Source organism: Staurois parvus, unplaced genomic scaffold (assembly GCF_062004578.1).
Source record: "Staurois parvus isolate SC_StPar_1 unplaced genomic scaffold, SC_StPar_1.0 ptg001041l, whole genome shotgun sequence".
NCBI lineage: Eukaryota > Metazoa > Chordata > Amphibia > Anura > Ranidae > Staurois > Staurois parvus.
The window spans coordinates 349643-592760 of record NW_028318837.1 but is presented as its reverse complement, the minus strand read 5'-3'; the positions used below and the strand labels follow the sequence as shown (position 1 = coordinate 592760).

At 45.8% G+C, this 243118-nt stretch overlaps 2 protein-coding genes across 2 annotated transcripts; both read right to left on the bottom strand.

Moving 5' to 3' along the window:
- Nucleotides 1-34202: 34202 nt before the first annotated feature.
- On the bottom strand, nt 34203-101414 carry RCVRN (recoverin). The gene is made up of 3 exons (XM_089657913.1): nt 100982-101414; nt 69938-70049; nt 34203-35858 (listed from the first exon to the last, which is right to left on the bottom strand). The coding sequence occupies exons 1-3, from the start codon at nt 101360-101362 to the stop codon at nt 35743-35745; spliced, it is 609 nt and encodes a 202-aa protein (XP_089514039.1). The 5' UTR covers nt 101363-101414; the 3' UTR covers nt 34203-35742.
- A 12645-nt stretch (nt 101415-114059) lies between these two features.
- Nucleotides 114060-236449, bottom strand: GLP2R (glucagon like peptide 2 receptor). Its single transcript, XM_089657912.1, has 13 exons — nt 236061-236449; nt 181209-181305; nt 162850-162954; nt 156179-156297; nt 152261-152367; nt 149906-150059; nt 148438-148597; nt 139998-140058; nt 132713-132782; nt 124727-124815; nt 121809-121947; nt 119974-120015; nt 114060-115489 (listed from the first exon to the last, which is right to left on the bottom strand). Exons 1-13 carry the CDS (start codon nt 236163-236165, stop codon nt 115154-115156), a joined length of 1584 nt encoding a protein of 527 aa, XP_089514038.1. The 5' UTR covers nt 236166-236449; the 3' UTR covers nt 114060-115153.
- Nucleotides 236450-243118: the final 6669 nt, after the last annotated feature.

Below are 243118 nucleotides of genomic sequence, written 5' to 3'. Positions count from 1 at the left end.
AACCTTTGGATGGTAATATATTTTCCTCAAAAAGCATTTTATTTTAAAAAATCCGATTTAAATAAAAACAAATCCGGTTTAAATTAAAAAAAATTTTTTTTTTTTTTTTAAAAATCATTGATTTTTATCCACCCTGCACCAGGGCCTAAAGAAGGAAGACACACTGGGGACTAAGGAAGGAAGACACATCAGGGACCAAGGAATGAAGAACACCAGAAAAGAAGGGCAAACAAAAGAAGGAAGCCACAAGGAACTAAATAAGGAAGACACTGGGGACTAAAAGAAGGAGGACATTGGAGACTAAAGCAGGAAGAATCGGGGGACTAAATCAGGAGGACACAGGGGACTAAAGAGGGAAGAGCACAGGGAACAAAAGAAAGGAGACACAAGGAACTAGAAAAGGAACAGACAGGGCACTAATGAAGGAAGACACGGGGGTGAGGGAGGGTGGAGAATATAGATGGAAGAAAGACACCCTAAAGAAGGAACACACAGGGGACTAAGGAAGAAAGACACAGGAGATGAAAGAAGGAAATTAGTAAAAAGATTGAAGAAAAAGAGGAGGAAAGAAGGACACAGGGGACTATGGAGGGAAGAGCACAGGGAACTAAAGCAGGAACACACAGAAATCTAAAGGAGGAAGGTGCCAGGGACTAAGGAAGGAAGACACTTGGGACAAAAGAAGGAAGACACTTGGGACAAAAGAAGGAAGACACTTGGGGCAAAAGAAGGAAGATACTTGGGAAAAAAGAGGGAAGACACTTGGGACAAAAGAGGGAAGACACTTGGGACAAAAGAGGGAAGACACTTGGGAGAAAAGAAGGAAGACACTTGGGACAAAAGAGGGAAGACACTTGGGACAAAAGAGGGAAGACACTTGGGACAAAAGAAGGAAGACACTTGGGACAAAAGAAGGAAGACACTTGGGACTAAGGAAGGAAGACACTTGGGACAAAAGAAGGAAGACACTTGGGACAAAAGAAGGAAGATACTTGGGACAAAAGAAGGAAGATACTTTGGACAAAAGAAGGAAAACACTTGGGACAAAAGAAGGAAGACACTTGGGACAAAAGAGGGAAGACACTTGGGACAAAAGAGGGAAGACACTTGGGACAAAAGAAGGAAGACACTTGGGACAAAAGAGGGAAGACGCTTGGGACTAAGGAAGGAAGACACTTGGGACAAAAGAAGGAAGACACAAGAGACTAACGAAGGAAAACATAGGGGACTAACGAAGGAAGACATAGGGGACTAAAGAAGGAAGAGCACAGGGAACTAAAGAGAAACAAAAGAAGGAAGACACAAGAACTAAATAAGGAAGACAATGGGGACTAAAAGAAGGAAGACTCAGGGGACTAAAGCAGGAAGGCACAGAGGACCAAAGAAAGAAGACAATGGGGACCAAAGAAGGAAGACACCAGGGACTAAAGATGGAAGGCACAGGGTATAAAAGAAGGAAGACACAGGAAATTAAGGAAGGAAGAGACAGGGAACAAAAGAAGGAAGAGACAGGGAACAAAAGAAGGAAGAGACAGGGAACAAAAGAAGGAAGACACAGGGGACCAAGGAAGGAAGAGCATTAGGAACTAAAAAAGAAAGACAAAACAAAAGAAGGAAGACACAACAACTAAATATGGAAGACACCGGGGACTAAAGAAAGAAGACACCGATGACTAAAGGCAGAAGACACCGGGGACTAAAGAAGGGTGACCCTGGGAACCAAAGAAGGGTGACACAGTAAACTAAGAAAGGGAAGAAGACTTTGGGGAATATAAAAGGAAAACACTAGGGAATTAAAGAAAATGGAATAAGAAAGACACAAAGAAGAAAGACTAAAAAGAAATAAAAGACAAAAAGGACAGAGGAGAGGAAAGGAAACAATGATAGTAAGACAAACAGATAAAGGGCTGAATGATGAAAATAACAGACAGTAGTAGAGGCGAGGAGGACAAATACTGTATATAACAAATATGAAGTTAGAAAAGGAGGGATGATACAAGAGAATTAAGAAGGAAGATACAACAGGACAGAAAAAAACAAAGAAGACGAAAGGAGGACAGACATAAGGATAAAAGAAAGACAGAAAGAAGGACAAAGATAGTGAGATATAAACCAACACAAACAGGGACAGAAGATAACAATAATGAATGTGTTCTTTGGCTTTTGAAGAGCCATGTTTATCCTGGGAGCGGAGAGTGAAAGCCGAGATATTGCTACTGTTCCAGTGCGGATCCACCTGAGGAATTCTCTTGAAAAACCACTAAAGTGTTCATTGTGAGGGACGCCAATTAATTCCTTGACATACCTGTGTCTCTGTAAAACTAACAAAGAGGCCAAGGGAGGATAGAAGAGTGAAATACATATGTAGATATATTTAGACAAATCCAGCTGTCAATTAAGAGATCCGGCTCTATACTTGGATCCAGCAGATGCGGCTCGTCAATCACAGCATCTTAGAAGAAGCGGTGGGGACATTTATGTACAGAGACCCTGTGGGATCTTCACCTGCCACTTACAGGAAGGCCTTATACAGCTTGAGGCTTTAAATATTCTTTGCAGGAATGTTAACAAAAAGTTTGCATTTATTAAAAATCAAAGTATGGTTATAAATAGCAATACAAAGATACAATGTACATTTATATTGTTTTTGATGTATCAGAAAGAAGTATGCTTTTGTGTTGCTCTGTTTCAAATGGCATTTTATGCATTGACAAACCTTCATAAACTCACTCAGTCCAGAAAATATGGTTACCTGCTGATTTTGCACCATTCACAGACAGCTTAACTCTTCAATAAGGTCCCATGCATACAGACATGCAAGTTACGTGTTTGAGGAAAATGTTGCATGTGCATGTAAATGCTGATGCAGATGATCACGTACAGCAGTTTACTTGTATTGGTGACTATATGCAGCACCTGCTGCTCCCTGGGCACTGGAAAGTGCCAAAAACGTTATGCTACAAGACTTTTCAGCATAGATGTCAAGCGGATATAGTGAATGCAGGGTCCGGGGAGACCAGATCTAGTGAATGCAGGGTCCTGGGAGAGCGGATATAGTGAATGCAGGGTCCGGGGAGACCAGATATAGTGAATGCAGGGTCCAGGGAGACCGGATATAGTGAATGCAGGGTCCAAGGAGACCGGAAATAGTGAATGCAGGGTCCTGGGGGACCGGATATAGTGAATGCAGGGTCCAGGGAGAACAGATATAGTGAATGCAGGGTCCTGGGAGAACAGATATAGTGAATGCAGGGTCCGGAGAGACCAGATATAGTGAATGCAGGGTCCGGGGAGATCGGATATAGTGAATGCAGGGTCCAGGGAAACCAGATATAGTGAATGCAGGGTCCTTGGGGACCGGATATAGGGAATGCAGGGTCAGGGAGACGGATATAGTGAATGTAAGGTCCGGGGAGACATATAGTGAATGCAGGGTCCGGGGAGATCGGATATAGTGAATGCAGGGTCCAGTGAAACCAGATATAGTGAATGCAGGGTCCTGGGGGACCGGATATAGTGAATGCAGGGTCCGGGGAGACCAGATATAGTGACTTCAGGGTCCTGGGAGACCGGATATAGGGAATGCAGGGTCAGGGAGACGGATATAGTGAATGTAAGGTCCGGGGAGACATATAGTGAATACAGGGTCCGGGGCTTAGTAGCATTGCAGCATCTAAGTGGAACCATATGAAGCTTAAAAGGTGTGCTCTGCCACCCCACAGTACAAAGTATGGAGATAAAAAAAAAACACAGAGAAAAAAAACTGGAGGGGATATCAAAAGACACAATTTATTTTTTTATTATTTTAGATAGAGTGTTGAAAGGTTAGACCCTTTGCCAGGGATTACTGCTGCCTGTGTCTCCACTGGGGAGGTTTTCAACTTCTTCCTGTCCTGGAGTCACATCAGGAAAGCTCACCAAAGTGAGGGGAATTCCCCTCTTCGTTGTCACCAGAAGAGGTTTCCCCACTGGAAGATTTCCCCTCTATTCCCATAAAGGCGCCAACACTAACATTTTGGATTTTCAATTATGTTTTACCCTGGGGTGTATTTAGGTTTGGAGCTGCCCATTCATAAGGGCTCTAAACAAAAATTGTATCAGTTACATATCCTAGGAACCATTAGTCCATCCATTACTATGTAAGGCTTCACCCCTCTCTGGATTGGATTAGAGCACTCACTGTTTTTTATTTTATATACTTATTTTGTTTAATAAAAAAGAAAAAAATGTTGCAAAATTGGGTATACTTTGGTTGTAAACCCTTACATTTACGCAGTAAAGTGGTTGGCCTCAGGTGATACACAAAGATTAAACAAGTCCTCCTACAAATGTTGTACCTGTTTATCTACAGCTCTACATCTCTTCTCTACATCCATTTAAAGTGCTATGAAAGCAGGGGGCAGGGATCTGAAGGTACATCAGTGAGGAGATCGCCGAGAGATGACACAACCCCCGCCACACAGCACAGTGCACTCCCAGCACAAAGAGCAGGATGTCACTGAGAGCCCTGGTTCCCGTTCTAACGGGACTCCCGATTCTGGGTCACATAATCACTGTGATAGCCTCTGATTGGCTATCACAGTGATCAGTCACTGTGAAGCGCGCCCCCCCCTTTTTTTTTTTTCTCTGAATGAAGGAGAGAGGTACATTGTATCTCTCTCTCTCTCTCTCTCCTTGCAGAGAGAAAAAAAACTGTAAAAAAAAAAAGAATAAATATTAAAAAAAGAAAAGAAAAAAAACCTAGATTAAGGTTTGATCTAGTTCAGTGTTTGGGTCAAGGTCAGGGTCGAAGGTCAGAATTTTTTTTTCAAAAATTTGGTGTCAGTGTGTTTTTAAAGCGGAGTTCCACTCACCTGTCAAAAAATAAAAGTCAGCAGCTACAAGAACTGTAGCTGCTGACTTTTAAAAAAACAGCCACTTACCTGTCCTTCGGTCCCGTGGTGTGTCCCCCCGCAGTCTGTTTCACTGGACGTCCTGTATTCCTGGAGGCTGGCATCTTCAGTGTGGGCGCCCGGCTGTGACAGCTTGCGGCTTCACAGCTGGGTACCCACTGCGCATGCGTGAGTAGCGCTGCGCTTCATGAATGGTCCCGTAGTCTTCTGCGACCTGTCACGTGTCCCAAAAGACTACAGGGAGGGAGGACACCTTCCTCTTCCGATCGCCTAGGCGATCGGACCAGAAGTGGGAGCGGGTACGTCAAATTCGGATACCCCGCTCCCCAAAGGTGCAAATCCTTAATGGGGAGCAGTCCTTAAAGCAGAACTTCCCCTTTTGGGTAGAGCTCCGCTTTAAGTAAAAAAAAAAATCACAAAACAACACAACAAAATGCACACTATTGTTTCTGGTCTGTACTACGGTACAAACAACAAATAACATACACATCTATGGTACCGTTGCGATCGTCAAGAGCTGGAAAATTTATTTTGGGTTGTTCTTTGGTGGTAGGTTATGGTAGTAACAAGAGACACACAGCTACATTAAAAAAAAAAATAGTTTTTTTTTACTATTTTGGGTCAGTTGTCCTTTGATAACAAAATAAAATCAGAAGATATCCATTACCATTCACCACCAAATGAAAGCCCAAAAAAGTATAATCCAAATGAATGTACGAAGTAGTTGTGATGATATGTACGGTTTTACTAACACGTCTAAGTTGTAAAATTTTTAATTAGGCTCTAAGATTTGTTTTACCCTTAGGCGTGAAGGGGTTAATTGTGGATGTATCAGATATTTTGCATGGTGTGTGTGAGCACATTACATGATGCCTCATATGTTTCAACCAAAATGAAACAATATATATATATATATATATAGCTAGTGTTAGTCCAGCCCAAAGTGATTTCAGTTTTAGGTGGACACAGCCTTCTGCGTCTTTCTGGGCTTGTGTTGGCGAGATCCTGCGCTGCCTTCATCATCTCATATTAACCCTTTCCTAAAACAGGGGAGAGCAGAAAGGTCATGACATTTCGGTGCTCCTCCGGCTGGGACATCATTATCCCCGCTCTACTCTCCAAATGTCACGTCTCCGAAGAACGCGTAAACCAGAGTCGCCGCCGGCGGGTCGCACATTTGCTTAATTGCCGCCGAGCTGTGATGGGAATTGGCGGTGTGGAATCCCAGAGATCATTAAACACTTTTCTAGAGGGAAGGCAAAGTCGTTTCCTGGGGAACGTTTAGTGTAATGAGGCCGTTTCGGGGGCGGATGTCATTAACCGGAGAGGTGTTACGCTCCAATGTGGTCCGTGAGCATCTGGATAATCGGTGTGCGTTGCGGAGGACTGTTTATCTGAGATGCATGGAAACCACCGGGGTGTTCGAGCCATGAATTCAGATCAACGTGGAGTTTTATGTTAGACGCTAGTTCGGTAACGCGCGGACAATCGGGCATCGCAAAAGTTGTCTGGGACCCACCAAATGGCAGAAATCTGCTTGTGACAGGATGTGCAATTGGCTGAATGATCAGACAGAGAGTCACCCTCGGTTCACATGCGGGCCGCATTGTGCACGGGCACAAGAGTCCATTCATTTGAATGGACACCCCTGCCTGTGACATGCAGGGAAAGAAGTCCCTGCACTTCTTTGGAAAACACAGCCTGCACCTGAGCCTCGGTTCCCAGTACGGTTATGTTTTCCAGTGCAGGCGGAGTGCCATTAGAACTAATGGCGCCCGCGGGTCCGCAATTCTCTGTGAGGGTGGTGCAGCTGCACGGATTTTCATGCGGATCCGCAGTGGCACCACCTGCACAGATGTGAACCTAGGGTAACTGTTCACTAAATAGGTGCAGAGTAGGATTAACAATGCCCAGGGTCAGTAGGGGGCCCCATGAGATGCCCCTGGTACCTTTTTCATAGGCTTTTTTGAGTTTGGGCAAGGACACAGGGGCCCCATGATCCCCTATTGCCCGGGGGCCCCCATGAGTTGTCAGTCTGCCCCTGCCCAGAACAATGTTAAACAGATTATATAGCTGAACAGGAGCTCCTGAAAACAAGGTCTCCGTTAAGCAATCAGGGCCATAGATGGCAGCAAAGCACAGTGTCTATAAGGGCCCATGTACACGGGGCGTTTGGAAAACTCTTCTGAACGTTTTGGAAAACTCTTCTGAACGATGGAAACTGACTGCTGGAAAACGTAGGTTAAAAACCGTCAGTTTAGCCGCATTTGCATACCGCGTTCAAGCGTGTTTGTGTTTAGAAGCGTTTTAAAAGATAACCTCAGGAGACCTTCCCAAATGCCCAGAATGCACTGAAAAATAGTAAATAATTAACTATTTCAGTCATTGTGAGAGAAATAGAGAGAGCAGAAGCAGAGAGAGCAGTATGTGTGGAGATGACCTGTCTTTTCTGGTTGTATTCACTATGGATCCCATCATGAGCATAATGCGGCACGTTCTACCGTTTTTTGCTTCTCACGAAACCTGGAACTGACTGTGCTGGTGTACCGGGTCCATTTGAATACATCGAAAAAGCTTTGCATGCATTTTTAATGAAGAAAAAAGGCTCTGGACAGCATCTGGATATGGACCTGTCAAAAACCGTGTCTAAACGCAAATGCTTGTAAACACGGTTAACCGCGTTTACAAGCATCTGGCATTTGAAATGCCGGTAAAATCTACTACTCCTGAACGCAATTTTGGTGCGTTCAAGAAAATGACTGTAAACTCAACTGCCTGTAAACTACTGTAAACGACTATGTGTACATGAACACATAGGAAAACATAAAGGATAGTTCAGGGGCCACTGAAAAAAAAAACACTCCACAGCTCCTGAACGTCAGTTTAGCAGCAGCCATGTACATGAGCCCTAAGGCTCCATTGCAACAGAGACTGAAGAAGAGTCACTACTTCAATAAACAGTATAGTACCTGGCTAAATGTGGCCATCATAGTGAAGCCCAGTGTAGGTCTGGTAAACACAGGTGAGCATCTAGAGGAGTCCCATGGCTGGTACCACAAGGGATCAGGATCAGGCGGAGGAGTCCCATGGCTGGCACCACAGGTGAGCAGCTGGAGGAGTCCCATGGCTGGCACCAGAGGGGAGCAGCAGGAGGAGTCCCATGGCTGGTACCACAGGGCAGCAGCAGCCTGGAGGAATCCCATGGCTCGCACCACAGGGGAGCAGCTGGAGGAGTCCCATGGCTGGCACCACTGGGGGGCAGCTGGAGGAGTGTCATGGATGGCACCACAGGGGAGCAGCTGGATGAGTGTCATGGCTGGCACCACAGGGGAGCAGCAGGAGAAGTCTCAGAGCTGGTACCACAAGGTAGCAGCTGGAAGAGTCTCATGGCTGGTACCAAAGGATAGCAGCTGGAGGAGCTAATAGCTGGCACCACAGGGGAGCAACTGGAAGAATCTCATGGCTGGTACCACAGGGGAGCAGCTGGAGGAATCCCATGGCTGGTATCACAGGGGAGAAGCTGGAGGAGTACCAATGGCTGGTACCATAGAGAAGCAGCTGAAGGAATCCCATGGCTGCTACCTCAAGGGAGCTGCTGAAGGAGTCTCATGGCTGGTACCACAGGGCAGCAACTAGATGTGTCCCATGGCTGGTACCACAGGGGAGCAGCTGGAGGAGTCCCATGGCTGGTACCACAGGGGAGCAGCTGGAGGAGTTCCTTGGCTGGTGCCACAGCGGAGCAGCTGGAGTAGTTCCATGGATGGTACCACAGCGGAGCAGCTGGAGGAGTCTCATGGCTGGTACCACAATTAAGCAGTTGCAGAGTCTCAGAGCTGGTACCACAGGGGAGCAGCTAGAGGAGTTTTAGGACTGGTAGCACATGAGAGCAGCTGGAGGAGTCCTAAGGCCAGTATCATAGGTGAGGGCTGGAGGTGTCCCAAGATTGGTGTCACAGACAAATGGCTAGTTGCAAGACTGGTAACACAGGGGAGCAGCTGGAGGAGTCTCGGGAATTGTAAGCCAGGTGAGCAGCTGGAAAAATCTCAGAGCTGGTACCACAGGTAAATAGATAGAGAAGTCTCAGAATTGGTACCACATTGGACCAGCTGGAGATGTCCTGGGGTTGGTACCATAGGCATGGGTTGAAGGAGTACCAAGGCTGGTGCCATAGGCAAGCAGCTGGAGGAGTCCTAGAGCTGGTAACAATGGGGTAACAGCTGGAGAAGTTCCAGGGCTAATATCATAAGCGTGGGTTGAAGGAGTCCCAAAACTGGCACCATAGGCAAGTGGCTAGTTGCAGGGCTGGTACCGCAGGGGAGCATCTGGATGAGCCACAGAGCTTGTACCACAGGTGAGCAGTAGCACCACAGAAACATCAGGAGATGCAGCACCATCCTTTAGTATAGCATAGTACTCCAATAGCAATTGGAGAAGTATTCTCAACACAACAGCTGGGTCTTCTGGAGAAGCCACGTGCTATTGGGCCTCTGTCCAGTTGCCCGCACATCCAGAGTGTCAGTGGACAACCACACATCTAGCTGCAGATCACATACCCAGCCACCTTTGCTTCATCAGGTTCAGTCTGTAGTATGGACTGCAGAGGGTGGAAAACTGATTCAGGAGTCTGGGGGATTGTGGGAAGAGGAGATAAAAGGAGCCCATGCCTGTATCTGAACGTGGCGAGAAAAGTGGCTCTCTGCTACTCAGCTGACCCCTATAGGGAGTTTGCAAGGACAAAATAACAGTTTGAAAATTGGCTCATGTGGAAAGTTGACCATGTAAAAAATGTCAATCTGTGTCGAGAAACCAATTCTGCCATTTTGGAGTCCCCTTTCTAACTTCAGTCTATGAAGTGTAAGTTGTTTGGTGGATGGTGAATGATGGGTGGGAGTGCAGAGGGGGTGTTGGCAATAAATTAGAGGAACCACATAAGAATGTATTTCGTAGCTCCTTCATACATTGTAAATGTCTCGTTTAGATTTACTGGCAATTTACTCGGCATCCTTCATATAAAGAGCCAAAGTGATTTTTGAGTTATCAACAGGGGCGAACTGACCATTTGGGAACTCATGCACTGCCCGAGGGCCCTGGGTCAGAAGGGGGTCCTAAGAGATGCCCCTGGTACCTTTTTCATAGGCTTTTTGGGTGTGGTTTGAGTGTGAGCAAGAACACAAGGGCCCCATGGTCCCCTATTGCCTGGGGGCCCCATGAGTTGTCAGTCCGTCCCTGGTTATCAGCAGTGGCTCATGAATAGTGGTGTCTTCTACTCATAGCAGGGAGCAGAGTAGACTTAGGGGCTCTGCGCCAGGACCAGGGGCAGACTGACAACTCATGGGGCCCCCGGGCAATAGGGGATTATGGGGCCCCTGTGTCCTTGCCCAAAGTCCAAAAAGCCTATGAAAAAGGTACCAGGGGAATCTCATAGGGCCCCCTTCTGACCCTGGGCCCTTGGGCAGTGCCCGAGTTTCCAAATGGTCAGTCCGCCCCTGGCCAGGACACTGCAGATCATTATTCACCGATAACATGAATCCAGACACCGACACAAATCATTAATGTATCCAATTACTGAGCTGCTGCAGGTCCCCGCGCTCTTTTCTTGAGGATAGGCCGCCTTCAAGAATGGACCTTTTATATTTATATGGGAGCAAAAATTAATTAAAAAAACAAAGCAATCCGTGCAGAATTCTTCCCGTCACATTCTTGGGACATGAAATGATAATTCTGATCTTTCTGGCTTATTAAAAATGGGCTTTAGTCTCCGAACGCTGACTGCGGCGGGATTAGAGAGTCATGTGCTGCATTTTCATTAGACACATCCATGTAGTGGAGACGCTGTGGAGAGCGCGATGTTCTCGTGTCAGAGTGGATATCATTCATGGAGTAAAGTACAGACTGTGCATGAGCATCGCTTTCTGCCGGAGTCCTCCTCCATCCATGGACAGAACCAGGGGAGGACTGACAGCTCATGGGGCCCCCGGGCAATAGGGGATCATGGGGCCCCTGTGTCCTTGCCAAAATAAAAAAAGCCTATGAAAAAGGTACCAGGGGCATCTCATGGGGCCCCCTACTGACCCTGGGCCCTCAGGCAGTGCCCGAGTTTCCAAATGGTCAGTCCGCCCCTGGACAGAACCCATCCAGCGCAGGTAATGATCAGCTGAAATGAGAGGAACCGACACCTGACCACCAAGACACAATGGGGGAAGATTTACTAATGCAGGCCATACACGAGTCGAATTCTGAACAAATATTCTTTCGAAAATCAGAAAGTTTGTGTTTTCTGTAACCCGATGGCGCCACCTTTGATTCCAAAATCCAACCAAGCCTTCAATTTCACATATTGCTACAGAAAAGAATTTTGATGGCCAAGAATTTTCTTTTCTTTTGATTATATTTCTCGCACGATTCTTCCATTATTGATTCGAAATTCATTCATTTTTCAAAAAAATTTCCAACATGCCGATTACTCAGATTCGATGGTCGCATGAAAATCAGCCAATTCTGTGGCCCACTAATGGTGTGACATTCGGATGAAAATTCTTAGAAAGAAATGCCCGTAGCGAATAGGGAAGAATGGAAATAGCGCAGGGCATACATGACTAGGCCCAGAGTGGTAGGGAACGGAAAGGGTTAAACATTTAGCTCCAAGGGGTGGGGAATGGATTGGGAATTACGGGATTGGCAGATGTGGAGTGTAGGAGGTGTCTGTGGCACCGTAGGGTGGGGGTTGCTGCGGAAGGGGTGTCAGTGCAGCTGGATGGGTGCAAGGACCAGAGCTTCATGTGAGCTTGGTCCTGAAAATTCCCCCTCCTATCTGACCAGCGGCATGGAGGCCCTTGTGGCACAGCTTCGGGAGGCAGCAGAAGAGCGAGGTATGGGCTGGTTGCAGGGCCGGGTCTCTGATCTGTTGGGAGACCCGGGCTTGTCACCAGCAGCGGGGGGGGCGGGTGCGCCCACGTGCTCGGAGGTCTGGGCCTCCGGAGCGCTTCAGTCCGGCCCCACCCCCTGGAGCTCAGCGCCGCATTGGGAGCTCCCCTCGGGACCCTCCGGCCCCGCTGGCAGGGCGCTCACTGGCCTCTGCTAGCGGCGGTGCCGGGAGGAATCCCCGGTGATGGCGGAGTTCGGCGGGCGGGGTTTCGTCGAGTGGCCCCTCCCCCCCCCGCACGGAGAGGAGGACGTGGAGTGTGCTCGGCGGGCGAGGTTTCGCCGAGTGGCCCCTCCACCCCGCCAGCACGGAGAGGAGGCCGTGGAGTGCGCTCGGCGGGCGGGGTTTCGCCGAGCGGCCCCTCCACCCCGCCAGCACGGAGAGGTGGCCGTGGAGTGATTTCGGTGGGGGGGGTTTCGCCGAGTGGCCCCTCCCCCCCCGCCCGCACGGAGAGGAGGACGTGAAGTGAGCTTGGTGGGCGGGGTTTCGCGGGGTAGTCCCTCCCCCCCGCCCGCGCGGCGTGGAGGCAGGAGAGGGAGTGCATTTACCGGCTCCTCCGCTGACATAGTACCTGTCAGGGAGGGAGCTCGGCGCGGGAGGCTGTCAGCTGCGGCTGCTGGGCTGTCCCCTGATGCGGCTGGTGGGCCCCCTGGACAGTCGGGAGCCGGGGCTCCCAGAAGACGGAAGAAGACGTGCAGCGCTGGGCGGAGTGCAGCTGGGAGTGCTGCTGGACGGAGCCCGGGGCCGGGGACAGGCATGGCTGGTGTCCAGAGGCGGAGTCGGGAGCGGCACAACCCTGCGGGACCCGTGGCTCCTGGGACCGGGAGGCCATCCGGACGTCGAGCGGTGGACGAGAGGTTGGAGGGCGAGCTGTCGGAACCCGATGCGGGGGCGACGGCTCGTCGCTCTTCATCGCTGGAGCGGGAGCGCGCGGCTGATGGGGCATCTCCTGGGCAACCTGGTGAGTTACCTGTTCCTGTGTCTGTCTCCTTTTCTTCTGCGTTGCGGGATCTGCTGGGGGGCGGTCAGGCCGCCCCGGTGGGTGCGGCCTCGGCGGCGTTCGTTGGCGGCGTTCCCCTGTCTGGTTTTGGTGGGGGTCTCGGGGAGGTACTTTCCGGTTTGCGGGACTTGGTGCGGCGGCTGGAGCGGGGCGGTGTTGGGACCCCTGGGCCTGTTTCTGCGTGGCTCCCGCCGGCAGGTGGGGGCGGGCTCGCGGTTCTGGGACAGGACAGCGGGGTAGTGCGGGGCCTGGGGGTCTCTTCTCCGCTTAGTTCTGGGCCTGGGGTGGTTTCCGCGGAGTCTGGGATTATGGGTTCTGCGGTTCCTTCCGCGGTTTTGGGGGAGGGTTCGGGGGTGTCCGGACCTGTCGGCGTGGCGGACTCTGCGAAGGGGGAAGTGTATGTGTGTTTTGAGGGCCCCTTGGGTGCGCATTTGCAGTCGGCCATGCGGGAACAAATTTGGAACGGGGAGTATGTGGACATATTCACGCTCTTGCCTTTGGAGCGTTTTCCGTTTGATGGGTCCCGGGTTGATGACGGTAGACGGGAGGATGCGGAGCGGCGGCGTTTTCGGCTTATCCCCCGTACTTTTGCGAATTGGTTGCAGGCTTTCGCAATCATGGCCAGTGTCATTGGGGAGAAAGCTCCGGAGCATTGCTCGGCGTTGTTCTGTTACTTGGACGCCATTTGTGAGGCTCACAGGGTTTACGGCGGGTCTGCGTGGCTTCGGTACGATGAGCAGTTTAGGCAGCGGAGGGCTGTTCGCCCGTCTTTGCATTGGGACCACAAGGACATTGGCCTCTGGATGCGGCTCATGGCGCCGCCGAGGGCTCATGGTCCGTTTTTTCAGGGCGGGGCCGGTGGTTCGTTTTCCCCGGAACAATCGGCCGCCAAGCGTAGGGGTTTCTGCTGGCAGTTCCAGGAGGGCACTTGTCGTTTTGGAGGGTCCTGTAGGTTTAGGCACGAGTGTTCCGGGTGCGGTGGATCCCATCCTTTCTCGCGCTGTTTCAGGTGGGGTAGAGGCCCTCCCGGAGAGCCTGCGGGTAAGAGGGACGACGCCGGTGCGGGTGGAAAGGATGGAGCCTTTCTTAAATAGATATCCTGATCGGGCTGCGGCGGTGCTGCTGGCGGCAGGTTTTTCGGAGGGTTTTCGCATCCCCTGTACTTTGACTTTGGTCCCCCCCTTAGCTCGGAATTTACGGTCGGCCTTGCAGCATGCTGAGGTGGTTTCGGCTAAGTTGCGGAAGGAAGTGGGGTTGGGTCGTATGGGTGGTCCTTTTCCTTGTGCTCCGTTTGCGGATCTGGTGGTTTCTCCCTTGGGGGTTGTGCCTAAGAAGGAGCCGCATGCGTTTCGGTTAATTCACCACCTGTCCTTCCCTAAGGGGGGGTCGGTGAATGACGCTATAGATCCGGAGTCGTGTTCGGTGTCTTACACCGCGCAACCGCGCAAACCGGAAGTGGCGGAGTGGCCATCTTGAGTACTGGAACATGCTCGGTCGCACCTGTAGGTGTGAACCAAGTCTAAAACAAACAGGTCTGATAAAATACACAAAGTAAAAATGAAGAACAGGAAAGTGTTTTATACTTTTGTTCTGTATATCATCGTGTTGAGTAGGGAGACATCTATTGGGGGTTCACTGCAATTGCACCTTTAACAATAAAAAACAGGAAATGTCTCATATTTGTTAATAAAGATTTCTCATAAACCACTGCAGCCTTTTCAGCTTCTAGAAGAACACCAGTGAAGGCCTCCTCCATTCTCCCTTTAATACACAATAGGGATGCACCGATACCGGTATCGTTATAGGTGCCGATACCATGAGTGAAAATCCTCCAGATACTGGAAACATACGATTTTTGTATACAAATTGCACTGGCAAGAATAGCATGCTTTTTGAACAGGAATGAGATTCCTGTCCATATCACACGTGGTTTTGTAAGCTGTGTACCAGGTTAGGCTCCAGGATACAGTGAAGTCACGAACGAGGAAAGCAACCCCAACACCAGCTTTTGCCACAACAGAATTTTACTTAGATGTGGCAAATAAACACAACCACAAATGCTGGAATATACAATAAATTTACATACACCCAGCCCAAAGGCTGAGACCCTTGTGCTGCACAGCACGGCGCCTCCTGATGGATGAAGGTAGAAGATGTAGTAATTTACCTACTGGGGGGCACAACTAAGCTGCCACACCTTACCCGTTATTACCCTAAAAGAGCAGGAATCAGTGTATGGGTGTACGGTATGGGCTAGCCTGCGGTGCAGCACAACAGCTTACAATCTTACACAAATCTACAGTATTCCCCCTCCCCTAACTGGTCCTGTAGCACGTGCCTGAGTATTCCTTCTGAGCAAAACGCCAGTCTGGCTTGAGTTTGTGGGATTTTATCAGCTCTCCAATGTGAAATGTCATTTTAAGTTGTGGAGTCCTTCCACTGATCAGTAACAACACTTGCGGCCTGACACAAACAGAGACCCTAACTGACTAACTATAGACCTGGCCTCAGTCTCTAGGCACCAACAATGAAATGAGGTGCGTGCATGATCTTACCGACCTGGGTCTGCTTTGCATCCGCTGGTGACTCTAAACAGAACAAATGTCTCTCCAACGAGCATGCGGTATCGCAGTGTATCTTGCTTTGTTCCTTTGCTCTCATCAGCATTCCTGGCAGCAATCTTCCTTTCTCTGAACAGGATCAGGGTCTTGGACACGATCAGCTTCACTTAGCTGCAGCTCTGGTTACTGAGGGATGCTCTCACACCTGGATGCCATCAGATTCTCTGCTCACACGGCTACTCTATTCACCATCCTCTAAACATGGCTGCTCTCTCTCCACTTCCTGTTCTCTCAACCCTGTGTGAAAACCCAACCTCTTCATGAATATAGAAATATCTATGCAGTCTGAGGCTGTGTTAGGAAAACAGTGGCATCTTGTGGCTAAACCGCAGAATGTCAGTCCAGATTAATTTACTCCACACAAACAGTGTTGAAACAATGAGAGCTGTTTCCCCATCTCACAGTTTCCCCACTGTTCCTGTATAAACCCAGGCTTGTCATAGTCTTAGTTCACACAGCAGAGATGCGGAATCCCTCCCCCAATCCTGCATTGATCTGAAGCTGAGCGGAGAGTAGGCATGTGGGGATGTATACCATGGAGGCAGATGCTCTGGATTCTCAGCTGTAGGAGAGGAGAGAAACGGTGGGGATTTGAAATCTCTGTAGCTTTTTCTCCTCTCCTTGCAGGGATGACAGTTCAGGCTAGAGGGCTTTTGATTGGTCAGCACCGTTCACACAGGAGCAGTGGGGAAACCACATGCGATTTGGATAGGAATCGCAATCTTGTTCAAATCGCATGCTATTCTTTCTGATGCAATTTGCCACCATACATTTTGCTACTGGGCAGCATGGGTGCGTAAAATCCATGATTTTGCAGTTCTGGATAGGGGGCGCACTTGAGGCCATTTGCGACCTCGGCTGTCAATCACCAGGTCCCAGCCGGTGATTACTCGCCGGCACCCGGTGATTGCCGAGCATCTCCAATGGGAGGGGGGAGAACAGTTTGTAAACATTACAGTTCCCCTGTCAGTTCCTGCACACTGCTTTGTGTGGCTCTGCGCAGCACAGCCATACAAAGCAGTGTGCTTACAGTGAAGCAATAACACAGCACACTGTGTAAAACAGCACACAGTTAACCCTTTGATCGGATGTTAACCCCTTCCTGCCCAGCGTCATTAGTACAGTGTCAGTGCTTTTTACTAGCACTGATCACTGTATTGGTGTCACTGGGGATGTCAGTGACACCAAGTCAGTTCCCCCCCAGTGTCAGTATGCCCGCTGCAGTCCCGCTATAAGATGCTGATCGCTGCCATTACTAGTAAAAATAATGTAAAAATCCCAGTATATATACTTGTAAACGCTATAACTGTTACGTAAACCAATTAATTTATATGTATTGGGATTTTTTTTTTTAGCACAGACATGCAGCAGAATATATTTTGACGAAATTAGATTTCTAAAAATTTTTTACTGGACATGTTTAATAGCAAAAAGTCAAAAAAGACAATTTTTTTCTCAAAATTGTTGGTCTTTTCATTTCATTTCATAAATTTCATTTATGTACAGCGTTGCATGACCGCGCAATTGTCAGTTAAATTAGCGCAGAGCCATAATGCAAAAATAGCGTGGTTAGGAAGGGGGGCGGTAAATCCTCTGGAGGGCAGAGTTGCGTATTTACTGTGTTTTCAATGCATTTCAGACCTGGTACACACCAATGCAGTATTCATTTTGTCGGTTTTGCACGGATGTTTTTGACACTTTTTTAGTGGATTTTTTTTTTTTTTCTATGGGCCAACTTGTTGCTGGGCAGATTAAAAATGCAATGCATCAAAAACACGGCAAACCGCATTAAAACTCGTAAAAATGCACTGCATGCATTTTCTGCAGCATCTCCATTGAAGTCTGTTGAACCAAAAACAATGTATTGCATTTAAAAAAAATCGTAAAATGACAGAGCGGGGTCAGCGCATGCTGAAGCGCACAGTGCGCAGAAGTCGCCAACTGTCTGCAGAATCAATAGCTAAAGACCTCCAAACTTGGTGTGGCCTTCAGATTAGCACAACAACAGTGTGTAGAGAGCTTCATGGAATGGGTTTCCATGGCCGAGCAGCTGCATCCAAGCCTTACATCACCAAGTGCAATGCAAAGCATCAGATGTTGTGGTGTAAAGCACGCCACCACTGCACTCTAGAGCAGTAGAGGTGTGTTCTCCAGAGTGACCAATCATGCTTCTCTGTCTGGCAATCCGATAGACGTGTCTGGGTTGGCGGTTGGCAGGAGAACGGTACTTGCCTGACTGCATTGTGCCAAGTGTAAAGTTTGGTGGAGGGGGGATTATGGTGTGGGGTTGGTTTTCAGGGGTTGGGCTTGGCCCCCTAGTTCCAGTGAAGGGAACTCTTAAGGTGTCAGCATACCAAGACATTTTGGACAATTTCATGCTCCCAACTTTGAGGGAAGAGTTTGGGGATGGCCCCTTCCTGTTCCAACATGACTGCACACCAGTGCACAAAGCAAGGTCCATAAAGACATGGAGGAGCCAGTTTGGGGTGGAGGAACTTGACTGTCCTGCACAGAGTCCTGACCTCAACCCCATAGAACACCTTTGGGATGAATTAGAGAGGAGACTGCGAGCCAGGCCTCCTCCCCCGACATCAGTGCCTGACCTGACAAATGTGCTTCTGGAAGAATGGTCCAACCTTCCCATAGACACCCTCCTAAACCTTGTGGACGGCCTTCCCAGAATAGTTGAAGCTGTTATAGCTGCAAAGGGTGGGGCCAACTCAATATTGAACCCTACGGACTAAGACTGGGGGGCCATTAAATTTCATGTGCGTGGAAAGGCCGGCCAACCAATACTTTTGGCAAAATAGTATATGTCAAATATAGCAGCTTCTTCCTTTCCTGAATGAACACAATGAGTGATCAGTACTGATCTTTCATTGTGTTCATTATAACTGAAGCATAGTAAACTGTGTTTATTTGGGGGGGTGGACCTGTCAGGTTGGCTGTATGGGGCCCTGTGGTTTCTAACAGCAGCCCTTCGTGTGGGCGTTATCTATGCAAATAAAGTCTGCCTAGGAACTCCTACTCCTCCAGACTGACATCCATCCATCTAGGCATTTTGATATTTGCATAACTCCTCCCACCACTTGTATCTGGATTGAGGGCTTTGGAGAGAAGCACTGAGGGTGCTGTGATGTTTTCTATCTACAGCACCTTGCCGGCCCCACCCCCCAGCCATGATCTGCTGACATTGCCTATAGAAGCACAGAGACCCAGTGATGCCATCATTAGGTATGTAAGGAAAATGGAAAAGGTTTTATGTAAAAATGTCATCAGCCTGTTGATGAAAGGGAGTCCAGAGAAGGCAAAATCTGAGCAGATTAAATGTCAGCTTTGAATAACTAGCAGAGAAAGTGGTGTCCCCCTCCTGGCTGTGCTGTCCGGCAGAGGTGCGTGGACAGATTCACACGTCCTCCAGCAGATCGGACAGATGACATGTTGATTTTAGATGTGTACATAGCCGGAGTTCAGCTGTAATGACATAAGCGCTTCTCAATTTGGCGGTGGGCTGCGTCTCCGCCGTATAATAAACGTTTGATAGAAGTCGATTTCCTGCGAGCGATCAGATCTCATTATCACATGATGGATTGCACGCTGGAAGCCAAATTATCACCGCCAACATGAAAGTTCATCGCTAATTAATTGGCGGCGGTGCAGGTGTCGCTTCAATTCCCCTCCGCAGATGGGTGTCTGGCGCTGACAAAAGGACCGCCGTGAACGTATAAATTATGGGAGGAGAGCGCTTTTATGTGCGCGGTAGAGGAGAGACGCTTTGTGAAGAAACATAAAATCTCTGCTAATGGCCCATTTCCATTCACGGTGCGTCGGTGGTGCCCAATCGCTGAAAAGCATTGCAAGTCTCGTTGCCTCACCGGTGAACCCACACACAGAAGCGGATACTAAAATATTCATCGAGGTTTTCAAATGAACGCCGATATCCATCATAGACCTCCCATTCGCCTTCTAGAATGCAACTCATGCAGGAGCAGTGCAAGGAAAACTACTACAAACAGGAGCCGAGGTGTAATTCTGTGCGCAAGATCCCGCCAGTTATGTAGATAACCTCATGGCACAGCGACACCCAGACTAGCGGGAACCCCCGACCATCCCCCCCCCCATACACATCTTATTATAGAGACGCAATATACATTGCTCAAAAACATTGAAAGGAAGACTGAAAGCCCATCAGATCTCAATGGGGAGGAATCTCCTGCTGGATCTCTATGCTGACAAGGACGGGGGATGGGTGAGGAATGTAAGGACGCCCCAACGTTTGATGGAAATGATCGACCTACAGAGGACTGAATTGAAAGACACCCGAAAATCAAAGTGAAGAAATGATGCAGCAGGTGAGTCCATTTTGCTGAAGTTTCATTGTAGCAACTCAGAATGGTCCTCAGTGGTTTGTATGGCCCCCACGTGCTTGTATGCATGCCTGACAATGTCGGGGGAGGCTCCTCATGAGACCACGGATGGTGTCCTGGGGGATTTCCTCTGAGATCTGGACCAGATCATCACTGAGCTCCTGGACAGTCTGAGGTGCAACCTGGCGGCATCGGATGGACCGAAACATGACATCCCAGAGGTGTTCTATTGGATTTAGGTCAGGCGAGCGTGGGGGCCATTCAATGGTATCAATTCCTTCATCCTCCAGGAACTGCCTGCATACTCTTGGCACATGAGGCCGGGCATTGTCATGCACTAGGAGGAACCCAGGACCCACTGCACCAGTAGGAACCCAGGACCCACTGCATCAGGAGGAACCCAGGACCCACTGCATCAGGAGGAACCCCGGACCCACTACACCAGGAGGAACCCAGGACCCACTGCACCAGGAGGAACCCAAGACCCACTGCACCAGTAGGAACCCAGGACCCACTGCACCAGTAGGAACCCAGGACCCACTGCACCAGTAGGAACTCAGGACCCACTGCACCAGCGTAGGGTCTGACAATGGGTCCAAGGATTTCATCCTGTTACCTAACCCAGGACCCACTGCACCAGGAGGAACCCAGGACCCACTGCACCAGGAGGAACCCAGGCACCAGTAGGAACCCAGGACCCGCTGCACCAGTAGGAACCCAGGACCCACTGCACCAGGAGGAACCCAGGACCCACTGCACCAGGAGGAACCCAGGACCCACTGCACCAGTAGGAACCCAGGACCCACTGCACCAGTAGGAACCCAGGACCCACTGCACCAGGAGGAACCCAGGTTCCACTGCACCAGGAGGAACCCAGGACCCACTGCACCAGGAGGAACCCAGGACCCACTGCACCAGGAGGAACCCAGGATCCACTGCACCAGTAGGAACCCAGAACCCACTGCACCAGTAGGAACCCAGGACCCACTGCACCAGTAGGAACTCAGGACCCACTGCACCAGCGTAGGGTCTGACAATGGGTCCAAGGATTTCATCCTGTTACCTAATGGCAGTCAGGGTGCCATTGTCTAGCCTGTAGAGGTCTGTGCGTCCCTCCATGGATATGCCTCCCCAGACCATCACTGACCCACCACCAAAACGGTCATACTGAACCATGTTACAGGCAGCATAACATTCTCCACGGCTTCTCCAGACCCTTTCATGTCTGTCACATGTGCTCAGGGTGAACCTGCTCTCCTCTGTGAGGGCGCCAGTGGTGGACCTGCCAATTCTGGTGATTAATGGCAAATGCCAATCGAGCACTCACCGGGCAGTGAGCACAGGGTCCACTAGAGGACGTCGGGCCCTCAGGCCACCCTCATGAAGTCTGTTTCTGATTGTTTGGTCAGAGACATTCACACCATTGGCCTGCTTTTGGCTAAGATCAAGTGTAGTATCGACCTTGCCTTTAGGGGTGTCCCTGCTTCCAGCTAGGACATTGAGAACCACTTGCATCTATCCCAGCCATTTGGTCTGTGTGGGGTACCCTCTTCTCGGCCTGGTAGGATCGTCGATTAAATTCGGCTTCACCTGCTTGCTGCTATTGGGTTCGAGGCTTAGCCCCCACACAGAACGAGTTTGTGATCTTCCCCCCCCCTTGTTCACTCTGCGTTACTACCTCCGGGCAGTAGACGCTCAATAGCCTTTTCAAAGGCTAAGCAAGAGTGAAGCCGCCGAGGAAGAAGAAGGAGAAGGAATCCGATCAAGATCTCTGGGAAGCCCTCCTGAGAACTCCTCCGCGACAAGATGGGGAAGAACAAGCAAACCGCGAAGAAGCCACAGAACGCCACCACCGCCCCCGCCAAGACCCCGGGAGAAGCCCCCTCCGCCTCCACCTCCACCTCAGATCGCTCCGGCCCTGCAGACGGTCTCCCTCCACTGGAGCCCTGGATGAAGCAGACAGTCGTGCTGCGGCTGAAAGAAGTGGAAGGCAGAGTCCCGGACATGACCCCGGAAGTCTTCGGGAAGAAAATGATCCTTGAACAAGGATTTAGCAAGGCAGAGACCCTGTCGGTGCAATCCTTCATGAAAGGTATTTTCTTCGTAACTTTTGTTTCTCTACAGGTATGCAGAAGGTACTGGGAGGCAGTGAAGACCTCTGGACCCGACTCTCTCTTCCGCAAGTTCATCGCGAACTCTCCCATTCAAAGGGACAAAAGGCGGATCACGGTGTCCATGAGGAACCCTCACGTCCCTGGTAGAGACACCGCCACCTACCTCCAAAGGTTTTGCGTCGTGTTGAAGGACCCAGTCCGGATACTAGATGCCAACGGCTTCTGGACTGGTAAGTGGTCTGTGTTTTGCAGATTGCTGAGAGATCGTCCCGCTGGAGATCTCCAACACCTGCAACAGTGCTTTTCCCTGGGAGCATCAGCGGGACTCCTACACTACCCGGATCAACCCCAGTCATGCCACAGCCGGGGCACGAGGGTAAGGATTGCCATGTGCTTTCATGTAGGTTCTGCCGGTCTGCAGGTCACGAGACCAAGGATTGCCCGAGGTCCAAAACCTGCAACCTCTGTGGACGGTCAGAGCACGTCTACAGGGACTGCCCAGAGAGAAGTAGGACGTATGCTGGGGCCCTGAGCAAGGGCTCTGCCGCCAAACCAGCACCACAGAAACCCCCAAAGGACCCAGGTAAGAGGAACCCCCCTCCCCCCACCCCAGCCCCCCCGGACCCTGGTCCCTCCCCCCCTGGCCCTCCTGCCCCCCCCGCTCCTGGCCCTCCTGCCCCTCCCGCCCCTGCCCCCCCCGCCCCTGGCCCTCCTGTCCCTCCTGCCCCCGGCCCCCCTGCCCCACCCCTCCCGGGCCCGGTTCCACCCCCCCTGACCTGTCCTCACAGGAGGATTTCCCGCCCCTTCCCCCTGCCACCCCCGTCAGCAGCTCTGTGGCGGGGATCAGGAAGCGGAAGAAGGAGAAGGCTAGCCCGGCGGCGGAGGAACCCTCCTCCGCCACCAAACGGCCTGCTGTCCTCCAGAATGCCGCAGGCCCCGACCCCGTGGGGGAGGACCTCGACACACTGGAGGAAGAGGAAGAGGGGGAAGAAGAGATGGCTCTGACCCGGTCGGGGCCAGATCTCTCCACCGACTTCGATGAGGTCCTCAACGAGGTCCTCAACCAGATCGGACTGAGCCAGGACCCTGGCCAGGCCGCAGAGGTCGCCCCCCCTCCCCAGGGGAGGTAAGCACAGCCCCTGCCGACTAACCCCTTCATCTCTTTCCCATGATGGCTGAGATCTCTATCTTTTCCAATAATGTGAGGAGCATCAAGGATGTGTCTAGGAGGCAGACTGTGCTGACCTTTCTTTCCACACAGCAGAGTGATGTGTACATGCTTCAGGAGTGCGCACTTCCCCCTCTGAGGAGGTACACTCATTTGTCCTCCCAGTGGACCCACGGTCCCTCCTACTGGTCTGGGGGTGGCGATTGCAAGTCCGCAGGGGTAGCGGTTCTTATCCGGGGAGGACGTTTCACTGTTGACTCCGTCCATGAGCTCGTCTGTGGACGCCTTCTGGTCATAGACAGTTCGTGGGCGGGGGAGCCCATTAGGCTCATCAACGTGTACGCCTCCCCGGAGAAGAACGCGCGGCTGGAACTTTTCCAAACCCTGCGGACGCAACTCGTCACAACGAGAACAGTAGTAATCGGCGGTGATTTTAACTGTCCGATAGAGGAGGATGGGCGCAGCTCCAGCATGTATGCAAAACTCGACGCCACCTCGAAGATGCTCCGGGAGGTGATTACGGAGGCTTCCCTGCGAGACGCAGTGGGATCCGTGGGCGCGGTTCCGTGAACTACTCATGGAGCCGCCCCGATGGATCTGTGCGCTCCAGGATTGACTTTGTGCTCACCTCCAGGGCAGTCAGGCACCGCGGGTTCTCCATGGTCCCCTGCTTTTTCTCTGACCACAGAGCCATTCACTTTCAAGGTGATCTGGGAGAGGGCTTTGCCCCGGGCCCAGGCTCCTGGAAGCTGAATTGCACCCTGCTGGACGATGAGGAACTGCTAGAGGAGCTCAGGGAAACCTACGGTGCCTGGCGAGGGGAGAAGTCTTTCTTTCCCAAGGTAAGCGACTGGTGGGAGTTCGTGAAAGTCAAGCTGCGCAGCTTCTTTCAGGCCAGGGGACGCCAGCAAGTGTGTGCCAGGAGGAAGGAACTCAGGAGGCTGCAGCGTCAGCTGCAGTCCCTGCAGGACCTTCATCTCTGTGGCTGGGACGTGAGGCAAGACCTGGAGGACACCAAGAAGAGCTTGAAAAAGCACTTTGAGGAAGAATCCAGGCACATTGTCTTCCGTGCCAAGGTGGAGCATCTAGAGAAAGGTGAGAAGTGTAACTCTTTCTTTTTCAGGAAACTCCACTCAGGACACACTCCCCTGTCTGAGCTGCGCGACAAGACTGGAACACTCCAGAAGGGGAAGGAGGCCGTAAAGGAAGTGGTCAGCGACTACTACTCCGACCTCTACTCCCCCAAAGAAACAGACACGGCAGCGGCCGACAGGTTCCTGTCAGGTATCTCTAACGCTATTGACCCTGCAGGTTTGTCGGCCACCAACGCCCCCTTGACGTTGGAGGAACTGCACTCTGCCGCTAAATCCTTTAGGCGAGGCAGGACCCCGGGCTGCGACGGTCTCCCAGCGGAGCTCTATGTAGCGCTGTGGGATCTCGTGGGCCCGGACCTGCTCGAGCTGTATGAGGAGATGGTGGTGGAGGGCAAGATGCCTCCTTCGTTGAGGGAGGGGATGATCACGATCCTGTACAAGCGTAAGGGGGAGAGATGTGACTTGAAAAATTGGCGTCCCATCTCTCTCTTGAACGTGGACTACAAGATCCTCGCCAAAGTTATGGCGAACAGGTTGAAGGCTGTCATCGGACAGATAATCCACCCGGATCAGACTTGTGGCATTCCTGGCCGCAGGATTGCGGACAGCCTAGCGCTTGTCCGGGACACGGTCCAGTACATCAAAGACCGCCATGTGCACGCGGCCCTGGTCAGTCTTGACCAGGAAAAGGCCTTTGACCGTGTCTCCCACGGGTTTATGTGCAGAGCCCTGCGCAGGTTTGGTCTTGGGGAAATGTTCTGTTCGGTTGTGGATATGATGTATAACGACATTTGTAGTTCCGTGCAGGTGAACGGCTGGAAGACTGACCCCTTCCCGGTCCTCTCCGGGGTCAGACAAGGCTGTCCTCTCTCACCTCTGCTTTTTGTTTGCTGTATAGAGCTCTTCGCCGAATGCATCAGACGGAATCCAGAGATCGGGGGAATCACCGCACCGGGACCAGACAGACGGGAAGTGAAGTGCTCGCTCTACATGGACGACGTGATGGTGTTCTGTGCCAACCAGCGCTCCATCGACCTGCTCGTTCAGACCTGCGAGGACTTCGGCCAAGCTTCGGGGGCAAAGGTCAACTGCGGGAAGTCGGAAGTCATGCTCTTCGGAAAGTGGTTCCTGCCTTCTTCTGCATCCATGCCCTTTGGCATCAAGACAGACTTCATGAAAATTTTGGGAGTTTGGTTTGGTGCCGAGGGCGCAGCCCTGAAGTCTTGGGAGGAGAGACTGGCCAAGATGCGTCAAAAGTTTGGACTGTGGAGCCTCAGAGACCTCTCCATCGAAGGGAAGACACTGGTACTCCGCAGCGAGATTCTCCCTGTGTTGCAGTACCTCGCCCAGGCCTGGCCCCCACGGGTCAACACCTGTAAGGCCATCACCAGGGCGGTGTTCCACTTCATCTGGGGCTCCAAGATGGACAGAGTGAAGCGGGCAGTCATGTTCAAGGAACCCCTCAAGGGCGGTAAGGGCGTGCCCGACATCGCCACCCAGCTGAGGGTGTTCTTTGCTTGCAACTGCATCCGCAGAACTTTGCCCAGACGGATTATGGACTCTGGCGGGAACGCAATGTCTCGCTTCTTCCTGTTGCCTCTCTGGAGGTCCCTGGGGTGGGACACTTGGGATAGTTCCATCCCCTACAACTGGGACACTCCTTGGTACTACTTGGATACCTTCAAGTTCATCAGGGATCAAGGGCTGCAGGGAGTCAAGCCTGACTTGTGGAAGCCAAAGACTATCTACAAGCTCATCCGAGCCAGCGTCGGTTCCAGGCCTGCCTTCAGGCACCTGCAAGGTGGTCTGGAGGAATGTTTCTTCCAACATCCTTACCAACAGGCACAAAGACCTGGCATGGATGGCAATCCAAGGGGGGTTGCCTCTCAGGACATTTATGCATGCCAGGAACCTGAGCAGATACAGACACTGCCCCTTCTGCATCATCCACGAGGAAACGTCTCACCACGTTTTCTGGGAGTGCTCATTTGCTCAGGCCCTGTTGGGGGCCCTGGAACCTGAACTCAAGGACTTTGTACCACAGACAGCCATCACTCACTTTGGGGTGTTGAATGGACTATTCTGTGGGACTTTTTCTCTGGAGGACATTGACGGCACCTGGCGGGTGCTGTGCTGTTTTAAGGACGCTTTATGGTGCACCAGAAAGCGCCTCATCCACCAGCGGGAGAGGATGTCCATTGAGGACTGCCGCAGACTGATCCTCAGTCTGCTCAGAGACTATTCCTTGATGGACTTTAAGGAGGAAGAGGACGTCTGAAGATTTCCCCCTTCCCCCTACTCCCCCTTGCGTGTCTTTGTCTTTTCAATAAAGCTTCGGGCCTGTGTTCTTTCCCCCCCTTTCCCCCCCCCCACACACCCGATGCCTATTGTTGATCGTAATATCCGGTTTTCGTTTTTGCATGCATTAGTATTATTAGGAAACGTAATGTATATTAGGATGCTACAGTTTTTGGGGTAAGCGGCGTTATGCATGACGTGGTGGTCTGGAGATTCGTCCTCCACGCACATCACGTCAGGCATCATACCGCTGAGCGAATGTATTTATTTCTGAATGTATTTATTGTATGCTTGGAACTGTATTGCTATGTGGTGCGCTGCGTCGCAGTACAGGGTGAGATGTACCCCGATTACAAGTAACATGTTGTTTTTGATGCTTCTGTAATAAAAGTATCTTTTCAATCAAAAATTGGCCTGCTGCAGGTCATTCTGTAGGGCTCTGGCAGTGCTCATCCTGTTCCTCCTTGCACAAAGGAGCAGATTCCGGTCCTGCTGATGGGTTAAGGACCTTCTACGGCCTTGTCCAGCTCTCCTAAAGGAACTGCCTGTCTCCTGGAATCTCCTCCATGCTCTTGAGACTGTGCTGGGAGACACAGCAAACCTTCAGGCAATGGTACGTATTGATGTGCCATCCTGGAGGAGTTGGACTGCCTGTGCAACCTCTGTAGGGTCCTTGTATGGCCTCATGATACCAGTAGTGACACTGACCCTAGCCAAATACAAAACTAGTGAAAAACAGTCAGAAAAGATGAGTAGGGAAAAAAATGTCAGTGGCCTCCACCTGTAAAACCATTCCTGTTTTGGAGGTCGTCTCATTGTTGCCCATCTAGTGCACCTGTTAATTTCATTACCACCAAAGCAGCTGAAACTGATGAACAACCCCCTCTGCTACTTACCTGACCAGATCAATATCCCAGGAGTTTCACTGACGTGATGCCGGACTCGGATTATAAAGTGTTCCTTTAATTATTTTAAGCAGTGTATGAATAGAGAATTAAGTCCAGAATCCTCCGCAATCACCAAGTACTCTGCCTGATGTATGAACTGCCACTCCCCCTCCTGTGCGCAAAAATCTCACCCCACATCTTTCATCCTCATGCATGAAGTGAAGGTGACCTACCTGAGCCACGGGGGGGAGATTTGCAAGAGCCGAAATATTGCTGCATGAACGGAAGGTCTGAACTTGTAAGAGGACTGAAATCACCTGCACCACAGGAGCTTACACTCTTTTCTGTTATTTGTTGGTGTAAGATTGTTTTTGTTTATTTATGTATTTTTTCTTTTTTTGCATATATGTAAATATGGTTTTAATAACAAGCTGTACCCCTTATCCCTGGTTCACATATATGCTTTTGCGTGTTTTTGCGTTTTGTGGGTTGAGCTCGTTCCACCAGCTATAATCTGTCTGCATTACATAGAGAATCACAGAGACCTAGTGATGACAATTTTAAACTTTAGCTGTAATGAGACCCTGGCCATCTGGCTTGGTGAGTTCTGGGGGTATTGAACTGATGGTCTTCACCTTTCCAGCAGCTGATAAATTGAACATCCAGCCAGGCGCAGACTGACAACTCATGGGGCCCCCGGGCAATGGGGGAACCCCTCATAATGTGCACAGCAGGTGTACAGACCCAGGAATTCAGTGCAGGGATGGTGGGAACCCCTCATAATGGGCACAGCAGGTGTACAGACCCGGGAACTCAGCACAGGGATGGTGGGAAACCCTCATAATGGGCACAGCGGGTGTACAGACTCGGGAACTCAGCGCAGGGATGGTGGGAGCCCCTCATAATGGACACAGCAGGGGTAAAGACCCGGGAACTCAGCGCAGGGATGGTGGGGACCCTTCATAATGGGCACAGTGGGGGTACAGGCTTGAGAACTCAGCACAGGGATGGTGAGAACCCCTCATAATGGGCAAAGCGGGTGTACAGACCCGGGAACTCAGCGCAGGGATGGTGGAAGCCCCTCATAATGGGCACAGTGGGTGTACAGACCCGGGAACTGAGCACAGGGATGGTGGGAACCCCTCATAATGGGCACAGTGGGTGTACAGACCCGGGAACTGTAAAACTCAAACCAGCACTGACCTGTGAAAGCGCCATAGAACATAGCCTGCCTCCAGAGGCAGACTGACAACTCATGGGGCCCCCGGGCAATAGGGGATCATGGGGCCCCTGTGTCCTTGCCCAAACTCAAAAAAGCCTATGAAAAAGATACCAGGGGCATCTCATGGGGCCCCCTACTGACCCCAGGCCCCCGGGCAGTGCCCAAGTTTCCAAATGGTCAGTCCGCCCCTGCATCCAGCCCATGTGGTAGCTCCATGCACACTGGGAATGCGGACTTGTCATGGTGTGACGTCTTCTCTTAGTAAATGACCTCCAGTGTGTCCTGAAACGCCCGCCCCCATTTCACCTCCTTTTTTGATCACATCTTTGTTTTTGTAGAACTTTTGGTGGCGAAGAATCATCTGCGGAGGAGGGGAGGGTCATCCATCATTCCCATCCCCCGCTCCCAATCTGCCAGCAAAAAAATAGACCGCAAACTCCGCCAGCTGCAGAACCTGCAGAGCCCAAATCATCCGAGTTTATTATTATAACGCTGATATTGTTGGAGCTTCACGTCTTGATGGGTTTGACATTTGTGAGATATGAATTAGTTACAGCGCACGCTTTCATCCGGGAAATTATGATGAGGAAGATTCGGGTGCCCCTCCCCCTCCCAGCACCGCTTTACAGGGGACTATAGGAAGCTGATATAAAGGCAGATTTGGTACTTAAGCAGACCATACATGATTCAAATGCCGAACGATTTTTTGTCCGAAAATCAAAACATTGTTCGCTCGGTAATCCGACGGTGCCATCAATGATTTCAAAAATCGGCCGACCGAGTCATAAAGTTCACCCCATATAACAGGCGAGACTTCTGTTCCTTCCAGGTCACGGCTCATGGAAAAATGATCGTACGATTTGACTACTTTCTTTTCTTCTGCCTTCCTCAACCCCTGTAAGAACCTGGCTACCCTCTAGCCTGCTCCTGCCCCAGCCCTTGTCTGGACCTGACTACTTTCTTTTCTTCTGCCTTCCTCAACCCCTGCCTGGACATGAATACTCTCTCACCTGCCGCCTGCCTCGACATCTTCCTGGACCTGGCTGCTAACTCACCTGCCACTTGCCTGGACCTGGCTACACTCTTGTTTGTCTCTGCCTCAACCCCTGCCTGGACATGACTACTCTCCCACCTGCTGCCTCAACCCTCACCTGGACATGGAAAATTTGTTGCCTGTCTCTGCCTCGATCCCTGCCTGGTCTGACTACTCTCTTGTCTTCCACCTGGTTTGACCTGTGTAGGGACCTTGCTACCCCCTTGCCTGTCCCTGCCTCAACCCTTGCCTGGACCTGACTAATCTTATGTCTGCTGCCTGCCTTGACCCATGCCTGAACAAAACTACCACTCTTGTCTGCTGCCTGCTTCGACCTCTGCCTGGACCTAATTACTCTCTCAACTGCCACCTTCCTTGACCCATGCCTGGACCTGGTTGCATTCTTATGTGCCTCTACCCTTGCCTGGAATTGACTAATCTCTCATCTACCACTTGCCTTGACCCCTGCCTGGACCTGGATAATCTCACTCCTGTCCTTACTTCGACCCTTGCCTGGACCTAACTATTCCCGCGCCTGAAGCTTTACAAGACCTTGCTTGACCTTACCACTCTTTTGTCTGCAGCCCTGTGAACAGTGTCCACACTGTAGCTTTTCCGTTCCAGCCAAATTCTTCATGGGGCAATTCTGAGGGCAATGACCTGGTTCTAGGTTTGCAGCAAAGAAAACAGGGACTAGGGTTCTCAGCCCTTCTTCACCATCAGGAGCCTTGATGAAGACCAACTGCAGCTTAGACTCTGCTCCTCTGGTGAGCCCTGTGCAGTGTGCTGTTGTCACGGTCAGGCTCAGAAACCACTAGATATAGCAGGACAACTATACAAGCAGGTCACCCTGGCGGATGATGTGGGCTATAAGCACTAACCGGTAGTTACCAGAGCTCCTGATAGTGGAGATGGGTTTCTGTGTGTTAGTACTAGGTTGTGGTCCTCAGGATAGCCCCACCAGGCGGTAAGAAAGCCCAGGAGCAGATATAGCAGGTAGGGATCAAGCAGAAGCACAGTCAAGGAACAAGCCAAAGGTAGGTAACAAGTGGTTTTAGGTTGGGATCAAGCAGAAGGCTAGTTGAGGAACAAGCCCAAGTCAATAACAAGTGGTTGCAGGATGGGATCAAGCAGAAGCATAGTTGAGGAACAAGCCCAAGTCAGTAACAAGTAGTTGCAGGTAGGGATCAAGCAGACACGCAGGCAAGGAACAAGCCAAAGGTCAGTAACAAGTGGTTGCAGGTAGGGATCAGGCAGAAGCATAGTCAAGGAACAAGCCAAAGGACAGTAACAAGTGGTTGCAGGTAGGGATCAGGCAGAAGCATAGTCAAGGAAGAAGCCAAAGGTCAGTAACAAATGGTTGCAGGTAGGAATCAAGCAGAAGCATAGTTGAGGAACAAGCCCAAGTCAATAACAAGTGGTTGCAGGTAGGGATCAAGCAGAAGCGTAGTCAAGGAACAAGCCAAAGGTCAGTAACAAGTGGTTGCAGGTAGGGATCAAGCAGAAGCGTAGTCAAGGAACAAGCCAAAGGTCTGTAACAAGTGGTTGCAGGTAGGGATCAAGCAGACACGAAGTCAAGGAACAAGCCAAAGGTCAGTAACAAATGGTTGCAGGTAGGGATCAGGCAGAAGCATAGTCAAGGAACAAGCCAAAGGTCAGTAACAAGTGGTTGCAGGTAGGGATCAAGCAGAAGCGTAGTCAAGGAAGAAGCCAAAGGTCAGTAACAAGTGGTTGCAGGTAGGGATCAGGCAGAAGCGTAGTCAAGGTACAAGCCAAAGGTCAGTAACAAGTGGTTGCAGGTAGGGATCAGCCAGAAGCATAGTCAAGGAACAAGCCAAAGGTCAGTAACAAGTGGTTGCAGGTAGGGATCAGGCAGAAGCGTAGTCAAGGAAGAAGCCAAAGGTCAGTAAAAAGTAAATGCCGGTAGGGATCAGGCAGAAGCTCAGTCAAGGAAGAAGCCAAAGGTCAGTAAAAAGTGGTGGCAGGTAGGGATCAGGCAGAAGCGTAGTCAAGGAAGAAGCCAAAGGTCAGTAACAAGTGGTTTCAGGTAGGGATCAGGCAGAAGCATAGTCAAGGAAGAAGCCAAAGGTCAGTAACAAGTGGTTGCAGGTAGGGATCAAGCAGAAATGTATTAGAGGAATAAACCAACGTTTGGTAATGAATGTTAGCGATGATATGGATGGGAGCAGAAGTGATAAGAGTGAGATATTGGCTGGGGAGAGCACAGTAATCTGGCAAACAGGAAGTGCAAATACAGAAACTAAGGGCTGGTTCACACCAGATGCAGTCTAGTGCATTTTTTTCCCTGCATCAAAAATGCATGCTTAGTGTTTTCCATGTATTCCAATGGCCCTAGTTCACACCAGTGCAGTCAGCTCCAGTTACTTTCTGGAGCAGAAATAAAAGTAGAACATGCTCCATTTTTTCTGCACAGAACTGTACTGGAACGCTGGAAAATGCATCAAAACTGCACTGGAACGGTGTGTGGTGCATCTGGAATTTATCTGGAGTGCGTTTTTGTGGTGTAAACTGGCCCTTAAAGTGTTACTAAACCCACAACAGTAAAATCAGTCTGTAGATGCAGGAAAGCATGCTGGTTATACTCACTGTGGAACCTAAGGGGTTAATCTTCTGCATTGTGGAAAAAGGCTGTTTGATCCTGTCTTCTCTGCGCCTCCTCTTGTTCAAATGTCCACATCTTATCTCCTGGTAAGACAGACTGAACCGTAGTCATTCTGCACATGCTCAGTTTAGAGTGTATTGCTATTAAGGTTTTTTTCTTGGGAGAGTTCATGTGATCAGCACAGGACCAATCAGCACTGCCCAGACAGAGGTCAGGGGTTCTGCATCCTCCTAGAGCAGAAAGAAAAGTCCTCCTACAACACTGATAGAAGTCACAAGACTGCTATATACCGCTGATGATAAAAGGTATTTAGAAGTTTATATTTACTAAAATAATTGCATTTCCATGTTGTGCGCACTGTGGGAGACCAGATATAGTGAATGCAGGGTCCGGGGAGACCAGATATAGTGAATGCAGGGTCCGGGGAGACCGGATATAGTGAATGCAGGGTCCAGGGAGACCGGATATAGTGAATGCAGGGTCCGGGGAGACCGGATATAGTGAATGCAAGATGCGGGGAGACCAGATATAGTGAATGCAGGGTCTGTGGAGAGCGGATATAGTGAATGCAGGGTCCTGGGGGACCGGATATAGTAAATGCAGGGTCCGGGGAGACCAGATATAGTGAATGCAGGGTCCTGGTAGACCAGATATAGTGAATGCAGGGTCCAGGGAGACCAGATATAGTAAATGCAGGGTTTGGGGAGACCAAATATAGTGAATGCAGGGTCCGGGGAGACCAGATATAGTGAATGCAGGGTCTGGGGAGACCAGATATAGTGAATGCAGGGTCCTGGTAGACCAGATATAGTGAATGCAGGGTCCTGGGAGACCAGATATAGTGAATGCAGGGTCCGGGGAGACCGGATATAGTGAATGCAGGGTCCTGGTAGACCAGATATAGTGAATGCAGGGTCCTGGGAGACCAGATATAGTGAATGCTGGGTCCGGGGAGACCAGATATAGTAAATGCAGGGTCTGGGGAGACCGGATATAGTGAATGCAGGGTGCGGGGAGACCAGATATAGTGAATGCAGGGTCCGGGGAGACCAGATATAGTGAATGCAGGGTCTGGGGAGACCAGATATAGTGAATGCAGGGTGCGGGGAGACCAGATATAGTGAATGCAGGGTCCGGGGAGACCAGAGGGTTTAGTAACACTTTAAATAGGAAGTTCATGGGAGAGTCAAACAGTAAATGATTCACCAGAAACAAGGTTCAAAGCAAGATCATCCAAATTAATTGTCCAGGGAGCTATCCAGCATCTCAGGTGGCTCAGCAAGAAGAGATACTTCCAGACACCAGCAGAGGTTGCAGGTTCAGACCCGGGTCCTGACAGCTGTGTTTACACACGCCTGACACTGATCAGCCCCTGGGGTAGAGAGGCAGAAATTCTTACTTCTACCTGCAGCAGACTGATGACATCATCTCAGCCTAGGCAAAGTCACCAGCAGGAGCTCAAGGACAGCTTTTCATGATAAAAGGTGGAGCTGTTCTGAGAAATTATCCTGTTGCTGTATATTGTGGCATGCCAGGAATTTATTGAAGGATACTGACAGGCAGGGGCGGACTGACCATTTGGAAACTCGGGCACTGCCCGAGGGCCCGGGGTCAATAGGGGGCCCCATGAGATGCCCCTGGTACCTTTTTCATAGGCTTTTTTGAGTTTGGGCAAGGACACAGGGGCCCCATGATCCCCTATTGCCCGGGGCCCCCATGAGTTGTCAGTCCACCCTGGAGGAGACACTGATTCTTCCTCACTACCTGTGGCATGAGGCATCTAGGTTGAAAATTGAATAAATATTGGATACAATTATTTTTTATATATTGTTTGCCAAAACTGGATCCATAATAAACAAGAGTGAATCATAATACAAGGAATATACTGAAAATACGAGAAATGTATCTTCATTTTACTGCCATCATTAGGTGAAAAGAGAATACAAAGAAGCAAAAAAAAATGACAGAATATAAAGAGAGTTTATTTAATTGTGATGATCAATATCGCAGATCGCATTCAGCCGAGTCCATTTGAATCATCAGCGGGAGATATGCAGTAAATCGGGTCATCCGTCAGACTTGTTTAGTAAAACATTGCCAATATAATATTCCACATTTCCATATGTTCACTGCCAATGCCAATTCTCATTTCAGACACAACCCAAAACACCAACAATTTCAGGCTCAATTAAACTTTCTGTTTTAATCCGCTAAATACATTTTAGATGCATCAATACAAATCCTAGGCTGGGTTCACGCCTATGCAGTTTGCGTTCCACTCGTTTCTGCATTGCGCTTTGTGTTTCTGCACCTGCGTTTTTGACTCTTTTTTTACGCATTTTTTATGCGTTTTGCAGTTTAAGCACCTCGTGCCCGCCATATAGGGTAATGACGGCCGCAAGGCGGTTCTCTTGTTCTGGGAGGACGTCATATGACATCCTCCCATTCTAACTGTGCATGAGCGGCTCCGGGAGTGTCCCTTGGACACAGCGGATCAGCTATCAGCTATAGGGAAATGCGGGTTATCGATATTTCTCTCCTCACACGCTGTCATGCTGACAGAGGAGAGGAGAGCCGGTAATCGGCATTCCTCGGAGGGGACATGTACACTGATCATCAGGGCACTGATGATCAGTGTAGCCCCAGCAGTGCCACCTGTCAGTGTCCATCAGTGCCAGCTGTCAGTGCCCATCAGTGCCACCTGTCAGTGCCCATCAGTGCCACCTGTCAGTGCTCATCAGTGCCAGCTGTCAGTGCCCATCAGTGCCAGCTGTCAGTGCCCATCAGTGCCACCTGCCAGTGCCCATCAGTGCCACCTGTCAGTGCTCATCAGTGCCAGCTGTCAGTGCCCATCAGTGCCACATTTTTATTGTTTTCTTTTTTTTTTTATTATTATTATGGAAGACTATCCTTGATTCCGATGAATAATAAATAAATATATCAGTGCAGCAGTGTAAAAAGTCCCCACATGATCAATAAGAACATTTTCCTCGTCTACTTTTTTTTTTGAACAATTAACATTTTTACAAAAGAAAAAAAAACCCACCTACAACACATACTACATCCCTACCAACCTGCAGATAACAGACAATAGTAAGATAGCATCATTCTTTTTTTTTTTTTTGGTTGATGAAAACTTTTTGAATATTTTTTGTCTCTTGCGGTGTGTTTGTTTCCTCTTTGTTGGTATTGTTTGTTTTCCTCCTGCGGCTTCAGCGCCTTTATTAGCTTAAAGTAGCCTTACAAGAGTGATATCGGTTTTTAAATGCAGCAAGATTACTGTTAGTGACCTTCAGAGTATAAGAAGGCTGCAGATGTAATCCGCAGATTATTCGTTAAACTAATTACAGCGCAGACAACGCAATCCTACATGACACGAGTGGTGGAGAGACAGTTTAGGGACAAGAAGAGTTTCAGTTTGTGTTTCGGTAGACTCAGCGATTCTCTGCTCGTTGGAGGTGTACAGTCTTTCAAAAAAAAAAAAATCCTCCACATTCCGAGTTAATGTTTTTTCTCTTTTAGCTTTTCCTTGACTTTTTGAGGTTCGTACTGGATTAAACGCAGAATTTCTTTGTTCTGGACGATTCCCTGTATGAATTCCCCTTCGGTCAGTTTATCTGTAGAGATGAAAATGCAAATCAGGCGTTAAAAATGTAGACAGGGAATACTTTGTTTTGTGATTGGAAATTAGAATGCTTTTGGGTGATATTATATATACAGTTGTGTCCAAAATTATTCAACCCCCAATGCTGTAAAGGGGTTTAGGGACTATAGTGTACATTTGGAATTGTATTCAGAATCAAATCCTACAAGGACGTTGTAACTACCCAAATGCAACTAAAATGACATCAATTGTTTATGTAATACAGTAGTAAATGGTTCTTATGTGGTTTCTTCATTGCCACAATTATTCAACCCCTTAAAGACTACCACTCTGAAGAACAGAGGTTCATACAGGTGCTTTCCATCAGGTATTGAAAACACCTGTGGATGTCACCGAGCAGCAATCAAGCATAATAAGCACCAATTAGGCAGCTTTAAAATGACTGTGATACTCAGCTCCTTCTAGACATTTACTGGTGTGGTTACAAACATGGTGAAGGCAAGAGAATGGTCCAGGAAGACAAGAGAAGAGGTGATTTCTCTTCACAGGAAGGGCAATGGCTATAAGAAGATTGCAAAGATGTTAAACATACCAAGAGACACCTTAGGAAGCATCATTCGCAAATTCAAGGCAAAGGGCACTGTTGAAACGCTACCTGGTCGTGGCAGAAAGAAGATGCTGACTTCGACTGCTGTGCGCTACCTGAAGCGTAGAGTGGAGAGAAGTCCCCGTGTGACTGCTGAGGAACTGAGAAAAGATTTGTCAGATGTGGGTACAGAAGTTTCAGCCCAGACAATAAGACGCACACTGCGTAATGAAGGCCTCCGTGCCAGAACTCCCAGGCGTACCCCCTTGCTGTCTCCAAAGAATAAGAAGAGTCGACTGCAGTATGCCAAAAGCCATGTGGACAAACCACAAAAGTTGTGGGATAGTGTTCTGTGGACTGATGAAACAAAATTAGAACTGTTTGGGCCCATGGATCAACGCTATGTTTGGAGGAGGAAGAACAAGGCCTATGATGAAAAGAACACCTTGCCTACTGTGAAGCATGGTGGAGGGTCAATCATGCTTTGGGGCTGTTTTGCTTCTGCAGGTACAGGGAAGCTTCAGCGTGTGCAAGGTACCATGAATTCTCTTCAGTACCAGGAGATATTGGATGGAAACGTGATGCAGTCCGTCACACACCTGAGGCTTGGGAGACGTTGGACCTTTCAACAGGACAATGATCCCAAGCATACCTCCAAGTCCACTAGAGCATGGTTGCAGAGGAAAGGCTGGAACATTTTGGAGTGGCCATCGCAGTCACCAGACTTAAATCCGATTGAGAACCTCTGGTGGGACTTAAAGAAAGCAGTTGCAGTGCGCAAGCCTAAGAATGTGACTGAACTGGAGGCCTTTGCCCATGAAGAATGGGCGAAGATACCCGTAGATCGCTGCAAGACACTTGTGTCAAGCTATGCTTCACGTTTAAAAGCTGTTATAACTGTAAAAGGATGCTGTACTAAGTACTAAGATTGAATGTCACTTGGGGGTTGAATAAAACTGATAATGCTGTGAGCACAGAAAAGACATTTGTGGTTATTTCATTATAACTGTTATGTTATATTTGTCTGACCTACAAGTGCCTCTTTAATGTAAATGTAAGCAAGATGACTGAATGATCAAAAGCAATGTCAAACTGGCCAAAACACTCAATTTCAGTGGGGGTTGAATAATTTTGGACACAACTGTATATATTTATTTTTTGTGTTTTTTTATTTGTTATTTTTTTCATACTTCTTATTCGTTTGTTATTTATATTTTATTTGGGGGTTTTTTTGTTTGTTTGTTTTTTTTCATTTTCCTTTATTTATTTGGTCTTTTTTATTTGTTGTTTATTTTTTTAATTCTCCTAATTTATTTTTTATTAGTATTTATTATTTTATTCATGTATTTATTTATTACAGGTACCATCACTTTATTCAGCGCTTTACATATATTGTACATTCACATGAGTCCCTAACGTTTATCTGTAGAGAGGAAAATGCAAATCAGGCGTTAAAAATGTAGACAGGGAATACTTTGTTTCGTGATTGGAAACTAGAATGCTTTTGGTGATATTTTTATATATATATATATATATATATATTTATTTTTTTTATTTAGTTTTTTTTTTTTTATTTAGTTTTTCATACTTCTTATTCATTTGTTATGTATATTTTTTATTTGTTATTTATATTTTATTTGGGTTTTTTGTTTGTTTTTTTTCATTTTCCTTTATTTATTTGGTCTTTTTTATTTGTTGTTTATTTTTTTTAATTTTCCTAATTTATTTTTTATTAGTATTTATTATTTTATTCCTGTATTTATTTATTACAGGTACCATCAATTTATGCAGCGCTTTACATATATTGCACATTCACATCAGTCCCTAACCCTCAAGGGGCGTACAAGGTCCCTAACTTACACATACTAGGGCTAAGTTAGACAGGAGCCAATTAACCTACCAGCATGTCTTAGTATTTTAGGTTTAAAAAATAAATAATTTTAGGTTTAAATAAATAGGTTTATTTATTTTAAATTTTTATTTATTTATTTGTTTGTTATTTTAATTTTATTTACATTTTCAAACCACTTTAAGATTTGCATATATTGCAATTTACTAATCCGTGGATGTGGTGGCTGCATTAGTATTCTTATTTTTAGACTCCGATTCCATTTCCCTGGGGGGGGGGGGGTTACCTGGTGATCCAGCCAGTGACACTATTCCTGAACAAGCAGAGATTTTCCAACAAGCTCATTCATTAAAAGTTGATTGATAGATCGACTTCTCATGAATGAAAACCACCCATGGTTGATGAGCAGTGCCCTGATGTTCAGTGCCCAGCAGTGCCACCCTCAAGTGTCAAGCAGTGCCACCCACCTGTGCTTAGCAGTGACACCCATCTGTGCCCAGCAGTTCCCAGCAGTGCCACCCATCTGTGCCCATCAGTGCCAAGAAGTGTCACCCATCAGTGCCCAGCAGTGCCACCCATCTGTGCCCATCAGCTCCCAGCAGTGCCACCCATCTGTGCCCATCAGTGCCAGGAAGTGCCACCCACCTGTGCCCAGCAATGCCACCTATCTGTGCCCATCAGTGCCTAGCAGTGCCACCCAGCACCCGCAAAGGGGCAGGACCAATAGGAACTACTGCATGTGCCCCCGCATTGGTCTATAATTCAGGTTTCATTACACACCACTGTGGGGGCACATGTAGTAGTTCCAATTAGTCCTGCCCCGTGTCACCGTCTTCCCCAATGTGTAACTGCCGGCTGATTGTCTATGCAGTGCCTGCTTGACAAAGGGGGTGGAGCCCCTGAAAAGCATATCGGCCCCGCCCATCCCTGACATCACAGGTTGGAATTGACAGCTGCAGGCTCTCTCCCATTGCAGCTGCACGCCCCGCTGGCCTTCCCGCCAAGTTGTCATATAAAGACTACATAGATGTAGGGTCCTTCACGCGGGGCGGACCCCTTTAGCAGATCCACTTGCTCAGCAGGGGACCTCTCCCAGGGGTGGACTGACAACTCATGGGGCCCCTGGGCAATAGGGGATCATGGGGCCCCTGTGTCCTTGCCCACACTCAAAGAACATCCAAAAAAGCCTATGAAAAAGGTTCCAGGGGCAACTCAAGGGCCCCCTACTGACCCTGGGCCCTCGGGCACTGCCCAAGTTTACAAATGGTCAGTCCACCCCTGCTCTGTACCTAACGCACTCCTGAATCTTGCACTCTGTATATAACACATTCCTGAATCCTGCACTCTGTACATAACACATCCCTGAATCCTGCACTCTGTACATAACACATCCCTGAATCCTGCACTCTGTACATAACACATCCCTGAATCCTGCATTCTGTACATAACACATTCCTGAATCCTGCACTCTGTACATAACACATCCCTGAATCCTGCACTCTGTATATAACACATTCCTGAATCCTGCACTCTGTACATAACACATCCCTGAATCCTGCACTCTGTACATAACACATTCCTGAATCCTGCACTCTGTACATAACGCACTCCTGAATCCTGCACTCTGTACATAAACCACTCCTGAATCCTGCACTCTGTACATTACACATCCCTGAATCCTGCACTCTGTACATAACGCACTCCTGAATCCTGCACTCTGTACATAACCCACTCCTGAATCCTGCACTCTGTACATAACACATCCCTGAATCCTGCACTCTGTACATAACACATCCCTGAATCCTGCACTCTGTACATAACACATCCCTGAATCCTGCACTCTGTACATAACGCACTCCTGAATCCTGCACTCTGTACATAACACACTCCTGAATCCTGCACTCTGTACATAACACATCCCTGAATCCTGCACTCTGTACATAACACATCCCTGAATCCTGCACTCTGTACATAACACATCCCTGAATCCTGCACTCTGTACATAACACATCCCTGAATCCTGCACTCTGTACATAACACATCCCTGAATCCTGCACTCTGTACATAATGCACTCCTGAATCCTGCACTCTGTACATAACACACTCCTGAATCCTGCACTCTGTACATAACACATCCCTGAATCCTGCACTCTGTACATAACGCACTCCTGAATCCTGCACTCTGTACATAACGCACTCCTGAATCCTGCACTCTGTACATAACGCACTCCTGAATCCTGCACTCTGTACATAACACACTCCTGAATCCTGCACTCTGTACATAACCCACTCCTGAATCCTGCACTCTGTACATAACCCACTCCTGAATCCTGCACTCTGTACATAACACATCCCTGAATCCTGAACTCTGTACATAACACATCCCTGAATCCTGCACTCTGTACATAACACATCCCTGAATCCTGCACTCTGTACATAACCCACTCCTGAATCCTGCACTCTGTACATAACACACTCCTGAATCCTGCACTCTGTACATAACCCACTCCTGAATCCTGCACTCTGTACATAACACATCCCTGAATCCTGCACTCTGTACATAACACATCCCTGAATCCTGCACTCTGTACATAACACATCCCTGAATCCTGCACTCTGTACATAACACACTCCTGAATCCTGCACTCTGTACATAACACACTCTTGAATCCTGCACTCTGTACATAACACATCCCTGAATCCTGCACTCTGTACATAACGCACTCCTGAATCCTGCACTCTGTACATAACGCACTCCTGAATCCTGCACTCTGTACATAACGCACTCCTGAATCCTGCACTCTGTACATAACACACTCCTGAATCCTGCACTCTGTACATAACACACTCCGGAATCCTGCACTCTGTACATAACACACTCCTGAATCCTGCACTCTGTACATAACACACTCCTGCATCCTGCACTCTGTACATAACACACTCCGGAATCCTGCACTCTGTACATAACGCACTCCTGAATCCTGCACTCTGTACATAACGCACTCCTGAATCCTGCACTCTGTACATAACCCACTCCTGAATCCTGCACTCTGTACATAACACATCCCTGAATCCTGCACTCTGTACATAACACATCCCTGAATCCTGCACTCTGTACATAACACATCCCTGAATCCTGCACTCTGTACATAACGCACTCCTGAATCCTGCACTCTGTACATAACACACTCCTGAATTCTGCACTCTGTACATAACCCACTCCTGAATCCTGCACTCTGTACATAACACATCCCTGAATCCTGCACTCTGTACATAACACATCCCTGAATCCTGCACTCTGTACATAACACATCCCTGAATCCTGCACTCTGTACATAACACATCCCTGAATCCTGCACTCTGTACATAACACATCCCTGAATCCTGCACTCTGTACATAACACACTCCTGAATCCTGCACTCTGTACATAACACATCCCTGAATCCTGCACTCTGTACATAACACATCCCTGAATCCTGCACTCTGTACATAACACACTCCTGAATCCTGCACTCTGTACATAACGCACTCCTGAATCCTGCACTCTGTACATAACGCACTCCTGAATCCTGCACTCTGTACATAACACATCCCTGAATCCTGCACTCTGTACATAACACACTCCTGAATCCTGCACTCTGTACATAACACACTCCTGAATCCTGCACTCTGTACATAACACACTCCGGAATCCTGCACTCTGTACATAACGCACTCCTGAATCCTGCACTCTGTACATAACACATCCCTGAATCCTGCACTCTGTACATAAGACATCCCTGAATCCTGCACTCTGTACATAACACATCCCTGAATCCTGCACTCTGTACATAACACATCCCTGAATCCTGCACTCTGTACATAACGCACTCCTGAATCCTGCACTCTGTACATAACACATCCCTGAATCCTGCACTCTGTACATAACGCACTCCTGAATCCTGCACTCTGTACATAACACACTCCTGAATCCTGCACTCTGTACATAACACACTCCTGAATCCTGCACTCTGTACATAACACACTCCTGAATCCTGCACTCTGTACATAACACACTCCTGAATCCTGCACTCTGTACATAACACACTCCTGAATCCTGGACTCTGTACGTAACACATCCCTGAATCCTTCACTCTGTACATAACACATCCCTGAAACCTGCACTCTGTACATAACACATCCCTGAATCCTGCACTCTGTACATAACGCACTCCTGAATCCTGCACTCTGTACATAACACATCCCTGAATCCTGCACTCTGTATATAACACACTCCTGAATCCTGCACTCTGTATATAACACACCCCTGTTTTTTTTTATTGTAGGCCTGTAATTCTTAGGAATAACTCACTGAAATCTGTCCAAACAAGAGTCTAGTAAACATCCCGGGTAGGATAAAACTTGAAACATGAAATCATAAATAATAATAATAAATTTAATTCAATAATATAATCAAACCAAAAACACTGAAATGTGAAATATAGCGCCAAGTTCGCACATCACTGAGCAAAGTCGCAGAATCGTTTTCAGTGTCTGATGAGGAATTTCCCCCACGAATCATTATCACTCAATTCTGCAAGTGGTTCTGATTTACTATCACTGTTCTCTAGCCGATCTAAAACCGCTTTGACCTAAAGGGACGCTTTTTGGACGCCATGGACGTTTTAGCCTCCAGGCAGAAAGAACAGTAAAAATGCAGGCAGGGCGCCGGACAAAGCACTCGGGACAAAATGTATGTGAAATGGTTTGATACAGGAATGTTATACTATGTGATTTTAGTGTATTTAGTGAATGTCACTTTTTGTCATTTTCAAATTTCCCGCCGTTCCTTCTCCGTACGTCCCGACATCGCAGGGAATGGAAACCAGAAGACAGATGCCGGCATCGGCCGGAGGACATTGCCAGGGACACTGCAGGAGGGACATTGCGGGCGCGCAGGACAAGGTAAGTGCAGAAGAGATCCCGGGGCAGCGCCGCATGGTATTCCCGAGTGTAGCTCGGGGTTACCGCTTGTGGTGCTGAAACTTTACCCCGAGCTACACTCGGGAATACCGCCAGGGGGGTTAAACTGAACAAGCTGAATCTAGAAGCTGATTGGCTGCCATGCACAGCTGCCCCAGATTTTGCGCTCTCCAGTTTTAGTAAATCATCCCCATTGTGCAAATAATTTTACTCTTCAATACCGAGCTGGAAACCATCTGATAATATTGTATTTGTTGCATGCGCACAGCAATCAGGGGAACATGGAAATAACATCTAATTATTCACCTGGCTAACTGGAATTAAAGTTCTAAATCAATAATTGTGCCTCTGCAGACATCTTTGTGAGGACATATTGTTCTCAGCTCCTGTATATTGCTCAGTACATTGCGTGCCGACCAAAGCACCATATTTCATTAGACTGATGTCAGCGGCGCACAGACAAATATCCCACATGGGTACATCATTGCATCGGATGCAAGAAGGAGCTTGGGCTGTTCGGAGCAGAGATAGGAATCCCGCTTTGCCGGTGCTCTGCTCTTCATACAGCACTTATGCAGGCCATAGACGGTTTGTTTATCGGTGGATCTTTTGTTCGAAAGAATAATCGGCCGATTTTCACACTGTTAGTGGGGCAATGGCATTGGGCAATTTTTACGGTTCCTCCTCATTTCTTTTATCGGTCATGCTTCAAAATTTGCGAAAAACGGCTGATTTTCGCAATCATTGGTGGCAACAGAACGACCGATGTTTCATTTTTCGGACAAAACATGAACCGACTATGGCCTGCATTAGGCTCCATGTACACGGGACACTTCTGAACGATGGAAATGACTGCAGGAAAACATAGGTTAAAAAAAGTCTGTTTAGCCGCATTTGCGTATATGCCGTTTATGAGTATTTGCGTTTAGAAGCGTTTTTTAACCTCCCTAGCGGCCTGATTATGTCCATATTTCTGTGCTCAAAGCGATACATTTTTTTGCATGGAAATATATATTTTTTTTATTGTAGGCTGTAATTTTTAGGAATAACTCACTGAAATCTGTCCGAACAAGAGTCTAGTAAACATTCCGGGTAGGATAAAATTTGAAACACAAAATCATAAATTATAATTTAATAAATAATCCTAAAAAATAATAATATAATAATATTAAATTTAATTCAATAATATAATCAAACCAAAAACACTGAAATTTTAAATACAGCGCCAAGTTCGCACATCACTGACCAAAGTCACAAAATCATTTTCACTGATGACGAATTTCCCCCACGAATCATTATCACTCAATTCTGCAAGTGGTTCTGATTTACTATCGCTGTTCTCTAGCCGGTCTAAAACCGCGTCTGACCTAAAGGGACGCTTTTTGGACGCCATGGACGTTTCTCAGTTTCCAGGCAGAAAGAACAGTAAAAATGCAGGCAGGGCGCCGGACAAAGCACTCGGGACAACATGTATGTGAAATGGTTTGATACAGGAATGTTATACTATGTCATTTTAGTGATTTTAGTGAATGTCACTTTTTGTCATTTTTGAATTTTCTGCCAGTTCCGTCCCCCGTACGTCCCGACGCTCGCAGGGGATGGAACCCAGATGACAGATGCCGGCATCGGCTGGAGGACATTGCCGTGGACACTGCAGGAGGGACATCATGGGAGCGCAGGACAAGGTAAGTGAAGAAGAGATCCCGGAGCAGTGCCGCATGGTAAGCCCGAGTGTAGCTCGGGGTTACCGCTTGTGGTACTGAAACTTTACCCCGAGCTACACTCAGGAATACCGCCAGGGAGGTTAAAGATAACCTCAGGAGACCTTCCAAAATGCCCAGAATGCACTGAAAAAAATAGTAAAAAATTTACTACTTCAGACATTTTGAAAGAAATAGAGAGAGCAGAAGCAGAGACAGCAGTATTTGTTGAGTTTAGCTTTTTTCTTTTTGTGGTGTTTGGATGTGTTCCGGCTCATTTCTGTGCAGAAATTATTGCAGCAGTGTCTAATATATTTTCTTTCATGTGAAACCTCAAAGTATGGTGTACCGGGTCCATCTGAGTACCGGGAAAATGCTTAGCATTAGAGATGAGCGAATTATTCAAAAATTTGATTCGGCTGATTCGCCGAATTTGAGGAAGAAATTCGATTCGATGCGAATTTATTCGCTACGAATTTAACTTATAAAAAGGGTTTCTAGGCTTCAGAGAGCCTTTATATTAGTGCAGAACACTGTACCTTTAATTTAAATGCCCTTGGAGATGAGGAAGGAGAAGGAGAAGGATGAGAAGAAGGAGAAGGATGAGAAGAAGGAGAAGGATGAGAAGAAGGAGAAGGAGAAGGATGAGAAGAAGGAGAAGGATGAGAAGAAGGAGAAGGATGAGAAGAAGGAGAAGGAGAAGGATGAGAAGAAGGAGATGGATGAGAAGAAGGAGAAGGATGAGAAGAAGGAGAAGGAGAAGGATGAGAAGAAGGAGAAGGATGAGAAGAAGGAGAAGGATGAGAAGAAGGAGAAGGAGAAGGATGAGAAGAAGGAGAAGGATGAGAAGAAGGAGAAGGATGAGAAGAAGGAGAAGGAGAAGGATGAGAAGAAGGAGAAGGATGAGAAGAAGGAGAAGGATGAGAAGAAGGATGAGAAGAAGGAGAAGGATGAGAAGAAGGATGAGAAGAAGGAGAAGGATGAGAAGAAGAAGGATGAGAAGAAGAAGAAGGATGAGAAGAAGGAGAAGTATGAGAAGAAGGAGAAGGATGAGAAGAAGAAGAAGGATGAGAAGAAGAAGGATGAGAAGAAGGAAAAGGATGAGAAGAAGAAGAAGGATGAGAAGAATGAAAAGATTCTTCTTCTTCTTCTTTTCATTCTTCTTTTCATTCTTCTTCTTCTTTTCATTCTTCTTCTTCTTCTTTTCATTCTTCTTTTCATTCTTCTCATTCTTCTTTTCTATCTTCTCATTCTTCTTTTCATTCTTCTTCTCATTCTTCTTTTCATTCTTCTTCTTCTTTTCATTCTTCTTTTCATTCTTCTCATTCTTCTTTTCATTCTTCTTTTCATTCTTCTTCTCATTCTTCTTTTCATTCTTCTTTTCATTCTTCTTCTTCTTCTTTTCATTCTTCTTCTTTTCATTCTTCTTTTCATTCTTCTCATTCTTCTTTTCATTCTTCTCATTCTTCTTCTCATTCTTCTTTTCATTCTTCTTCTCATTCTTCTTTTCATTCTTCTTCTTCTTTTCATTCTTCTTTTCATTCTTCTTATTCTTCTTTTCATTCTTCTTTTCATTCTTCTTCTCATTCTTCTTTTCATGAAGAAGAAAAGAAGAATGAGAAGAATGAAAAGAAGAATGAAAAGAAGAAGAAGAAGAATGAAAAGAAGAATGAGAAGAAGAATGAAAAGAAGAATGAAAAGAAGAATGAGAAGAATGAAAAGAAGAAGGAAAAGAAGAATGAAAAGAAGAAGAAGAAGAATGAAAAGAAGAAGAAGAATGAAAAGAAGAAGAAGAAGAATGAAAAGAAGAATGAAAAGAAGAAGAAGAATGAAAAGAAAAAGAAGAAGAATGAAAAGAAGAATGAAAAGAAGAAGAAGAATGAAAAGAAGAAGAAGAAGAATGAAAAGAAGAAGAAGAATGAAAAGAAGAATGAGAAGAATGAAAAGAAGAAGAAGAAGAATGAAAAGAAGAATGAAAAGAAGAAGAAGAATGAAAAGAAGAATGAAAAGAAGAAGAAGAATGAAAAGAAGAAGAATGAAAAGAAGAATGAAAAGAAGAATGAGAAGAATGAAAAGATTCTTCTTCTTCTTCTTCTTCTTTTCATTCTTCTTTTCATTCTTCTTCTTCTTTTCATTCTTCTTCTTTTCATTCTTCTTTTCATTCTTCTCATTCTTCTTTTCATTCTTCTCATTCTTCTTCTCATTCTTCTTTTCATTCTTCTTCTTCTTTTCATTCTTCTTTTCATTCTTCTCATTCTTCTTTTCATTCTTCTTCTCATTCTTCTTTTCATTCTTCTTTTCATTCTTCTTTTCATTCTTCTTCTCATTCTTCTTTTCATTCTTCTTCTTCTTTTCATTCTTCTTGTCAATCTTCTCATTCTTCTTTTCATTCTTCTTCTCATTCTTCTTTTCATTCTTCTTCTTCTTTTCATTCTTCTTCTCATTCTTCTTTTCATGAAGAAGAAAAGAAGAATGAGAAGAATGAAAAGAAGAATGAAAAGAAGAAGAATGAAAAGAAGAATGAGAAGAAGAATGAAAAGAAGAATGAGAAGAATGAAAAGAAGAATGAGAAGAATGAAAAGAAGAATGAAAAGAAGAAGAAGAAGAATGAAAAGAAGAAGAAGAATGAAAAGAAGAATGAAAAGAAGAAGAAGAATGAATGAAAAGAAGAAGAAGAAGAATGAAAAGAAGAATGAAAAGAAGAAGAAGAATGAAAAGAAGAAGAAGAAGAATGAAAAGAAGAAGAAGAAGAAGAATGAAAAGAAGAATGAGAAGAATGAAAAGAAGAAGAAGAAGAATGAAAAGAAGAATGAAACGAAGAAGAAGAATGAAAAGAAGAAGAAGAAGAATCTTTTCATTCTTCTCATTCTTCTTTTCATTCTTCTTTTCATTCTTCTTCTTTTCATTCTTCTTCTTCGTTTCATTCTTCTTTTCATTCTTCTTTTCATTCTTCTTCTTCTTCTTTTCATTCTTCTTCTTCTTTTCATTCTTCTTCTTTTCATTCTTCTTTTCATTCTTCTCATTCTTCTTTTCATTCTTCTCATTCTTCTTCTCATTCTTCTTTTCATTCTTCTTCTCATTCTTCTTTTCATTCTTCTTCTTCTTTTCATTCTTCTTTTCATTCTTCTCATTCTTCTTTTCATTCTTCTTTTCATTCTTCTTCTCATTCTTCTTTTCATTCTTCTTCTTCTTCTCATTCTTCTTTTCATTCTTCTTCTTCTTCTTTTCATTCTTTTTTTCATTCTTCTCATTCTTCTTTTCATTCTTCTCATTCTTCTTCTCATTCTTCTTCTCATTCTTCTTTTCATTCTTCTTCTTCGTTTCATTCTTCTTTTCATTCTTCTCATTCTTCTTTTCATTCTTCTTTTCATTCTTCTTCTCATTCTTCTTTTCATGAAGAAGAAAAGAAGAATGAGAAGAATGAAAAGAAGAATGAAAAGAAGAAGAAGAATGAAAAGAAGAATGAAAAGAAGAATGAGAAGAAGAATGAAAAGAAGAATGAGAAGAATGAAAAGAAGAATGAAAAGAAGAAGTATTCCAGTACAGCAAAAAGTGTATCTGCAGAGAGCTCCGCTATTTCTGACAGTTCTCTGACAGTTCCTTCACATTTACAGCGGTTGAAACATTGTATCTATTTCCGAATAAAAACATCTGTATCCTAAATGGAAACAAATAGATACAATGTTTCAACCGCTGTACATGTGAAGGAACTGTCAGAGAACTGTCAGAAATAGCGGAGCTCTCTGCAGGGACACTTTTGCCGGCTGATCGGGAAAAATCCGATTCGCGCACCAGAAGTATGCTAATATTCGGATTCGCCGCGAATTTTTCCTGAAATTCGAAACGAATTCCACTTCGCCTGGTTCGATTCGCTCATCTCTACTTAGCATGTATTTTTCATGATGAAAAAAGGCTTTGGACAGCATCTGGAAATGGAAGAGTTAAAAAAATGTTCCAAACGCAAACGCTTATAAAAGCGGTTAGCTGCGTTTACATGCATTTACAAGCGTTTGGCATTTGAAACGCTGATAAAATTGACTGCTGAACGCAAGTTTTCTGCGTTCAAAAACATGACTGTAAACTCAACTGCCTGTAAACGATGATGTGTATATGGACACATAGGAAAACATTAGGGAGAGTTCAGGGGCTGCTGAAAAAAAACGTAGAACAGCTCCTAAACGTGAGTGATCAGCTGCAGTGTACATGGAGCCTTACAATAATAATAATAAGTGGTGTTAGAAATGATTGTTCTGCGACATTGCGTCCCTGTGTACTGCGTGCTCTCATTGTTTGCCGTGGCGTGTGCTGTGGATGAGCACGCCTTCTTTTTGTGCACAATTGGGGTTCATTTACTAAAACTGGAGAGTCCAAAATCTGGAGCAGCTCTGCAGAGAAACCAATCAGCTTCCAGGATTTATTGTAAAAAATTGGAGAAGCTAAAGTTTATTATTTATTTCAGGTACTTATATAGCGCCATTAATTTACGCAGCGGCAGGGGCGGACTGACCATTTGGAAACTTGGACACTGCCCGAGGGCCCGGGGTCAGTAGGGGGCCCCATGAGATGCCCTTGGTACCTTTTTCATAGGCTTTTTTGAGTTTGGGCAAGGACACAGGGGCCCCATGATCCCCTATTGCCCAGGGGCCCCATGGTCCACTGTTGCCCCATGAGTTTTCTGCCCCTGCACAGCGGTTTACATATACAGGTGTACCTCGGTTTACAAATTTAATGCGTTCTCTGGGACATTTCGTATTGCAAAAAATCCCATAGGAATGCATCGAAAACCAATTAATTCGTTCCAGAGATCAGAAAAAAGTTTTTAATAAGGGTCGCTGTCACTATAGATCAGTGCCAGTTTTTAAATGTAATTACCGTTTTATTTTCTCTTCACTATAGCTCAGAGAATCATCTGTCACTTTCCCGCCCAGCTAAAAGAAACAATGTTTCCTTTCAGTTTATTTCCCGAGTTAAAAGAAACAATGTTTCCTTTCAGTTTATTTCCCGAGTTAAAAGAAACAATGTTTCCTTTCAGTTTATTTCCCCGAGTTAAAAGAAACAATGTTTCCTTTCAGTTTATTTCCCGGAGTTAAAAGAAACAATGTTTCCTTTCAGTTTATTTCCCCGAGTTAAAAGAAACAATGTTTCCTTTCATCGAAAACCAATTTATTCGTTCCAGAGATCAGAAAAAAGTTTTTAATAAGGGTCGCTGTCACTATAGATCAGTGCCAGTTTTTAAATGTAATTACCGTTTTATTTTTTCTTCCCTATAGCTCAGAGAATCAGCTGTCATTTCCCGCCCAGCTAAAAGAAACAAAGTTTCCTTTCAGTTTATTTCCCCGAGTTAAAAGAAACAATGTTTCCTTTCAGTTTATTTCCCCGAGTTAAAGAAACAATGTTTCCTTTCAGTTTATTTCCCGAATTAAAAGAAACAATGTTTCCTTTCAGTTTATTTCCCGAGTTAAAAGAAACAATGTTTCGTTTCAGTTTATTTCCCGGAGTTAAAAGAAACAAAGTTTCCTTTCAGTTTATTTCCCCGAGTTAAAAGAAACAATGTTTCCTTTCAGTTTATTTCCCGGCGTTAAAAGAAACAATGTTTCCTTTCAGTTTATTTCCCCGAGTTAAAAGAAACAATGTTTCCTTTCAGTTTATTTCCCGAGTTAAAACAAACAATGTTTCCTTTCAGTTTTTTTCCCCGAGTTAAAAGAAACAATGTTTCCTTTCAGTTTATTTCACCGAGTTAAAAGAAACAATGTTTCCTTTCAGTTAATTTCCCCGAGTTAAAAGAAACAATGTTTCCTTTCAGTTTATTTCCCCGAGTTAAAAGAAACAATGTTTCCTTTCAGTTAATTTCCCTGAGTTTAAAGAAACAAATTTTCCTTTAGCTCCAGGAAAAGTGACATCTAATTCTGTGAGCTATAGTGAAGAAAAAAAAAGCCGGCAATTGCATTTAAAAGTCGGCACCGACATACTGTACACTTCGTATTGTGAAAGAAATTTGTAAAAAATGTGTAAACCGAGGCATTATTATCAATGGATTTTCATTCGTAAACCGAAAATTACATTAACTGAAGCGTTCGTAAACCAAGGTCCACCTGTATATTGGACATTCACATCAGTCCCTAACCCTCAAGGAGCGTACAATCTAAGGTCCCTAACTAAGGCTGGCCATACACTATACAATTTTCTGTCCAATTTCTGCCCAATTTTCTTTAGATTTACCTTCAGCTATGTAGTGCAAGAGCCCGCCTAATTGGATACAACTGAAAGTGTTGTTTAGGTTTGACCTCCTATTACATGGTTTTTGGTAAATCTAAACCAAAAATCTCAAGAAAATTGTATAATGTATGGCCAGCCTTACATTCATACATGGACATACTAGAGCCAATATAGACAGGAGCCAATTAGCCTATCTGGAGTGCGGGTTAGAAGCTGATTGGTTACCCTGCACAGTTGCGCCAGTTCCTGAGTGTTCCAGTTTTAGTAAATCCCCCCCCAGTGTGTGCTCTGCTCATGTGCTGTGAACGAGAGTGCTTTTTCCCATGCACTGGGAGTGTGAACTTAGGCATGTTTGGATCCTAGTGCAAATCCATTCTAGCCAGCCCACCAGGAAGCTGTCTTCTGTACTGGGCCAATCATCTGTGGGCCAATCATCTGTGGGCCAATCATTTTGGACCCCGCAGCCACACATGTACAAGTGATGTGTATGCGTTAAGCTGCAGGACAAGAAATGCCCTGGCCACTTATGACTGGCCTAATACAGTGACCACTTCTTGGTGGGCTCACTGATGTGGGTTTGAACACGGCCCCAGCTCATCCCTAGTCAGGACTGTCTTTAAGGAGGGGAAAAAGGGGCACCTACCCTGGGCTCAGTCAGTGGGGCCCAAAACAGCTGCCTCATACTTGCCAATTGTATTACTTTACATTTCCTTGTCCCTTGAAGTCTTTGTCCCGGGCTGTGTCCTATATCTCAGTGTGAAGAGCTGTCACTTATGCTGCCCAGCTCCATCCTATTGCCATGTACAGATGACTCACATGTGCAGACCTTGTCAGCATTCACATGTAAATAACAGTGGCATTCATATGTAAATTGTGGCTGCAATGTGGCATTCATATGTAAACAGTGACATTGATGTGTCATTCATATGTAAATAGTGACAGTAATCATGTGCTGTAACCTCTAGTAACCAACCAGTGATGATGTGCAGTATCCTCTAGCAACCAATCAGTGAATGGTAAGGTTGTACAGTAACCTCTAGCAACCAATCAGTAAACAGTAATGATGTGCAGTAATCTCTAGCAACCATTCAGAAAGCAGAAATCATGCGCTGTAACCTCTAGCAACCAGTGAGCAGCAATAATATTTAGTAATAACCTCTAGTAACCAACCAGTGATGATGTGCAGTATCCTCTAGCAACCAATCAGTGAATGGTAAGGATGTACAGTAACCTCTAGCAACCAATCAGTGAGCAGTAATGATGTGCAGTAATCTCTAGCAACCATTCAGAAAGCAGAAATTATGTGCTGTAACCTCTATCAACTATTCAGTGAGCAGTAATGATATGCGGTGACCTCCGGCAAGCAACTGCTGCCTGATCTGCCGCAGTACACTGATTTTGAGTTTAGCTGCTCTTTATTGCATGTCTCAGAGCAGATGGAGAGCAAAATTGCATGGGGGCAGGCCCAAGAAAATGCTTGCTCAGGGTCCAATCAATATGCCCTGATGGCCTTGTTCCTAGTGGTGACCAAGGGAGCATTTTGTCTATGTTTTATGTGCACTTTGACTGATTTGTCTTTTTTCATGTCAATGAGTGTGCAGTCTGACTGTGCGTTGTGTGCAACTGTGGGTGTATGTATCGCATTTGCTATGTGGTGTCAGTAAGGAGGGGACAAAGGCAGAAAGATAGGTAAATAAATATATATATATATATATCTCTCTCAAACAATATTAGTATCACCCCTAATCCAGTGAACACAAGTGGCGCATACATCTAATAATGCTATCATTAAACATCAACTATTATTCATATATTGCGTCATTCTTTGTCTTCACCATTGTTGCAGAAATTGCCTTTTTTTAACGCGTAATCAAGAGGATATCCATTAATTAGACCAGGAGGTTCCTCCAAGAATCACCCTTCTAAGATTGGTTGCCAGGATAATTGACTACACCATATCATGGAAAGAGAAGAAAAATATCCACTCAAATGGTATATTACCCAAGATAAATAACTTTATTGCTCCAAGTATTGCACTTACAACAATAAAAACTTTTACGAGCCCAAATTACACATCCTAGTGTCATGCAGATACCGCATGGTGCTCTCACCACCTCCGGAACTGTCGGACAGAACGCTGTTGCGTCACTTCTGGTTACGGATCTACATCACTTCCGTCACGCGCTGACGCATTTCGTCATATCCTGACTCCTATGAGTAAGTCAGGATATGACGAAACACGTCAGGGCGTGACGGTGTGGTAGGCCGGAAGTGACATAGATACGTAACCGGAATTGACGCGACGGCGTTCTGTCCGACAGTTCCGGAGTAGTCACTAACAGAATATATATATATATAGACTCCAAACTGCAGCCCAGGCCCAGATACAACCCTTTGCTTGCCTTTTGGGGTTCTTTTCCTCCCACTTAAACCTGGCTAAGTTCTTTGAGGACTCCTCTGTAAAGTAAGCAATTAATACCTTTCCCCCCACCTGTACGGCCAGACTCTGGGTTAAAGTGCACAGCTTGCTCAAGGATCTTCTGCCTCCAGCACATATCCTGGTCCCCTGCTGTGTGGATTGGTTCATTCCACCGACCATTATGTCCTGTTGTAACATTGGGGCCAGAGGAGGGAACCACAGAGCAAAACAGGTGATGGCATCATCAGATACTCCAGGAAGGATCTTTCAGCAAGCTTCACTCTTCAACCCAAAGGTTTTTTAGGTGGCACAGGCAGGGGGATAGGTAGGTATTAAAGTGTAACTAAAGGCAAAACATTTTTTTTTTGTTTTGGACAGTGAAGATGGATTAGAACACCTGTCAGTTTTTATTTCTGTCTGTGCCCCCCGTTGGGGAGATTCACCCACTCTATTTGTCCTGCTTACTGCTACCATTGAAAGCGAAAGTAAAATAAATTCCCAAATTTTGTGTTGGCATCAGAATACTAAGTCCTCGCGCAGAGGGGACGTTTTGATCGCGCTGCTAACGTTGGCTGTGTAAAGTCACGTTAAAAACTTGAGTTTTTCAGCTTTGTTAGCGTTCTTGCATTAGCGTTTAGCGGCGTTTTTCCGCGTTTGCAGTTTTTAGTAATATTTTTTACCCAAAAAATTGTTTTTTTTGTCAAAAAAAGTCCAAAAAACACCGGGTTGTGGCGTTTTCAGTGTTTTTACAGCTAAAATAACTCTAGAAACCCACTAGTCCTGGGTTTTTCTTTCCAGCCAAAAAACGTCCCTGCCAAAAAATGCTGATTACAGTTTATGTGTGCATGGACACATAAGATAACATGCTGGGGGGTTTACTAGCTGTACAGCCAATAAACCCCCCAGCATGTTATCTTATGTGTCCATGCACACATAAACTGTAATCAGCGTTTTTTGGCTGGAAACACCCCTCCCCCCCAGAACTTTTGGGTTTCTAGAGGAGCTTTTTAGCTGTTAAAACGTTCTAACACTGAAAAATGCGGCAATGTTGTCTTCATTCCGGTACATGAAGCAATTTTCTCTGCCGTTTTGGCTGTGGGACAGGAAGTGAAAGGAAAGCTCCCCAATGGGACAAAAAAAAAACTGACCAGGGTTATAACCAGGGGCGGACTGACCATTTGGAAACTCAGGCACTGCCCGAGGGCCCGGGGTCAGTAGGGGGCCCCGTGAGATGCCTTTGTACCTTTTTCATAGGCTTTTTTGAGTTTGGGCAAGGACACAGGGGCCCCATGATCCCCTATTGCCTGGGGGCCCCATGAGTTGTCAGTCCTTCCCTGGTTATAACCCTCCATTTTTCTATCCAAAATGTAAAAAAAAAGGTTTTGCCTTTAGTTACACTTTAACTGCTTTCTTTTCAGGGAGGCATTTGTTGTAGGTTTTACAATCCTTCTGCAGTTCACAAAAAAGAATAGAGCAATGGATGCAATTTATTATTATTCATTAATTAGTTTGCTTGTCATGTTTGTTGTGTCTTCCTAGACATTGATAAGTAGAATCCCGTGCACGCAGCTAAAATCTCCTAAGAAATCCAATTATTCCGCAACTAATCCCTGTCCCCTTCGCACGCTGCTATGTAGCAGTAATTTGCATCTCTCCTACAATGGTGGATTTTCCCTGCAGTACTTTGTGTCTCTGCCCCTCCCACAATGGTGAGATTTCCCCCAGTAGTTTGTGTCTCTGCTCCTCCCACAATAGTGAGAGTTCCCCCAGTAGTTTGTGTCTCTGCCCCTCCCACAATGGTGAGATTTCCCCCAGTACTTTGTGTCTCTGCCCCTCCCACAATGGTGAGATTTCCTGCAGTAATTTGTGTCTCTGCTCCTCCCACAATGGTGAGATTTCCTGCAGTAATCCGTGTCTCTGCTCCTCCCACAATGGTGAGATTTCCTGCAGTAGTTGGTGTCTCTGCCCCTCCCACAGTGGTGAGATTTCCTGAAGTAGTTTGTGTCCTTACCCCTCCCACAATGATGAGATTTCCCACAGTAGTTGGTGTCTCTGCCCCTCCTATAATGGCAAGATTTCCCCCAGTAGTTTGTATCTCTGCCCCTCCCACAATGGTGAGAGTTCCCTACAGTACTTTGTGTCTCTGCCCCTCCCACAATGGTGTGATTTTCCTTCAGTAGTTGTGTCCCAGCCCCTCCCGCAATGGGGAGATTTCCTTGCAGTACTTTGTGTCTCTGCTCCTCCAACAATGGTGAGATTTCCCTTCAGTAGTTGTGTCCCGGCCCCTCCAACAATGACAAGATGTACCCTGAGTAATTGGTTCCTCTATCCCACTCACATGGGTGAGATTTCTCTCCAGTAGTTTGTGTCCTTGCCACTCCCATAAAGGTGGCATTTTTCTCTAGGCGCGTGTCTCTGCCCCTCCCACAATTCCTAGATTTACTCTTGGTAGTTTGTCTGTCTCCACAAGACCATAATTAAAGCAATGCTTGACATTCAAATTAGTTGCTCTTTCTAAATTATAGAAATTGCAAAGATTGACACCATCATTTGGCCATGAAATGGCCAAAACTACCAAATTAGTTTTGGGCAGAGCTGGCCTTTAAGTAAAGGAACGTTTGGAAACCTACAACTCCTCCTTCCCTTATGTCTGTGATTAGGTGGAAAATTGATTTAAAAGAAAACTCCAAATGGTTTCTGGATGACCCAAACAACCTTATACCCATCTCCCTGCTGCCATTTTCATCCAAACTCCTTGAGCACTTAGCCTATAATCCCCTAAGCTCCCACCTCATCGACAACAACCTCCCTACAGTCTGGCTTCCGTCCCCTACACTCCACTGAAACCGCCTTACTCAAACTCACCAACGACCTACTAACCGTCAAAGCCAATGGCCACTACTCAGTGCTACTACTCCTCAACCTCTCTGCGGCTTTCGACACGGCTGACCACCCCCTCCTCCTCAAAAGACTATACTCCTTCAGCCTCAGAGACTCTGCTCTCTCCTGGCTCTCTTCCTAGCTATCACAACACTCCTACCTATAAGACTGCCACCTCCCCCTCACTCCCCTTCTCTGTTGGGGTCCCCCAAGGTTCTGTCCTCGGGCCCCTTCTCTTCTCCATCTACACCTCCTCCCTCTCACGGTTTCAACTACCATCTCTATGCTGATGACACTCAAATCTATCTCTCTACCCCTCACCTCACCCCTTCAGTCTCCGCCCGAATCACTAGCCTTCTGAACGACATATCGGATTGGATGTCGCTCCACTTCCTCAAATTAAACCTTGCCAAAACCAGCTCCTAGTTGTCCCTCCAGCCCACGCCCCCCCCCCGACCTCTCCATCACGACCAACAACGCCACCATCAGCCCCACCCCGCAAGCCAGAGTACTAGGTGTCATTCTAGACTCCAATCTGTCTTTCCAGCCCCAGTTCCAATCACTGACAAATTCATGCAGCCTCCACCTCCGCAACATCTCCAAAATACGCACGTTCCTAACCCCAGAAACTACAAAGCAACTCATTCACTCCCTTATTATCTCACGACTTGACTACTGTAACTCCCTCCTCACCGGCTTACCTCATCAAAGGCTATCCCCGCTTCAGTCTATCCTGAATTCTGCAGCCAGACTCATCCACCTTACCTCCACTGGCTTCCGATTGCCCAATGCATAAAATTCAAAATACTAACATTGACGTACAAAGCTGTTCATAACACTGCCCCAAACTACATCACCGACCTGATATCCATCTACCACCCAAAACGCACTCTCCGCTCCTCACAAGACCTCTTACCAGGGGCAAACTGACCATTTGGAAACTCGGGCACTGCCCGAGGGCCCGGGGTCAGTAGGGGGCCCCATGAGATGCCCCTGGTACCTTTTTCATAGGTTTTTTTGAGTTTGGGAAAGGACACAGGGGCCCCATGATCCCCTATTGCCTGGGGGCCCTATGAGTTGTCAGTCCACCCCTGCCTCTTACTCTCCAGTTCCCTGGTCTCCTCCTCCCATGCCCATCTCCAGGACTTCTCCTGGGCTTTCCCCATCCTCTGGAACTCACTACCCCAATCCATCAGCCTGTCACCTACCCTCCTCACCTTTCGGCGCACCCTGAAAACCCATCTCTTCAGAGAAGCCTACCCCGCCCTCACCTAACTGCTGATCCCCTCCGCTCTCCCCACCACTCCATCCCGCACACCTATTTCCTCCTGTAACAGTAGTGGTGTGAACCTCCTGCGCTCCCAAGTGTTTTAAACTAATAAAAAATATAAATAAATATGTGTATAAATCCCAAGAGAAGCTGCTAACATTAAATCATATACCAGTGATTATGATAGATAAAAGTAATAAAGAATGCAGCGCTACACTCAAATCATAAAAATATGTGAATGTGGGATCCCAAAATATCATATAAATTAAATAAATGTGACAGTGTTAACAATAAATATTAATTAGTGCTCATCAATAATACCATCAACACAAATATAATAAATAGCTCAAAACATGTGAAAGAACATATGAAAAAAACTAGAGATGAGCGAAGTATTCAAAAATTCGATTCGGCTGATTCGGCGAATTCGCGGAATAAATTTGATTCGAGTCGAATATATTCGCTGCGAATTTAACTTATAAAAGGGTGTTTCTAGGCTTCAGAGAGCCTTTATATTAGTGCAGAACACTGTACCTTTAATTTAAATGCCCTTGGAGTCTGCTGGGGAAGAGAAATAATACTGACAGTCAGTATGACATGCAGATGAGTGCCGTCGATCTTAGAATCACCGCACACTTCACTCATTTGGGCAGTCACGGGGCCAAAACCAGAGTGTGGAGCCACAGTGTGGCGGTGGAGGCAGCAGCAATGGGAGGCCATACAGCACCCTATGACAAAATGGAACCCACCAGCAGTGTGAGGAGACCTGAAAGTGGCACATGGCAGAGTGTGGCGATGGAGACAGCAGCAATGGGAGGCCGTACAGGGACCCATGAGACACTCTGGACCTGGCAGCAGCATGAGGAGGCGGTACAGGGGCCCATGACAGATTACGGGCCTGGCAGCAGCATGAGGAGTCGGTACGGGGGCCCATGGCAGATTACGGGCCTGGCAGCAGCAATGGGAGGCCCGTAATCTGCCAGCACCCTATGACAAAATGGAACCCACCAGCAGTGTGAGGAGACCTGAAAGTGACACATGGCAGAGTGTGGCGATGGAGACAGCAGCAATGGGAGGCCGTACAGGGACCCATGAGACACTCTGGACCTGGCAGCAGCATGAGGAGGCGGTACGGGGGCCCATGGCAGATTACGGGCCTGGCAGCAGCAATGGGAGGCCCGTAATCTGCCAGCACCCTATGACAAAATGGAACCCACCAGCAGTGTGAGGAGACCTGAAAGTGGCACATGGCAGAGTGTGGCGATGGAGACAGCAGCAATGGGAGGCCGTACAGGGACCCATGAGACACTCTGGACCTGGCAGCAGCATGAGGAGGCGGTACGGGGGCCCATGGCAGATTACGGGCCTGGCAGCAGCAATGGGAGGCCCGTAATCTGCCAGCACCCTATGACAAAATGGAACCCACCAGCAGTGTGAGGAGACCTGAAAGTGGCACATGGCAGAGTGTGGCGATGGAGACAGCAGCAATGGGAGGCCGTACAGGGACCCATGAGACACTCTGGACCTGGCAGCAGCATGAGGAGGCGGTACGGGGGCCCATGGCAGATTACGGGCCTGGCAGCAGCAATGGGAGGCCCGTAATCTGCCAGCACCCTATGACAAAATGGAACCCACCAGCAGTGTGAGGAGACCTGAAAGTGGCACATGGCAGAGTGTGGCGATGGAGACAGCAGCAATGGGAGGCCGTACAGGGACCCATGAGACACTCTGGACCTGGCAGCAGCATGAGGAGGCGGTACGGGGGCCCATGGCAGATTACGGGCCTGGCAGCAGCAATGGGAGGCCCGTAATCTTCCAGCACCCTATGACAAAATGGAACCCACCAGCAGTGTGAGGAGACCTGAAAGTGGCACATGGCAGAGTGTGGCGATGGAGACAGCAGCAATGGGAGGCCGTACAGGGACCCATGAGACACTCTGGACCTGGCAGCAGCAAGAGGAGGCGGTACAGGGGCCCATGGCAGAGTGGCGAAGCGTAAGCAGCTTAAATTGAAGGCCATACAGAGGCCTATGTTAAAAATAATAACATGTTTGGGGCATGATTCATGGCGGATTTAGTCAGTTGTGTCAGGAACTGGTGGTTTGAAATCCAGACTAATCCACGCCTGATTCATTTTCACAAACGTGAGTCTCTCCACACTTTGGGTGGACAGTCGTGTCCTCCGCGGAGTTACAATACCTCCTGCCGCACTAAACACGCGCTCCGATGCCACGCTACTGGCCGGGCATGACAGCCTTTCAAGGGCAAATTCAGCTAGTTGGGGCCAAAGGTCAAGTTTCGTTGCCCAGTAGTCAAGGGGATTGTCTACCTCGGTTGGCAGGGTGCTGTCCAAGTAGGCCCAAGCCTGTTGTTTGAGGTCCTGCTCCAGGTCCACCTGATGCTGCTGCTGCTGCGGCTGGTTAGTAGTTTCCTCACTGCGCTGGTGAAGAAAGCTACTCATCATCGACTGCAGACTGAGGCAGCCGCTGCTGGTGGAGCTGCCACTGCTCCTACCACCCCACCCCTCCCCTGCTGCCATGGCAGCGGAACGCGAGCGCACAGGGCCCACAGTGTCTGAGGATGGACGTTGGCGCAGAAAGGCAGAGACCAACTAACTACATACAGTCATGGCCGAAATTGTTGGCACCCTTGATATTTTTCCTGAAAATCAAGTATTTCACACAAAAAAGGTATTGCATTAACACATGTTTTGCTATACACATGTTTATTCCCTTTGTATGTATTGGAACAAATATAAAACAGAGGCAGAAAAGCAAATATGACATAATGTCACACAAAACCCCAAAAATGGGCTGGACAAAAGTATTGGCACCCTTAACTTAATATTTGGTTGCACACCCTTTGGAAAACATAACTGAAATCAGTCGCTTCCTATAACCATCAATAAGCTTCTGACACCTCTCACCCGGAATTTTGGACCACTCTTCCTTTGCAAACAGCTCCAGGTCTCTCTTATTGGAAGGACACCTTTTCCCAACAGCAATTTTAAGATCTCTCCACAGGTGTTCAATGGGATTTAGATCTGGGCTCATTGCTGGCCACTTCAGAACTCTCCAGCGCTTCTTTGCCATCCATTTCTGAGTGCTTTTTGACGTATGTTTGGGGTCATTGTCCTGCTGGAAGACCCAGGATCTTGGACGCAAACCCAGCTTTCTGACACTGGGCCCTACAGTGCGACCCAAAATCCTTTGGTAATCCTCAGATTTCATGATGCCTTGCACACAGTCAAGGCACCCAGTGCCAGAGGCAGCAAAACAACCCCAAAACATCATTGAACCTCCACCATATTTTACCGTAGGTACTGTGTTTTGTTCTTTGTAGGCCTCATTCCGTTTTCGGTAAACAGTAGAATGATGTGCTTTACCGAAAAGCTCTATCTTGGTCTCATCTGTCCACAAGACGTTTTCCCAGAAGGCTTTTGGCTTACTCAAGTACATTTTGGCAAACTGTAGTCTTGCTTTTTTATGTCTCTGTGTCAGCAGTGGGGTCCTCCTGGGTCTCCTGCCATAGCGTTTCATTTCATTTAAATGTCGACGGATAGTTCGCGCTGACACTGATGCTCCCTGAGCCTGCAGGACAGCTTGAATGTCTTTGGAACATGTTTGGGGCTGCTTATCCACCATCCGGACTATTCTGCGTTGCAATCTTTCATCAATTTTCCTCATCCGTCCACGACCAGGGAGATTAGCTACAGTGCCATGGGTTGCAAACTTCTTGATAATGTTGCGCACTGTGGACAAAGGCAAATCTAGTTCTCTGGAGATGGACTTGTAACCTTGAGATTGTTGATATTTTGCCACAATTTTGGTTCTCAGGTCCTCAGACAGTTCTCGTCTCCTCTTTCTGTTGTCCATGCTTAGTGTGGCACAGACAGACACACAATGCAAAGGTTAAGTGAACGTCTCTCCTTTTTATCTGCTTTCAGGTGTGATTTCTATATTGCCCACACCTGTTACTTGCCCCAGGTGAGTTTACAGGAGCATCACATGCTTGTAACATTCTTATTTATCCGCAGTTGTGAAAGGGTGCCAATACTTTTGTCCAGCCCATTTTTGGAGGTTTGTGTGACATTATGTCGAATTTGCTTTCTTTCCTCCCTTTTTTTGTTTTGTCCCAATACACACAAAGGGAATAAACATGTGTATAGCAAAACATGTGTTAATGCAATACGTTTCGTGAGAAATACATGATTTCCTGGAGAAATATCAAGGGTGCCAACAATTTCGGCCATGACTGTAGGTGGTTTTTATAGTACGTTATTTTGGCCTCCCTCTCAGCAGGTGTGAAAAAGGCCACCATTTTTGAACGGTAGCGAGGGTCCAACAAGGTGGACAGCCAAAAGTCATCCCTCTGTCTGATGGTTATTATTCGGCTGTCGCTACGCAAGCAACCGAGCATGCTATGGGCCATTTGTGCCAAGGAATGCGAGGGACTCCCTGCCTCCATCTCCACAGCATACTGCCACGGTGCGTCTGGGTCCTCTGTCTCCTCCTCCTCCTCCTCTACCAGATGCTCCTGCTCCTCCACTCCTGTCCGCTGAGTGGAAAAACCACCCATTTCACTCAATAATTCCTGAGCACCAATGTCCTCCTCTACCTCCTCCTCTTCTTCCTGTCCTGCCCCCACAGGGGTCATGTGGCGTTGAGATCTGTGCGCCACGTCTACCGCACCCTGACCAGCCATTGTTAACAGCATTTGTTCCAGGACGTGCAACAGAGGAATGACGTCGTTCATCCCATAGTCCTGCCGACTCACGAATAGCGTGGCCTCCTCAAAGGGCCTGAGCAAGCGGCAGGTGTCATGCATGAGCTGCCAATGGCTGACATCTAAGTTACACAGGGGAGTACCTTTATCCGCTTGTAACATCAGGAAATCGGTGATGGCCTTTCGCTGTTCATAAAGGCGGTCTAACATATGTAGGGTTGAATTCCACCTTGTTGCAACGTCACAGCATGAGGAGTCGGTACCGGGGCCCATGGCAGATTACGGGCCTGGCAGCAGCAATGGGAGGCCCGTAATCTGCCAGCACCCTATGACAAAATGGAACCCACCAGCAGTGTGAGGAGACCTGAAAGTGGCACATGGCAGAGTGTGGCGATGGAGACAGCAGCAATGGGAGGCCGTACAGGGACCCATGAGACACTCTGGACCTGGCAGCAGCATGAGGAGGCGGTACAGGGGCCCATGACAGATTACGGGCCTGGCAGCAGCATGAGGAGTCATTACGGGGGCCCATGGCAGATTACGGGCCTGGCAGCAGCAATGGGAGGCCCGTAATCTGCCAGCACCCTATGACAAAATGGAACCCACCAGCAGTGTGAGGAGACCTGAAAGTGGCACATGGCAGAGTGTGGCGATGGAGACAGCAGCAATGGGAGGCCGTACAGGGACCCATGACACACTCTGGACCTGGCAGCAGCATGAGGAGGCGGTACAGGGGCCCATGACAGATTACGGGCCTGGCAGCAGCATGAGGAGTCGGTACGGGGGCCCATGGCAGATTACGGGCCTGGCAGCAGCAATGGGAGGCCCGTAATCTGCCAGCACCCTATGACAAAATGGAACCCACCAGCAGTGTGAGGAGACCTGAAAGTGGCACATGGCAGAGTGTGGCGATGGAGACAGCAGCAATGGGAGGCCGTACAGGGACCCATGACACACTCTGGACCTGGCAGCAGCATGAGGAGGCGGTACAGGGGCCCATGACAGATTACGGGCCTGGCAGCAGCAATGGGAGGCCCGTAATCTTCCAGCACCCTATGACAAAATGGAACCCACCAGCAGTGTGAGGAGACCTGAAAGTGGCACATGGCAGAGTGTGGCGATGGAGACAGCAGCAATGGGAGGCCGTACAGGGACCCATGACAGATTACGGGCCTGGCAGCAGCATGAGGAGGCGGTACAGGGGCCCATGGCAGATTACGGGCCTGGCAGCAGCAATGGGAGGCCTGTAATCTGCCAGCACCCTATGACAAAATGGAACCCACCAGCAGTGTGAGGAGACCTGAAAGTGGCACATGGCAGAGTGTGGCGATGGAGACAGCAGCAATGGGAGGCCGTACAGGGACCCATGACAGATTACGGGCTTGGCAGCAGCATGAGGAGGCGGTACAGGGGCCCATGGCAGATTACGGGCCTGGCAGCAGCAATGGGAGGCCCGTAATCTGCCAGCACCCTATGACAAAATGGAACCCACCAGCAGTGTGAGGAGACCTGAAAGTGGCACATGGCAGAGTGTGGCGATGGAGACAGCAGCAATGGGAGGCCGTACAGGGACCCATGACAGATTACGGGCCTGGCAGCAGCATGAGGAGGCGGTACAGGGGCCCATGACAGATTACGGGCCTGGCAGCAGCAATGGGAGGCCCGTAATCTGCCAGCACCCTATGACAAAATGGAACCCACCAGCAGTGTGAGGAGACCTGAAAGTGGCACATGGCAGAGTGTGGCGATGGAGAAAGCAGCAATGGGAGGCCGTACAGGGACCCATGACAGATTACGAGCCTGGCAGCAGCATGAGGAGGCGGTACAGGGGCCCATGACAGATTACGGGCCTGGCAGCAGCAATGGGAGGCCCGTAATCTGCCAGCACCCTATGACAAAATGGAACCCACCAGCAGTGTGAGGAGACCTGAAAGTGGCACATGGCAGAGTGTGGCGATGGAGACAGCAGCAATGGGAGGCCGTACAGGGACCCATGACAGATTACGGGCCTGGCAGCAGCATGAGGAGGCGGTACAGGGGCCCATGACAGATTACGGGCCTGGCAGCAGCAATGGGAGGCCCGTAATCTGCCAGCACCCTATGACAAAATGGAACCCACCAGCAGTGTGAGGAGACCTGAAAGTGGCACATGGCAGAGTGTGGCGATGGAGACAGCAGCAATGGGAGGCCGTACAGGGACCCATGACAGATTACGGGCCTGGCAGCAGCATGAGGAGGCGGTACAGGGGCCCATGACAGATTACGGGCCTGGCAGCAGCAATGGGAGGCCCGTAATCTGCCAGCACCCTATGACAAAATGGAACCCACCAGCAGTGTGAGGAGACCTGAAAGTGGCACATGGCAGAGTGTGGCGATGGAGACAGCAGCAATGGGAGGCCGTACAGGGACCCATGAGACACTCTGGACCTGGCAGCAGCATGAGGAGGCGGTACAGGGGCCCATGACAGATTACAGGCCTGGCAGCAGCATGAGGAGGCGGTACGGGGGCCCATGGCAGATTACGGGCCTGGCAGATGACGACGAGGCTGCCAAGTGCGATCAGCCTCATCATCATCAATTAGGGTCTCCGCCTCACTACTAGCCCCCTCGGCTGCGTGTGGGTCAGGAGACAGACCTGTCTCTAGACCGGCTACCGAGCCACTCTCTTCGCCAGTACTTCTTCGCCTGGCTGCTGAAGAGGCGGATGTCTCCCCCCGTTCCTGACCGCCCTCTGTTAGCTCTTCCTCACTGTACAGTGGGGCTGAGCCCACAGCATGCGATACTTCACTTGGTGAGGGAACACCAAAGGACAGGGGCAGGTAGAGGACACGTGATTTCAGTGGGCTTGCTCCCGGGCCATGCCAACTAACGGTTGTGTCTGACGTACCCACCGACCGTTGGCTGTAGGTGTCAGAGGTGACCTGGGAAGAGGAAGACGACCGAGCCAACCAATCGATGATGGCAGGGTTGTCGGTGGAGACACGACCGCTGGATGACACCGGGAGCACTGGCCTCTGGCTGCGACTAGTGCTGCCTCGACCCCTTCCTCTGCTGCCACGTCTGCTCGCTCCTGAAACATTGCCTCCTCTGCCACTCCTCTGCGTGTTGTCTGACATACTCTTTAATTCAACGATTCTGTGTCCCTGAGTAACAATTCTGTGTCCCTGAGTAACAATTCTGTGTCCCTCAGTAACGATTCTGTGTCCCTCAGTAACAATTCTGTGTCCCTGAGTAACAATTCTGTGTCCCTGAGTAACAATTCTGTGTCCCTGAGTAACAATTCTGTGTCCCTCAGTAACGATTCTGTGTCCCTCAGTAACAATTCTGTGTCCCTGAGTAACAATTCTGTGTCCCTCAGTAACAATTCTGTGTCCCTGAGTAACAATTCTGTGTCCCTGAGTAACAATTCTGTGTCTGTCCCTGAGTAACAATTCTGTGTCCCTCAGTAACAATTCTGTGTCCCTGAGTAACAATTCTGTGTCCCTGAGTAACAATTCTGTGTCTGTCCCTGAGTAACAATTCTGTGTCCCTCAGTAACAATTCTGTGTCCCTGAGTAACAATTCTGTGTCCCTGAGTAACAATTCTGTGTCCCTGAGTAACAATTCTGTGTCTGTCCCTGAGTAACAATTCTGTGTCCTCAGTAACAATTCTGTGTCCCTGAGTAACAATTCTGTGTCCCTGAGTAACAATTCTGTGTCTGTCTCTGAGTAACAATTCTGTGTCCCTGAGTAACAATTCTGTGTCCCTGAGTAACAATTCTGTGTCTGTCCCTGAGTAACAATTCTGTGTCCCTGAGTAACAATTCTGTGTCCCTCAGTAACAATTATGTGTCCCTGAGTAACAATTCTGTGTCCCTGAGTAACAATTCTGTGTCTGTCCCTGAGTAACAATTCTGTGTCCCTCAGTAACAATTCTGTGTCCCTGAGTAACAATTCTGTGTCCCTGAGTAACAATTCTGTGTCTGTCCCCGAGTAACAATTATGTGTCCCTGAGTAACAATTCTGTGTCCCTGAGTAACAATTCTGTGTCCCTCAGTAACAATTCTGTGTCCCTCAGTAACAATTCTGTGTCTGTCCCTGAGTAACAACTCTGTGTCCCTGAGTAACAATTCTGTGTCCCTGAGTAACAATTCTGTGTCCCTCAGTAACAATTATGTGTCCCTCAGTAACAATTCTGTGTCCCTCAGTAACAATTCTGTGTCTGTTCCTGAGTAACAATTCTGTGTCCCTGAGTAACAATTCTGTGTCCCTCAGTAACAATTCTGTGTCCCTCAGTAACAATTCTGTGTCCCTCAGTAACAATTCTGTGTCTGTCCCTGAGTAACAATTCTGTGTCCCTGAGTAACAATTCTGTGTCCCTGAGTAACAATTCTGTGTCCCTCAGTAACAATTCTGTGTCTGTCCCTGAGTAACAATTCTGTGTCCCTGAGTAACAATTCTGTGTCCCTCAGTAACAATTCTGTGTCCCTCAGTAACAATTCTGTGTCCGTCAGTAACAATTCTGTGTCTGTCCCTGAGTAACAATTCTGTGTCCCTGAGTAACAATTCTGTGTCCCTCAGTAACAATTCTGTGTCCCTCAGTAACAATTCTGTGTCCCTCAGTAACAATTCTGTGTCTGTCCCTGAGTAACAATTCTGTGTCCCTGAGTAACAATTCTGTGTCCCTGAGTAACAATTCTGTGTCCCTCAGTAACAATTCTGTGTCCCTCAGTAACAATTCTGTGTCTGTCCCTGAGTAACAATTCTGTGTCCCTGAGTAACAATTCTGTGTCCCTCAGTAACAATTCTGTGTCCCTCAGTAACAATTCTGTGTCCCTCAGTAACAATTCTGTGTCTGTCCCTGAGTAACAATTCTGTGTCCCTGATTAACAATTCTGTGTCCCTGAGTAACGATTCTGTGTCCCTAAGTAACGATTCTGTGTCCCTAAGTAACGATTCTGTGGCCCTAAAGTCTCTCTGGCCCTAACTCTGTCCCTAATACAGACAGGTCTGTCTCTCTTGAATGACCGCAGGCTAATGGAGAATTGTAAGATGGCCGCAATTTATAGCTCGACCATTACACAGTGCTGGCTGGCTGGCTGCTGATTGGCTAATGCGATCACATGTCATGAATGAATGCATTAAGGGTCAGCGCGCCTTGTCTGCGCGCCTTCCCAGAGATCCCCGCTCCGTCGCCACACATGTCGCCGCCATTTTTGGGAAAATTCGATTCGTACATCCGAAGTTGGCTAATTTTCGGATTCGGCGCGAATCGAATATTTCCCAATATTTGAAACGAATTCCACTTCGCCATGTTCGATTCGCTCATCTCTAAAAAAAACATATCCATATATATATGCATAAACCAAAACTACACATATATATGATATAATGACACGTGCCTGTTGTGAAGTGAAATAACCATAATAATGGTACAAACGAAAGTGTATCTCAAAGTCCAAAAAATATTAATGGTGACAAAACAGTAAACGGTGCTTCCAAATAATACTGTTAGTGACCATAGGTGAAACTCGTGCAGATTTCTGAGTGTGTATAAATCTGAGAATCCAACCACCATCTGGATAAGCCTCTCACCTCATCCCTTCGACCCTTGCGGATCAAAGAGCAGTAGTGGATCCCCCTCACGGATCCTCCAAGCACAAAATCACTCCAAAGGCAGTTTTCTCAGAATTTAGCATTCCCACTCTGGCTCTTCTCCAGGAAAATGTTGTAGTATCAATCTCTCAAATGAGACAAAGGAATCCTCCCATAGTGCAGTATTTTTAATTATACCATAGGGACAGATAACATTTAAGCATTTAGACTTACGTAGCAGCCAGTCCAAGAAAACCTCATGCTTTCAGATGAGGATATATCTGTGTGGGTGTACAGCTGGATACACAGGTGTACCAAGATGGCCGCTACGCCCGAAATACGTCACCACGTCGAGCCGACGCGTTGCGTCACAGTATCATGTGACTTCCTCCATGAGTATCATGGAGGAAGTCACATGATACTGTGACGCAATGCATCGGCTCGACGTGGTGACGTATTTCGGGCGTAGCGGCCATCTTGGTACACCTGTGTATCCAGCTGTACACCCACACAGATATATCCTCATCTGAAAGCATGAGGTTTTCTTGGACTGGCTGCTATGTAAGTATCATGGAGGAAGTCACATGATACTGTGACGCAATGCATCGGCTCGACGTGGTGACGTATTTCCGGTGTAGCGGCCATCTTGGTACACCTGTGTATCCAGCTGTACACCCACACAGATATATCCTCATCTGAAAGCATGAGGTTTTCTTGGACTGGCTGCTACGTAAGTCTAAATGCTTAAATGTTATCTGTCCCTATGGTATAATTAAATATACTGCACTATGGGAGGATTCCTTTGTCTCATTTGAGAGATTGATACTACAACATTTTGCTGGAGAAGAGCCAGAGTGGGAATACTAAATTCTGAGAAAACTGCCTTTGGAGTGATTTTGAGCTTGGAGGATCCGTGAGGGGGATCCACTACTGCTCTTTGATCCGCAAGGGTCGAAGGGATGAGGTGAGAGGCTTATCCAGATGGTGGTTGGATTCTCAGATTTATACACACTCAGAAATCTGCACGAGTTTCACCTATGGTCACTAACAGTATTATTTGGAAGCACCGTTTACTGTTTTGTCACCATTAATATTTTTTGGACTTTGAGATACACTTTCGTTTGTACCATTATTATGGTTATTTCACTTCACAACAGGCACGTGTGATTATATCATATATATGTGTAGTTTTGGTTTATGCATATATATATGGATATGTTTTTTTCATATGTTCTTTCACATGTTTTGAGCTATTTATTATATTTGTGTTGATGGTATTATTGATGAGCACTAATTAATATTTATTGTTAACACTGTCACATTTATTTAATTTATATGATATTTTGGGATCCCACATTCACATATTTTTATGATTTGAGTGTAGTGCTGCATTCTTTATTACTTTTATTTCCTCCTGTACCACTCTCCCCTCCCTCCTAGATTGTAAGCTCCAAGGAGCAGGGCCCTCGAACCCCTCGTGTATTGTATTGTATTGTTATTGTACGGTCTCATGTATTGTCTCCCATTATAATGTACAGCGCTGAGCGAACTGTTGGCGCTATATAAATGCTGTGTAATAATAATAATAATAATAACTTTTGACCAAAGCCACTTCTGCCAAGTGTACACAGGTTCAGGGAACAGACGCAACATCCCGACCCAGAAGAGAGACTTTAGATCAGCACTAAGGCATTGCCTTCAACCTGTATGGTCATCATACAGAGGCCCTCCACAAAATTATCATGTGACAAAATATTTTTAGTTTTGGCCTATATTTTGGAATGGAGTTATCTCCCCCCTCGCCCCCGGCTAAGATAGGCAATAGATGGGGGGGAACATACTGGAAATATCCAATCAATTTGTCAGGGCATATAGAGGAAATTCTACTTTCTATGCAAAATGTGATTTACCATCGTCCTTCTTTCCAAAGTAGACCCATATTTTATTTGTTCTCTTCTCTGGGGTATTCTCATCCTCCGGTAGATGCTTCTGGTCTTCGGCATTAATCATTTTGAATATTGCCTGAAAAGGAGCAAAAAATTTATCTTCTACTTAACTAGAACATCAGTGAAATATTGTGAGAATCAACAGCAGATATTCATACTGTCCTGATGTAAATCTGTTCTCATATCTGTGGTGGCAGCTTGGATGCCGTGGATTTGTGGTAATACGAGCATTGATGAGAAAAGATGTAATGCGTCACCCCGTTTATTTACCGAAGATTTACACATCTCTGTATTTGTATGAAATGATTCAAAGGGGAACAAATGACTTCTACTGTACATAAAACTGGTTATGAAGGAGAGAGACCACCTTTTTTTGTGTTACATAAAAAAGGTCTTCTGTCTGTGTCTGGCATTATAATATGGCCAGCTGGATACTTTGATTGATATTTTAATTAAATTTGTTGCAAAATATTATTAATATCAATGATTATCATTATCAGCATCATCATTAACACTGGCCTTTATTTCTATCTATTGCAGCATTTCTCATAGTTTTTATTCAGAGGAACCCTTGAAATAATTTTCAGATTTTGAGGAACTCCTGCTAAAACCAAATCATTGGCCATCAGTGAGAAAAATGTCCCTTACATTGGTGACCAGTGGCAAGAGTGCCCTACTTACAGTGGTGGGTCAGACAGCTAAAAAGATAATTGGTATCAAGCAGCCAAGTGGAACTAGCCCCAGAACTATGCAGGCAGCATCTAATGGGAGGTCAATCAGTCCCAGCTCAAGGAACCCCCAGCAACCTCTGGACTAACTCTAGGGTTCTCTGAAACACTCGTTGAGAATGTCTGTCTTATTTTTGGGCTCCATCACATAGGACAGGGGTCCTCAAACTTTTTAGCAGGGGGCCAGTTCACTGTCCCTCAGACCGTTGTAGGGTCGGACTATATTTAAAAAAAGTTAATGACACCCGCAGTTTTGTTCACATATTATGGCCCCCCCATGTCACTGAACCCCCACCCCCCACATGTCAGTGTCTTCCCCATGTCACTGACCCCCACACATGTCACTGTCCTCAGCACATGTCACTGGCCCCCCACATGTCACTGTCCTCCGCGTGTCACAGCCCCCCCATGTCACTGACCCGCACACATGTCACTGTCCTCAGCACATGTCACTGGCCCCCCACATGTTACTGTCCTCCGCATGTCACAGCCCCCCCATGTCACTGACCCCCACACATGTCACTGTCCTTAGCACATGTCACTGACCCCCACACATGTCACTGTCCTCAGCACATGTCACTGGTCCCCCACATGTCACTGTCCTCCGCATGTCACAGCCCCCCATGTCACTGTCCTCTGCATGTCACAGCCCCCCCATGTCACTGACCCTCACACATGTCACTGTCTTCAGCACATGTCACTGACCCCCACACATGTCACTGTCCTCAGCACATGTCACTGGCCCCCCACATGTCACTGTCCTCCGCATGTCACAGCCCCCCATGTCACTGACCCCCACACGTCACTGTCCTCAGCACATGTCACTGACCCCCACACATGTCACTGTCCTCAGCACATGTCACTAGCCCCCCACATGTCAGTGTCTTCCCCATGTCACGGCCCCCCCATGTCCCTGACCCCTCCCACATCTCAGTGTCTTCCTCATGTCACAACCCCCCCCCCATGTAACTGTCCTCTCTCCGATCCATGATGCTCCCCAATACGCATCTTTGATCCATCTTGCTGGAGCATCGGCAGCTAGTGATCCTCGGGATGAGCGGCGTGTGTAAGTGTAATCAGCGGTGCAGCAGAAAAGGGGTTAACTGTGACAGCTCTGTGCTATGGTTGTTGATCGGCGATCGGCTACTTCTGCCGAAAACCGTGACATGCGCAAATGCGTCAGGGACACACATCTTCATAGGGGAACTCATCTTGCCGCTAGAACCCCCGGCGGGCCGGATAAATGTCCTCGGCGGGCCGCAGTTTGAGGACCCCTGACATAGGAGGTCAATCAGCATCAGCTCAAGGAATCCCTAGAAACCTCTGGATTAAGCCTAGGGTTTCATGAAAGCCTGGCTGAGAATGGGTTCTATTGTTGGGCCCCATCAAATGGGAGGTTAATCAGTCTCAGCTCAAGGAGCCCCTAGCAACCTCTGGAAGAAACCTAGAGTTCCATGGAACCCTGGTTGACAAAAATTTTCTACTGTTGGGTTTGTTTGTATGCATAGTCAGATCTGTCCTAGGGTACATTTGATTTAGTTATGAAAATCAGCAGTCCCATTCCATGCCAATTGACTTTGGTGATTTTGGCCTACCCAATAATTGTCAACTGATCATTCTAGTTTGTGTTGGTTCAGGAAGGAACTTAGCAAAAAATACAAATATGTATTTGTTGCATAGACCTGCATTTATGTTATCATCAGACTCATTCATAAAGGAATGTACTGGGTTGGATATTCGTTATTACTACCACCATTATTTTGCCCAAATAAATCGAGCAATAGTGGGTCAGCTCCAAAGAGGACAGTGACATATCCTAGTATTTATTATGGCTTTGGTGAAATTTTGGCAAAAATTCACCTTCATTTAAGACCAACCCATTTTGCCAAAATTTTACCAAAGGAAAAAATCTTTACCTCACCCATCCCTCCATGGCATGGAAGAGTTTATTCGCTTGAGATGTTGTTGGCATTGGAGTTATTTGGAGGCAAAATCTTGATGAAAGTGAAATCAAACAAATTTCACCCCTCATCCCTAGTTCCCCCATAATTCTACACCGTGATATTGTTTTTGCACTATACCCGTACAACACTGGTTTGAGCACCTAAAGGCCAACCTGTTAGGGTTTATTAAGTAGATAATGGGCTTGTGTAGTCAGTTTCTCCCTGATGCTTACAAATTCTAGTTAGTAATCTTTTAGGATTGTTTAGGTCTTTTTGGAGCTCATCAGTGCAGAACATGATTTAGTCTCTAGAAACAGGTCCAGGTGTACTGCAAGGTTTAGAGTAAATCCATACCGACGGATCTGTGTAGGTTCCCATTGTTGGCTTCTCCTTTAAAATGCTAGTTTCCTCCTTGTTATGCTGATCCAATGGCTTCAATGGCTTCTGACTTAATGACCCAGACACAGGCATGCAAATTAATGAGTCTGACTATTCTCTGATTTCAGTTGCTGCATTCTTGTCCAGGGTCAATGATTTAGGCCAGGAACTATCCTATCAGAAATGGAAGGCTGTGTATTGTCTGCAAAGCTAAGGCTCAGTATGGGTTTTCTTTCATGGCTGAAACGTGACGGGAAGAGCGCAAACCCCATTACAGCTCACCTGGAAGAGGCGGGTATCGCATAAAATAATATGTTCCATAAATTCACAGAGGTGATCATAGGGCAGTTGAGCCACGTACACTTCCTTCGGACACATGTTGTTTTTTTTATTTACAAGGATACCAAAACTAATTCAGAACAGTCTAGAACATTTACAAAAAAAACAGAACACAACTCAAGAAAACTGAATTTCTGCCAGGATTTGCAAAAAAAAAAAATCAAATCAAAGAACATTTTCAAAAGAACAAATAGATCCTGGTTTAAATTTTTAGTATTCCCAGAACAGATAGCAATAAAACTGAGACAGCAAATAGAAAGATATAAACATTTAGTATCAATTATCTGCTTATTTGATTTTTTATATTTTCTGTCTTATAAAACCTTTCTGATTTATATCTAATGTCATGAAATAATTAGCAGTGATTCTGTGAACAATTTCCATGTATAATTCTTCCAGAAATTAACATAAAAATAAGATGTTCGCTATTATCTCATGACATTATTAAAGACATTTTAATTAAGGGAAAACATTTGCTAGAGACGAAGTTTTGGCAACGATTCTATAAAATGATTAGTGGCAAATTAATTCATCCCTTTGTTAACATGGATGGTTTTTTTTTAATTATTTGCATAAAATACTTTTTCTGGATTTTAGAAGCTTCGACAAGGTTTTGGACTGGATGATGCAGAATTTAAAATACTTTTTTGACAGGTCATTGGATTATGTTACCATAAAGACACCTTTATATGGAGCTTAGTAACTGCTGAGGGAGACTTCAATGTCTACAACACAGATGGAGTGCATTGTGAATGAGCACCTTAGGTGGCTATTAATCTGAATGATGGAAGTTTCCTCAGGGCATTGTGTAGACCTCCGAGGATTATAAGTGGCACCGCAGTTTTGTTTTAGGCCTATAACTCTTTAACTTGTTTATACAAATATGGAATTTTTGATTTAAAGCATTCTTCCATCATCTGCAGATGTGTAATTCGATCCACGGAAGATGTCTTCAATTTACAAGCTGTGTCGGAGACAATGGTCCATTAAGCATGTCCATGATAAAGGATGCCCAATGTGGAGAAAATATGCACATTGCAGGCAATGCGGAGAGGAGACTGGGTGCCTTGATCATAGTCGGAGGTCTGGTCGTTCTAAAAGATTTAGGCGCAATGGGGTTGATTTACTTAAGGCAAATAGAATGATCACTTTGCAAATAAACTTGGCCCAGAGCTTAATGAATGAGATGATTTCCATCATCCATTCATATACATGCAAAAATGCAGTTTTTTTTTAATTTTCCTTGAACGTGATTGGCTATTATATATATATATATACACAACCTTTTTGTAAATTATAAAAATAAATGAATAAAATAAAATAAAATAAAAATCAATTTTCAAATTACAAACATATAATTAGAGATGAGCGAATCGAACCAGGCGAAGTGGAATTCGTTTCGAATTTCAGGAAAAATTCGATTCGCGTCGAATCCGAATATTTGCCTACTTCGGGTGCACGAATCGGATTTTTCCCGATCAGCCGGCAAAAGTGTCCCTGCAGAGAGCTCCGCTATTTCTGACAGTTCTCTGACAGTTCCTTCACATTTACAGCGGTTGAAACATTGTATCTATTTGTTTCCATTTAGGATACAGATGTTTTTATTCGGAAACAGATACAATGTTTCAACCGCTGTAAATGTGAAGGAACTGTCAGAGAACTGTCAGAAATAGCGGAGCTCTCTGCAGATACACTTTTTGCTGTACTGGAATACTTCTTCTTTTCATTCTTCTTTTCATTCTTCTCATTCTTCTTTTCATTCTTCTTTTTATTCTTCTTCTCATTCTTCTTTTCATTCTTCTTCTTTTCATTCTTCTCATTCTTCTTTTCTTCTTCATGAAAAGAAGAATGAGAAGAAGAATGAAAAGAAGAATGAAAAGAAGAATGAGAAGAATGAAAAGAAGAATGAAAAGAAGAAGAAGAATGAAAAGAAGAATGAGAAGAAGAATGAAAAGAAGAATGAGAAGAATGAAAAGAAGAATGAGAAGAATGAAAAGAAGAAGAAGAAGAATGAAAAGAAGAATGAAAAGAAGAAGAAGAAGAATCTTTTCATTCTTCTCATTCTTCTTTTCATTCTTCTTCTTTTCATTCTTCTTCTTCTTTTCATTCTTCTTTTCATTCTTATTCTTCTTTTCATTCTTCTTCTTCTTTTCATTCTTCTTTTCATTCTTCTTCTTCTTCTTTTCATTCTTCTCATTCTTCTTTTCATTCTTCTTCTTCTTCTTTTCATTCTTCTTCTTCTTTTCATTCTTCTTTTCATTCTTCTTCTTTTCATTCTTCTCATTCTTCTTTTCATTCTTCTTCTTCTTTTCATTCTTCTTCTTTTCATTCTTCTCATTCTTCTTTTCATTCTTCTCATTCTTCTTTTCATTCTTCTTTTCATTCTTCTTCTCATTCTTCTTTTCATTCTTCTTCTTTTCATTCTTCTTTTCATTCTTCTCATTCTTCTTTTCTTCTTCATGAAAAGAAGAATGAGAAGAAGAATGAAAAGAAGAATGAAAAGAAGAAGAAGAATGAAAAGAAGAATGAGAAAAAGAATGAAAAGAAGAATGAAAAGAAGAATGAGAAGAATGAAAAGAAGAATGAAAAGAAGAAGAAGAATGAAAAGAAGAATGAGAAGAAGAATGAAAAGAAGAATGAGAAGAAGAATGAGAAGAATGAAAAGAAGAATGAGAAGAATGAAAAGAAGAATGAAAAGAAGAAGAAGAAGAATGAAAAGAAGAAGAAGAATGAAAAGAAGAATGAAAAGAAGAAGAAGAAGAATCTTTTCATTCTTCTCATTCTTCTTTTCATTCTTCTTTTCATTCTTCTTCTTCTGCTTCTTTTCATTCTTCTTCTTCTTTTCATTCTTCTTTTCATTCTTCTTCTTCTTCTTTTCATTCTTCTTTTCATTCTGCTTCTTCTTCTTTTCATTCTTCTTCTTCTTTTCATTCTTCTTTTCATTCTTCTTCTTCTTTTCATTCTTCTTCTTTTCATTCTTCTTTTCATTCTTCTCATTCTTCTTTTCATTCTTCTCATTCTTCTTTTCATTCTTCTTTTCATTCTTCTTCTTCTTCTTTTCATTCTTCTTTTCATTCTTCTCATTCTTCTTTTCTTCTTCATGAAAAGAAGAATGAGAAGAAGAATGAAAAGAAGAATGAAAAGAAGAAGAAGAATGAAAAGAAGAATGAGAAGAAGAATGAAAAGAAGAATGAAAAGAAGAATGAGAAGAATGAAAAGAAGAATGAAAAGAAGAAGAAGAATGAAAAGAAGAATGAGAAGAAGAATGAAAAGAAGAATGAGAAGATGAATGAGAAGAATGAAAAGAAGAATGAGAAGAATGAAAAGAAGAATGAAAAGAAGAAGAAGAAGAATGAAAAGAAGAAGAAGAATGAATGAAAAGAAGAATGAAAAGAAGAAGAATGAAAAGAAGAATGAGAAGAAGAATGAAAAGAAGAATGAAAAGAAGAATGAGAAGAATGAAAAGAAGAATGAAAAGAAGAAGAAGAATGAAAAGAAGAATGAGAAGAAGAATGAAAAGAAGAATGAGAAGAAGAATGAGAAGAATGAAAAGAAGAATGAGAAGAATGAAAAGAAGAATGAAAAGAAGAATGAAAAGAAGAAGAAGAAGAATGAAAAGAAGAAGAAGAATGAAAAGAAGAATGAAAAGAAGAAGAAGAAGAATCTTTTCATTCTTCTTTTCATTCTTCTTCTTCTTCTTTTCATTCTTCTTCTTCTTTTCATTCTTCTTTTCATTCTTCTTCTTCTTCTTTTCATTCTTCTTCTTCTTCTGAGGATGAGGATGAGGATGAAGAAGAAGAAGAAGAAGTAGGATGAAAATAAGAAGAATTCCAAGCCGGCAAAAAGTGTATCTGCAGAGCTCCGCTAAGTGTATCTGCAGAGCTCCGCTAAGTGTATCTGCAGAGCTCAGCGGTTGAAACATTGTATCTATTTGTTTCCATTTATGGAAACAAATAGATACAATGTTTCAACCGCTGTAAATGTGAATGTCAGAGAACTGTCAGAAATAGAGGAGCTCTGCAGATACACTTAGCGGAGCTCTGCAGATACACTTTTTGCCGGTTTGGAATTCTTATTTTCATCCTACTTCTTCTTCTTCTTCTTCATCCTCATCCTCATCCTCAGAAGAAGAAGAAGAGGATGAGGATGAAGAAGAAGTAGGATGAAAATAAGAAGAATTCCAAGCCGGCAAAAAGTGTATCTGCAGAGCTCCGCTAAGTGTATCTGCAGAGCTCCGCTAAGAAATAGCGGAGCTCTGCAGATACACTTTTTGCCGGCTTGGAATTCTCCTTCTTCTCATCCTTCTTCTTCTTCTCATCCTTCTTCTTCTTCTCATCCTTCTCTTTCTTCTCATCCTTCTTCTTCTTCTCATCCTTCTTCTTCTTCTCATCCTTCTCCTTCTTCTCATCCTTCTTCTTCTTCTCATCCTTCTTCTTCTTCTCATCCTTCTTCTTCTTCTCATCCTTCTCCTTCTTCTCATCCTTCTTCTTCTTCTCATCCTTCTTCTTCTCATCCTTCTCCTTCTTCTCATCCTTCTTCTCATCCTTCTCCTTCTTCTCATCCTTCTCCTTCTTCTCATCCTTCTCCTTCTTCTCATCCTTCTCCTTCTTCTCATCCTTCTCCTTCTTCTCATCCTTCTCCTTCTCCTTCTTCTCATCCTTCTCCTTCTTCTCATCCTTCTCCTTCTCCTTCTCCTTCTCCTTCTCCTTCTTCTCATCCTTCTCCTTCTTCTCATCCTTCTCCTTCTTCTCATCCTTCTCCTTCTCCTTCTCCTTCTCCTTCCTCATCTCCAAGGGCATTTAAATTAAAGGTACAGTGTTCTGCACTAATTTAAAGGCTCTCTGAAGCCTAGAAACCCTTTTTATAAGTTAAATTCGTAGCGAATAAATTCGCATCGAATCGAATTTCTTCCTCAAATTCGGCGAATCAGCCGAATCGAATTTTTGAATAATTCGCTCATCTCTACATATAATGTGCAACAAAATCCCACAAATCCATAAAATGTCCAAAAAGAAGTCCAAAATAGTGTCCACAAATATCCCAAATGTATTCACTCTTTTCCTCCACTGAAAGGATTGGCTGCTATTTCATCCAAAACGCACCTCGAAATAAGATATAAAAATATCTAGTGCATTACCTCAATAATAATAAAAATAACAATAATCACCCCGTGCAACCAAAATACACTTCAAAAACTTATAGTGAAAAAAATATATATATATATATATATATATTAAATTAATTCCTTATAGTGCATATAATCACACACATCAAACTGTAAACACTCTGTGATCACTGCAAATCAGTGTCTACCATCAACCAGCACACAGTAGTACTAGGTACTATTACCCTCTTATGAGTATTGAAAATGCTCAGACACTATTATGGAATAATGTTCTTCCACCTCATCTTCCAAGTTAATTATTTTCTTTCCAAGGTCCTCAGAGAGATAAACAGGGTCTCAGGGCTAGTGTTTCAAGTATATAAATCCCTTTTTATTCAACACTTACATGTAAAATTAGAAATATCAGCTCCAGACATGGTTAGAAACTTCTCCAACCAAACATCATGTGTTTCAAACCAACAAAATGGCCGCGGCGACACTTCCGGTCTACGTACGTGCACCTTGACGTCACTCCCCTAACGCGATGAAGTCCGGAAGTGACAAAATACGTTAGGGAGTGACGTCAAGGTGCACGTACGTAGACCAGAAGTGTCGCTGCGGCCATTTTGTTGGTTTGAAACACATGATGTTTGGTTGGAGAAGTTTCTAACCATGTCTGGAGCTGATATTTCTAATTTTACATGTAAGTGTTGAATAAAAAGGGATTTATATACTTGAAACACTAGCCCTGAGACCCTGTTTATCTCTCTGAGGACCTTGGAAAGAAAATAATTAACTTGGAAGATGAGGTGGAAGAACATTATTCCATAATAGTGTCTGAGCATTTCAATACTCATAAGAGGGTAATAGTACCTAGTACTACTGTGTGCTGGTTGATGGTAGACACTGATTTGCAGTGATCACAGAGTGTTTACAGTTTGATGTGTGTGATTATATGCACTAGAGATGAGCGAATCGAAGTATCCGAAGTGGAATTCGAGTCGAATTTCGGAAAAATTTCGATTCGTGCCGAATCCGAAAAACAGCCTAATTCGGACGCGCGAATCGAAATTTTTCCGAAAATGGCGGCTGACATGTGCGGCGACGGAGCGGGGATGTCGGGGAAGGCGCGCAGACAAGGCGCGCTGCCCCATAATGCATTCCTCAACGACATGTGATCGCATCAGCCAATCAGCAGCCAGCCAGCCAGCACTGTGTAATGGTCGAGGTATATATAGCGGCCATTTTGGAAATCTTCATTTGCCTGCAGTCATTGAACAGAGGCAGACCGCTCTGTACTAGGGACAGGGACAGAGTTAGGGCCACAGAAACGAGAATTGGGGACAGAGAGAAGTTACTTAGGGACAGAGAACCATTACTCAGGGACACAGACTTGTTAATGAGGGCCACAGAATCGTTATTTAGGGACAAAGAAACGCTAGTTAGGGCCACAGAATTCATACTCAGGGACAGACAGAATTGTTACTCAGTGCCAGAGAATTGTTACTTAGGGCCACAGAAACGTTATTAGGGCCACAGAATTTTTACTCAGGGACAGACAGAATTGTTACTGAGTGCCAGAGAATTGTTACTCAGGGACAGACAGAATTGTTACTGAGTGCCAGAGAATTCTTACTCAGGGCCACAGAATTCATTCTCAGGGACAGACAGAATTGTTACTCAGGGACAGACAGAATTGTTACTGAGTGCCAGAGAATTGTTACTCAGGGACAGACAGAATTGTTACTGAGTGCCAGAGAATTGTTACTCAGGGACAGACAGAATTGTTACTGAGTGCCAGAGAATTGTTACTCTCACAGACACAAAATTGTTACTTGCACAGACACAGAATTGTTACTTGCACAGACACACAATTGTTACTCAGGGCCACAGAATTCATACTCAGGGACAGACAGAATTGTTACTGAGTGCCAGAGAATTCTTACTCAGGGCCACAGAATTCATACTCAGGGACAGACAGAATTGTTACTCAGGGACAGACAGAATTGTTACTGAGTGCCAGAGAATTGTTACTCAGGGACAGACAGAATTGTTACTGAGTGCCAGAGAATTGTTACTCTCACAGACACAAAATTGTTACTTGCACAGACACAGAATTGTTACTTGCACAGACACACAATTGTTACTCAGGGCCACAGAATTCATACTCAGGGACAGACAGAATTGTTACTGAGTGCCAGAGAATTGTTACTCAGGGACAGACAGAATTGTTACTGAGTGCCAGAGAATTGTTACTCTCACAGACACAAAATTGTTACTTGCACAGACACAGAATTGTTACTCGCACAGAGACAGAATTGTTACTCAGGGCCACAGAATTCATACTCAGGGACAGACAGAATTGTTACTGAGTGCCAGAGAATTGTTACTCAGGGAAGACAGAATTGTTACTGAGTGCCATAGAATTGTTACTCAGGGACAGACAGAATTGTTACTGAGTGCCAGAGAATTGTTACTCTCACAGACACAAAATTGTTACTTGCACAGACACAGAATTGTTACTCGCACAGAGACAGAATTGTTACTCAGGGCCACAGAATTCATACTCAGGGACAGACAGAATTGTTACTGAGTGCCAGAGAATTGTTACTCAGGGACAGACAGAATTGTTACTGAGTGCCAGAGAATTGTTACTCTCACAGACACAAAATTGTTACTTGCACAGACACAGAATTGTTACTTGCACAGACACACAATTGTTACTGAGTGCCAGAGAATTGTTACTCAGGGACAGACAGAATTGTTACTGAGTGCCAGAGAATTGTTACTCAGGGACAGACAGAATTGTTACTGAGTGCCAGAGAATTGTTACTCAGGGACAGACAGAATTGTTACTGAGTGCCAGAGAATTGTTACTCTCACAGACACAAAATTGTTACTTGCACAGACACAGAATTGTTACTCGCACAGAGACAGAATTGTTACTCAGGGCCACAGAATTCATACTCAGGGACAGACAGAATTGTTACTGAGTGCCAGAGAATTGTTACTCAGGGACAGACAGAATTGTTACTGAGTGCCAGAGAATTGTTACTCTCACAGACACAAAATTGTTACTTGCACAGACACAGAATTGTTACTTGCACAGACACACAATTGTTACTGAGTGCCAGAGAATTGTTACTCAGGGACAGACAGAATTGTTACTGAGTGCCAGAGAATTGTTACTCAGGGACAGACAGAATTGTTACTGAGTGCCAGAGAATTGTTACTCTCACAGACACAAAATTGTTACTTGCACAGACACAGAATTGTTACTCGCACAGAGACAGAATTGTTACTCAGGGCCACAGAATTCATACTCAGGGACAGACAGAATTGTTACTGAGTGCCAGAGAATTGTTACTCAGGGAAGACAGAATTGTTACTGAGTGCCATAGAATTGTTACTCAGGGACAGACAGAATTGTTACTGAGTGCCAGAGAATTGTTACTCTCACAGACACAAAATTGTTACTTGCACAGACACAGAATTGTTACTCGCACAGAGACAGAATTGTTACTCAGGGCCACAGAATTCATACTCAGGGACAGACAGAATTGTTACTGAGTGCCAGAGAATTGTTACTCAGGGACAGACAGAATTGTTACTGAGTGCCAGAGAATTGTTACTCTCACAGACACAAAATTGTTACTTGCACAGACACAGAATTGTTACTTGCACAGACACACAATTGTTACTGAGTGCCAGAGAATTGTTACTCAGGGACAGACAGAATTGTTACTGAGTGCCAGAGAATTGTTACTCAGGGACAGACAGAATTGTTACTGAGTGCCAGAGAATTGTTACTCAGGGACAGACAGAATTGTTACTGAGTGCCAGAGAATTGTTACTCTCACAGACACAAAATTGTTACTTGCACAGACACAGAATTGTTACTCGCACAGAGACAGAATTGTTACTCAGGGCCACAGAATTCATACTCAGGGACAGACAGAATTGTTACTGAGTGCCAGAGAATTGTTACTCAGGGACAGACAGAATTGTTACTGAGTGCCAGAGAATTGTTACTCTCACAGACACAAAATTGTTACTTGCACAGACACAGAATTGTTACTTGCACAGACACACAATTGTTACTGAGTGCCAGAGAATTGTTACTCAGGGACAGACAGAATTGTTACTGAGTGCCAGAGAATTGTTACTCAGGGACAGACAGAATTGTTACTGAGTGCCAGAGAATTGTTACTCAGGGACAGACAGAATTGTTACTGAGTGCCAGAGAATTGTTACTCTCACAGACACAAAATTGTTACTTGCACAGACACAGAATTGTTACTCGCACAGAGACAGAATTGTTACTCAGGGCCACAGAATTCATACTCAGGGACAGACAGAATTGTTACTGAGTGCCAGAGAATTGTTACTCAGGGACAGACAGAATTGTTACTGAGTGCCAGAGAATTGTTACTCTCACAGACACAAAATTGTTACTTGCACAGACACAGAATTGTTACTTGCACAGACACACAATTGTTACTCAGGGCCACAGAATTCATACTCAGGGACAGACAGAATTGTTACTGAGTGCCAGAGAATTCTTACTCAGGGCCACAGAATTCATACTCAGGGACAGACAGAATTGTTACTCAGGGACAGACAGAATTGTTACTGAGTGCCAGAGAATTGTTACTCAGGGACAGACAGAATTGTTACTGAGTGCCAGAGAATTGTTACTCTCACAGACACAAAATTGTTACTTGCACAGACACAGAATTGTTACTTGCACAGACACACAATTGTTACTCAGGGCCACAGAATTCATACTCAGGGACAGACAGAATTGTTACTGAGTGCCAGAGAATTGTTACTCAGGGACACCTAATCGTTGAATTAAATAGTATGTCAGACAACATGCAGAGGAGTGGCAGAGGAGGCAATGTTTTAGGAGCGAGCAGACGTGGCAGCAGAGGAAGGGGTCGAGGCAGCAGTATTCGCAGCCAGAGGCCAGTGCTCCCGGTGTCATCCAGCGGTCGTGTCTCCACCGACAACCCTGCCGTCATTGATTGGTTGGCTCGGTCGTCTTCCTCTTCCCAGGTCACCTCTGACACCTACAGCCAACGGTCGGTGGGTACGTCAGACACAACCGTTAGTTGGCATGGCCCGGGACCAAGCCCACTGAAATCACGTGTCCTCTACCTGCCCCTGTCCTTTGCTGTTCCCTCACCAAGCGAAGTATCGCATGCTGTGGGCTCAGCCCCACTGTACAGTGAGGAAGAGCTAACAGAGGGCGGTCAGGAACGGGGGGAGACATCGGCCTTTTCAGCAGCCAAGCGAACAAGTACTGGCGAGGAGAGTGGCTCGGTAGCCGGTCTAGAGACAGGTCTGTCTCCTGACCCAGACGCAGCCGAGGGGGCTAGTAGTGAGGCGGAGACCCTACTTGATGATGAGGAGGTTGATCGCACTTGGCAGCCTCGTCGTCATCAGGCAATTTCTTCCGCATCATCAGGAGAAGAGGGTGGCAGCTTGGCAGCGAGCAAAACAGTCGGTGGGTTGCCCAGGAGACAGCAGCAGGGTCGCATCAGTGTCAGTGGAGCCAAACGTCCACGGAGTAGAGCACCAGCTCCACTGCAGCCTACCACCACGGCCAGTAGTGGTGCCGGTGCGCACGGAGGAAGTAGCAGTCAGCCAGTGAAGAGTAGCGGGGGCAAAGTTTCCTACTCGGTGGTGTGGCAATTTTTCCTCAAGCCGCCCGAGGAAGTAAACGTAGCCGTATGTCGACTATGTGGCCAGAAATGCAAGCGTGGCCAGGGGGCCCATGTTGGGACTACAGCGTTGCGTCAGCATATGCAGCGTCACCATTCGGTGGCCTGGGAAAACCGTGATAAACATACGGCGGTTCTGCCTGCCCCAGCCCCCGCTCCATCACCCGCTCCGTTACTTGCTCCGTCACCCGACGTCGTCAATCGCCCTCTATCAGCCAGTCAAGGCTCCAACACCTCTGCTGAGGGGAGTTGTCGCTCATTGGCATCTTCCGCTCGTTCAGATGCTCCTTCTCCTGCTACTCCTCTTCTCGGATTCCGTCAACAGTCTTTCTTGGAATCCGTATCCAAGAGACAACAGTTTGCGAGCACGCACCCGACGGTGCAAAAGCTGAACGTCCTCCTGTCCAAGTTGCTGGTGCTGCAGTCCCTCCCTTTCCAACTGGTGGACTCAGCACCTTTCCGAGAAATGATGGCTTGTGCCGCGCCGCGGTGGAGAGTGCCAAGCCGTCATTTCTTTGCCCAAAAGGCAGTGCCAGCCCTGCATTCACATGTAGAAGAGATGGTGGGCCAGTCTTTGAGCATGTCGGTCTCTGCCAAAGTGCACGGCAGCGCCGACGTGTGGAGCTGTAACTACGGTCAGGGACAGTACATGTCATTTACGGCCCACTGGGTGAACGTGGTGCCGGCACAGCCGCACCAGCAACTTGGACAGGTCACGACGCTTTTGCCTCCACGTTTGCACGTCCTTGGTCCAGCAAGCATGTCCGCCTCTACCACCTCTTTTTCCGCCGTGTCCTCAGCCGCCACCCCCGTGCCAAGTCCCATTACCCGACCGGCATATCACATGTGCAGGGCGCAACGGTGTCACGCTGTGCTGCACCTGGTATGCCTTGGCGAACGTAGTCACACAGGGGAGGAACTGCTGAGTGTAATGAACAGAGAAATCGACAGATGGCTGTCTCCGCGCAAACTAAAAATCGGAACCATGTTGACTGACAACGGAAAGAACATGGTGTCTGCTCTGCGTCAAGGAAGGTTGTGCCATGCGCCATGCATGGCTCACGTGTTCAATCTGGTTGTCAAGCGGTTCCTAAAATCCACCATCCCACTGCAAGACATCCTTAAAATGTCACGTAAACTGTGCATGCATTTCAGCCATTCCTACACCGCAAAGAACACCCTCATTGAGCTGCAGCGGCAGAACGGAATTCCACAGCATCGCCTGATCTGCGACGTTGCAACAAGGTGGAATTCAACCCTACACATGTTAGACCGCCTTTACGAGCAGCGAAAGGCCATCACCGATTTCCTGATGTTACAAGCGGATAAAGGTACTCCCCTGTGTAACTTAGATGTCAGCCATTGGCAGCTCATGCGTGACACCTGCCGCTTGCTCAGGCCCTTTGAGGAGGCCACGCTATTCGTGAGTCGGCAGGACTATGGGATGAACGACGTCATTCCTCTGTTGCACGTCCTGGAACAAATGCTGTTAACAATGGCTGGTCAGGGTGCGGTAGACGTGGCGCACAGATCTCAACGCCACATGACCCCTGTGGGGGCAGGACAGGAAGAAGAGGAGGAGGTAGAGGAGGACATTTGTGCTCAGGAATTATTGAGTGAAATGGGTGGTTTTTCCACTCAGCGGACAGGAGTGGAGGAGCAGGAGCATCTGGTAGAGGAGGAGGAGGAGGAGACAGAGGACCCAGACGCACCGTGGCAGTATGCTGTGGAGATGGAGGCAGGGAGTCCCTCGCATTCCTTGGCACAAATGGCCCATAGCATGCTCGGTTGCTTGCGTAGCGACAGCCGAATAATAACCATCAGACAGAGGGATGACTTTTGGCTGTCCACCTTGTTGGACCCTCGCTACCGGTCCAAAATGGTGGCCTTTTTCACACCTGCTGAGAGGGAGGCCAAAATTACGTACTATAAAAACCACCTATGTAGTCAGTTGGTCTCTGCCTTTGTGCGCCAACGTCCATCCTCAGACACTGTGGGCCCTGTGCGCTCGCGTTCCGCTGGCATGGCAGCAGGGGAGGGGTGGGGTGGTAGGAGCAGTGGCAGCTCCACCAGCAGCGGCTGCCTCAGTCTGCAGTCGATGATGAGTAGCTTTCTTCACCAGCGCAGTGAGGAAACTACTAACCAGCCGCAGCAGCAGCAGCAGCATCAGGTGGACCTGGAGCAGGAGCTCAAACAACAGGCTTGGGCCTACTTGGACAGCACCCTGCCAACCGAGGTAGACAATCCCCTTGACTACTGGGCAACGAAACTTGACCTTTGGCCCCAACTAGCTGAATTTGCCCTTGAAAGGCTGTCATGCCCGGCCAGTAGCGTGGCATCGGAGCGCGTGTTTAGTGCGGCAGGAGGTATTGTAACTCCGCGGAGGACACGACTGTCCACCCAAAGTGTGGAGAGACTCACGTTTGTGAAAATGAATCAGGCGTGGATTAGTCTGGATTTCAAACCACCAGTTCCTGACACAACTGACTAAATCCGCCATGAATCATGCCTCAAACATGTGCCACTTTCAGGTCTCCTCACACTGCTGGTGTGTTGAATTTTTTGACATAGGGTGCTGGCAGATTACGGGCCTCCTATAGCTGCTGCCAGGCCCCTAATCTGCCATAGGCCCCTATATACCGCCTCCTCCTGCTGCTGCCAGGTCCAGAGTCTCTCATGGGTCCCTGTACGGCCTCCCATTGCTGCTGTCTCCATCGCCACACTCTGCTGCCATGTGCCACTTTCAGGTCTCTTCACACTGCTGGTGTGTTAAATTTTTTGACATAGGGTGCAGGCAGATTACGGGCCTCACATAGCTGCTGCCAGGCCCCTAATCTGCCATGGGCCCCTATATACCGCCTCCTCATGCTGCTGCCAAGTCTAGAGTCTCTCATGGGTCCCTGTACGGCCTCCCATTGCTGCTGTCTCCATCGCCACACTCTGCTGCCATGTGCCACTTTCAGGTCTCTTCACACTGCTGGTGTGTTAAATTTTTTGACATAGGGTGCTGCAAGATAACGGGCCTCACATAGCTGCTGCCAGGCCCCTAATCTGCCATGGGCCCCTATATACCGCCTCCTCATGCTGCTGCCAAGTCCAGAGTCTGTCATGGTCCCTGTACGGCCTCCCATTGCTGCTGTCTCCATCGCCACACTCTGCTGCCATGTGCCACTTTCAGGTCTCTTCACACTGCTGGTGTGTTAAATTTTTTGACATAGGGTGCAGGCAGATTACGGGCCTCACATAGCTGCTGCCAGGCCCCTAATCTGCCATGGGCCCCTATATACCACCTCCTCCTGCTGCTGCCAGGTCCAGAGTCTCTCATGGGTCCCTGTACGGCCTCCCATTGCTGCTGTCTCCATCGCCACACTCTGCTGCCATGTGCCACTTTCAGGTCTCTTCACACTGCTGGTGTGTTAAATTTTTTGACATAGGGTGCAGGCAGATTACGGGCCTCACATAGCTGCTGCCAGGCCCCTAATCTGCCATGGGCCCCTATATACCACCTCCTCCTGCTGCTGCCAGGTCCAGAGTCTCTCATGGGTCCCTGTACGGCCTCCCATTGCTGCTGTCTCCATCGCCACACTCTGCTGCCATGTGCCACTTTCAGGTCTCTTCACACTGCTGGTGTGTAAAATTTTTTGACATAGGGTGCTGCAAGATAACGGGCCTCACATAGCTGCTGCCAGGCCCCTAATCTGCCATGGGCCCCTATATACCGCCTCCTCATGCTGCTGCCAAGTCCAGAGTCTGTCATGGTCCCTGTACGGCCTCCCATTGCTGCTGTCTCCATCGCCACACTCTGCTGCCATGTGCCACTTTCAGGTCTCTTCACACTGCTGGTGTGTTAAATTTTTTGACATAGGGTGCAGGCAGATTACGGGCCTCACATAGCTGCTGCCAGGCCCCTAATCTGCCATGGGCCCCTATATACCGCCTCCTCCTGCTGCTGCCAGGTCCAGAGTCTCTCATGGGTCCCTGTACGGCCTCCCATTGCTGCTGTCTCCATCGCCACACTCTGCTGCCATGTGCCACTTTCAGGTCTCTTCACACTGCTGGTGTGTTAAATTTTTTGACATAGGGTGCAGGCAGATTACGGGCCTCACATAGCTGCTGCCAGGCCCCTAATCTGCCATGGGCCCCTATATACCGCCTCCTCCTGCTGCTGCCAGGTCCAGAGTCTCTCATGGGTCCCTGTACGGCCTCCCATTGCTGCTGTCTCCATCGCCACACTCTGCTGCCATGTGCCACTTTCAGGTCTCTTCACACTGCTGGTGTGTTAAATTTTTTGACATAGGGTGCAGGCAGATTACGGGCCTCACATAGCTGCTGCCAGGCCCCTAATCTGCCATGGGCCCCTATATACCACCTCCTCCTGCTGCTGCCAGGTCCAGAGTCTCTCATGGGTCCCTGTACGGCCTCCCATTGCTGCTGTCTCCATCGCCACACTCTGCTGCCATGTGCCACTTTCAGGTCTCTTCACACTGCTGGTGTGTTAAATTTTTTGACATAGGGTGCTGCAAGATAACGGGCCTCACATAGCTGCTGCCAGGCCCCTAATCTGCCATGGGCCCCTATATACCGCCTCCTCATGCTGCTGCCAAGTCCAGAGTCTGTCATGGTCCCTGTACGGCCTCCCATTGCTGCTGTCTCCATCGCCACACTCTGCTGCCATGTGCCACTTTCAGGTCTCTTCACACTGCTGGTGTGTTAAATTTTTTGACATAGGGTGCAGGCAGATTACGGGCCTCACATAGCTGCTGCCAGGCCCCTAATCTGCCATGGGCCCCTATATACCACCTCCTCCTGCTGCTGCCAGGTCCAGAGTCTCTCATGGGTCCCTGTACGGCCTCCCATTGCTGCTGTCTCCATCGCCACACTCTGCTGCCATGTGCCACTTTCAGGTCTCTTCACACTGCTGGTGTGTAAAATTTTTTGACATAGGGTGCTGCAAGATAACGGGCCTCACATAGCTGCTGCCAGGCCCCTAATCTGCCATGGGCCCCTATATACCGCCTCCTCATGCTGCTGCCAAGTCCAGAGTCTGTCATGGTCCCTGTACGGCCTCCCATTGCTGCTGTCTCCATCGCCACACTCTGCTGCCATGTGCCACTTTCAGGTCTCTTCACACTGCTGGTGTGTTAAATTTTTTGACATAGGGTGCAGGCAGATTACGGGCCTCACATAGCTGCTGCCAGGCCCCTAATCTGCCATGGGCCCCTATATACCGCCTCCTCCTGCTGCTGCCAGGTCCAGAGTCTCTCATGGGTCCCTGTACGGCCTCCCATTGCTGCTGTCTCCATCGCCACACTCTGCTGCCATGTGCCACTTTCAGGTCTCTTCACACTGCTGGTGTGTTAAATTTTTTGACATAGGGTGCAGGCAGATTACGGGCCTCACATAGCTGCTGCCAGGCCCCTAATCTGCCATGGGCCCCTATATACCGCCTCCTCCTGCTGCTGCCAGGTCCAGAGTCTCTCATGGGTCCCTGTACGGCCTCCCATTGCTGCTGTCTCCATCGCCACACTCTGCTGCCATGTGCCACTTTCAGGTCTCTTCACACTGCTGGTGTGTTAAATTTTTTGACATAGGGTGCAGGCAGATTACGGGCCTCACATAGCTGCTGCCAGGCCCCTAATCTGCCATGGGCCCCTATATACCACCTCCTCCTGCTGCTGCCAGGTCCAGAGTCTCTCATGGGTCCCTGTACGGCCTCCCATTGCTGCTGTCTCCATCGCCACACTCTGCTGCCATGTGCCACTTTCAGGTCTCTTCACACTGCTGGTGTGTTAAATTTTTTGACATAGGGTGCTGCAAGATAACGGGCCTCACATAGCTGCTGCCAGGCCCCTAATCTGCCATGGGCCCCTATATACCGCCTCCTCATGCTGCTGCCAAGTCCAGAGTCTGTCATGGTCCCTGTACGGCCTCCCATTGCTGCTGTCTCCATCGCCACACTCTGCTGCCATGTGCCACTTTCAGGTCTCTTCACACTGCTGGTGTGTTAAATTTTTTGACATAGGGTGCAGGCAGATTACGGGCCTCACATAGCTGCTGCCAGGCCCCTAATCTGCCATGGGCCCCTATATACCACCTCCTCCTGCTGCTGCCAGGTCCAGAGTCTCTCATGGGTCCCTGTACGGCCTCCCATTGCTGCTGTCTCCATCGCCACACTCTGCTGCCATGTGCCACTTTCAGGTCTCTTCACACTGCTGGTGTGTAAAATTTTTTGACATAGGGTGCTGCAAGATAACGGGCCTCACATAGCTGCTGCCAGGCCCCTAATCTGCCATGGGCCCCTATATACCGCCTCCTCATGCTGCTGCCAAGTCCAGAGTCTGTCATGGTCCCTGTACGGCCTCCCATTGCTGCTGTCTCCATCGCCACACTCTGCTGCCATGTGCCACTTTCAGGTCTCTTCACACTGCTGGTGTGTTAAATTTTTTGACATAGGGTGCAGGCAGATTACGGGCCTCACATAGCTGCTGCCAGGCCCCTAATCTGCCATGGGCCCCTATATACCGCCTCCTCCTGCTGCTGCCAGGTCCAGAGTCTCTCATGGGTCCCTGTACGGCCTCCCATTGCTGCTGTCTCCATCGCCACACTCTGCTGCCATGTGCCACTTTCAGGTCTCTTCACACTGCTGGTGTGTTAAATTTTTTGACATAGGGTGCAGGCAGATTACGGGCCTCACATAGCTGCTGCCAGGCCCCTAATCTGCCATGGGCCCCTATATACCGCCTCCTCCTGCTGCTGCCAGGTCCAGAGTCTCTCATGGGTCCCTGTACGGCCTCCCATTGCTGCTGTCTCCATCGCCACACTCTGCTGCCATGTGCCACTTTCAGGTCTCTTCACACTGCTGGTGTGTTAAATTTTTTGACATAGGGTGCTGCAAGATAACGGGCCTCACATAGCTGCTGCCAGGCCCCTAATCTGCCATGGGCCCCTATATACCGCCTCCTCATGCTGCTGCCAAGTCCAGAGTCTGTCATGGTCCCTGTACGGCCTCCCATTGCTGCTGTCTCCATCGCCACACTCTGCTGCCATGTGCCACTTTCAGGTCTCTTCACACTGCTGGTGTGTTAAATTTTTTGACATAGGGTGCAGGCAGATTACGGGCCTCACATAGCTGCTGCCAGGCCCCTAATCTGCCATGGGCCCCTATATACCGCCTCCTCATGCTGCTGCCAAGTCCAGAGTCTGTCATGGTCCCTGTACGGCCTCCCATTGCTGCTGTCTCCATCGCCACACTCTGCTGCCATGTGCCACTTTCAGGTCTCTTCACACTGCTGGTGTGTTAAATTTTTTGACATAGGGTGCAGGCAGATTACGGGCCTCACATAGCTGCTGCCAGGCCCCTAATCTGCCATGGGCCCCTATATACCGCCTCCTCATGCTGCTGCCAAGTCCAGAGTCTGTCATGGTCCCTGTACGGCCTCCCATTGCTGCTGTCTCCATCGCCACACTCTGCTGCCATGTGCCACTTTCAGGTCTCTTCACACTGCTGGTGTGTTAAATTTTTTGACATAGGGTGCAGGCAGATTACGGGCCTCACATAGCTGCTGCCAGGCCCCTAATCTGCCATGGGCCCCTATATACCGCCTCCTCCTGCTGCTGCCAGGTCCAGAGTCTCTCATGGGTCCCTGTACGGCCTCCCATTGCTGCTGTCTCCATCGCCACACTCTGCTGCCATGTGCCACTTTCAGGTCTCTTCACACTGCTGGTGTGTTAAATTTTTTGACATAGGGTGCAGGCAGATTACGGGCCTCACATAGCTGCTGCCAGGCCCCTAATCTGCCATGGGCCCCTATATACCGCCTCCTCCTGCTGCTGCCAGGTCCAGAGTCTCTCATGGGTCCCTGTACGGCCTCCCATTGCTGCTGTCTCCATCGCCACACTCTGCTGCCATGTGCCACTTTCAGGTCTCTTCACACTGCTGGTGTGTTAAATTTTTTGACATAGGGTGCTGGCAGATTACGGGCCTCCTATAGCTGCTGCCAGGCCCCTAATCTGCCATGGGCCCCTATATACCGCCTCCTCATGCTGCTGCCAAGTTCAGAGTCTGTCATGGGTCCCTGTACGGCCTCCCATTGCTGCTGTCTCCATCGCCACACTCTGCTGCCATGTGCCACTTTCAGGTCTCTTCACACTGCTGGTGTGTTAAATTTTTTGACATAGGGTGCAGGCAGATTACGGGCCTCACATAGCTGCTGCCAGGCCCCTAATCTGCCATGGGCCCCTATATACCGCCTCCTCCTGCTGCTGCCAGGTCCAGAGTCTCTCATGGGTCCCTGTACGGCCTCCCATTGCTGCTGTCTCCATCGCCACACTCTGCTGCCATGTGCCACTTTCAGGTCTCTTCACACTGCTGGTGTGTTAAATTTTTTGACATAGGGTGCAGGCAGATTACGGGCCTCACATAGCTGCTGCCAGGCCCCTAATCTGCCATGGGCCCCTATATACCGCCTCCTCCTGCTGCTGCCAGGTCCAGAGTCTCTCATGGGTCCCTGTACGGCCTCCCATTGCTGCTGTCTCCATCGCCACACTCTGCTGCCATGTGCCACTTTCAGGTCTCTTCACACTGCTGGTGTGTTAAATTTTTTGACATAGGGTGCTGCAAGATAACGGGCCTCACATAGCTGCTGCCAGGCCCCTAATCTGCCATGGGCCCCTATATACCGCCTCCTCATGCTGCTGCCAAGTCCAGAGTCTGTCATGGTCCCTGTACGGCCTCCCATTGCTGCTGTCTCCATCGCCACACTCTGCTGCCATGTGCCACTTTCAGGTCTCTTCACACTGCTGGTGTGTTAAATTTTTTGACATAGGGTGCAGGCAGATTACGGGCCTCACATAGCTGCTGCCAGGCCCCTAATCTGCCATGGGCCCCTATATACCACCTCCTCCTGCTGCTGCCAGGTCCAGAGTCTCTCATGGGTCCCTGTACGGCCTCCCATTGCTGCTGTCTCCATCGCCACACTCTGCTGCCATGTGCCACTTTCAGGTCTCTTCACACTGCTGGTGTGTTAAATTTTTTGACATAGGGTGCTGCAAGATAACGGGCCTCACATAGCTGCTGCCAGGCCCCTAATCTGCCATGGGCCCCTATATACCGCCTCCTCATGCTGCTGCCAAGTCCAGAGTCTGTCATGGTCCCTGTACGGCCTCCCATTGCTGCTGTCTCCATCGCCACACTCTGCTGCCATGTGCCACTTTCAGGTCTCTTCACACTGCTGGTGTGTTAAATTTTTTGACATAGGGTGCTGGCAGATTACGGGCCTCCTATAGCTGCTGCCAGGCCCCTAATCTGCCATGGGCCCCTATATACCGCCTCCTCATGCTGCTGCCAAGTTCAGAGTCTGTCATGGGTCCCTGTACGGCCTCCCATTGCTGCTGTCTCCATCGCCACACTCTGCTGCCATGTGCCACTTTCAGGTCTCTTCACACTGCTGGTGTGTTAAATTTTTTGACATAGGGTGCAGGCAGATTACGGGCCTCACATAGCTGCTGCCAGGCCCCTAATCTGCCATGGGCCCCTATATACCGCCTCCTCCTGCTGCTGCCAGGTCCAGAGTCTCTCATGGGTCCCTGTACGGCCTCCCATTGCTGCTGTCTCCATCGCCACACTCTGCTGCCATGTGCCACTTTCAGGTCTCTTCACACTGCTGGTGTGTTAAATTTTTTGACATAGGGTGCTGCAAGATAACGGGCCTCACATAGCTGCTGCCAGGCCCCTAATCTGCCATGGGCCCCTATATACCGCCTCCTCATGCTGCTGCCAAGTCCAGAGTCTGTCATGGTCCCTGTACGGCCTCCCATTGCTGCTGTCTCCATCGCCACACTCTGCTGCCATGTGCCACTTTCAGGTCTCTTCACACTGCTGGTGTGTTAAATTTTTTGACATAGGGTGCAGGCAGATTACGGGCCTCACATAGCTGCTGCCAGGCCCCTAATCTGCCATGGGCCCCTATATAACGCCTCCTCATGCTGCTGCCAAGTTCAGAGTCTGTCATGGGTCCCTGTACGGCCTCCCATTGCTGCTGTCTCCATCGCCACACTCTGCCATGTGCCACTTTCAGGTCTCCTCACACTGCTGGTGTGTTGAATTTTTTGACATAGGGTGCTGGCAGATTACGGGCCTCCTATAGCTGCTGCCAGGCCCCTAATCTGCCATAAGCCCCTATATACCGCCTCCTCATGCTGCTGCCAAGTCCAGAGTCTGTCATGGGTCCCTGTACGGCCTCCCATTGCTGCTGTCTCCATCGCCACACTCTGCCATGTGCCACTTTCAGGTCTCCTCACACACTGCTGGTGTGTTGAATTTTTTGACATAGGGTGCTGGCAGATTACGGGCCTCCTATAGCTGCTGCCAGGCCCCTAATCTGCCGTAGGCCCCTATATACCGCCTCCTCATGCTGCTGCCAGGTCCAGAGTCTCTCATGGGTCCCTGTACGGCCTCCCATTGCTGCTGTCTCCATCGCCACACTCTGCCATGTGCCACTTTCAGGTCTCCTCACACTGCTGGTGTGTTCCATTTTTTGTCATAGGGTGCTGGCAGATTATGGGCCTCCCATAACTGCTGCCAGGCCCCTAATCTGCCATGGGCCCCTATACCGACTCCTCATGCTGTGACGTTGCAACAAGGTGGAATTCAACCCTACATATGTTAGACCGCCTTTACGAACAGCAAAAGGCCATCACAGATTTCCTGATGTTAAAAGCAGATAAAGGTACTCCCTGTGTAACTTAGATGTCAGCCATTGGCAGCTCATGCGTGACACCTGCGCTTGCTCAGGCCCTTTGAGGAGGCCACGCTATTCGTGAGTCGGCAGGACTATGGGATGAACGACGTCATTCCTCTGTTGCACGTCCTGGAACAAATGCTGTTAACAATGGCTGGTCAGGGTGCGGTAGACGTGGCGCACAGATCTCAACGCCACATGGCCCCTGTGGGGGCAGGACTGGAAGAAGAGGAGGAGGTAGAGGAGGACATTGGTGCTCAGGAATTATTGAGTGAAATGGGTGGTTTTTCCACTCAGCGGACAGGAGTGGAGGAGCAGGAGCATCTGGTAGAGGAGGAGGAAGAGGAGACAGAGGACCTAGACGCACCGTGGCAGTATGCTGTGGAGATGGAGGCAGGGAGTCCCTCGCATTCCTTGGCACAAATGGCCCATAGCATGCTCGGTTGCTTGCGTAGCGACAGCCGAATAATAACCATCAGACAGAGGGATGACTTTTGGCTGTCCACCTTGTTGGACCCTCGCTACCGTTCAAAAATGGTGGCCTTTTTCACACCTGCTGAGAGGGAGGCCAAAATAACGTACTATAAAAAACACCTATGTAGTCAGCTGGTCTCTGCCTGTCTGCGCCAACGTCCATCCTCAGACACTGTGGGCCCTGTGCGCTCGTGTTCCGCTGCCATGGCAGCAGGGGAGGGGTGGGGTGGTAGGAGCAGTGGCAGCTCCACCAGCAGCGGCTGCCTCAGTCTGCAGTCGATGATGAGTAGCTTTCTTCACCAGCGCAGTGAGGAAACTACTAACCAGCCGCAGCAGCAGCAGCAGCATCAGGTGGACCTGGAGCAGGACCTCAAACAACAGGCTTAGGCCTACTTGGACAGCACCCTGCCAACCGAGGTAGACAATCCCCTTGACTACTGGGCAACGAAACTTGACCTTTGGCCCCAACTAGCTGAATTTGCCCTTGAAAGGCTGTCATGCCCGGCCAGTAGCGTGGCATCGGAGCGCGTGTTTAGTGCGGCAGGAGGTATTGCAACTCCGCGGAGGACACGACTGTCCACCCAAAGTGTGGAGAGACTGACGTTTGTGAAAATGAATCAGGCGTGGATTAGTCTGGATTTCAAACCACCAGTTCCTGACACAACTGACTAAATCCGCCATGAATCATGCCCCAAACATGTGCCACTTTCAGGTCTCCTCACACTGCTGGTGTGTTCCATTTTTTGTCATAGGGTGCTGGCAGATTACGGGCCTCCCATAGCTGCTGCCAGGCCCCTAATCTGCCATGGGCCCCTATACCGCCTCCTCATGCTGCTGCCAAGTCCAGAGTCTCTCATGGGTCCCTGTACGGCCTCCCATTGCTGCTGCCTCCATCGCCACACTCTGCCATGTGCCACTTTCAGGTCTCCTCACACTGCTGGTGTGTTCCATTTTTTGTCATAGGGTGCTGGCAGATTACGGGCCTCCCATAGCTGCTGCCAGGCCCCTAATCTGCCATGGGCCCCTATACCGCCTCCTCATGCTGCTGCCAGGTCCAGAGTCTCTCATGGGTCCCTGTACGGCCTCCCATTGCTGCTGTCTCCATCGCCACACTCTGCCATGTGCCACTTTCAGGTCTCCTCACACTGCTGGTGGGTTCCATTTTTTGTCATAGGGTGCTGGCAGATTACGGGCCTCCCATAGCTGCTGCCAGGCCCGTAATCTGCCATGGGCCCCCGTACCGACTCCTCATGCTGCTGCCAGGCCCGTAATCTGTCATGGGCCACTGTTGTCGCTTGTTGGCATATTCCGCTCGTTCAGATGCTCCTTCTCCTGCTACTCCTCTTCACGGATTCCGTCAGCAGTCTTTCTTGGAATCCGTTTCCAAGAGACAACAGTTTGCGAGCACGCACCCGACGGTGCAGAAGCTGAACGTCCTCCTGTCCAAGTTGCTGCTGCCAGGCTCGTAATCTGTCATGCGCCCCTGTACCGCCTCCTCATGCTGCTGCCAGGTCCAGAGTGTGTCATGGGCCCCCGTACCGACTCCTCATGCTGCTGCCAGGCCCGTAATCTGTCATGGGCCCCTGTACCGCCTCCCCATGCTGCTGCCAGGTCCAGAGTGTGTCATGGGTCCCTGTACGGCCTCCCATTGCTGCTGCCAGGCCCGTAATCTGCCATGGGCCCCTGTACCGACTCCTCATGCTGCTGCCAGGCCCGTAATCTGTCATGGGCCCCTGTACCGCCTCCTCATGCTGCTGCCAGGTCCAGAGTGTGTCATGGGTCCCTGTACGGCCTCCCATTGCTGCTGTCTCTATCGCCACACTCTGCCATGTGCCACTTTCAGGTCTCCTCACACTGCTGGTGGTTTCCATTTTTGTCATAGGGTGCTGTATGGCCTCCCATTGCTGCTGCCTCCACCGCCACACTGTGGCTCCACACTCTGGTTTTGGCCCCGTGACTGCCCAAATGAGTGAAGTGTGCGGTGATTCTAAGATCGACGGCACTCATCTGCATGTCATACTGACTGACAGTATTATTTCTCTTCCCCAGCAGACTCCAAGGGCATTTAAATTAAAGGTACAGTGTTCTGCACTAATATTAAGTCTCTCTGAAGCCTAGAAACACCCTTTTTTAAGTTAAATTCACAGCGAATTTATTCGACTCGAATCGAATATTGTCCACGAATTCGCCGAATCAGTCGAATCGAATTTTTCATTTCTTCGCTCATCTCTAATATGCACTATAAGGAATTAATTTAATATATATATATTTTTATTATTTTTTTTCACTATAAGTTTTTGAAGTGTATTTTGGTTGCACGGGGTGATTATTGTTATTTTTATTATTATTGAGGTAATGCACTAGATATTTTTATATCTTATTTCGAGGTGCGTTTTGGATGAAATAGCAGCCAATCCTTTCAGTGGAGGAAAAGAGTGAATACATTTGGGATATTTGTGGACACTATTTTGGACTTTTTTTGAAATTTTTTGGATTTGTGGGATTTTGTTGCACATTATATGTTTGTAATTTGAAAATTGATTTTTATTTTATTTTATTCATTTATTTTTATAATTTACAAAAAGGTTGTGTATATATATTATTACACTTTCTAGGGAGAAAGTATTGACCTTTTGAGGTTTATAAGGGTTTATATTGACTGAAAAGTGATTGGCTATTGTTTACAAAGTGAAACTTCCCCACATTAAATAAACTCTGGGGCAAATTCCCTTGAAAAGTGCAGTTTCCCCTGCAAAGTGAACAGCCTATTTGATTTTGGTAAATTAACCCCAATGCAACTGCTGTGGATGGGCAGGGGGATTTTCAGGAAAACAAGATTTGCAGTGAAATTTCTAATTTTACTGTGAGATTCACAGAAGTGGAAAATATAATGTTTGCTCATTGACTTGCTTAGATTAAAATTGCTTAACAAAATCTAGTTTTGTTTTAGTTGTTTTTTTTAGTTGTTTCTATTCTTTTGTTATATAGTTACATAGTTAGTCTGGCTGAAAAAAGACAATTCCATCCAGTTCAATAAAAAAGAAAAAAAAAAAGTTATAATCCTACACCCACAGTTGATCCAGAGGAAGGCAAAAAACCCAGCAAAGCATGATCCAATTTGCTCCTGCAGGGGAAAAATTCCTTCCTGATCACCCGAGAGGCAATCGGATATTCCCTGGATCAACTTTACCTATAAATGTTATATCCAGTTATATTCTGTGTATCTAAGAAAGAATCCAGGACTTTCCTACAGCAATCCACTGAGCTGGCCACAACCAACTCTTGAGGGAGTCTATTCCACATTTTCACAGCTCTCACTGTGAAGAAACCTTTCCGTGTTTGGAGATTACATTTCTTTTCCTCCAGATGTAAAGAGTGCCCCCTTGTCCTCTGTGATGACCTCAGGGTGAATGACTCTGCACCGAGTTCACTATATGACCACTGATGTATTATACATGGAGATCATATCCCCCCCTTATGTATTATACATGGAGATCATATCCCCCCTTATGTATTATACATGGAGATCATATCCCCCCTTATGTATTATACATGGAGATCATATCCCCCTTATGTATTATACATGGAGATCATATCCCCCCTTATGTATTATACATGGAGATCATATCCCCCCTTATGTATTATGCGTGGTGATCATATCCCCCCTTATGTATTATACATGGTGATCATATCCCCCCTTATGTATTATACATGGAGATCATATCCCCCCTTATGTATTATACATGGTGATCATATCCCCCTTATGTATTATACATGGAGATCATATCCCCCCTTATGTATTATACATGGTGATCATATCCCCCTTATGTATATACATGGAGATCATATCCCCCCTTATGTATTATACATGGAGATCATATCCCCCCTTATGTATTATACATGGAGATCATATCCCCCCTTATGTATTATACATGGTGATCATATCCCCCCCTTTATGTATTATACATGGAGATCATATCCCCCTTATGTATTATACATGGAGATCATATCCCCCTTTATGTATTATACATGGAGATCATATCCCCCCTTATGTATTATACATGGCGATCATATCCCCCTTATGTATTATACATGGAGATCATATCCCCCTTATGTATTATACATGGGGATCATATCCCCCTTATGTATTATACATGGTGATCATATCCCCCTTATGTATTATACATGGAGATCATATCCCCCCCTTATGTATTATACATGGAGATCATATCCCCCCTTATGTATTATACATGGAGATCATATCCCCCCTTATGTATTATACATGGAGATCATATCCCCCCTTATGTATTATACATGGTGATCATATCCCCCCTTATGTATTATACATGGTGATCATATGCCCCCTTATGTATTATACATGGAGATCATATCCCCCCTTATGTATTATACATGGTGATCATATCCCCCCTTAATCTCCTCTTCTCAAGAGAGAATACATTCAGTTCCTCTAATCTTTCCTCATAGCTGAGCTCCTCCATGCCTCTTATCAGTTTGGTTGCCCTTCTCTGTACTTTCTCCAGTTCCCCAATGTTCTTTTTGTGATTTGGAGCCCAAAACTGAACTGCATATTCCAGATGAGGTATTACTAGTGATTTGTACAGGGGAAAAATTCTCTCTCTCTCTCTCTGGATGTTTCAGATCATTTCATACCGTTGAGTTAAATTTTATATATTGCCAAACTTTTTGTGAAATGAAAACTCTCAAATTCACTCATCCATAATGATTAGATGAGCCTTTCTCAACTTTTTTTTAATAGGAAGGAATCCTTGAAATATTATTCTGTTCTCAGGGAAACCCTTATAAAAAATACTGCATCTACAGCTCACTGTACATTAGAGTGATGGTCAAGGAGAAGAATTCTCCCCACATTTGGGGTCAGTTGGAATAATCATCCTCATACAAATAGCTAAAAAGATCAATGGCTTCATTGGTAACTTGCCTCAGTAGTAGAAATTACCCCTGGAAACCTCTGGAGGAGACCGGGTTGAGAAAGGCTGGACTATATGCTTCGAGTTCTTTCCAGACAGCTGATCTGCAGACCTTGCTGAAGGTATGAAGCATTAAAATGTGTAGTTCAGATTAAGGCACCAGTTCACCAAGAGTATGTTGTGAAACTGGACAAAGAGGAAAAAAATGGTAAAGAAGACACGAAGAAGCACAATGTGGATACACTATTGATGTCATTGGAGGGGGTTTGGGGATATGGCCCTATATATAAATGAATACCAAACTCATATAGAAAACTCAAAAAAGCTGTTTACCACCAAAGGTATGGTAGATTGTATCAAAAGTGGTTGACTGTTTTCCTTAAGAAGCAAAATGTTTAGGGTTTACATGTTGGGTATATTTATTATCTCCTTTTAACTAACTAGGGATTAAATGTAATAGACATGTTAGGGGCTTTGTCTTTCTTTTATGTTGACATATATAAGGCCATATGAGATACGGTACATAGTCACGCAACCTGATAGCACCTTCATTTTGACTTGGCTTTGAATAACTTTAACATGACATTTAGAAAACAGGTAAAAACACAAATAAAAATAAACACCATACCATAATGATTTCAAGCACTTCTGTTTTGTTGATGGTTCCATTACCATCCACATCGTATAAAGAGAATGCCCACTCTAGTTTCTGGTTGGCTTTGCCAGACGAAGTCATATGTAGCGCTATCATGTATTCCTTAAAGTCCAATGTGCCGTCGTTGTTGGCATCAAAGCTTCTGAAGACATGGTGGGCATAAGCTTTTGGGTCAGCATCTGGAAAGAACTTGGAGTAAATGCTTTCAAATTGCTTCTTGCTAATCCTGCCACTGGGGCACTCCTTCAGGAACGACTGGTACCAGGTGCACAGTTCCTCCTGGGTAAATTTGGTGTTCATCTGCAACTCCTCCAAAATCTCTTTAGAAAGGGCACTACTTTTGCTGTTACCCATGATGAAAAATTAGAAGTCTAGGAACTAAAGGAAGACCTTCCCTTTTGTCCTACAAGACCAAACACAAGAAAGTAATGAGCAAGGCATTCTTCATGAGCCTAAATCCAGATAATGCCTTTTTGGGATTACGAGGGTTTAGGCGTCATGTACAGAATGATATTGACTCTGTGACTTTAGAATTTCAATTAGTTATCACAATTCCTTCGCTTGAGCCAATCTATTTTTATCATGATACGGGTTATGAAGATTACCTACCCGAGTTTTATCTTTTGTAACACATTGTGAATTGCTTACATTATTTCGACCTGGATTTGGACTAGGATAACCAACCAGAAATTAGAACGAGGTACCTTGTTATGGCTTTATCTTCAAGGCTGGATTTTCAAAGTGCTCAGTATTAGGTGCTGCTAATTGCGATTGTTCAGGATTACTAAAGACCATCCTTTCTCAACCTTTTTAAAACAGAGAAACCCTTGAAATAATTTCATGTCTTGGGGAACTCCTATTATGTTGTTATATCTCTAGCTCACAATACTTTTTCATGGTCAGTAAGTTGCAGATATAATAATACATGAAAAAATGTGCTCTATAAGACAGTAATATCCAAAGAACAAAGGTATACTGCTCAGGCAAACAATCCAGATCAGTCCATGATAGGTGCAGGCTCTGGATCGCCACCACACACGATGGAACAGGAAGAAGGGTCAGCCGAACACCACTGGATTGATGAGTATAGTGTATATTTATTGATCCATAGGACACACAAAACACCAGGACATGAATACAGGACCTGTTAACCTGAAAACCTATTTCTTCAGGGAAGCCTATCCTGCCATCAGCTAATACTTGACTATTGCACCAGAGATAGGCTTGTCCACTCCCCATTACCACCATGACCGTTCCGTACAAACCCCCCTTTCCCCTTAACCAATTATACTTACAAAAAACATGACACCAATTTTGGAGTAAAAGGCCAACATGGCCTTTTATTAACAACACAAATTTAAATACATCAACCATTCCTTATAACAGAAACCCAAAGAATTGTTGTTGGTCTTCGAAAGCACCCCCAAACAATCCGAAATGCACCTGCGGACAACCATATACACTAGGCCTCCAGCCGCAACCAACCAGCTCGGAGACAACCATACTGTCCGCGGTGCAGCACCACCACCTTCCATGTAAACCTTGGTTAACTGGGAATGTCCCCGGGCACATCATACCACCGATGGGTCCCACACCATTGTTTTTACCTTCCAAGATAACCGCCTCCAAAGACCAACAACCGCCCAGGAACCAACATAACCCCCCTTTACCTGGAGGGACCCAATACTCACCAAAAACAGGGAGGGCAGGAGGGAAGCTCTTACTCCTGACTTCCAGCTCAACTGACGCCCCCTCACTGAAACCCCCCACCCTAAGGTGCAGGAAACCCCACCTACTCTCAACCTTCCACCAACCAAATACCCCCACTATCAAAACAAACCCCTTGGATCTGCCTTAACCCCTCCTGTTCCTCCTTCCCCACTCTGAGCCTAGTCATGTATGCCCTGCGCCATTTCTTCTTTCTTTTTTGCTACGGGCATTTCTGGAATCTTCCAACCAGTCCATCCCCCACAGTTACTACCTTTTGTACCACTAGCCCCTACCTCCTAGATTGTAAGCTCCCAGGATCAGGGCCCTCCTATCCCTCTTGTATTGAACTGTATTGTTGCTGTATTGTCTCCCGTTATATTGTAAAGCGCTGAGCAAACTGTTGGCGCTATATAAATCCTGTACAATAACAATAAAAAATATACACTATATTCATCATCCTCTGGTGTGCAGCTGACCCTTCTTCCTAAGACAGCAGTAGCAATCATGAAATTGAACAAAATAATTGTGGCCGCAAAAAGAACACCAACATAGTACCCCTTACATTAGTGGTCAGTGGAAAAGTGCCTTCTTGTATTGGTAGTCAGTGTAGTGGTCCATTACCTCGGTGACCAAGAACCCTTTATGTTAATGGTCAGTGGGAGAAGGACACCCTTACATCATTGATCAGTGGGAACACTGCCCCCCTTATACAAAGTTAAAAACATAATCGATATTGGTGGCTACTGGTAGCCCTGGTTGAGAAACTCTGCTATAGGCATTATTCTGTGCTGGCGAGAGAGTTTCACCCATGTACTTGGCAGTAACGTTAGCATAATAATGTGACATTATTTTTTTACCCATTGTATTTGCCCTCCTAAAACACATTCATAGTCCAAATTCATTTATTTATTATTTATTTCAGGTACTTATATAGCACCATCAATTTACAGAGCACTTTTACACATATATATTGTACATTCACATCAGTCCCTAACCCTCAAGGGTTGTACAATCTAAGGTCCCTAACCCTCAAGGGTTGTACAATCTAAGGTCCCTAACTCACATTCATACATACACATACTAGGGCCAATTTAGACAGGATCCAATTCACCCACCAGCATGACTTTGGAGTGTGGGAGGAAACCCACACAGGCACAAGGAGAACATGCAAACTCCAGGCAGGTGGTGCCATGGTTGGGATTTGAACTGAAGACCCGAGTACTGCCAGGCTGAAGTGCTAACCATTTAGGCACTGTGCTGCCCCAGTTAGGACTTTAAGACTAGATTACACAATTAAGCATTTGATGTAAAAAATGTTTGGCTTCCAATTTAGATTCTAACATTTGCCACATTTTTCTTTATATTGATGAATTATATAATTCGATGTTAGAACTCTTCTACGACATGGACCGTACTCAGCCAACCCTGATGTTCTCCTCTTAAGGCTGACCTGAAAGGACCTCGGCCCAAAAGAAGAGGGAGGTGGCCAAGATTTATTATGTGGCCTCCTTAAAGTTGTTTAAAAATGAACCCTGCTCTTCATCGCTAAGCTTTCAGTCTAAAAATAAAGGCTGTAAATCCACTTATGTGTTCGTATGCTGACGTCCTGTTCCTCATATAGCCCAAATATGAACTTGATCAATCTTATGTTAGATGAGCAGGTTCAGGAAGATGCCTCAAAGTTCTAGATTCCATTTATAGAAGCTCTCGGGATTTGAAATAGATGGGTCTAGGCAGGGATAAACTGACAACTTATGGGGCCCCCGGGCAATAGGAGATCATGGGACCCCTGTGTCCTCGCCCACACTCAAAAAAGCCTAGTACACACAATCTAGTACACACAATCAGATAATCGGACGACTTATCGTTAGTTTTTTGGTTGCGTGCTAGTCTCATATCAAAAATGAAGAGGTTCCTGTCAGGAATGGACTCGCCAATGGTGGAGGGACTCACCTGCCTTGTGGGCTGCAGTACCAAGGCTGTCCAGCGGGTGCTCTCAGCAGCCAGAATCTCACTCCTGCAATCAAGCCATCACCTGAGGCTGATTGCAGGAGGTGTATTTAAGCAGGACCAGGCCTGTGATCAGTGCCTTGGTGTTTGTTTCCCATGAGCCCCTGTATCTTTTTACCTGTGCCTGATCCTCCTTTTTTCCCCCAAAATGTTCAGTATTTTTAGTTGGTATAGCAAAAAATAAAAACCCCAGTGGTGATTAAATCTCACCAAAAGAAAGCTCTATCTCAAAAAAAGGATACAAATTTTGTTTGGGTACAGTGTTGCATGACCTCGCAACTGTCATTCAAAGTGCGACTATGATGAAAGCTAAAAATTGGCCTGGGCAGGAAGGGGGTATAAGTGCCCAGGAGGCAAGTGGTTAAAGGAAGGATCACGGTGACAGTCAGGAGCAGGGGTGGACTGACAACTCATGGGGCCCCCGGGCAATAGGGGATCATGGGGCCCCTGTGTCCTCACCCACACTCAAGCCACACCCAAAAAAGCCTATGAAAGGTACCAGAGGCATTTCATGGGGCCCCCTACTGACCCAGGGCCCTCAGGCAGTGCTCGAGTGCCTCAATGGTCAGTCTGCCCCTGGTCAGGAACCTACACCTTCAAAAAGAAGTCAGCAATGGTGGCTTCCTTCCATAATTCTGCCCCGACTCACTTTACACTGATCACACTTTTGCACCATCTTAGAAAATCATAAACAGGGCAGCTCTGTTTTAATACCAAGTGCAATGATATTTTAAATCCCATTTCTGGTGAACTTGTTAAGGTAACATTTTTTGTTTTTTCTCAGAAAGGAAATATTTTCTGTAAATGTAAAAAAAACTCGGCACAACAATCAGAGCGACAAATCACCCCAGACGGTGATTGCGTCTTGACGTCTCCGTTTATAGGGAATTGAAGGGCTGATTGGTGGAGGAAAGTTTTTCATCAAACCCATTCTCCGTTCCTGTAAATCCCTGTCATTATTCCACAGCGAATGTTACTTTTCTTTCACGTTTCCAAGGAAATAATTACAGCTCATCAAGCAAATCTGCAGACAATCCGAAGAAGAAAATTATAATAAACAATTCCAAAATTGCATACGCTCCTGTTATTCTCGGTTTATTTTAAACTTCTGCTAGAAGTTATGTCTTTTTCTGTCTGCTTCTAAACTTCTAGTTAACTGTCTGAGAATACGGGAAGGTACCATTCCTGGCGTATATGGCGGACCCCACAGACGCGGAGATGAAAATTATTATTATTATTATTATATAGTATTTATATAGCGCCAAAAGGTTTGCTCAGCTCTGTACAAAATAGTGGGGGACAATACATGAGACAATACAGTAACAAAACAATACACCAGGGGTTCGAGGGCCCTGCTCTTTCGAGCTTACAATCTAGGAATGGTTTCATTCAAACCCACATGCCTTCACCCCATACGCAGGGGTGTATTTACCACAAGGCAAACAAGACATTTGCCTAGGGTGGCATTTTTCAGGGGGGGGCAGCACTGGCCCTTTGAAGAAGGGACTGAAGAAGGGACACACACAGCATGGGGACCTGGTGGGATCCGAGAGATGCTGTGGGTTTCATAACGGTGTATGCACAGCCTGACTCTCGTTTCCGGGGATATCCGGAGCTGTGAAGGTGGCTGGTGTATGGGGGGCAGTGCTAGTGGAGGATTCGGTGGAGGGCAGGGGTGTTCTTGGTCAGTGTCAGGCTCTTTCTGGGGGGGGGGGCGCCAATTTTTGTGTTGCCTGGGGCAGCTCAAAACCTAAATACACCATTGCCCATACGGGTAACCTATCTTTGTGGAACATATCATTCATCTACAATGATGCCATCTCTGGATCTCTGTGCTTCTCTGTGCAAAGTAAAGGCCATGCTGCCCCTTCCCACCAGCTTGCATTCCATGGAGATTCCAAAGGGTCTGGATCCAAATGGGAAAAACATGTTGGCTCTACAAGTCAAGACAGGCAACTCTCTGTTCTGTGAGGTATCCTTGAAGGTCCCTTGGATGGGCGTAGAAGAACGCTCGGTATAGATACATTCTATATTAAAAGTTTTTTTGAAATTGACAGTTCACAGGTGGTGAGTAAAGCCAACATGTTTCATGAGAAGTGTCTTCACCTTTCCTCAGGAATGTGATGGTAAATTGGGTCTGGACTGACCTGGGACCAAAAGTCAACTACAATAAGTCCCTTTAGATGCTGTCCAATCGAGCAGAACTGGCATGACCATCAGTGGAAGGGGGAGAGGATCCTTTCCATGTTTAGAGAATTGTCTTTTTGGCATGAAATTTGAGTCTACGTAATAGCATTTTGGTATACTTAGAGATCGGTAGATCTCCAAAAATACCTAATAAACAATTTTTGGGATGGGAAATATTAAGAAGCCCCAGGGATATAGAGAAAATAAATCAATAATACGTAGCCAAAAATTCTGGATACAGTGACAGTCCATGAAACAGTGCAAAAAAATCTGCAGTATCCCAACATCCCTTGAAATATGTTGCAGAAGGGTGTAGGCTCCTAGTGCCCAACCTGCGGCCCTTTGCCACTTAATGTGCCGCCCTTGGGACCCCTGCTCTGGGTTTCCCTGTTGTCCTGCTATAGCAATGATTTCATGCAATCTCATGTAGTATGCCTCCAATCTAGGACTGTCTCCTAAAGCTTGTCACCAGTCTCAAACAATTCCTACATCATATTTACGGTCTCTGATAGTCATGTCCACTGTCTCTGACCATCTCTTGTACCATGTCTGCAGCCACTGGCTATTTCTGCCCTTCTCCTGTATCGTGTCCGCAGTCTTTGACTATCTCTTGTATTATGTCCACAGTATCTGACCATCTCTTGTACTATGTCAACAGTCTCTGACCATCTCCTATACCAGTCCTGAGCAAATTGTGGCCACAGGGCCGCATCGGGCCCTGTAGCTGTCCCTATCCAGCCCTCCATGCCTCCACTGACAACATGCCACTCGCCTCAATGGGCAAATCTGACAATCTGTGGCACTTGTCAGACTCTGCAGCCTAAGTTAAAAATGCCGCGACCTGTGAACCGCAGCTCAGCCTCCCATTTTTACCAACCCCAACCAGCCATCTGAAAGAGCCCTATTTCATAAACAGTTTAGCTAATATTCTTAGCACCATTTTTATTTTAATGTTTATGTATTTACAGACCTTCCCAGGTCCAAAGTTAATGTTGAGAAGAATTAGGTTCAACTCTCCACAACAGTCCCAGTTTCTCATGTGGCACCTTGGGAAAATTAACCCCCATCCTATACCTGTCCACAGTCTCTCACCATCTCTTGCTTCATGCCCATAATATTTGAATATTGTATGTCTGCTGCCTCTGACATTGAATATTAACTGAATTTTATGTGAGAACTTTGGTGATGTTGAAGCCCCCTTATCAAGAAAGTTGACCACCACTGGTGTAGGCCCATTTTATGCAATCTAACAGGTGAGAAGTGCCTGTGGTGGAAAGGTTTCAGTCTGTTCCTGTAAGAATAAACTGAACCCTTGTATGCAGGGGCGGACTGACAACTCATGGGGCCCCTGGGCAATAGGGGATCATGGGGCCCCTGTGTCCTTGCCCAAACTCAAAAAAGCCTATGAAAAAGGTACCAGGGGCATCTCATGGGGCCCCCTACTGACCCCGAGCCCTCGGGCAGTGACCGAGTTTCCAAATGGTCAGTCCGCCCCTGCTTGTATGTAGCTTCAAAATCTGACCAATCTTGATCGGTAATCTGGAGAGCAGGTGAAGACCATTTGTGTTGGGCCTGTTGATATCTAACTCAAGATATTGGTAAGAGTAGAATAGTAAGTAGAAACTAGTTTAGTGGCATTTGGCCTTCACAAAAGTTGTTCAGATGAGTGACGCTCATGGGATTGTCATGAATTCTGAATTGCACGTACAAAAGCGTAAGGAGGTTGATATTAGTAAAAAAAAAACTAAAAGGGAGGTTAAATTCTTCCCTCAGTTGAGAGAACGACTTAAATTCTTGTGGAGAATACAACTGACCAAAAAATCTTACCATATGAGAACCATCTCTGTGGATCTGGAACAGGGGCGAACTGACAACTTATGGGGCCCCCGGGCAATAGGGGATCATGGGGCCCCTGTGTCCTCACCCACACCCAAAAAAGCCTATGAAAAAGGTACCAGGGGCATCTCATGGGGCCCCCTACTGACCCCGGGCCCTCGGGCAGTGCCCGAGTTCCCAAATGGTCAGTCCGCCCCTGATCTGGAATAGCTTGGAGCATGATCATCATTTGGCAAACCAAAACCATTTATTTTTTTACATTTCAGCTTATTTTTTTCTCAATTTTTTGCTACTTATATTTGGGAAACAGGAGGCATAACAAGATTATTTGGCTATTCAACGCACTCTGTAAATGGCTGAATAATTTCAGGGATTGTTCATATTCACTTTCATATATGGCCCCAGAATTCAATGGAGGCTTTGCAATTATTTTTGCTCTAATTTTTTCTATAAATTGAGCCTCAGTGATGGAGATAAAGACAAAATGAGAAGGAGAGGAGAAATGAGAATGGAGAAAGAGAAAGATGAATGAACATTCTTCTATTGTGTATCATTATGAGTCCATGCTCTTCAGTCGTTGGCCCATTGGAGGCTTTGTTGAATTGTGCTCTGTACTGGACTCGTGATGCTCTTCCAATGCCACTTTCATTGCGCTCAGCCTTTCTACTTGGAATTGATGCGGTTTTGGTGGTAAGGATAACCCTTATTACAGCAGACTGCACAATTATCATCCACATACAAGAAGACGAGTAATCAGCTTACATCTTGTGTAGGCAGCATTAGTCCCTTAATTCTGCTTTAACAAATGCTATGGGATCCTAGGTGGATTAAGTCACCATCTGTGTTTTCAGGTCATTCGTTGGGAGAATATGGAGAGTTCAAATGACCCAATTTGCAATTATTTGGTAAATGAGATCTCTTTACAGACTTGTCCCACCGTATTGATCTTTACCTGTTAGCTCGCGGTATCCGGGAATTAAAAAGGTTATGACACAGGAATGAACTGGGAGCTTCTCTCCTGGGTACCGGCTGCCGATTGTTTTCAAATGACATGTGTTAAAGCAGAAGTAAACTCTCTTAACCTCCCTAGCGGTCTGATTATGTCAGTATTTCTGTGCTCAAAGCGGTAAATTTTTTTGCATGGAAATATGTTGTTTTTTTATTGTAGGCCTTTCATTTTTAGGAATAACACTGAAATCTGTCCGAACAAGAGTCTAGTAAACATCCCGGGTAGGATAAAATTTGAAACACGAAATCATAAATTATAATATAATAAATAATCATAAAAAATAATATAATAATAATAAATGTAATTCAATAATGTAATCAAACCAAAAACACTGAAATGTGAAATATAGCGCCAAGTTCGCACATCACTGAGCAAAGTCGCAAAATCGTTTTCAGTGTCTGATGACGAATTTCCCCACAAATCATTATCACTCAATTCTGCAAGTGGTTCTGATTTACTATCGCTGTTCTCTAGCTGGTCTAAAACCGATTTTGACCTAAAGGGACGCTTTTTGGACGCCATGAACGTTTCTCAGTTTCCAGGCAGAAAGAACAGTAAAAATGCAGGCAGGGCGCCGGACAAAGCACTCGGGACAAAATGTATGTGAAATGGTTTGATACAGGAATGTTATACTATGTGATTTTAGTGATTTTAGTGAACGTCACTTTTAAAATTTTAAAATTTCCCACCAGTTCCTTCCCCCGTACGTCCCGACGCTCGCGAGGAACGGAACCCGGAAGACGGATGCCGGCATCGGCCGGAGGAGATAGCCGGGGACACTGCAGGGGGGACATCGCGGGAGCGCAGGACAAGGTAAGTGCTGCAGGGAATCCCGGAGCAACACTGCAGTGTATTCCCGAGTGTAGCTCATGGTTACTGCTTTTGGTACTGAAAGTTAACCCTGAGCTACACTCAGGAATACCGCCAGGGGGGTTAATCAACATGAACTATTTTTTCCCTTATGCTGCTAGCATTAGTAAGTAGATAGGAAGGTGTATTATATTTACTTGTTATAAACTTTTTTTTTTACATTTCTTTAGTTGATTCTTGATTTCTGGCTTAGGCCACAATGATGTCATACATCCCGGGAGTCTTCATGGAAACTTTTTGTTTAATCTGGAGGAGGGAAGAGGGACTTTCTCAGCTAAGCACACCCTACTGATTGCATGCCTGAGATAAGGGCAGATGGATTTCGGGAAGTAAATGCTGCATGAACCATCAGCCCTTACTGAAGATGGCCACAGCTAGAAACACTAGAAGGGTGTTTATCAAAGAGATTTGGAAGTATGGAGATGGAGGGAGTTTGCTTTGAATATTAAAAATGAATTAAATAGCGTTTACGTTTGTGGTACTCAGATACAGTTTAGTTCCACTTTAAAGTAGTGTTGCAGCATATTGTTCCTGATCCAGCGACTTGTCACTGATGACATCACAGATCTGCTTGTAGAAGTATTCCTGGCTGGTTTGACACACATACTTTGCATTTCCATTCATTCCTATGGAGCATCTGAGTAAGAGTGCATGTGACAACAGTGAGAATACAGTCCATCCATTCATTAGAGCCCAGTGACATCCCTGAGAATGCAGCCTATTCATTCACTAAAGGCTGGTGACATCACTTAGAATGCAGCCTATCCATTCACCAGAGACCAGTGACATCACTTAGAATGTAGCCTATCCAATCACCAGAGACCAGTGACATCATTGAGAATGCAGCCTATCCATTCACCAGAGACCAGTGACATCACTTAGAATGTAGCCTATCCAATCACCAGAGACCAGTGACATCAATGAGAATGTAGCCTATCCATTCACCAGGGACCAGTGACATCAATAAGAATGTAGCCTATCATTCACCAGAGACCAGTGACATCAATGAGAATGTAGCCTATCCATTCACCAGGGACCAGTGACATCACTGAGAATGTAGCCTATCCATTCACCAGGGACCAGTGACATCAATGAGAATGCAGCCTATCCATTCACCAGAGCCCAGTGACATCACTGAGAATGCAGCCTATCCATTCACCAGGGACCAGTGACATCAATGAGAATGTAGCCTATCATTCACCCGAGACCAGTGACATCAATGAGAATGTAGCCTATCCATTCACCAGGGACCAGTGAAATCACTGAGAATGTAGCCTATCCATTCACCAGGGACCAGTGACATCAATGAGAATGCAGCCTATCCATTCACCAGAGCCCAGTGACATCACTGAGAATGCAGCCTATCCATTCACCAGGGACCAGTGACATCAATGAGAATGCAGCCTATCCATTCACCAGGGACCAGTGACATCAATGAGAATGCAGCCTATCCATTCACCAGGGACCAGTGACATCACTGAGAATGTAGCCTATCATTCACCAGGGACCAGTGACATAATTGAGAATGTAGCCTATCCATTCACCAGAGACCAGTGACATCACTGAGAATGTAGCCTATCCATTCACTAGAGGCTGGTGATATCATTGAGAATGTTGCCTTGAGATTAATTAGAGACTCGTGGCATCATGCTATCCATTCACTAAACATTGATGACATTCCTGAGAATGCAGCCTATCCATTAACTAGACATGTACATGCTGTAAATTTTCATTTCATTTCGGATTCATTTATTTTCATATTTTTCATATTTTTTATGTTAACCCAATTTATTTTTGGAATTCATTCCATATCTTCAGCATTCATTTCATATATTCGTTTGGTCTTTGTGGATTTGAAAAATGTTGCCGTTTTTCCAAAAGATTGCTATATATTTGATATAGACTGCTCAAAGAAATTAAAGAAACAGTTTTATACACTTTTTATTTAATTTATAACACTTTGAGTCTAGCATCAAGTCAATTAAACTCCTGGGATATTGATCTGGTCAGTGAAGTAGCAGAGGGGGTTGTTAATCAATTTCAGTTATTGATTTTTAATTAACTTCAGATGCTTTGGTGTTAGTGAAATTAACAACAGGTGTATTAGATGAGCAACAATGAGACGACCCCCAAAACAGGAATGGTTTTACATGTGGAGGTCACTGATAGTTTTTTCCCTACTCATCTTTTCTGTTTTTCACTAGTTTTTCACTTGGCTAGGGTCAGTGTAACTAATGGTAGCATGAGGCCATACCTGGACCCTACAGAGGTTGTACAGGCAGTCCAGCTCCTCTAGGATGGCCCATCAGTACGTACCATTGCCAGAAGGTTTGCTGTGTCTCCCAGCACAGTCTCAAGAGCATGGAGAAGATTCCAGGAGACAGGAAGTTCCTCTAGGAGAGCTGGACAGGGTTGTAGAAGGTCCTTAACCCATCAGCAGGACCGGTATCTGCTCCTTTGTGCAAGGAGGAACAGGATGAGCACTGCCTGAGCCCTACAAAATGACCTCCAGTAGGCCACTGGTGTGAATGTCTCTGACTAAGCAATCAGAAACAGACTTCATGAGGGTGACCTGAGGGCTCGACGTCCTCTAGTGGCCCCTGTGCTCACTGCCCAGCACTATAGAGCTCAATTGGCATTTGCCATTGAACACCAGAATTGGCAGGTCCACCACTGGCGCCCTGTGCTTTTCACAGATGAGAGCAGGTTCACCCTGAGCACATGTGACAGACAGGAAAGGGTCTGGAGAAGCCGTAGAGAACGTTATACTGCCTGTAACATCGTTCAGCATGACCATTCTGGTGGTGGGTCATTGATGGTCTGGGGAGGCATCTCCATGGAGGGACACACAGACCTCTACAGGCTAGACAATGTCACCCTGACTGTTATTAGGTATTGGGATGAAATCCTTGGACCCATTGTCAGACCCTACGCTGATGCAGTGGGTCCTGGGTTCCTCCTGGTGCACAACAATGTCCGGTCTCATGTGGGGAGAGTATGCAGGCAGTTCCTAGAGGATGGAGGAAATAATGCCATTGAATGGCCCCCACGCTCGCCTGACCTAAATCCAGTAGAACACCTCGAGGATATCATGTTTCGGTCCATCTGATATCACCAGGTTGCACCTCAGACTGTCCAGGAGCTCAGTGATTCCTGGCCCAGATCTGGGAGGAAAGCACGTGGGGGATATACAAACTATTGAGGACCATTTGAGTTGCTGCAATGAAATTTCAGCAAAATGGACTAACCTACTGCATCATTTTTTCACTTTGATTTTCTTGATTTTCTTTGAATTCAGTCCTCTGTAGGTTGATCATTTTAATTTCCATCAAACGATGGGGCATCTTTACGTTCCTCACACCATGAGATCGGAATTTGTTTGAGCAGTGTATTATATCATTTAAAAGAGACCGATGACAATAGTGAAAATACATTTTAAATGTATTTTTATTTAGTGACCATAAAATAGTTTTGTGAACACTTTAAAAAAAATTTAAAATCTTGTAAAAAATGAAATATCTACAATTTAATTACACAAAATCTTATAATCATTATCCTTCATTCATATAAATTTACAATAATATTGTGCAAGTTGTAAGAAATATAAACATTGTAGTTACAGTAGAAATGAAATGCGCTGACCAGAACCTGTAAACTGCCACAAACAGGGAAAATGTAAAATTTGCATCAGTGAAAAAAAAAAATTATATATATATATATATATATATATTTTTTTTTTTTTTACTATTATTATAGATATATATTATATACAGTATTTAAGTGTGAAAATATTTTCCTTTGTTATTTTTGTTTTAAATCAATTTATGAAGTGAAAAATGTATAATCTTTAAAATTCCAAAGTATTTAACTTTCCCAAAAATTCTGATAAGCAAAATAACAAAAAACCCTCACAATTGAATTGCAAACTGGACATTCCAAACATATCCATTTTTTTCTATTTGATTTCACTTTGTGTATTTCTAAAATGCAGAAACTAAAAAAAAAAAAAAATACTTTAAAGAATCTGTGATATTTATTCAATAAAGGTGCAGGAAAGTTTTAGTTTTAAATATAGATTTTAAGGACATCCAAGGTAAACATTCAAAAGTGGCCTATCCTGTATTAAGTGGGTCAAGGGCCTTTAAGGATTATGTTACCTACTAACCAATATACACAAATATACTAAAAGTAATATCTATTCCAAAATTTGTACTTGAATTATAGCAAAATATACAAAAAATTATAATTTCCAATAAAAACATTCAAGAGTTTGGTTTAAAAGTTTCTATCTGGCCATTGCTACATTCAGAATCAGCCTCTATATAGTTTTTTTTTTTTTTAATTTCCTTTCTGAAGTGATCCATTCCTGAAGTCGTCCTTCATATGAGGTCCTGTTGATTTTCCTGGTTGAAAATTGTTAATTCCTTAGTACATGGAACCCGATTCTCTGCCGTTCTGATGAAAATTCAGCCACCATTTTTAAACTTCTTCTAGGATCATTTTCTAAAATCATCATTTTGCCCCTAACAAATATCACTTTCTTCCACTGTCTCCTCGAATGTCTCTCCCAGCGTTAAACCGCCATCGCTGCTCTCGGAAACGCTTCCCCTGGTGAAGTACTGAAGGGTGGCGCTGTGGTGGGGGTCCAGGTCAGAGGGCAGGTTGCTGGGGGCCGGAAGCAGATGAACTTTGCTCTTTTTTTTCCCATTCTGGTAAACCCCATTATGAGTGAATAATGTGTTTTTTGATTTTTTAGCAGCTTGGGTTTTGTACTTGCCTTGACTTCTGAAGAAACAGCTTTTGCATGGAAAATACTGGAGTAGGAAGAGATTCCACTGTTTCCGGAGCTCTGCTTTAACCTGCAGAGGAATAAGGAATACGTTCGGATTAGACCTTTATGGACTACATGGAACTGCTGCAACAATTGTATATATTGTGATATTTGGGGGTCTGGATCATTAGCCAGCTTTTATTTTCCAAAAACAAACAAAAGCAACAAGAAAAACAAAACAGTCCATCATTTTCCATAACAAAACAAACTTTTGTCTCAATGGGCCTGACATTCATGGGGCCCATTAACATACCATGTGGGTTGGGCAAGTACCACATGACATGAAATAGACCAGGGTTTCTCAGCTAGAATTCCATGGAGCCCTAGGGTTCCTCCAGAGGTTGCTGGGGTTTCCTTGATCAATGAGCAATTTCTGCCTTTCAGATATGTTCTCACTGACACCATCTTTTTAGCCATCTGTAAGGGGGGGAATTTTTCTCAATGACAACAATTGTAAGGGGCATTCTTCCCACTGACCATCACACGGATGTATCATGAGTTGTAGATCTAGTCATTTTTAGAAGGGGTTCCCTGAAACCGGAAGGTTATTTCCGCTCCTCACAAGACCTCCTACTCTCTAGCTCCCTTGTCTCCTCCTCCCATGCTTGTCTCCAGGACTTCTCCAGGGCTTCTCCCATCCTCTGGAACTCCCTACCCCAATCTATCAGACTATCACCTATTCTGCTCACTTTTAGGCACACTCTGAAAACCCATCTCTTCAGGGAAGCCTACCCCGACCCCAGCTAATACTGGAATCCTCTACTCTTCCAACCACTGCATCACAGTTATTACTTTTTGTACCACTATCCCCTCCCTCCTAGATTGTAAGCTCCAATGAGCAAGGCCCTCAAATCCCTCTTGTTTTGAACTGTATTGTTACTGTATTGTCTCCCACCATAATGTAAAGCGCTGAGCAGGGGCGGGCTGACAACTCATGGGGCCCCCGGGCAATAGGGGATCATGGGGCCCCTGTATCCTTGCCCAAACTCAAAAAAGCCTATGAAAAAGGTACCAGGGGCATCTCATGGGGCCCCCTACTGACCCCAAGCCCTTGGGAAGTGCCCGAGTTTCCAAATGGTCAGTCCGCCCATGGCGCTGAGCAAACTGTCGGCGCTATATAAATCCTGTATAATAATAATATTTCAAGGGTTCCTCTGTGTTCAAAAAGTTGAGAAAGGCTGAACTAGACACTGAACAGGGCAGCTGAGAAGTGGGCATAATTTCTAAATTAATGGGAACCTAAAGAATGTCCTTTCATGGGGCCCATTGATGATGTGTGCTACTGTTACTTGGACATGACTAGTCTCCCAATTTTGTGGGTACATTGGGGTGTTGAATATAAAGTATGTATGTTCTGAATTTATTGGATGCTCTGAAATAGTACTGGCTGCACTTTTTTTTTTATCATTGTGGAATTGTCACCATAGGACCAAGGAGGTCCTCCATGTCCACCTGTTGCCATGCAGCTGCAACACACCGATTTTTATCAGACTCTCTAAGGAGCCGATCGTTTCACAGTCAGTACCCCTCCCTGGGTGGACTGGGGGCCCATCACTAGAGAATATAGAGGGGCCAGTTATCTTTAGCCTCCTCTAAGCCTTGGATTTCTGGTCAAGCTCAGAGAGAAGTCGCAGAATCAATATTAGCATTTAATTACTGGATCCTAATGAGAAGAAAACAGATGATGTCAATAAGAGGGTAAATGAAGAAGGCGGTTTATAGATCAATGACTCAACTTCCTCGGCTGAGTATAATCTGTGTACGCTTGTTACTGTGCTAAGGATTAATTAACCCAGAGGGAGCCGGAGGGATCGCTGCTAACTACAGAGCATCATGTACATTTTATTTTACAAACAGCTCAGACACATGAGAGGGAATAAGAGGTTTATAGACATTGATTGTAGAGGTCGTTCTGGGCTGTGACTACAGATGGGGCCGATGTTCCAGGGTTCAGGGGGATCTGAGCAGGGGCAGACTGACAACTCATGAGGCCCCCGGGCAATAGGGGATCATGGGGCCCCTGTATCCTTCCCCAAACTCATAAAAGCCTATGAAAAAAGGTACCAGGGGCATCTCGTGGGGCCCCCTACTGACCCCGGGCCCTCGGGCAGTGCCCGAGTTTCCAAATGGTCAGTCCGCCCCTGGATCTGAGGGTCTGGTAACCAGCATTTCATTTAGTTTTGAAAGTAAAAGGGAATAGTTAAAAATCCTGCCCGGTAATTTTTCAATTGTTATTCTTCTATCTCTGCCCCTGTCACACTCACCTTGTCCCTGATCCAGTACTGGGCTATCTATCTAATACACAGCTGCTGGCACTTCTGGGCTCCATCCAGAGTGTCAGTGTCGCAGCCAAACAGTTTCAAGGCACCACCTTATAGGGCTAAAAGATAAGTTGCTCGGTGGTTGAGCAGAGTGTTCCTCTGCCTAAACCAAGCCCCTGACCCTTCACTGTGTGTTCCCCATGTTTTCAGTGACTGTGACCCTGACCATTCTAACAACCTCTGCACTCCAGTGTCTCCAGAGACCCCTGTACACCCTGTGCACCCCTGTGTCTCCAATGATCCCTGTGCACTTCAGCGACCCCTGTGCACTCCGTTGATTCCAACGACTAGGGTTGCCACCTCATCCCTTTAAAACTGAACATATATAAATGACACAGGTTCTGAGGCTAATTTATTGCAGATAAGATACTAAGTGAGTTCAATTACCACCTTAATCAGCCCCAGATCCTGCGTAATTAATATGCATTCGGGTTTAAAGGAATGAGGTGGAAACCCTACTAGTGACCCATGTGAACCGCTTTGACTCCAGTGGCCCCTATGCACTCCAGTGTCTTCAGAGATACCTGTGCACCCCTGTGTGTCCAGTGACCCTTGTGCACCGACCCATGTGCACCCCTTTGTCTCCAGCGATCCTTCTGCACCCCCTGTGTCTCCAATGTCCCTGTGCACCCTTGTGTGTCCAATGACCCTTGTCCACCCCTTTGTCTCCAGAAATCCCTCTGCACCCCCTGTGTCTCCAGTGACCCTATGCACCCCTGTGCCTCCAGTGACCCTGTGCACCCCTGTGCCTCCAGTGACCCTTGTGCACCCCTGTGCCTCCAGTGATCCCTGTGCACTCCTATGTCTCCTGCAACCCTTGTGAACCCCTGTGCCTCCAGTGACCCTTGTGCACCCCTGTGCCTCCGGTGATCCCTGTGCACTCCTATGTCTCCTGCAACCCTTGAGAACCCCTGTGCCTCCAGTGACACCTGTGCACCCCTGTGCCCCCAATGATCCCTGTGCACTCCAGTGTGCCTCCAGTGACCGTTGTGCACCCATTGCCTCCAAAGACCCCTGTGCATTCCTGTGTTTCCAGCAAGCCTTGTGACCCCTGTGCTTCCAGTGACCCCGTGCACCCCTGCGCCTCCAGTTATCCCTGTGCACTCCTGTGTCTACTGCAGACTCTGTGCACCCGTGCCTCCAGTGACACCAGTGGCCCCAGTGATTCCTGTGCACTTCAGTGTGCCGCCAGTTACCCTTGTGCACCCTTTGCCTCCAATGACCCCTGTGCATTCCTGTGTCTCCAGCAAGCCCTGTGCTCCCCTGTGCCTCCAGTGACCCTGTGCAACACTCTGCCTCCAATGACCCTGTGCATTCCTGTGTCTTCAGCAAGCCATGTGCTCCCCTGTGCCGCCTCCAGTGACCCCATGCACCTCTGTGCCTCCAATGATCGCTATGCACCCCTGTGCCTCCAGTGACCCCTGTGCACCCCTGCACCTCCAGTGATTCCTGTGCACTCCAGTGCCTACAGTGACCCCTGTGCACTCCTGAGTCTCCACCAACCTCTGTGCCTTCAGTGACCGCTGTGCACGTCAATGCCTTCAGTGATTCTTGTACACTCCAGTGCCTCCAGTAACCTTGGTGCACTCCAGTGCCTCCAGTGATCTCTGTGTACTCCAGTATCTCCAGTGACCCCCTGTGTCTTCAAGGACCTGAGCGCACCATTGACTCCTGTGTCTCTAGTGACCCCCGTGTACTCCTGTGTCCCCCTTGACTCTATTACATCCTGTCTCCCCTTTGACTCATCTGCATCCTGTGTTAATCTGTTACTCCATGTTTACTGAGAACCTCAACCTGTGTCTCCACAATCTCAGGCACGTTCCTGTATTTCCTGGACTGTCTCTCTCCCTGTGTATATGGGCTCCTGTCCATGATAGTCCCACTGGGGGGTTTTCACTTTCTGCTCTTTAAACAATCAAGAAATTAGATGACAAAGTGAGAAGCAATCCCCTCTATGGAAAATTTGAAAGATTAGAAGGTAGTCCTATTCTGGTGACAATCCCAAATTTTGCATTTTCCCCAAACTTTCTGTACAGGGACAGTGGTGACACAAGGACAAATGTTCAGGGGGAATCTCCTCAGTGGGGTCACAATAAAACCATAATCTACTCCATCGAAAACAAAAACAAATAGATCTAGATACATTGTAACATTAGCCAGAACATTTATAATAGCCTTAGTGTGCACTTACCTCCCCATTAGTGAAACAATATAAATAGGCGACCACAAAACCCTAAAAAAAAAAAAAGAGATGAATCATTTAAATTAACCCCAATAAAAGGTGTTCTTGTTTTCTAGTCTCATTATTTGATATCTCATCATCCCTTGAATGTGCTGGTGGGAAAGAACGTGAAAAACACTGCCCATTTACTTGTGTGTTGATGCCTGTATAGTAGCACCTGTTCTGTTGTGTGTTAATGTGCATTGTGTCAAGGCAGCCTATTAAAATGAATGGGCTGCCAATGCATAAAATGCTAAAAATCACACCTGACTCTGTTTCTAATGCAAAGCACCACAACACCATGCATTGCCATGCATTTTGGCGCACTACAATGCAGGTATGTTGCTTTAGTGTATTGGGGTGTCATTTTGAATTAATGGTACCACAACACAGTACAACATGTTACATGCTTCACTGCTTATTGCGGTAGTGTGCCCATTACCACGTATTGTGGTAACACACACATTACTGCGATGCACAAATGTAAATGGACCATAAAAGTAGTATAGATATGCACGTTTAAAGGAATAGTGTGGATACTCTTCTACAGTCTTTCATTGATGGTGGGGATACCCTTCAAATCTTTCTGGTGATGCCACTCTTTTACAGTCTTTCAGGGATGGTGGGGATACCCTTCAAATCTTTCTGGTGATGCAGGACTTCCTTCTCAGTGCTTAGTTTCCTGCCATGCTCAAGTGAGCATGTGGTTCCGAAAATGCTAGACATCATAGATAATCTTACCCCAGGTTCACACCTATGCGTTTTCTGCAGCATTTTGCTGAAACACAGTACAGTCCATTTAACATGATTTCCTATGGGAGACGTTAACATCTGAGCGTTTTCACCCGGTGCGTTTTTTGGGAAGGGTAAGGGACTTTTTTGAACACAAAACGTTGCATTTTTGGTTCTATAGACTTCAATGGGAACACTGCAGAAAAGCATGTTGTGTTTTTGCTGTGTTTTTCCTGCATTTTTTATGTGTTTTGCATTTAAATCTGCCTAGCAACAAGAAAAATTTAAAAAATTAACCCAAAACGCAAAAACGCACCGCAAAGAGCACTGCAGAAACGTATCAAACGCAACCTGCATAGGTGTGAACCTTGCCTTACTTGGTGTGTCTTAATTTAGTTGCCTTATGTTTCTCCTTTATAATTCCACCTCTGCCACCCCCCTCTGTCATTCCCTCCACTGGCTCCCTATCGCCCAACGCATCAAATTCAAACTACTCACTCTGACCTACAAAGCCATTCACAACACTGCCCCTAACTACCTCACCAACCTGATTCCCAGGTACCACCCTACCCGTACCCTTTGCTCTTTACAGGACCTCCTTCTATCTTGCTCCCTGGTCTCCTCCTCCCACGCACGACTGCAAGACTTCTCCAGGTCCTCCCCCATCCTCTGGAACTCACTACCCCAGTCCATCAGACTGTCACCTTCCCTCCTCACCTTCAGGCGCTCCCTGAAAACCCACCTCTTCAGGGAAGCCTACCCCACCCTCACCTAACAGCCATTCTCCTTCATTCTTCCTACCACTCCATCCCCCACAGCCACTTCCTCCTGTGCTACTACCCCCTCCCTCCTAGATTGTAAGCTCGAAAGAGTATGGCCCTCTAACCCCTCGTGTGCTGTTTGTAGTTGCTGTACTGTTTCAGGTATTGTCCCCCCCTCTATTGTACAGCGCTGAGCAAACCCTTTGGCGCTATATAAACTCGATGTAATATTAGTAATAATAATAATAATTTTTTAAATGAGAAAAAATATCACATCGCCAATCCAGGAGCAGGATTTCTATCAAGATATACCTGGAAGGAGCTCAGAGTCAGCTGGATGAAGAGCAGAATGTGTTTGGTGAGCCCTTTAATGTGCTCATCGCTGACAAAGGTGAAGAAGACTTCATGTGTTCCCAGCAGAGGGATGAGGATGAGAGTTGCTTTGGCGAATCTTAGGAGGCAATAAAAAAGTCACCTATTACCACAAAGTAATTTACTCTGATTCCACTAGATGGCGATCAATCAAAGAGCACAAATCACTGGTATTTATTACAATGGGGTTTATGTAGTAAAGCTGGTTCACTCAGAATCTGGTGCACTTCTGTATAGAAACCAATCAGCCTCCAGGTTTTATTGCAAAAGCTTAATTGAACAAGTTGAGGTTAGAAGCTGATTGGCTACCATTGGCAGTGTGATGGGGGAAAAGGTGGCAGGAGTTCCATTATCCCTTCCCTGCTTACTGCAATACCTTGCCCACTGTAATCTACTGTCTACTGCCCTTCCTTATCTCCTGGCCCTTCCAGCCTGCCTGGCCTTTTCTGCCTCTTCGCTGCCAGTCCCTGCCTACCTCCCTCCCCAGCCCATTGCCATGCTCTGCCCACTGCACTTCCATGGTTACTGCCTTTCTCCCCCTCCTTGCTTCCCTCTCCTGCCTACAGCATGCACTCACCTGCGGCCCTCCCCTGCCCACTGCTTTTCCTTAACTACTGCCCCCTACGCCTATGTCCTTACCTTTGTAATTCCCTCCACTGATCACTGCCCTTTATTACCTACTTCCCTCCCCTGCATCCTGTCCTTTGTTCCCTGCTTACTGTCCTTGCCTGCCTACTACCATCCCCTGCATACTGCCCTTATCTACCTATTGCACTCATTTGCTTATTTCCCTTTCCTACATCTGTTCTCTGCATCCTGTACTGCCCTATCTGCTTTCCTTCCCTGTTTAATGCCCTTACCTGCCTATGTTCCTCCCCTGCATACTGCCAATTCCCTACCTACCTTCACTTCTTTGGGGTATATTGCCCTTTCCTACTTCCCTCCCCTGCATCCTGTACTTCTCTACCTGCTTTCCATCCCTGCTTACTGCCCTTACGTAACTACCCCCCCCCCCCATACTTTAATGCCCTACTTGCTTCACTCCTGACCTTCTCCACCTACTTCCCTCCATTAATCAATGTCCTTCTCCTACTTTGCTTCCCTGCATACTACTCTTTATGATCCAACTTCTGTCCCCTGCTCACTGTCCTTCCCTACCCCCTTCCCTTCCCTGCATACTGTCATTCCCTACCTCTCTCCCTCCCCTGCTCACTGCCCTTCCCTAGCTACTTTCTTGTCATGCCTATTGCCATTCCCAATCTACTGCCCTCCCCTGCATACTGCTCTTCTCTACCTCCTTCCCTCCCCTGCATACTACTCCTCCCTACCTCCTTCCCTTCCCTACATACTGCCCTTCCCTACTTCCTTCCCTCCCCTACATACTGCCCTTCCCTACTTCCTTCCCTTCCCCGCACACTGCCCTTCCCTACCTCCTTCCCTCCCCTACATACTGCCCTTCCCTACTTCCTTCTCGCCCCCGCACACTGCCCTTCTCTACCTCCTTCCCTCCTCTGCATACTGCTCCTCCCTACCTCCTTCCCTCCCCTACATACTGCCCTTCCCCACCTCCTTCTCTCCCCTGCACACTGCCCTTCCCTACCTCCTTCCCTTCCCCGCACACTGCCCTTCCATACCTCCTTTTCTCCCTTGCATAATGTCCTTCCCTACCTACTTCCCTCCCTGACATACTGCCCTCCCCTACCTCCTTCCCTCCCCGGCATTCTGCCCTTCCTGTCTTCCTTCCCTCCCCTACATACTGCCCTTCTCTACCTCCTTCCCTCCCCTGCATACTGCACTTCCCTTCCTCCTTCCTTCCCCTGCATACTACCCTTCCCTTCCTCCTTCCCTCCCATGCATACTGCCCTTCCCTACCTCCTTCCTTCCCCTGCATACTGCCCTCCCCTCCCCTGCACACTGCCCTTCTCTACCTCTTTCCCTCCCCTGCATACTGCCCTTCCCGTCCTCCTTCCTTCCCCTGCATACTGCTCTTCCCTTCCTCCTTCCCTCCCCTGCATAATGCCCTTCCCTTCCTCCTTCCCTTCCCTGCATACTGCCCTTCCCTACCTCCTTCCCTCCCCTGCATACTGCTCTTCCCTCCCCTGCATACTGCCCTTCTCTACCTCTTTCCCTCCCCTGAATACTGCCCTTCCCTACCTCCTTCCCTCCCCTGCATACTGCCCTTCCTCCTTCTCTCCCCTGCATACTGCCCTTCGCTACATTCTTCCCTCCCATGCCCATTGCCCTTCCCTTCCTCCTTCCCTCCCCTGCATACTGCCCTTCACTACATTCTTCCCTCCCATGCCCATTGCCCTTCCCTTCCTCCTTCCCTCCCCTGCATACTGCCCTTCGCTACATTCTGCCCTCCCATGCCCATTGCCCTTCCCTGCTCAATTTGCTTCAATATATTTGGTTGCTAAAGAACTGTTGGACTGGTAAGATAAATGATACAAATAATATAGTAAACACAATGTCCACCACTAATACAAATATTAAATTTGCCACTAAACATATCAATATTGTAACTAACACTGCCAGCACCACTACTCCTGTAATTATAGTCAGTTATCACTATGATTGCTGTGACTATATACTGTATTCTGTTTGGGAACCACAACCACAATCCTCACTGCTGTTACATCGCACTATTCCTGAAATGATTACTAATGATACCAACAGCACTAGAAGTGTCACCTCCACTATGACTGCATCTGCCGATTAGCTACAACCCATCACCAGGAGTACAACTACTACCAGTAGTGCAAGTATAGCTAATAGTATTAATACTTCTGTTACTACTAGATAGTAATAATAACTACAGATGATCCTTATCAGGTCATTATATTATTGATCATGCTCACCTGTACTTGTAATCTGTAAACTTTAGCTGTTGGGCTTTCAGCTTCATATGTAGAAGATGTAATATTCGGATGTGTACCATGAAATTTATCTGCAGACAGATAGAAGACCCTGGCCTTGGTTAATTTATGCTACATTTACAGATTACCATTCCATGCACATCAATAATGTAGACATAGGAGTATGATATGAGTTTTGTGGAGCCCAAGGCAGGAATTTAGGTGTCCGTTTATGACACAGAGAATAGCTGTGATTCAGAGGATCGCAGCTATTCTCTGGTCATTCACAGTTTATGACACTCAGAAGATCAGTGGAGAACATGTTCAGCCCTTCACTGGAGATCTGTGTTCTCCCTCCAGATTCTCCAGCCCAGAGCTGGAGAATCGGAGGGACCGCAAACTAAGCAGCGATAATTTACCTCTGCTTAGTAAACTGATCTTTTACTGTAATCTCGACAGATTATAGTAAAATCAGCCGTTTTCCAGTGTTTGTAGACCGTTTTCCAGCGTTTGTAGACCGTTCTCCCTTCGTTTGGAGAACTGATCTACACTGCTTCATAAACTGCATTCACAGGAGAACTGTGTTCTCCGAGAATGCCAGAGAACTGAGCAGCGATCTATTACCGCTGGTTCATAAACGGACACCTTAGTGAGTTGTGAATAATGCAATACACAAAATCAATTTGATGAACTGTCCACTAGATGGAGCTAAGTGTAATAGTAAATTACTATGGTACTTAACTCCACCTAGTGTCCAAATATGGTATTTTCTTTTTAAAGTCAATGATTTACAATTAAATCGCACATTCAATTTTGCTTCATTCACACAGATCAAACGTACAGGAACTTTCACTGGGCAAATGGCTATGCAAATTCTTTATAAATCAACCCCTAAGGCTAGGTTCACATATGTGCGGGTGGTGCTGCCGCGGATCCGCACGAAAATCACCACCCACACAGAGAAATTATTTCTAATGGCACTTTGCCCGCACTGGAAACCGCAACCATACTGGGAACCAAGGTTCCCGTGCGGGCTGCGTTTTCAGAAGAAGTGCAGGGACTTCTTCACTGCGTGCCACGAAGCATGGGAGTCCATTCAAATGAGTAGACTCTTGTGCCCATGCAGAACGTGGCCCGCACGGCCGCATATATGTGAACCAGGGGCTAATAACTAGTATACATCTTGCCAGTATCTGCTGCTTTGTGTGAACAGGTGAGAGCACTAACTGCAAGCTACTAATGGAAGTGTTCACAATGGCATAGAACTACATTTCTGGTGCTGCAGGGGACAGCAGACAGAAAATCCTCTCTGCAGAGCACATTGAGGCTCCTGGACTTTGGAGGGTGCCACGCAAGGGGTCCAAGATGCTTTGTCTGCATGATTAGTTGGTTTATGCAAGGGAGCAAGACATAAAAACATACAAAACTGAAACAAAAACATGTTTCACACACTGGGTGCCTGCTTAAAAGCACAGCAGAATACTGAGATGTAGAAGTCACGTGACAAATGAATAAATGGATGATATGAATCACATGAACAGGTGTAAGCAAGATGTCACTGCTGACATCATTGCTTACTACGTGTGAAATCTGTGAATGATCACAGAGATCACATGGTACAAGGCTATTCACAACAGCCTTGTACCATGTGACAAGCTGTGGCCAATCACAGCTTGCACATTATTTCAAAATGGCTGCAAGAATGTAGCCAGAGAGAAGAAGAAATTATTGCTTTTACAGCCTTTATGGCTGTAAAAGCAATCAGTGTACAAAAAAAAAATCTTCATCACCTCCCACAAGTAGTACAGTGTCACTATGGTGACACTGTACTGCTAGAATGACAGTATGTAAAAAAAACAACAAAAGAAAACAAAAATAATAATATAAAAAAATAAAAATGTAAAAACATTTTTTTGAAAAAATATAATTTTTTCTTATGAACTAATTTGGGTTATTTTATTTTTTTTTTAACTAAAAAGATAACTGAATACATTTTGGCCAAGGTTTATGAAGAAAGATTATTTATTTGCAAAATTTTAAAAGAAAAACACTTTTTTTTCAAAATGTTTGGACTTTTTCATTTATATAGCAAAAAAATAAAAATCCCAGTGGTGAATAAATACCACCAAAATAAAGTTTTATCTGTCTCAAAAAAATGCTAAAAAATCAATATGGGTACAGCGCTGCATGACCGCGCAATTGTCATTCAATGTGTGATAGCGCTGAAAGCTGAAAATTGACCTGCACAGGAAGGGGGGGAAAGTGTCCGGACTGGAAGGGGGGGAAAGTGTCCAGACTGGAAGGGGGGGAAAGTGTCCGGACTGGAAGGGGGGGAAAGTGTCCGGACTGGAAGTGGTTAAATATGTTTTGCAGTGAGTGGCATAAAGCTTAGCATTCCATATTATTTTCATGCAGTTAAGTACGTGCGGCTTTAGAAATGCACAGTTTGGCTCCTTGTCTATGTGGGTGTGGCATGTTGTGAGGGGGTGGAGCCAGGATAATGAGGCACATAGATATCAGATGAGACAATACAAAACACCTTTATTGCTTGTGTTTCTTTGCATGCTCTGGTTATATGATGGTAAAGTCCAGGAACAGTGATCCTGCCAGGACATGGGATTCCCATGTACTCCTTGACCCAGGGGCGGACTGACCATTTGGAAACTCGGGCACTGCCCGAGGGCCCGGGGTCAGTAGGGGGCCCCATGAGATGCCCCTGGTACCTTTTTCATAGGCTTTTTTGAGTTTGGGCAAGGACACAGGGGCCCCATGATCCCCTATTGCCCGGGGGCCCCATGAGTTGTCAGTCCGCCCCTGCCTTGACCTTACTGAATGTCTAGAACGGCTCCAGAAGATAAATACCATTTTACAGATATAAAAAAGGTGACAATTAAATAGGTTCTACCTATAAACAGTCTGTTCAGATGTCACTAATGAGCGATCATCAATCACTGCTTCCATTCCTGTCCTCTGTAGTAGTTGGACAGTTATGCCGGCCATAGACGGGTCAAAAATCGTCCGATTTTCGCACCGTTAGTGGGTTAATTGGTCGGCCATTTTTCAGGCTTTTTTAACTTTTTTTTTATCGGTGAAGTTGGAAAAAAATTGGCCGATTTTGCCGATCGGCCGATTTTACCACCAATGATGGGCAAATCAACCGATCTTTTTACCAATAAAAATTCTGCGCATGAGCTGTGACCTGCAAGGAGAAGAAAAAGAAGAAGAAAAAGAAGAAGAAAAAGAAGAAGAAAAAGAATTCCAGTCCACTATTATATTTGACATGAAAAAGTATTGCGGTTGCAACAATGTATCTATTTGTATCCGAATAAAAACATCTGTATCCAAAATGGATAAAATAGATACATTGTTGCAACCGCAATACTTTTTCATGTCAAATATAATAGCGGAGCTCTCTGCAAGGGACAGAAGTAATTAAATGCTGGCTGTAGACGGGACGAAAATCGGCCGATTTTTTTTACCATTGGTGCTAACGTCGGCCTATTGAACGACTGATTTTTCTTTTTTTTTTTTAACCGTTTCAATACCGGGCAATTTTACACCTTCCTGCCAAGGCCAGTTTTCAGGTTTCAGCGCTCTCACACTTTGAATGACAATTGCGCGGTCATACAACATTGTACCCAAACTAAAATTTGATCATTTTCTTCACACAACTAGAGCTTTCTTTTGGTGGTATTTATTCACCGCTGGGGTTTTTATTTTTTGCTAAATTAACAAAAAAAGACCAAAAATTTTGAAAAAAAAACACATTTTCTTTGTTTCTGTTATAAAAGTTTACAAATAAATAATTGTTCTTCATAAATTTAGGCCGAGATGTATTCTGCTACATGTCTTTGGTGAAAATAACCCAAATTAGGATGTATTTTTTAGTTTGTAGGAAAGTTATAGAGTTCACAAACTATGGTATAGATCTGAATATTGATCAATCCTGAAGTACTGACAGCCAATCTAATATCTTGAGGTCCAAGAATGTCAGAATAGTACAGATATCCCCCAAATGCCTCCTTTTTGCAGAGTAGACAGTCCGACGTACTGCATAAGAGGCATGGTGAGTTTTTTGAAGTTGTATTTTTTTGTCATAATTTTTCGGAAAATGAAAAAATTAAAAAAATTATTTTCACTATTTTTTTTTTTACATACTGTCACCAGTGCAGTACAGCGTCATCATATAACTGACATGGTGGTGAACAGTGACACTGACTGGTGACAGTATGAAAAAAAAAATATTTTTTTTTTATTTTTTTTATTTTTTTATTATATTTAATTTTTTATTACATTTTTTTTTATTTTTTTAAGATTTTTTTTCATATTTTACTATGACCAAAATAGTACAATGTTACCATAGTAACACTGTACTACTTTGGGGAAGTGATCAGTATTTTTTTTTTTTTTTTTTTTACACAATTTGCTTATAGCAAAGAATTACTTTGCTATAAGCAAGCATTTACCTGAATGAAATCGATTCATTCAGCTTTTTTTTTTTTTTTTTTTTTGTGCTTAGCTGTGATTTGGTCACAGCTAATCACATGACATGTGCATGTGATTAGCTGTGACCATTCACAGCTAGGCACTAGTATACAATGGATGGCATCATGAATGAAGCCATCCATTGTATACAACTGTCATGTGACCTGCTGTGATTGGTCACAGCAGGTCACATGGTACCGGCAACGGGAGCCGTTACTCGGATCTGTCATCGGCCGTGTCCGAGGTGCACGGGCGGTGACAGATTGCACTGCTGCGTCGCTCTGCAACCGCGCAAACCGCGCATGTGCGGGAGCACGCCAAATGGCGTGCACCCGGAAAGCTGCAGCGCTTTTCAAGCCGCCAAACGGCCATTGGCCGGGCGGCTAATGGTTAAAGGCCGGTTTTTGACCCATCTATGGCCTGCATTAGGCTATGTTCACACTAGCTTTGTCAGCAGACGTCAGACAGGCATTTGGGAAGCGTTTTTAATACTTCTCAAATGCCTATGAAAATTCTGCACATGGCAGCACACAGTGCTGTTCACACAGAAGCGTTGGCGTCGCGGCAAAACTGAAGCCTCGTGCCGAGTCAGGAGGAGTTAAAGCCTCCCATTCAAGGCTATGGTGCTGCTCAGCAAATGCCTGGCAGGCGTTTGCGGTGCGGTTGCGGTGCAGTTGCGAGGTGGTTGTGGATTGTTAATACCATTTAACTTCATTATAGGAGTTTTTGGTGCGGTTTTAAAGCTTGGCAAACGCCTACTAACCGCCGCAAAACCGTGCATAGGGTGTTTTGAGAGTGTTTAAGGAGCATTTGAGGAGCGTTAAAAATGCTTCCCAAATGCCAGTCTAATGCCTGTCAATTGCTATAGGGGCGTTTGGCAAGAGTTAGAAATAAAGTCAAGTGTGAACGAGCCCTTACGCAGGCCATAGATGGGTCCAACATCGGCCGATTTTTTTTAAAAAAAAAAAACGAAAAATCGGTCGTCCGATCGGCCAACATTTCCACCAACATTAAAAAAATCAGCCGATTTTCGACCCGTCTACGGCCAGCATTAACCCCATAACTTCTGTCCCTTGCAGAGATGGGGGAGCGCACCATACAATGCGACAGCAATACTTAAGAAGAAGAAGAAAAATTCCAGTCCGCTATTATATGTTATATGAAAAAGTATTGCGGTTGCAACAAATGTATCCATTTGTATCCAAATAAAAACATTGTAATACATTATTTGGATTACAAAGTTTGTATTTGGATACAAATGGATACTGTACATTTGTTGCAACCGCAAGACTTTTTCATATAAAATATAATAGCGGACTAGAATTCTTCTTCTTTTTATTCTTCTTCTTTTTATTCTTCTTTTTTTTTCTTCTTCTTGCAGGTCTCGGCTCATACGCAGATTTTTAATTGGTAAAAGGATCGGCCGATTTGCCCATCATTGCTGGGAAAATCGGCTGATCGTCAAAATCGGCCGTGAATTTTCCAACATGCCCGATAAAAAAAAATGTGCAAAAACCCTGAAAAACATCCGACCAATTAACCCACTAACGGTGCGAAAATCGGCCAATTTTTTTTTTTGGCCCGAAAAATCAGGCATTAAAGTTGTCACAACAAAGAAAAAATGTACAAATGGGGAAAAGCTGAGAGATTCCTGAAAGGCTGATTGAACCATTGGGTGCCGGTATCATGAACACTCTGTCACCTTCCCTCCATACAGAGTAAAGGAGGAAGCAGAGGTGTCCCTAGGGTTGGTGTCACCCGGTGCAATAACACTTGGCGACACCCCCGCCGACGACCCCCGCAGAATGGATCGGATCTGCGGATTGAGCATAATGGATCTGATTATGCTCCCCAACCTGCATATCCGATCCATCCTGCGGGGATCATCGACATGCAACCTATACGGGGTGACACCGGACCCGCTCCACGAAAAGGTAAGTTGTAAAGCAAGCCGTCGATCATCAACTTGCTTTACAACTTACCTTTTCATGGAGCAGGTCCGGTGTCACCCGTTGCGGGCCACACCCCCCACACCTGCCTCGGGACGCCACTGGGATGAAGCCAGGTTTATGGTGGAGTCAGATTTGGAAAATTCCTTTTTACAAAAATGTAAGTTCTACCAAATAATAAAGTCTTTACACAGAAGACATTTGTTGTTACTTTTATCTTTGTAGAAATATGAAAAGAAATGAGGAGACATCGCCCGCAGCAAATGTATGAACAGACAAAGCAGCTGACAGCGTAACAGAACCCAGGAAGGGGCCCCATAGCCTGTGTGTGCCCTGTACATGTCTTGTGTGTGCCCTGTACATGAACTGTGGGGGGATTTACTAAAACTGGAGCACTCAGAATCTGGAGCAGCTGTGCATGGCAGCCAATCAGCTTCTAACTTCAGATTCTTCAATTAAGCTTTGACAATAAAACCTGGAAACTGATTGGCTGCCATGCACAGCTGCCCCAGATTTTGCACTCTCCAGTTTTAGCAAATCAACCCCTGTGTTCTGTACAAACGTGTGTGCACTGTACATGTCCTGTGTGTGTCCTACGTGTGTCCTGTACATGTCCTGTGTGTGCCCTGCGCATGTCCTGTATGTGTCCTGTGTGCCCTGTACATGTCCTGTGTGTGCCCTGCGCATGTCCTGTATGTGTCCTGTGTGACCTGTACATGTCCTGTACGTGCTCTATGTTCCCTGTACATGTCTGTATGTGCTCTGTGTTCCCTGTACATGTCCTGTACATGTTCTCTGTTCCCTGTACATGTCCTGTACGTGCTCTATGTTCCCTGTACATGTCTGTATGTGCTCTGTGTTCCCTGTACATGTCCTGTACGTGTTCTCTGTTCCCTGTACATGTCCTGTACGTGCTCTATGTTCCCTGTACATGTCTGTATGTGCTCTGTGTTCCCTGTACATGTCCTGTACGTGTTCTCTGTTCCCTGTACATGTCCTGTACGTGCTCTATGTTCCCTGTACATGTTCTGTAAGTGCTCTGTGTTCCCTGCACATGTCCTGTACGTGTTCTCTGTTCCCTGTGCATGTCCTGTATGTGATCTGTGTGCTCTGTGCATGTCCTGTATGTGTTCTGTGTGCCCTGTGCATGTCCTGTACATGTTCGGTGTTCCTTGTGCATGTCCTGTATGTGTTCTGTGTGCCCTGTGCATGTCCTGTACGTGTTCTGTGTGTCCTGTACATGTTCTGTGTTCCCTGTACATGTTCTGTACATGTTCTGTGTTCCCTGTATATGTCCTATACGTGTTCTCTGTTCCATGTGCATGTCCTGTATGTGTTCTGTGTGCCCTGTGCATGTTATGTGTGCCCTGTGCATGTCCTGTACGTGTTCTGTGTGCCCTGTGCATGTTCTGTGTGCCCTGTGCATGTCCTGTACGTGTTCTGTGTGACCTGTGTATGTACTGTACATGTTTTGTGTGCACCCTGTATATGTACTGTACATGCCCCTTGTGTCTCTGTGTGTGTCTTGTGAAGATGAAGTCATGTGAATACTTACAAACACACAAAGAAGCATCGGTCCCTTTATAATGTACCAGATCCCGGTATTAGTATTTGTCTCCCAGCACCTGAAACGGCACACAACAAACATTGTCCGGGGTTACCTTTATTATTACCATGAAAACCGTAACTGACATTACATACAATGACATGTTTCAGGGGTCATTCAGGTAGTGCAGAGAGATTTCATCACATTTATGTCTTTGTCCCTCCCATGATGGGGAGAGTTCCTGCAATAGTTTGTGTCTCTGCTCCACCCTCAATTATATTTCCTCCAGTATTTTGTGTCTCTGCCCCTCCCACCATGGGGAGATTTCCCCCAGTAGTTCGTGTCTCTGCCCCTCCCACAATGGGGAGATTTCCCCCTGTAATTTGTGTCTCTGCCCCTCCCACAATGGAGAGATTTCCCTCAGTAGTTTGTGTCTCTGCCCCTCCCACAATGGAGAGATTTCCCTCAGTAGTTTGTGTCTCTGCCCCTCCCACAATGGGGAGAGTTCCTCCGATAGTTTGTGCCTCTGCCCCTCCCACAGTAAGGAGAGTTTCTGCAATAGTTTGTGTCTCTGCCCCTCCCATGGTGGGGAGATTTGCCCCGATAGTTTGTGATTCTGCCCCTCTCAGAATGGGGAGAGTTCCTGCAATAGTTTGTGTCTCTGCCCCTCCCACAATGGGGAGAGTTCCCCCGATAGTTTGTGGCTCTGCCCCTCCCACAATGGGGAGATTTCCCCCGATAGTTTGCGTCTCTGCCCCTCCCACAATAGGGAGAGTTCCCCCGATAGTTTGTGTCTCTGCCCCTTCCACAATGGGGAGAGTTCCCACGATAGTTTGTGTCTCTGCCCCTCCCACAATGGGGAGATTTCCCCCGATAGTTTGTGTCTCTGCCCCTTCCACAATGGGGATATTTCCCTCGATAGTTTGTGTCTCTGCCCCTCCCACCAAAGTGAAGGGAAGGAAGTGTAGGGATCACACACAATCCTGTTGGTTTGAATAGAATATGAATACCATAATGTGTGTGAACAGTTTTCCACACTATCTTGTTCTTGTTTCTTTTGGACATTTCTGAAGTTTACGGCTGTAATCGCCTGAAAATCTCCTGGCTATTTCCGTCTCTGCAGCCCAGAATTATCCGGGTGATTTATTGGCTGCCGCTCGGCGATCGATACATTCAGTGTGTATATGGTGCGGAGAGATTGGACCATGAATCATCCTGCCGATGCTGTGATTGGATGATGATGGATGGCGGGGAGGATGGGAGGAATATGGCCAACCTTAATACATTCATAAATGCGTTTCTTTTTTTGTCCTGAACCCCAACGCTGCAAACTGCTGCCTGCTCTGGATCTGTCATTTCCTCTCCGAGAACGACACATGAGATCTACTGCTGTGATTCTCAATGTAAAGGGGAACTCTGACCACAGACACTGGGCATTAATAACAGGAGAGCAGCAAAATCACCAGTTCAATTCAACAAAAAATTCTGCAAAAATCAGAAGATTTCTGCAAAAATGTGATATTTGGTGAAATATATTAAAGTTATTTTTTGCTGTTTGTTTAAGAATGCAAATGGGCTTTAAAGTGTTACTAAACCCTGGACCCGGCATTCACTATATCTGATCTCCCTGCACCCTGCATTCACTATATCTGGTCTCCCAGGACCCTGCATTCACTATATCTGATCTCCCTGCACCCTGCATTCACTATATCTGGTCTCCCAGGACCCTGCATTCACTATATCTGGTCTCCCGGACTCTGCATTCACTATATCTGGTCTCCCGGACCCTGCATTCACTATATCCGGTCTCGCCGGACCCGGCATTCACTATATCTGATCTCCCTGCACCCTGCACTCACTATATCTGGTCTCCCAGGACCCTGCATTCACTATATCTGGTCTCCCGGACCCTGCATTCACTATATCTGGTCTCCCAGGACCCTGCATTCACTATATCTGGTCTCCCGGACCCTGCATTCACTATATCTGGTCTCCCAGGACCCCGCATTCACTATATCTGGTCTCCTAGGACCCCGCATTCAATATATCTGGTCTCCCCGAACCCTGCATTCAATATATCTGGTCTCCCCGGACCCTGCATTCACTATATCTGGTCTCCCCAGACCCTGCATTCACTATATCTGGTCTCCCCGGACCCTGCATTCAATATATCTGGTCTCCCTGAACCCTGCATTCAATATATCTGGTCTCCCAGGACCCTGCATTCACTATATCCGGTCTCCCCGGACCCTGCATTCACTATATCTGCTCTCCCCGGACCCTGCATTCACTATATCCGGTCTCCCCGGACCCTGCATTCACTATATCTGGTCTCCCCGGACCCTGCATTCACTATATCTGCTCTCCCCGGACCCTGCATTCACTATATCTGGTCTCCCCAGACCCTGCATTTACTATATCTGGTCTCCCAGGACCCTGCATTCACTATATCTGGTCTCCCCGGACCCTGCATTCACTATATCTGGTCTCCCCGGACCCTGCATTCACTAAATCTGGTCTCCCCAGACCCTGCATTTACTATATCTGGTCTCCCCGGACCCTGCATTCACTGGATCTGGTCTCCCTGGACCCTGCATTCACTATATCTGGTCTCCTGGACCCTGCATTCACTATATCTGGTCTCCCAGGACCCCACATTCACTATATCTGGTCTCCTAGGACCCAGCATTCAATATATCTGGTCTCCCAGGACCCTGCATTCAATATATCTGGTCTCCCCGAACCCTGCATTCAATATATCTGGTCTCCCCGGACCCTGCATTCACTATATCTGGTCTCCCCAGACCCTGCATTCACTATATCTGGTCTCCCCGGACCCTGCATTCAATATATCTGGTCTCCCCGAACCCTGCATTCAATATATCTGGTCTCCCAGGACCCTGCATTCACTATATCTGGTCTCCCCGGACCCTGCATTCAATATATATCTGTTCTCCCCGAACCCTGCATTCAATATATCTGGTCTCCCAGGACCCTGCATTCACTATATCCGGTCTCCCCGAATCCTGCATTCACTATATCCGGTCTCCCCGAATCCTGCATTCACTATATCCGGTCTCCCCGGACCCTGCATTCACTATATCCGGTCTCCCCGGACCCTGCATTCACTATATCTGGTCTCCCAGGACCCTGCATTCACTATATCTGGTCTCCCCGGACCCTGCATTCATTATATCTGCTCTCCCCGGACCCTGCATTCACTATATCTGGTCTCCCCGGACCCTGCATTCACTATATCTGGTCTCCCAGGACCCTGCATTCACTATATCTGGTCTCCCCGGACCCTGCATTCACTATATCTGGTCTCCCCGGACCCTGCATTCACTATATCTGGTCTCCCCGGACCCTGCATTTACTATATCTGGTCTCCCCGGACCCTGCATTCACTGGATCTGGTCTCCGCGGACCCTGCATTCACTATATCTGGTCTCCCCGGACCCTGCATTCACTATATCTGGTCTCCCCGGACCCTGCATTCACTAAATCTGGTCTCCCCAGACCCTGCATTTACTATATCTGGTCTCCCCAGACCCTACATTCACTATATCTGGTCTCCCCGGACCCTGCATTCACTATATCTGGTCTCCCCGGACCCTGCATTCACTATATCTGGTCTCCCTGGCCCTGCATTCACTATATCGGGTCTCCCCCGGACCCTGCATTCACTATATCCGGTCTCCCCAGACCCTGCATTTACTATATCTGGTCTCCCTGGACCCTGCATTCACTATATCCGGTCTCCCCGGACCCCGCATTCACTATATCCGGTCTCCCCAGACCCTGCATTCACTATATATGGTCTCCCTGGACCCTGCATTCACTATATCTGGTCTCCCCGGACTCTGCATTCACTATATCCGGTCCCCCAGGACCCTGCATTCACTATATCTGGTCTCCCTGGCCCTGCATTCACTTTATCGGGTCTCCCTGGCCCTGCATTCACTATATCGGGTCTCCCCGGACCCTGCATTCACTATATCCGGTCTCCCCAGACCCTGCTTTTACTATATCTGGTCTCCCTGGACCCTGCATTCACTATATCCGGTCTCCCCGGACCCCGCATTCACTATATCCGGTCTCCCCAGACCCTGCATTCACTATATCTGGTCTCCCTGGACCCTGCATTCACTATATCTGGTCTCCCCGGACTCTGCATTCACTATATCCGGTCCCCCAGGACCCTGCATTCACTATATCCGGTCTCCCCGGACCCTGCATTCATTATATCTGGTCTCCCCGGACCCTATATTCACTATATCTGGTCTCCCCGGACCCTGCATTTACTATATCCGGTCTCCCTGGACCCTGCATTCACTATATCTGGTCTCCCCGGACCCTGCATTCACTATATCTGGTCTCCCCGGACCCTATATTCACTATATCGGGTCTCCCCCGGACCCTGCATTCACTATATCCGGTCTCCCCAGACCCCGCATTTACTATATCTGGTCTCCCTGGACCCTGCATTCACTATATCCGGTCTCCCCGGACCCCGCATTCACTATATCCGGTCTCCCCAGACCCTGCATTCACTATATATGGTCTCCCTGGACCCTGCATTCACTATATCTGGTCTCCCCGGACTCTGCATTCACTATATCCGGTCCCCCAGGACCCTGCATTCACTATATCTGGTCTCCCTGGCCCTGCATTCACTTTATCGGGTCTCCCTGGCCCTGCATTCACTATATCGGGTCTCCCCGGACCCTGCATTCACTATATCCGGTCTCCCCAGACCCTGCATTTACTATATCTGGTCTCCCTGGACCCTGCATTCACTATATCCGGTCTCCCCGGACCCCGCATTCACTATATCCGGTCTCCCCAGACCCTGCATTCACTATATCTGGTCTCCCTGGACCCTGCATTCACTATATCTGGTCTCCCCGGACTCTGCATTCACTATATCCGGTCCCCCAGGACCCTGCATTCACTATATCCGGTCTCCCCGGACCCTGCATTCACTATATCCGGTCTCCCCGGACCCTGCATTCACTATATCTGGTCTCCCCGGACCCTATATTCACTATATCTGGTCTCCCACAGTACACACAACATGGAAATGCAATTATTTTAGTAAATATAAACTGGTAAATACCTTTTCTCATCAGCAGTATATAGCAGTCTTGTGACTTCTATCAGTGTCCAGCAGAGCACTGGTTAAAGCTTGTAGGAGGAGTTTTAATTCTGCTCTATGAGGATGCAGAACCCCTAACCTCTGTCTGACCAGTGCTGATTGGCCCTGTGCTGAACACATGCACTCTCCCAAGAAAAAAAAAATCCTCTCTAGCAATTCACATCAAACTGAGCATGTGCAAAATGCCTACCGTTCACTCTGTCTTATCAGGATATAAGAGGGGGACACTGGAAGAAGGGGAGGATCAGAGAAGACAGGATCAAACATCCTTTTTACACAATGCAGAGGATTAACCCCTTAGGTTCCACAGTGCATATAACAAGCATGCTTTACTGCATCTACAGACTGATTGTACTGTTGTGGGTTTAGAAACACTTTAACCTGTTCATCCATCACACCTTTACACCCCCTATGGACCAGAGCAATGTTTCCATTTCTGCTACAGGGTTTTTTTCTTTAAAAATAGGAAAATAATAGTTAAGGAGAGAAGAGGAAGAAGGAGTTAAATAAAGTTTTTATAAAAGGTGTTTATTTTTGCATGGTTGGAAAAAAAAATTAAAATAGGAAAATAATAGTTAAGGAAAGAAGAAGAAGAAGAAGAAGGAGTTCAATAAAGTTTTTATTTATTTATTTATGTATTTAATTATTTATTTATTGTATGGTTGGGGGAAAAAATAAATATAGGAAACCAATAGTTAAGGAGAGAAGAGCAAGAAGGAGTTAAATATAGTTTTCTAAAATTATGTTTTTATTTCTGCATGGTTGGAAAAATAATAAAAAAAGGAAAATAATAGTTAAGGAGAGAAAAGGAAAGAGTTAAATAAAGTTTTGATTTATTTATGTATTTAATTATTTATTTATTGCATGGTTGGTAAAAAAATAAATATAGGAAACCAATAGTTACGGAGAGAAGAGGAAGAAGGAGTTAAAGTTTTTTAAAATTATTTTTTCATTTTTGCATGGTTGGAAAACTTTTTTTAAAATAGGAAAATAATAGTTTAGGAGAGAAGAAGAAGGAGTTAAATAAAGTTTTTATTTATGTTTTAAATTATTTATTTATTTATTGGTTGGGAAAAAAATAAATATAGGAAACCAATAGTTAAGGAGAGAAGAGGAAGAAGGAGTTAAATAATTAAATACATAAATAAATAAAAATTTTATTGAACTCCTTCTTCCTCTTCTCTCCTTAACTATTGGTTTCCTATATTTATTTTTTTCCCCAACCATGCAATAAATAAATAATTATATAAATAAATAAAAACTTTATTTAAATCCTTCTTCCTCTTCTATCCTTAACTATTGGTTTCCTATATTTATTTTTTTCCCCAACCATGCAATAAATACATAATTAAATAAATAAAAACTTTATTGATTTATTTATTGCATGGTTGGGGAAAAAAAATAAATATAGGAAACCAATAGTTAAGGATAGAAGAGGAAGAAGGATTTAAATAAAGTTTTTATTTATTTATATAATTATTTATTTATTGCATGGTTGGGGAAAAAAATAAATATAGGAAACCAATAGTTAAGGAGAGAAGAGGAAAAATGAGTTCAATAAAGTTTTTTATTTATATACGTTTTTAATTATGTATTTATTTATTGCATGGTTGGGGAAAAAATAAATATAGGAAACCAATAGTTAAGGAGAGAAGAGGAAAAATGAGTTCAATAAAGTTTTTTATTTATTTACATATTTATGTATTTATTGCATGATTGGGGGGTATAAAATAAATATAGGAAACCAATAGTTAAGGAGAGAAGAGGAAAAAGGAGTTCAATAAAGTTTTTTATTTATTTACATATTTATGTATTTATTGCATGATTGGGGGGTATAAAATAAATATAGGAAACCAATAGTTAAGGAGAGAAGAGGAAGAAGGAGGTAATTTTTTTTTGCATGTTTTGAAAAATTACAAAATGGAAACATAATAGTTAAGGAGAAAAGAGGGAGTTAATTAGAGGTGATCATAAGAAGCAAATGTTTAACTAAAGGCTAATAAGAGGTTAAATATGGACTCATTTTTTTTTTACTTTTTTTTTCTTTTTTTTTTGCACGGAAGGGTTAAAGCCCCATTGTTTTTCATTGCCATACACAGAGAATACAATACATGAAATATCACATTTATTACATACCCTTCGTTTTCCACATAGGATCTTACAATCACCCACGGTATGATGAACAGGAGGGGGCACACTGCCAAAAAAAACACAGAGGTCAAAGGTGACATGGTGGTGACACCGATTACTCCCCTCCCTCTAAATGACAGATAATACTCCCATTCATGAGTAATGATGACTTTACTGTCCCGGACTGCAATCCCCTGTTGTCAGAAGAATCCTCCACATTTTATCATTAAAGAGAACCTGTCATTTAGATGGTAACGACATTCTTCATGGAGGACAGGCAAGGTGATCGGATCTTCTGGGGGAAGCTAATTTTTTTTTTGACTGTTAAATGTCTTTTTGGTTTTTGTAGAAGGACTGAATGTATCCCACCCTCTGCCCCCTTGTCAGCGTGCCCATTGGGACCAGCAAAGACCGACATGGCAGACTTCGTGTTGCAGTGATGTTCTGGAGATGTAATGACAGCTTAGTTTGTGACTTCCTAAAGGCTCTAACTCTCCCACAACCTAACCTCCTAGCTTCTCCATGGTAGCAGATAACAGCCATGCATGGAGCTAGAATAGGTCTTTCCTCCTCCTCTTCCTTCTCCTCCTCCTCCTCCTTAGGCCCCTTTCACATGGCCAGTCCAATCAGGTTCGCAGTCAGTTTTTTAGGCAGACTCATCAGAAGGTCTATTCATCCCTATGGACAGGCGGGTGTAAAAGGCACAGAGGGTGGTCTGGTGTGATTGGACAGTAGAAGGGGCATGATCTTCACTCCCTTCCCTTCATCTACATCCCACTCACCATTCTTCTGTTTATCTCCCCTTCCCTCCCTTCTTCTCCCTTAGGGCTCGTTCACACTTGGCTGTTTTACCAACGCTTGCCAAACGCCCCTATAGCGTTTGGCAAGCGTTGGTCCGGCGTTTGCGGAGCGGTTTTTAACGCTCGGCAAACGCTCCGCAAACGCCGCATGCGCGGTTTAGTGGAGGTTGCTAGGCGTTTGCCGAACGTTATTAACGCCCCACAAACGCCTATAATGCAGTTTGAGTGGTGTTACCGCTCCGCAAACACCCCGCGTCGCCGGCCGGGCGTTTGCGGAGCGGCACCATAGACGAGAATAGGAGGCTTCAAAGCCTCCTGACTCGACCAGAGGCGTCCGTTTTGCCGCGACGCAATGCAAACGCTCCCGTTAGAACAGCACCATGTGCTGTAATGTGCAGAATTGGCAGAGGCGTTTGGGAAGCGTTGCCTCTCTGCCGCCTGCACACAAGGCTAGTGTGAACGTAGCCTTACTTTCCCTTTTTCTCTCCTCCCCATATTCTTCACCCCCCCCTTCTTCTCCCCCATTATCTTCCGCTCACCTCCTTTCTGTTCTCTTCTCTCACCTCCCCCTCATCTTACTTCATCTCCAATTTTACCTGGACCTCATTTTATTAATTTCCCCTTGTTTCCCCTCAGCTCCTCCACCCCCCTTCCCTCTCCCTTTCCTCTCTTCCTTTCTCTTCTCTTCACTTCCCCTCCCTCTGTTTCCTTCATTCCTCATCCCTTCTCTTTCTCTTCACCTCCCTTCTTTTCCCACTCCTTATTTCATTCAATTCCCTTCACCTCTCTTCCCTTCCATTCTCCCCCTTCCCCCTCACCTCCCTTCCCCCTTTCCTTCTCCCCCCTCCTCAACTCACTTCCCTTCACCTCCCTTCCCTTTTCCCCTCACCCCTCCCTTCCTTCTCCCCTTCCCTCTCTTCCCTTCTCTTCACTTCCCCTCCCTCATTCCCTTCACCTCCCCTCCTTTCTCCCCCTTCCCTTTGCCTCCATTACCTTCTCCCCCCTCCCCTTCACTCCCCTTCCTTCCCCTTCCTCCCCTCCCCCCATTACCAATCTGCCCCTCAACCTCCCTTCCCTTCTCCACCCTTCCCCTCTCTCCCCCCCCCCCCCCCCAGCTCACTTCTCCTAATCCTCTTCATTCCTCACACCCCTTTCCTTCTCTCCCCTTCCCCTCCGTTCCTTTCCCTTCTCCCTTCCCTTCACTTTCTCTCTTCCCTTCTCTTCTCTCTTCAACTACCTTTCCTTTTTCTTTCCTTTCTTCTAACCTTCCTTCTCTTCTCCCCCCTTCTCTTCACTTCCCCTCCCTTCTCCTCCCTCATTCCCCTCACCTCCCTTCCTTTCTCCCCCTTCCCTTCGCCTCCATTACCTTCTTCCCTCCTTTCCCTTCACTCCACTTCCTTCCCCTTCCTCCTCTCCCCCTATTACCTCTCTGCTCCTCACCTCCCTTCCCTTCTCCACCCTTCCCCTCTCTCCCCCCCCAACTCACTTCTCTTCATTCCTCACCCCCCTTTCCTTCTCTCCCCTTCCCCTCCCCTCCTTTCCCTTCTCCTCCCTTCCCTTCTCTTCCTATCTTCCCTTCTCTTCCCTCTCTTTCCTTTTCTTTTCCTCCCTTCTCCTCCCTCATTCCCCTCACCTCCCTTCCCACGCCCCACCTCCCTTTCTTCATCTTCTCCTCACCTCCCTCCCATTCTCCCCTCACCTCCCTTCCCACGCCCCACCTCCCTTTCTTAGTCTTCCCCTCACCTCCCTTCCCTTCATTTCCCTTCTCTTCACCGCCCTCCCTTCTCTCCCCCACCCCCCTCATCTCCTTTCCATTCACCTCCCTCCCCTTCTCCCCTTACCTCCCTCCCTTCTCTCCACCCCTCCTCTTCCCCCTTCACTTCCCCGTTTATTATTGCGGAGAGGTGTGCTGAGGTTTACCACCGTTAGCATCTCCAACATCAAATTATTCATTTTTATTGTGGGTTTTGCAAAGGTCTTTTGTACTTTAGTTGGTGACTTTTTTGTATGACGAGCGCAATGCAAAAACAGCCTGCAATGCGTTTTAGGAGGTCTTTGGGAGCAAGTAAAAAAAAGAACAAACATTAGCGCACAGAGGAATTAAAATACGCCTCTCCTTGCTGCTCCATGGGAACTGAATAGTAAGTTCCTTTAGAGTGCAACTCCAAGTTACTTAAAGCCCAACTCTGGGCAAAAAAAAAAACTTTCCCTTGCAGTAGAGCTGTGCCTGCCCTGCAAGGAATAACTGCTCATTGATGTCTAGGGGGTTGGAGAAGCACAATATAGTTCCCTAATCTGCCGATCTGCCTAGCACAAGACCCATCCCTGCAACTTCTGTCCCCCCTCCCTTTCCCCATGGTCTAGTGGTCTTGTGCAGTGGACTGTTCCTGACATCAACAAGCCCAGAGACTGCTCTGGAGCATGTCAGGAACAGTCCACCTCTGGATTGCAGAGGGGGAGGCACTGTTTGCCGCTGGAGCGGAGGATCGGGTGAGTATAAGCTTTATGTTCTCCCCTGGAAAAAAGAGCAGTTAGCACATGCAATGAGGTCACAGCCCCCTGCATGGGAAATCTTTTGTTCTCTCGAAGTTGGGCTTCAATTATCTTCATCAAATCACATCTGTCATATTTGGTGGAGTTGTCCGAGGATACAGGATTACTGGAAGGAAATAGCTTATTATATTCAAGAGATTTGAATATCCAGGGAGACCCTCTGAAATGCTTATTCTATTCCTCTGAGCCTAATGTAGGAACAGGCATGAATAAAATATTATATCTAATTAGCACAGCAAGAGGTTTAATACCGAAGTTCTGGTTAGTAGCAGAGCTTCCCAAGATGGCGGATTGGATAGATAGGGTGGAAGGTATTTTTAGTATGGAAGAACTGAGATGTGTAGATGAGGATAAGATAGGATCATTCAACAAAATGTGGAATGTTTGGAGGCAATTTAAAAATTCTGAAATTTATGCTTAATTAATTAGAGCAAAAGAGGTAGCCTAAGATGTTATAGGAAGTTAGATGAATAAAAAAGACGGGAAAGGATATAGATAGAGAAGATTGGGATGTTTGGGGGGGTGGGGAGGGGGGAAGGGGTGGGTTAATTGGAAGTGTTTATTAATACAGGAAAATTAGAAAAGTATATGCTGTATGAGAAAATGTTTTAACGATGTTTGTATAATTACTAAATAAAAAGATGAAAACAAAATCACATCTGTCACTTTCCCGGCAATGAAGGTTTATCAATACATTCTTTCAGATCTAGCCATTTATTTATACGCTGTTAACAATTTATTATTGTACATAAATCTGTTTCTTTTTATATAACCAATGTACTACCACCTTGTGAATATCAGGGTGGTGGACACTTATTTATTGCAGCACTGTGTATAGACAGCACGGCAGACATCATCTTTGGGTTGTCACTGCTTCTGTTATTGGTAGTGAATTGAGCTGTCCTTGGACGCTCAGTTCACAAACACTCCGCACAGAGCCGATCTGAGCGGCTCTGTACCATGTGATTGCTGTGATGACCGATCCTGGCGATGAGCAAAGTAAACATTATTGTGTTTACAGTGGTAAGCCCTCCTCTTCCTTGTGAAGTGTACATACATCCCTTCTCCTCCTCCCTCTGTGTATGACCTGTACATGCACCCCTCCTCCTCCTCCTCCTCCTCCCTCTGTGTATGACCTGTACATACATCCCTTCTCCTCCTCCTCCCTCTGTGCATGACCTGTACATACACCCCTCCTCCTCCTCCTCACTCTGTGTATGACCTGTACATACACCCCTCCTCCTCCTCCTCACTCTGTGTATGACCTGTACATACACCCCTCCTCCTCCTCCTCACTCTGTGTATGACCTGTACATACACCCCTCCTCCTCCTCCTATGCATGACCTGTACATACATCCCTTCTCCTCCTCCTCCCTCTGTGTATGACCTGTACATACATCCCTTCTCCTCCTCCTCCTCCCTCTGTGTATGATCTGTACATACACCCCTTCTCCTCCTCCTCCTCCTATGCATGACCTGTACATACACCCCTTCTCCTCCTCCTATGCATAACCTGTACATACACCCCTTCACCCTCCTTTTTTTTGGGGGGGGGGGGGTTTCAGGTTGGCTGTATGGGTCCCCATGGTTTCTAACAGCAGCCTTGCCCATGGGGGTACAGGTGCATGGCCCCAAATGCAGACACTATGCATGCTGGGTCATGCACCCACACAGATGTCACATTGAGATGTCACATTTTTTTTTGGGGGGGGGGGGCTGTTTGGTTGGCTGTATGGGGCCCCGTGGTTTCTAAGAGCAACCCTGTCCATGGGGGTGTAGGTGCATGGTCCCAAATGCAGACACTATGCATGCTGGGTCATGCGCCCACACAGATGTCACATTCAGAGCAGTGGCTGTGACCATGCAGCCGCTGCATCCCAATTGGAATTAATGGGACAGCCTGCACGGGGATGCACCGAACACCCATGTGATAGAGACCTAAGAATCGGTAATGTGTGATATATTCAAATTTTGTTCTTGGATTTAATACCACTTTAAGATCTCGGCTAATACCTAATCTATTTGAAGGAAATATTGTTACAATGTAGTGATATTCTTTCATAAATTGCGATTGCCTGAAAAGTTACAATTGTAGCGTGATATATGTGGTGATATTTGGCTGAATAAAGAACAACAAAAACATTTTTTTTCGTTCTCAAAAAATTTAGTGGAAGCCACAAGTGACCCAACTAATGAGCAGAACCCGGCCTCATATTCATGTTATGGTGACCGAGAGAGAAGACGGGAAATGCCAGGGATATAATAAAGTCTCCATGTTGAGTAATGTCTTTAATTACAGGGACTCCCCCATCTCCTGTGCTTGCACATACAGCGAAGGTCAATATGTCCTCCATACAAATAGGAGAACATTTTAAAGCTCTGCCAGCTTCCTCCTCCTCTGTCATCCATTATTTATTCATTCAGATATTTAACCACTTCAGTACTGGACACTTTCACCCCCTTCCCGCCCAGGCCAATTTTCAGCTTTCAGCGCTGTCACACTTTGAATGACAATTACTCAGTCATGCAACACTGTACCCAAATCAGTTTTTAAATGCAGATAGAACTTTTTCCTTTTGGTGCTATTTAATCACCACTGGGTTTATTATTTTTTTGCTATATAAAATGAAAAAATACTGAAAATTAAAATAAATAAATAAATAAAATAATGTTCTTAGGTTTTTTTTTTTCCTTTTTAAAATTTTTTAATCTTTTCCCACCAGAGCAGTACAGTGTCACAAAATGACTCGTGTGGCAGGGATCAGAGACACTAACTGGTAACAGTATGTAGAAAAAGAAATTACAATTTTTTAAACTTTTTTTTTTTGCATAAAAAAAATTATATATATATATATTATTATTATTATTATTATTATACAGTATTTATAAAGCTCCAATAGTTCGCTCAGCGCTGTACATTACAAAGGGGGACAGAACATGTGACAGAACAATATCAATACAATGCAAAACATGAGGGGATCGAGGGCCCTGCTCTTTCGAGCTTACAATCTAAGAGGGAGGGGATGGTGGCACAGGAGGAGATAGCTGTGGGGGATGGGGTGGTAGGAAGAGAGGAGGAGGTCGGCAAGTTAGCAGGGGGTGGGGTAGGCTTCCCTGAAGAGATGGGTTTTCAGGGTGCTCCTAAAGGAGAGGAGAGTAGGTGATAATCTGATGGGTTGGGGCAGGGAGTTCCAGAGGATGGGTGACACCCTGGAGAAGTCCTGGAGGCGGGCATGGGAGGAGGAGACCAGGGAACTAGAGAGAAGGAGGTCTTGTGAGGAGCGGAGTGTGCGTGTTGGGCGGTACTTGGATATTAGGTCAGTGATCTAGTTCGGGGCAGTATGGTGGACAGCTTTGTACGTCAGTGTTAGGATTTTGAATTTGATCCGTTGCACAATCGGAAACCAGTGGAGGGATTGGCAGAGGGGGGTGGCGGAGATGGAGCGGTTGGTATGGTGGATGAGTCTGGCAGCCGTATTCAAGATCGACTGAAGCGGGGATAGCCAGCGGCGAGGCAGGCCAAATATATATATATAAAAACATATATATATATATATATAATTATTATTATTATACAGGATTTATATAGCACCAAGTTTGCTCAGCACTAGCGGTATATATATATATATATATATATATATATATATATATATTCTGTCACCCGAGCAGTACAGTGTCACCATAGTGACACTGTACTGCTCTGGGGAAGTGATCAGGATTTTTATTACAGCGATAGTCAGTAAGCCTGCCTAAAGTCTTCATTCATGGACTTACAAATTTACTACTGTGATTAGTCTCAGCTATCACAATGTATAGGGCCGCTATGATTGGCCCTGGTACCATGTGATCGCTGTGACCAATCACAGAGTTGACAATGACAGCATTGTTTACTACTAGAACTGTGATCGCTGCGCTTGGTCACAGTGATCACATGGTACCAGAGCCGTGCGCAGCAGCCCGTTCCTTCAATCTGTATTCTGCTGTATCTGGTGGACAGTGAGAGGATGTCATATGACGCCCACCCAGGATAATAGAGCTCCTGTCTGGCTGTAATATTACAATAGGCGTGGTTAAATAGAACCCAAGATTTACACAGCATTTTACATTTACATCAGCCCCTGCCCTCAGGAGCTTACAATCTAAGGTCCCTCTCTACATACATACACATACTAGGAACAGTTTAGATAGGAGGCAATTAACTTTCCATCTTGTCACTGGAGTGTGGGAAACCCACACAAACTCAGGGATAACATAAAACTCCATGCAGATAATGCACTGGCTGGGATTTAAACCAAGACCCCAGTGCTGCAAGGCAGAAGTGCTAACCACTTAGTCACTGTGCTGCTACAGTCCTACAGAGCGTATCTGTATCTGGCAATCAATAGCCCAACCTAAATCAATCCAAGGTTAATGCAAGCCTGATGGAGAATTTCAACTGTAATCTGTCATTGTAAGAGTTCAAGTATGTATTACTCACTTATGATAAGTAATGTGTCTGTATGACACTTACATGTAGTTATTACATCTCATAGAGATCACAATACTTCCCCTGACAATGCCTTCATCTGCTTGTCTCTCCAGAATGATGGCATCATCTTTGTTCAGGCATCATCCAGGGTCACCATCTACTTCCAGAAATAATATGCTGGCTAACTGACAATGCCTGTGCAGTTCTTGGCAGTATTCACAAATGTCTGACACAGATCAGCCCCCTGCTGCAACCTCTCAGCTTGTGACCTGCTACAAACTTACAGTGTGGAAAGCCGATAGCTAGAGGAGACTGAGGAAATGCTTACTCCTGCCTGCAGCAGACTGATGACATCATCTCTGCCTAGGCCAAGTCGCTAAGTGCAGCTTGAGGGTGGTTTTTAATGATAAAAAGTGGAGGAGATTTCTGAACATTGATACTGTTACTGTATAATGTGACATGTCAGGAGTTTATTCATGCAGACTTGTAAAGTTACTGACAGGTCCACTTTAAAGCTTTGCTTTTTATGGGGAAAAAAATCAAAATACAAGTTTCCTGTACACCCTCATTGTCATACTTTTCCTCTAAATCCAATGTACACATGTCACTGCAGTGCCTACTTACACCAGCCGATGGCGATATATCTGAGCAGCATTCTCCTCTCAGACAGAAGCACGGTGACGATGGTGGTGTAGAGGTAGATGCCTTCCACCAGCAGCCAGAAATAATTGGCACCAACAAAGTAATGCAGAGATATGTACACCACCCTACAGGAGGATGTTGCCTAAAAACAATAATGGGAGTTAAAAGAACATTCCTGTTGCTGACAAGAAAATCCCACATTCCAGTTGACTAAAAGTCATCATGTTATATTTTATTATTATTTCTGTCTATTCTTTGAGCTGAATTGAAATAGAGACACACCCCAGTAGTTTGTGTCCCTGCCCCTCCCCCTCCCACGATTGTGAGATTTCCTGCAGTAGTTTGTGTCTCTGCCCCTCCCACGATGGTGAGATTTCCTGCAGTAGTTTGTGTCTCTGCCCCTCCCACAATTATGAATTTCCTGCAGTAGCTTGTGTCTCTGCCCCTCCCACAATGGGGAGATTTCCTGCAGTAGTTGGTGTCTCTGCCCCTCCCACAATGGGGAGATTTTCTGCAGTAGTTTGTGTCTCTGCCCCTCCCACAATGGTGAGATTTCCCCCAGTAGTTTGTGTCTCTGCCCCTCCCACAATGGTGAATTTCCCCCAGTAGTTTGTGTCTCTGCCCCTCCCACAATGATGAGATGTCTGCCAGTAGTTTGTGTCTCTGCCCCTCCCACAATGATGAGATGTCTGCCAGTAGTTTGTGTCTCTGCCCCTCCCACAATGGTGAGATTTCCCCCAGTAGTTTGTGTCTCTGTCCCTCCCACAATGGTGAGATTTCCCCCAGTAGTTTGTGTCTCTGCCCCTCCCACAATGGTGAGATTTCCTGCAGTAGTTGGTGTCTCTGCCCCTCCCACAATGGTGAGATTTCCTTCAGTAGTTTGTGTCTCTGCCCCTCCCACAATGGGGAGATTTCCTGCAGTAGTTTGTGTCTCTGCCCCTCCCACAATGGGGAGATTTCCTGCAATAGTTTGTGTCTCTGCTCCTCCCACAATAATGAGATTTCCCCCAGTAGTTTGTGTCTCTGCCCCTCCCACAATGGTGAGATTTCCCGCAGTAGTTTGTGTCTCTGCCCCTCCCACAATGGTGAGATTTCCCGCAGTAGTTTGTGTCTCTGCCCCTCCCACAATGGGAAGATTTCCTGCAGTAGTTTGTGTCTCTGCCCCTCCCACAATGGTGAGATTTCCCGCAGTAGTTTGTGTCTCTGCCCCTCCCACAATGGTAAGATTTCCTGCAGTAGTTTGTGTCTCTGCCCCTCCCACAATGGTGAGATTTCCTGCAGTAGTTTGTGTCTCTGCCCCTCCCACAATGGGGAGATTTCGCCCAAGGTAGTTGATTCTACTTATTATTTCACATTATGCAGTCGGGATAAAGTGGAAGCCCCCTTTAACGTGGAATATCTTTAGCAGGCACAGAGATCGCACCGCACACCAGGCAGGAGTCACACTCACATTTAATCTGGACCTCCAGCCGTCCTCGTCGGTGGGACTCGGCACCGTATGGCTGGTGTTCTCCACGATGTCTTTTACCAGAACCGCCATCGCTCGCATAATGAACGAGGCGAAGAGGTTGATGTGGATGTAATTTCTCATGCAGTGAAGCTTCCTGGAAAAGAGCAGAAATGTGTTCATGATAAAAAGATCGTCCCATCCTATGAATGTCGGCGATCGGCAGAGAGACGCACTGATAGATCGCATTTATGACAACGTTCATAGTGGAGGTCTGGAGGTGCAAAGATGGACTGGAGGTCACATTCATTATCTGCTTGTTCCGGTTTGTTCTCCGTACAGACTTGTGAAGTATCACTGCGCTCAGTAGGAAACATTCACATCTTGCTTGTTCAAATGTCAGATCAGCTGAAGATTCTCCCTGCTCCCCCTCCCAGCAGTGACGCAGCATCTCAGCTCCCCCTCCTATTAGTAACTTAGCAGCTTAGCGCCCCATACTCCCCCCCCCCCAGCAGTGACTCCATTCCCCCTCCCAGCAGTGACGCAGCATCTCAGCTCCCCCTCCTATCAGTAACTTAGCAGCTTAGCGCCCCATACTCCCCCCCCCCCAGCAGTGACTCCATTCCCCCTCCCAGCAGTGACTCCATTCCCCCTCCCAGCAGTGACTCCATTCTCCCTTCCAGCAGTGACTTCATTCCCCCTCCCAGCAGTGACTCCATTCCCCCCCCCAGCAGTGACTCCATCCCCCCCCCCCAGCAGTGACTCCATTCCCCTCCCAGCAGTGACTCCATCCCCCCCCCAGCAGTGACTCCATTCCCCTCCCAGAAGTGACTCCATTCCCCCCCTCAGCAGTGACTCCATTCTCCCTCCCAGCAGTGACTCCATACCCCCTCCCAGCAGTGACTCCATTCCCCCCCCCCCCCCCAGCAGTGACTCCATTCTCCCTCCCAGCATTGACTCCATTCTCCCTCCCAGCATTGACTCCACCCCCCCCCCCCCAGTAGTGACTCCATTCCCCTCCCAGCAGTGACTCCATTCACCCTCCCAGCAGTGACTCCATTCACCCTCCCAGCAGTGATTCCATTCACCCTCCCAGCAGTGACTCCATTCTCCCTGCCAGCAGTGACTCCATTCCCCTTCCGGCAGTGGCACCATTCTACCTCCTGGCAATGACTCCCAGGTCCATGGCTTCTTTTAAAGTTTTCTTTTTACTGAATATTTAATATTTTTGATTTTGAGAATGATTTGCTCCACAGTGCCTACAGCTACAGAGGTCAATAAGGTCGTGTTTTAACGTTTTCTTTTTACTGATCATTAAGATTTGTAATTTTAGGAATGATTTTCTTCACAGTGCCTACAGTTACAAAAATCAATCAGGGGCTTGTTTTAAAGTTTTCTTTTTAACACTTGTTAAGATTTGTGATTTTTGAGGAGTTGCTCCAAAGTGCCTACAGTTACAGAGGTCATTGTGAACCAGGGGCGGACTGACCATTCGAGCACTCGGGCAATGCTCGAGGGCTCGGGGTCAGTAGGGGGCCCCATAAAATGCCCCTGGTACCTTTTATAGGCTTTTTTGGGTGTGTTTTGAGTGTGGGCAAGGACACAGGGCCCCCATGATCGCCAATTGCCTGGGGGTCCCATGAGTTGTCAGTCCGCCCCTGTTGTGAACTTGTTTTTTTTACTGCTTATTAATATTTGTGACTTTGAGGATGATTTTCTCTACAGTGCCTACAGCTACAAAGGCTTTTTTTTATTTTCTTTTTTACAACTTATTAAGATTTGTGATTTTGAGAATGAGTTGCTCCAAAGTGCCTAAAAGTTTTCTTTTTACTGCTTATTAAGATTTGTAATTTTGAGGATGATTTGCTCCACAGAGCCTACAGCTACAAACGTCCATAAGGGCTTGTTTTAAAGTTTTCTTTTTACCACTTATTAAGATTTGTGACTTTGAGAATGATTTGCTCCACAGTGCCTACAGCTACAGAAGTCAATAAGAGCTTGTTTTAAAGTTTCATTTTTACTGCTTATTCAGAATATGTAAATCTTTGACTATCCATAGCTCAGCCACAATTCCACTTGAAGTATTGTACAAGGGAGACTGACTGTGTCTGCATCAGACCCCATGCTCGCTGGTACAAGGTGGATTCCGGGTGATTTATCCAGGTGGAAATAGCATCTGGCAGATAATTAGAGTAAATTAATGTTCTCACAGTTCACACAGCAATTAGTATTCTGCAGGGTTGATCTCTCATTTCAGAATAATATCGGCCTCCACTATGGGGCCACATTTACAGTGACGCCTGGGAGGTGAGAAGAAGATGATATAAAGTTCTACCTCTGGCTGTAGGATATACTGACCTGAAGGCAAGGAGGATGCAGAGCGCCACCACCAGGGTCCCCAGGGAAATGGAATAGCCAACCGTGTAACATATTCGCAGTAACAGCATCAGCGCAGTTTCCTTGTACTGATCAGAGAAACAACCGACCAATTAAAACACATCCACATTTCTTATTACATTTACAATGATTTTTACATGCAACTTGTATCAGAAGATGGAGATTTGCATTTGCATTAGAGGGACTTCTACGTCGTTGATGTAGCATCTATCGCCCCTTAGCTGGGAGTGAGCACCTTACACATTCATTACCCACAGTCAGAATGAGATTGTCCAATGAAACTAGAGGTCAGTTATTTTCATGTATATGTTGCTGAGTAATCTGCAGTGGAAAATCAGCAGTTTTCATATTTTAATCTCTGAGATCCCCGAATGCAATTACCATTGTATCATAAAATTGATTTGCATGCTCTGTTGGAAGCAGAAACGCATTTATGTAAAGAATGAACTGCTGCAGGTCAAAGTGCTTTTAGTTTGGTAGCAGGTTCTCATTGCAGCCGACGAGCACAACGCAATTGATTTCTGCTGCCACATAACCCAATCTCTATACAGACAGATTCCTTCATTTAAACATTCATAAACAGCCGGCTGAGATCCTGCAGGTCGTAATGGATGTTTCCATATTTGCGGAGATGTGGGAACATTCTGTACCTGGGATTTAACTGATGTAATGTAAACTCTGCTAAGACAACTAGCAGATCACATACATGGCGAGGAGGATCGGAATTCCACGCAAAAGATTACCGATGACATTCCACACTTCCTAAAAGGGTCATGCGTCATTTTTTTTGCAATGCAACCTACTTCTGTCGCAAGGGTGCATTGGGGTGCCATTCAGAATGGTAGTGAATTGCACCAATGCGTAGAATGCACATTACTGTGCGCTGCGGTAAACTCAACGCTGTGCGTGTATTGCCCCAGTGCCATAGAGTGAATGGGCCCTAAATAATGACATGTGGGGCCAATACTCTGTTGTGTTGTGGGCATTACTGCAACATGCGGCAGTGCTTTTAACTTTGAATGGCATCACCGAGCGCAAAGGCCTTGTAGCCCTCCAGACACATATAATAAGATGCAAAGGAATAGTCTAATCAAAGATAAAGTAACAAAAACAGCTGTTGCTGCTAATTTCAGATTCAATCCAGAGATGTCCACATCCACCCCTCTGTCCAAGTATACCACGTCCACCGCCACCCTTCTGTCCAAGTATACCACATCCACAGCCACCCCTCTGTCCAAGTATACCACGTCCACAGCCACCCCTCTGTCCAAGTATACCACGTCCACCGCCACCCTTCTGTCCAAGTATACCACGTCCACCGCCACCCCTCTGTCCAAGTATACCACATCCACCGCCACCCCTCTGTCCAAGTATACCACGTCCACCGCCACCCCTCTGTCCAAGTATACCACGTCCACCGCCACCCCTCTGTCCAAGTATACCACGTCCACCACCACCCCTCTGTCCAAGTATACCACGTCCACCACCACCCCTCTGTCCAAGTATACCACGTCCACCACCACCCCTCTGTCCAAGTATACCACGTCCACCACCACCCCTCTGTCCAAGTATACCACGTCCACCGCCACCCCTCTGTCCAAGTATACCACGTCCACCGCCACCCCTCTGTCCAAGTATACCACCTCCACCGCCACCCCTCTGTCCAAGTATACCACGTCCACCGCCACCACTCTGTCCAAGTATACCACGTCCACCGCCACCCCTCTGTCCATGTATACCACATCCACAGACACCCCTCTGTCCAAGTATACCACGTCAACCGCCACCCTTCTGTCCAAGTATAGCACGTCCACAGCCACCCCTCTGTCCAAGTATACCACATCCACCGCCACCCCTCTGTCCAAGTATACCACGTCCACCGCCACCCCTCTGTCCAAGTATACCACGTCCACCGCCACCCCTCTGTCCAAGTATACCATGTCCACCGCCACCCCTCTGTCCAAGTATACCACGTCCACCGCCACCCCTCTATCCAAGTATACCACGTCCACAGCCACCCCTCTGTCCAAGTATACCACATCCACCGCCACCCCTCTGTCCAAGTATACCACGTCCACCGCCACCCTTCTGTCCAAGTATAGCACGTCCACAGCCACCCCTCTGTCCAAGTATACCACATCCACCGCCACCCCTCTGTCCAAGTATACCACGTCCACCGCCACCCCTCTGTCCAAGTATACCACGTCCACATCCACCCCTCTGTCCAAGTATACCACGTCCACCGCCACCCCTCTGTCCAAGTATACCACGTCCACCGCCACCACTCTGTCCAAGTATACCACGTCCACCGCCACCCCTCTGTCCAAGTATACCACGTCCACAGCCACCCCTCTGTCCAAGTATACCACGTCCACCGCCACCCCTCTGTCCATGTATACCACATCCACAGCCACCCCTCTGTCCAAGTATACCATGTCCACCGCCACCCTTCTGTCCAAGTATAGCACGTCCACAGCCACCCCTCTGTCCAAGTATACCACATCCACCACCACCCCTCTGTCCAAGTATACCACGTCCACCGCCACCCCTCTGTCCAAGTATACCACGTCCACATCCACCCCTCTGTCAAAGTATACCACGTCCACCGCCACCCCTCTGTCCAAGTATACCATGTCCACCGCCACCCCTCTGTCCAAGTATACCACCTCCACCGCCACCCCTCTGTCCAAGTATACCACGTCCACCGCCACCCCTCTGTCCAAGTATACCACGTCCACCGCCACCCCTCTGTCCATGTATACCACATCCACAGCCACCCCTCTGTCCAAGTCTACCACGTCCACAGCCACCCCTCTGTCCAAGTATACCACGTCCACCGCCACCCCTCTGTCCAAGTATACCACATCCACCACCACCCCTCTGTCCAAGGTTTTGCTCACCTCCTCATAAAAAGAAATCAGATTTGTTTGACAACTTCTGTCTGTTATGAATCCATGCTGTTTGTTACTTAAAATATCTTTTTCCAGCAAGAACTCATCTATGTGGTCTTTTATTAAACTCTCCAGTATCTTCCCAACTATAGAAGTTACACTAACAGGTGTATAATAACTTGGTAAAGATTTTGACCCCTTTTTAAATATCGGCCCCACATTGGCCTTACACCAATCCAGTGGTACTATGCCAGTCATTAAAGAGTCCCTAAAAATGAGAAACAATGGCTTTGAAATGACAGAGCTCAATTCTTTAAGGCCCCGTGGGTGTATGCCATCTGGTCCAGGGGCTTTATTCACCTTTATTCTGTCTAAATATTTCTGGATCATATCAGTTGTGAGCCAATGTGGATCATCTGGAGCTGTGTCAGTACCACCCCCCATTATGGACAAGAGCCCCCCCATGCTCCATTGTATGCACAGAGCTGAAGAAGGGATTTCATACCTTTGCCTTCTCTTTGTCCCCAGTCACCCCCTCTAGATGATTCTGTAAAGGGCCTACATGCTCGGACCGGATATATTATGATGTGTTAATGATTTTTTATATCTGCCCGGAGTTCAGCTTCAGCATTTATTATAGTAATAATAAATGTTTTATTTTGTCATTAGACCAATAACATTACAGTGGGTGGGAAATCCTGCCCAATATTCCTCCACATTCCCATTGGAGCCCACATCCAGGGGCCCAGCCTACGCTCTATTCTGCAGCGTGGGGGTCCCTTGCCTGCCAATGATTGATGGTCCTGATGAACTGATCTGCTCATTCCGCTTATATTAATACTGACAATGATTTTGTAGTTTGGTGTCTGGTATGTCGCCTGCGGTGTCCGTGGCGTGGTCTGTGCTGTGCTGGGGTTTGGACATATAACACGTCTACAGCTTGGAGTAATCCCAGGATTAAGGCAAAAGAGAAACATGTCAGACTCACCGGTATGGAGTTAATTTTTGCAGAACATTCCGTGACATCGCGCCAAACCTCGGATCTGTTCTCATCCCACTGCCAAGTCCCATTGTCGGTGCAGAGCCTGTATGCGTAGCCAGTGCTCCCTGCAACAAAGCACGCAGACATAGATGAGTCGCATGTACCTTGCCCCCAGAACTATTGTACCCCGCTAATGTGACAGCAGAAAACCGGGACATCAAAGTGGACCTGTCATCAGATATAAACTTCCAATTTTAGTGCCGCGTTTCATTGTAAAACTTCCGATATCTATTACCTCTCTCAGTGATCACAGTACTCCCCCGACAATGTCTTCATCTGATTTTCCCTTCAGAAGCATGGTGCCATCTTTGTTCAGGCATCAACCACGGTCACCATGTACTTCCCGGACTATGATCCTGATGCCTGTGTAATTCTAGGCTGAGTTCACAGATGTCACAAATCAGCCCTTGCTGTAGACTCTCCACTATGCAAAGTTTCATTGTACAGCCTTATCACGGGAGGGGGGGGGGGACTGAGGAAATACTTTCTCCTGCCTGCAGCAGACTGATGACATCATCTTAGCCTAGGCATATCTCAGCCTAGGCCTAGTCACTGACATGAGCCCAAGGATAGGTTTTAATGATAAAAGGGCAGATGGATTCCTGCAACTCCCTCCTCATTGGCTTACCTTTACATAGGCTATCCCCCCTCCAGTCCATCGTGAATACTGCTGACAGGCTCATCCACCTCACTAACCATTCAGTGTCCTCCATCCCTCTCTGCCAATCTCTCCACTGACTTCCACTCAGTGTCCTCCACCCCTCTCTGCCAATCTCTCCACTGGCCTCCACCCCTCTCTGCCAATCTCTCCACTGGCCTCCACCCCTCTCTGCCAATCCCTCCACTGGCCTCCACTCAGTGTCCTCCACCCCTCTCTGCCAATCCCTCCACTGGCTTCCACTCAGTGTCCTCCACCCCTCTCTGCCAATCCCTCCACTGGCTTCCACTCAGTGTCCTCCACCCCTCTCTGCCAATCTCTCCACTGGCTTCCATTCAGTGTCCTCCACCCCTCTCTGCCAGTCCCTCCACTGGCTTCCATTCAGTGTCCTCCACCCCTCTCTGCCAATCCCTCCACTGGCCTCCACTTAGTGTCCTCCATCCCTCTCTGCCAATCTCTCCACTGACCTCCATTCAGTGTCCTCCACCCCTCTCTGCCAATCCCTCCACTGGCTTCCACTCAGTGTCCTCCACCCCTCTCTGCCAATCCCTGCACTGACCTCCATTCAGTGTCCTCCACCCCTCTCTGCCAATTCCTCCACTGACCTCCATTCAGTGTCCTCCACCCCTCTCTGCCAATTCCTCCACTGACCTCCATTCAGTGTCCTCCACCCCTCTCTGCCAATCCCTCCACTGGCCTCCACTTAGTGTCCTCCATCCCTCTCTGCCAATCCCTCCACTGACCTCCATTCAGTGTCCTCCACCCTCTCTCCCAATCCGTCCACTGGCTTCCATTCAGTGTCCTCCACCCCTCTCTGCCAATCCCTCCACTGGCCTCCACTTAGTGTCCTCCATCCCTCTCTGCCAATCCCTCCACTGACCTCCATTCAGTGTCCTCCACCCTCTCTGCCAATCCCTCCACTGGCTTCCACTCAGTGTCCTCCACCCCTCTCTGCCAATCCCTGCACTGACCTCCATTCAGTGTCCTCCACCCCTCTCTGCCAATCCCTCCACTGACCTCCATTCAGTGTCCACCATCCCCTCTCTGCCAATCCCTCCACTGGCTCAATGAATAAAATTCAAAAAACTAACAACAACTTACAAAGCCATCCACAACTCTGCCCCAACTACATCACCAACCTGGTCTCAAAATATCAACCAAACCACTCTCTTTGATCCTCCCAAGACCTTCTGCTCTCTAGCTCCCGTGTAACCTCCAGGACTTCTCCCGAGCTTCTCCCATCCTATGGAACTCTCTACCCCAACCTCTCCGGCTGTCTCCTAATCTATCCACCTTTAGATGATCTATGACCTTTCTCTTTCAAGAAGTCTATCCTGCTTCTACCTAGTAAACCGCCATTTATTTCCTCCATCAGCTCATCCCCCCCACAACTATTACCTTTTGTATCACTCAACCCTTCCTCCTAGATTGTAAGCTCCCAGGATCAGGCCCCTCTGTTTCTTCTTGTACCAAATTGTATTGTAACTGTAATGTCTACCTTCATTTTGTAAAGCGCTGTGCAAACTGTTGCCGCTATATAAATCCTGTATAATAATAATAATAAATAATAATAATACAATGCTACATAAATCACCTGCCCTTACTCAAGATGGCCACTGCCAGGAATGCCAGGGGGTGTTTTTCAAAATGATTTCTCAGCAAAATATAGCATGGAGATATGGATGGATGGGGGAGTTTGCTTTGAATAATAACAATGAATGAAAATGCATCTTTGATTTGTGGTGCGCAGATGTAGTGCTGTCCCACTTTAATGAACGTTCTGGACTTTTACCCCAATTATCAGAGGCTCTGCCCACCTGCCAGGACCTTTACAAATGGATCTTATCTTCCATTAATGGTAATGCAGCAGAAGAAGTGAGACTCTTCCTTGGCTTCATAATGGCTATATGGGACAGTCAGCAAGAGGCGCACCGTGCCTGTACTCTGCTGCCTCTAGTGGCGGATATGACATATTAAAGCAGACTGGCGAGGCATGGAGACCCCAGGAACAGAAAGTCTTCTCGCCGTCCCTCATGTCGCATTATCTGACCAGTTTATTATTTCGGTTTATTAGAACAGAAAACAAGATGTTTTCTGATTGGTCACTCTTTGCCCCATGAAATGCATCTGTGAGATCTCCATCTGCTGACAGACGAATATTCTGATGTCTCCATCCAAGAGCGACCAAGGAATCCATCATTGTGACATGTACTGATATCATAGCTATTTGTCTGCCGGAAGAAATGATCCCGACACCGGCCTCCCTATTATGTATAACGAGCCGATCCATATATAGATTTCCTCATTTACACTGATTGGGAATCAAATGTGACCCCATCCTGGTGTCACCCTATCACCGCTGACTGCCAGGGAGCAACATGTCCTTCGAGTGTGTAATATGACTGGAGAGCAGTGATGTCACTCCTGTATAATATATCTTATATATGGAGAGCGGTGATGTCACTCCTGTATAATAGATCTTATATATGGAGAGCGGTGATGTCACTCCTGTATAATAGATCTTATATCTGGAGAGCGGTGATGTCACTCCTGTATAATATATCTAATATCTGGAGAGCGGTGATGTCACTCCTGTATAATATATCTTATATCTGGAGAGCGGTGATGTCACTCCCGTATAATATATCTTATATCCGGAGAGCGGTGATGTCACTCCCGTATAATATAACTTCTATCCGGAGAGCGGTGATGTCACTCCCGTATAATATATCTTATATCTGGAGAGCGGTGATGTCACTCCTGTATAATATATCTTATATCTGGAGAGCGGTGATGTCACTCCTGTATAATATATCTTATATCTGGAGAGCGGTGATGTCACTCCTGTATAATATATCTTATATCTGGAGAGCGGTGATGTCACTCCCGTATAATATATCTTATATCTGGAGAGCGGTGATGTCACTCCCGTGTAATATATCTTATATCTGGAGAGCGGTGATGTCACTCCCGTGTAATATATCTTATATCTGGAGAGCGGTGATGTCACTCCCGTGTAATATATCTTATATCAGGAGAGCGGTGATGTCACTCCCGTATAATATAACTTATATCTGGAGAGCGGTGATGTCAGTCCTGTGTAATATATCTTATATCTGGAGAGCGGTGATGTCACTCCTGTATAATATATCTTATATCTGGAGAGCGGTGATGTCACTCCCGTATAATATATCTTATATCTGGAGAGCGGTGATGTCACTCCCGTGTAATATATCTTATATCTGGAGAGCGGTGATGTCACTCTTGTGTAATATATCTTATATCTGGAGAGCGGTGATGTCACTCCCGTATAATGTATCTTATATCTGGAGAGCGGTGATGTCACTCCCGTGTAATATAACTTATATCTGGAGAGCGGTGATGTCACTCCCGTATAATATATCTTATATATGGAGAGCGGTGATGTCACTCCTGTATAATATAATTTATATCTGGAGAGCGGTGATGTCACTCCCGTATAATATAATTTATATCTGGAGAGCGGTGATGTCACTCCCGTATAATATATCTTATATCTGGAGAGCGGTGATGTCACTCCTGTATAATATATCTTATATCTGGAGAGCGGTGATGTCACTCCCGTATGATATATCTTATATCTGGAGAGCGGTGATGTCACTCCCGTATATCTTATATCTGGAGAGCGGTGATGTCACTCCCGTATGATATATCTTATATCTGGAGAGCGGTGATGTCACTCCCGTATAATATATCTTATATCTGGAGAGCGGTGATGTCACTCCTGTATAATATATCTTATATCTGGAGAGCGGTGATGTCACTCCCGTATAATATATCTTATATCTGGAGAGCGGTGATGTCACTCCCGTATAATATAACTTATACCTGGAGAGCGGTGATGTCACTCCCGTATAATATATCTTATATCTGGAGAGCGGTGATGTCACTCCCGTGTAATATAACTTATATCTGGGGATCGGTGATGTCACTCCTGATATATATAGCATATTTAGGTGAATTTTGCCCTCACAGGCTCTTCTCTGGAATATTTCTCGCTGTAAATGATACTTTGGCGCAGTGTAGATGTATTTCCCGGCATTTCCTCCGGAGGTGAAGTGATCGGACTCCATACATCTGGAGAACACGTGTCATTTTCAATATAAATATTTTATTTCCTTCTGTATGGAAATTTATGCTGCCTGTAATTATTCTGTATGTGATGTAAGCGGGAGATCGGCGGGTCAGTACACGGTCACATGATCCCCTGAAGGAGAAAGCTGGAAATAGATTGCCGACCTTCAAACATGAAGAGAGAACAGACATGGGATGTACACAGATGTATACGGGTCACCGCGCCCGGAGAGGAGAAGAGGCTCACGCCAGGGGCGGACTGACAACTCATGGGGCCCCCGGGCAATCGGGGATCATGGGGCCTATGAAAAAGGTACCAGGGGCATCTCATGGGGCCCCATACTGACCCTGGGCCCTCGGGCAGTGCCCGAGTTTCCAAATGGTCAGTCCGCCCCTGGCTCACGCCATCTCTGGGGTCTCATGATTCGGACCATTTATGGGGACAGATCCAATGAACTAAACATTGTCTTCATGGAGTCTCAATAGAACTGCCAAGTGACATGTGCAGGTCTTTAAATATAGCAGCATTGGTTGGCCACTCCTCCTTTGCATGTCATCACATCAACCAATGATGAGCCCCCAGGACTTGCACACCCCTCGGTGCTGGCGGTCACTCACAGTCCGCAGCACCTCATCAGACCCCAGACTTTACCTTGATGAACCGTCCATTGATCTGTAAGCCCAATCACTGATCACCAATCACATCATTTCAGGGCCATTTCTTTTTAACTTTTAAAATCTTCAGCTTTCATTACCTAATCCCAGGTGCAGGGGTGGACTGACAACTCATGGGGCCCCCGGGCAATAGGGGATCATGGGGTCCCTGTGTCCTCAACCATACTCAAATCACACCCAAAAAAGCCTATGAAAGGTACCAGGGACATCTCATGGGGCCCCCTACTGACCCTGGGTCCTCGGACAGTGCCCGAGTTCCCCAATGGTCAGTCCACCCCTGCCCAGGTGGCCCAATGGCCATTTCAGTACACATTACACAGACATGGTCCACTGTTGTCACCATCAGTGCCCACCCTGAGAATTGCCATACAGCCATTGCTGGAGTGTCTGTAGTCTGGAAGTGACTGCCAAGAGGCTGAAGGCGATCAGCAGCACTGAGTTGTTATAAAGGATGAAAAAAATTTGCCAATTGTTTATAATATATGAAACACAGAGAAAACTGAATGTCATCCAGTCATGATTAACATTGACTTCTAGAGCTCACTCATTCAGGGCGGTAAAAAAAAGGCCACGGGTTTAAAGCGCCCCTTAAACCACAACAGCAGCCGAAGGGATTGCACAAATGCCACCGCCCTGATGATTCACTTTGCGTCTGCAGAATAAAATTATGCTACATGTCATACAGTACCGCCGCAGAATGCAAGTGGATGTGACCGCGTCATAACTGCCCGACAAACACACTTGGAGACGGGGCAGACTGACAACTCATGGGGCCCCCGGGCAATAGGGGATCATGGGGCCCCTGTGTCCTTGGCCAAACTCAAAAAAGCCTATAAAAAAGGTACCAGGAGCATTTCATGGGGCCCCCTACTGACCCTGGGCCCTCAGACAGTGCCCGAGTGCTCGAATGGTCAGTCCGCCCCTGCTTGCAGAACGGTGGTATGGCGTGGCCCTTTCAATGTTACAGCGAGCGGTAAGCAGGTGACATATCACCTTCCAACTGCCCTCTAAAAAGTGATCGATTGCGGATCGCTATTCAGAGAGGCAGCAGGTATAAATGTGCCCCAACTGATATACATGTCATCTGACCTCAGATCATGAAAATACACATCAAAATATAAAATAGACAAAATCAGCGAATACACTGATGTGCTTTATTCAGACTCCGTACCGTCATCCCTCATGGGCAGATACCAGGGACAGGCCACCGACACATTACCGGGAGGGGAGAACGGCCAGCAGGCAACCTGGTCAAACACCCCATTGCAGTACACACCTGAAACATAGAAGAAAAAGTCATTATTCAGGGAAGAGATGCAAATTGTTACCATCAAAATGCCACAATGTGATATCTGTTAGAATCAGATATTATTTTGATTCCCCAAAAGGGCCATTGAAAAAAATGCAGTAACAACACATGTGTGTTTTTGATGCTTTTTTGATGCGTTTAATGCTTTTTTGGTGCTTGTGCTTTCATATACCTCTGAAACATGGACAAGTGACTCAAACAGAGCACCAAAAACACACGCAGTGTGTTTTTTATGGATTTTTGATTCATTTAAAATAGGGTGATGCATTCCTGGTGCGCTTTTTAAACATGCACCAAAAATCTAGCATACAAGACTTTTAGGGCCCTTTCATTATTTATTATTATTATTATTATTTATTTCAGGTACTTATATAGCGCCTTCAACTTACGCAACGCTTTACATATACACTATATTGCCAGAAGTATTGGTCGGCCGGCCTTTACAAGCACATGGACTTTAATGGCCCCCCAGTCTTAGTCCGTAGGGTTCAATATTGAGTTGGCCCCGCCCTTTCCACGCACATGAACTTTAATGGCCCCCCAGCCTTAGTCCGTAGGGTTCAATATGGAGTTGGCCCCGCCCTTTGCAGCTATAACAGCTTCAACTCTTCTGGGAAGGCCGTCCACAAGGTTTAGGAGGGTGTCTATGGGAAGGTTGGACCATTCTTCCAGAAGTACATTTGTCAGGTCAGGCACTGATGTCGGGGGAGGAGACCTGGCTCACAGTCTCCGCTCTAATTCATCCCAAAGGTGTTCTATGGGGTTGAGGTCAGGACTCTGTGCAGGACAGTCAAGTTCCTCCACCCCAAACTGGCTCCTCCATGTCTTTATGGACCATGCGTTGTGCACTGGTGTACAGTCATGTTGGAACAGGAAGGGGCCATCCCCAAACTCTTCCCATAAAGTTGGGAGCATGAAATTGTCCAAAATGTCTTGGTATGCTAACACCTTAAGAGTTCCCTTCACTGGAACTAGGGGGCCAAGCCCAACCCCTGAAAAACAACCCCACACCATAATCCACCCTCCACCAAACTTTACACTTGGCAAAATGCAGTCGGGCAAGTACTGTTCTGGCAACTGCCAAATGCAGACACGTCCATCGGATTGCCAGATGGAGAAGTGTGATTGGTCACTCCAGAGAACACGTCTCCACTGCTCCAGAGTCCAGTGGCAGCGTGCTTTACACCACGGCATCCGACGCTTTGCATTGCACTTGGTGATGTAAGGCTTGGATGCAGCTGCAGCTGCTCAGCCATGGAAACCCATTCCATGAAGCTCTCTACGCACTGTTGTTGTGCTAATCTGAAGGCCACACCAAGTTTGGAGGTCTTTAGCTATTGACTCTGCAGACAGTTGGCGACTTCTGCGCACTGTGCGCTTCAGCATGCGCTGACCCCGCTCTGTCATGTGACGTGGCCTACCACTTAGTGGCTGAGTTGCTGTTGTTCCCAGTTGCTTCCACTTTGTTATAATCCCACTAACAGTTGAGCGTGGAATATTTAGTAGCCAGGAAATGTCACGGATGGACTTATTGCACAGGTGACAACCTATCACGGGACCACGCTTGGAGTCACTGAGCTCCTGAGAGCGACCCATTCTTTCACCAATGTTTGTAGAAGCAGTCTGCATGCCTAGGTGATGATTTTATACACCTGTGGCCATGGAGGTGATTGGAACACCTGAATCACATGATTTGGAGGGTGGAGCCAATACTTTTGGCAATATAGCACATATTATACATTCACATCAGTCCCTAACCCTCAAGGGGTGTACAATCTAAGGTCCCACAGGCATAGGGAGAACATGCAAACTCCAAGCAGGTGGTGCTGTGGTTGGGATTCGAACCAACAACCCTAATACTGCCACGCAGAAGTGCTACCCATTTAGCCACTGTGCAACCCATACTGGTGCCTTTTGTTTTTTTGCCAAAAAATGCAAGATAAACGTAATAAAAATATTTCCCTTAACCTCTTGCCCTCCAGAGGATTCCCCCCCCCTTCCTGGCCAGGCCATTTTTTGTGTTACGGCGCTGCATTACTTTAACTGACAATTGCGCGGTCAGCGCTGCACCCGAATTTAATTTATGTCCTTTTTTCCCCACAAATAGAGCTTTCTTTCAGTGGTATTTGATCGCCTGTGCGTTTTTTATTTTTTGCGCTACAAAAAAAGTCTGATAGTTTTGAGAAAAAAAACAATATTTTTGACTTGTTGCTATTAAACATGTCCAGTAAAAAAAATTAAAAAAATCTAATTTCCTCATAAATATAGGCCAAAATGTATTCTGCTCCATGTCTTTACAAAAAACAAAATCCCAGTACGTCTAAATTAATTGGTTTACATTACATAGCAACATAGTTAGTCTGGCTGAAAAAAGACAAAAGTCCATCCAGTTCAATAAAAAAAAAAAAAAGTTATAATCCTACACCCACAGTTGATCCAGAGTTATACCGTCTACCAATGGTGGTATGTATACTGGGCTTTTTAAAAAACTTTTTTACTAGTAATGGCAGAGATCAGCGACTTATAGCGGGACTGCAGCAGGCATTCTGAGACTGGGATGGAACTGACTTGGTGTCGCTGACATCCCCAGTGACACCAATACAGTGATCAGTGCTAATAAAAAGCACTGACACTGTACTAATGACACAGGGCAGGAAGGGGTTAACATCTGGGGAGATCAAAGGGTTAACAGTGTGCTGTGTGCTGTTTTTAACAATGTTCTGTGTTCACTGTAAGCACACTGCTTTGCATGGCTGTGCTATGCAGAGCCATGCAAAGCTGTGTGCAGGAGCTGACAGGGAGGAGAACTATTTTGTTAAAGCGGAGCTCCACCCAAAAGGGGAAGTTCTGCTTTAAGGACTGCTCCCCCGCACCCCATTAAGGATTGGCACCTTTGGGGAGCGGGTACCCGAATTTGACAGGTACCCGCTCCCACTTCCAGTCCGATCGTAGGCGATCGGAAACAGAAGGTGTCCTCCCTCCCTCCCTGTAGTCTTTTGGGACACGTGACAGGTCCCAGAAGACTACGGTACCATTCACGAAGCGCAGCGCTACTCGCGCATGCGCAGTGGGTGCCTGGCTGTGAAGCCGCAAGCTATCACAGCCGGTGCCCACACTGAAGATGCCGTCCTCCTGGAATACAGGACAGCTGATGAAACGGGCTGGGGGGACACACCACGGGACCGAGGGACAGGTAAGTGGCTGTTTTTTAAAAGTCAGCAGCTACAGTTCTTGTAGCTGCTGACTTTTTTTTTTATAGGTTGAGTGGAACTCCACTTTAACTAACAGTTCTCCCCCCTGTCGGAGATCTTCGACAATCATCGGGCGCTGGTGATTAATCATCGGACGGGACCCAGTGATTGACAGCCGCAGTGTGGGTAGGGCGCCCCCTACCTAGAAATGCAATATCACACACACACACACACACACATATATATCTATACTGTGTGTGTGTGTATATATATATATATATATATATAGGTGTGATTTTGTGCACAGCTGCCACCCTGTAGCAGTATGTCTGCTATGGGGCGGAGCTGACGCAATATAATGGCTGCTCTTCACTCCACTAAGCTGTGCGTTCTGTGCATTTTGAAAAGTCCTGCATGCTGCAATTCCATTGAAATTAATGGAAAACATGTCACAAACGCAAAAAAAGCATCAAAAACACACCGTGGTTGTGTTTTTGGAGCGTTTTTGGAGTCATACATCCATATTTCACAGATGCATTCTGGGAGACAGGCATCCAGAAAACGCACCAGAAATGCATCAGAAATTCATTTTAAAAAATGCACTAAAAACAGCAAAAAGAGCCCTACATTTTACCGCTACCCATTCACAAAAAAAAAATGTAGTAAAAAATGACAATAGACATTCTTTGACAAGTTCTTTATTAAAAACAAAAATTTAAAAAATGCCCCCCCGAAGTAAATCCAACGTCAATCATGATGCCCACCACCACCGCCGACCCAAAAAAAGAACAGAAAAAAAAACGCTCCGCTCTTGACGCTGACTGACAGCTGCGCCACAATGACAGTTCTTAAATACTGTGATGATGTCACAAGAGGGTGGGGTTACCTGGGTGGGGCTACCTGGGTGGGGTTACCCCGCCCCCTTGTGACATCATCACGCACTGTGATTGGCCAACGCATTACACCTGACCTGTGTTCACATCAAATTGTCAATCGTTATTATACAGAAGAATAGAGCGATCCGCCTCCACCGGAGAGGAAGGAGGATTGTGGGAGCAGAAGAGATCCTTCCAGGGGCGGACTGACCATTTGGAAACTCGGGCACCGCCCGAGGGCCCGGGGTCAGTAGGGGGGCCCATGAGATGCCCTGGTACCTTTTTCTTAGGCTTTTTTGAGTTTGGGCAAGGACACAGGGGCCCCATGATCCCCTATTGCCCGGGGGCCCCATGAGTTGTCAGTCCGCCCCTGGATCCTTCCATGGCAGAATTATTGATTCGATGATGGGAACGATCGGATCTCACTACCTACATGGACAGGGAATGCGATTGGTGTATCTATTCCCAACGCCGTCCCTCCCGAGACTGAAATATATGGAAAGGAATTCTGGGAGAGGGATAGCGATGTGCCGTTACAGATATGACCGCAGTGCCATGCGTTTGATGTATGAGCCCCATCCCTGGCCGTTTACATTCAGCAAATTCCTTCGTGATGATTCTGTTTCTAAGCCGGCCGTCTCGTGCACAGATATCGCTGGAAATGAATGTTTCTTACAGAGGGGATTATCCTTCTGTTTATGGCGAACGTGCAGAATCCTCACCCCTCGCCTCTACTCCCAATCCTTTCTAGGAAACCTTCGAGGAGAAAAATATGGAGGACGCCGGCCAATGATAATCGTCTGTCATAGTGATCCTCTGGTTTCACTCTGTTCTGAGCTAGAAGATGTAGTCAGATACGTCACTTGCTGCATGCTTGTTCTGGGTCAAAGACACAGAGCATTGAAGCCGCACATCATACAATCTGTACAATCTGTTTTCACACTACAGTTGTGCTCAAACGTTTGCATCCCCTGGCAGAAATGGGGAAATTTGGGCAATGATATTGAAAATATGTCTTTTATTTAACCCCTTGCCTACCGGGCACTTTCACCCCCTTCCTGCCCAGGCCAATTTTCAGCGCTGTCGCACTTTGAATGACAATTGCGCCGTCATGCAACACTGTACTCATATGACATTTTTATCATTTTTTTCACACACATAGAGATTTCTTTTGGTGGTATTTAATTACCGCTGGGGGGGGGGGGTGTTATTTTTTGCACTATAAACGAAAGAATAGTGAAAATTTTGAAAAAAATGTTTGGGTTTCTATTAAAACATTTTGCAAGCAGGTAATTTTTCTCCTTCACTGATGTGCGTTGATGAGGCTGCACTGCGCTGATAGGCAGCACTGATAGGCACTGACAGGCAGCACTGATGGGGCGGCACTGATAGGCAGCACTGATGGGCACTGATGAGGCGGCACTGATGGGCCTGATAGGCAGCACTGATGGGCACTGATGAGGGGCACTGATGGGCACTGATGAGGCGGCACCGACGGGCACTGATAGGCAACACTGATGGGCACTGATAGGCTGCACTGATGGGCACTGACAGACAGCACTGATGGGCACTGATAGGCAGCACTGATGGGCACTGATGAGGTGGCACTGATGGGCACTGATAGGCAGCACTGATGGGCACTGATGAGGTGGCACTGATAGGCAGCACTGATGAGGCGGCACTGATAGGCACTGACAGGCAGCACTAATGGGCACTGACAGGCAGCACTGATAGGTGCTGATAGGCAGCACTGATAGGCGCTGATAGGCTGCACTGATGGGCATTGATGAGGAGGCACTGATGATGCTGCATTGATATGTGGCACTGATGTCTGCTTTGACAGTTGCTGGTTACTGGCAGTACTTTCCTCACGCTAAGTACTGCCGATAACTGACAAGTGTATTTACATGGTGGTCAGCTGTGACTGGACACAGATGATCACGTGGTAAAATGCTGCTGTGATTGGCCTTTTACTATGTCATATGAGCAGTAGTGTATGCAATGAGCAGGCTAGATACTGAGCCATGGGGAGCAGAAAAGAACTGTCTAAAGACCTGCGTAACAAGGTAATAGAACTATATGAAGATGGAAAAGAATATAAAATGATATCCAAAGCCTTGAATATGTCAGTCAGTACTGTTCAATCACTTATTAAGATGTGGAAAGTTCAGGGATCTCCTTATACTAAGCCAAGGTTAGGTAGAGCAAGAAAAATTGCAGCCACAACTGCCAGAATAATTGTTCAGGATACAAAGAAAAACCCACAGGTAACCTCATGAGAAATAAAGGCTGCTCTGGAAAAAGACAGTGTGGTTGTTTTAAGGAGCACAATATGAAGATACTTGAATAAAAATGAGCTGCATGGTCAAGTTGCCAGAAAGAAGCCTTTACTGTGCCAATGCCACAAAAAAAACAGCCGGATACAACATGCCAGACAACACCTTGACATGCCTCAGGCACACTGTAATATGGAGTGAAGAGACGAGCTTTAAAATCACAACCATAAGCACTATGTTTAGAGAGGGGTCAACAAGGTATATAGTGACAAGAATACCACCCCCACTGTGAAGCATGGTGGTGGCTGCAAAGGCATGTGAGCTCTTAAGGCAAAAGAATCTTGTGAAAATTGACTGCAAGATGAATGCAGAATGTGATCAGAAAATACTGGAAGACAATTTGCATTCTTCTGAAAAAAAGCTGCACATGGGACACTCTTGGACTTTCCAGCACCACAATGAGTCTCAGCATAAGGCCAAGTCGACCCTCCAATGGTTCAAGCAGAAAAAGGTAAAGGTTCTGGAGCAGGGGCGGACTGACAACTCATGGGGCCCCCATGCAATAGGGGATCATGGGGCCCCTGTGTCCTTGCCCAAACTCAAAAAAGCCTATGAAAAAGGTACCAGGGGCATCTCATGGGGCCCCCTACTGACCCCGGGCCCCATGTTTCCAAATGTTCAGTCCGCCCCTGTTCTGGAGTGGCCATCACAGTCTCCTGACCTTAATATTATCGAGCCGCTCTGGGGAGATCTCAAGTGTGCGGTTCATGCAAGACGAGAAAAGACTTTGCATGACCTGGAGGCAAACAAGAAATGATTCTGAATGGCAGTCTGTCTGCGATCATGCGACTCCCGAAGGATCTTTATAGAGATGATCAGCAAGATTTTTTAATATCTGCAGCTGGGAGGAAATTATTATTATTTGAATATTTCATTGTTTGCAGTCAGGTATAATTACAATCAAAATTTCTCCACCCAGAGTCGGGGTTATTGCTTTGCTTCCCACGTCCCAGATAACATTGTTATTGCTGCATGTTACACAATCATCAAACTCCCTCATCGCCCCATAAAGTGCGCTAATAAACCCCCCTCCTAATCATCGAAGAATGGGGGAGCCGCGCTGAATCCCTGTCTGCCGAATGGAAGGGGCCGAGCGCTCTCCTTTCTCCGGGATGAATCAGAGCCGCTGGCTACAGACGCCATGTCATGGTGGAGCCGGAGGGCTTTATTCATCTCATAAAATTTGATATGCAATTACGGGACTGCGGACATTTCCAATGTTAAAGGGGAATTGTGTAAATAGTCAGCCAATAAAACCATTTCCCCTGTTCACATCTGTGTGGTCGCGCAGGCACCAGAGCCCATTCATTTGAATGGACTCCTGTGCACCGGGACATGCAGGGAAGAAGTCCCTGCACTGCTTGGGAAATTGCAGCCCAACTGTAGTTCCCAGTACGGTTGCAATTTCCACTGCGGGTGGCGTGCCATTAGAATCAATGGCACCCGCCAGCGGGTCCCCAATTCCTCCATGTGGGTGGTATGGCTGAAGATATTTGTGTGGGTCCCGCAGAGGCACCACCCGCCAGTGGTGGACTGACAACTCATGGGGCCCCCGGGCAATTATTCCTGTTCTGATGGCAACGTTCAAGTTGCCATCAGAACAGGAATAAAGGCGGAATCTTCCAGTGGGGACACTGCACCCAGATTGGATTTGTTGTGTCTACAGGACAGGAAATCTCTCCAATGGGACACAAATTACCAAACCATTCCCTACTGCTTAAAAAAAAAAAGTTTTGTTTATATATATACACGGCTCAAAAAAAATGAAAGGAACACTTTGTAAAACCCATCAGATCTCAGGGGGGAAAAATCTCCTGCTGGATCTCTATGCTGACATGGACGGGGTAATCTGTTAGGAATGTAAGGATGCCCCATCGTTTGATGAAAATTATTGACCTACAGAGGACTGATTTCAAAGACACTCCAAAAAACCCAGAGGTGTTCTGTTGGATTTAGGTCAGGTGAGCGTGGGGGCCATTCAATGGTATCAATTCCTTCATCCTTCAGGAACTGCCTGCATACTCTCACCACATGAGGCCAGGCATTGTCATGCACCAGGAGGAACCCAGGACCCACTGCACCAGTGTAGGTTCTGACAATGGGCCCAAGGATTTCATCCCGATACCTAATAGCAGTCAGGGTGCCATTGTCTAGTCTGTAGAGGTCTGTGTGTCCCTCCATGGAGATGCCTCCCCAGACCATCACTGACCCACCACCAAAACAGTCATGCTGAACCATGTTACAGGCAGCAGAACGTTCTCCACGGCTTCTCCAGACCCTTTCCTGTCTGTCACATGTGCTCAGGGTGAACCTGCTCTCATCTGTGAAAAGCACAGGACGCCAGTGGGGGACCTGCCAATTCTGGTGTTCAATGGCAAGTGCCAATCCAGCTCTATGGTGCCGGGCAGTGAGCACAGGGGCCACTAGAGGACGTCGGGCCCTCAGGCCACCCTCATGAAGTCTGTTTCTGATTGTTTGGTCAGAGACATTCACACCAGTGGCCTACTGGAGGTCATTTTGTAGGGATCTGGCAGTGCTCATCCTGTTCCTCCTTGCACAAAGGAGCAGAAACCGGTCCTGCTGATGGGTTAAGGACCTTCTACAGCCCTGTCCAGCTCTCTTAGAGGAACTGCCTGTCTCCTGGAATCTCCTCCATGCTCTTGAGACCTTCTGGCAATGGTACGTATTGATGTGCCATCCTGGAGGCGTTGGACTGCCTGTGCAACCTCTGTAGGGTCCAGGTATAGCCTCATGCTACCAGTAGTGACACTGACCCTAGCCAAGTGCAAAACTAGGGAAAACAGTCAGAAAAGATGAGTAGGGAAAAAAATGTCAGTGGCCTCCACCTGTAAAACCATTCCTGTTTTGGGGGTCGTCTCATTGTTGCCCATCTAGTGCACCTGTTGTTAATTTCATTACCACTAAGCAGCTGAAACTGATTAACAAACCCCTCTGCTACTTACCTGACCAGATCAACATCCCAGGAGTTTCACTGACGTGATGCTATTCTCTGATTAGAAATTGTTACTTTTATTTTTTTTAGCAGTGTATATATATATATATATATACTGTATATATTTATATACGTTTTCTCTATCTTGAATGTATTTAACAAATTAACTACTACAGTACAACTGTATTTGTTTATTACATTATTATTGTTTCTGCACAGTGGTTGCATCTTGCTGATCCTTGTACAGTATGTCACTGCACACCTACTAGACAGCGTCTGTTCAGCGCCTCATCAGATATGCCCCATGCTAGTGATAGCTGGAAGAGTAAGATTTGCCTGGGCTTTTGGTCACTTGTGGAAGAAATTGCAAGAAGGAATCATCGCATTACTTAAAATAATAAAGGGTTAGAGATGCGGATATTGGGTGATTGAGTCGTGTAAAATGTCTATGATGACCATACTTCCAGTTAAGAGCTCTTCTCTGGGAAATCAGCTAAATACAAGAATGAAACACAGCCGACTCAGCATAATGGTTGTGCATGGCTATAATCTCCCAATACTGGACAGAATATATTATAGAGCAGCATTTCTCAACCAGGGTTCCTACAGAGGGCACTATGGGTTCCTTGAGAAATTAGCAATTTGTGACTCTCAGAATAGATACCACTGACTCCAATGATCTTTTTAGCGATCTGTATTCCCATTGACCACCAAAGTAAGGAGCATTCTTCCCACTGAGAACAATTTATGGAACTTTCTTCCCTCTGACCTCCAATGTAAGGGGCATTCTTCCCACTGACCCCAATGTAAGCAGCATTCATCACACTGACAACCAACATAAGGGTCATTCTTCCCACTGACTAGCAATGTAAGGACCATTCTTTCCTTTGACCTCCAATGCAAGGAGCATTCTTCCCACTGAGAACCAATTTATGGAACTTTCTTCCCTCTGACCTCCAATGTAAGGGGCATTCTTCCCACTGACCTCCAATGTATGCAGCATTCACCACACTTACAACCAACATAAGGGTCATTCTTCCCACTGACTACCAATGTAAGGACCATTCTTTCCTTTGACCTCCAATGTAAGGAGCATTCTTCCCACTGACCTCCAATGTAAGGAGCATTATTCCCTTTGACCTCCAATGTAAGAACCATTCTTTCCTTTGACCTCCAATGTAAGGAGCATTCTTCCCACTGACCTCCAATGTAAGGAGCATTATTCCCTTTGACCTCCAATGTAAGGAGCATTCTTCCCAATGAGCACCAATGTAAAGAACATTCTTAAAACTGACCACCAATGTAAGGAGCATTCTTCCCACTGACCACCAATGTAAGGGACATTCTTCCCACTGGCCACAAATGTAAGGGGCATTCTTCCCACTGACCAGCAATGTAAGGAGCATTATTCCCTTTGACCTCCAATGTAAGGAGCATTCTTCCCGCTAACCATCAATGTAAGGAGCATTCTTCCCACTGTCTACCAATGTAAGGGGCATTCTTCCCATTGATCCCCAATGTAAGGGGCATTCTTCCCACTGACCATCAATGTAAGGAGCATTATTCCCTTTGACCTCCAATGTAAGGAGCATTCTTCCCAATGAGCACCAATGTAAAGAACATTTTTCAAACTGACCATCAATGTAAGGATCATTGTTTCCACTGAGAACCAATGTAAGGAACATTCTTCCCTCAGACTTCCAATGTAAGAAGAATTCTTCTTACTGACCACCAGTTTAAGGGACCCTTCTCCCACTGACCAATCTAAGGGGCCACATCACTAACTGCTAATGTAAGGGAAAGCTACAATTTTCACTGTCTAAATTTTTTTAATTACCTTTAATATTTTTATCTTTTCTCATTACTATTGCTGAAAAATTGTCAGAGTTGGTGTCAGAAAAGAAATATCCCATCTTCTTTTTTTATTTTATTAATTCTTTATTCACTTTACTTTTCACACTAATGTACCCTGAGCTGTAGATTAAGTCATTATAAGCAGGGCTTCACTACGGCCTGAAAAGTAGTTCAATGGTTCTTGCATATTAAAAAGGTCAATAAAGGTTGGTATAGAGAATGATTGAAATCTGTGTGAGTGCTGCTAAGTGAAGCCATTGCAGCTCCAGCTACATACACTGTAATGAATGAGAATTCATCCAATCCAGTGCCTGCCACTCACCTAAGTAAGGTGCCTGTGCTAGAGAAGGATGGAGGGAGCTCTCATTGTATTATAGGATATGAGGCTTCTCCTGCTTCTGATTGTGCAGCTGTAACATGCTAAGGTGCAGGTGGAGAGGACACATATGGGGGAAATATTGAATTTTTGTTGATAGAGACACAGAAAGGGTTTTCACTTTTCTACAATGATAACAAAGTGATGAAGTGTGGCCCTTTCCATGCACTTGATGCTTGGCAGAGGTCCTGGGTGAAGAGTAATTTGTCACACATTAGCCGGATGGAAAGCGCCATGTTATTAACGGATGTGCTGACCAGCAATTTGTGAATTTATTCTGAGTTCCTGCAATGCTGAGTAAATGAGAAAATCTATCAAACGCCCATAATTTGCATGTGACAAACCACAAAAACATGATTCATTCGATATTGCTGTGCATGCACTTGAATCAGCAGTTATTTGTAATTCAGAAATAAAGAACACCGTGATTGCTTTGTGAGATCAGTATAATAACAGACTGCATGTACATGTTTATTCATCAAATATTCATATACAATACATGAACATTCACAGTGTCTGAGTTTCCATTACAGAAAAAGACGAATCCTGCCAAGTCAGCAATCCTACACAGTGCTCCATATTTATATTTAAACTGACCATTATCCCAAAAATATATTTATATTTTATAGTAAAAAGGTTCTGACTGTAAATTCTACCTGGGATTTGTCATCTCTCCCATCCATGACTATCCTAGAGGAACATTCCCATCCATGACTATCCAAAAGGAACATCGCCTTTCCCATCCATGACTATCCTAGAGGAACATTCCCATCAGGGGGTGGACTGACAACTCATGCGGCCCCCGGGCAATAAGGGATCATGGGGCCCCTGTGTCCTTGCCCAAACTCAAAAAAGCCTATGAAAAAGGTACCAGGGGCATCTCATGGGGCCCCCTACTGACCCCGGGCCCTCGGGCAGTGCCCGAGTTTCCAAATGGTCAGTCCGCCCCTGTTCCCATCCATGACTATCCAAAAGGAACATCACTTCTCCCATCCATGATTCTGCTAGAGGCACATCACCATTTCTCATCCTTGACTCCAGTACATCTACCACTCTTTAGGAGGTACAGTACATTACTTCTCACATCCATGCCATTTCCAGAGGTATATCACTTATTCCATTCTTTGCATCCATTACTCTTTTGGAGGTACTTTGCCTTTTCCATCCATGACTCTGCTGAAGATACATCACCTCTCACATTCAAGAGTCTGCCAGTAGGTAAATCGCCTCACCCATCCATGACTCTGCTGGAGGTACATCGCCTCTCCCATCCATAACAATGCCCGGACCATATCACCTCTCCCATCCATGACTCTGCTCGAGGTACATTACCATCTCTTTCCCTTGACTCTACCAACAGTTTATCACCTCTCCTATCCAAAACTCATTTGGAGGTACAGTACATAACCTCTTGCATCCATGACACTGCCAGAAGAATATCAACTTTCCATTCATGACTCTGCTATCAGTACATCAGCTCTTCAATCCATGACTCTGCCAGAGTTACATCACCTGTCCCACCCATCCACAATTTTTCTAGAAGTACATCACCTCTTCTATCCATGACTCTGACAGAGTTACATCACCTGTCCCATCCACAATTTTTCTAGAAGTACATCACCTCTTCTATCCATGACTCTGCCAGAGTTACATCACCTGTCCCACCCATCCACAATTTTTCTAGAAGTACATCACCTCTTCTATCCATGACTCTGACAGAGTTACATCACCTGTCCCATCCACAATTTTTCTAGAAGTACATCACCTCTTCTATCCATGACTCTGACAGAGTTACATCACCTGTCCCATCCACAATTTTTCTAGAAGTACATCACCTCTAACATTCTTGACTTTATTGAAGGTGCATCATCTCACCTATCCTTGCCTCATGGGTACATCACCTCTCCCACCTGTGACTCTGCCATCAGTACTTCACATCTTCCAATCATGATCCTACCAGAAGTATATCACCTTTAGCATCCAGGACTCTGCCAGAGGTACATCCACTCTTCCATCCATGACTCTGCAATCAGTGCATCACCGTTCCAATTAACCACTCTACCAGGGTTACATAATCTTTCCCATCAATGGCTCTGCAATCAGCACATCACTTCCTCCCATATAGTACAGAGATACATAACCTTTACTAGCAATGATTCTGCAGGAGATACATAACCTCTCCCATCCATGACTCTGGCAGAGGTACATCACCTTTTATATCCATGACCCTGCTGGAGGCACATCCATCCATGACTCTTTCATCAGTTTATTCCTTCTCCCATTGAGGTACATGATCTCTTCCATCCACGACTCTGTTGAAAGTATATCACCTTTCCCTTACATGATTCTGTCTGAGATATATCACCACTTCAATCCATGACTCAGCCATCAGTACATTGCCTCTCCCATCCTTGACTCTCCTGAAGGTAAATCACATTGAGCGTCCAAGACTCTTTCAGAGGAACATCATCTCTCCCATTCATAACTCTGTTGGAGGAACATTACATCTCTCATCCATGACTATGCTGGCAGTACATCACCTCTTCCATCCATGACTCTTGTAGAGGAACATCACCTCTCCCAGTCATGACTGTGAGTGATGAATCTCCAACAGAGTCATGGATAGGAGAGATTATGTACCACTCGCATGCTTATGGATGGGAGAGGTGATGTATCTCTGTCATAGTTATGGATGGAAGAGGTGATGTATCACTGGCATAGTCATGTATGGGAGAAGTTATATATCTCTGGTGTAGTCATGGATGGTAGAGGTGATGTTGCATTAGCATCCATGACTTTGCCATTAGTACATCAGCTCTTCCATCCATGACTCTACCATCAGTACATCAGCTCTTCCATCCATGACTCTATCATCAGTACATCACCTCTTCCATCCATGACTCCATGCCAGTGGTACATCCTGTGAAGAAAAGTGGTGGCCAGCAGAGAAGCAATCAGCCCATTCTAACATTGGTCTCTACACTGCAAAATTGTTTTGTGGGAATATTGATAATTTACACTATGGTCTGATCAACCCAACATAACCTCCACTCATCCAGCAAGCACCACCTCTATCACAAGTGCCAGGTGTGTGTAATTCTGGAACTGGCCATCCAGCACCAATCATTGGACCTTCATCTGAGTAGCTGAGAAGATGCTGTAAGACAATCCAGAGTAATCTGTTCTAAATGATCTGCGCTGAGTTATCTATTCTGAATAATCTGATCTGGTTGGTCTGGTTTGAATGATCTACTCGGGGTTATGTGTTCTAGGTGATCTCTTCTGGATGATCAGTTATTGAATTTCTGTACTGGGTGATCTGCTCTGGGTAATCCTGGGTAGAAATGTAGAAGTTATTGTGTATTTTGCTGCTTGGGTGATTACACATGACTAAGACATGGCCACCTCTGCTGCAGGGTCAGGGTTTCTATTTTTTTGGCCATTTAGTATACACACACACTATATTGTCAAAAGTATTGTGCCCCCCTCCAAATTATTGGATTCAGGTGTTTCAATCACCTCCATGGACACAGGTGTATAAAATCATCACCTAGGCATGCAGACTGCTTCTACAAACATTTGTGAAAGAATGGGTCACTCTCAGGAGCTCAGTGACTCCAAGCGTGGTCCCGTGATAGGTTGTCACCTGTGTAATAAGTCCATCTGTGACATTTCCTGGCTACTAAATATTCCACGCTCAACTGTTAGTGGGATTATAACAAAGTGGAAGCAACTGCGAACAACAGCAACTCAGCCACCAAGTGGTAGGCCACGTCACATGAGTACTTGCCTGGCTGCATTGTGCCAAGTGTAGTTTGGTGGAGGGGGGATTATGGTGTGGGGTTGTTCTTCAGGGGTTGGGCTTGGCCCCCTAGTTCCAGTGAAGGGAACTCTTAAGGCGTCAGCATACCAAGACATTCTGACAATTTCATGCTCCCAACTTTGAGGGAAGAGTTTGGGGATGGCCCCTTCCTGTTCCAACATGACTGCACACCAGTGCACAAAGCAAAGTCCATAAAGACATGGAGGAGCCAGTTTGGGGTGGAGGAACTTGACTGTCCTGCACAGAGTCCTGACCTCAACCCCATAGAACACCTTTGGGATGAATTAGAGCGGAGACTGTGAGCCAGGCCTCCTCCCCCGACATCAGTGCCTGACCTGACAAATGTGCTTCTGGAAGAATGGTCCAACCTTCCCATAGACACCCTCCTAAACCTTGTGGACGGCCTTCCCAGAAGAATTGAAGCTGTTATAGCTGCAAAGGGCGGGGCCAACTCAATATTGAACCCTACGGACTAAGACTGGGGGGCCATTAAAGTTCATGTGTGTGGAAAGGCCAGCCGACCAATACTTTTGGCAATATAGCGTATATGTAACTAATATGTGTCAAGAGATCTATGCACAATAAGGAGACCTCTGGGTCATTTTATACTCTACCACCAAAAACATATTCAATTCTGCATCAGATTTACATGTGATAAAAGCCTCGTGAGCAGCCGAAAAACTAAAATTCTGCAATATTTTCTTCACCTCATTTTGTAGGTGACGGGTTCTCTTTAATCCGAAGATATAATTTTTCTAATGAACTAATTTTGGCCTGTGCATGGCCATTGCTCCACCTTAGCATGTTATTTATGGGCAGGTCTGAATCAGGGAGATGCACGTTCCACTCCCATGATTCAACAGGGCCTGCTCTGCTCCTGCATAAGCTGCGGAAGCACAGGGTTTGCGATGGTATCAGGCACTGGATGGTTTACTATCAGCAGGAAAGGATTGTTATTTTTAGGTGTTTTTCATCCCTTTTTGTACTTTTCAGTTTTTTTCTTCCCCAATATGTGGCGGGTGATCTGTCGAGGGAAGAAAAACAACTCTGAATGTCCGGGAGGACTGCCAGACATCAAATCTCGCTGTAAAGAGTTTGTTTTTTCCTATTTTATTGTACAACTCCCACTGGGAGCAGGTGCCGACCCGGATTACACCGCACGATTTACCGAGAATATAACATTCATCCGTTTCGCTAATCGCCAAATTACGAGTCAGCCTTAAAGGGCCAGGAAACCTTCAACACCATAGAGTCTGTTTTTGAAGCTGGGAATGTGACTTTCACCAGACATTCTCTGGGGTTAAATCAATCACTGCTATGGAAAACACATGTGGCTAAGTGGTTAGCACTTCCACCTGGCAGTACTAGGGTTGCTGGTTCGAAACCCAACCATGACACCACCTGCCTAGAGTTTGCATGTTCTGCCTGTGTGGGTTTCCTCTGGGTATTCCGGTTTCCTTCCACACTCCAAAGACATGTTGGTAGCAGGGATGGACCAGCGGCGGACTGACCATTTGGAAACTCGGGCACTGCCCAAGCGCCCGGGGTCAGTAGGGGGCCCTATGAGTACCTTTTCATAGGCTTTTTTGAGTTTGGGCAAGGACACAGGGGCTCCATGATCCCCTATTGCCCGGGGGCCCCATGAGTTGTCAGTCTGCCCCTGGGGTGGACTGACCATTTGGGCACTGCCCAAGGGCCAGGGGTCAGTAGGGGGCCCCATGAGATGCCCCTGGTACCTTTCATAAGCTTTTTTGAGTGTGGGCAAGGACACAGGGGCCCCATGAGTTGTCAGTAGGGGGCCCCATGAGTACCTTTTTCATAGGTTTTTTTGAGTTTGGGCAAGGACACAGGGGCCCCATGATCCCCTATTGCCCAGGGGCCCCATGAGTTGTCAGTCCGCCCCTGGGGTGGACTGACCATTTGGGCACTGCCCAAGGGCCTGGGGTCAGTAGGGGGCCCAATGAGCTGCCCCTGGTACCTTTCATAAGCTTTTTTGAGTGTGGGCGAGGACACGGGGCCCCATGAGTTGTCAGTCCACCCCTGGTTGGTAGGTTAATTGGCTCCTGTCTAAATTGTCCCTAGTATGTGTATGTATGAATTTGAGTTAGGGACCTTAGATTGTACGCCCCTTGAGGGTTAGGGACTGATGTGAATGTACAATATATATCAGGGGCGGACTGACAACTCATGGGGCCCCCGGGCAATAGGGGATCATGGGGCCCCTGTGTCCTTGCCCAAACTCAAAAAAGCCTATGAAAAAGGTACCAGGGGCATCTCATGGGGCCCCCTACTGACCCCGGGCCCTCGGGCAGTGCCTGAGTTTCCAAATGGTCAGTCCGCCCCTGATATATATGTAAAGTGCTGCGTAAATTGATGGTGCTATATTAGTACATGTAATAAATAAATGTACCTGGAAGATTCACCTGCGGAGAATGTTCGCTGAATATCAGATTCATTGCTTTTTAAATATGTCCCAATGTTGGGGATTTACTAAAACTGGAGTACTCAGAACCTGGTGCAGCTGTGCCTAGGAACCAATCAGCTTCTATCTTCAGCTTGTTCAATTAGATTTTGAGCAGATGCCTTCTTTACATGGATAGGAAGTGTACAAGTGACATCCCCCTCCTGTCAGTGTAATGGGGGGGTGATGGACCAGGATGGGTGCAGTATCTTGTAAGTAGGCTGCTGCTCCACCATGGGACTGTACAGAAAACATTTTTTAAAACAGGGTAAAACATCATAAAGTGCAGTCTTCCTACGTGTTTCTGCCCCGCAGGGCCCTAGTCATAGCAGCATAGAGTGCAGCATCTTACCATTGGACAGAGGTTTCTCCTTCCCCAACCTGTCCATACACTCTTGTCTGTACTGGGTCCACTTCTTCAGCACTCCCTCCAGGACAGCGCCCCGCACCTGGGGGACGACACAAATGCGTATAGGAGATTATTGAGCGTTCCTAACATATACACCGCACAGAGCATGTAGTGAGCGCCAGAGATCAATAGAACATTTGTCTGCCTGATAATGAAAGACAGAGATACAAAGTCACATTTATTTTATTGATTTATTTCAGGTACTTATATAGCGCCATCAATTTACATATATATTGTACATTCACATCAGTCCCTAACCCTCAAGGGGTGTACAATCTAAGGTCCCTAACTCACATTCATACATACACATACTAGGGACAATTTAGACAGGGGCCAGTTCACCTACCAGCATGTCTTTGGAGTGTAGGAGGAAACCGGAGTACCCGGAGGAAACCCACGCAGGCACAGGGAGAAAATGTAAACTCCAAGCAGGAAGTGCAGTGGTTGCAATTCAAACGAACAACCTGAGTACTGCCAGGCGGAAGTGCTAACCATTTAGCCACTGTGCTGCTCATACTGGTGTATTATAATATATCTTATATCTGGAGAGCGGTGATGTCACTCCCGTATAATATATCTTATATCTGGAGAGCGGTGATGTCACTCCCGTATAATATATCTTATATCTGGAGAGAGGTGATGTCACTCCCGTATAATATATCTTATATCTGGAGAGCGGTGATGTCACTCCCGTGTAATATAACTTATATCTGGAGAACGGTGATGTCACTCTGTATAATATATCTTATATCTGGAGAGCGGTGATGTCACTCCTGTATATTATATCTTATATCTGGAGAGCGGTGAGGTCACTCCCGTATAATACATCTTATATCTGGAGAGCGGTGATGTCACTCCTGTATAATATATCTTATATCTGGAGAGCGGTGATGTCACTCCTGTATAATATATCATATATCTGGAGAACGGTGATGTCACTCTGTATAATATAACTTATATCTGGAGAGCGGTGATGTCACTCCCGTATAATATATCTTATATCTGGAGAGCGGTGATGTCACTCCTGTATAATATAACTTATATCTGGAGAGCAGTGATGTCACTCCCGTATAATATATCTTATATCTGGAGAGCGGTGATGTCACTCCAGTATATCTTATATCTGGAGAGCGGTGATGTCACTCCAGTATAATATATCTTATATCTGGAGAGCGGTGATGTCACTCCTGTATAATATATCTTATATCTGGAGAGCGGTGATGTCACTCCTGTATAATATATCTTATATCTGGAGAGCGGTGATGTCACTCCCGTATAATATATCTTATATCTGGAGAGCGGTGATGTCACTCCCGTATAATATATCTTATATATGGAGAGCGGTGATGTCACTCCTGTATAATATAACTTATATATGGAGAGCGGTGATGTCACTCCCGTATGATATATCTTATATATGAAGAGCGGTGATGTCACTCCTGTATAATATATCTTATATCTGGAGAGCGGTGATGTCACTCCTGTATAATATAACTTATATATGGAGAGCGGTGATGTCACTCCCGTATAATATAACTTATATCTGGAGAGCGGTGATGTCACTCCAGTGAAATATCTCCCTCCAGTAGACTTTATCAGTGAAAACATCTCATTCCGCCGTATTTAGACATCTTATTTAGATCAACTCGTGGCTAGAATAAAGTATCAGAAGCAGCTTGGCTTCTACGTTACACTGAAATACTGGTAAAAAGTACAGCACAAGGAAAGGAGAGGCAGGTTTAAGTTTCCTGAGCTGTAGGAAGTCTTGTGACTCCTCTGACACCTCCTACAGCTCTCTTGCTAGATATGGGGACAAATGTCCCATTGTAGACAGAAAGGAACACAATCAGGAAAGGGTATTACAATTTGTCAAAGGTGATGCTCGGTGCCCCCTCTGACCCTGTTGCCCTAGGCATTGGCCCAAGAATGTTATCATGACAAATACAGTTCCACACATTCAGTGACAGGTCCTCCTGATCCAAGGACAGCTGGTGAGGTGCTCTCCACAGCCAGCCACTGATCAATCATCTGGAATGCCGCACTCTGTTCCTTTCTGATTCGTGTGTAATATAAAAATCTTTATTGAAGTTGTAGTCACTAGAATCTCAATGAATCTTTAACAGGTTAACATTGTTTCAAAGTCATTGTAAATCTTTAGAAATGTGCAGCTTCTGTAAAAATAATCCCTGGTGATCCTGCCAAAGAGGCCTTTGTTCAGGCACTTCCTGTTATAGGGTGACAACACTCTGTTCCTATTTCCCAATTGTACTCTCGCGTTGTCACCCTGTGTCATGAGCTTCCATTGGGAAACTAGACTAGATTGTAAGCTCTTTTGACTAGGCCCTCTTTGTTGTATTGTGACTGTACTGTCTTCCTTTCTATTGTAAAACGCTGTGCAGAATGTTGGCGCTAAATAAATCCTGTTAATAATAATAACTACAGTGGCCATTTTATTACACAGTATACAGGTATGGTCTATTGGTCGTTATAAAAAAACATGCCCTGAGAAATTCCCTTTATAATCCATCCCAATTATAGATTCCCACAGCAACAATAGCTCCATCCAGCAACACTAGACCCCCCCACAAAAAGACCCCCTCAGCAACAAAAGTACCCCCAACAGTCAGATCCTTCTTTCAACAGTAGTTCCATCCTATCAACAATTGACCCCCCCCCCCAGCAACATATAACCCTCCTCCAGCAATAATTTATCCCCCCACCAGCATCAATAGACCTCCCCAGCACAATAGACCTCCCCAGCAAAAATAGATACCCCCAGCAACAATAGATCCCCAGCAGCCATCATCTGTAGACCCTTCAGCACACCCCAGCATCTCTTGCCATTACATACATTCAGTGCTGGAGGTGCTGGAACTGCATTCCCACACGTTCCTGCTTAAGTAACTTGTATGGAATTTGCTAACGATAAAAAGAAAAGCAGTAAAATAGATTCCCTGCAGCCAGCAACAATAGATACCCCCCAGCAACAATAGACCCCCCCCCAGCAAGAACAGATCCCCCCAGCAGTCAGGACTATTAGACCGCTATCTCAACAGTAGACCCATCCTATTAACAATTGACCCCCCAGCAACATAAGACCCACCTCCAGCAACAATAGATTCCCCACCCAGAATAGATCCCCGACAACAATATACACCCCCAGAAACAATAGAGCCCCCAGCAGTCAGCAATATTAGACCCCTGTCTCAACAGTGGATTCATCCTAACAACAATTGGCTCCCCAGTAACATAAGACCCACCCCCAGCAACAATAGATTTTCCACCCAGCAACAATAGATCCCTGGCAACCATAACCCCCTCAAACAATAGATCCCCTAGCAGTCAGCAATATTAGACCCCTCTATCAACAGTGGATTCATCCTAACAACAATTGGCTCCCCAGCAACATAAGACCAACCTTCCAGCAACAATAGACCCCCCAGCAAGAACAGATCCCCCAGCAGTCAGGAATATTAGACCCCTATCTCAACAGTAGATCCATCCTATTAACAATTGACCCCCCAGCAACATAAGACCCACCTCCAGCAACAATAGATTCCCCACCCAGAATATATCCCCAACAACAATATACACCCCCAGAAACAATAGATCCCCCAGCAATCAGCAATATTAGACCACTCTCTCAACAGTGGATTCATCCTAACAACAATTGGCTCCCCAGTAACATAAGACCCACCCCCAGCAACAAAAGATTCCCCACCCAGCAACAATAGATCCCTGGCAACCATAACCCCCCCTTTGAAACAATAGATCCCCTAGCAGTCAGCAATATTAGACCCCTCTATCAACAGTGGATTCATCCTAACAATTGGTTCCTCAGCAACATAAGACCAACCTTCCAGCAACAATAGATTCCCCACCCAGCAACAAGAGACCCCCAGAAACAATAGATCCCCCGGCAGTCAGCAATATCAGACCCCTCTCTCAACAGTAGATCCATCCTTTCAACAATTGACCCCCCCCAGCAACATAAGACCCATCCCCAGCAACAATATATCCCCCACCAACATCAATAGGCCTCCCCGGAAAAATGTAATACCCCCAGCAATAATAGAACCCTAGCAGCCAACATCAGTTGACCCTTCAGCACACCCCAGCATCCATTGCAATTACATACATTCAGTGCTGGAGGTGCCAGAACTGCTCTCCCCCCATTCCCGCTGTAAAAAGCCCTGAGGTAAGTAAAACATTTTTGTGGCCTATTATAATTGCTTATATATTGGCTTACCTGGTACCTCACCCCTCATCAACATGCTAACTGAATTTATAAATAATATCTTTCTGATTTTATTACATGCCTTATTTTAGACTCGGTGGTGTCATCACTGGGTCTCTATGCTTTTCTATGCAATGCAGATGCATAGGCAGATCAAGGCTGGTGGGAGGGGCCAATAGGGTGCTGTACAAAGCTTCCTGGAAACTGCACAGCCCCCTGCCTCATACCCCTCTCAAAAGCCCTCAGCCCTGATACACACAGTGGGAGGAGGTTTGCAAATGATGCCATGATGGGTGGATGTTAGTCTGGAGGAATGGATGTTCCTAGGCCAGGGGCGGACTGATCATTTGGAAACTTGGGCACTGCCCGAGGGCCCGGGGTCAGTAGGGGGCCTCATGAGATGCCCCTGGTACCTTTTTCATAGGCTTTTTTGAGTTTGGGCAAGGACACAGGGGCCCCATGATCCCCTATTGCCCGGGGGCCCCATGAGTTTTCAGTCCGCCCCTGTCCTAGGCATGTGCTTTATTAAATCTAATGTGACATTTTATGGTGAGAAGGAGAACATGTGAAAGTCTTTGTGTCTTTGAGATAATAAAGGACTCTACATTGTGGCGGTGATGTGTATATACATTTTCATTTCATCAACTGTCAAACGTTTCCTGCTAGAGTACAACACATCCGCCGCCGCCGATCGTTCTTCCTTCATCCGACCGCCGCCGCTCTCACACCTCTTTATCCCGACCTGTTAAACATTTACTGGATGGAGATAATATTTATTGTATCCTAAAAAATGTTTTACAGAAACCTGCAAATGTCTTCTATGGGGGTCAATACCAGGCGCTCCTCGCTGCTCCTTGTCATATAGACTTTCTCTAAAGAAACATCCCGGCTTTTCTTTTTTTTCTCTTTTCATTGAACCTTCACCGCCTAGTCCATAAACTGTTTGTGTTTAAAGCTGACCTAATGCCAAAAAAGTAGTTTAAGGAAATGTTTATCTTCTGAAATCTATTTAAAATAAAACTGCAGATTCCAGGGTTGTGCCTGAACTCCGGGCTGCTGTTAGAAATGATGGGGCCCCATAAAGCCAACCTGACAGGCCCCTTCCCCCCAAAAAAAGAACACAGTTTACTAGATTTATGCTACAAATGAACACAGTGAGTGATTAGTACTGATCGCTCATTGTGTTCATTCAGGAAAGGGCTGGTAAATGTGACATATTTACTGGAACCTTCCCCCACTCTCCATCCTGAAGGATTCTGTTGTCCTAGTGCCTGCAGCTGCCTGTGGGAAGGAAAGGAGGAAAGCAGGCAGCACTGTGGAGGTGGGGGGGGGGGGGGGGCCTGGGCAGCAGGGGGAAACATATGGTGCAAAAGGAGGGTGATGATGTACATATATATATATATATATATATATATATATATATATATATACACACACACTATATTACCAAAAGTATTGGGCCAGCCCTCCAAATCATGTGATTCAGGTGTTCCAATCCCCTCCATGGACACAGGTGTATACAATCATCCCCTAGGCATGCAGACTGCTTCTACAAACATTGGTGAAAGAATTGGTCGCTCTCAGGAGCTCAGTGACTCCAAGCGTGGTACCATGATAGGTTGTCACCTGCGCAATCAGGGCTGTCAGAGCCTGACACCGACCAACAGAAGAAACATCCCACCCCCACCCCTGTGGAGAGAGCCTGACAGTGACCAACAACACCCCTGCCCCCCCACCCGAGAGACCCTACCACTAACACCCACCCACCCCCTCCTCCGGAAACAGAAAGAAAGACACTCACCTTCACAGCTACAGACATCCCCAGAATCGAGAGTTGGACTCTGCATACACCAATAAGCAGCCTACAGCTTCTTTCCATTCCACCTCGTCCCTGTGCTGCATATGTTCCTTCTTCTGGGGGGGGGTACTGCCCCCCTGAAAAATTCCACCCTAGGCAACTGCCTTGTTTGCCTTGTGGTAAATACACCCCTGCCGGGGTCCAGGCAGCCGGGTGAATCAGATGTGAGCACAGAGGGTGAAAAAACACAGCAGGGGGAGGGGAGGCAATTACTGGAACTGATCCCCTGTATGGCTCTCTCTGCAGCAGCTAAAAGCCGATGGAGGGGGGGAGAGAAGGTAGCTTTCAGCTGCTGTAGAGAGAGCCATACAGGGGATCAGTTCTGTTGTAGCAATTTTTGGAAATTCAGGTAAAACTCCGGACACGGACCTCTTGAGGAAAACAAGTTTATTGAAAACAGCGCTGTTTTGACCCAGCAGACAGCCCATGCTGCTCCCATCTGCTAAATGAATTGTATATCCTTCTTACAAGCGTATATACTAGCGATTACATCACAAAGCATATACTTTCCTCTTGACATTTCTTATAACTGTGAAAAGCAACATACAGGATATTTGTGGTTTCTGCTCAGACTGTCACCTGCTAAATTAGAACAACCAGGAAATGTAGGAGTCAGAGCTTAGCTCAACTGTGCAAACTAAAACCTTACATATTGATGGGGAACTCTGCACTAGCTGGGTGCTACCACATTGGTCCATATTTAAGAGGAACTCTGCTATTGCTGCCTCGGTTCCAGTAATTGCCGCTCCGCTGTTCTGATCACCGTCCCTGCCCACATCCTATTCACCCAGCTGTCTGGGCCCCCCTGCTGGCTTGGGCCCCCTTCTGGAGGGCTGGTGGTACCCTCTTATCCATGGCCCTTCCTGACCTATCCATTAGATGCCTAATCCAATTCTGACAATTTTTTCCTAAATGTAAAAATCACCATTTGTTTGTTAGAAAATTGCTTAGAACCCCCAAACATTACATTTTAAGCAGAGGCCCTAGAGAATAAAATGGTGGCTGTTGTTTTTATGTCACATAAAACTGTTACATGGTATCTCTTGTTACAAAGATGTATGTATTCTAATCAGCTCCATCTAGTGGCTGTAATGCTGTCTTTTACTACTGCCTATAATAAAATAACATTTTTTCAGAAGAGAAAATAGCCTAGGAACATTTTTTTTTGCCCATTTCACACAGAACAAGTATACACTATATTGCCAAAAGTATTGGCCCTGCCCTCCAAATCATGTGATTCAGGTGTTCCAATAATCTCCATGGCCACAGGTATATAAAATCATCACCTAGACATGCAGACTGCTTCTACAAACATTTGTGAAAGAATGGGTCGCTCTCAGGAGCTCAGTGACTCCAAGCGTGGTCCCGTGATAGGTTGTCACCTGTGCAATAAGTCCATCCGTGACATTTCCTGGCTACTAAATATTCCACGCTCAACTGTTAGTGGGATTATAACAAAGTGGAAGCAACTGGGAACAACAGCAACTCAGCCACCAAGTGGTAGGCCACGTAAAATGACAGAGCTGGGTCAGAAGTCACCAACTGTCTGCAGAGTCAATAGCTATAGACCTCCAAACTTCATGTGGCCTTCAGATGAGCCCAACAATAGTGCGTAGAGAGCTTCATGGAATGCATCCAAGCCTTACAGCACCAATGCAAAGCGTTGGATGCCGTAGTGTAAAGCATGCCGCCACTGGACTCTAGAGCAGTGGAGACGTGTTCTCTGGAGTGACCAATTATGCTTCTCTCTCTGGCAATCTGATAGACGAGTCTGGGTTTGGCAGTTGCCAGGAGAACGGTACTTGCCTGACTGCATTGTGCCAAGTGTAAAGTTTGGTGGAGGGGGGATTATGGTGTGGGGTCGTTTTTCAGGGGTTGGGCTTGGCCCCCAAGTTCCAGTGAATGGAACTTTTTTGGCATCAGCATACCAAGACATTTTGGAAAATGTCATGCTCCCAAATTTGTGGGAAGAGTTTGGGGATGGCCCCTTCCTGTCCTGGAGGAGCCAGTTTGGGGTGGAGGAACTTGACTGTCCTGCACAGAGTCCTGACCTCAACCCCATAGAACACCTTTGGGATGAATTAGAGCGGAGACTGTGAGCCAGGCCTCCTCCCCCGACATCAGTGCCTGACCTCACAAATGTGCTTCTGGAAGAATGGTCCAACCTTCCCATAGACACCCTCCTAAACCTTGTGGACGGCCTTCCCAGAGGAGTTGAAGCTGTTATAGCTGCAAACGGGCGGGGCCAACTCAATATTGAACCCTACGGACTAAGACTGGGAGGCCATTAAAGGTCATGTGCGTGGGAAGGCCGGCCGACCAATACTTTTGGCAATATAGTGTACATGCAGATTTGTTAGACATATGGCCATGACCATTTCTTATAAATGGACCCAGTTATGTTTTGCATACAGTATTGAAGGGTTGGATTTTCATTCCTAAATAGATCTGAGATTTAAGCCCCACACCATGTGTTAAGCCAGCCATCGAAGGATTGAAATTTGGCCGGTTCAGCAAGGACTGGCTGATTTTCAATCCATGTGTCGCCACTCCCGCTGACAGAGATTGATCAGTGATTGACTTCTTGTTGGAAATTGTTTCTCAATTAGTGCATTCTGACAGCAGAGAATCACTGCTGAATACGTCTCAGAGGAATCCTGTTTCTATCTAGATTGTAGGAAAAGGTAAATTGTTTTTCTTTTGTTCAGCCTACAAACTTAACCCCTCCCCCCTGCCCCCCACAACATATGCTCCATCTCTGGCCAGCTTTAACAGCCCAGATACAAATTTATTACAATGTAGGATCAGGAAGAAAACACTAGAAAAAAGCCGATATGTCTCAGGATCCAGAGCTCCCTTCATTAGGGCTTTAGAATAGGAAACAATGTATGCAGACTGGATTAGGGGTATAATATTTATATGTAGGAGTGGATCAGTGGCCAGCTAACCTAATAGAACACCTTTGGGATGAATTAGAGCGGAGACTCCAACTCAGCATTGAACCCTACGGACTAAGACTGGGATGCCATTAAAGTTCAAGTGCGTAAAAAGGCCGGCCTACCAATACTTTTGGCCATATAGTGTACTTTGATGATTTTTTTTGCACAAATGTGTTCACCTTTGTGCATGAGCACAGGGACGCTTTAAATTTATACAGTTATTTATTTATTTTGTTTTAGTCAACTTTATTGCTGTTACAAGGAATGAACAGCATTGCTTGTGATGACATGGTCAGTGACAGGTACCCTTTGCTGAGACATCTGGGGACTATTAGACCCTGTATCTCTCTGCTCCGAAAAGCATCTGATCAAACCAGTCTGTTTTGATCAGATGCTTTCACAAGCTGGTATTGGTTTCATAGACCATAGAGATGATTGCGGAACATAAATTCTTCCTTCATCTCTATGGTCAGCCAGTGGAACCGCCGACTTCAGTCCCGGGCTCCCTGGTGGAACAGGAAAGCTGAGAAAACTACCTTCTGCTACATGTAAATGCAATCCAGTGGCTATATAGCAGCTGTATTACTTTTACATTATTCAGCAACACCAGCTGTAAAGAAAGATACCGGGTCATGATGGCAGCTGCAGCCATGACCCCAATATAACCACAGAAACCTGAGGACATACGGGTACAACCTAAGGGTGAAAGTGACAGCCAGTGAATGCCCATCTCCCAGCATTTCGAAGCTCTTAAAGGGCCAGGAGGTGGCAGTCCTCTTACACTCCTCATTTTCTCCCCTCTCCATTATCTGCATATCTCCTACTTTATCTCTAGAGCCCCTTCTTATCTCCATAATCCTCCTCAATCTCCTCATCTCCATAGCCCCCTCCTTATTCCTCCCCCCACCTCATCTCTATAAACCTTCTATCTCTCCTCTCCTCCTCATCTCCATAATCCTCCTCATCTCCTCCCACATTCCTCATTTTCTCCCTCTCTCCTCATTTTCTCCCCTCTCCATTATCTGTATAACTCCTACTTATCTCCTACCTCATCTCTAGAACCCTTTCTCATCTCCATAACCTTCCTCAATCTCCTCATCTTCATAGCCCTCCTCAATCTCCTAATCTCCATAGCCCTCCTCAATCTTCTCATCTCCATAAACCTTCTTTATCTCTCCTCTCCTCCCCATCTCCATAATCCTCATCTCCTCCTGCACTCCTCATTTTCTCCCTCTATCTTCATTTCCTACCCTCTGCATTATCTGTATAACTCTTACTTATCTCCTACCTCATCTTTAGAACCCCTTTTCATCTTCATAACCCTCCTCAATCTCCCGATCTCCATAACCCCCATCAATCTTCTCATCTCCATAGCCCCCTCCTTATTCCTCCCCCAACCTCATTTCTATAAACCTTCTTTATCTCTCCTCTCCTCCTCATCTCCATAATCCTCCTCATCTCCTGCAACATTCCTCATCTCCACCCTCTCTGCTCATTTCCTCCCCTCTCCATTATCTGCATAACTCCTACGTATCTCCTACCTCATCTCTAGAACCCCTTCTCATTTCCATAACTCTCCTTAATCTCCCCATCTCCATAAACCTCCTCAATCTTCTCATCTCCATAGCCCCCTCCTTATTCCTCCCCCCACCTCATCTCTATAAACCTTCTTTATCGCTCCTCATCTCCATAATCCTCCCTATCTCCTCCCACACTCCTCATTTTCTTCCCTCTCCATTATCTGTATAACTCCTACTTATCTCCTACCTCATCTCTAGAACCCCTTCTCATCTCCATAACCTTCCTAAATCTCCTCATCTCCATAGCCCTCCTCAATCTCCTCATCTCCATAGCCCCCTCCCTATCCCCCCCCCCCCCACCTCCCACCTCATCTCTAAAAACCTTCTTTATCTCTCTTCTTCTCCTCATCTCCATAATCCTCCTCATATCCTCCCGCACTCCTCATTTTCTCCCTCTCTCTTCATTTCCTCTCCTCTCCATTTTCTGTATAACTCCTACTTATCTCCTACCTCATCTCTAGAACCCCTTATCATCTCCATAACCCTCCTCTATCTCCTCCCTCTCTCCTCATCACCATAATGATCCACATCTCCTCCCACACTCCTCATTTTCCTCATCTCCTAACTAACTAATCTAATCTTCTCCCTCTGTCCTCATTTCCTCCCATCTTGTCAATACCTTAACCCCTCCTTGTGCACAGGCAGAGAGCACAGGACGTTATCGGTTCCCAACATTTCCAGCAAAATTTCCCTGTAGTTTTCCACTTATTCAACAGATATAAGAAAACACTTTCAATGGTATATTTAACAGACTGAAAAAGGAGCAAATAATAGAAGATCATTGTTGGGGTCTAAATATACTTTAAGGTGAATTATAATGAAGGGCTCCACCTATATGTTAGTTTAGTTTTGCCCATTTTTTAAACATTTTGATAGTTATCCTAGTCACTCTTCTTTTTCTTTTCTGGGCCGCTTGAGTACATGCTGGCCTATTCTATTTTCACATAAACATGTGTAGCACCCTCCTAGTTTAGCTAGGGGGAGCTAGGCTCCAATGTTTAGACAGGGACTGAGCAGCAGCCCAGGTTTAATAGCCAGAAAGGGGTTAAATTGTGGTCAGGGCTGAGAGGCTCTGCAGGCCAGCCCCACTGGAATTTCCCCCTGATCTAGGGCTTTTGGAGCAAGGCCTTAGAGGCAGTGGGTGGATCTGAGGAGTGGCTGGCTGCACTCTTGAGGGATCCTAGCCAATCCCCAACAAGAGGTTGGCAAGAAGCTGGACACTATTAAAAAGTGTTGAAGCCTGCTCAGTGGCAGGAGTGTGGGAGAGGAATTGGGTGGAAGAAGGAGTAGGAAGATGTGAGGCTGAAGAAGGAAGCTGCCAGGAGGCCTAGTAGGATGGAGCCTTCCTGAGAGCCTAGAGTTGGAAAGGCGGAAAACTTGGAGCTCACTGGCCCCCTGAGAGAGGACCATCTGTATGGCAGGAGAGGAGCATCCCAGCTGATAGACCTGGTAGCAGCAGTCAACCCACAAATGGTACAGGAGAGGATCTGAGTGAGTACACCTACACCCCCTGGGCAGATAGAGGAAGGAACACTCTGGTGGGAAACCAGATTAGCCCCCTGCTAGTGACTATTCACTTATCTAAAGGGACAGGAACAAGATCCCCTGCTCAGGAAAACCTCCAGATTGCTAGGTGAAGAGGAGAATTTAATCTAGGGTCCGGGGTGGTACATTGTGGAGATGCTGGCTAACTCTCCAACAGAGACTGTGTTGCAGAGAAAGCTTGTGAATACTTCTATTTCATTCATTCTCAGTTGTCGGTTCCCTTGGGCATCCTATACCCCCCTTACCCTATCTCCGGTCTAAATCCCCTTAATAAACAACAAAACCAAAGCTCAAGGAAAGATTTCTGACTCTGGACGCAAGCTTTTGTGGAGAATGCTGATTGCCTGACTATGCAGGACTATATGGGGACCCAAATCCTTAGCAAACCTCAAGGGGGTACTGCTACATGTGAAAAAAAAAATGCCTGAGCAAATCAATATGTTTATTGATGCCTACTGACTGATGGGCAAGCTTAGTCCAATCTCCAATGTGTGTGACATCTCTGAGGGCATAAATGGAGAAGGTGTTCAGGTATTAAGTTCAAAAAGAGAGTCCAGAGCATGGGGGAACCACTGAAGGCCATGGAAAGAAAGCTGCAGCTGCAGAAACAAAAGTAGGTTGAGAGAACCCAGGGTAAGCAGCATGGTGAAGAGCTGATGAGGGCCGATCCCAGCCAACCACCCAATGGCCAACAGTACTCCAGATGAATGACCATGTAAGAGATAGACACTAACTGGATAAATCCAGGTACCAGCTTTCCAGAGGCAAGAAATTTGCTCATAAAAAATGGAAAATATGATAAAACAGGCACATGATGGAACAGGTAACATGTCCCTTCAAAGTCCCCTTCCCACCATCCTTGGCCTTAGTCTGAAATCATTTGATGGCCCATTTGGCTGATGGCCAAGGCAGCTGCTAATTTACCTTCCCCCCATTTTTCCATCTTTTATCTTGGTCTATCCCCTCTTCTTCCAAAGACTGAATTTGTTTACTGTACAATAGAGAGCCAAGGACCTTCTTAAGTGTTCACGATGACGTTCCTACAATGCTCTTCGCTCTATAACATCTTCATAAGGATAATTGATGGCGGCTGTCATAACTTTTTGGTGTCTCCTCTCGGGCTTGTGATTACCCTGCGCTTGTTAATATCCTTTCACCTCTTTTCTTAATACTTGTTATTTTTACAGCATGTTGCAGTTATTTGGATGCTGTCCACTTGCCATCGCAATGTAAACAATCCCACTAAATGTATAAACTGTGTGGACGCCTGCCTTTCGTCAAAGTCAAGACATCTGTGAAAACAAAACTGTATATAATTGTAACGCAACTAAACAAGTTAGTGTGCAATGTCAGAACAAGCGATAAGGGGGATGTTCAATGGTGAATTCAGACTTTTGGAAGATTCTTCGCTCAGTATTCCGCGGTTCATGGCTCGGTGGGAACGAGATATATGTAGAGGGCTGGAAATGGAAGAGCAATGGGTATGTGTAGGGCTGGTGCATGTGGACATCAGTGACTGACACCATAAAATGGCTCCCTCTCTAAAACCCCAAATGAGCACTTTGGCATAGCAGGATTGCCATTTAGGCTGCAGGTAGGACTCATCTGGGGTATATTGGAGAAGACAAAGTGTATGTGAGCTTTATTTATTCAATGAAGATTTGTTTTATATTAAAGATCATTTTCATTGGCAACGCTTCAGAAGTAAATGTCATGGTTTAACACGTATTTTAGGTGGTTTTCCATTGACAGCAATTCAGTTACAAAGGGTGTAGAAAGTTCTGAATTGTCCAGAACCTGACAGATTCTTATAACGCCACTCATCTAGCAGAATTTCTCTTTACCAGTTCATGTTCCGCTCTATAGCTTCCTTATGATGCCAACAAGGCCAAGAAAAGGTCTGGTCAAAGATTCCTGTACACCTGCCTGATCTCCTCATTTACCAATATACAAGGTTTTCACCAGCATATCCAGGTCACCACCAGTATATCCCACCTTCACCAGCAAACTTAACCAGTATACTAAACCGCTACCAGCATATTCAGCACCTGTATACTCAGAATCCACAAGTATACTCTAGCTCCAGCACTACACGGACCTTCACCAGTATACTCAGAATCCACTAGTATACCCAATCTCCACCTGTATACTCTACCTTCACTAGTATACCCAACCTTTACCAGTATACTTAGCTTCCACCAGTATACCCAACCTCCACCAGTATACTCAGAATCCACTAGTATACCCAATCTCCACCTGTATACTCTACCTTCACTAGTATACCCGACCTTTACCAGTATACTTAGCTTCCACCAGTATACCCAACCTCCACCAGTATACTCAGCTTCCGCTAGTATACCCAACCTTTACTAGTAGACTTAGTCTTCCACAGCTTCCATGTTCCCCTCTGTACCTTCCTTACAATGCTAACAAGGTAAAGAAAAGATCTGGTCAAAGGTTCCTGTGCACCTGCCCGATCTTCTCATTTACCAGTATACAAGGTTTTCACCAGCATACCCAGGTCACCACCAGTATACCTCACCGTCACCAGCAAACTCAACCTCTGCCAGTATACTCAGCACCTGTATACTCAGAATCCACAAGTATACCCTAGCTCCACCAGTACACCGACCTTCACCAGTATACTCAGCATCCATCAGTATACCCAACCTCCACCTGTATACCCTACCTTCAATAGTATACCCAACCTTTACCAGTATTACTTAGCCTACATCAGTATACTCAAACTCCAGAAGTATACTCAGCTTCTACTAATATACCTAACCTTTACAAGTAGACTTAGTCTCCACTCAGCTTCCACAGTTTCCATGTTTGCCTCTGTACCATCTTTACGATGCTGACAAGGCCAAGAAAAGATCTGGTCAAAGGTTCCTGTGCACCTGCCTGATCTTCTCATTTACCAGTATACATGGTTTTCACCAGCATATCCAGGTCACCGCCAGTATATCTCACCTTCACCAGCAAACTCAATCAGTATACTAAACCTCTACCAGTATACTTAGTACCTGTATACTCAGAATACACAGGTATACCCTGGCTCCACCACTACTCTGACCTTTACCAGAATACTCAGCACCCACCAGTATACCCAAATTCCACCAGTATACCAAACCTCCACCAGTATACCCAACCTTCACCTGTATACCCTACCTTCACTAGTATACCCGACCCTTACCAGTATACTTAGCTTTCACCAGTATACCCAAACTCCACCAGCATATTCAGCTTCCACAAGATCACCCTAGCTCCACTAGTGTGCCCAATTTTTACTAGCATACTTAGTCTCTACTCAGCTTCCACAAGTATGCCCTAACTCCCCCAGTATATCCAGCCTCCATCAGTATACCCAACCTCTGCTATTAAACACAACCTGCACAACTATACCCCGCTCCCAACAGTATACCAGACTTCCAATAGTATACTCAGACCCCACTAGCATACTTAGTTTCCACAAGTATACCCTAGCTCTACCAGTATAGCCAACGTCCACTAGTATACCCAGCTTTCACCAGTATATCTAGTCTCCACCAGTATAGCCTGCTCCATGACATTCCTTTGATTGCTGTACTATATGAGGAATTTTCACCAGTATACCTAACCCACAACAGCAAAACTAACCTCCACCAGTATACCCTGCATGCTCTAGTACTTCAAGCTTTCACCTGGCCTCCACCAGTATACTATGCTTTCATGAGCTAATACAATCTCCTACAGCATACCCAGCTTCCACCAGTATATATATATCCTCCGGTACTATACTCAGCCTTCCCCAATATACCCAGTTTCTATTAGTATGCCCAATCTCTACCAGTATAATCTGCCTCCAATAGTATACACACCCTCTACCAGTATACCCAGCCCCCACCAGTTTACCTAGCCTCCAAATGTATAACCAGCCTTCACTATTATAGCCATTCTCCACCCATATACTCAGCCTCCACCAGTGTACCCTTCTCCCACTGGAATATCTTGCTTGCACCAGTATTTATAGCCTTCAACAATATACCCAGCCTTCACAACTATAACCAACCTCTACCAGTATACTAAATTTTCACCAGCATACCCAGCCTTAACCCATATGCTCAGCCTCCACCAGTATATGTATCCTCTACTAGTGTATTCAGCCTTCACCAATACAAGCAGTTTCCACCAGTAAACTCAACCTCCGCCATGTACTCAACCTCCTTTAGTGTACACTTCTCCCACCTTTATATCCTGCTTGCACCAGTATACTGAGCCTTCACCAGTATAATCAAACTCCACCAGTATACTCAACTTTCACCAGCATGCCCACCCTTGCCCATTACACCCAGTTTCTGCCAGTATACCCACTCTCCACCAGTATAATCAGCCTCCAATAGCATACTCAGTCTCCACCAGTGTACCTTTTCCCACTGGTATATCCTGCTTGCACCAGTATATATAGCCTTCATCATCGCTATAACCAACCTTCACCAGTATATTCAACCTTCGCTAGTATGCTCAGCCTCCCCACCAGTACACCCAGCTTCCCTTGGTATACCCAGCCATCACCCATATGCCCAGCCTCCACCAATATACCCAGTTTCTACCAGTATACCCATTCTCCACTAATATATTCAGCCGTCATTAGCATACATACCCTCTACCCGTATACCCAGTCTGCACCAGTTACTTAGCCTCCAAAATTATAACCAGCCTTCACCAGTATACCCATCCTCCACCAGTATACCCTCCACCTACCAATATTTCATGCTTACACCAGTATATATAGCCTCTACTAGAATAATCAGCTTTCACCAGTAAAACCAACCTTCAACAGTGTATGTGACCTCCACCAGTATACTCAACTTTCACCAGTACGCCCAGACTCCACCAGCATACTTTGCCTTCATCAGTACACCCAGCTGCCATTGGTATAACTAGCCTCTACCCATATGATCAGCCTCCACCAGTATACTAGACCTCTACCAAAATACACAACCTCCCTCCTCCACCAGTATACCCGATACCATGACATTCATTTGCTGTACGATATGAGGACATTTAAAGTGGTATTTTAAACACATTTGAAAATTGTGAAAAGCTTTTCTTTATTACTGTTTAATCCATTTGATCTGCACTTGATCTGATCTGTAGTTGAAATACTCAGATTTTTCTATGTCCTGTCCCAGGTTGCAGTGCATCACACACAGAGATTCCCCTGGTAGGGGCACTGAGCAGACAATGTGAAAGATGCAGAAATAACCACCATAAATCATGTAGGGTGTCAGCAGGGACATTACCGGAACCAGCTGGGACCACCAGGACTTGGAGTACCTCCAAACCTGCCATGACCCCCCCCAGCATGGGGCTGACCCCTATATATAGACAATGGGTCACCTGTTTATTTATTGTGATCTCATGTGATGCTTCCAGTCAGTAGGTATTACGCTTCCTGCGGCTGGTCCTGGTGATAAATAACACCAACATACCATCAACACTGCCTAAGAGGCTTAAAGGTCAACTCCACCCAAAAAATATCTTCAGTTTTATGTGGTTGCTGACAAACTGAGTCCTATTCTGGCTTCTTCTATCTCTTAGGGATTCCAATGGTGAAATCTCTTCCCCAGAATTTATCGACTGACCGTCACACCCGCCAGTCAGAGAGTTCCCTGAGTTTACACTCACAGTGTGACGCACTGTGATGGAATGTAAACTCGGCTGGCGGTTAAAGGTCGGGAAATTTCTTCTGCTACACAGTGTCCTCGACAACTCCAGCTGCCGATCACAAGGAAGCATTAAATATTCACACTTCTCTAATTCTGCATCCACACCACATACATAATATAGGAGAGCCAATCATCTGTGAACCAGATATCCTGAGTTCTGCCACTAAGATATCTATGTTCCCAGCTCCGCCCATCTGCTACCATTACCAAGGGGGGGGGGGGGGGGGGGTCACTTCCACAGCAAATTCTACTTTTACTTTTAGTGTAACTGAACAGAAAATATATCAATAATAAGAAGAAATTAAAAAGAAGTAAAAAGGGGCAGAAAAGAGAGAGATAGAGAAGAACAAGGAGCAAAGCGTGGGGGGAGGGGAAAAAAGGAGAGATGGGTAAATGTAAGGGGCAAGATGAGGGGGGAGGGTGCAGAAAAGAGGGATAGAGCAGAGTAAGGAGCAAGACAGATATTGGGGGAAAGAAGAGATAAATGAGGGAATGCAAGGGGGCAAGATGGGGTGGGGGGGAGCAGAAGAGAGAGATAGAGAAGAGCAAGGGGCAAGATAAAAATTGGGGAGGGCAGAAGAGAGAGATAGAGAAGAGCAAGGGGCAAGACAAATATTGGTGGGAAGAAGAGATAAATGAGGGAATGCAAGGGGGCACGATGGGGAGGACAGAAGAGAGACATAGATAAGAGCAAGGGCAAGACAAAAATTTTGGGGGCAGAAGAGAGAGATGGGGGAATGCAAGGGGCAAGATGGGGGCTGGTGGAGAAGAAAAGAGGGATAGAGGAGAGCAAGGGGCAAGACAAATATTGGTGGGAAGAAGAGATAAATGAAGGAATGAAAGGGGGCAAGATGGGGGGACAGAAGAGAGAGACAGAGAAGAGCAAGGGCAAGACAAAAATTGGGGGGGGGGGGCAAAAGAGAGAAATGGGGGAATACCAGGGGCAAGATGAGGGCGGGGGGAGAAAAAAAGAGAGAGAGAGGAGAGCAAGGGGCAAGATGGGGGGGGGAGAGATAGGGGAGAACTAGGGGCAAGATGGGGGGGAGGGGAAGAAAAGAGAGATTGGGGTATACAAGGGGTAAGATGGGGAGGAGGGTGGAGAAGAGAGAAAGGGGCAAGACAAAAATTGGAGGGGGCACAAGAAAGAGATGGGGGAATACAAGGGGCAAGATGGGGGCGGGGGAGAAGAAGAGAGAGATATAGGAGAGCAAAGGGGCAGGACAGGGGTGGGGGCAGAAGAAGAGAGAGATAGAGGAGAGCAAGGGCAAGATGGGGGTAGGGGGAAGATTTGAGAGATAGAGGAGAGCAAGCGGCAAGATGGGGGGGAGAGAGATAGGGGAGAACTAGGGGTAAGATGGGGGGGAGGGGAAGAAAAGAGAGATGGGGGTATACAGGTGGCAAGATGGGGGGGAGGGTGCAGAAGAGAGAGATAAGGAGAGCAAGGGGCAAGACCGGGGTGAGGGGAGGGATAGAAAAGGGAAATAGAGAGCAAGAGGCAAGATAAGGGGGGTGGGGCAGAAGAGAGATGGGGGAGTGCAAGGGGCAAAACAGGGGGAAGGGGCAAAAGAGAGAGATAGAGAAGAGCTAGGGGCAGGACAGAAATTGGAGGGCAGAATAGACAAATGGGGGAATTCAAGGGCAAGATGGGTGGGGAGCAGACGAGAGGGATTGAGGAAAGCAAGGGGCAAGACTGGAAGGGAGGGCAAAAGAGAGAGATAGGAAGCAAGGAGCAAGATAGGGGGAATGGGGGGGAAAACGAGAAAAGAACAAGGGGCAATACAGAAATTGGGGTGCAGAAGAGGCAAATGGGGGAATGCAAGGGACAAGATGTGGGGGAGTAGAAGACAGAGAAAGGGAGCAAGGGGCAAGACAGGGGGATGAGGCAGAAGAACGATTAAGGGGTGCAGGAAGCAAGACAGGAAGGGGGGGCAAAAGAGAGAAATACAGAGAAGCAAGGGGCAAGACAGATATTGGGAGGAAGATGAGACGAATGAGGAAATGAAAGAGGTCAAGATGGGGGGGGGACAGAATAGAGAGATAGGGAATAAGGGGCAAGATGGAGGGCAAGGGGCAGAAGAGAGAGATGGGGAGACCAAAGGGTAAAACAGAGAGGGGGTAGAGTAAATAGGGATTAGTGGAGTGATTTTTGTGCTTTTTGTGAACAATTCTTGGAAAATGATTGCAAAGTTGGCAGTAATCATGCAAAAAATAACTTGAAATATTTCAAGAGACCATATAAACAGTATAAATAAATAAAATCATACAAATATAATGTTTGTTTCTTTTTTTTTGTGTGTGTATTTTATTGCCTGCTCTTTTAAAACAAACATAATAATACAGTATAATAAAGTATACAAAAGGGAAAACACAAATACATTCTTGTGTACTTTTTCTTTCTTTCTTTTTTTTTTTTTACTATTTTTGCATAACTTAAAGACCGCCCGCCTGCAATGTACTGCGGACGGGCGGCAGCTACAGGACCAGCAACGTACCCATACGTCGCTGTGTTTTTCCGGGTCTGGAGCGTGCATGCGCGCCCCCCTCCCTTGATTGCCATTTTTTTAACCCTTTGATTGCCCCAGATGTTAACCCCTTCCTGCCCAGTGTCATTAGTACTGTGTCACAGTATTAGTGTCACTGGAGATGTCAGTGGCAGTTAGTTCCCATCTAGCGTCAGTTAGTGTCAGAATGCCTCCCACAGTCCCACTATAAGTCATTGATCGCCGCCATTACTAGTATAAAAAAATAAGTTAATAAAAATTCCAATATCTATACCACCATTTGTAGACACTATAACTTTCATGTCAACCAATTAACCACTTGCCTACCGGCACTTATACCCCCTTCTTTACCAGGTCAATTTTCAGCTTTCAGCGCTGTCGCACTTTGATTGACAATTGCGCAGTTATGCAAGATTGTACCCATATGAAATTTTTATCATTTTTTTCTCACAAATAGAGCTTTCTTTTGGTGGTAATTAATTGACGCTGGGCACTTTACTTTTTGCGCTATAGACAAAAAAGTGCAAAAAATGTGAAAAAAAAGTTTCTTTGTTTCTATTATAAAATTTTTCAAACAGGCGATTTTTCTCCTTCATTGATATGCATTGATGAGGCAGCACTGATGGGCACTGATGGGCACTAATAGGCGGCACTGATAGGCAGCACTGATGGGCACTGATAGGCAGCACTGATAGGCAGCACTAATGAGGTGTCACGGATAGGCGGCAATGATAGGTGGCACTGATAGACAGCACTGATAGGTGGCACTGACTGGCATCACTGCTGGGCACTGACTGGCGGCACTGCTAGGCATTGGCTGGCGCAACTGCTGGGCAGCACAACTGCTGGGCACTGACTGGTGGCACTGACTGGCAGCACTGCTGGGCACTGGTGGATGGCACTGGTGGGCACAGGTGGGTGGGCACAGGTGGGTGGCACTGCTGGGTACAGGTAGGTGGCACTTCTGGGCACACGTGTGTGGCACTGCTGGGTAGCACAGGTGGGTGCACTGCTGGGCACAGGTGGGCGGAACTGGTGGGTGGCACTGCTGGGCACCGATCATCAAGGCACTGATCATCAGTGCCCTGATGATCGGTGCCGATCCCTGCTCTGACAACTACCAGTTCTCGGCAGTACTTTCCTCACGCTCTGACAGCGTGAGAAAAGTGCAGCCAAGAACGAGCAATTGCATTTCCCAGTGATCAGCGTGTTATTGGACACAGCTGATCAGGTGGTAAAAGGCCGCTGTGATTGGCCTTTTACCACGTCAGGTGATCAGCTGTGTCCATAGGACACAGCGATCACAGAGATTGCCAGGTGCGCTCCCCCGGGGGCGTGCAGGAGAGCGCGTTCTGGGAGGACGTCATATGACGCCCTCCCAGAACTGGCCGGCCACAATGTAGCCGTCAGTTGGCTATCTGCGGTTGGCAAGTAGTTTATATACAATTATTGGAATTTTTTTCCAAAAGACATGTAGCAGAATACATTTTGGCCTAAATTTATGACATTTTTAAATTTTTTACATTATTTTATCAAAGTAAAAAATATTTTGTTTTTTTTTTTCAGAATTGTAGGTCTTTTTTTGTTTATAGTGCAAACAAATAAAATATGCAGAAGTGATCAAATACCACCAAAAGAAAGCTCTATTTATGTGGAAAAATGACATAAATTTCATTTATGTACAGCGTTGTATGACAGCGCAATTGTTAGTTAAAGTAACACAGCGCCATATCGCAAAAAATGGCCTGATCAGGATGGGGGGGGGGGGGGTAAATCCTCTGGAGAGCAAGTGGTAAAAATGTAATAAAAAAAACTACAACAAATAGCACCAACAAACAGAAAAAATTAGAGCAAAAGCACAAGAAAATATTTTTCTACATGATTAGCTTGGTGTGTCTTATTATTGTTTTATGTTTGAACACTTGATGTATGTTTTGTTTATAAATAAAGTCGTGTGATTACCAGACCAGAGAAGCCAAAATACAAGCACTTACCCCCCAAAGGATTTACCCTCCTTCCTGACCAGGCCATTTTTTGCGATACAGCGCTGCATTACTTTAACTGACAATTGCGCAGTCATGCAACGCTGCACCCAAATGATATTTACGTCCTTTTTTTCCAACAAATGGAGCTTTCTTTTAGTGGTATTTGATCGCCTGTATGGTTTTAATTGTTTTGCGCTATAAACAAAAAAAGATTTTGAGAAAAAAAACTCTTAGACCTTGAAGAAGGGGACATTCCCCGAAAGCTTGTCCTGAAAATTGTATGTTAGTGCAAATAAAAAAAGTATCACGGACAGTACAATATTTTTGACTTTTTGCTATTATACATCTAGTAAAAAAATATACAAAATCAAATTTCATTAGAAATTTAGGCCAAAATGTATTCTGCTCCATGTCTTTGCTAACAAAATATCCCAATACATGTAAATTAATTGGTTTACGTAAAAGTTATAGCGTTTACAAATGGGGGTATATACTGTATACGGGGGGGGGGGGGTTATGCTAGTAATGATGGCGATTAGCAAATTATAGTGGGACTGCGGGACTGCAGCAGGCATTCTGACACTGGATGGGAACTGGCTAACTGTCACTGACATCCCCAGTGATACTAATACAGTGATCAGTGCTAATAAAAATCAATGACACTTTTACATATATTTGTAAATGCATTCCAAAAATGTAGATTTGGATTTTTAAAGACATACAGTATATTTGAAATGCATTTGTAAAAATATTTTTCATATATTTCGTAATAAAAACGCATTTCAACATGCAGTGTATATATATATATATATATATATATATTTAATTAAATAAATTTTTAAATAGAAATATATTTCATTAAATAAATATATATATATATATATATATATATAAAATTAAATATATTTTGAAATAGAAATATATTTCATTAAATAAATATATATATATATATATATATATATATATATATATATAAAATTAAATATATTTTTAAATAGAAATATATTTCATTAAATATATATATATATTTAATTACATTTATTTTAAATATATTGAATATGGCCAAAATTGTAGTATTTCAAATATATGGCAATATATTTGGGAAGAATATTTTTAAAATAGATTTCAAATATATTTTTCTTCCATATGGGATAGACTGATAATGATGATAAAGGTGAGAAAGTGGTGGGGTTTTAGGCAAGTAGGGGGGAAGAGGGGCAGGGGCGGACTGACAACTCATGGGGCCCCTGGGCAATAGGGGATCATGGCCCCTGTGTCCTTGCCCAAACTCAAAAAGGCCTATGAAAAAGGTACCAGGGGCATCTCATGGGGCCCCCTACTGACCCCGGACCCTCGGGCAGGGCCCGAATTTCCAAATGGTCAGTCCGCCCCTGAAGAGGGGGTTAGGAAAAATTTGATATGAGGTCATTGGGATACACGGGAGAAGCTTTCTATTGTTTTGGCTTTTTTTGTTCTCAGATTTATCTGTATTTAATGCTCTTTTTGTAATTAAAAAAATCTAACAAAAGAAATAATAAAAAAAAAAAAAAGAAGGGGGAGGGAAATAGAAGATGAAGAGATAATGATGGAGGGATACATTGGGTTGAAGGAGAAGGAGGGAGGGAAGTGGGGGACGATCCTGACACATACACAGAATCCAGTCCATGTGCAGTGATGAATATACTCATCCGTCCATCCGTCCGTCGTGGCCCTCGCAGAGTGCTCGCAGCTGGTGAGCGTGTTTAGGAAACATTATATATTTATTGCATATACAAAAATCAATTGTGGCTCTTGAAAAGAGATGGCACGGAGCCCCGCTCAGATCCAGGGCTGGATATGTGAACGCCGCTCCCTGTGTGGTCCATGCGCGGGCGGCTCTGCGACAGCACGCGACAAGCAGATTGCCGCAGGACGCTAGTTTATATGTTTATTTCTGTTTTGTTTTCCAGAATTATTTTTTCTCTGTGATCTCGGCGGCGGTTTGATAAGCTGGCGCCACAAAACAGCACCTCCAATGGCATCTCATCTGAAAAAGAATGGAGAGAGACTCCAGAAAAACATAGAAAAGTGCTTACTGAAGACATACTAAATGGATCAACGGCAGAAAAAACAGGCAGCTTGTCCTTTATGTGACTTCTCCTTGATTCAACAAAACCAGATTCAGCAGGACTTTCACACTGCTTCTGTGTACAGTCTTCATGCGGAGAACTCTCAGAGTATTCACCAGCTGACATAAAGCTCCACTTTCCTATAGTAGGTAACTTGTTACCAGGGGCGAACTGACCATTTGGCAACTCGGGCACTGCCCGAGGGCCCGGGGTCAGTAGGGGGCCCCATGAGATGCCCCTGGTACCTTTTTCATAGGCTTTTTAGAGTTTGGGCAAGGACACAGGGGCCCCATGATCCCCTATTGCCCGGGGGCCCAATGAGTTGTCAGTCCGCCCCTGCCCCTCTTCCCCCCTACTTCCCTAAAACCCCACCACTTTCTCACCTTTATCATTATTATCAGTCTATCCCATATGGAAGAAAAATATATTTGAAATCTATTTTAAAAATATTCTTCCCAGATATATTGCCATATATTTGAAATACTACAATTTTGGCCATATTCAAGGACAGGACACCGGGGCCCCATGATCCCCTATTGCCCGGGGTCCCCATGAGTTGTCAGTCCACCCCTGCTTGTCACATGGCTGCCCTGCAAGAGGATGAAGTAGCTCATCCATCATGTTCAGCACCTCTGTATTCTTTTTCATATTACTCTATTACTAGAAAATGGGGCTGATTCACATTTATTTTATATGGTGAAGGAAAAGTGAATGCAGCAACCTTCAGCTCATATGGCAATTATGGTCAGATCACTATGGGCTCATTCGCAAGTGATTTGATCTCTAAAGAGCGATCCACATTTGGATTGCTCTTTAGAGAGTAATTGGTACCACCTGTTTTAACCCTTTGTTCTCCGCACTAGTGTGCGTTGCAAATAGTTGAGGGTCACTTGTAGAGCGGCCTCATTTACTTAAAGAGACAAGGGGGTATATTCCTGCCGCGGGCACGAAGCAAAGCATCATGGTTGCAGCATGAGTACACCCTTGGTTAGCAGCTGGAGGGGAGTTAAGGGCTCTTTGGGGGCAGATGAGCAGAATTTTTACCACCCCTCAATGTCCTGTTCAAGTGATTAGGGTTGCACAACCGCGTACAATTTGACAATTTGCAGCTCAGTATTCTGGCATTTAGGGGGCTAAAAACGCTCTCTAAGCAGCTAAAACGCTCCAATGGCCTCTTCTGAGCAATCTGAATCCTGTTTGCTCTTCAGAGCGCAAAGCAAGTTTAAACAAGACCCCAAAAGCACAGCTCAACCTCTGGGTTTTACTGCCCCTCAACAGCTAGTGTGAATGAGCCCCCTTTTTTATAGATACCATAGAAGCCTAGTAAAGCACCTATTGAGTTGAGATGGGTTATTGGTGCATTTCCATCCTTTTTTGGTGCTTTTGCATCACCTTAAATAACACTTCTTAGACGTCTCCTCTGTGTTGGTTTTCCATTGTATGGATTCTTGTACTATCATCTCCAATAGTAATGCTTTTATACGCATCTCAGATGCATTGTAAACACCATAGGGGAGTTTGTGAGGTGTTTGTAGCGCGTTTGCAATGCGTTTACATTGACATGAATGGAGGAATTTGAGAGCGGGAAAGCCAGGAAAACACTGCAAATGCGACCATGTGAACCACACTGTCTGCTGCAAGGCACATAAATGACACAAAGCGTTGATAGGCGTTCCTGAGGCTTCAAAAATGCAGATGAAATGCCTACTTTTGATGCCAGAGTAAACTGATTTGCTCTGCTGGCAGCCTTCTAGATCCACCCTTGCTATTCTATAATCTGCTGACTAGCTGTGAATTGGTAAAAGGGTCCTCCTCATCCTTCCCTGGCTCAACTCGTACTTGTGGGGCATCCCACCATCACTTAGGGGACCAATCAGAATACTGTGTTTAATATAACAGGTGGCACATAAAGCATTATGGGGGTGCCATGTCACTATTACACATACACTATATTGCCAGAAGTATTGGTCGGCCTGCCTTTCTACACACACGACCTTTAATGGCCCCCCAGTCTTTGTCCGTAGGGTTCAATATTGGGTTGGCCGACCTTTCCACTCACATGAACTTTAATGGCCCCCCAGTCTTAGTCCGTAGGGTTCAATATTGAGTTGGCCCCGCCCTTTGCAGCTATAACAGCTTCAACTCTTCTGGGAAGGCCGTCCACAAGGTTTAGGAGGGTGTCTATGGGAAGGTTGGACCATTCTTCCAGAAGCACATTTGTGAGGTCAGGCACTGATGTCGGGGGAGGAGGCCTGGCTCACAGTCTCCGCTCTAATTCATCCCCAAAGATGTTCTATGGGGTTGAGGTCAGGACTCTGTGCAGGACAGTCAAGTTCCTCCACCCCAAACTGGCTCCTCCATGTCTTTATGGACCTTGCTTTGTGCACTGGTGTGCAATCATGGTGGAACATGAAGGGGCCATCCCCAAACTCTTCCCTCAAAGTTGGGAGCATGAAATTGTCCAAAATGTCTTGGTATGCTGACACCTTAAGAGTTCCCTTCACTGGAACTAGGGGGCCAAGCCCAACCCCTGAAAAACAACCCCACACCATAATCCCCCCTCCAACAAACTGTACACTTGGCACAATGCAGTCCAGCACCGTTGCCTGACTGCAAACCCAGACACATTTATCAGATTGCCAGACAGAGAAGCGCGATTGGTCACTCCAGAGAACACGTCTCCACTGCTCTAGAGTCCAGTGGCAGCGTGCTTTACACCACGGCATCCAACGCTTTGCATTGCACCTGGGTAAGGCTTGGATGCAGCTGCTCGGCCATGGAAACCCATTCCATGAAGCTCTCTACTTACTGTTGTTGTGCTAATCTGAAGGTCACATTAAGTTTGGAGGTCTTAGCTATTGACTCTGCAGACAGTTGGTGACTTCTGCGCACTGTGCGCTTGCTGCTTCATAGTTTCATCTATGGATTTGCAAATTTCCTTCCAATGGATGTCTGCATGTCACTGAAATCAACATCCTTGCTGAACAACTGCTGAGATCACAGGGTAAGCTGCCTACTAAATGGTTTTTTAACGTTTGGTCTATATAAGTTTATTTTAAACATTATTGAAGTTTCTTCGATAAAACTCATCACATCCACATAAAATTTGTAATGCCCATATCTTCCTTTTAATTGAAAATGTCTGCTACAAAGATGAGTAAGTAGAGTAAGTACATGTGGGAAGAAACAAATAATGTGATACATTAACTGGAGAATACAGTCAGCAAATGCAGACAGACAGATTGATGTCTTCACCCCAATCACAGCTGGAAACCCACAAAACATTATCGTCATCGTCTGCCAGAAAAACAATTTATCATTGGACATCCCTACTCCTCCCTTTGAACTTCTCCAGCACTCGCCTCCTCCAAATCCTCTTCCATGACTCTTCAATGAACACCTACTCCATTGTCTGAATTATGGCAGGGAGAAATCCTCAGGATTCTGGGAAAGAGTTGTAAACCACCAATCCCCAGGAATCTGCATCCATGAATTATGGGTCTAGTTTATAGTCATTGCGGTGTATAGTTTCCAGGACTAAAGTGGAATATTGGATGTTCTTTCACCGAAAGGAAAAAGGATAACTTGTCACAATAATGTTTTGTTAGTGACACCAGCTGAACGTCATGCAAGGGTAGAGCCGTTGTGACACCATGCCAATGGGACAACTTCTTGGCAGAAGAAGCCTGGGTGTCTGGTGTCCTAAAACATCAGTTTGTTTCTGGCCTATTTGAGCCAAAGTGCTCAAGTAAATATAAAAAAAGTGAAAATTAACTCTCCTGATTTGAAGATCTAACTCCAGGCCTCCATCACTGTTAGCGCAAGCTGGTTAGACTGCATTGTGTCCCAGAGTTTCATCTCTGCATGGTCTTTCATCAATCTCTGCACCTACGGTTCCCTCTATAACAGCAGCTTCAGGTCCTACCACCCCCAAATTGTAGAACCCAGACTAACATTTTAGTACAGATCTTCTCAAAGGTCTTTTAGCAACCCCCCCATTGAATCAGCTATTTATCCTCCAACTGGTGTTAGTCCCATGACTCTTCATTTCCGCTGTTTATCCATCCAATTACTTTTTTATCTCCCAGCCTCTATATATCCAGTGGCTCTTCATCCCTCACTCTCTGTCCATGCAATGACTTTTCATCGGTCACCTTCAATCCATCCAAAGACTCTTCATCCCTCACACCCTCAATCTATCTCATTACTTTTTATCCCCCCACCATAAAGAAGTCATCCAATGACTCTTCATTCCTCACCCTCAATCCATCCAATGACTCTTAATTCTCCACTTTCTGTCCATCCAGTGAATCTTCATATCCACCTTTTGTCAATCCAAAGACTTCATCTCCAATATTTGTCAAGTCCAAAAACTCTTGATCTCTACTCTCTGACCATCCAATGAGTCTTTATCCCCAACCCTTTGTCCATCCAATGACTCTTCATTTCCAATCTTTGTCCATCCAATGACTCTTCTTCCCTCACCCTCACTCCATCCAATGACTCTTCATCCCTCACCCTCAATCCATCCAATGACTCTTCAGCCTCCATTCTTGATCCATCAAATGACTTTTGTATCCCTCCCTGAGTCCATCCAATGTCTCTTCATCTCCCACCCTCTGTCCATCCAATTACTCTTCATTTCCTACCCTCTGCCCATTAAATGATTCTTAATTCTCCACTCTCTGTCCATCCAGTGACTCTTCATTTCCACCTTTCATCCATTCAAAGACTCTTGATCTCCAATATCTGTCAATCTGTCAATCCAATTACTCTTGATCTCCACTCTTTGTTCGTCCTATAAGTCTTTATCCCCAATCCTCTGTCCATCAAATGTCTCTTCATTTCCCACCCTCTGTCTATCCAATGACTCCTCATCTTCAACCCTCTATCCATATCCATTCAATTACTCTTCATCCTTCACATTGGATGTCATACATCCAATGACACATCATCTCCACTATGTACATCAAACTATCCTCATCCCAACTCTCTGTCTGTTCAACAATTTGTTTGTTCAGCAACTCTTCGTCTTTATCTCTGTCCACCAATGGACTATTCCCCTCCCACCCTAAATCTTTCTAACAATTCTTCCTCACCCACCCTCGGTTTTTCTAACTGCTTTTCATTACTGTCTATGTAGCGTAACAACTGTGGGAGGAGTTAGGGTGGTAAAGTTGGCTATAATAATAAGAATATATATGTGAGATAACAGGAAGTGGTCGCCATGCAAGAACACGTAATTAAATAACAATAAGTGTTCTTGCAAGAACACTTAATAAATCCCACCCAGCCAAAACACAGGTGAAAAATTGAAGTCCCAAACAAAATCTAAAATGGAATTCAAATATATCAAAAACCACACAAATATACACAAATGTCCCTCCTGTGTATTAAAGGTGAAAAAAATTGTCCAAATAAATAGAGCCTCCCAGCGGCTTCCACGACAAGTGTTACCTCAAAAGAAAAATAAATAATACATAGTGCATTATCCTTTAGATAATCTTAACATCAATATGGGAAATCACTCTAGCGAATATCACACAAGTGATCCTTCTCAGTGAAAAGAAGTGAAAAATAGAAGTGAAACAAAATGTGTATGTGAAGTCCGATGATGAAACGCGTCAAGGGAAGTGACGTCAGATGCACACAGGAACCGGAAGTGTAGCAGTGGCCATTTTGGAAAGTGGAAAGGAGCATCTACAAAGAGCCAGGACGTTTCCTGGATGGCAGAAAGGTTTTAAATACATATATAAAGCGGTTTTAAAGGCTATGTGAATAGAGCATTGTCATTAAAGCTTAAGCTTATGGTGTTTTGGCGGTATTACACTATCTTATTCCTCATATATGGGCATCTGGATGGAGTATGGTGTGAGGAGACACATGGAGTGCTATTATTGATGGACCCAGGTGTTGCTGTGGGAGTATGGTAATCCTTGTGGATCTCTCCAGGAGGGCTATTCTCATATATGTATATCTGGATGACATTAAGGCGAGATAACTTTTGATTATTGGTAAGAATATTCACTCCTTACTCTAACTAGAAGTGCACACCATGTTTGCTTGATTCTGGGCACTGAAGAGTGATTCACATACAAGTTTTGTTTCACTTATATTTTTCACTTCTTTTCACTGAGAAGGATCACTTGTGTGATACTCACTAGAGTGATTTCACATATTGATGTTAAGATTATCTAAAGGATAATGCACTATGTATTATTTCTTTTTCTTTTGTGGTACCACTTGTCGTGGAAGCCGCTGGGAGGCTCTGTTTATTTGGACAGTTTTTTTCACCTTTAATACACAGGAGGGACATTTGTGTATATTTGTGTGGTTTTTGATATATTTGAATTCCATTTTGGATTTTGTTTGGGACTTCAATTTTTCACCTGTGTTTTGGTTGGGTGGGATTTATTAACCTCCATGGCAGTATGATTATTTCAGATTTTTGGTGCTGAAAGCAGTACCATTTTTTTTGCATGGAAATATGTTTTTTTTATTGTAGGCCTGTCATTTAGGAATAACTCACTGAAATCTGTCCGAAGAAGAGTCTAGTAAACATCCCGGGTATGATAAAACTTGAAACACAAAATCATAAATTATAATTTAATAAATAATCATAAAAAATAATAATATAATAATAATAATACATTTAATTCAATAATATAATCAAACCAAAAACACTGAAATTTGAAATAGAGCGCCAAGTTCGCACATCGCTGAGCAAAGTCACAAAATCGTTTTCAGTGTCTGATGTGAATTTCCCCCACAAATCATTATCACTCAATTCTGCAAGTGGTTCTAATTTACTATCGCTGTTCTCTAGCCGGTCTAAAACCGATTTTGACCTAAAGGGACGCTTTTTGGACGCCATGAACGTTTCTCAGTTTCCAGGCAGAAAGAACAGTAAAAATGCAGGCAGGGCGCCGGACAAAGCAGTAGGGACAAAATGTATGTGAAATGGTTTGAAACAGCAATGTTATACTATGTAATAATCATTTTTTAAAAAATGACATTTTTTAAAAAATTTCAAATTTGCCGCCAGTTCCGGCGCCCGTACGTCCCGACGTCACAGGGACCGGAACACGGAAGCCGGATGCCGGCATCAGCCGGAGGAGATGGCCGAGGACGCTGCAGGGGACGCATCGCGGGAGCGCAGTACAAGGTAAGCGCTGTAGGGAATCCCTGAGCAACGCTGCATGGTAAGCCCGAGTGTAGCTCGGGGTTACCGCTTGTGGTGCTGAAACTTTACCCCGAGCTACACTCGGGAATACCGCCAGGGAGGTTAATTATTTATTATTTTTTGGCATATTCATTAGAGATGAGCGAAGAAATGAAAAATTCGATTCGGCTGATTCGGCGAATTCCAGTGTGAAATTCGATTCGATGCGAATTTCTCCGCTACGAAGATGACTTATTTAAAGGGTTTCTAGGCTTCAGAGAGCCTTTAAATTAGTGCAGAACACTGTACCTTTAATTTAAATGCCCTTGGAGATGAGGAAGGAGAAGGAGAAGGAGAAGGATGAGAAGAAGGAGAAGGAGAAGGATGAGAAGAAGGAGAAGGAGAAGGGTGAGAAGAAGGAGAAGGATGAGAAGAAGGAGAAGGATGAGAAGAAGGAGAAGGAGAAGGATGAGAAGAAGGAGAAGGAGAAGGATGAGAAGAAGGAGAAGGAGAAGGATGAGAAGAAGGAGAAGGATGAGAAGAAGGAGAAGGATGAGAAGAAGGAGAATGATGAGAAGAAGGAGAAGGATGATAAGAAGAAGGCTGAGAATAAGGAGAAGGATGAGAAGAAGGAGAAGGAGAAGGATGAGAAGAAGGAGAAGGATGAGAAGAAGGAGAAGGAGAAGGATGAGAAGAAAGAGAAGGATGAGAAGGAGAAGGATGAGAAGAAGAAGGATGAGAAGAAGAAGGATGAGAAGAAGGAAAAGGATGAGAAGAAGAAGGATGAGAAGAAGGAGAAGGATGAGAAGAAGGAGAATGATGAGAAGAAGGAGAAGGATGATAAGAAGGACAAGGAAGAGAAGAAGGAGAAGGAGAAGGATGAGAAGAAGGAGAAGGATGAGAAGAAGGAGAAGGATGAGAAGAAGGAGAAGGATGAGAAGAAGGAGAAGGATGAGAAGAAGGAGAAGGATGAGAAGAAGGAGAAGGAGAAGGATGAGAAGAAGGAGAAGGATGAGAAGAAGAAGGATGAGAAGAAGGATGAGAAGAAGGAGGAGAAGGATGAGAAGAAGAAGGATGAGAAGAAGGAGAAGGATGAGAAGAAGGAGAAGGAAGAGAAGAAGGAGAAGGAGAAGGATGAGAAGGAGAAGGATGAGAAGAAGGAGAAGGATGAGAAGAAGGAGAAGGAGAAGGATGAGAAGAAGGAGAAGGATGAGAAGAAGAAGGATGAGAAGAAGGATGAGAAGGATGAGAAGAAGGAGAAGGATGAGAAGAAGGAGAATGATGAGAAGAAGGAGAAGAAGGAGAAGGATGAGAAGAAGGAGAAGGATGAGAAGAAGGAGAAGGATGAGAAGAAGGAGAAGGATGAGAAGAAGGAGAAGGAGAAGGATGAGAAGAAAAAGGATGAGGAGAAGGAGAAGGATGAGAAGAAGGAGAAGGAGAAGGATGAGAAGAAGGAGAAGGATGAGAAGAAGGAGAAGGAGAAGGATGAGAAGAAGGAGAAGGAGAAGGATGAGAAGAAGGAGAAGGAGAAGGATGAGAAGAAGGAGAAGGATGAGAAGAAGGAGAAGGATGAGAAGGAGAAGGATGAGAAGGAGAAGGATGAGAAGAAGAAGGCTGAGAATAAGGAGAAGGATGAGAAGAAGGAGAAGGATGAGAAGAAGGAGAAGGATGAGAAGAAGGAGAAGGAGAAGGATGAGAAGAAAGAGAAGGATGAGAAGGAGAAGGATGAGAAGAAGAAGGATGAGAAGAAGAAGGATGAGAAGAAGGAAAAGGATGAGAAGAAGAAGGATGAGAAGAAGAAGAAGGATGAGAAGAAGGAGAATGATGAGAAGAAGGAGAAGGATGATAAGAAGGAGAAGGAAGAGAAGAAGGAGAAGGAGAAGGATGAGAAGAAGGAGAAGGATGAGAAGAAGGAGAAGGATGAGAAGAAGGAGAAGGATGAGAAGAAGGAGAAGGATGAGAAGAAGGAGAAGGAGAAGGATGAGAAGAAAAAGGATGAGGAGAAGGAGAAGGATGAGAAGAAGGAGAAGGAGAAGGATGAGAAGAAGGAGAAGGATGAGAAGAAGGAGAAGGATGAGAAGAAGGAGAAGGAGAAGGATGAGAAGAAGGAGAAGGAGAAGGATGAGAAGAAGGAGAAGGAGAAGGATGAGAAGAAGGAGAAGGATGAGAAGAAGGAGAAGGATGAGAAGGAGAAGGATGAGAAGGAGAAGGATGAGAAGAAGAAGGCTGAGAATAAGGAGAAGGATGAGAAGAAGGAGAAGGAGAAGGATGAGAAGAAGGAGAAGGATGAGAAGAAGGAGAAGGAGAAGGATGAGAAGAAAGAGAAGGATGAGAAGGAGAAGGATGAGAAGAAGAAGGATGAGAAGAAGAAGGATGAGAAGAAGGAAAAGGATGAGAAGAAGAAGGATGAGAAGAAGGAGAAGGATGAGAAGAAGGAGAATGATGAGAAGAAGGAGAAGGATGATAAGAAGGAGAAGGAAGAGAAGAAGGAGAAGGAGAAGGATGAGAAGAAGGAGAAGGATGAGAAGAAGGAGAAGGATGAGAAGAAGGAGAAGGATGAGAAGAAGGAGAAGGAGAAGGATGAGAAGAAGGAGAAGGATGAGAAGAAGAAGGATGAGAAGAAGGATGAGAAGAAGGAGGAGAAGGATGAGAAGAAGAAGGATGAGAAGAAGGAGAAGGATGAGAAGAAGGAGAAGGAAGAGAAGAAGGAGAAGGAGAAGGATGAGAAGGAGAAGGATGAGAAGAAGGAGAAGGATGAGAAGAAGGAGAAGGATGAGAAGAAGGAGAAGGAGAAGGATGAGAAGAAGGAGAAGGATGAGAAGAAGAAGGATGAGAAGAAGGATGAGAAGGATGAGAAGAAGGAGAAGGATGAGAAGAAGGAGAATGATGAGAAGAAGGAGAAGAAGGAGAAGGATGAGAAGAAGGAGAAGGATGAGAAGAAGGAGAAGGATGAGAAGAAGGAGAAGGATGAGAAGAAGGAGAAGGAGAAGGATGAGAAGAAAAAGGATGAGGAGAAGGAGAAGGATGAGAAGAAGGAGAAGGATGAGAAGGAGAAGGAGAAGGATGAGAAGAAGGAGAAGGAGAAGGATGAGAAGAAGGAGAAGGATGAGAAGAAGGAGAAGGATGAGAAGGAGAAGGAGAAGGATGAGAAGGAGAAGGATGAGAAGAAGGAGAAGGAGAAGGATGAGAAGAAGGAGAAGGAGAAGGATGAGAAGAAGGAGAAGGATGAGAAGAAGGATGAGCAGAAGGAGAAGGATGAGAAGAAGGAGAAGGATGAGAAGAAGGAGAAGGATGAGAAGAAGGATGAGAAGAAGGATGAGAAGAAGGAGAAGGATGAGAAGAAGGACAGTTCTGTGACAGTTTCTGTCTATTTCTGACAGTTCTGGGACATTCACTCCATACAGCGGTTTCAACCGCTGTATGGAGGGAATGTCATAGAACTGTCAGAAATAGACTATTAATGACAGTTCTGGGACTGTCCTTCCATGCAGCGGTTGAAACATTGTATGTATTTGTTTCCATAAATGGATCCATTTATGGAAACAAATACATACAATGTTTCAACCGCTGCATGGAAGGACAGTCCCAGAACTGTCATTAATAGTCTATTTCTGACAGTTCCATGACATTCCCTCCATACAGCGGTTAAAACAGCTGTATGCAGTGAATGTCCCAGAACTGTCAGAAATAGTCTATTTCTGATAGATCTGGGACATTCACTCCATACAGCTGTTTTAACCGCTGTATGGAGGGAATGTCATGGAACTGTCAGAAATAGACTATTAATGACAGTTCTGGGACTGTCCTTCCATGCAGCGGTTGAAACATTGTATGTATTTGTTTCCATAAATGGATCCATTTATGGAAACAAATACATACAATGTTTCAACCGCTGCATGGAAGGACAGTCCCAGAACTGTCATTAATAGTCTATTTCTGACAGTTCCATGACATTCCCTCCATACAGCGGTTAAAACAGCTGTATGCAGTGAATGTCCCAGAACTGTCATAAATAGTCTATTTCTGATAGATCTGGGACATTCACTCCATACAGCTGTTTTAACCGCTGTATGGAGGGAATGTCATGGAACTGTCAGAAATAGACTATTAATGACAGTTCTGGGACTGTCCTTCCATGCAGCGGTTGAAACATTGTATGTATTTGTTTCCATAAATGGATCCATTTATGGAAACAAATACATACAATGTTTCAACCGCTGCATTGAAGGACAGTCCCAGAACTGTCATTAATAGTCTATTTCTGACAGTTCCATGACATTCCCTCCATACAGCGGTTAAAACAGCTGTATGCAGTGAATGTCCCAGAACTGTCATAAATAGTCTATTTCTGATAGATCTGGGACATTCACTCCATACAGCTGTTTTAACCGCTGTATGGAGGGAATGTCATGGAACTGTCAGAAATAGACTATTAATGACAGTTCTGGGACTGTCCTTCCATGCAGCGGTTGAAACATTGTATGTATTTGTTTCCATAAATGGATCCATTTATGGAAACAAATACATACAATGTTTCAACCGCTGCATGGAAGGACAGTCCCAGAACTGTCATTAATAGTCTATTTCTGACAGTTCCATGACATTCCCTCCATACAGCGGTTAAAACAGCTGTATGCAGTGAATGTCCCAGAACTGTCATAAATAGTCTATTTCTGATAGATCTGGGACATTCACTCCATACAGCTGTTTTAACCGCTGTATGGAGGGAATGTCATGGAACTGTCAGAAATAGACTATTAATGACAGTTCTGGGACTGTCCTTCCATGCAGCGGTTGAAACATTGTATGTTCCATGACATTCCCTCCATACAGCGGTTAAAACAGCTGTATGCAGTGAATGTCCCAGAACTGTCATAAATAGTCTATTTCTGATAGATCTGGGACATTCACTCCATACAGCTGTTTTAACCGCTGTATGGAGGGAATGTCATGGAACTGTCAGAAATAGACTATTAATGACAGTTCTGGGACTGTCCTTCCATGCAGCGGTTGAAACATTGTATGTATTTGTTTCCATAAATGGATCCATTTATGGAAACAAATACATACAATGTTTCAACCGCTGCATTGAAGGACAGTCCCAGAACTGTCATTAATAGTCTATTTCTGACAGTTCCATGACATTCCCTCCATACAGCGGTTAAAACAGCTGTATGCAGTGAATGTCCCAGAACTGTCATAAATAGTCTATTTCTGACAGTTCTGGGACATTCACTCCATACAGCGGTTTCCGGCAAAAAGTGTATGTGCAGAGTTCCTCTATTCTGCAGATACACTTAGAGGAGCTCTGCAGATACACTTAGAGGAGCTCTGCACATACACTTTTTTCCGGTTTGGAATTATTCTTATTTTCATCCTACTTCTTCTTCTTCTTCTTCATCCTCATCCTCATCCTCTTCTTCTTCTGAGGATGAGGATGAAGAAGAAGAAGAAGAAGAAGAAGAAGAAGTAGGATGAAAATAAGATTAATTCCAAGCCGGCAAAAAGTGTATGTGCAGAGCTCCTCTAAGTGTATCTGCAGAGCTCCTCTAAGTGTATCTGCAGAATAGAGGAACTCTGCACATACACTTTTTGCCGGCTTGGAATTATTCTTCTTTTCATCCTACTTCTTCTTCTTCTTCTTCTTCATCCTCATCCTCAGAAGAAGAGGATGAGGATGAGGATGAGGATGAGGAAGAAGAAGAAGAATGAAAAGAAGAATAATTCCAAGCCGGCAAAAAGTGTATGTGCAGAGTTCCTCTATTTCTGACAGTTCTCTCACAGCTTCTTCACATGTACAGCGGTTGAAATATCTGTATCCTAAATGGAAACTAATAGATACAAATTGTATCTATTAGTTTCCATTTAGGATACAGATGTTTCAACCGCTGTACATGTGAAGAAGCTGTGAGAGAACTGTCAGAAATAGAGGAACTCTGCACATACACTTTTTGCCGGCTTGGAATTATTCTTCTTTTCATCCTACTTCTTCTTCTTCTTCTTCTTCTTCTTCTTCTTCATCCTCATCCTCATCCTCTTCTTCTGAGGATGAAGAAGAAGAAGAAGTAGGATGAAAAGAAGAATAATTCCAAGCCGGCAAAAAGTGTATGTGCAGAGTTCCTCTATTTCTGACAGTTCTCTCACAACTTCTTCACATGTACAGTGGTTGAAACATCTGTATCCTAAATGTAAACTAATAGATACAATGTTTCAACCGCTAAACATGTGTTCCTTCTGTCAGAGAACTGTCAGAAATAGCGGAGCTCACTGCAGGGACACTTTTGCCGGCTGATCGGGAAATGTTCGATTCGCGCACCCGAAGTAGGCAAAATTTCGGTTTCGACACGAATCGAATATTTCCTGAAATTCGACTCGAATTCCGGTTCGCCTAGTTCGATTCGCTCATCTCTAATATTCATCATTATTATTATTGTCCTGAAAATTATTATTATTATACCGGACTTATATAGCGCCGACAGTTTGCTCAGCGCTTTACATTATGGAGGGAGACAATACAGTAACAAAACAGTTCGATACAAGAGGGATTAGAGGGCCCTGATCCTGGGAGCTTACAATCTAGGAGATTATATGTTAGTGCAAATAAAATTACTTTTGAAAAACAATTACAATATTAAAGATTAGACGAGATTTGAATGCTTGGGTTTCCATATGGATTGAGATGTTACATGATCATACAGGTGCGGACTGACCATTTGGAAACTCGGGCACTGCCTGAGGGCCCGGGGTCAGTAGGGGGCCCCATGAGATGCCCCTAGTACCTTTTTCATAGGCTTTTTTTGAGTTTGGCAAGGACACAGGGGCCCCATGATCCCCTATTGCCCGGGGGCCCCATGAGTTGTCAGTCCGCTCCTGTGATCATAGACAGATAAGTAGAGAGAGGTAGACAGATATATTTATGACCATTCCTCTATAAATGTATGTGTTACATTACTCAGCCTTGATTTTCCCTGTAAGAGGAAAATGTTTTTGCTGGATGCCGTCCAATCTTCCAGTCTGGCATGTGTAGAATCCATCTTTAAATCAATCTGTAAAATAATTAGGCCGCCCAGAGATTAGAGAATTTACATCTCACTCTCCCCGTGGTTGGTTTCTCTTCATAACATGATGAATTACCTCCTTACCGGTTTCATGGCGAGGATTATAGCGTCATTTCAGGAGAAAAATTTATGGCGCATAGTGTCAGAGCGATCCCTTTACAGCTGGCGGGGACGTATTTCAGGAACGTAACTGGTATTGATTGAGGGTTCGATTGTTGTGTAAGTGCCGCACATAAAGTAGCGTGTGACTGTAGACAACGGCCCGTCCTAAAAATGTATATAAAAGAATTTTCCCCAGGGGGGGTCACAACTCTGCCTCCTGAATCATTGCTGAACTATGCCTGATCTCTTTGGTTGCTGCCTAAACACCTGCCCTGCCCAACACCAGTGCATGTAATGCGCCACCATCATACAGACAATGCAATATAATTTGTGTTGGTCTCTCCTGCTCTGCCTGTGCTCCCAGCACAAGTAAAAGCAGGCCTGTTGTCAGCCTGATTTGAAGTTTCATCTGGTGTGCAGAGATTACAGGAATTTAACACAGATGATTGCCAGTAATTACACACACCACTAAAGCTGGCCATACATGTACCGATTTTTGTTTCATTTTCATTTCAAGAATATTTGTTTGATTTTCTAATTGTTCTATCTATCCATTCAGTTGTATCCAACCGTTGGCGATTGCATGGACCATCACTGGTAAGTGACTTTTTCCATGAATTTTTGTAACAATTATTTTTACAGGGTAGGTTGCCAGGTCTTTCTCCAACCCCTACCATGCAGGAGATCCTGCATGGCCACGGATCAAACTAGAACAATTTAGACAGGAGCCAATTAACCTACCAGCATGTCTTTGGAGTGTGGGAGGAAACTGGATCACCTGGAGGAAACCCACGCAGGCACAACATGCAAATTCCATGCAGGAAGCGCCATGGTTGGGAATCAAACCCATAACCCATTTACTGCAAGGCTGATGTGCTAACCATGAAGCCACTGTGCCACCTTTTAGTTCTTAGTGGGGGTCAAATTGATGGTTATTTTCGACGGCAGTGACGGGAAAATTCGAAGGAGCAAGAAGTAAAACTTTTCTCGATTAAATTTAAATTACATTTTCGGCCAGTATATGTGGTTATCGTTCAGAAATTACATTCATTTTTAGCTTGAATGTTAAAAACAAAATACAATTTTCGAATGACATTCGTCCATTCACCAAATGTTCAAAGAATTTCCGTACGAATATTCTTGTCTGAAAATCTACATGTATGGCCAGCTTTATTATTATTATTATTATTATTATTATTATTATACAGTATTTATATAGTGCTAAAAGGTTTGCTCAGCGCTGTACATTATAGTGGGGGACAGAACATGAGACAATACAGTAACAATACAATACACGAGGGGATCGAGGGCCCTGCTCTTTCGCGCTTACGATCTAGGAAGGAGGGGATAGTAGTACAGGAGGAAATGGCTGTGGGGGATGGAGTGGTAGGAAGAGTGGAGGAGATCGGCTGTTAGGTGAGGGTGGGGTAGGCTTTCCTGAAGAGATCGATTTTCAGGGTGCGCCTAAAGGTGAGGAGGGTAGGTGACAGTCTGATGGATTGGGGTAGTGAGTTCCAGAGGATGGGGGAAGTCCTGGAGAAGTCCTGCAGTCAGGCGTGGGAGGTGGAGACCAGGGAGCTAGAAAGTAGGAGGTCTTGTGAGGAGCGAAGATTATGGGTAGGGTGGTATTTGGGTATCAGGTCGGTGAGGTAGTTTGGGGCAGCGTTATGAATGGAGTTGCATGTCAGTGTTAGTATTTTGAATTTAATGCGTTGGGCAATCGGAAGCCAGTGGAGGGAATGACAGAGGGGGTGGCAGATGCGGAGCGGTTGGTAAGGTGGATGAGTCTGGCTGCTGAGTTCAGGATAGACTGAAGCGGGGATAGTCTGTGATGAGGTAAGCCGGTGAGGAGGGAGTTGCAGTAGTCCAGATGTGAGATAATAAGGGAGTGAACGAGTAGTTTAGTAGTGTCTGGGGTTAGGAACGAACATATTTTGGAGATGTTGCAGAGGTGGAGCCTGCATGAGTTTGCCAATGATTGGACATGGGGTTGGAAGGACAGGTTTGAGTCTAGAGTGACACCTAGGACTTTGGCTTGTGGGGTGGGACTGATGGTGGCGTTGTTGGTCGTGATGGAGAGGGTGGGGGGGAGGTCACAGACTGGGGGGAAAATCAGGAACTCGGTTTTGGAAAGGTTCAATTTGAGGAAATGGAGCGACATCCAGTCTGATATGTCGTTCAGAAGGCTAGTGATTCGGGCAGAGACTGAAGGGGTGAGGAGAGGGGTGGAGAAGTAAATTTGCGTGTCATCGGCGTAGAGGTGATAGTTGATGCCGTGGGAGTGTATCAGTTTGCCGAGGGAGGAGGTGTAGATGGAGAAGAGAAGGGGCCCGAGGACAGAGCCTTGGGGGACCCCAACAGAGAGGGGGAGAGAGGGGGAGGTGGTAGCGTTATAGGTAAAGCTGAAGGAGCGTTGGGATAGATAGGAGGAGAGCCAGGAGAGAGCGGAATCTCTGATGCCGAGGGAGTGTAGTTTATTAAGGAGGAGGGGGTGGTCAACTGTGTCGAAGGCCGCGGAGAGGTCAAGGAGTAGGAGGACTGAGTAGTGGCCATTAGCTTTGGCGGTTAGCAGGTCGTTAGTGATTTTGAGTAGGGCGGTTTTGGTGGAGTGTAGGGGACGGAATCCAGACTGTAGTGGGTCGAGGAGGTTGTTGTCAGTGAGGTGGACGATTGTAGACTAAGTGCTCAAGGAGCTTGGAAGTAAATGGCAGCAGGGAGATGGGTCTAAGGTTGTTCAGGTCGGTGGGGTCCAGGGAGGGTTTTTTAAGTATGGGGGTGATGTGCGCGTGCTTTAGGGGGGAGGAGAATGCGCCAGCTTTATTTCTATTTAGGGAAAATTTATCATGTATGGACCAAATAAAATGCCTAACATCTGCTCACAGTTTTCAAACACATTTCCCCATTCCAGGGTATGCAGGGAGGCTCACATATACCAGAGCGTCTCATCTCATCAGTGTCTCATCAGTATGGTATATCTACCTGTGTGGATAGCTGCAAACAGGGCCAGATTTAAACCTTGGTGGGCCCAGGCACTTCAGGTTCGGGGGCTCCTTATACACAGAGTTGGTTTACATTCTCAATGACAGTTACAGATTTTTAAAATGCATGACACACTGTCATTCTGAGATCACAGTCATAGCAATCTATGTGTGGTTCGTTGGAGCCACCAAAATTCATTTTTGAAAAATGATACAATATACCAGTCCAGAGTAAAAACTTTGCTGAGCAGGGGCTCCATTCAGAACATGACCTCACCTTCCCACCTCTCCCCCTTGTTCAATCAGAGATCACTTTGCAATCATTGAGAACCCACAAAGAGGTCTCTGAATGGTGCCCCTGCCAAGTGGCCAACCTTCTGTGTTCATAATGCACCATAAGAGCCACTTGGCATGGGACCCTGAAGCCAATGGAGACCACTGGAGTAGTGGTGTCTACTACAGTGATTACAACTTCTACAGGGATTCCAAAGGTATGGTATAGGGAATCGTTATAGTCGTCAAGCTGGATGTTATGATCCACCTGGTGGTACCTCTGGCAGTCCACCGGACAAGATTTCCCAGAGCGTGGGGTCTAAGTCCCGGTCTACTTGTTTACCAGGGCCCCTGATGGTGGGGATGGACTTGGAGCAGACCAGGACCAGGTCACGACCTCTGAGCACTCCCACCCGTGGCAGAGGGTCCCGCAGGGAATATCTACAAGAGGAGAGCCTGATGTGAAGAGGCCAACAGGCCAGAGCAGGATGGATGGATGGATGTTTTGTGGTCGGACAGGCCAGGTCGTTACCGTGGGAGCAGCGAGGTACAAGGCGGCAGGCAGAGGAGAGTCAGGTCACACGCAGGGTCAATACCAGAGTTTTCAAACCAATAGGGGTAATCCAAAAGAGAGGTCAGGCAAGCCAGGGGTCAGGGTAGGAGAAGGCAGCAAGTCAGAGGCAATCCGGGTCAGTAATCAGGCAATAGTACACAGGAACAGAGCAGGGGAACACAGGGAAGACCTAACGGCAACCAGTGTCAGCGCAGGGCATCTTTAAATACCGCGCCCTGCGCTGTCATTGGTGCCCGGAGCACCCGCGGCACCTAGTGCACATGCGCGAGTTCCCCTCCACCGCCAGGACCTAGCGCCCGTATCCGGCAAACTGCGCATGCGCCGGATCGGACGCTGCGGCGGACCCTGACACTGGACCAATGTAACTATTTGGTAATATCCATGTCAAACAACAAAACAGAAAAATTCCCAGCTCAATTTTTATTGCTTTTATTTTATATTTGGTAATATCCATACCTGGAATTCTTCTTTGAAGGGTACAGGTGCTCCTCCACAACATGGATGTACACATGGAGGACGTATAGCCCAGGAGGTGGTTTGGCCCGAACACAACACATGTAGGAATGGAGTGTCCCTTTAAAGAAAACTCAAACCTTCCTCTTCCAAGTGATTAAAATAATCATATAAAATCTTAGAGGAGATTAGGTAATTAAATTTGTGAGTACTAATCCTCAGCCCCAGTACTACTTTGTGGTCTAAGTAGCTCAGAAGAGGAAGTGAGTGATGAGGAAGAGCTCAGAAGTGGTGGCTGTTTACGATACGGAGATGGCGGAGCGCTCAGCGGCTGGTGCCGCCAACTCTTATCTGATTTTATTTTGTAAACAGAATTATGCCATCTCCGTCTGAAATCTTCCACCCACCCGTATCCATTTCACAGCGGAGCACTATGAATACCCCTCCAACAAAGATAAATTTAAGTTCTGCTCCTAGGGGAAGACATTGTAGAACACGCAGATGATTTCCTACCAAGGCCACCTATTGAAGTATATTGCCTGCTGCCTCTGGAGAGCCCTCTTTAAAAAAAGGAATCTAACAGAGAACAATAGATTTCAATCTGTAGATGTCCTGTTTTATGGTGAAAGCAGGCTGGTTGTGAAAGGGACTCTGCTCCATAAAGCTAATCTGGATTTTTCGCTCCTTGAAATTCCCACATTCCGCGGTCTGTCCTATGATAACATGTCACATCTGTATAAAACCTCCAGCAGCTTTGATGGTGCTCTGTTTACTCTGCTCTCTGACCTCTGGGGCTCCAGCATAAGCCACATGTGTGACCCCCATATAAACAAAGTAATCCCAATTTCACTTATTGGCAGGACGAGAACAGCCAAGTGTGTGAAAAAAAAGCCAAAGTGGTGACTGCTTTCCGTATAGGATGATATTTCCTCACTCTTTGAAAAGAATTCATAGAAACATAAAAGAGCGGTGGCAAAAAAGACAAAGTTGTCCATCAAGTCTGACCCATGGAGTATAGCTTTAGGTTTGTCCCCAGTATGTTTATGTTTACTTACTGTTGATTGACTCACTACCTCTGCTGGTTTGCACTGGAGATCATGCTGGACAGACTGGATTAGTTGATGGTCATGGGTGGGTGATTGTGTCGGCCAAGAGGAAGAAATCCCTTCCAGTTGGAGAAGCCCAGCAGTGGATGGTGTTGGACCCACTTAGGGACTTGGGCTGCTACCTTTCTGATACAGTCTTATGGACATTTCAGTAAAAAGGGTAGGATAGAAGGACCATACATCAAAGTTGCAATGTTTTGGAAACCGGCGTGCGCTCCTTCTATCCTACCCTAGTCACTACCTCTGCTGGAAGGAAGTTTTGTGTTTTGAACTTTCCTCCTTGCTAGGTTGAGGTTATGCCCTTGTGTTATTTATTTTGATTTCAAACTGGTAATATCACCTTTATAAAGAACTATAAAGAGGAATCAGGACCTCCTTCCTCCTGATGGTGACCACTCTAGTGATATAAAGAACTATAAAGAGGAATCAGGACCTCCTTCCTCCTGATGGTGACCACTCTAGTGATATAAATATCTATACAGGGGAATCAGAATCTTCTTCCTCCTGCAGGTGATCCCTCTAGTGATATAAAGATCTATGTAGAGGAATCAGGACCTCCTTCCTTCTGCTGGTGACCCCTCTAGTGATAACTAAAGATCAATATAGAGGAATCTGGACCTCCTTCCTCCAGCTGGTGACCCCTCTAGTGATCTAAAGATCTATATAGATTAATCAGGACCTCCTTCTTCCTGTTGGTGGCCCCTTTAGTGATATTCAGATCTATATAGGGGGATCAGGACCTCTGTCCTCCTGCTGGTGACCCCTGTAGTGATATAAAGATCTATATAGAGCAATCAGGACCTCCTTCTTCCTGCTGGTGACCCCTCTAGTGGTGTAAAGATCTATATAGAGGAACCAGGACCTCCTTCCTCTTGCTGGTGACCCCTCTAGTGATATAAAGATCTATATAAGGAATCAGGACCTCCTTCCTCCTGCTGGTGACCCCTCTAGTGATATAAAGATCTATATAAGGAATCAGGACCTCCTTCCTCCTGCTGGTGACCCTCTAGTGGTATAAAGATCTATATAGAGGAATCAGGACCTCCTTCCTCCTGCTGCTGACTCCTGTAGTGATATAAAGATCCATATAGAGGAATGGGGACCTCTTTCCTCCTGTTGGTGACCCCTCTAATGATATAAAGATTTATATAGGGAATCAGGGCCTCCTTCCTCCTGCCAGTGACCCCTCTAGTGGTATAAAGATCTATAAAGGGAATCTGCTGGTGACCCCTCTAGTGATAACTAAAGATCTATAAAGAGGAATCAAGATCTCCTTCTGTCCAGCAGTGAGATATCAGCCTCTATCCAATGTGCCTCATATGAGTGGTAAATTGAATAGGTTGGTTTTGTGCTGACTAGTTGCTGAGTGCTTTGGAGAATATTTGTTCCCATGCGTACCCTTCCGTTTTTGCTGGTTCAAAGCAGCTTCTATTGTAGAGAGAATATTTTGCATCTCGTGGACAGGATCAGATGGACGGAACTAAATGTGCTGCATGGAGCAATGCCTAGCATGTAATGTGTTAATTCCATGTTTTGTGCAGAAGAACATGTGAAGCTAAAGTTTATTCTGCTTATATTCTGCCTTCCCCGGCTACAACCCCCCCCCTTCCTAATCAACATACTAATGATAATTCTAAATAAAACCTTTCCATTTTCCATACATACCTTATTTTAGACCCAGTGACATCATCACTGGGTCTCCGTGGTTCTCTACGCTATGCAGATAGTTTGTGGCTAGTGGGAGGGACTGGCAGGGTGCTGTACATATCTTCCTTAAAACCTAACATCACCCTGCTTCAGTACTCCTCTCAGGAGCCCTCAGTCCAGATGTAAGCAGTGGGCTGGTGCTAGGAAGGGGTTTTGCAAATATTAAAATGGCTTGATGGGTGGCCAGTCTGGAGGAGTGAGTGTCCCCAGGCAGGCTATGTTTGCATTCAGACAGCCCTAGGTAATGCCCACACGCAGGGGCGGACTGACAACTCATGGGGCCCCCGGGAAATAAGGGATCATGGGGCCCCTGTGTCCTTGCCCAAACTCAAAAAAGCCTATAAAAAAAGGTACCAAGGGCATCTCATGGGGCCCCCTACTGACCCCGGGCCCTCGGGCAGTGCCCGAGTTTCCAAGTGGTCAGTCCACCCCTGCCCACACGTGATGCTGAGCCTCCATGATTGAAAGAACTGAAATCTAGTGAATGCAAGGGATGGGCCAGGGCCAGCCAGGCTGGGGAGGAAATGGCTAGATATAGCCATGTTTGCCATGTGGTTGCAGCATGGTCCCATTGACTTTCATGGGCAAGTTTTTGGTTCGATTTTTCAGACTCAACATGCCAAGTTAAATATCACTGCACCACAAAGCAAAGAAGCATGGCCACGGCCATGTGAAGTCACCTGTGCGGTTGCCATGTACATTTCGGAGGTGGGTGGTCAGATGGAGGAAGAAAAAGATCAGCTACCTGTTTTTACCACTCCTCTGCCACCAGTATGAACTAAGTCTTCAAGATCAAATTCCTTTCCAATAAAATAAAAATCATCGGTTAGCTCCAGGCCTCAGTACCATAATTGTTCCTAGTAGTCCCCACACGTAATTTGTGATACAATACAATCTTTGGGTTACTTAACCTATCACTGATGTTCTGCTAGCAGTCGTTCAGCCAGGACGCTGACTGCACTGTCTCAAGGACAAACTCTGGAGGGAGGACTTACTAGTCTGTATAGCTATGATCACATGGTGCTGTAGGTATGAAACATGATAATAAAAGGCTATAAATGCAAGAGAGATCCCACTGAAAATATAGTATACCCGAGTTTTCCTTTAAATCCTTATATAAAGAAGAACTCCACTCTGATGGAAAAATCAGGAAATTGTTCCATAGACTGGAGGCTCATGATTGTTATAGATAATCCCCGGCGTTCTCTCCACAGGCGGCTATGAATTTCAGGAACAGGGCTGGACTGATGGTAAGAACTCAGTATGTAGAAGTAAAAATGTCTTTAGGATCTGAGAAATCTGGAATCGGTGAATGGAGAAGTGCGGGAAGATTTATCGCCTTCCATCACAAATGTATTTTTCATATTTTAGTGGCGAGCTTTGTGCTGATCTCACTTCCAAACACAACAGCTGCCGGGCGGCTCGGAGTGCAGGAACGTGGCGGGGCTGCCATATATCACACTTTAGAATGCGCCGCTGATGGTGAAACATGTTATCCACCATCACCTCCAAACTACATATCTTTATAAGGTAACAGTGGAATCTATAGGACACTGTGAACAGCCTGGGGAAGTATCACACACACAGCGACGGGAATGCTACAGGGAAGCAGAAATATTATATACTGTATATATATATATATATATATATATATATATACACACACACACTATAATATATATATACACTCACACACACTATATTGCCAAAAGTATTGGTCGGTCGGCCTTTCCACGCACATGACCTTTAATGGCCCCCCAGTCTTAGTCCATAGGGTTCAATATTGGGTTGGCCGGCCTTTCCACACACATGAACTTTAATGGCCTCCCAGTCTTAGTCCCTATTGTTCAATATTGAATTGGCACCGGCCTTTCCACACACATGACCTGTAATGGCCTCCCAGTCTTAGTCCATAGGGTTCAATATTGAATTGGCCCCGCCCTTTCCACACACATGACCTTTAATGGCCTCCCAGTCTTAGTCCGTAGGGTTCAATATTGAATTGGCCCCGGCCTTTCAACACACACATGAACTTTAATGGCCTCCCAGTCTTAGTCCCTATTGTTCAATATTGAATTGGCCCCGGCCTTTCCACACACATGACCTTTAATGGCCCCCCAGTCTTAGTCCGTAGGGTTCAATATTGAGTTGGCCCCACCCTTTGCAGCTATAACAGCTTCAACTCTTCTGGGAAGGCCGTCTACAAGGTTTAGGAGGGTGTCTATGGGAAGGTTGGACCATTCTTCCAGAAGCACATTTGTCAGGTCAGGCACTGATGTCGGGGGAGGAGGCCTGGCTCACAGTCTCCGCTCTAATTCATCCCCAAAGGTGTTCTATGGGGTTGAGGTCAGGACTCTGTGCAGGCCAGTCAAGTTCCTCCACCCCAAACTGGCTCCTCCATGTCTTTATGGACCTTGCTTTGTGCACTGGTGTGCAGTCATGTTGGAACAGGAAGGGGCCATCCCCAAACTCTTCCCACAAAGTTGGGAGCATAAAATTGTCTAAAATGTTGCCTTAAGAGTTTCCGTTACTGGAACTAGGGGGCCAAGCCCAACCCCTGAAAAATAACCCCACACCATAATCTCCCCCTCCACCAAACTTTACAATTGGCACAACGCAGTCAGGCAAGTACCGTTCTCCTAGCAACCGTCACCCCAGACACATCCATCGGATTGCCAGACAGAGAAGCGTCATTAGTCACTCCAGAGAACAGGTCTCCACTGCTCTAGAGTCCAGTGGCGGCGTGCTTTACACCACGGCATCTGACGCTTTGCATTGCACTTGGTGATGTAAGGCTTGGATGCAGCTGCTTGGCCATGGAAACCCATTCCATTGATTTGGAGGGCGGGCCCAATACATTTGGCAATATAGTAAATATATATATTATTATTATACAGGATTTCTGGCGCCAACAGTTTGCTCAGCGGTTTACAATATAACGTGAGACAATACAGCAACAATACAGTTCAATACAAGAGGGTTAGGAGGGCCCTACTCCTTGGAGTTTGCAATCTAAGAGTGAGGGGCTAGTGATACAAAAGGTAATAACTGTGGGGGATGGACTGGTAGGAGGAATAGAAGATTCCATTATTAGCTGAGGGCAGGATAGGCTTCCCTGAAGAGATAGGTATTCAGAGATCGCCTAAAAGTGAGCAAAGTAGGTGGTAGTCTGATAAATTGGGGTAGAGAGTTCCAGAGGATGGGGGAAGCTCTGGAGAAGTCCTGGAGATGAGCATGGGAGGAGGAGACAAGGGAGCTAGAGAGCAGAAGGTCGGGGGAGGAGCGGAGAATACAGTTTGGGTGATATTTGGAGACAAGATTGTTGATGTAATTTGGGGCAGAGTTATAAATGGCTTTATATGTTATTGTTAATGTTTTTAATTGTATCTGTTGGGCAATGGGAAGCCAGTGGAGGGATTGGCAGAGAGAGGTGGAAGACACTGAGTGGAGGCCAGTGGTGGGATTGGCAGAGAGAGGTGGAGGACACTGAGTGGAGGCCAGTGGAGGGATTGGCAGAGAGGGGTGGAGGACACTGAGTGGAGGCCAGTGGAGGGATTGGCAGAGAGAGGTGGAGGACACTGAGTGGAGGCCAGTGGAGGGATTGGCAGAGAGGGGTGGAGGACACTGAGTGGAGGCCAGTGGAGGGATTGGCAGAGAGGGGTGGAAGACACTGAGTGGAGGCCAGTGGAGGGATTGGCAGAGAGAGGTGGAGGACACTGAGTGGAGGCCAGTGGAGGGATTGGCAGAGAGGGGTGGCAGATATGGAACGGTTAGTAAGGTGGATGAGTCTGGCAGCAGCAAACATGATAGACTGAAGAGGGGATAGCCTGCGATGAGGTTGGCCAATGAGGAGGGAGTTACAATAGTCAAGGCGAGAGATAACCAGGGAGTGAATAAGTTGCTTAGTGGTTTCCGAAGTTAGGAACGGGCGTATCTTGGAGATGTTGCGGAGGTGAAGTCTACAAGATTTGGACAGCGTTTGGATTTGGGGCTGAAAGGCCAGATGGGAGTCCAGAATCACACCTTGTACCCTGGCATGAGGGGAGGGACTGATGGTTCTGTTATTGATCTTGATGGAGAAGTCAGGGGAGGGGGTACGGGCTGGAGGGAATAGTAAGAGCTGATATATATATATATATATATATATATATATATATACAGTGCTGAGCATAATTGAGTACACCCCTTTTGAAAAGTAAGATTTTATTCAATATCTCAATGAACACAAGAACAATTTTAAAAACTTTGACAAAGCTGAGTTTTATAGAACATTTGTTCGGCTCATTACAAAAAATTAAGGTTAATAATATAACTTGGATTACAAAATCTTCAGTTTTGCTCAGATTAGTTGATGCAAAAATGAATCCACCCCACAACAAAAACTCCTCCATCTAGTATTTTGTATGACCTCCATGATTTGTAAGGACAGCAGCAAGTCTTCTAGGCATGGAATGAACAAATTGGCGACATATTGCAACATCGATCCTTTTCCATTCTCCAAGAACGACCTCTTATAGAGCCTGGATGCTGGATGGAGAGCGATGCTCAACTTGTCTCTTCAGAATTCCCCATAGGTGTTCGATTAGGTTCAGATCAGGAGACATACTTGGCCACCGAATCACTTTCACCCGGTTCTTCTTCAGAAATACAACAGTGGCCTTAGATGTGTGTTTTGGATCATTGTCATTGGAAAAGTGCACGACGACCAAGGTCACGGAGTGATGGTAGCATCTTCTCTTTCAATATAGAGCAGTACATCTGTGAATTCATGATACCATCAATGAAATGCAGCTCCCCAACACCAGCATTACTCATGCAGCCCCACAGACGGACATTGCCACCATCAAGTTTTACAGTTGGCACCATGCATTTTTCTTTGTATTCCTCACCTTTTTGACGCCATACAGTTTTGAAGTCATCAGTTCCAAAAACATTTATCTTGGTCTCATCACTACAGCATAGAGAGTCCTAGTGGACTTCTTTTTTTTCATCATGGGCCCTGACAAATTCTAGGCGGGCTTTATTGTGCATGGGCTTTAGGGGAGGCTCCCTTCGTGGACAACACCCATGCATGCCATTCCTCTGCAGTGTACGTTCCATTGTGTCACGGGAAACAATCACCCCAGTTTGTCTTTCTACTTTGTAGCTAACTGCAGTGAACTTGCATGGTGATTTTCTTCAACCCTTCTCATCATAAAACACTCCTGTCGAGGTGTTAACTTCCGTGGACGGCCTGGACGTCTCTGTGAGATGGTTGCAGTTCCATCTTTGTTAAATTTTTGTATCACTTTTGCCCTTTTATAATCAGTTGTCTTCTGGACACCTGTTTAATGAATAAATAAACTCACCTGGAGTTGGATTCTTGTTAATTAGGATTTTCTTGTCTAAAATTTAGCTTTGCTCCTAAGACTGTCATTGGGGTGTATTCATTTTTGCAACACGGTCTTGGATGAATTTGTTAGGAAACATACTTTTTTGTGTCTGCAAATTAACAAATCTTGTTCGCAATCAATGAACAGCATTTGTGGGAGTATTTTGTAGTATAGTGTCCCATAGAAAATTTTGATTCTGAAAGGAGATATATATATATATATATATATATATATATATATATATATATTTACAGGTGTTGATGTCACAGACATACTGACGCATGTGCTGTGAACTCTATCCAAATAATTTTCCATTGGTTGCCCAATAAACCATTATACACGAAGGAGAGGGCTGAACTATATACACATTCACAAGTCAAAGATAACCAATAGGTGCACATCGAGTATTACTGAATGTCCATTCAACATCTTTTGCCAACTTCTTTACTCTCATCGAAAATTCAGAACTCATCTAGCCGCACACATTGCAATTTAATCACAGTATCTCTACACAATTGTCTTGTAATGCTGGCCATTGACCAGTAGAATTTTGTTCAGATGTTCGTTCGGGAATTCAGAAAAATCTTTGGCCAGAGTATGCAATAGTACCCTTAAGAAACCCAACAAATGTAAATTTAAAATAAATTTGATGGCTATGCTAATGTTTGGAACATTGTGCTCGATTTCAGGACGCACATAGGTTTTTTTTTTCACAAAAGAAAACCATATTCATAGTTTGCATTTCATTGGTTCAAGAAAATGTTTCCATTCTTCTTTGATTTTTTTTGTCAGTACAGTTAAAAACGATTGCTGGCTTGGGCTCATTCACGTGGGCAGCCGAGGGGGGGGGGGTGTTGTCAAAAATTGGTGGTGTGGCCAGCTTTACCTCTCAACTTTCAGAATTGCTAGATTCAACATTGTCACTATAAAACCTATCCTTCTGGATTTTCCAGAATTTTACCCAGCTCTGTGGGGGCGGGGCTTACTCAACCAATACAGATTGCCAGATTGAGGTATATCATACGCATAGCAGGATAGAACGAGTATGAACTGTATAAGAAGCAAAGCTAAACCCACCAATCTCTCTGCCTGATCCATGGCCAGATGTTGTGCCAAGGGTGGCAATCACCAAATCAGGTCTCAGTCTGCTGGACTGATACCAGTGAGCGATGAATTCTGATTGGTAGATTTTGGTTGTAGCCAGGGGCGGACTGACAACTCATGGGGCCCCCGGGCAATAGGGGATCATGGGGCCCCTGTGTCCTTGCCCAAACTCAAAAAAGCCTATGAAAAAGGTACCAGGGGCATCTCATGGGGCCCCCTACTGACCCTGGGCCCTTGGGCAGTACCCGAGTTTCCAAATGGTCAGTCCGCCCTGGTTGTAGCACTTAGCTCATTGATTCACATACAGCACAAACCTACATAGAGCCCTCACCTACCAACATGAACAAACTCGCCTCCAAGTATGAAAACTCTCCATATGGAGGATGTCATACGGTCATTTTTCATTTTACAAAAACAAATCACGTTTCTCTTTACTGTGTGGGCGAAATGGAAATCATAACAAATCATAACACCGCACACTGGACTGAAGCAGGAGCACAAATATGATAGCTATATATATATATATATATATACACACACAAACATACACACACATACATACACACACACACGTGTAAATTACAAACACAGTATTAAAGGATCATTAAGCATTCTGTGCATTCAAATAATTCGGGTAAACTTAAATATTGTATATTTAAATTGTGAATATATAATACCATATATTTATTTCATATTATTTTAAATTGTTCTTTCATTAAATTAACAACATTGTTTCACTTTACAGCAAAAAATAAATATCAGCAATGCGAGAAAGAAAGAAAGACAGAAAGAGAGAGGGAAAGAAAGAGAAAGACAGAAAGAAAGAAGGAGAGAGAGAGAGAAAGAAAAAGGAGAGAGAGAGAGGGAGAGAGAGAGAAAGAAAAAGAAGAAAGAGAGAGAGAGAAAGGGAAAGAGAGCGAGAGAGAAGGGGGAAAGAGAGAGAGCGAGGGGAAGAAGAGAGAGCGAGAGAAGGGGGAAGAAAGCAAGAAAGAGAGAGTGAGAGAGAGAAGAGGGGGAAGAAAGAAAGAGAGGGGGGTAAGAGAAAGAAAGAGAGAGAGAGAGAGAGAGAGAGAGAGAAAGAAGGGGGGAAGAAAGAAAAAAAGAAAGAGAGAGCGAGAGGGAGAGGGAGAGAAGGGGGAAAGAGAGAGAGAGAGAAGGGGGGAAGAGAGAGAGAAGGGGGGAAATAAAAAAGAAAGAAAGAAAGAAAGAACAAGAAAAAAAAGGAAGAAAGAAAGAAAGAGAGCGATATAGAGAAGGGGGAAAGAAAGAGAGAGAGAGAGAGAGGGGGGGGAGAAAGAGAGAGAAGGGGGAAGAAAGAGAGAAAGAGAGAGCGAGAGAGAGAATGGGGGGGAAGAACGAGAGAGCGAGAGAGAGAGAGAGAGAAGGGGGGGAGAAAGAGAGAGCAAGAGATAGAGGGGGAAAGAGAGAGAGAGAGAGAAGGGGGGAAAGAAAGAGAGAGAGAGAGCAAGAGAGAGAGGGGGGAAAGAAAGAGAGAGCAAGATAGAAGAGGGGAAAGAAATAGAGAGCGCGGGAGAGAGGGGAAGAGAGAGCGAGAGAGAGAGGGGGAAGAGAGAGCGAGAGAGAGAGGGGGAAGAGAGAGCGAGAGGAGGGAAAGAAAGAGAGAGGGGGAGAAAGAGAGAGTGAGAGAGAGAGAAGAGGGAAAGAAAGCGAGAAAGAGAGAGCGAGAGAGAGAAGGGGAAGAGAGAGCGAGAGAGGGGGAGAGAGCGAGAGAGAAGGGGGGAAAGAAAGAGAGAAAGAGAGAGTGAGAGAGAGAGAAGGGGGAGAAAGAGAGAGCGAGAGAGAGAGAAGGGGGAGAAAGAGAGAAAGAGAAAGCGAGAGAGAGAGAGAGAAGGGGAGAAAGAAAGAGAGAGAAAGAAAGAGAAAGAAAGAAAGAAAGAAAGAAAGAAAGAAAGAAAGAAAGAAAGAGAAAGGAAGGAAGATTTGAATTTGTATTTTTGATTTATATTGGTTGATGAATTAAAGAATTAGATATATATAGATAGATAGATAGATAGATAGATAGATAGATAGAGTAAAAACATTGTGTGTAATGTCTAGTTTCAGAACCAATGTTATAATGACACAGTATTTGTAATATCAGTATTCAGTTTCATTATTGTTTTTTCACTCAATATCGATGATCAATAACAGTCACTATTCACTCCAACCGACACACAAAAAATATGAATCCTATTTTGTTTGTTTTTTTCATTTGTGTGGTTTTTTACATTTTGTTTTCTTTACAGCAAAAAATAAATATCATCAATGAGCCAAAAAACTGAAAATGTTGCGGTGTGGAATGGTGGGAATGTTAGTGATGCATATTAATGGTTACTGTCTCCTGGCTGGCTCTTTGTAAATCACGCGGAATTTGCGTTGGTGTGCAGTAGTTGCAGCAATGAGGAAGGTGCAATAGGGACATCAAGAAAAAAAATGTCTTACCTGTTTCGTGGGCAGCAACATGAGCAAGAGGAGGGCCGCCCAGCAGTACCAACTCTTTCCTGTCGCTGGTCCAGAGCGTTTTGCCACTTTGGAAATATCCCCCATAGCTGCTCATCAATGCTCGTCATAAACTCCGACTGACGCAACTCCGTGGACAGACTCGGCAAATGCTGACCCACAACACATGCACCGGTGACAATTTTACAAGCATTAGGAGCGTTCTGTTGGCACAGGCGCCGTACAACAAGAGAGAGAGCGCATCTGCATTCCTGGACCGCCGCGTGCTGGACACAAAACTTTGTTCTTCAGAACATCTGTCGGTGGAATTGCAGAAGGGTGACGCACGCCTGCAGCTCCTCTCACTGTCTGTACAGTCAGTGAGACTTTTCAGCAGACATCAGAGTTCAGAAGAGGCATTGACTTTTTTTTTTTTGGCCCCTCCAATGGGAGCGAACGTTTGGATTTCCAGCTCTCGGAATTACGCATCTGGAAGGCCATGTAGACTCTTCCCCATTCTGCTCCACATTAAACAAGCTGTAAATCTTTTCTCGCTTGGCGAAATGTGAAATCTGAGGGTGTGCCGGGGTAAAAAGATAATACAAGTTCAGATTTTCTTCTTTACTCTGCTGCATCTACAGTTTGGTTATTGCTACAGAATTGTAGTATTTTTCTTTTGGAAAACTTTGTTACAATATAGTAAATTTTGGATAAAAGTAAAATTTTTGCCGCAGTGGCGTCAAATGCTGCGAGATCCGATAATTGATTTGCGGTGATTTGTACGGCGATGAGGAATGAGAGGGCCATTACGGACACAAGGAGGCCCCTTGCTATGATAGTGCCTTATGCTGGACTTCAATGGTCTGACTCTCACCTGAGAGACATGTGAATGAGGAGAGCACGGGCGGACTGACAACTCATGGGGCCCCCAGCCAATAGGGGATCATGGGGCCCCTGTGTCCTTGCCCACACTCAAAACACACCCAAAAAAAGCCTATCAAAGGTACCAGGGGCATTTTATGGGGCCCCCTATTGACCCCAGGCCCTCAGGCAGTGCCCGAGTGCTCAAATGGTCAGGAGAGGGAGCAGACTGTTTATAACTTTTCCAGAAAATCCATCTGTATGACTGTCCTTCCTGATCTTTGCAGGCACATACAGTACACGGTCAAAAACTATTGGCATCAAACAATATTTTTGGCAGAACTGTTGGCATCAAAATATATTTTGGTGCAGAAGACTTATCAGCCTCATTTTTTACAAACAAAAATGAGTGCACTGTTTTCCTGCATGATCTGCCAGGATTACGTAGTTACATAGTTAGTCTGGCTGAAAAAAAGGCAAAAGTCCATCCAGTTCAACCATAAAATAAAAACAAAATTGTAGTCTGCTTCTTGGATTTGTCACATTTGCTTAGAAAATGGTGTTCAGAAAATTATTATTATTATTATTATTATTATACAGTATTTATAAAGCGCCAATAGTTCACTCAGCGCTGTACATTACAAAGGGGGACAGAACATGTGACAGAACAATACCAATACAATGCAAAACATGAGGGGATCGAGGGCCCTGCTCTTTCGAGCTTACAATCTAGGAGGGAGGGGATGGTGGTACAGGAGGAGATAGCTGTGGGAGATGGAGTGGTAGGAAGAGTGGAGGAGGTCGGCAGGTTAGCAGGGGGTGGGGTAGGCTTCCCTGAAGAGATGGGTTTTCAGGGTGCACCTAAAGGAGAGGAGAGTAGGTGATAATCTGATGGGTTGGGGCAGGGAGTTCCAGAGGATGGGTGACACCCTGGAGAAGTTCTGGAGGCGGGCATGGGAGGAGGAGACCAGGAAACTAGAGAGAAGGAGGTCTTGTGAGGAGCGGAGTGTGCGTGCTGAGCGGTACTTGGATATTAGGTCAGTGATGTAGTTCGGGGCAGTATGGTGGACGGCTTTGTACGTCAGTGTTAGGATTTTAAATTTGATCCGTTGCGCAATCGGAAGCCAGTGGAGGGATTGGCAGAGGGGGGTGGCGGAGATGGAGCGGTTGGAAAGGTGAATGAGTCTGGCAGCCGTATTCAGGATGGACTGAAGCGGGGATAGACAGCGGCGAGGCAGGCCAGTGAGGAGGGAGTTGCAGTAGTCGAGTCGTGATATGATGAGGGAGTGGATGAGCTGTTTAGTAGTTTCTGGGGTTAGGAACGTGCGTAAAATGGCATGTTTAAAAAAGTGGCATTTTCATTAACACTGGGGACTGAATTTCAGGGATGAGGTTTGTAAATCTGTTGTACTCCTCTCTCACTGTATCAAATATCATTGAAATTTTAAGAAATTGGAGATAGAAAAAAAAAACAACCACCCCCCCTACACAACACACTAAACAGTTAATAAAATTTTGAAAACCCTCATCATTTAGGAGAAAAGCCTTATTGAATTTTCATGACCTCATCTCTGTAATTCAAAAGATAACAGCATCTGCTCTAGCAGCCGGGATTACATCATACCCTCTGCTGTCTCTCTGCAGTAAAAGGAAACTACAGATCCCATCAACCACAGGGAATTGTAGTGAATGTGGGTGGGAACACTAGGCCTGTACATGTTGAATGTGTCTGAGAGTCGGCATAGGATGCCTAATATCTGATTTGTATCTTAGTGCAGACCTCTGAGAAAATCAGTGAACCAATCACACAAGCAGGAAATGATGTTTCTTGGAGCGTTGGTCTACAGGACACCTCCAGGTTGCCATATTGCATTGAATTATTATGGAAAATTACAGCTCTGCAGATTGGAAAGGAAATTTGCAATAACAATAAGTTACAATATGGATCATGTAGAAATTGTATATGTTATATTAATTCTTTAATTTACTATATTCCACAAAAGTAGAGTTACCCTTTAAGCAAAATTGATTTATATATATAAATCCTGTATAATAATAATAATAATAATAATAATAATTTATTAGAGAAATAGCAAAATTCCCGTCTGCAAAATTTTGCTAAGTGGAAACTCCAAATTTCTCTGCTTAGGCAAAATTTGCATGGAAATGTTTTTTTTGTTAGAATTTATTTTAATGATTTCATATGATGTTCTTTGCTTTTGTATTTGTTTCCTTTTTGTGTATTTGTGTTTTTCACAGTCATGTTTTTCTCTAAAAAGGATTGCAGATAATAGAGCTAATGGAGATTTAATAATGATGTTTTTTTGCACAATTACAAGTCCAGGATAGATGAGAAGAGCTTCCGTAAGCCAATTGTAACTAATATCTCCTTCCCCATTGACTCTAATGTATTTAAGCAAAAGAAAAAAATCCCTATTTATTTCGTTGCATTTGCCCGGATTTCTTTATTAAGTGTTCTTGCATGGCGACCACTTCCTGTTATCTCACATATATATTCTTATTATTATAGCCCAATTTCCCACCCTAACTCCTCCCACAGTTTTTACACTACATAGACAGTAATATACCGAAACGTGCCGATTGTTCCCGATTGGATTGCTATGACTTTGTGGAACGTTTCACAGAATGGTTCACGAAATATCGCCGTTTTTGTGGTGAAATTGGTCCTATAGGAATGAATGGCAGAATGTTCAAAACTAGAGTGGGAGCTGACAAAAGCTAGAGTGCAAGCTGAAAAATCAGGACACGATTTCTAAACTGCCATCACTCCCTCATTTTCAAACCCACCTACACAATTCTTATATCAAGACATTCAGCTATCCCCACTGCCACTAAAAATGTCCACGGCTAAGCCATAGTCCGGATAGTTTTCACAACATGACCATTTGTTTGCAACTCACGCCGCCCATTGACATGCATTGAAAGTCCACTCTAGCCATCTCAAATTTGAAGGGCAGTCTCTAAACTGCGACTGTGCCTTCATTTTTAATATTTCAGAGACATACTATGCAATAAAATGTAGGTCTGGGTCTTGTGATTCTCACAATATAAAGCTCTTCGGTGTAGGATTTATAATTTTTAAACTACAACCGTTTGAAGATGGCAACCGCCAGTGAAGTGAGCAAGTTGGAGCAGTTTGTTTTTAACCGCTCTTCTCTGCCCTTGCTGAGTGAGTTGCCATAGGAAGCCAGGTGTGTGAGCAGGCAGTCGAGTGACAAAAGCTAGAGTGTGAGTTGTAGACTACTGGTGGAGGCAAGAACGCTTCACACAATTTCCCCAGAAATTGTAGCTTTTCTAGTTTATATATGATTTGTTGTTTTTTGTCTTGTGTTTGCTTATATTTATTTTAGGCTCCATGTACACGGGATGTTTGGAAAACACTTCTGAACGATGGAAACTGACTGCTGGAAAACGTAGGTTAAAAAACATCTGTTTAGCTGTTTATGAGCATTTGCGGTTAGAGGCGTTTTTTAACCACTTTCCGACCAGCCGTTGCATGTAAACGGCCAAACAGCGGCAGTGCAGGGTCGGGTGATGTTTATAAACGGCCTCCCCGCACCCTGCTTGCGCACACTCCGAGGCGCAGCACCGCGATCCGGAGCCCGCTGTGTCCTCCGGACACAGTGAAACACTGATCGTCGGACGGGACCTCTGTACGAGGTCCCGATCATGTGATCACTGATTGGCCAATCAGTGATCACATGTAAAGTAGTAAGCAAGATGTTACTTGTGACATCATTGCTTACTACGTGTGAAATCTGTGAATGATCACAGAGGTCACATGGTACAGGGCTATTCACAACAGCCTTGTACCATGTGACAAGCTGTGACCAATCACAGCTCACTCAGTACTTCTCAATGGCTGCAAGAATGCACACAGAGAGAAAGAGAAATGATTGCTTTTACATCCTATATGGGTGTAAAAGCAATGTGTAAAAAAAAAAAAAAAAAAAATCTTCATCACCTCCCACAAGTAGTACAGTGTCAGCATGGTGACACTGTACTGCTAGGATGACAGTATGTAAAAAAATAAAATAAAAATAAAAAATAATAATATAAAAAAATAAAATAAAAATGTACAAAAAAATGTTTAAAAATTATAATTTTTGGTTATAAACTAATTTGGATTTTTTTTTTACTAAAAAGATAACGGAATAAATTTTGGCAAAGATTTATGATGAAATATTATTTATTTGCAAAATTTTATTTAAAAAAACACTTTTTTTCAAAATTTTTGGACATTTTCATTTACATAGCAAAAAAAATTAAAATCCCAGCGGTGAATAAATACCACCAAAATAAAGCTTTATCTGTCTCAAAAAAATGGTAAAAAATTCATTTGGGTACAGTGTTGCATGACCGCGCAATTGTCATTCAAAGTGTGATAGCGCTGAAAGCTGAAAATTGCCCTGGACAGGAAGGGGGTAAAAGTGTCCGGTCTGGAAGTGGTTAAAGATAACCTCAGGAGATCTTCCAAAATGCCCAAAATGTACTGAAAAACAGTAAAAAATTAACTATTTCATTTTGAGAGAAATAGAGAGAGCAGAAGCAGAGAGAGCAGTATGTGTTGAGATTAGTTGTCTTTTTTCTTTTTTTTTTGTGGTGTTTGGATGTTCCGGCTCATTTCTGTGCAGAAATTATTGCAGCCGTGTCTAATATATTTTCTTTCATGCGAAACCTCAAAGTATGGTGTACCGGGTCCATCTGAGTACCGGGAAAATGCTTTACATGCATTTTATATGACAAAAGGCTCTGGACAGCATCTGGAAATGGAAGAGTTAAAAAAAATTTCCAAACGTAAACGCTTATAATTGCGGTTAGCCGCATTTACATGCGTTTGGCGTTTGAAACGCTGATAAAATCTACTGCTGAACGCAAGTTTGGTGCGTTCAAAAATACAACTGTAAACTCAGCTGCCTGTAAATGACTGTAAAGGACGATGTGTACATGGACACATAGGGAAACATTAGGGAGAGTTCAGGGGCTGCTGAAAAAAAACGCAGAAAAGCACCTAAATGTGAGTTTATCAGCTGCACTGTACATGAGCCTTACTTTTTTAGTATAGCTGCATGTTTCTCCCAGCAAATATCCCAAATCAGCTTTAAAAACAGACAAATCCCTCAAAAATGATATTTCACACAGAACGTCCTGGCAGCTTATTAGAAGAAAGATGAAGTTCCCATTTTGGGGGAACATTTGCCTGCACACTGCTGACTTCCTGCCCTGTAACGGCACAGGAGGACCCCGCAGGCGGCCTCAGAGTTGCTGGTAGCAGAGAACAATGAATTCTGTTTTCTTTGTCGCACACGAAGATACAGAACAAACGCCTTGTTTTTGGCGCAGAAAAAGAAGCATGTGAAAATGAAAAGTCACGACGGCGTTGTCACATGACCATGCAACCCGTGATGGGTCTCCTGCCCCTGTAACGGGGTCGTGTGTCAGAACGCCCCATTCTGGATCTGCAGCCCCTGTGGGGTCACATGAAAGTGTTGACTGCTCTGGCTCTGCTGCTCTTGTAAAAGGGGCACGTGACATTATGGCCCATTCGGGGTCTGCGGCTTCTGTTGCGGGTCACTAGTGATAGGCCAAACACCCCCGTGTTCAGTTCGTGGTCGAACATTCGAACCTAACTTCAAATGCAATGCAAGTCTATGGGACTCGATCTCGTAAATTGAAAAGTGCCCATTTTGAAGGCTTATATGCAACTTATTGGCCATAAAAGGGGTTTGGAGACTCGGGTACTGCCCTGAGGGACATGAATCAATGAAAAAAGACATTCAAAAAGTACCGTTTTTTAAAGGGCAGTCATTTTTCGTTGATCAAAGTAAAAAAAGGAAAACAATTCCTTTAAATATCATGCCTGGATGGTCCTCTTAAATGACCTGCAAAGTTGCACATCTGTACAATGACTAGTACCTGCTGCAGCAAAACTGACTTTTTTCTTTTTAAAATGATATTTAGAAAAAAAACCCAGCATGGTGATTTTGCATTTCAGGGTAGGGGGCGTGCGCGAGCAGCACACATGCGCCCTACCCGCGCCGCTATTCACAGCCTCGGCTGTCAGTCACCAGGTCCCGGCCGGTGATTACTCGCTGGCACCTAGTGACTGCCGAATATTGCCGATGGGGGAGAGAGCTGTATGTAAAGAACTCTCCCCTGTCATCTACAGCATACTGCTT

Excerpts from the sequence above, each read along its gene's own strand:
- RCVRN (XM_089657913.1), bottom strand. The coding sequence starts at position 101,362 with ATGGGTAACAGCAAAAGTAGTGCCCTTTCTAAAGAGATTTTGGAGGAG. Across the intron at positions 70,050-100,981 it reads AAGTGCTTGAAATCATTATG|GCAATATTCAAAATGATTAA; the intron begins GTATGGTGTTTA and ends GCTCCTTTTCAG. Across the intron at positions 35,859-69,937 it reads CTTTGGAAAGAAGGACGATG|ATAAACTGACCGAAGGGGAA; the intron begins GTAAATCACATT and ends TCATCTCTACAG.
- GLP2R (XM_089657912.1), bottom strand. The coding sequence starts at position 236,165 with ATGGGGGATATTTCCAAAGTGGCAAAACGCTCTGGACCAGCGACAGGA. Across the intron at positions 181,306-236,060 it reads TGTTGCTGCCCACGAAACAG|GTGCGGGGCGCTGTCCTGGA; the intron begins GTAAGACATTTT and ends GTCGTCCCCCAG. Across the intron at positions 124,816-132,712 it reads CGATGCTTCTTTGTGTGTTT|ATAAATTTCATGGTACACAT; the intron begins GTAAGTATTCAC and ends ATCTGTCTGCAG.